Genomic DNA, 244,856 nt, shown 5'->3' with positions numbered 1-244,856 from the left:
TACAACTTCCTCACAAGGGGAAGAGAAGGGGCAGGCACTGATCTCTTTTCTCTGGTGACCAGTGACTAAGGGAATGGCCTGAAGTTGTGTCAGGGGAGATTCAGGGTAGATATTAGAAAAAGGTTTTTCACCTAGAGGGTGGCTGGGCACTGGCACAGGCTCCCCAGGGCAGTGGTCACAGCACCAATCCTGATAGATTTCAAGAAGCGTTGGGATTATATTCTCAGCCCTGTGCAGGGCTAAAGATTGGACATGATGATCCTTATGGGTCCCTTCCAAGTCAGCATATTTAGCGATTCTGAGATTCTGTGGAATGGAATGATTTCCAAAACCTTTCTAAATGTGTATGTCTTTATGCCATGCCTGTGTCAATGTGTGTTGACACCCCTGTAAGAGTTGTCTCTCTGGGACTCAACATTTTACAGGATTAGAAATGATGCAGAAGAGAGACTTGTGCCTGTCTCACCTTGCATTTCATTTGAAGAGCAATATGAACATGAAGGCATAAACTTTTATTTGGTTTAGAGGAAAGGAAGGTGAAGTAAGCCATCCCACTTAAATTTCTATTTATCAAGCCTCCTATTCCTTAAGTTCTTGCTGGAAGGAATTATGGATCAGACTCCAAATAAAGCACATGAATTATCTGTATAAATAGGAATTAGAGAGATGCCTCAGTAGCCATCATTCACAGATCTTGCAAAATGGTATAACTCTTTCATAAGCTCAGAATCAGAAGCATTGTAACTTTTACATCATCTGGGAAAGTTTTGTAATAGACAGATCTGTATGAAATGATTCCATTTAATCTGAACCAAACTCCACTGGTAGGCTGGCAGTCCTGTAGTAGATTTCTCCAGGAGTTTGTGCAGACTCTGACATTTTGAATTTTTTTTCTTCACCAAGGTCACATGAAGGTAGACAGGAGATAACACCTATAAACTCCCATCATGGGAAGGGAAATTATAGTGAAACTTTCCCTGTTATATGAAACTAGCAGTGAAGGAGTATAACTGTACAGACATCTGTGAAACCTCCCTGAAAAATAAAGACTTTAATCTATAACTAGCAACTTGCTTTTCTGTGAGACCACAGTACATGTCACAGTCAGAGCTGGAAGTGGCACATACAGGTTTCATGGCTTATCTCCATAGTTTAAGGGGCTATTGAAAATACTTAACAGCCTACAGTACACTTTAATATATTACAGAAAGCTGAGCAGAGGTGGAGAATAAAATATAATTGTTAACATTTTAGGCACATATTTGTATATGTGGAAGAGTGTCTACACACTTTGATTATTAAAAGAAAATTCAGTGACTATCAAATATAAAAGCACCTATCATCATGAAATCTAAGGCTAGATATTGAAAGGAAACCACAACAGAGGTCAGGAGTGAGTGCCTGAATCCTAAACAGATAAGTAATTGATAGCTACAAAAAATGATTTAAATAACCCTAGGATAGCTCATTTACTTGTCTTTGTGTAATTAGAAGATATCCATTTCAATCTCTGAAATACTGGCTACTCTTATAGCCAATTTCTGCATCAGTCCTTCTTCAAAATGTGGACAATGCCTACTATTATGTGGTGATGACACAAAGCACACAGGAGGATGAAGGTGCACTTTTTATTTGTGCAATTGCCAAGAAAAGCCAATGGCAGTGAAGCAGCATAAATTAAAGCTATGAAAAACCAGGAGTGGCAAACAGAACTACGACTGCAAGTGAATTCATCTATTAATAACTAAAAATTGATTGGAGATGTAGATTCCTCAGGGAGGTTGCTGTGGTTAAAATAAAAGAAATCACTTCATGCCTAGATGTGATTAAAGTTCAGTTTGACAGTGACTGAAGACTGTCATGTCATTAGTCCTTTATAATTCTAACCACATGCTGCCTCTCCTAGCTTCATCAAAAAAATCCCAAATGGGATAAGTATTGACTACCTCCTTCCTTCAATCACAGGTGCTACAAAGAATTCAGTCTCAAAGTAGCATCCACATTGCATTTTCATTGAGCTGCTGGAGCTGGAAACTGAAAGGCATTAATAGGAGAAGCCACTAGTGTGGCATCCACTAGAGTGCTTCAGGAAATTCTAGAGGGTCCTCTAGAGATTTGTAGGATTTATCTAGAAGATTTTATGGCAACATTATACCCCTTTAATACATGGCACTGTTGTCAGAAGCTTCATCCAGCAAGTGCTGGGCTGAGCTTCATTAACGCTGGAGACCTGATTTTGGCTGGGGTTATGTGACTGCACTGCCCCTCATTAGGGCATGAGTATCAGGGTGAGACATAGTGGCCCTGGAGGGGTGCTGGGCCAGCACCTGGCACCATGGGGAGCTCAAGCTGACAAGGCATGACTGTAGGCCAGAGTGTGGATCACCTTGGCACATCATAACTCCTCATGGCTGTCATTAGGAGAGAGAAAGGGAACTGGGGGAACATGCTCCTCAGAAATAATGGAGGAGCCAAATGCACCCTCACTGCTGGACTTCTTTTGCATTTCATCTCAATGAGACAGAATTCAAGTGAGCATTCACCCCTGAATGCTCCCAAAATCCTTTCCATAGATCTCCCATTTCCCTCCAGAGTTAGTCCCACCACACTGTGTCCATATGACATAAAAACCTACCTTGCTTGTGGAGTGTTTTAAGATACCCAAAAGGCTTTTTCTCTGCATAAATGCCTGACATTTGGGTTAAAAATAATGAGGATTACTAATTTTATTCTTAAAGCACTCCCCCTGCTGATGGACTCTGTACTATATATTTAAGTATAGGATAAAACAGAGGAAAACATAAGAATAGTCACTGAACAAACCAGGATAACCTGTGAGAAGGACAAAATAAGACAATGAAAAGGGACTGAATCCCAAGAAAAAAGAGCAAAAACTCTGGTAGGAAGACATGAATGCAGAATCACAGAATACGCCGAGTTGGAAGGGACCCTCAAATATCATCAAGTCCAGCTCCTGGCCCTGAACAGCACAGTGTGCCTGAGAGTACTGTTATACTAAGAATTTCCCCAAGAGATAAGAGAACTTACATTTCTCAGTTAGGAGAAAAAGAGACCTTTGAATTCAGTGCAGAGTAACTTCTGCAGCTTAGGACCACTGCAGCATGCTGCAGGATACTGGAGAGTGGCATTCCCTGAGGTGGCAGTGCTTAGTAGAGGTTGCTGTGTGCAAAGGGCTTGGTGCGTGCTGGGGCACTTTAACAGGTACGAGCCTCAGGGAGGATGCCTTTAATGCTGTCAGGGCTTGGACTGTTCCCAGCTCCTAAAAGCCCTTCCCTGCTTACTCAAATCTTCGTAGGTAGGCCATGTAAAACTATCCTGTAATACACTAATGGCCAGAAATGGAGGCCTGAGCAAGCACATATGTCAACAGCTCTGAAACGCAGAGCAAGGAGTGGAGAGCATGGGAGAGATGCTCACGATAAATGACAATCACGATAAATGTTTGTGGCTTTTCTTTCACACTTGGAAGTGTAACAAACACCAGGCTAAGCATTCACAGATAGGAATTTGGGCAACCTTTATTTAATGTTAAACTCTATGTGTAATACCATTGTGTGGCTTTATTACTGCAATCTGTTCCTACCTTTCCCTTTCCTTGCCCCCACTCCCTCCAGCTCCCAGCACAGTAAGACACCAAAACCATGGATGACCTGTTTCTACTGAAAACCTTCTCTCACATCTTTAGAAACAATCGTGCACTTTTAAAGGGTTGTAAAAATAGTTCTCATAGTATCACTGAAAAATCTATCCAGTTTTATTTTCATAGGAACTATTTTTCACAATACCCAACAGTCCTTCCTCTTGGTAGCCTTTCTAAAAGATGGAAAAGTGTCACAATGGTAAGTCATCATTTAAAAAAAAAAAAAGAATCAGAGAGCTTTTCCATGGCATTACCCAGATAATCCAATCCACATGTAGCTCTGCACATGAGCAAGTGACCCCATGGACTGGAGAAGGTCTACACACATGTGTAAATCAAGGCAGAATAGTTCTGTTTGCAAGATCTGAGTTCTGCTTCAATTCTGAAGCAGAGTAAGATTCACATGGTTGTGATTCACATTGAATTTGAGCCTCAAATTTGAACATGCCAGCTTGTCATCAAGCTAGCTGCCTTTATTTTATTTCTGGCTTTTCCTTTGTCAGTGGAAGTTTCTTATATTTCAGACATATATATATATATATATATATATATTGCAAGGCAGTTCAGGCTGCTGAGCCAGGATCTTTCATCAAGGAAAGAAAAGTGTATTGCTTGATTCTTTGAGAAAGAAGAAAACTTTCTTGCTTTTTGGAATACATCCAGACTGTCTGTGACACCTTTAAATACCATAGAAGTACTGTAATTTGTCATAAATTAAACTATTAATGGGCTTTAAAATACACATAGTCTGATTAGCTTGTGACCAAGTATAGCAGTCAATAGCAGTCAATAACATATCCTTATACAATTCTATGTCTCTAGTGGTGTTCCTGAATCTAGTGTCTCTAGATTCTGTTCCTGAATCTTCTGTGTTTTAACAAAATAATGGATTCACTGTTTTGCAATATAATTCTAATTTTTATTGCAATATCCCTCCTAATTTTGTCCTCAGAACTTCTGGAAGCTGTGGTTTGATGCTTTTTCAGCTTTTTCTTTTGTTCCTCAGATCTTCAGAGGCAACAACCCTACCAACACCAAAAAAAAAAATTCCCAATCCCATATTTTGACTGTCATTAAGATATTAAACACTCAATTAATATTTTCTCATAAGGAAGCCAAAAGAGTTCAGGTATTTCCATAGTGATGGGTGAGCAAAAAGAAAGATAGTTACCCTTTCCAGCTCTGCATCACTTCTACAATTTATGGGCCAAATGCTGTGGCAGAGCTTACCATTTCAGGCACTGTTCAACACTGTCCCGACCATGTGGCTTGAGCATAAGAGTAGGATCACATCTGGACAATCATATTAGAAGCTGAGAAACTCACTGCCATCTGATGTCTGTGAAGACATGACCAGTAAAGGAAGTTGTGTTTCTGCTTCTCTTCTCTATGACAGCCCTGTGAAACTAAGTTTCAATTAAAGGATGTGAACATAATGTGTGGCCTTGCTATATTCCCAAGTTCTTTGCTAGGAGAGCCTGCTCAGTTTCCTGCAGGTGGGCTTCCCTCCCCCAGACCCATATTCAACATGTAAGATTAACCCTGGGGACAACTTTGTTGAATAGAAGTCACATTTTAGGATTCAAACACACATTTTTCTTTTTACAATCACTTAAAACTAGAGTGAGGAAAACTGAAAATTTCATTGCAAAGTTGCAAACTACTTTTCAGCAGAACTGCTTCTATTAAATTTGTACATTTCTCACAATTACAGTGGAAATAAAGAAAAGACCATGACCATTATGCTTTATTTTATTTTACTTGAAATTTCATGAACAGTTTTCATTATCACTGGTACAAAGTTGTGCTGGTTTAAAAGAAAACTGGCGGGAGAAATGAACACAATTCAAGAGAGGTTACAAGTCAGAGTTACAATTTACTAAAAAATATTACAATTAATGCAATGATAAAGAGAAAAACTGGTTTTAACCCACAAAAACAGATGTATAACCCTGCACCCAGGGACAAGAACAGAACTGTGTTTGTCAACTCCTGTGCTGAGCCCCATGTGGCCACACTGGGTGCAGAGTAAAAGGAAAGAAAACTTGTTGGTCCAGATGATGGTCACCATTCTGTTGAAGTAATGATCGCAGTCTTGTCAAGAGTGGCAGTCCCAGTTCTGGTCCTCCTCTAGATCTGACAAGTGATTCCAGAAGTCCCCAAACCCTAAGATTATATATGCTCAGGTTCAGGTGGGAATTTGCCCAGAGTGCGGAGTTTCACAACAAGAGATGCAGGAATTGTTGAAGAAAAGAGAACCGCTCACCAAGCACACCTTGCACTGCCATCCTGTCACACAAGAAAAATAGCCTTTCGTCTTGCTTGCAGCAATCTCCAACAGAAACTCCGTGACATCCAGAACAAGTGGTGGATCAATCTAGCTGTAAAAACTCAATTATGCACAGATACAGGGGATCACAAAGGATTCTATGAGGCCCTGAAAACAGCATACAGGCCTACATACCAAAGCCCTCTACTCAGTGCAGATGGTCAAATGCTTCTAACAGATAAAACCTCCATTCTGAATAGATGGTCTGAACACTTTCAGACTCTTTTCAGTACCAACCATGTAGTCCAAGACTCAGCAATTCAGTCCATCACACAACAACTGGAGAAGTATGAATTGGATATTGCCCCCACTTTAGGAGAAACCCTCAAGGCCATATAGCAGGTGAAAATTAGCAAAGCAGCTGGGGTTGATGGAATTCCACCTGAAGTCTGGAAACATGGGGGCCTTGCACTCCATGCTAAATTTCACGAGTTTGTGGAGTGCTGTTGGGAACTAGGCGAACTACCATCAGATCTTCGTGATGCAGTCATCATCACCTTGTATAAGAAGAAAGGTACTAAATCAGACTGTTCAAATTACCGTGGTATTACTCTGCTCTCCATTGCTGGCAAAATCCTGGCAAGAATACTCTTGAACAGACTAATACCCTCTATAGCAGAAGGAAATCTACCTGAAAGCCAATGTGGTTTCAGAGCCAACAGGAGTACCACAGACATGGTATTTGTTCTCAAACAACTGCAAGAGAAGTGTAGGGAGCAGAACAAAGGTCTCTATGTAGCCTTTGTCGACCTCACCAAGGCTTTCGATACTGTGAGCAGAAAAGGTCTGTGGCAGATTTTGGAACGTTTAGGTTGTCCCCCCAGGTTCCTTAAAATGATCATCTCACTCCATGAGGATCAGCATGGACAAGTCAGATATGGCAATGCACTTTCTGAGCCCTTTCTAATAACTAATGGTGTGAAACAAGGCTGCATTCTTGCACCAACCCTTTTCACAGTCTTTTTCCGCATGATGCTCCAAAGGGCCACGGCAGACCTCGATGATCAGGATGGTATCTACATTCTGATAGAATGTACTGATTCCGTACTGATGGAAGCCTATTCAACCTAAGGTGACTGAAGGCCCACACCAAGACCTTAAACCATCTTGTCCGGGCGCTGCTTTACGCTGATGATGCCGCCCTTGTTGCCCACACAGAAGTAGCTCTGCAGCATTTAACATCCTGCTTTGTAGACACTGCTGAGCTCTTTGGGCTGGAAGTCAGCTTAAAGAAGACACAAGTTCTCTATCAACCGGCACCTCAGGAAGACTTCCAACATCCCCATATCACCATTGGCCAATCAGAGCTTAAATCAGTTTAATTACCTAGGTAGCCTCATCTCCTCAGATGGTAAGATTGACGGGGAGATAGATAACAGGTTAGCAAAGTCATATAGTGCCTTCAAAAAGCTTCATAAAAGAGTTTGCGAAATAAACACTTGAAGAAAAGCACAAAGATCAGTGTTTACAGAGTCATAGTGCTGTCTACTCTCTTATACAGATCTGAATCATGGGTCATTTACCGCCACCACCTGCATCTCCTAGAATGCTTCCATCAATGCTGTCTCCGTACAATCCTAAGCATTCACTGGTCAGATTACGTGACCAATACATCTGTTCTAGAACAAGCAGCAGTCACAAGTATTGAGGCCATGTAACTGAGAACACAGCTGTGCTGGGCAGGACACTTCTCAAGGATGAAGGACCACCGCCTCCCTAAGATCTTGCTTCATGGTGAACTTGCCACTGGTTGCCGCAAAGAGAGGAGCCCCGAAGAAAAGATACAAGGACTCCCTGAAACAACATCTCAGCCTTGGACATATTGATCATCATAACTGGTCTACTCTGGCCTCAAATCAGGAGGTCTGGAGACACACTCTCTATAATGCTGCTGATGCTTTTGAGAAAGCTCGCAGGATCACCCTTGAGGAGAAAAGACAACTCAGAAAGAATCATGCCTTGCAGAATATACCACCTAAGGAGTCTTTCTGTTGTGCCTTTTGCAACTGGACATGTCTATCTCGTATTGGCCTTTTTAGCCACCAGCATGCTTGTAACAAATGTGGGTAGAGCCCTTCCCAAATCTTCATATGAGAAGCCTAGCCATGATGATGATGATGGCCCATCAGCAGAGATGACCCCTCAGGCTGGGTATGAAGGTGCTAATGCCTCGTCGGAGGGGTTATCACAGATGAGTCACTGGTGTGAAGACAAAGAAACATTTCTCGAAGAGTTCTTTAACACTCAGCTTGTAGCCCGAGGTGTCAGGTGTGCCCTGGGCAGCTGCTGCAAATGATCCATTATTAACAGTCCATTAGAAGTGACGCAGAGGATGTAGAATACATAGTTTTGGTTATACCCACTGTGCTGGTTTAAAAGTTAACCAGCAAGGGAAAATGAACTCAATTCAAAAGAGAGATTTATAAGTCAGAATAACAATTTATTAAAATAATGCGATAAGTACAATTATACAGACAGACAATTGGTTTTAACCCACAAAACCCAAATGTATAACCCAGCACCCTGGGGTATGAACAAAAGTGGTGTACCTTGGCCCACCCCCGAGTCCAAAGCAAAAGGGAGAGGGGATAAACCTGCTGGTGGGAGAGCTGCTGCAGTCTGGTCAGAAGTGGTGATTGCAGTCCAGTTGAGGGTGGTGGTTTCAGTCTGGTTGAAGGCGGTGGTCTGCAGTCTAGTTGAAGGCAGTGGTCTGCAGTCTTCCTCTGGATCCCACGAGAGGTGGCAAGGTTCTGAAACTCCCAGTTATATACTCTCCAGTTCAGGCGGGAGTGCTTAGTCCCTCCCTCAGAGTAGGGAATTCCATAAAAGGGCATGATAATGCTCAGTCCCTCCCTCAGAGAGGGGAATTCCATAAAAGGGCATCAGAGCGGGGAATTCCATAAAAGGGTATGAGGACAGGAACATCCCCCCACCTCGCAGGCCTCCACTGACAACAGTTTCTGGGGAAATGGCATGGAAGGCTATAGAATACACAGTTTTGGGCTGCACCCATCCAGTGATGAATTGGTCCCAGCCGTTCTAACCAGGACACCCACATAGTGACAAACTGGTCCCAGCCCCTGTACCTAGAACAATAGATAATTAAGATCTTCTTCAGGATACACTAGTGTATTGTTGACCACGGAAAAACCAAATAGTCAAGAACAGAATCTGATCTCTGCGTTTCCTAGTCAACAAAAATAATGCAGTAGGTACACATTAAAAAATAGCACTTTTCTAATTTAATAACATCTATGTGAAATGTCATATGTGGTCAGCATACTCTGAACTATAAAATATTTTGTAATGTTAAGAGGATAGAACTCTACACGGTATTTCATGTAGCATTTTATAGCATACCAATATATCTTTTAATACATACGCAAGAGAATCAAAGAGATCTCTTGATTTCATACTAAGTGATGTTTTCATTAGATACTTTTATAATGTGATGGCGATATTAGAATTTATCTCACTATAGTATAGTCCACTGTCTGGCTAGGTGATGGTTTGAAAACCTGGGATTACTTCCAAAGAGCATAAGCAGAAGAGAGTTGTTACAATTGAAAACAATTTTGCTAAATAAAAAAGAATGTTTCTATAAATATATATGAACTGTAGACTTCCATAATTTATTTGTTTGCAGATTATCTCTGCTTGTGTGTACTGATACTGTAGAATACTGCACAAAATTAGCCTTTTCATATGACTGTATTGAAATCAACACAATGGGATAATAGTGAGGAGTTTTCAGCAAATTATATCAGTTTAAATTTAATAAAAATAGCAATAGGAAAAATCAAACCCCTAATTAGATAATCCAAACTGCCTCGCGCTTTTTTTCTTCCCCTCCCCTCCTCTGCCTTGTGCTTTTTTAATTCCCCTCCCCTCCTCTTCCATCCCCTCCCCTCACTTCCCTTCCTCTTTTTTTTCCTGAGACTTTATGGTAAATGCCTCACCAGCTCTCAAGCCCTAGAAAGCATGACTTTTGGTCTGCCTCATGACACACAGTTCTGTGTAGAGGATGATGTTGAACTTAAACAATACTTGAGCCCTATGCAGACAGAAGCTCTGTCAGTTATGGCTGAGTGATTTGACTATGTCCAGTTCAAGAACAATAATGTAAACAAGAGCAGGATTTGAACAGAGGAACAGTCAGCAAAATCACAAGCATTTCACAACTTCTAACCACAGCCACCAGAGAGAATACAAACAGCAAGTTTGTATTCCTTGGTTTGCTTCATGTTTTGCCTTGGGAGCTTCACCAGACACCAGACTTTGATTTTGCCCAACCAGGAGTAGGTACACATTCAGTTTTTTAAGTATATACTTAGGATATTTTTGGATATCACTTCCATATCAAGTCATAACAACACAGATCTTTCTCTGGTACGAAATGCTTGTTTCAGTGAAAAAACGCTAAGTAACACTGGTGATTTTCAAGTCAGATTTAGGACCTCTGCTACAGGTTAAACAGCTTTCGCATTTATTGGTACTCCAAATCAACAGACAAAGTACTCATTTTCACATCTGTTTTAACCACTAAACCAATTGTTTTGTCTTTTGTTTGCTTGCAAACTAAGGCTCAATATGCAGTTATAAGGCTCTATGCTGGAACTGCATCAGAATGATGAGAGTTAAAAGCATATGTGATGGTAAACCAAGGAAAGGTTTACAGAGATGAAAAAATGGGACACCATTTCAGTCAAAATTGTGCTTCAGGAAGAAGAAATCTATGATATACAGCCTGGCATATGGACCTAAATTATTGTTATTCTGTTACAAGGTTCACAGTTTTGGCATCTCTGCCTTTCATTGTTCCTTATGAGTTTATAATGCCTAGCTTACAGTTGTTGCTGATAGGCTCTGGAAGCCCTTCACTATAAGGAGGCTGTTCATCATTGTATCTCTAGGCAGCCTGGGGTCTCTTAACTTCAGTGCATAGAGCTGCCCTTTGAGCAAAACAGAGCAAGTGCTGCTACCTATTTAACTGTTACCTAAATGAAACTCATATATTACAGTCTTAGAGTAAAAATAAAACAGAACAACACAGTTTTAATTGCCACTTCTACAATAAAATTGTGGCTTATTTATAAGTTGGGATTTTATTACCTTCTGCAATTTATACCCACTTTATCTGGAAGTTCATGGTGGACAACAAAGGACTGTTCACAATTTTTTTGGTCATTTTTCCATGAAAACATAACTGCATCTTAAAATATGGTAAAGTAATTTATAAGTGGAATGAAAAAAGCTTACATGGAAGATTACATAAAATACATCTGTCTTTTCAAACCATTGAGATATATAAACAACTCGTTCAAAACTGAAAAACCCAAAGAAAAGGACATAAGACCTTTTAATGAGAAGAAGTTTTGAACAGATATTTTTCAGCTTTTCAAAAAGGTAGGGTATTACTTCATTCATAGAAAGATGATCTCAAATGAATAGGGAAAACACCAAAAACTTCAGTGAGCACTGTCCCTAAAAGGGCTTTTGCTAAATCTTACCAAAAAAAAAAAAGTTACAAGAGGAGATGTCATTTTAAATAGCATCCGGGCTGTTTTTCTCCATTGCAAAGAATTTTCTTTTACGTCAAATGAAATTTTAAGATCACCTATGAATTTGCAACTGAATCCTTTACTGCCAAATCTGATTCCAATTCCTAAAAACTCTGTTTCTGTAATATGGTCAGCAAGGCAGTAACTTCTAAAAGGTAGCCAGACATATTGGCAAAAAATATATGTGGTTAATCAACTAAAACTATGTAGCAGTTTGGGAACAATCAATCATCTTCCAGAACCTCTAAGGCATGCAGTTGCTGTGAGGATATCCAAGAGTAATGCTAATAATAATGACTAATGTACACAGATGTTTTTGAGATGGTCTTGTCTTTATTTTTTATTTTCACAATGCTTCTACAGAAGTGTAGGTTATACCGTTAGACTAAAATAAACTCTCCACAAATAAATTCCAGATAATAATACAAATATAGAGGGACAGTAGGTGTCACTTTGCACCAAGGTAAAATAAGCACTATCAGAATGAGGTTTGTGTTCAACCAGTGGTGTTTTCTCAATCTGTGCTCATCCATATAAGGACCTGGAGACTTAAAGAGGGACTTAGGCAACAATGTAGAGAACTGCATGCAACACTGATTCTGAAAACTCCTCTTGAGTTATTCCTTGAGGCATCACAGCTGGTAACTTGAAAGGTGACTAAGCAACTTGAACACATTTCTTCTGTCTATATGCAGAAAACGTCTCATTCTTAACAAACAAAGCTGAGCTGTTCACTTCCACCTTCCTGCCTGGCACCTAGGAACTCTCTGCTAAATTCCTTGAGGGGTTCATTAAAATACATTGCATAAAGTCACCCCTAAAACACCCCAGTAAGAAATGGTAACCCATAAAACATAGTAGCACTTTCTGAAGTTCTTTAGAATAGCTGGAGGAGGACTCCAATCACTCTCATGTTCCCTTTATATCATAATACTGTGATCTGAGTTCTGACTAAAGAAATGTGTGACCAAGGTTCAGTTCCCGGTTATATCTCATAGGATTTTAACCCCTGTTTCCCACTTCCTGACTCTTTATACATCAGGTTGCTGGCTTCCATTCTGAGAGAGGTTTGTGTATGTATATTACATTAAACTCCTCCTAGGTAAGTTAGCAGATTGAGGAGAGGAACCAAGAGAAACGCAACAGCAGCATCCATGTGGGGACAGTATCTAATTCACCCTGTGTTCTACTGAAAATTATGGAATTGCCTTTAATCCCCTTAAAAGCATTTTCAGAAATCTGTGATCAAAGCAGACATAATAGCCCTGTCATATGAAATGAAAGCCCATGTTTTTGTACTTAAACTACTGTAATCCTCTTTAAGTCATCTGAGAACAAAAAAGTTCTACAGTTTTGCTTTCACTGATGAAACCACATGCTTTTCAACTCTAGAATCCTAATTTTGATGGGGGCTACTTGTTCCATTGGCAACAAGCGCTGCAGAGAAGGTCTTCTCTTGAACTGGCATCATCTAGCTGTTTGGTGTTTTTTATTGGGATAAGTGGGTACTGGATTGTGCCCTGCAGGTAGATAAACTGAAAATGAGCGAAGTATTTTTGTAAAAATATCTGTAAAGAATTTCTGCCAAATAAATAGCTTTAATTTAGTCCATAAATGTGACAAGTTGCATCATTGTTAATATGACGATTTTTTAAATCAGTCTAGGGTTTTACCAAGGCCATTATGATCATTTAGATCAATGTGGAAGGTTGGGTTAGACTTCACCTTAGTATTTTGGAAATACAACTTACAGAGGATAGAACCCAATTTTCTTTTTCATGTATTTTCTTTTGCCATAGCTCCATTTGTTTCTGAGGTCACCGTTACAAATTTTAAATATTTTCAGGTCATTTTTTATTTCCTTGATAAACTTGAATAAAGCAAATCCAATTAGTCTGTCCTATGAGGAAGTTAGCATTTTCTACAACCAACTACACTCCTATTTACTTGAAGAGCAATTCTTGTTTTCAGGTATGTAAAAGCATTTTATAACTTTGAATATTTTTTCTTTTCTATTAAAGGTTAATAGCAATTCTCCTGCATACAGAACATTCATGAACCCAAATCATTAACAGAATCTGTGTCTAGACTAAATACTACATTTTAAAGAAAAATATTTCAAAAACCAGCTACTCCTTAATTTACATACCCAGGCTTAAATTTTAGGAGTTTGTTTCCACTGCAGTAGATGATGATGTCATTAACACCTAAATCAGGACAGAAAAATGCCTGGTTTTAGGTGTCAGTGACATTGTAACTAATTCAGGGAGCACATTGCACCCAGAACTACCAGGCCTGGCAAGAAAACCAACTGATGTCAAAACACTTGTGTAAAAGGTACTCATCTCTAGGACAAAAACTACCAAAGATCTCACAGTAGAGATCTTAAAAAATAAGTCAGAAAAAAAGGAAAAGAAGATTTTGCTGTTCACACAGAATAGAGATGAAAATATGTGTAAAATGTATGTTTGGGCATTTTGAAGTGGTTTGCTTCTAACAATAGAACTGCACACTCATCACTGGTCATGGGATAAATGTGGTTTGGGGGATCTGTGTTATGCCAAGACTCAAAGCATTTAATATGAGCTTTGTTTTGGAGCAATGGCAACAGCAAAAGGGAGCTGATATGCAGACGGTGGTGACTCCAGGCTTCTGAAAGTTACATGATCACCTAGGATCTGATGCTTCCAAAAGTCCCACATGACATGAAAATATCTGATCCACTAACCAGCTGCGAGACTTTCCCAGATTCTCATCAGCAGATGTACCTTCACAAGCTCTGGTAGAGCCCAGAGGACAGTAAACTCCCTTCCTGCACATGTCTTTTGGAACTCTCACTGGGCTGTGCTTCATGTCTTTGCATACCGACTGACTGGTTTATGTCCGTTACTGGCTTTGTACTGCACCTCCTGGGAGAAAAAAAATCAAGGGCTGCTGGTGCATGCAATAGTTAGCTTAGTGTGCCAAGAAGCAAACTAGCAATGACATAAAGAAAAGACACTGGTTTGGGGTTTTTTACCATTTTTCCATTAATGTATTAGTGCTTAATTAGTACTTAAAGAGGGCCTGTAAGAAAGAAGGGATAGACTATTTAGTCTTTCCTCAGAGGACAGGGGGATCTCAGGGGAGTCGGACTAGATGACCTTTAAAGGTCCCTTTCAACCCAAATTCTTCTATGATTCTATTACTCTATGAATCGATCATCAGCTCTCATCTTTTTTATGATATTGTTATTTAAGATGCTTCCTGATTTGGAATTCAAATTACTCATGTCTCTGTTTGGTAACGCCCTGTATGGGCATTTACTATGCATGGTTCTTGCAAGATCATGGCAAGATCCTATTTTCCAGTTGGGTTGTAGCATAATAGATAAAAAATGAGTATAGTGGGCAATTATTTTCCAAGTGCAAAGTACATTTTACACAGACTTAAAAATCTATCCATGAATTATTATATATATTCTCCATTTTGTGTGCCCATGCATACATTCACACACTTGGAGAGTTTTATGTTATGTACATATTTTTCCCTGTTCAGTTTTAATCTGTCAGGTCCCAATTCCTATTTGTAATAGGAATGTTCTACGCAGACACACAGCCCTCAAGAGGGTTTGACATCTCTTAATCCAGCCATATCTTTTTCTCTTTAAGACTCCCTGCCTCTCAGCCAGTTGCCTTCCAACACTGCAAAATATGATCACTGCTACAAAGGCTAGAATAGACTAAGGAGAAGAAATTTAGGGTCATCTGCAAAAATGAAATTAGGAGATCCAAGAGCCCTTGAGTGGCTCTACTACCGTCCTGTGTTACTCCTTGAATATAAGGAAAGGAGCCAGTGTCATCTTGTTTTTTGTGAGACTCATACTTTGCTTTACACGAAATTCAAATGAAAACAGTAGGATTGACAAGACCAGCAAAAGCAGGTCATCAGCACAGTCTGAACTTGCCTTATTCAGGCAAGTAGACACCATGATGTTAATGGATATTAAAAGAACATATTTTACGTATACGAAGTATTTGCAGGATTGGGTCTCCCAATGTAGATTCAAGAGCTTCACAACAAGTAAATAGTGAGAAGAGACAGGAAAGGAGAGGTAAAGTTCTGATGAAGCATGAGTGGAAAAAGAGTGGCAATAACATCAATTTTTGAAGTACCAGTTATATTCATGATATAAGCTCTCATGCATCTGTCATTTCATTTAATGGCAGAAGGTGGGGGCAGTCCCTCCATGTCCAGTCCTCTAGTCTGCATATTTCTGTAACTGTTAAAATCACTTCTGCAATTTCTTTTAAACAGGGATTACCAAACTGGCAACAAACTATAAAAGTAAATGCATTTACAATATGCCCTCTAGATAGCTTTACTGTCACGGAAATAGTTTTGCTGTGACCGTGGTCCGTAGGAGCATAAGGTTGGTGAAATTACATGCTTTGAAAAGATAAAATCCATCAGGTTTTAGCCAAACATTTTACTTGTAACTTACAACCATCTCACCCGTGAATTGTGTTTATTGAGTTTCTTTCGTGACCACAGGATCTGCAATTTGTAAATGCTGCAGGTGTGAGGGCATTGTGTGGCACTTTTAGGTTAGTGAAAGAAGATTGTTATTTATGGGTGAAATATTCCATTTATTCAGTGGAAGAGGAGTAATGTGTGTGGGGGTGGAGAGCACAAAGCTGATGATAGACATAAATAGAAACAGACTTCTATGGAGCACCTCAGCCATTCCATTGTATTGCTGCCTCAAGCATTTAAATCTCTCCACAATGGCCAAGCGCTGGGATTTCTTCTCTAATGACACAGGCTTGCTGTATCTCCTGCCACTAAACTAGTTTTAAAAGTTTGCCTAATCTTACTTAATTTTTAGGGAGTAACAGTGATGGTGCCAGACCATGCTAATCCAGTGGTTTCTTTTAGTTAGAGACCAAGTTCCTGTTGATGTAGATCAGCCCCTGTATTACTCAGCCTTTTGCTGTTTTTATGCAACGCTTTACTCCGATCATCATAGATGTCTATCCCAGAAACAAATGTCCCTAAAAAATGTGACAGTGGGATTTCTTGAAGTTAAAGGCAGGGCTTAAACTATTTAGTAACTTCATTTTTTTTAGGAGTTTGAACAATCACTGTACATTATTGTTCCTGGAGAATATTACATCTTGTCTTCATTCTTTGGACTGCTTTCCAATAGCTATCCCCATTTTAGTTTTCAAGGACTGACAAGGAGCAATTTGAACACAATGTTATTTTAATGCAACGAACAGATGAAAGGATTTTGTGATAGTTTAAGATTTTCTTTAAAGGATACACTTAGTTAATGACTTTCACTTTGAAGAAAGTTGGATAAACAGTTGAATATAAGACTGCATTAGTGTGACTATAACATATTATAGCTAAACCCATCATGATCAGATAGTACAGAAGTTAAGGTAACTATCTGACAGAACCTATGATTTCATCCTGTGTTCTTCTAGCAACACCTGCAACATCATGCTTCATTCTTGTTCCATTCATTACAGATGCACTGGTTTCCTTGCATTTCTGTATCTTCTGTAGAATTGATTATGATTAGACTATCAATAGTTCTTATTCACATAGGAATACATCCCCAGAAAATTGTTTTACAAGTGACTGAGAGTAGACTTTGTAAATCCATTATTATCTTGGAGTTACATACTTGGAGGTTGGTGCAGGACTTTTGGTACACAAGTGTGTTGTTCCTCTTTCAATGAGATACTGACAGTGTCTGATGTATCACTACTAAACTGTTAAGACAGAATATATGAATGTTTACTGAATTTTTTGTCAGGTCAGCAATGTAAAAATACATTACATGTAGATATATTACATGTAGCAAAAGACATAGACTCAGTACTGTCAAGAACACTGAAAAGTGATTTTTAAAAACTAAACTTAATCTCTCACATTTCTATTTTCTTTTCTAATTTGGCTATAGGCACTTGGGAGTCTGAATTTTTGAGCTCCAAGTGTGCTGCAATTTAAATCAACTATGGGGGGAGAAGCATGTACACATGGGCTGTAATACTGGCTAACATACTGGAGTATTGACAAACCTCGCTCCACAGGAAACAAAACCCAGCAAAATAAACAAAAAAACCCACAAAAAACCAGGCAGCAAGCATATCAAAGTAGATCTAGACAAACATCTAACATGATTTAAGTTCTAAGACAATTTTTCCTTTAAAGAGGAGTTCAGAAAAGTTTGGGTTAACACTGAAAGTGCTTCAAACTGAACAACACAGGATATTCCCTTACTTATATCTCTTCTACATTACTAGCAGCTGCTGAGTAAACAGTGATATTTCTCATTAAGAACATTTAATGGAGAATGTTCTATCCCTGTGAAGCTAGGAGAAACTTAAGCAACATCTGAATTCACCTAGCACTCAAACTAAAGGAGGGCTTATATTGGCCGGGGCACCACCATATTTTCTGCTAGATCATGAAATCTTTACAATTGTCAGAGCCTCAACACCTCATTCACAAGACCTGGACATGATTAAGTACCGACTCAGGAAGACCAATACCTCCCCCTCCAGTTATCAGCACGCACCCCCACACCACACACACCCCCGCACACACCCCCGCAGCATTTGCAAGACCCTTAGCATTGGTGGGAGCAAATACTGATCAGCTTGCAAGATTCCAGCAAATCACCCACAAGAGGGGTAAAGTTGGAAGCTAATAGTTATAACAACAGGAACAGCAATGGCATATTCATCTGTTTTTTAGCAAAGGCGTTATTTTAGTATTTAAACATATTACAGAACAGTGCAAACCTGAATCAAAAGACAAGTGGAAGAGAATTTTGAACCTGCATTTCTTTCAGACACATTACTTCAGGCATTTGAAGAAAGTGTTGAACAGCTTCCCCACCCACTTTCTCAAAGTGGAGGAGAAATTGCTCTCAAATGTTGGTTATAAACTTGTAATCTGAACTCCAGCCACTCGGCAGGGCTGCAGAAGAATTTATGATGTGCTAAATATTTCCTTTGTTCTTCCCAGTGGTAGCCTGCTGTAGCAATTAGAAAGCAACTGACTGCACATGTAAACTGTGGCTGTTTTCTGAAGAATTGTTGATAATTGTTAAAACCCTTGCTAAGCAGGACTTGTTCTGTTAATACCGCAAAAATTTTATTTTTAAATGTGTCTATATTAATTGCCTATATGTTTTTTTCTTATCTTCTAATCTTAGTCATGTCCTCTAGGTACCTTACTACTGGGATAGAAAGCAGACACAACTGCCAACCATTGCTGTAACTTAGCCATTACTAACTGGCCTTCTGAATCCCTCTGTCTTTATTGGGCAGCTATGTAGCTTCCATAGGAACAATGTGTTCATGTAAATGATCCAAACCACTACAACAACATTTGTTTCCATTTCTGCATAAATATAATACAAAATAAAATGCAATGTCAGTCCAATTATTCTTGATTCCACCAAAGAAAGCAGTGTCCTAAGTCATTCTGCCACACGCTGAAAACATAAGTTATCAAACCCCATGGTGGCGAATTTGATGTAAGCTTGCTATGAAGGAAATTGCAAAGAAACGTGCCTTGGAAAGACTGCAGGTTTTGCAAATGGGAAAGATGGCTTTGGGATATGTCCCCCCACCAACATCCATTGCCTTAGCCACAGCTACAGAGAAGGCAACATGAAGGGCAAAGTAGACAAATTGGTACAGCTGCCATATGCAGGAGGGCAGGCCACGCTGAAGGTGGAGCCCGCTAGCAAGATGAGGTGTCAATAAACAAATGCTCTAAGCAGTAAGACTGCTACTCTTATGGGAATGAAAGTTCACAGTGAAGAATATGTTAGTTATGCTGAGAGCAGCTTTAGCAAGCCTTTTGTGGTCCGTCACCTCCTGCCCAGGGCTCAGTATGCAGGTGCTGGCCAGAAGCCAAGGGCAACCCCACAACCTTGCTGCCTGTGCTGCCTCTGCAAAAAGATGGAGAGCAGTGAGGAAGCCAGAGGGAAAACTTCTTCTGCGTGCCAGCAGCAGGATCTATGGGATTTGGCCTTGGAATTCCTGTGGAGTCTTAACCAATACATCAAAAGTCAGCTCCTTGGCATTTGTGTGCTATTGCTTAGCTCCCTGGCTTTCCTAATCCTTGGGATAGTGTATGATATTTTCCCTCTGAAGTCTGAAGGAAACACAGTTCCCTAGTCAAAAGCAGCCAACATACGTTGAAAAGACAGCAAAGTACTACCTCTGGCAGGTGATCTTCAAGGTAAACCACTGGACATACAAGTTTTGATTAGAGCACACTCTCCTCTGTGATGGCCTTCACGCTATTGCACCACCTGGCAATGTCTGGAATTAAGTTATATATTGTCTATATATATATATATATTGTATATACAATGAGAAGTCAAGTGAGTTGTATGGTTCAAGATTTTGGTAATAAGAAACAGAGATTCCTGTTTTGGGCTTGCTGGGTCAGACTCAGGCTGGACTGGTGTTAAGTGTGGAAATCATTGCCATCTAGTTCCTTCTCATATGTGTGAAATGAACTTTGTTTGGGCACCCTTCCTTTGAAGGCCCTGCAGACCAATCAATGAGGAGGGTAGACTGAATAGTCTCTTTCTTCCCAAGATTTGAGCCTTACCAGGCAGATTGGAGATACTCTACAGCTAGTGCTTTAACACTTTCCTAAGGCTTTGATGAGACATGTTTTCCAGAGCAGACCCAAACAGGGCAGAAGTCAGTGGAATGAATCCCAACTTGTGCTACTGCCTCCTATACTAGTATATTTTAAATGTAAGCATAAATGAAGAGACTCTTCAGACAGATATTTGCATTCACAGCTATATCCATCTGCCACAAGAACAAGTCATATTTTTACTCTATGCTATTGCATTGGCTCCATCATTTCAAACCCAGCCCTACCATCCATCCTTTCATTCAAGACAGCCTGTTTCTTCAACTGGACAGCTTTTCATCACTGTTATGGACTTGCATTTCTTTGGATATTTAGGGCAAATTAATAACCTCTGAGACGAAATCATCATCCATGCCTGTGTGAGTACTGAATATTTTTGTGGTTAGTCCCTCACAGGACTAAATGATTCATCATCCTGAGACTCCAGTCTCACAAAATGCCACAAAACACAACCCATCCCTAGCTGTCATGTTACATGGAGAATCCTGATGATCCCATCTTTTTGCAGTTTTAGTAGTGAAATGAACAGGAACTCACTGTTTCTCTCCTTTTGTGTAATCAGTCAAATACTGGTATACGTGTCCTGGATTGCTTTTAATATTCAGTTTTCTCTAATACATAGAAAGAAAGATACACCAAGAAACACGATAGGAAGAAATAGGAACAAGGAACAAAATTCAATAGGAGTTGCAGAAAAACATAGCACTTAGCAGTTATGCACACAAAGATTGTGATCAACACAGGGATCCAATGGGATCTATTTGATATTCTCAGTGTTCATTTATTACTTGTTTCTTGGAGATGTACGCTTCTGTCTCAGCTCTATATTGCAGCAGCACTGACATCACATGCATTCCCTCACTCTTTCTCTTTCCTGCTTTGACCTACTGAGAGGAACACATTTCTACAGGCTCTGCCAGCGTAAGAGGATATCACTTGTCTTCCGGACTCTAACTTTCCATCAAACTGCAGTTGTAAATCCAAACACTAAATTGATTCATTTTCAGCACTATGTGTTAAGGCAGAACACACAGGGCCAAAATACTATTAACTCATTAGATACCACAGCAATAGTCCTTGCTGCAAAGAGCTTCTAATCCAAATAGATAAGACAGACCAAAGATCTAAGGGAAAACAGAGGCAAAGTCAACAAAGATAACTCATCTAAATTCTAGAAAGAGCTCAGATTAACATAATAACCTTTGAGGACACATCACCAAAAATCTAAATAAGATCCTACATCTGGGCTTTTCTTTAGCAGGACTGCAGATGTTTTCAAGGCACTGCGAATAAAAGAAAATAAGAAAATAAAATCACTATATTTCATGTTATATATTTCCTCTTATAAATGGACTAGCAATGTCATAGCATTTATATAAGCGCTCTTACCCAAGGATTTTAAACAACTACCATTTAGTGCAACCTCCTCATTCTCCAATGCTATGGATAAATACTGATTTCAATTTACATACTGAAGCCCAGAAAGTCAAGAGACTGGCTTAGCATTCTTCTAGCCAATGCAAGCTGAGGCAAGACTTCAGGAGCAAAGATGTGCAGTTTTGACTATTCACTTGGTGACATTTATTTTGCCTTCTACTGACCTATTTTGCAGTTAGTCAGTGTTGGGATCATCACGGTCAAGACTTAAAGCATGTTGTTTTAGGCTAAAGGAATAGGAAAAGTGGATGGAGACAGAGGAATAGGTAATTGTGTTCCACATGAAAGAGATCTGTGAAGAGATAGCAGAGTCAGTGCAGGTTAATATGACAGCAGTGATTTAACAGTTTGTGCGATGAAATTAGTTGAATTAGTTTGATGAATCAGTAGAATCAGTTGGTTGAAGCATGGTGCTGAAAACACCAAGTTGACAGGTTTGATCCCTGTGTGGGCTAATCGCTTTAAGGTTTGAACTTGATGATCCTTGTGGGTCCCTTCCAACTCAGAATATTCTGTGATTCTGTGAAAGAAAAAGCCTCCCCTGTAGCACTTTGAGGTAGCTCTGACCAAACACAGCCATATCGTTTATTTTTACCTTGCTGATTGCTGCATTTAGAACATTAGCAAGAAACACTACAACAATGAAATTAAAGTTATCAAAGTGCTGTTAAATTTCATCCACTCATACATCAGCTAGAGTCACAGTAACTTGTGCCATCAGCCTCTGATTATTTTTATACTTTGTTTGACAGACACTTCTGGAAATGTCTTCTTGTTTTACGTCGTCAGCAGAGCTCCCAGGCTAAGTTCCTTACGTATCTCTCAATGTTGCTAAGCTGATTGGCATTTACTTGTACCCCCTCACTGTAAGAATCATGGGGTCTGACTTGGCAAGAATCACCTCCTTTTTTTCTTTTTTTTTTGTTTTTGAACAGAACAGCTGCCCTCCAAACCTAAGCCCATCTGGTCTTATTTGAAAAATAAAGGGGCAAAAATTAAAATCAGTTCTCACTAATTAGTGGAAAGTTGTATGTAAACAATTGAAAGGTCTTTTCATACTTATGCCCTGACATTTCCACAAAAAGCTTAATTGCTTGCATGGGCCTAAAGGGTTATGTTCTTTTTTTAAGTTGCATATGTTCTCTGCCAAATACTAGCTTGGACATGCTGTGAGTGATTTTTGGATCACCAGCAGCTCCTGCTATTTTAGTCTCTGTCACAGCTTAAAGTTGTAATTAATTTTGAGGATCCTGACAATCATAATTATGATCGTCCTGGTTTCTGATAAGGTTCATTTTGTTGTGGTATTTTTGAGGAAAATCTTGGGGTTTAGTGTTACAAAAAAAATGCCATGCTAAAGACTATCATACTGCAATAAATTTTCAGTTTAAACACTTGCCACAGAGTTGTGGAGGAAACATGCTTACTGCACCATGAAACTTGTAAAGTTTTCATAAATGTTCTCATCATGAAAACAAGATTCTTTGAAGCTCTATTCATAACACCAGGTAAAGGAAAAGCCAATAAAAAGCAACCTGTAATTGTAGTATAATATTTTGGATGCTCAAGATGCATATAAGAGACAATTACAGTTTCTTTTATGCTGTCCTCTTTATCCAAGTGGAACCATCTAGGTTTATATAAAAAGTAAATACTAAATGGAGCAGACTCTGTAGTTGACAACTTTCTCTGTCCCAGTCAGGTCAGATTTAGTTGCACTTTGCTGTTCTGGGGTTTCTATCACTCTTTTCTCATCACATTCTTCCATTTCTCTCTAGTTTTGATCAGGAAATCAAGTTTCAGACCAGAGAGATACCCAAAATATTTTACTGAACTAGTGTGTTCCAGTGGAAAGTTTCCATTTCCTTGAAATTTTGAAAATTTCTCATTTTTTCCCTGAAACTTAAAAACCATTGTGTTCTTTTATTGCAGGTGAAAATGCATGATGATTGCAACTTGCAGCGTGGCTTACCTTCCAACTTCACATCACCAGTAATTTGTAATAGGAATAATGGCAGGAGTACTTTTCCTTTCAAATTTTTAAAGACATTGAACTAAAAATTCACTGGAGTTGGGTAGCGAAAGAAGTATAGAGTGAAAAGAAAATGTTTGCTGGGCTTTGGATTCACTTCTGATAGCTCTGGGAAATAATAATGTCCCTCATGGTCCTTGTTTCATGGTCCTTGAAGACAGAAAAAGCTTACTGCATTTGCCTCACCCCCCAAACTAAGCACATGCGTCATGCTGTAGTCACTGTTTTCTGAGATTTATCCTCCCTCTTTAGCAGCTCCCATTAATAGCAGAAGTAATTACACGGTTACAGAAGGGAGGATGTCCCTTCTGAAAAAATACTGTTATGTGTTATTTGAAATACAACACTCAAGGCCAGCTTGTACCTTACAGGTTTTGGCTGATTTAGGGTACTGCAGAGCCTCAATAAGTAAGGAAGGAGCTCAAGGAGTTTCCTAGGGTATGTATTCCTATCCAAAGATGACACCCAGCTAAGGAAGTAAAGACACACAGTTCTGTGCAATCCCCCGCCCTGGGAATCACACTGCCTGTGTAAGCAGACTGCTTGGCTGGCCCAGCGTCCAGGAAAGGGAGAAAAGCAATGCCTACCTTCTTGTCTGATCCAGGGGCATTCCTTCCATCACTGGGATCAAGAGAAAGCCTTTTCTATGCTTCCCCAGCAGAACAATAGCAATTTTACCTGCATTCACAGCATCCTTTTCCTTGAGAAAGAGTTATCTCCTAAGGATTAACCCTTAGGAGATAAAGTATAGGTCTCAATTCCTATTTGTAACATATTCAGACAGTTCTTCCAGGGATCCTGAGACCTAAGATCATGCACATTTGTGAGGATTTTTTTATATATATAATGTGAGTTTCCAGCTCCTCTTTCTTCATCAAGAAGATTCTATTGGTGTAAACTAGGTAGGTACTAATTGCTGGGGGAAAAAAACCTCAAAAACAAAGGGACAATGAAAAGATCTCATTTCTTGTTGGGGTTTCTAAAGGAACTTTGTGATTTTGTTTGTTTGAATTCAGGTTTTTCAATTCCTAGAACTAGTAATCCTCATTAAATATTTACTAAATCAGAATTAACACATTCAAAACTCTCCACATTTTTTTTTTGAATGGGTAGGGAAGCTTGGAACTTACTGTCTTTATTCAGCAAAAAACTCAGATCTAAATGTGTCCAGCTTTCAGATTTAAGCATGAGTATGAGAAAATCACAGGTGGTGTCACAGATCTACTGCAGAGCTATAACCACATCCATGAAGTACCTGTCTCCTACAGAGATTCTTAACCTCCTTCTCAGTGTTTGCCTAATCCTATTTAAATGTTTTATTTTAAAATTCCTAAATAGCTAAAAATCTGCTGTTGTATATGCCTAGAAACCTTTTTTTACAGGACTAAGCAATTTAGTAATTTTCTCATTCTTGAAGATAAGAGGGATTTGCAAATTAGTCGTGGCCTCACTGAGTTCTCAAATGAGATTTGCTCTGGCAGTCAGTTTTTTAATACCTTTGAATATTCAAGCCCAGTAAAACTATGGTCACCAAAGAGGTTAGTAATGGTTGCAACATTGATGCAACTTTGTTTCTACACTTTATCTGGCTATTTCAGATGACAAGGCTACTGTCTGTCCCGGAGTATGAATTCTCTCCTATTAAAACAACTCTGGTCTTTCAAATGAAGCCATCACTAGTTGAAAGACTGGAATCCAGAACTTCCTTCTCTACCTCTGGTGGCCTGGCAACATGCCTGATTTTACACAAACTTACATTTCTCTAGGCCAGTAAATTAAAATATCTATTTTTTTCTCTCCCAGTATAGCCTCCAGACTGGCTGTTGTAACATTTTCCTGAGGATATAAAGGAAGATACTGAACCCAGAGTAGGGAGTGCTCAAGCCACTGGATGACCAATGACAAAGAAGGAATGAGAAGCATGATAATCGTTAGCTCTAAGCCTGTACTTAATGAAATGCCTCTTTAGATATTCCACTTTATTTCACCTATAATTTTTACACTGTGTAGTTAGTTAAGGAGCAAGATAGTGAAGTTTCACAAAGATACTTCTGCGTCAAGTTCTACGTACTGGTCCTTTTCTCCTCTATGTCCCCACAGCTGCCCAGGTCCACACAGTGTAAATGTATCAGTGACTCTCACTTCAGCCTGTTGTATTTTGATTTCAGTCTCAAACTATTGCACTTCAGAAAGTCTATACACATTCTTAAATATCTGAAAGCTTCTAGTGTACTAAATATCACACATTGTCATCCTCCTTGCATATGTGTTTTGTGAAGTCCGCAGATTCTGCTGCATGCAGCCTCTGAACATGACTGTGCAAAGCCTTTGGGGACACCTCACCAGTAACACCAATAGAGGTAAAAAAAGAAACTCCTACAAAAGCACAGCTCTGAGGGCAAACATCTTGCTTCTTGGCTCTTTCAAGTATATCGACAGATCAGGGGATTCCTGAGACATAAGGAGTATCACCAGCTCCTGTCATGAAGTCTTCAGGAAGGATGACACAATTAATCCTTGGCTATCAAAAAAAGAACAAAGGTACCTCTTTCAGATACATCCCTCTGGGAGGGTGGATTGCCAATTCTGATGCCCTGCAGTAAGGCATCTGTGCTCTAGAAAGTACTGACACCTAAGATCAACCATGATCCCTGCTCAGTGTGCTGCCTGCTGTAAATCCCTCCAGGCACTGAGGTAGGCAGGCACTGCCATGGAAAGTATTACAAGGCCAAAGTTTCTTTTTAGGCTTTGGCCCTAGGATTGAGATTAGGCAGAGCACTGCCCCGTGTTGTCAAGGAGCCCTTTGCAGGCTTAGCCATCAGAGTACAATTTCCCTCCAGATGTAAACATACAACAGGCGACTTAGAAGGTAACAGCTTAATTGTCCTTTAGCTAGTAACTCTCTGTCCTGATCATTAAAACATTTTATATACTGCACAGAGTATGTACATTGTAGTAGCAATTATAAAGAAATAGATAAAATAAAATGGACCGATAAACTTGATTGTTTGTTTTCCCTTAGTTTTCTTTCCAGGCCTGCTGTAATTGTTTGCAATAACAGAAAGAGTAGCAATAAAGCTGGTTAACAGGGTTGCTGTTAAGGCATGGAGTGGATTCTATTCAAAGCTCACTATTGAGTTCCCATGTGTCCTGAGACAAGGCTCCCTGTGCTTCTGCTCCCCTTTTGTAAAGGGAAAAGAACACTCCATTTTCTACCTACTTTAGGCATGCCTTGCCCTCTGAGATGTATTGTGTTAGGGATTAATCTTCAGACCTGCCATGAAAATCTTCTTTAGAACATTATCTGATTGTTGCAAGTTCTGTTTAGGCTCAGAACTTCACTCAGTAAGTCAGAAACCCCCACCAGTACTCCACTGTGGTTGCATCGCATGCCCAAAACCCACGTGGTGCAAATCCAGGTGTAGAGCCTTCCCTCCTCTACAGAAAGATTCTGCTAGGTATATCCTATACCCAGCAATTGGTTACCATTTAAATCTAAATTATCCTCAGGCTTCTTGGAAAGCTGTGGAGAAACACTAGCTGAATAATTAACATAAAAAGTACTAAAAAGGGTTCCCTATTTATTTTACTTAAATAAATACAATAAGACTAAGTGGTGCTTCCAATAAAACAAAACAAAACAAAACCAAATCCCTCAATAGTATTAAAATTTTTGTTCTCACAGGAACCTAACCAATCACTAAGGCATTGTATTATTATTATTATTATTATTATTATTATTATTATTATTATTGCCATCCATATTATCACAAATATGTAAGATTCATAGACTTCAAAAGGAAAAATTATGGTAGATGACCCAAAAGACAATTCCACATAGCTGTAATTCATAAGCAAAATAATGCTTTTGACTATAGCATCAAAACTTGCTTAGAAAGATATAAGGAATTGGTACAGGTTTTATTTCCTGTGGGAATTTTTCTAGTGACAAACATCCCTTACATCTAAAAATATGTGGGTTTAAACTTGAATGCCTTTAAATTTTACACATTTGTTGTTCCTAATTCTTTTTCCCACTAGATGCAGTAGGTATGCAGTATTTCTTTTTACTCCCTGTAAAAGTGTCCCAGCACTGAACATCAACAGTAGGAAGCACATCATGAGCGGTCTCCACAAATGCTAAAATACAATTGGGTTTTCTGCTGTGTACTTGGAAAGAGATTTGTTTCCAACTAGTTCAGACTGTGCCAAAGTTCAAGGCTATTGCAGAAAATGCCTTGCATAAAGTTAAGGACAACAAAATAGTTCTAAGATTTGAAAAGAAATCAATGAGGAGCATCAAGGAGCCACAACTGAATTTAGGAATAAGAAAAAGTAAATATTAAAAAAGTATTACAAAAGAGCCCGTGAAATCATTATTTAGCTTCATTCTCCATTTATTACTGAAGAAATAAATGGTGTTGCCCTTACTAATTAAAATTGGTCGAGTATCCTTGAATATTTGCAAAGAGAATTAGAAACTTATTCCTAACATCAAGCTGACACCAGAAGGCATCTAGTTTGTTCTGTGAAGAGGGATCAATTACATGTTTATTTATAGCCTGTGAACTGAGATTACAAAATGTAGGCCCATAACTCGAATGGGCTTCCAACACTTGCTGTTGGAGTATTGCGCAACCATTTCACAAGGGTGGTTGTGCATGTGGTTGCACTGCTTTTCAGGGTAAGAATGCAACTGTTCTTCTGTGGTTGCCTCAAACAGCAAAAATGTTGAAGCAAGCCTGGCATAATGGAGCACTTCAACTTCTCTCATCCTCTGAGAGCTAAAGTTGAAGGTCTAACTTAGCAGCTATTTTATTTTATAAACATGATATTTATATTCAAATAGCTTTTTAAACTGACTGTTTTTCTTTCATCTCCCTTAGTTTCCTACCAATATGGATTTTTCTTTTGTTGGACTGTATAACAGCTTCTACCTTCTGAACCCCCTGTATATCATGTAATCACAGAGCAACATGGTAGAATCCCTCCAGCTTCAAGACCCATGTTTCTGGCACTTCCGCATGATTTGCTTCCTATCTGCACTTGGAAAATAGGGTCACGGAGAAAGTTAAAGGTTGTGTCATAGTAGAGACACACTGCGTAGATGAGACCCTGTGCTTAAAGAGGTCTTGATAAGGGTAAATTCCAAAACAGCACCATGGGCCCTCCGTTTCATTTAACGTAACAAGGAGTACCTGAAGAAACCACAAGTGAAGTTTATTTTTCATGTCACCTGATGCTACCTTACTTCTGCCTAAGCTTTTATCATCTCTGGGATCTTGGGACCAGAATCAGGGCTCAAACAAGTAGCATTAAACAGTGACCTTACTAAAGCTGCTGTTTTCCAGAAATGAAAAGTTTGAGGTGTCACTATGTGTTTATAGGAACACTGTTTTACTGAGCCATGATTTATCTAATTGAATGAGGAACTAAATGAACTACTCATTTTGCATTCCTCACATCAGCAAAGCCACATATTGAAAATTATCAAAATCACAGAATCATAGAATCATCGAGGTTGGAAGAGACCTTTAAGATCATCAGGTTCAAACATTCAACCCAACACTACCACTGTAACCCCTAAACTACTAAACCATATCACCCAGCACCAGAGCAGATGCCTCTTAAATACCTCCAGGGATGGTGACTCCACCACCTCCCTGGGCAACCCATTTCAGTGCCTGACCACCCAAACAGTGAAAAATTTTTTTCTAATATCTAATCTGAATCTCTGAATCTCAGCTTCAGGCCATTTCCTCTTGTCCTCTCACTGCAGACATAGTAGAAGACATTGGATTAGATGACTTTATGGAGTCTCTTCTATTATATTTTTTAAGTTTCTTTTATATTAAAATTGGGTAGTTTAATTCTTATTACAACATTTGATTTCTCAAACCTGAAATTTCTGTTCTGTAGAGGAAAATTTTATTTGAAAGGGTTTTTTTATTGGGACAATTTATGAAATTTTAGCTCCATATTGAATTAATAAAGCATGAAATGAAATTTTGTTTCTTATTTGAATCCAGTGCTTTTTTATATTTTCTTTTACAAGTATATAGAAAATATATATAATAATAATCTGAGTGCCTATAAAAACATAATATTATCTTCTGATACCCATAAATGCTATCAATAATGCAGAAAATTCAGCCTGAAGGTTATATCAAATTCAAGCAAGAAAGGTGAATGCAGCCTACTGCTTGCTCAAATCTCATTTTGAAATTAAAGTTTGAGATACTGCATTTTAGAGCAATCTATTTTTAAAATAGTTTAGAAAGGATTCAAATTAATAATTTATCTTCATGTTGATATCTTTTTAATCTTAGATATAATAATTAATCCCATTCTATTTCTTTTAAATGTCAAATTGTATTAAGCAACACAGATTGTATGCATCATGGACAAAATATCAAGAAAGAGATGATTGTACCTCACGTATTTTACACCTGGGGGCTGACTGTGGGATATTTAGTGCTCCCAGGTATAACCCCCTATCTAAGATAGTTGATATCTAAGATAGGTTGATATCTAAGATAGGTTGCCATAGAATCATAGAATCATTAAGGTTGGAAAAGACTTCTGAGATCTCCTAGACCAACCACTAACTCAGCACTGCCAAGCCTACTACTAAACCATGTCCTTAAGTACTACATTTTAAATACTTCCAGAGAGGGAGACTCAACCACTTCCCTGGGCAGCCTGATCCAATGCTTGACAAACCTTTTGGCAAAGAAATTTTTCCTAATAACCAACCTAAACCTCTCCTAACACAACTTGAGGATATTTCTTCTCCTTTCGCTTGTTACTTGGGAGAAGAGATTTTGACTGTACAAGGAATTATGTACCCAGCTGGAGATCTGTAGCTACATCCCACAAAGCAGGGGTAGAGTCCAGTCCTAAGCATTCTTCAGCCACTGCCTAGCACTACTCAGCATGGGTTTGACCCATGGTAACTCATGTTTGGATTGTGTCAGGGCATGTTTGAGGAGAGATGGGCATGTCTGGTGAGAAAATCACGTTATCCCTAGGACAGCTGCTTTCCCAGCAGCTTCATGAAAACCTGTATTTTCAAAACCATTCAGTCATACTGAAAGTTCAGCAGATGAAGATTAACCTGGGAAAGGAACATCGGAGGGATTTTACTCTTCTACTCCTGTTAGCATCAGCTGCCTCTGCTTTGTGATGCATGTACTGTAATATGCCTGTACAGCCCTCTAGTCAGACTGGACCACTGGAGCTGCTGTTCATTACTTTCCTAAATATTTCTACTCCTATAAAAGTTGAAGAAGTTTCCTGACAAGCTCTGGTTTTGGTAGTTGCAAAAAGTATTCAGAACTGATTACAGTACTTAATTTTTAAAGACAGAGGGAAAGAAAGAGCACATAGATATTTCTTCTTAAATAAGAACTGGGCAGAATGTGTGATGGGTTCCAGCCAGGTCCTTAATAAAACGGATGATGTCTATATTCCCCAGAGGGCTCATGATGCCACTTTGGAGTTTGCACTCAGCAAGAAGCAGCTCATATTGCATACCGCATGACACTGGAATAAAACTAACAAACATCAGGAACTCCTCAAGGGCTGCAAATTTGGCAGTGCTATCTGAATTGGCCCATCACAGTGTTCATGAATGTCGGGAGCATACTTAGGCCCAAGTTTCAAGGAGATAGCAGAACCCTAGTTTTTGATTCAAGGCACCTCACTGTTTAAAAGAACATGGCAATTGAAATAATACAGGTTGCCTGTGAAGCTCGAGGTGCACCAGCTAAAGTATAGGGAGCTGAAACTTGTACAATGTCTATCTGGTTTAAATAAGACCATTAACATTCCTCACTAGCATTCATATACATGCATTCATATTAAAAATCTAATAAAAATATTCAAACCACATCTGGGAACTAGTGTTCTAGGTCGGCACACTTATTGTAAATTTTCACAGCTAAGCCACTGACTTCTCCATAGGAGTTCCTAATGGAAATGTTGATAGGCCATTAGCTAAGTACAGTGGTGAAAATAGCACTAACCATGAGTCATTTTAACAAATAATAAAACACTAGTAAATAGATGAGGCTTTAAGCCTATTCATTAGACTCACTTTCTGATGACTTAAAACAGACTGCTTATTTCTTGTCCATAAATGCCCTCAGGCAGTAGAAATATGTCATGGATATGCCTGGTGTGACAAAGTTTGTTTAGTTCTAGAAAACAGTAGTCAGAAAAACGCAAGAAACCACATATGGTGGCATAGCGCCCTTAAGTCTGTAGAATTGGAGGGAAATTTTCTGGTTAAAAATTCCAATATGTTATAATAATGTCTGTTATCTGACTAAAAATTAGATATCTGTGGGACCAGTTTAGAACAATGAGACTGCTAAGAATATCATTACTAAAAAAGTGAAACCATTGCCTGACATGGTCTCCGGCTGGAGGGTTGTGTGGTGGGAAAATATTTTAACAGGGTTTCCTATTTGTGTGATTGTTTTCGAGATGTAACATGGTATTGAAATACAGTAGAATGTTCATCACGTGAGTCTGTCTAATAGCTGGTAGGTACTTCATGGTTATTTTGTTTTTAAAACCCCATCTTTCTGATTTTTGCTCTCTAATGCAATTAATAAATTTACAGGCTAGTACAATTCATGCTTATTTGATGCACTTACACTAGAGTAGCAAATGTTACAGCACTAGATAGGCAGATCTGTGGAAGAAAGAGGAAGCCATCAGAGCTTATGATATATGCTGAGACAGCAGCCTGCATGGTATAGCTCATGGGATCCAAAGCTAAGCCTACTCCCTGCCAACAGTTCTCTGCTAAAGCATCTTAACCTACAAACCCTGATAATTTGCAACTTCTCACACAGGAAAGTATTTGCAGTACTGCTCTGAAAGCAGATAAAATATAGGTAAAATCTAAAAAAAGTAGGAGGTGAAAAGAAGTTAACTGGCACATTTTTATTAGTTCCATTCTTCTGTCACTTGCCTACTGGTCATAGTATATAAACTTGTAGCAAACATATTACATTAATAGGTTTATTTATATAGCAGTGTGTTTAAGCCTAATTTTATAGAGAGAGTAGATTTTTATATATATAGTGGATTTCTGTGCAACATAACAAATATATGCTATGATTTAGTAGTTTTGGTGTTCATGAATGTTAAGATATTTGCATGTTACAATACTTTATGGTTAAAGCTTTTTATACCCTTGTATTTTTTTCAGTCCTGCGTTAAATACTTTTTCCTTGAATGTGAATGGCAAAACTCACAATTGTCTCAGTGGAGATCTTAGGTTAAGCTGTTACACACTTTTACCATCTGTCCTTACAAAACTAGTAGTTTTTGTGGGCTATCTTAAGTACTCTTCTATGTCAGGCAAAGTGGAGGTTCTTTTTGTTAAGGTGATCCTTCTCAAAGACGAGATCACCTTTGAGACAACAAAACTGAGCTGTTTCACCCTCTCATCTGCGTGTTGTGTTTGTAAGTGGTCTGCCTCCACTCCTCCTGCCATGGAAGCGTACTTAAGATAGCTCACAGTAATGATGGACTTTGAGTTGTCTCTTACTCTTTAGATTACAAACACATCACTCAGAAAAGAGGATGAAACTCCTTAGTTCAGCGTTATGCAAAAAACACAGGTACAGCAATTCTGTGCTTCTTTGGAGAGCACAAAATTTATGCTAAGATCTGTGTGAGTGTAACCTCTTTGTGTCCTACAGAAACAAACCTAGACCACAGAAATGATACATGCAGGTGTTTTGCTACAGTTCTATCTTCAGTTGCACTCATCTTTGATTTCACTATTCATGTAATTTATGGAGGGATCTGCAATTATCTATCTTAACTAAAATACATATTGAATTTGCACTGTACATATGCTGATGCATCAATAGCACGGTACTTTCACAAGTGTAAATTATAGTATCTTGGCCTAGCTAGCATATAGATAATTTAGTTTTGTCTACTCTAAGTTGATGCTAAGTGAAATTCTGATCCAGCAGAAGTCAGTGGGATTTTTGCCTGTGATTTTTATGTGGCCCAGGACTTCCTATCCTGTGTTTCTGGTAGGGTTTTAATTTCTTTTTTCAGAGCTGCTATGTTACGCTAATTCCTTTTCTGAGACAATTGCTGGTAAGTGGTTCTTGCTTTGACTGTTTAATTTCTAAGTATTATGGATCATATGCAGTGGGGGAAAAAAATCAATATTTAAAGTATTACTTTCTTCCATAAACTCAGGCTTCGCCAGCACTAGGAGAATTTTAAAAATAAGTGTTCTCTGAAATGTATCTAAGATTCCCTTCGGTGCTAGGACATCCTATTCTGCTTCCACAAGCACATACAAATGAAATTGCTAAACATCATCTCTAGCACTTGTCTTCACGGTTTCAATGGTTTCTTCTAATGTGGAATCTATCTTCCTTCACAACTCAGAGCAATTTCAGACTTGCTTATTAGAGAGAAGAGCAGTACCTCCGTGGTGAACCTCTTCAATATTAATGATATGCCTTTGAAGTCTGTTTTCACAGTTCCATCATGGCACAAAGCTTCCCTTAATATAAATGTTGTCCTATGGTATTACATACTCCAAGAAGAAAAGTATTTAGGAATAAAGTGGAGATTTAAAAGAAATTCTCTCCTGTGCCTGATTCTGCTTTGCTTCTATAAGAGAGTCTAAGGAAATCCACTGAAATCTAGGAGACTGTTCACAGGAAAAGAGCTAATGTAGCTAAAGCTATAGAACTATCTGGCCTGAGTTTTGGTAGAAGATCAGGGCTGCCTTACTGATCAGCATTTGCTCATTTTCCAAATGTATAGTCCTCTATCACTTCGTAGGTCCTGAGTACCCTCTTCTCCAAACAGCTGGCAAAAGATGACTGGCCATCTCGGTATGGTTATCAGGGCAGTAGCTATGTACCTCACTCCAGAAAACCTATCAGACCTTTTCAGACTTCCTGATTTTGCTGAACCTTTTACTAGAAACACTCCTCCTGAATCTTGGGGCCTGGTGATGGTGGTTGCTGGGGACAGAAAGTGTTTCAGGTTCTAGCGCAAGGATCTCTGTGATATGAGATGAAAAGTGCTCTAATTTAAGGGCAACTGAACACTCTTGAGGGTACTGCTTATGCAACATTTTTACCAAATTACTTAATAGGTGAAGACAGTTATATAAGAAAAGTTCTTAGAACAGTCATACTTTTAATCCAGTGCATTTTTTTGTTGATACTCATAATGAAGCTAATAAAAGGACCACTCTCTTCTATGTTGTAGAAGTGATTGAGAAACAGCTTAATATCAAAGCACTTCAAGAGCCATAGCATAAGGTATACTGTGCATTCAAGTACTACTATAAAGAACCTGCCTTCTCTTTTTTTTGTCTTTATCAAGCAAAAGTTTTGTCTTTAGTTTCATAGAATCACAGAATGGCTTGAGTTGGAAAGGACCTTCAAGACTGTCTAGTTCCAACCCCCACCCCCATGGATAGGGATGATTTGTCCATACTGAAGCTGTGTTAGCTGTCTCAGATCACCTCCTTTGTCCTGCATGTGCCTTGGATGTTTAATCTGTTTTTCTGAGAAATAGTGGCAAAACATGAAGTTAACAGTGAATTTATAAACATAAAAACAATATCAGAGGCTGGTAAACAGAAGACTTTGGCTAGTGTATGCTCTGTAGGCTTTCACAGTTCTTTGTGGACTTCAAACTTGTACATATTTACAGATCTTTACAATATTGACAGTGAGCAAGTAGCGCTTTTGAGTTCTCAGTTGTTTAAAGTTGGTGTACACTTTTTACATATAAGCGAAATGTGGAAAAACAGGGTTCATTAATATTTAAACAATTCATGGTGAGTTTACTCTTTCTATTTTTTTAAATCTCTGACTTTAAATTAAAGGAAAAAAAAAAACAAAGTTAAACACAAGAATTTATAAAATCTTTTCCAGTTAGACTGTTCAGTGCATAGATGGAAATTAAACAGCTTTTTGTGTTGAAGGGTAAAATAACCAAATATGTTGTGTAAATGGAAAGAGAAAGAAAACAAAAAGCTGCACAGTCCTAGGAGTAAAACAACTTTTCTATATTTTATAAAAACAAAATGAAGACTTTCATGAAGGCTGAAAAACACCCAGGACCTTCAGTGTTCATAAAATTACAAATTATTAATTTACCACAGGAAAAATTAGATTAAACCAACAATTAGAACTGTATGTTTTCAAGAGTTTTTCCACATTAAAAATTATGTGTTGTTGGTTTTAAAAGGATTTTTAATGAGTCTGTTTAAAGCAATTTTAATGGGGACAAATCTCAGCTTCAATAAAAGTATCAGAAGATGTACAAAAATATTAAACATCTTACACCAAATATAGGAACCAAATATAGCCTTTCGCCGTGCAAAGTAGATTTTAAGAACTAGGATAACTGGTTTACAAGGTTAATTTATAATCAGAAACATCCATATCAGAGAAAACAAAATGACATGGTAACAGCAATAATGGGGAGATAGGGACTATGTAACTAAAGACTCTAGATTTTTAGTAGAAGCATCTATTTAGAAAAGCAGGGTGGAAAAGTTATTTTGCTGTCATTCCAGAAGCGTGAGTTTAAATTATGCTGAGGACAATCTTCCAGTTAGCTAAGGAAATTAGGTACCTTGTCAGACTGTCAGGCTGAAGAGCCAGTTCTCACCAGCTCTTTAAGTCTCTTGTGCACTATTGACTATACAGCACCAAGACTGTCTGAGGTCAAGAAGCGTTTGGACAATGCTCTTAGGTACATGGTACGATTCTTGGGGTGTCCTGTGCAGGGCCTGGAGTTGGACTCGATGATCGTGATCAGCCCCTTCCAACTCAGTATATACTATGATTCTATGATTCTATTATGCAAGCTGTCTTGACCATTCGAGCTTCTTGAGGAAATTAGTAGTGCTTTGAAAAACTACAAACAAACCAACCCTAGTCATAAATTAACCCAGGGCAGAATTTTTTTACTTCCATTTTTTGTTCAATCCTCTACCCTCATTCCTCCATCATTTGAGCAGAAATACAAGATGAATGAAGCCAAGTGCCCTAAGTTTTATGTTTCATGAACTTTTATCCAGTTTATCTGCTAGATATGGACAGTTTCTCATTTTATGAGTTGTGCCATTAGTCTTTGCTCTGACTCAAAAAAGGTAAGTAGATCAAAGAAGGTATGTGAGAAGAATAAGGAAAAGGCATTTCACTATTTGTGGTGTTTTCCTTACTTCTATGTTTAGAGAGATAGGTTGCTCCTATGATAGATCTCCCTTTCTGCTGAAAACAGAAAGTATACAGCAGCATGTGGCTCAAGTCATGTAGTGCTGGTTTGTTCATCTATGTAAATTACTACTTTTTTATCCTCGTGATTTTTTAAATTAGTTAATACATATTTACAAGGCTACAGTCACTACTTGTAGCAAAAACATACATGACTCTCTCCATTCACTTTGCTTCCTAACATGATGATAGTTCATTTATTTTGACAGAGCTGCTTTGCTAATATCACAAACAGTCTGTGTTTTTTTCTACATTAAGTGCAGCTTTGTCGAATGTGTTCATGCTAATAGTTATTGGCAACTGTAACAGGAAGGAAGCCTAGAGGTCCATGACATTTCAAGAGGTAATACAAAACAGAAGATAATTCTGCATTTGGGAAGAGGGGAGATACAGTTTATTCTCTGACTCTGAAAATTAGAAAAAAAATAGCCTAATAATTTGAGAATGAAAATTCCTACTTATTATATGTCTCATATTTAGGGTGCAGGACGTACCAGAGGGTTTGACAGGAGGCATGGTTTCTGTTCCATCTACTGGTACTGAGGAATTGTTTCACCCTAGGAAGCATTTTAATTTTTCTACTACGTTTGCTTTCCTGCACCCTTAAATCTGAAGTTCTGCAGGAAGGTTCTTTCATTTTCATTACATGGTCATGTAACACCCAATATAACAGAGCCCCACCCTGGACTGACACATATTTTATTTCCCAAAGCAAGAATAAATCTGGAAGTCTCTATTGTTAGCCCACAGCAGTGTTCATTTCAGTTGTATAAATCTCTGTGGTACATATGAAAGCTTTGATATGGAAGCTAGGCAAAGACAGTAACATATTCAGCATCACTTCAGCTGCCTCTGTAGGATCATCCCATTAACCTTGTGTGGACTTGACTTGCCCATCTTTGATTTTTCTTTCTTTAAAAGCTTTTCCACAGGACTCATGTAATATGTCAAATTGTTCTATTTAATGGGGGCTGTCAGGACTCTTTCCAGAGCTCGTCAGTGCTCCTCTTTAATTAGCCAGAAAGACCACTGTGGAGTGACAGCAATGTACTCTTCCCATAGGGTCCCCAAGCCCAGCTACCACAAGGCATGTGACATGGAACCTGAGGGTAGTCATCAATTTCTGGTTTCCAGAACAACACTGTCAGATGATAACCACCCTAGGGTCATGAGGCCAGTACTACAGCTGATAGAAGGTTTTTTTAAATTAAGACTTCCCATGCCGCAAACTTACCCTCCTCTTTCAGTAATTTTAGTGTAACTATAATAAAAATATAGAGAATGAAACAGTCACTAAACCTGTTGATATCTGAAAGATTTATTTTTTACGTATTTGTGGTTTTCTTCTTCCTCTTCTCTTACATGTGCGTTTTCTCATATACTTAGTATTTACAACTTGCCCAAGCACTAGGGAGAATACTAGCTTAGGATTCCTGTGGAGGTGCAAGAAGTCTTGCTCACAACATTCACCACCTGCCTCTTCTGTTGACAGAGGATTTGTTTACAGCCTTATGATATGTGGTACCTGGGTAACCAAAGCTCTGGATCTCTGCAAACTCAGATTTGAAGTTTCCTGAAAGTAATAATTCATGCTTTATTTCCTTGTTTTCTATAAAATAGTGCTAGAAATATTTATGCATATTACAAGGTGTACACTTTACATCACGGGTGTATAATTGCCAGGGAAATATCAAAAAGCTGTTAAGTACTCTTTTAATAAAACACAACTTCTACATTCTGACAATACTAATGGAATCATTTTACAATGTGAGTGGAAGATGCCAAAACTAAAATGAAAAATCCAGAGAAACACAACAGAAAATGAACTGGCAGTTCCCAAGAGATTAAATTAGGGCATAAAGAATGGTGCCTTAATCTTAAGGAAACTCTGTTAAATGTGAAGTATTACTAAACTATCTATTAATCTTGCTAAAATGACATGAAATTCTAATTTAACTGAAATACACATATAATTTAGAGAATTAAATATAATAAGGATGATAAATCTCTCAAGCATTTGTGTACAAACTAAAAGTGTGATATTTGCATACAAATATGATATATACTGAATCACTTCAAACAGTAAGCAATCACAAGAGGAAAAGGTATGGGCCAATGTCAACACCTTGTTATCTCAGCATTATACATTTCACCAAATTCAGCTGCTACAACAGTGTAATTCCTCCTTCCATGGGCATTTCTTGCAGATAATAATACAGGCTGCAACTACTACAGAACTTCAGTAGAATTCAGACCAAGAACTCTCTCCTACCCAAGATCTCTTTTAACTTTGTTCTTTAGGCCTGTTTCTTCATACTTCCTCCATAGAGAGCTAGCAGGTATGTCAGGGCCGTATTGCTTTATTTTTCCAGATTGTTCCACTTGAGAATAATTGCTGAAACAAACACCTTTTTGTAATAAATACTTTTTTAAAGAAAGTATTAGTTACTTCAGCAGTTCTTCTCACTACTAGAAATCCTGTTTCACATTATAAGTGATTCACAGCAGTACGCACAATACCAAACAGGACAAGTAAGAAGGTTCCTGAACACCTGAGTAATCTTACTACTTCACTTGCCCTCTGTTAATCTTTTCCTCCTGAAAGTCTTTAACCATGACAAAATGGTTTTTAAACTTTCAAATAGGTGAAGGCAAATCTGATACAAGAGCATTCCTGCTTTTCTCCTGGCTCTTGACATCGACGCCATTCCCATTCATCTTCAGAAGTGAAGGTACCAGGAAGGAATGCAGGAAAACCTCTCTGCCACGTCATCTGGAACCTGGCAGAACGAGGAAAGGGCTCCAGCACTGGTTGCCCTCCTCCTTATCAATTCATCAAAGTCAATTAATCTCTGACTTTTCACAAATAACAGCATATTTACACAACTGAAACAGCATCTCCTCTCGCTGCCAACTATGGTAATTCCATGTCTTAACTACTACACTTAGAGCAAAGCCATGATATCATACATCTGAGCATCATAACTGTGGTTTATATTACCCATCAAAATATTTATTTATTAATTCCCATCCCCACATAGGTAATGTTAAACTCCTTCCATTATAGAATGAAATTATTTTAAAAGTTGCTGCCTGTTTTCAAAAACAAAAGGCAAATGGATACCCATTAAAAAAAATATTATTAACAGGATACACGATGAGGAGGACTGCTATAAGGATTTTACTAATTGTTTGCAATGCTTGAGTAAATTGCCTATAAATTATGCAGTCTTCACAACCTCTGAGCAGTAAAACTGTTATTACACTTTGCACACTATGTACCTCTAATACCCAATCTGAAGTTCATTTATCAACAACTACTCTTGTGTAAACAATCCATGGAGAAACCTGACTTGTTTTCACTTGTTATTGATGATCTTTCAAAACTCAGAAATTGCCTCCTCTTCAATTTCCTGCCACTGAATTTTTAGGTAATCACCTCATCAATAGTTCTCAACAAAAATAATTGTTTCCAGAACAAAACTCTCCCAGAATTTAGGCCTTCTAAATTGGTCCCTCTCTGAGCTTCAAAAGTGTGAATAATAAAAATGTGCATTTAAAAAAAAATCTCAGAATGTGTATATATGCTTTTATTAAGTCAGAAGTGGAGAAAAGTTTTGCCAGAACAGGATATGGAGCAGGGAAAATGAAACACAGGCTGTCACCTTTTAGAATATATATATTTTTTTTATTTTTCCATGAAGTTCAATCTTCAGTCTCATTTGCACAGCAGTACAGATTATTCAAATGCTAATAAAGCACTCACATTCACAGCCAGTCCCAAGTGTAGTCAACTAATGCAAAACGGGAGGAGGAAGAGTACTTTGTACACCTTTTGGTGAAGATGAAGTGGTGTGCTATAGGTCAAGCAGTGGAGATTTACATTAGTTGCTTTGTTCTCATCAGCAGTCCACATCTCTTGTGTCCATCTCCTCTACTCTCTTTTTCACTGTAATAGCAAAGATGTTCTGAAACCAGAACCGAAATAGCCACTTGTAGGTCTCAGAACAACTTAGCAGCTTTGGCAAAACCTACGCCATTTGGTTTTAATTGTTTGAAAAAATGCAAAGTATTTGTTACTAGAAAAAGAAGAATATAATGGGAGGAGTGAGGAAGGATGAAGGTTCAAGAAAGCATATTTACCTTGATGAATCTCTGCTTTCTGTTTTAAACTACTCGGGACTGCTTTGGAGACTGTTGTCAAAAGCTTCCTTTTCCTGTCCCAGGACAGCTGTTGCCTAACTGCAAACTAATGGAGAGAAAGATGTGCATGTACCATTGCATCGATACTCAATCACACATAGCAATCTGTTTGACAAGTTCTTCTACCCCAAAAATGAAACTGAGAAGGCACATAATCTCTATTTGTCTGATGTGGGAAAATCGGTTGACTGCTGCTCAGGTAACTCCCACAACTCTTGACATATCAATGTTGTTATGTTAGATGAAACAAGGTTATATGAACTTATTTGGTTTCACACTAGTATATTCTTACCTTGCTTATAATGTGGAGCTGGTGGTTTCAGAAAGTACATCAAACAATCAGTTACTTCTCTGCTGAAAGACTGTTCCGTCATTTATGCAGTCCAGTGTAACTGCAGTACTAATGTCCCCACAAAATCTACAGATATGCAGCAAGACATGTTCCAGTTAATACTAAAATAGAAGTGCTTCTTTCCATTGACTTCAACCAGTGGATGATCACGCCAGAGGAAATTTTTTTAGTAACTTCTTTTGCGTGGTTTACGTGGGACTAGCTGGTGAGATCCCTGGGCCTGGGACCGTGTCTACCTCTGTTTTTAAAAAGTACAGTAAGACCTTCAAGCAGAATGTATAAATTATGAGTAAATTTTAATAAGTAACCAAATGTAAATATAATAACTACATTAATAACTACTAATATATTACATAAAAGACTAGACTCATTGGAAGAATGCAGAAACCATGAACATAAGTGATTCTTTCAGAGTATGTTTATTATTTCACAATCAGAATGGAACAAATTTCTTGCTGGACATCTTAATATTGAAATGCATAAAGAATGATTTAATAAGGAGTGTAACCTCAGGATTAACTAACAGTCATGTACAAAACAGACCTCTACAACTGCTGTTTAAATGTCCTTAAAATAACTGTCCTTAAAATAACCGAATCAGCTTATTTCTAATTGATATCTCTGAGATTCAGGATGAGGTCCTCACAAAAACCAACACCTGAAGAGTCTGGTCAGGAGTACCCCAACACAAGACAACACTGGAACACTTTCTGAAAAGGAAGGATGATTATCCCTAAATACTATGCCTGGTTTTCTGCCTACTACCATTATGACAGTGCAGCAAATAAACTGGCAGCTTATATCTATATATACTTATAGATTATACTGGAGCTATAAAGTACATGTTCAGAAATGTCTAGTCTTTGAACTGAACATTTCAACAGGCAAAAGGAACTTGTACTTTGAAATAAAACAGGTTTTCTGCAAATACTTTTGGCATAATTTTTTTTAATCTCTGCTTTTCGTTTTTTAGTTTTTCTGTTTCCTTCCTCTATTGCACACCACCTGCAAATAAATGAGTGAAATTGCCTGAAATTCATTTAATCTTGTACTACTGGAGAATTGAATTCAATTATGCTTCTGGAAGTAACAGAGTTATTTTTAGCGTAATGGTAATATATGGTAATGGTAATAATTTGTAGTGTCATTTGGCAATGTCATTTTTACTTCTATAAAAGATGTGAAAAAACTTATGGCAAATAATTCTTTACTGACTACATGTTATTATACTATAATGCAATACAGCAACAATATGATGTTACAGTGTAGTAAAAAGTTCTTGGTGTGAATCTGTATTTGAGTTTATTGCATAACAAGCTCAATCCTCCTGACAATGACATTGATGAATGGTTTACTATCGGTTTCAATGGAAACCTCAACATGCTGATAGTTGAATAACAAACACAACTACTCACTAACACAGACCATTTCTGATTAATGACAGTAAATTATGTCTTTGGTTTATGCTACCTATATACGTAACCAAAAACCATTTTCAAAATGCTGGGGTTTATGTCTTACAGGTTTTGAGGATGCTTTAAATAGATCTTTAAAAATAGCATGGTAGCCATATCAGTTATTCCATTGAAGAATGTTGTAAATGGATAAAAATAACCAGAGAAAAGTTTTAAAATATGGTGGAAATTCCTAGAAGTAATCAAAAAGTGAGGAAACTACATCTAACATGAAACTGATTAAAAAGCAAATTCAAAGGAATTACATTACGCAGCAGCACTAATGTTTAATGAAACAGATTAAAATATTCACATTTTTATAAATCATCCATGGATTACTCTTTATTTTATTTATGATTAAATGAAATCTGAAACAAAATTCTACAGCCAGAATAAACATAGATGGGTGTGGGGCACACCCTCAGTTCTCCCCCAGTGCCAGAGGCTCTGGAGGTGAGGTAATGCCAGCCTTGACAGTTCTCTTACCTCCCCAAGAACCTGACCTAATGTTGTCTCTGGAACAGGACTAAGAGTAACTTTCAGGCTACATCTGCACTAGGAAATTATCTGAAGATTGCTCTCTGACCTGAGGCCATCTGTCAGAGCAGTGTTTCTGAAAGGTCAAAATTCTCATTATCATTCTCCAGCATAGGATGAATGCCTGGACTAGTCAAAGCACTAGGAACTCCACCAGGGCATTTTTTATGAGAACATTAACTGATGAGAGCAAAACCACACCAAGAAGTAAGTTAACACATCTGTGTGCTAGATCTGTGTCCCTGATCAGTGCAGACATAGTTTTTGTATCCCACAATGATCAAGGAAAACATAGTTCATTAAACAAAAATGTATGGCCCAATATTTTTTCTGGGTCGGCTCTGTAGATTACTTAAATGAAACCTCATGAAACCTACATGAAACATGACAGAAAGGTACCTTGCAGGATGCAGACTGGGTCTCTCCCAGGAAGGGAGAAAAGATCCTGGTGTAATAGCAGGATACAAATTAAGATTATCAAGCACACCTCATTCCGCCTGCACAGGTAGCTGAAATAATGTAAGTTTTCATTTGCACTTAGCCAGCTTCATTTCAAGCAAGCTTTAGAGTCAAAACCCGTACTAATTTCAGCGGGACTTCCTTCTGTGTATGGTATGCAGAACAGAGCCCTCTCCTGGTAAGCACTGAAGATAATTGAGGACATCCCTGGCACAGTATTTGGCACAGTCTGCAGCACATATCTATGTGATGAAGTATTGAACGTAGGCACTCAAAATAAAATATTAGAAAAGCCCAGCTATTTGGAGCCATGGAACCTTATGATTGAGGTCAGATTTGTTTGGATTAAAAAATATATGGAAATCCAAATAACACTGAAATGATGCCATACTTGAAAACTGAAACCAAAAAATAGGTTATATAACATACTTAAAGGCACAGTTGGCATTTCAAGAGCACAATGACTAGCCAGTTGTAACCTGTTTTTGAACCCACAGCTGAACCCTGCATGTCGAATTACTGAAAAGGGTGTGTCACCTTCTTTTTAAACCTGAAATCTGATAACCAGGTCAAAAGAACCTCCATTCATTCTTTCTTTTCATGACTATAAAGCCATGAAGCACCAATAATAACCTGAAGTATATAGATCAACACACTTTGCCTAATTAACAGGCCTTTGGATTTCATACTTGAATCTGAAAATAAGAAGCCATATTTCAAAGCCCTGCTTTTGTAAAAAAATTGCGACAGGTAAATGGATGTAGCATATGGTAGGCACTTCAATAAATCATAACATGATACATTGCCAAAATAGTGACTGTCTGTCATTAGTTTTTCTCAGAATAACTAAGTATAATCCCTCTGCTTAAACAACAACAAAATCTTGTTGTTACTGAGATACAATGTAAAAGAATATTGCTCTAATTTAAAAATTACTTATAAATATTTCTAAGTCCATATTGTTTTTAGCAACACATGCAAACATGATTCTCTGGAGCCATACTATTTATGGCTGTAATCTCACTAGATTTCCCAAGGTAAGTAGGGTTGGGTCTATAGTATTTGCATGGAAGACCTCCAAGGAAATTCCAAGTTACTGTGTGAACGGGTATTTGTGCAAGGTGACGTTCTTCTGCTGACTCAGTATTGAACCAGCATAAACAATATGATCACAAGTGCTGCCTTTATTTAAGAGGTAAAACCAAGGATACTGAGCATTTATGGACATTAAACACCCTGATAGTTTTTGGTAGTGCAGGAGTGCCTGGCCAAACACCAATCTAGATAATTACATCTTGCCTACTTACATTCCCATGTTGCTTTAAATGGATAAGGTATTATTCTTCTATTCTGGTGTAAAAATGGGCCCTACAGACCTTCCTTGGGCTCTCTTAGGACTATTTCTAGCATGACCTTTTCCATGGTCACACACAGTCAATTTATTTGAAACAGTGTATTGTACTATATTTTGGCCTTCTGAAATCACCTCCACTGAGCTCACTGGAATTTACTTCAGCCCAAAGACATTGATTTAACAAAATCATCATTTAACTCCTACCCGTGAAAGTCACATTTACAATAAATCACTGTGAAAAATTGTTTGGTTAAGAAATCAGTTTCTGTAGGACTCCCCTCAGTCCCTTTTGACTCAGGCCAAACACTCATTACTTTTGGTACGACCCCGCTCACTCTCACCAAAATGAATACCAAAATAGCAAGGTGATCCAACGACATCAAGACCAGGCCCCTTACTGGGAGACTTGTCTTGAGACCATACCATGTAACAACAGTGAAACCCTCTCATCTCTCCTCAATTTGAAGCAAGTTACACTGAGCAAAGACATACGCAATCTTTTCAAGTCAGTTGTACCTTACATTTTAAGAGAGAGTGCAACAGATGTTTAAGAGCTTGCTTTAAAGTGTTATGTCTATTAAAACAACTGATGTTACTAGGGTACTATTCCCCTTAAAGGAATTTGCTTCATTGAAGTGGAAAGAAACCAGACTTCAAAAGACCTTCATTATTACCATGTTTGAATACCTTGGGTTAGACCACTGCGCTGCCATTCACAAAAGTCCTCTAGAAAGGAAGGAGTTCTTAGCATGTTTCCACGCTGAAGGAGCCTGTTAGCAAGATGCATGCTGGCATTAGTCACAACCTAGTCTGTGGCAGGGTTGTCAATTACAATTATTCCCACAAATCTGAGTTTTCTACCCTTCCAGTTACTCTCTGAGCTCTCAGTTTCAAAATTCATTTCGTATTTCTGGCTTGTCCCATGCTATGACAATTTGAAGGTTGGCTTTTGGAGGCTTTTTTAGTTTAAGAGATTTTCTGGTTGTATTTTTGTAGGTCAAAAGTGTTTTCTGAGTCTGTTATCTTTCTGAGTTGTGACTTATCCAAGACAGCAAGTACAAGGTTTTTATAGACTTGTTTTCATGAAGATTTAGTTGTCTTAAGCCTGAAATTATTTAGGAAAGAGATGACCATGTTACTACAATTCATTGAACGCAAATTATGAAATTCAAAGGCAAACAGCTTGAGTAAAGTTATGCTTTAAATAGTATCACCAAATGCAACGTAAGGAAAGAGAAGGCAGGTAGGAAACAATCTTCACAAATCCATACTTCCCCCCCCCCATTTCAGATGACTTGCTGACCTCAAAAGCTTCTGAAATTCAGTACTTCTGAAAACCAAGAGTTTTCTCTCACATCTCTCTCCGGCTATAGGGCCTAACTTTGCCTCCTCTTTTAAATTTTTTACTTACACCCTTTGGAGAGTGAAGTTAACTTGACAAAAAGAGGGTGATGCAGCTGGTTGGACAAGAGCCACTCAATCCACGCAATGAAATAACACTTAGGAGATAAAACAAGGTGAAGGGTAAGAGCATGAAATGTGACTAAGCAATTAGAGGTTTTCTTCCGCTTCCCCACACTAAGTAGCAGAAAGGACCATATGGAGCTGCTGAATTTTCTGCAAAAAAGAGCGTTCAGTTTCAGAGCAGGAAAGGACTTTTCCTCCATCCACACTGGCCAGCTTGAGAACAAGGAGACAAATGCATCCTATAAAAGGGTACACCAACCACTCCTGTTGTGTAGCACTTGATCATTCATACACTCATAGTCCTTCCAAAAAGTCAGGATTGCTTTATAGTACTGGTTTCTTGTAGAAGAAACAAATGGAAAAAGTCAAGTGTAGACTTCACTACCTGTAGTAGAGTGGATTGGCATTTGTCAACCTGTGACCCTTCAGGGCCCTCTCCTTTGCTCCCATCACTATTCACTGAAGATGTCAGGGAGTAGCAAAGGCGAAAGGTCCAGGCCCCGGGCTGCGAAGCCGGGAGGCCAGGAGAGACACTTTGGAGTTGTCTGGTGGCCGGGTAAGCCGGCGGTCCGTGCCCGCCGCGGTGTGCCGGGGCCGGGGGCAGCGGCAGCGCAGGCGTGCTCAGCGGGGCTTAGTAGGGCTGAGCGGGGCGGCGGCGGGTGGGCAACGGGACAGCCGGGCTGCCCTGCTGAGGTAGGGGTCGGAACAGGGCGCAGCCCCGGCGGCAGCTCCCCGCACAAGTGCGAAGCGGCGCGTCCGGGACTGCGCTGGCTCCCGCGGTCCTCGCCCCTTACCTCCGCGCTCCCGGGACGGCCTTTCTGGGCGGGAGAGCGGGAGGGGGTTACCTTTTCTTAGGAAAGTCCCGTCCCTTGCCAGAGAAACTTTCTACGTTTCTGTGCGCGAGAGGCAACTAATTGCGCTCGCTGCAGTGCGAGGAGTGTTTGGATTCTCCCGTACCAGCCTCCTCCACCTACCCCCTCCCTCCCCCCCCCAATTTCCCCTCCCGTTTTGCTCCGAGTTGCGCTTTATTTGTGTGTGAAGAAAACGGACGGGGGGGGGAACTTGTAGAGGGGATGTTCTGTTTTTGCCAGAGGAACAGTGCAAAAGGGCAGCCTCGGCTCGGAGAAGGTACGAGAATAAATACATAAGGAGCGGCCCTAAAATAAAGGTAGCGGCATATCCCGGCAGCGAGAAGGTAAGTGTCTCTCTGACTTCGCCGTCCCCGTCTCTCCCTCCCACCTCTTCTGCTCGGAGGTGGAGGAAACCGGTTCCCTGTCGCATGTGCATGTGGCCGTGGAGGCGTCTGTGTGCATGTGCTTGTATTTAGCGTTTATTTAGCATTCTTTTCGTGTTGGTCCGATGACGACAACAACAACAACAACAAAGTTACTGTAAAACAACATGATGGGAAGGAGCAACGGAGAGGTAGAGAGGAGCTTTCGCCCCCGGCCCCAAGCGAGTTTAGTTGCAAAAAAACAGACTGGTCTCCGGTGCGAACGGGGTGACTTTTTCCACGCCCAGCCGGATTTTCTGCCTCTCTCCAGGTGACAATCCCCGCGGTTTTGCCCTCACCTTTCTTCGGCTAGCTGTTACCGGCGCTGCCGGGGTAAGCCCCAAGACAGCCGCAAGCCGTCACGGCTGCCGTCGCATTGTTCCCCGCTTGCGCCTCCCGCCCACCCCCGTAGCGGCGGAAACGGAGGGCCCGGGCTGCGCCCCGCGAGCAGCCGGGGGCTGCTGGCCCGCCTGGGGAAGGCGGGGAGCAGGTCGGTCTGCGAGGGCCGGGGCCGTCGGCGGCTTGACGGGAGGCTAGGAGGAAACAACATTTCTGGCGGCGGGAACCCCGTCCGGCCAGAGCGACATGAAAACACGCAGGGATGGTAGCGAGCCCCTTCCCGAAACCCCCGTTCCTTCTAGCCAGGGTTTGGGCAGCGCGGGGGCGAGACAGCCTGGCCGGGAGCCGCAGGCACAGGCGGCGGCGGCAGAGGAGCCGTCGGTTCTGCCGCCCGCCCTCGGCCCCGCGCTGCCCCAGCTGCCGGCAGCGTTCGGGGGTCGCCGCTGCCCGCCTGCCTCTGGGTGCCGGCGGATGGGGCAAGGCTGCCTCCCGCTGCCTCCTGCTGCCTCCTGGCCGGCAGCCGCTGCGGCGGCTCCGGCAGCCACTTTTCCCAGTGTCCGAGGGGAGCGGGGACAGAGTTGCCCGTTGTTTTTGTTCCTCTCTGTTTCCTTTCCCTGAGGGATATCTCCTGCCCTTCCCCTCCCCCGCCCCGGCTTGTTTTTCTTGTGGTTTTAAAGGACAAAACGGTGGGTTTTCGGGTCGGCCCACCGCGTCCCCGCCTCCGCCGCGGGTCCCCGCTGGAGGACTGGGCCACGGGAAAGCCCCGGCGCGGGGGTCCCGCTGCCCTTCCCACCGGCGATGCGGGGTCTTGTGTTTGGTCAGAAAGCGTTTCCACGTGGGGAAGCCTTGTGTGTTTGCGGGTGTGCGCGCGTACTTGATCCGCGAGGAGGTAACAGGATTCTCCGTGTTCAAACCCAGTGGGCTCATAGCCATTAATTTCCTTCTCCTGCTGTCACTACAGACACTTCCAAAATCAGATACCCGCGGAGAACCGCCAGCTGGGTTTCACACGGCTTCGGCGACTGTTCCCCTCGAGCCGCGGGGGCTCCGCGCCGTTCCCGGGCGCAGGGGTGCCCCGGGGCTGCGCCCGGCACCCACCCGCGGGGTAGCAGCCCCGCGGCGCCTTCCTCCGAGAAGGGAGAGCGGGATTCCACGGCAGCGCTGCTGCCAATCGGTAGTTGGCATCTAAAGTTTCATTTACATTTATGAAACCGCCGCTCGGAGCCAAGCGGGCGCGGTGCTGCCGGCCCGGAACCCGCGGGCAGGGCTTGCAGCCGAGCACACGGAGCACACGGAGGGACACGCTGAAGTCGCGGGTGGCGGTGTGAAATAGCTGGTACTTAGAAAAATCCTGGGAGGCAAGCTGTACGAGACAAGGGAGCGCTTTGGCCGGTTCGAGTTTAAGCGTGAAGTCATGCTAGAACAGTAAGGAAACAGTATTTACGGTTTTCTGGGTTTTGTTTCACATGCGTAGACTAGAAAGTGTATCTATGATAAACTAATCAACAGTTTAGATTTAGAGTGAATTATACAAAGGAGGCATCTCCCCTGTATGGTAAATATATTTTTTGGTCTGACCTCGGAGTTTGTTGTTTGAAGCATGCACTTTCTATTAAAGCTCAAGCTATATCTTTGTTTCATTTCCATAACGCTCAACAGAAAACTTTCGTAAAATTGCTGTGGGTTTGACTTTTCCTCCTTGTATTTCTGAAAATGCTGCTAAATAACAAATGCTTGCATACCTGCAGTATGTATCATACTATGAGTAAAGTGGAAATACAGACTGACATTTCGCTGTCATTCTGTGATTCTTCCTCTATATTTGACATCTAACATTAGCTGGGCTGTGTCTGAAACAGCTCTTCTTGCTTTCTTTTGAAAGTTCTGGTATTTATGTTACCAGATGTTCTTCAATCAAATCTAATAGAAATGAAAGAGGAGTTTGTTGGCTAATCTTTTATGTATCTTTGTTCAGATAATTTGTATGCTGTTATTGTTATGTGTATATGATTATACTGCTAATAAATTTGGTTGACAGTTACTCTTGCTGGATTTGTATTTATTAATGGCTTCACAACACTTTCCAATAGAAATTTATTCTGTATGGGTAATGCCAATGGAATAAATACATTCTAAACAAGCAATGTAATGAGTAGGACGACGGTCGTTTTCCGGTTAATTGCAATTTCCAGTTAAAATATTTCAAACAAGGTAACTAGAAATACAGCTATAGATAGTATCCTGTGGCATATTTTTAGCATCTGATGCAAGCGTTACAGTTTAACACTTTAAACTTTATGCAACTTTTGCCTTCCAGTCCTAGAATTAATGTTAAACACTGGCATTTGGTGTGGGAAAGGTACCAGTCTGTTTCCTTGATGTACTGGTGGCATTGCACGATGTTCTGTGCAATCCTTCAGTTTTAAAATTTAAACTGCTTTTTCCTTTTAAGTACAAAAGTTAATACAGAAAGAAGAAGGAAATTCCTAGAATTTCTGTCAAGTGTTCTAGGACGCAGCTATTATTTTTTTCTGTGTTATCTTTTTCCTTCTTGAAAGTAGGGATTTTATGAACTCAGGGTAAAACAGGTCTCCCTTTTTATAAGGAGAGTTTATTCAGCATACTTCTATATTGCAGCTGCTGATCATATTTCATAGAGCTGTTAAAGCACTTAAAACCTAAAATTAGGTACTGTCTGGTAGTAAATATTTCAAATCACTCCTTGAAGAAATAGAGAAGTGGGCTTAAATAAAAAGAGACGTTTTGAAATATATCATTGAAGAAAGGTAATCTTGCTTTGCTTTTACTCAAAATAATGCATTTCCAATCTAAATTGCTGATTTCAACATAGTGTTCTTTCGTCTATAGTTTTTGTTAATCTCCTGCATTTTTATTGCGATTTTATGTTTGCTTTATTTGATATCATAACCAGGTACTTTGTTCAAGCTATGTTTACGACAGCAACATTTGTATTTACAGGTGTTGAATTAACTTCTAACATGCCTGTTATTTCCAGTGAGTGTTCTAGTGATACTAAGAACTGAAATGTAAGTTCCCTTGCTTCCTGGTGTGCATGTTTCTGGATGGCTTTTAATTGCACTTGTATTTTCCAGATTTAAGATGAGTTAATTTACAGATTAGTATTTTTAATTTGAGGAGTGGGTGTGGGTTTACTGTATGGTAGTTTTCTATTTGTTTTTTAAATGAACATAGGAGTAGGTTTATTTGCTCCCTATCATTCATTTTTGGTACTGTGAGGGTTTGGAGGAGGAATGCAAACACAAGGGCATCAGACTAACAGACATCTGTCAAGTTGATCAAGTATTTTTAAAGCTTTCTGGAAGTTCAGCACTAAACTGAGTCTGGTAGCAGAAACACTCAGATGTCTTTGCTTTTTTTTGTACTTGACAATCTAGTAGTATTTCTGCTGTCTAATGTATCTGCAGTCTTTCTGATATTTTTTGTAAAAAAAAATGGTATTTATGCTATGCAAGTGGAAGAAGAGTTTTGATATTTGATCATTGATCTAAAAGTTTATAAGTAAACTTAATATGTGCGATTTTTCTTTTTTGGATTTAGATATTGCGCAAATGTGTGTTCAACTTAACCTTTTTCTGTCATTGGAAAGCGCTAATTGATCTTGCTGACCCTGACATAATAGTATAGTTTGATATTCGAAACCTTTCAGCTTTAGCATGGCCCTTTAATCACCCCTGAGATTTCAGGGCATGGTTCTACTGAAGGCATAAACTGCTGCTCTTTTAAAAATTAAATAAAAATGGTTATTAAAACTAAATTGTCTTTATGGCCTTTTAAAGACAGTAGATGTTTTACCTATCAAAGCCCTTGAGTTTATAATACACATTAAAAAAATTCGGCTTTACTTGTATGCATTAGGTGACATTTTAGATGTTACTGTATAAACATCAGATTTTTATGAAATATTTTTTTTTTCCAAGTCCACACTTCTGTGTTGCAGTGTTATTAAATCTGTCATTAAATCAGAAGTGGTTAAAGGAACTTGGATGCGCTTTGCAGTGCAAAAGCTCAGATAAGGAGAGTGCTTAAATATCAAGTAAATAATAAAATTTATTTTAAGAGGCAATAAAACTCACATTTTTAGTCCACGTTTTAGTTTGTAATGCTGCTAGAAAGATTGCTTTTGGGATGCCTGTAATACAGTACCTTGGCAAAAACTATGGTAAAGTTTCTTCTTTTTGTCTCTAAACCTGAGAAATGTAACGAATACCTGGCCCCCTTTTTGCTGTAATGTTAAACAGTGAAAATTACTTGGATGATCATATATCCTATATTGAAAGGATTGGCTGGGCTGTCTCAGTCACAGGATTGTATGTAGACTAGTTATCAGACTTTTGAGCAAAATGTCAAATGCAAATAGTTGTCTGAAGAATATTAAAGTTTAAGCATATTAGTTTCAATTTTTTTTAAATTTCTCCATGTCTGAAATTTCTCTACTTCTCCGAGGGAAGATTATAATGACCAGTGATTATCTTCAGAACTGTTGGAGGTCCATACATTAGTGAGACTTATTTGGTCTTAAGTTATTAGGCTTAGATACAAGACACTAAACTTTGAGTTAGACTGCAATTACCATAGATTCGAAAAAGAGGAGTTTGAAGGTTTTCTGTGCCTAAATTCCTTTGGAGATCTGTGTCCTTTTCCTAGAATTAATTAAATAAATAAATACTATTTCAGTGATTTTTCATTGAGCGACTCTCTGTAGAAGTAGTGTAGTGAGTAATGTTGCAGGGCTATGGAAGGCAGTTCAGCTGGATGTAATTTATATGCTGTCTCAGAAGAACTCAGTCTCACTGGGCTGACTGAATACTGTATCTTTACGATTGCCTCATATTGTGGCAGGTCTATACAATTTGACTAATTTGGAGCAGCAAATTGGAAAAAAGACCTCCCAAGACAACCTACAAAACACATAGAGAAGACTGATCTTGTATAGGCGATAACTTTTTAGTTATGTGTTTAAGTTAATATACACTAGATTTTTTGGCAACATTAGTTACTTCTGTGACGTGACCCAGTATAAGCTGACATTCTCGGCAGCGTAAAAAATTACTGCTGCCTTCCTTTTTTTAATTGGGTAGATGCAGCAAGTAACTAGTCTGCTCTTGAAACATATATAATTAAACCACAAAAATCTACATTAAAATACTATGAAGGGTCTGATTTAGACCACAAAAGTAAAAAATAATAGAGAGCTGAGTTTGCAATTTTTCAAATAATTCTCCTCTATGACTGTGTGTATATAACTACTGAAATCAGTGCTGATGCTTGAGGTAATTGGAAACTTAACTTGATGTTTTGTGCCAGATCCTTAGCTGTTGCAAATTGGAGTAGGAATGCTGAAATTACTGGAGTGGTCTCACATTATGCCAGATGAGTATCTAGTCCTCTATTCTTAGTGCAGTCTGATTTTTTTATGGGGAATTGCAATATACATTATATGTATGAGATCACATGCACAGGGAAGTGATCCTGCGATACTTAGGAAAAAAAAACCCAAAGGAGCAATAAATATAAATGTCCAAAATATATATTTATTTTCTTCCATTTTAACATATTTTCATATTCCTGCATTAGAATATTTTTTGTGTAGCATTTTATAAATGACCAGAGAGATACCCTTTACAGTAATTGTATTCCTGAAAATTATGCATTTAGAAATATTGTTAATTGTATTCTTTTAATTCTGTTCAGGCAACTTTGTTGCCCATGGAAGTAAATACTCAAGTTGTGCTTATTCAGAGACATTTGGTGAAGGCCAAGCATATTCAATGAAAGGCATGAAGTCCATTTACCATATTAAATCCCATCTAGATGTTCCTTTTTATTTACTGTAGTATGTTTCCAGAACATCACAGAAAGTGAAGTTCACCTTACTCCCAAGAGAGAGCAGCTAAACCAACCTCTCTGCACACTTCGGTTTAAGCATCCTGACATCATGCTATATGTGAGGTTTTTCTTCCAGCTCTTCTGAGTGTCCCAGCATAGACATGGTTTCACAAAACCAGGCACCCCCCAGGGAGATTATGCACATTTCCTCTGCCAAGTTCTAGCAGTGCAACTCAGACTCAACCTTACATTTCTGTTCTGGTCTTAACACAGAGGACTGGGGAGCTGGGAACCAATAGGGCTGAATAGTATAGAGGTTTTACAAATGCAGTAATTACATTCTGGGAAAGGGTCTTGAAAATAAAACTTCCTGTTACCCCAAGGTAAGATTTGAGACTGTGGTGGGTTTTCCAAATGGAAAGATTAAAGTACTTTTCCACTCAGCCACCTATTTTTATGTTTATTGTAATCTGTCATGGCAGAAGGAACTGGTGTAATGTTCATATTAATTTTATTCAGTTGATTGCCTGTTCAGGGAAGCAATTTTTGTGTTCAAAGCACTGAGTCCTGAGCTCAGTGTGCAGCAGTATGTCTGGGAGTCATCTGCAATAGGAGGTCTTTAAGCTAAAATGGCCAGATGATGTGTTTCCTAGTAATTTCTGGTAGCTAGTTAGCTATGATTCAGCTTGTTTTCCAATTTTCTGTTTAAAGGATAGTCTAATTTCTGCAAGGGCTAGGTAAGTAGTCAAATTTTTGTCATAAAACAAATGAAGTGGAAGGGTTTGTTCCCTGGTAGTTGTGAAACTGTCTAGCTTTTTTAGGTCTTGCTTAGATCTGCAATGAATGAAGTCCAGGATTAGAATAGCAGCTTCAGAGATGCTGTCAAATCAGGACGAAGTCTGCAACAGTTTGATTGTAAGGTTGGTAGAAGGAGGTCCAACATTTTGCTCTGGTTTTACCTCATTTACCAGGAGTATTGGTTCACATAAGCGTCAGTAGTAGTAACCTCATGTGTGACTAACCATATCTCAAGTTCTACTTCCATCTGGTTTGTGTGGTAGAGGACAGAAAAGTGTGAATCTATGGTTTCACATTTAGTTGCAGTGCTTCTAAAGCAGCCCCTTAACCCGCCTCTGCTGGCCACTCATTTAAGTTGGATCCGTTCCTTGCTGTGGTTCACAAACAGCTGTGCTGGCAATGAGGCAAAGGTCGGAATGAGTGGCAGCACCCATGCTGCTGAGCCTGGCAGCGGTGCTGCAGAAATAGCTGCAGAACCACAGTCTCTGTTACCTAATCTGCCACCTCTGTTAACTGAAGTACAGGGTCAAGTCTGCAGGATAGGTGGAATTTTGCAGAACATAAACCTTGTCTACTAAATTGATCCCTTGATCTTCAGTCGAAAGGTTTTATTGATGTTGGGATTTTTAACTAAAATTGAAGTAATTGCAAATAATTTGCAGATATATGTGCAGGTTAAAACAATAGGGAAAGTATTGGAGCCTTTGGAGGGGACAGCTATGATTTTCTCAAAGGAAGGCAGAAGTTCAGACATGATACGAGATGACAGAACTTTTTCAGATCTTTGCACTGCTGTCCAAAAGCTGGGCTTGCAGGGGACAGGCGGAGCGTAACCCCACTAGAGGTAGAATGTCACTGCCAAGGGCTGCAGTGCTCGTGACAGGCTGTATTCTTTTACCACTATTCCTAGGGAAAGAAGTGTAATAATTTCTCAGAAGTGGCCATTACTTAGCTATCACTGTAGACAAGTGCTTAATTTATGGCATCTGTATTTTTTATTAGCCTCTACTGTCACAAAGTATTAATTTACATGCTATCATGTTCCAAATGCCTTTTTTTATGTTGTTCCCATATGACACTGAAATATGCATACTATACTGCATCACGGGTTTATGAACACTGAAGTGTGCCAAACCAGGGATATTATTTTTGATGGGAGTACAAGTTTGATTTCCAAAGATAAGTGTAGTGATGTAATAAAGTTCTGTAAGGATTTTGAGTTGACAGGATTTTTTGATTAATAAACTTGAAGGATACAAAAATCAACTTGGCATAAGTGAAATGGATTAAACAGCAAATTAAAGTATAGGTTTCACAAATACTTTTTAACAAGTCTTTAAAGAGAATGCTATTACAAAGAGTTTTTTTCAGGGGCTAGTCATCAAATCAAAACCTAGTTGTTATTTTACCTGTGACAGAAAGATTAGTAAGTACCACAAGAAGTAATACCCTTGGTTAGAACAATTGCTGACCTAATAAAAGAGATTTTTCTTCTTACAAACTTCCTTGTACTTCTGTTGCTAGACTGTAATGCCTACAATACTGCTACTACAAAGACTGAGGGATTGGTAAATAATGAAGAGAGCAGATTGCTAAGAGTGCTCTGGCTCACTGAACAAACTGAGAGCAAGCAAACAGTATGTGCTTCACTACAAGCCAGCAGTTTATTTAAAAAAACCCAACAACTGGAGGCCATAGCAAATGATCATGATGGTATCGTAGGCAAAAAAGGAGTAGTAATTTAAACTCAGTACTCTGCAGAGTACTTTACCTATGTAGATAGTGTGGGTGCAGCTACTACTGCAAAGCTGTACCATTCCTTAGCTTTAGAAAGGAAGCTTGAAAAATTGGAGAAGTTTGATCACAGCTAGTAAATATGTAAATGGGGGAAGGAAAATATGGTAAAGAATCTGTTGTCAAAGCAATTGTTATAATTAAAATTTGAGAATACCTGTTTTTCACCATTACTTTGTGTGGCACATTTGCTTCTGGCTCATGGTAAAAGAGACTCTCCTGTAGGATGGTGAGCTGTTCAATGGATTTCATGACATTTCCATCACCTGTGGGGACTACTGATGAACCAGGAACCGCAATGAGTGCAGACAGCTCATGTGAGGATCAACAGCATAAACATGTAGACTATACAGCACTTCTGGTATGGGGCTTAGCATTTTCTTTGTGCTGGACAAAGGCGATACATAGAAAATTTTCTACTTTTCATTCATTGTGTTCTGATGGTTTCAGTTTAACTTGATGGCTGTGGTGTAGCATTGTTAGGCTTGATGAGTAATAATTGTCATTCTGTTCTGTCAGAAACCACCTGAGCTGCCTGCTGGCACCAGCAGGAGTTCCGTATTCTGGGACGATTTTGCATTAACACTTTTTGTTTTCCATTGTTCATGGAATAAGAAAGGAACGCTGTCTCAAATGCAACATTTAGGTGCTATTGTCAGCTTTAGTTAAGAAAAACATTGCATTTCTTCTACCAAACAATAGCCAAAGTACCCATGTTTCTTTTCGGTGGCTTTACTTTTATATTTCTTTCTGACATTTCAAAATGTTCCATTAAAGAACTGTAAGTGAAACACTTGCAGTAACAGGAATGGCAGCTGCTGGGCAATGACGCTGACAGCTAAAAAGGATGGGCAGACTGCACGCTTCCTCCTTCGTCAGGATGTTTCTAGGAATCCTAGCGAGTATTTGAACTTCTTCAGTAGCTATCACTGCATACTCATACTGTTGAATACACTCTTCAAGCTATGGCATGACTTTTTAAAACAAATAGGATGTATAGATGTCATGCTGTCATGGCTTTCATGATATCATGTGCTTGGATTCTTTGAGTTATTTTTTACAGCCTTGTAAAACTGCTGTTTGCTTTTATGTAGAGGATGTGCTTTTGGGGGAGAGGAAATAATATTTTCAAGTCTGCAGTGTCTCTTTAAATATTCTGGCTGATCAAGTATAGCCTTTCTCTTTCTGTTTTGAATGGCTTCTTTATAAAGGACTGAAATGTTTAATTTGGTTTGTTTACAGCTATTTTCTACAACAAAAGAGAAGGAAATTGTCTCAGAAATTAACCAAAATATGCTTCATAGTAAAAACCCAAATCCTTTCCCCTAAAAAATCTAGTTGTTCAAAGCATTGAAACGACCAGCTAGTAGCATCTTTGCATTACTTGTTTTTTGGTGTTTTTTCCCCCAGGAAGCATCCTTCTTTTTGGTAAGGATTATGTAGGTTTCATGGGTTTGAAAACACTGTGTTTAATTTTTTTGCAAATCAATTTCTCTTTATTTTCAGGGGAACACAGTGGGATTCTAGATTAGACTTGTGTACAAATCCAGGCCAGAAATTGTCTGAGCATTTGTTTTATTTATTTCCATCTGGAATAATCGGTAATTGATTAATCTGGAATGAGAGAAGAGGTCTATGTGCCTTATCTAAGCATGAGTGAAGAGGTCTCTCACAGTTGGGAACCCCCCAAGCATCAGTGGATTTGCAGCTCTCGTTTCAATCTCAACAATTTCATGGTATATTGTGCAACGTTAGGATAAGGGAAATATTGCTGAGTTTATAATTCTGTATTCTGAAATTCTGAAAGTAATCCTTCTTATTTGTTGCACAGGTGTGGGATGCAAGCGGTAGGAAGAATAGGGCAGTCAGTTTTACTCATATTTGGGTACCTGTAGAGTTGGTACCCATTTTCGCAAGAGATGAATGCTGCACCAAGTGTTATTTTACCTAAACTCTATGAGATACAGTGCTTGCAGTTGTTTGCCAGGAAATCTTTCTGTTTTGCTCTTTTCCCACTTGTTTTGTTGTATGATGATAGTAGGGCAGCAGGCAGATCTCTTTTCATTGGCTTTTTCTGTTTACCTGGTTTACGTACCTAACTGTTGCAGGGACCTCATGGTCTGCGTTGCTCTGGTTTTTTGTCTTGATGCCTGCTTTTGACTGGTACCAAATGGTTTTGTGGTAATGTGACCTGTTTCTAAGTTAGAAGTGTCTGATGCAGAGTGGGAATAGCACATTAATTTTTCTTGGATAAAATCTCCACAGATACCACCCAAGCAATGCCATTCTCCAGGAAAATCAGTTCAAGGAAGCAAACTGCACTAAACTGATAATTATACAAACATTCACTGAAGACCATGCAGAATTTGCAAGATTTTGTGTAACAAATGTATAGTGACTTGCATGAAAGCCAATTATTTAATGTAAATTTTGAGGAGTTTTCAGTGCATTATAGTTTGGTGGGACAAATCATGTCCATTTTGATTACTGTATTTAATGTCTGGCATGAATTCACATGCTCAGAAAAGAAAATGGAAATAATAAAATTATGTCCTGGTTATAGATGTGTAATTTTTCAGGGGAGGGAGAAGGTAAAAGGAATCTAGATGAGCCCAAAACTGTATATATGTGATGGGTATTGTCTCTGACTAGGTCATACTGTCAGGATGGATTTGTTTGACTTCTTAACTGTTCATGGTATTTAAAATGTGTTAGTCATTTGCTCTCCCTTCAAGTTAGCTATAAATAATAATGTTTCTTACTGCTTTTCCACGAAAGAATTGTTTTTATTAGTGTTGACACTCCTTTCAAGAAAACATAACGCTTGTATAAGATAAAACACCAAAGCGAACAAAGCTAAAAATTATTTAACATAAATACATATAAATATAAATTAGTTCTAAAATTAGATATATATCAAGCAACTGCTTTTCTGAGATTATGATGAGAGACAAGTTTTCATTTTGCCTTACAACATAAGAAAGTTGACATCTTCTTTTCCTACCAAAGCATGGACAGTGATCTCCAGCTTTTAGAAAGCCCTAAGATTATGATTTTGTTTATTTTTACAGAATCATAGAATTATTGGGATTGGAAGGGGCCTCTGGAGATCCAGTCCAATACCCTGCCAACACAGGGTCACCTAGAGCAGGTTACATAGGAACACATCAGGTGGTTTTGAATGTCTCCAGAGAGGCAGATTCCATGACCTCCCTGGCAGCCTGTTCTGCCAGGCCTGTTCTGCCACCCTCAAGGTAAAGAATTTCTTCCTCATGTGGAGGTGAAACCCCTTGTGTTTTAGTTTGTGGCCATTGCTCCTTGTCCTGTCACTTGTCCTCACCAAAAAGAGTCTGGCAGCGTCCTTCTGACAACTCCCTTTGAGATATTGATATGTTGATGAGGCCCCTTCTCAGTCTTCCCCAGAGTAAACAGTCCTAGCTACCTTAGTCTCTCCTCTTAAGAGAGATGTTCTAGACCCCTAATCACCTTTGTGGCCCTCCTCTGGATCCTCTCCAGTAGTTCCTTGTCTTTCTTGTGCTGAGGAGCCCAGAATGGGACACACTATTCCAGATGGGGTCTCACTAGGGCCAAGTAGAGAGGGAGGATCACCTCCCTTGACCTGCTGGCCACACTCTTCCTCATGCACCCGAGGATACTATTGGCCTTCCTGGCCACAAGGGCATACTGCTGGCTCATGGTCAACTTGTAATCCACCAATACTCCCAGGTCCTCAGCAGAACTGTTCTCTAGTAGATCAGCTGTACTGGTACTTGGGGTTATTGCTCCCCAGGTGCAGGACCCTACACTTGCCTTTATTGAACCTCATTAGGTTTCTCTGCCCAATTTCCCATCCTATCAAGCTCCCACTGAATGGCAGCACAGCCTTCAGGTGTATCAGCCACTCCTTCCAATTTCGTGTCATCAGCAAACTTGATGAGTGTACATTCTACCCCTTTATCCAGGTCATTGACAAACAAGTTGAATAAGACTGGATTCAGTATTGAACCCTGGGGAACACTGCTGACTACAAGCCTCCAACGGGATTCTGCTCTGCTCATCACGACCCTCTGAGCTCTGCCATTCAGCCAGTTCTTGATCCACCTCTTGTCCTTTCATCTGAGTTTACCTATGAAAGTGTTATGGGAGATAGTGTCGAAAGCCTTGCTGAAGTCAGGGTAGATAACAGTAGACAAGATCCACTGCTTTCCCCTCATTGACCCATCCTGCCATGTCATCACAGAAGTCTATCAGATTAGTCAAGCATGATTTCCCCTTGGTGAACCCATGCTGACCACTTCTTGATGACTTCCAGAATGACCTGTTTCAACACCTTTCCAGGGATGGAGGTATGGCTAACTGGCTGGTAGTTTCCAAGGTCTTCCTTCTTGCCCTTTTTTGAAGGTGGGAGTAACACTGGCCTTCCGCCAGTCATCAGGCACCTCTCCCCTTCTCCATGATTTTTCAAAGATGATGGAGAGTGGCAGAGCAACATCATCTACCAGCTCCCTCAGCACCCATGGGTGCATCCTGTCAAGGCCCATAGATTTATGGGTGTTTAGTCTGCCTAGCTGATCTCTAACCCAACCCTCTACTACCAGGGGGAAGCCTTCCTTTCTTCAACCTTTTTCTCTTACCTCAGAGGTCTGGGATTCCTGAGGGCTGACCTCAGCAGCGAAGACTGCAAAGAAGGCATTCAGTAACTCTACCTTCTCTGTGTCTTCCATTACCAGGATACCAATCTGATTTAGCAGCAGCTCCGTATTTTCCCTAATCTTCCTTTTGCTGCTGATATACCTGTAGAAGCCCTTCTTGTAGTCCTTGATGTCCTTTGCCAGACTTAATTCCAAGTGGGTCTTGGCCTTCCTCGTTGCATCTCTTGCTTACTCTGACGATGTTCCTACAGTCCTCCCATGTAGCCTGTCCCTTTTTCCACATCCCTTAAATTCTTCCTTGAGTTTGAGATTTTCTAGGACCTCCCTGCTTATCCATACTGGTTTCCTGCCTCCTTTGCCTCATTTCTTCATCATGGTCTTGAGCTTGGAGAAAGTGGTGCTTATGACCAGCTCTCTTGGTCTGCCTTCTCTTCTAGAACCCTATCCAATGGCATTCCTCTAAGCAGGTCCCTAAAGAGGCCAAAGTTAGTTCTCTGGATGTTTAGGGTTCTAGTCCTGCTTACTGTTTTGCTTCCCCCAGGCAGGATCCTGAATTCCACCATCTCATGGTCGCTACAGCCAAGGCTGCCCCCAACCTTCACATCTTTCCTTGTTGCATCCTCCATCACTTGCATCAAAAAGTTATCTTCAATAATCTGCAGGAACTTCCTGGACTGTGTGTGCCAGGCCATGTTGTCCCTGCAGCAAATACCAGGGTGGTTGAAGTCCCCCAGAAGAACCAGGGCCTATGACTGTGAGAGTATTTTCAGTTGCCCATAGAAAGCCTCATCAACCTCCTCCTCCTGATCAGGTGGCCTATAGTAAACACATATTTTAAAAGTGTTAAATTAGTACATTTTTCTTATCAATTTGCCTGCTAATATTTTTACTTGAGTTTTGAAGAAAGCTACATTATAAAGCACATCAATCTCCTTTCTCATCTGGGGCATGGTTCTTTCTTTTTCAAATGTGATAGTATTAGGGACTGATAAAGTGGTATGTTTTTACTGTCCAAAATACGGTTTTGTACCGTAGATACAGGCTAAGTTGAAATTCTAATAAATCAGCATTTGGTTTCCTTTTCTTTTAATTTAGGTTGTATTTTATTTTTTTTTTCACAAGATGATGTGATATGCATGCAGACAGGTAGAAGGATGTTTTTCTACGTGAGAAATTACTGAATATTAGGCAGTGCCTGTTTTTTACTACACGTACCCTCTCTCCTGTTTCTTCAAAGAAATGAGTTTCCTGTGAAACAGCTAGCACAAAATAATCTAATTTAGTGAGATTGTAGTGTATATGCACTATTATATTGCACTGATTCTAAAGCAATTAATTTTCTCATTACCTGCCTTCTATAACCTTTCACAATGCTTCAAATGCGCTTCACACTACTTGAATGATTTGTAGAAATGGTACAAACCCGGAGAGACTTGCCTGAGGCTATGGGAGTTCAAGCCCTGGAGCCTGTCCTCACTAGTTGGCACCTTACTGCTGCATGTCCTGCATACATTCAGTTGCAGCCATAAGCACCAAGTACTAGTACTATTACAGATTTCTGAAGTAGAGCACTAGAAAACGAGAAATTGCTCTATTTGTGACCACTTCTCACTTAACATTTTGACTCTCAACCTGTGGCTGTGACAGAAGTGAGTTCTTCTTTGTGGCTGAGTGAATTGTTTTAACCACAGGAGCATCCTTTCTTTTTATCCACTAGGCTTCTTGCCAACACGTTTCAAAATGTATAAAACAGTATAGTAAATTTGACTAAGATCCCACAACTTCTGAACCATATTGCCAGAGCATTACATGATATTACCTCAGTAGAACTAGGGAGCATCACATGATATAACCTCAGTAAAAATATGTGTTCTTCAGATAAATCAGAATAAAAGGAACATGACAATGTGCGCAGTGTGCAAAAAATTGTTGTGGTAGAAACTGAGGACCATCCTCCCTCACCTAGAATTTCATTTAAGAAGACTGATTCCTACTGGACAAAGAAAGGACTTTCTTCCCAAGTTTTTGGGTTGAAGTAAAATAGGGAAAACTTTTTGGCTGATGGTCAAACTCCAGATGATGGATTCTTCTTGGAGTTCCATCTCTCCATGTGGCTGGCTGAAGGGCCTGAAGCAGCCTCTGAAATACTCTCGAGAAGCGTCAAGTGCTTTAAAGCTGTTTTTTACGTGTGAGTCCCCAACCTTCACATTCTGTCTTGAGCTTGTGAAAGTTGCAGCAATGGATCACATTAGACATCCCATAGAAAGTGACATTACATCAGTCACTTGTTTGTTTGTTGGAATCCTAATTTTCTGAAGAAATCATTGCAAGGGGAGAGATCAGGTCCTTGCTGTATTACATTTTCAGTAATTTATAAAGCAGAATGCAGCAGATCCTCAAGTAGCTTTTTATTTTCTTTAACTTATGGGTGTATCTCTGAGAGGAAACACATGTTTCTCCTCATGGTCAAGTTCTGGAAGTTGCAGTTTAAATTTGATGAAGTGTTTTATTCCCCCAGATAAAAATAAATAAATAAAAAATTAGATTTAAATGCATTTGTTGTTGAGGAAACACAAGAATCCTCCTAATTAAGACATTTCTTAGAAAGGTAAAGTTTTTATCTGGGAGCATAAAACACTTCATCAGTTTTAAAGCCACATCTGCAAGGACTGTATCAAGAGGAAAAACAGGCATTTTTCTTTATTCTGGCTTGTCTGTGTATTTAAGACTTTTAACAACAATTTTAAAAATATTTAAAGCCAGTTAGAAACACTTGCAATATAATAGGGATAAGAGTGCCCTTCCTCCCTCTGTTTTTAATCTGATTCTCTTGATGGAATAAACTACAAGGTTGAATTGGTAACTGGATTATTGCCTCATAAAACAGCACGAGGTTACTATTATCCTTTAATTTTATATCTTTATTAGGGAGTAATGTTGGTCTTATTTAAATCACTGACTTCTCTAATGGTTTTTCTCCTCTTTTACAAATTTATGAAACTAAACCCTAAAGGATTTGGTCTAAGTGCAGTTGGCATAACTGCCATTATAAAAATCTTTGTGTTAGCAGTTGGTTATAATCAACTGCTTTAACTGGGCTCAAAATGTAGCAGAATTTAGCTGTTGATAGGTAAAATAATGCTGATAAAATATTAATGCTGAGTTTTATTTTAAAAAGCTGAATTTCCAATAAGAGCATTTGAATTTTGATGCAGCATGAAGATGAACAACAGTGCCCTGGAAACCGTATAACTTAGCATGTTCATGCAAAGGATATATTTAACACGTGTGTTTCTGCTAAGATTAAAAAAAGCTTGTCTTTGTCTTGCAATTCAGTAAGGTAACATTGGAAACTGTTGAAGGCTAATCTTTTTTAGAAGGTGACTAATACAAGTGGCATATTTAATGATGCATTCCAGTGAATACATCCACCTGAATTTTGGGACACAACACATACTGTGGGTGAGTCATTGACAGTCCTTAATAGGAAAACTGTTAGATTTGTGTCATCACTATGTATTTAAAATACAAATACACTTTATTTTTTAAGGAAAAATGTGGCATCCATCTGTTGATTTCAGTTTGCTTTGGTTAAGGTCATGATCAATAAGAAAAGAAACACGAATATGTGTCTGTCTGTTATGGTATGGCTCTGTAGTTGAGTTACGGTTGAGTTTTACACAGGAAGTGAGTGATCTGTCACCTTCAGTGGCTGACTGACAGAATTGGAGCATTTACTGTTTGAATGCAAGGCAGGTACTGACTTTTCAGTTAGTATTAGTCAAATAATTTGTTCTGAGTTTTGTATTTTCATTGTTTATTTCTGCAGACAATCTTACCAATGCAATAACATGCACATACTTCAAACTTTTAATTAAATTAGAGCAGATTTTATATTTAAGTTATTGATGCAACATTTTGGTATTGGTTATAAAAATTCAACTCTGTGTTTGGATTTCTTCCTTTTACAGGGACTGCTGCAGGCAATGCCATGTAGAGCTGCTTTCTCTTAAAATACCCATTGTTCTTTGTAGGTTCCTTTCTGAAATTTGTCTACAGTGGGTGTTTTAAAGAAGCCTTTCAATTCTCCTTTTGTCTTAAATAGAACAAAGGCTGAAGAAGCTTTTACAAATACAAGAGTGTGGGCTCCACATTGATCAAAAAACACGGGAAGTGGTTACAGTTTGGGTGAAGGCATCATGGGTGAAGACATTTATGTCTTGCATCCCCCTGAAACTGAGAGGACACTGAAGCCATTTTGAAAAACAGGAATTATTTTCAGTTCTATGATATGGTGAAATACGCGCAACATTATTTGCTTGCAATTGGTCTTTTCCTTATATAACATCATGGCAAAAATTAATGAAATCTGAATGAAAATAATTTAGAAACTTAGACAAGAGGGAAGACAGGAAGGTTTAGTTTGGGGGAAGGAAAAATCCAGGTGAGACTGAAAGGAAAGTAGTTTGGGGCTGCGCATTTGTGTGTGTTCTGGAAAATATCTGATGCAAAAACAATGAATTTTTTGGAGTTATGTTTTGGGGAATAAATGGTGGCATGGCACGTATGTGGCACTTGAGATTAAGAGAGCGGGTATTCACAGGGCAGCGCAGGACTGTGGGTGAGAATATGTAGGTGCTATGGCTTGTTTCATGTATGTTCCATAGCTCTGGTTCCTTTCAAATGTTGTGCCTGTGCCAATAGAGCTGTACGTTGTTTAACCTTGGAAAAATAATGGTTGCATTTATGCAGGGTGGAGGTAGCACAAGGTATAAGTGCTTGCTGGTCAGAATATAACAGAGATCCATAATATGTTTATGTTATTTGGTATACTCCCAGGTAATGGTTTCTTGTGTGCCTTGTTGATAAACAAATCCAGGTAATGTTGATAAGCAAATCCAGGATGTTTGGGTTCCTGAATGTATGTGTTTACATATGGTTATTTATTTTTTCTTTTAAATATAACATTAAGTTTGATTAATAATATGATAATTATTTAATATGTGAAATATCCCTGGCACTTTTTTTTTTCTAAATGATGCAAATTTGCATAACTCCAAAATAGATCTTTTCTGAGAATGGAGATTGTAATATAATTGTATGGCTTTATAGTTAAGGTTAACCTAATGATACATGGGCAGAACTCTTATGATTTTTCTGCTGAAGAGCTCAATATTTGATGAGACTGACTCGCCCTATTAGAGAAGTCATAGACATAGCAGATAATTAGGGTAATTTCTGTTATTTAGCACTTTGTAGGGACCTGCTTGTTATAAACCGCTTTGTGTACTTTATTTAATCCTAAAGGAACCTCAGAGAGGGGACTTCATGCTGATGATTGCATAATGACTTTTTTTTCTGCCAGACACTTAATGACTAAGAGTTTATCATTAAATGTGTTAAGCACTTCTGTTCTGTAACTCTTTTTCTAATATGTTCTCCCAAGGGTTATAATTGATTGTCTACTTAAACAGCTGCCTGTATTCAACATTTTGGTTTGTTGGTTTGTTTTCATAACTATTTTTTGTCTTGCAGAAGTCAAATAAAAGTTCCTGTTTCTGTTTGTGTATTTTAGATAATTCCCAAAATAATACGCAAGGTGTTGAAGCACTTTACATGAAATTAGTCTTCATATAAATCAATGAGAACTTTGCTGAAGATTTTAGTGAAACCACAACTTCAGTTAGGGTGTTAGATTATTGCAGATTTGCCTTAAAAAATTGACATCTTAGTCTAGGGTCCTCATTTCTATCTTCTTTTTAATTTAGACTACTGAGCTGTAAGTTAAAGGGAAGATAATTTCTGCTCGTGGAGGAAAAGAAGCGTGAATAACCTCAATGGAAGACTCTCAGGATCTAAGTGAACAGTCAGTGAGTACAAATGTTGATAAACATGGATGGAGTGGAATGAATTGAACTCTGTACAAGTTGTGTGAAGGTACTTGAGATTTGAAAATGATAGTAAGATCTGGAGAAAGGTTCTGAGCTTTTAGTTTGAAACCTTCTCTTAGTTCATACATTAAATAAGTGGTTTTAATCTTTTTTACCTGTTGAAAGGTTCAAGATCATTGCTATATAGGATTTTGCAGAACTAGAATTGTTGGAGGGATACAGTAAAGGTAAAGGGGGAAAAATAAAATGTTATGAACTTGCACAGTGCTACGCCTTGTTCAAATAATTGCATCAAAATGTATATCCATAGTGATTCGTCAATTTTGCCAAAGCAAGTTACCAAAATCACAAACAAGGTACTTCAGATGGTCAGACTGTGGCAGACGACATATATTAATTGTTTCAGGATTCTCTTGGATTTCAAAGGAATTGCGAGAATTGGCAGTGTATCTCTCTGTTTCATGTCAGAGAGAGATTCCCCTTGTCATTGATGACAGATCTGTGAGAAACGGGGTGGACATTTCTTCTCCTTTTTCCTTTCTCATTTCTCCTTTAAGGATGTGGTCTCCAGACTTCTTACCACCAGACTGCAGTTCTGAGAAGATAGTAGGCTCCAAGCAAATTTAAAGTTATCTGGGCCTGCCATCTGCAGTATTGGCTTTGTTTTTAAAATCTTAATTTCTTAATGTTTTTTACTGGTCACAGTAGGGGCACATTTTGCAAGTACCATGATCCCTATGAATCTCAGCTTGGGCTTAATGTACTAAAGATCAACAAAAGGATTTCATATTTCTATTTCTGACATACTGAAAGAGGTTATCTATGTAATAAACTAGTTTTAATATATATTTTTTATAACAGAGACTTTTATGGGTAACACAAGTTCAAGGAAGTGGGAAAACCTGCATATATTTCTAAAATGTCAGTAATTATCTTTCATAAGGAGTACTTTGCTCCTGACTGGGTAGCTCCTATCTGACACTTTATCTTGGACTAGAGTTTTATTGCTGATTTTAAGTGGTACAGAACTGGAAGGTCGTAACAGTGTCTTAAGTCCCCATGGTGGCACTACTTGGGACAGCTGCACATATTTAAATTGTTTTAGAGCATGTAAAAGCTACATGACTTCATAATTTAAAAAAGTTTTATAAGGGTCATAAAAGATTAGGCAGAAGTTCATGTCTTGCAGTCTGTGAAACAATTGTTCTGTGAAGTATACATGGTGCAGTTATTAATAGGAAGTAGATGAGCCAGTTTAGCTTAGTGCAGAAATGTCTTTTCATAGTAGTTTAAATGTTTTTGCAGCACTGGATGCCTGATAAATGCATATTTTAGTAGCTATTTTACTTTGTCATCATAGGGTAATTTCTGTAGTATTTCTCATAATTACTACGTATCTTCATGCTAATGCATGAAAACAGTCTTGCAGATTAGAAGTTGAGGTGAAATCTGTGCTGTGTTGCATATGGAGGCAGGATCTTCTGGATTTATACTGTGGTTAGTGTCACAGGAAATTGTGATTCAAGACAAGTTTATTCTTCTTACTCTTTGCTAACAGTGGCAGAACTTCAGGGTAATGGATGGGAGAGCCACTTCATCACTCCCTTCACCCAGGTGTATACTGAGACTTGAGATCTCACCAAGATGTTGGGCACTGTCCTGGGAGAAGGAATTGTACTGTGAGGCCCATCTGCCTAGAGCAGGCACTGACCCTTCATTTCCCAACTTCAAAAGCTGTTTTGCTATTATATAATGGTTAAACTCCTCTTGCAGCCAATTTTTAAAAGAGAAAATAGTGTTTCTGGCTTAGTTCCTTAAAAGCCACAGGATGTGTCTGTGGACTAGAGATTCCAGGTAGAAGGGGGCGTTCTCAAGATGAGGCTTTGGTGGTTTAGGCTCTAGGAAGGTATCAGATGTAAATCCTTCAAGTCTTCTACTTGAAGTGTAGCTGTAGTGTTTTGTATTGGTTAATGGTTACTGGGTAGCTCTAGGCAGTTTGTGTTTATCAGGCAGAATTTCTGTTTTTCGACATGTTCAGGGAGGATAAGTACTTCATTCCAGCTTCAATATTCCTCTTAGGGAGCTAAGTGCATAAGATTTAGATAATGAAAATTCATGGAGCATAAGGATGTAGTGTATTAGATTATGCGAATAAGCATGAATGTAAGATCTGTACTCAAACTTGTGCAGGCACCTTGCCTCGAATAGTCTAGTCCTTGGTTACTTGAAAGACTGCCTTTCTCTGCAAGTGGGATAGGTGAGAAGGTGCTTGCTGTTGGATGGTATGTTTGATGGACAGTTGAGGTTTTTTGAATAGAGATATATTTTATTGAATTCATTTTCCTGGGCATTCTGTTAAAGAGTCTTTCATCCTTGGGAAAGGAGGCCAAGCATACTTACTTTGTACAGTGAACAAGGTTAATTTTTAAATTTAATTGCCTTAAAAAAGAGGAACTTATGCTAATTTCTGCAAGTATATCATCCTCCTGCAGCATGATATACTGTATTGCAGCTTTTATTCTGACAGCCTTCTCCATAAATTTGAGACCACTATTATTATTTTAATGCAAGTTTTTGCTGTTTACTCTGTCTTCTCTTCTTTTAAAATGCACTAATAGGAAATGAATTGTTCTATGATTCCTATCCTGAAAGTATATCGCAGCATCCCTGTAGCTATATGAGAAATAAACTCTTACCCTTTTGTCTCAGAGCAATGACTGGATGACCACATGTTGCTTCAGATATCTAAGTGCACCTCTGTTCTGTAAGCCTCTAAAGAATTGTGTTTGACTGAATTGAGCAGCTGCTGTTTTCTGAGATGCCAGCTTGATTACATGTATTATATATACAACTTAATGCATTATGTCATTAATTTATTTTTCCTGTTTTTGTTTCTGATAAATTCCTTGCTTCTGCTACGTTTTAAATTGTTATGCTTCTGGCTGACCAGAAGTCAGTCTACTTGCCTAACTGTACTGTAGAGCCTCTATACCCAGAAAACTGATGTCCTCCCTTTCCTTCACCTTTTCCCATGTGTCAGAGGTGGGGGAATCAAGCCTTAAACTAGCTCGTACAGTGACCAAAAGAGTCAGAATCAGAGTAGAGTTTATTAGACTTTGGTTTTCCTATCTTTACTCACAACTGCATAGGTAAATAGCATTATTTTGAAGATCAGTGGGAAAATAATTCAAGCTACAAGCTGACACAGAGGAGAGCTGGGATCCTTCAGGTGCAGCTGAGATCCAGAAGATCCCTGCAGCTGGCATGGAGTGGTCTGGGGCGTACCATCGTGGTACTGTACTTCTGGGGTGGGTGCGTGTCCTAAAAATCTCACAACTTTCTTTTTCTTTCTAGTTCAGATGCAGAATATACTTGTACAACCATGCATAAGAAGGAAATTTTCTTTTCATTGATAGGAAGGCTCAGTTTTCATTCATAATGAAAAAGAAGAAAAGAGTAAGAGAGGTATTTCACAGACAGAAGAAAATAAACAAATGGTCCTCTTCATATTCTGGTGAGAGAGGCTGCTATTTAGCAAGTAAAAGAATACTTTAAACCACATATATTTGTTTTACATGGGCAGATGTAGTTAGGTAGAAACAAAGTTTTAATAACTGTGTATGCCATAGACTTTATGCACACTACATTAAAAAAAAAGGTAGAAGATATAATAAAATACATCACATTTTATTTTACTATTATTGCTTCCTTCAAAAAAAGCCAATTTTTTTCTAAATGCTAACTAGAAATACTTTTTTATCAAAAGATGCATGTTGAAAGTTTTTCTACTTAGTTTTGAAATGGGAGAGAAGGAAATTTTGCAGATCTTGTATTTATCTAGCAATAGGGAGACAAAAGCTTTTTAAGACTGGCCTTGGAGATGGCTAATAATATGGTAAATGTTTAGCACCTAAATCGTCCTCTGATGTGCCTTGCTGTAGCAAACACATATAGGATTTTGAGAACTACAATTTTACAGTCTTATTTTATTCTCTTCTAGTCATCACTTGCTGTTCAATCTGTATTAGTAGAAGAAAAAGAATTTGGCTGCTAACTTGCTAGTTTAGGATTTCAAAGGGCCTTATTAGAAACTGGTGTAATTTCATCCCCTGGCCCTTTTATATAACAGCATGCATATTTAGATTACTTCATTTTAACCTAGAATTAAACAATAGATTGCAGTGCTGTAGGACAGGACAGTAGCAGATGTGAGGCTAAACCTGAATGAACAGGTTTTCATTTTTGTGACGTTTGGACAATCATCCCCATTGTGCCCTGGGTAAGTTATTTGTTTTTTATCAGATTATGCAGACTGTTATATCTGTTATTTGTATTTATGGCCCACTTGGAGCTGGACAGTCCCTGGCAACCTATTCAGACAGTGTTTGCCTATTTTCGTTTTGTTTTAATGTGTCAGATGTGATCCCTTTGCAGATCAGTTTTCAGCTGTAGCTACTTCTCTGTCACACAAGCACTGTACTTGCAGCATTTAATCTTACCCCCATCTGGGGTGGGCAGCTTGCTTGCACCCCAGGAACTTCAGCTGAAGCTCATTTCAATGAAATGAAAATTAGTTTAAACTTTTTAACTGAGTTTTAAATGTTCTGTTTAATTGTTCTGTATCACAGCATAGCATGTTATGGTTCGTATCTCTGTGATATCAATATCTGTAAGACTTGGAATATTACAGGCAATTAATCCTGTCATATTAGCAATGTTGTTTGAAAGAGATCTCTGGAAGTTAACTAGCGTAGCTTCTGAAGTACTGGCAGTATGCACAAATATTTTACTCATAAAAGCAAAGAACCGTATCAGTAATATCAGTAAGTGAAAAAAATTACGGGTTTAATAAGAAAAAAAAAGTTTCCTTAATAAATGATTACTTGTTTTTAATTGGAATCAGTCATTGAAGAAAAATTCCATAACTTGAAGTCAGCTGTAATAGAAAGTAGTAGAAAACCAGCATGTCTTTTCAAAGGTGTATTTCAGAGCATTTTTGAGAGTTGCGTAGGTATTTTATTACCTCCTTTTTATAGACACAGTAACTGGCACAGAGAGATAGCTTGCCATAGAGGATCCAAAATTATCAGCCATTTTGAATTACAGTAGATCAAGAATAAAGTGTAATATCATAATTCCTTGTCTCTCATCTAGTAAGAATTTCAGGTAGAAATATCACTGTTGTTCTCTTTCAGCTGCAAGACCTTTATATATGGCATAACAACCTCTGTGAACACATACTATTTTTTTCTAATTACTTTGCCCTCTACTACTTCAGCATTCTGTCATTTCTGTACAATAATCTACCAGTGCTAAATTTGAAGCTGCTTTTTCTGAACTACATTAGTGGTTGTATATATATTTTATTTTTCCAGTTTACCGAATGGGATAGACTAAATGAGACAACACTCAGAAGCAGATAATGCATTTTGACATGCAGAATAAACTGAACATTTGTGTTTTGTATGAATTGCATATCATTGGAGAAATAATTTGGTATTGGTCAAAGATACAATCTCCAGTGTTGGCATATGTGTCATTTTTTCCCTGAATTAATTAAAATTATGATTTGAAAGCACTTTATTTAAAAGCTAAGTAGGCAATCTCCTAAATATACATCCAAGAGAATACAACAGAATGATATCCATGGCTTGTAACGTTGCAAGATGAGATGAAAAGAGGGGTTGGAAAACAAACAGAAATGTTCCTGTCATTGTCACAGTCACGTCTCCTCTGGTTCAGCACTCCACTTGTCTGCTGGAAGATGTTACCAAGTCAGTATCAGAGGTTTAAATGGAAAGGCATTGTATGGGCTGTATTTAATAACAAGGAAAACCAATAAAAGAAAGTGTTCTGCTGTCACGTGCTGTCCTTGGAATGCTGACAAGGACTGACACATAGCTTCTATATAGTTGTTGTGATTGGTATTCCTGGCTCCAGAGAGGTCCCAGACTAGAATTTTAGGGATAAAACTACTTGGAAAATTGCTACTGCTATAAGCTACATGAACTTTCCTCAAGGTAGATATACCATCTTCTGCACAGGGGGCTCTGGGGTTTCTGGAGCACAAAGTTCTTTATTACTAGTGGTGTTTTAGCTCTGATGCTATATGGATGTCAGAGGTGACTTCTATATTGTAACTGATAATAGCACTAGAAAAAATAAGGGAAAAAATTGCAGGTGCAAAAAACTTTTCAAGGCCTGCAACTGGGCCAACTTAGACCTTCTTTGAATTTTCAACAAGCACCTGTTCACTTTAGAAAAGGTTTTTATATATGCATGTATACATAAGACTTGGAACATATGAGTCAGTCTAATAAAAGTATTACCTCTCTCTATAAATGGTACTTCTTTCTGTTAAAACACCAGAGTCTGACAGACACATTCAAGCTCTGCAGATGAATTTTTCTTGTAAGATATGATGCTTGTTCAAGCATTTAAAATGCCAAATTTATAAGTACTGTATTTTTAGTTTATTTCAATATTGTATTTTAACTTAGAATTAGATGAACCTTAGGATTAAAGGGTGGGCTCAGTTCAGCGCAGGCTGTGTCTCACCTAAAAAATCCATTGCGCAGGCTGGAAAGGTAAAAAGACCTTTCCCCAAATCTTCGTTCGCGAAGATGGGCCATTATTATTATTACAACATTTCCAAAGATGTCAATGTCAGTCCTATCTGTGAATGCAAAATGAAAATACAATAGTTTATTTAGGAGAGTGATCATACATCAGTTTAGACTTCTGTTTTTACAGTGTCCAGGTAAAGTTAGCATGTCCAGAAGTAGTTTCCTCTTCAGTAAGAAGGGGTTGGAGTTTTGTAATGCACACAAAATATTGGACAGTATGACAGTCTATTAATTTTCTCTAGCCTTTTCATTTTGTAAGGCTAAAAGCCTAGTGTCTTCATGCTTATTAAATGACTGTGTACATTTTCACATGAAAAGCATGGATTACACTGAACATATATTTGGGTTATACTCACTTGATAATTGTAAAAGGTCCAGATGCACTAATGTGCTGAAGAATGTGTGGGACTTAAGGGATATGATTAAGCCCACTAAAATCAATGGGATTTCTCATGTGCTTTACGTTAGGCATGTGCTTAAATACTTTTCTGGAAAGGACTTGGAAATACAGTACAAAATAAAAGCAATAATTTCAGAAATATTTTATTAGCAAATACTTCTGAATGATTTGCAGCTATGGCTAATATTTATTCAGCATCATATAACAGTCATGGTTTCTTTCTTCTCCTTATAGAACTTTTCTCTGAGCTCTATGTCAGTATCCAAGTGGCTGACTTGCAAGTCAGCTTATATTAAAAAAGAGAAGAATGACAGGCAAAAGTGTTAAATAATTTTTAAATAACAAAATTACACTAGACGAAAAATCTATTTCATATTTTATAAAGTATGTCTTAAACACATTGAGCACATGCAGACCCATAGTCACATCCTTGTCCTCTTACATTCTGTTAAATCTTTAGCAATGTAAAGGAGTAAAAGTTAAAAGCATTGAAATATTATGGCTACAGTGAATGAAAATAGTTCTGCCATAACTTAAGGCAGAATTTGTCCTAGAGGATCCCATTGAAGAAACAATGTGAAACTCATGTTGTTTCTTTCTTTCTTTCTTTATTAATTAATGAAATAATTTGTTTGAAGATTGGTTCATCATCATTAGGCAACCCCTAATGATAGAGGAGAATATTTTCACTGTAACATCCGTTACCTCGTATCAGCACTTGGACTTTAGCAGCAATCAGGCTTTAGTCAGAGGTTCCACCAACCCAAATATGAAGTAGCTTTGCTGCAGCTGAGAGACCTAGAGTTTTGTGTTGGAGTATTACTCTTACAGAGGCAACATCTAGGTGAGAAACTGAGGTTGTTTCAGCCAAGACCGGAGCTGACTGAACAAACCTTTTCTTAAATGTGACAGCACACCTAGTTTATCATATCTTTCCCTTTCTTTTTCTGTATATGTTTACTACAGAGGAATAAAATTTAACTGACCCTGACTTTTTTTTTTTTTTTTTTGTACTGGAAGTAGTGACTAATGGGATTTCTGTCATGAAAAAAATGTCTTTTATAGTGCAGATCTTTAGTTGTTCGTGTTTCTGTGAAACCATATTTGGCTTTAAATTTTTAGTCTTTGCTCCTGGGCCACATGAAATTTTTCTTAATGTGATTCAGTCAAAGTATACCAGAGAAGAAGCAAAGCAAACATCACTTATTTCTGTAATGAAAAAGAATATTTTTCTTATTTCAGTTAGCAACGCTGTTAAAAAATTACACAGGTTTTCAAGTTTCAGTTTGTCACGCAGTCACCTTCCCTGTGGGACTACTAGCAACTTGTAGTGAAATGCATTGGGCTGCCACCTGAGTTTATTTGGGATTTATGTAGTAAACACCCACAGCTTGGGAACCTCATGTTGCTGGACATGGCAGTGTAGATAATAAATTCCTTCTGTTAAAAAGTCAAACTATGGTTGTAGTTCAGAAAACAGCAGTGAGTAATCTATGCTTTAACTGTTTTCCAGGGATTCTTTTTACTGACTCTGAGCAAATAGGATTTGTGCATTTACCAGCCCAGATAGAATTAAGTGTGAGAAAGACCTTATGGTGATCCTCATAGTGGCTCTCGAGCAGTTAGAAAAACCTCTGCTTGGTTTTTTTCCGCCCATTCAAAGATTCTTACTCTGCTGTTAAAAATTCTTCCAGCAGCCTGTACCTTGAGTGCATCATGTTGCTTCCCAGCAGTTCAGGCATTTGCTTGAGTGGAATATAGGCTGTAATTTCCTCTTCTCCTTTTTAGCTTGTTTTCTTTCAGATATGAAATAAACTTGTTAGCATGACAGTTTTTGAAACGGTGAAATTAAAATAATTTTTTAATGAAATCTGTGGAGCATTTCTATCATTTGGCGGGTTTTACCATCAGAGGGAGCAATGTGTTCTGTACTTAACAGACTTAGTTATCTTGGTATCCTCTGTTTAACTTCAACCACTGTTAAATGCACTTCCATAAACAGCCTGGCAGGTATTGGCTTTGAGGGACCCTGATGCATTATGAGCATCCAAGCTTCACTTGCTTACCTGTTGGCTGCCATAGGCAGTTCCAGGATGCTTTTAATCTCACTTATTTCATGAACCGGATTCACTCAGCCTTCACTGCGTTAGACACTGGAGCCTCTGTTCTCAGGGAAGTATGGCACACAGAAAAAGTGAATGCTGTATACAGTCAGTCAGATCCTCTATGCAACTTATGTTCAGGAGCTTAAACTCAACTATGGTTTCTGTTTCTAGTACACACACTGAGCTACCGGTTTTCATCTTCCATTACGTATCTATTATCTGCTTTTCAAGAGATTAGTTACACAGACTAAGCTCAAGTCATTAGCACATTCACATGTTCAGCTTATGCTAAATAATCTTAAGGGCTGTATTTTTGTTTATTTCTTTCTCTATGTACTTTTTCTTCCGTGTAGTTGTAGTGTTTGTTGTAGTGGTGCTTGGGCTTTGATGGGCTACAGACATCCAGACATCCTGCTGTTCATCACAGATTATCCTGTTATCTAACTGCTGGTCTGTAATGTTCTCAAATTCATTGCCCAAATTAAACACCTTTGATAATGAGTTTTCATGGGTTTTTAGCACTTCAGTGTAAAACTAATGATTAACCTGTAGCCTCTGTAATATGGCACCTGCATCTAGAATTTTCAGAAAAATGAAACTTATATTATCCCCTCATCCTGTAGCTTTGAAGGTGCAAGGGCCCTCATATCATCAGTTTTTTATTTCAAATGGAATGCATTTGCATATTTTTTAATAAATGTAGTAAATGAAAATTTAAACCATACTCTTTAGGGCATCACAAGTGAAAATTATAGGCTTTCAAGGAGCTGATACCAAATTGAGTTTCATGCACAACTTGCTTCTAAGTGAAGGAATCCAGAGTTTAATTAATTGAGGAAAAATTTTACATTATTCTTGCAAGATACTAGATTTAGTCTGAAAATAACTTCAAATTGAAATTAGAAGTACAGGAAATAGTCTTTGTAGAACCAAGGGCGGTTAATGTAATACATCATTGGTTGATTGTTCATAAATTCTTCAATTCTTGTTAGTACTAGAGTTCAATAGTACTTAATTTTGACAAAAGCAAACATATGAAGAGTCAACATTGACCTGAACTTTCCAGATTGAAATAATATCTAATTTTAAATTAAACAGGATGGAATTATCTAGCATTTTTGATAACCTTATTCTGAACTATTTACTGAAAGTTTCTCCATTCATGTAATTTAAGCTGTATTTTACAATACACCTATGAAAGCACATGTATTGCAATAATAATGGTACAGTTCAGCTACTTTTCTTATGCTGTTACTTATCTTCTGTTTTGGACATTAACAATGTCAGAGTTCTGTTTGAAAGTCCTAGTGTTGAGCTGTGATAAGTAAGACTGAATAATTGCCTAACAGGATATCCTACCAAATATAATTGGGTTGCAAGAAATGTCTTGTTTGCAGCTGGTAGTCCATAGATCTGCTTTATGTTTTTATCTAAATACCTGTGTGTTGATGAAAGAAGACTTAGAATATTAGCATTTCAAAAATGCTATACCAATGCAGCTGTAGTTCACCAGTTGATGGTTATGTCTATAAAAACTGAATTCATATATAAAGCCTGATTCCAACATAGTTATTTCTGTGCCATGCAGCTGTAAAATTCACCAGTTGTTTAAAGCCTAACAGTAGGGTATCAAGCCGAGCTACTGTCCAAAATGCTTATGTGAACACTTAAAAAAGACAGGAGAAAAAAGAAGTATGTTTGGATTGTGGTGATTGCTACTTTCATCTTTTGTGGTGTATGGGAAATTGTATATTTTGTCAGATAAGGAAATCTTGTTGTGGTCTTCATGCTAAAATATATAATGATAACATCCAGGCTCTAACGGTCAGCAAACTTGTACCACATGTTCCTTAATGGATGAATGAATTTCTCATGTTTATGAAGAGCCTACTGTGCAGGTCAAAAAGACCTCTGTAAAATGCCATGTCTAAATTTAGTTTCATTTGTAACTGATCTTGCAATAATATTCAGTCAGTACTGAAGATATGACCTGATTGTGGATCTGCAAATCATGCTGCAAAATTCAGTAAGATTACCTGTAATAGTAAGGAGCTAACAAATAACTAATTATAATGGGGGCAGCGCTATATTCTTTTCTGTCTGGTTTCACCTAACAGGATGTGCATTGAAGAGGAAGGATGCCAGATGGTTGTAAAAGGGCTGGAGCATGCCTTCTTTAAAATCACCAGTTACAGAAATTCATCTGGCATATGCTAAGAGCAGGAGCTGACCAACTAGCTGTCCTCTGACTTCGAGTAGTCTCAAGGGACATTCTTGAGGCCTTTAGTGAGTCCATGATGCAGTGCCTAACCAGGAACACTGTAGTATTTCAAAACATCTGAAGTTTTCAGCTGAGTGCTTTGCAGTGCTCAGAAATTATACTTACTGCTGTAAATGACCACTGTGAGGATACTTTGACCAAATATATACAGTAATGTAAAAAAGTGAAATGCGGCAATGCTGCCTGCTGGGGGGAATAATACAGACATGGCTCCTTGGTGCTGTTGGTTTTACTAAACCATTGTGTTTACTTTTCATCTTTTATACCTCTGTGTGCTTCTGCTGTAGCAAGACATTGAAGTGCCATGACTGTGTATTACTTGAAAAATGAAATGAATGTCATCTAGGGGGAGGTTCATGGAACATTGGCTGATGTTTAGAGCTAACTTTGTTCCCAGTATTCACTTATCCTTTACTACTGGTTGCTGGGAGAGAGTGGGAGAATTAGTCCCTGCCATTATGCTGTTGCTCAGTAGTGGCTTTTGAGCTTAAAAAAAATTGTGTCCCGGACAATCAGGCTGTTATGAAAGTCTTGAAGCTTATTAGAGGCACAGTCATGTTACATTATGCAGAGAAAATCTCCTGCTGCTTTATTTTAGGTTGGAGGTTTTTTCCTATCTTTTCTTGTAGTTTATAAGACTGTTCTCTCTCAGGGGAGTGTAAATAGTTACCCTTGAAATTTGGATTTGGAAAATGGCCTTTAGCAGATGCCACAGTGCAAAGTAGGCAGCAAAGACTTGTTTGTAAATCTGTGTAAATAAGGGAGTTTTATGATGGTGATGAAGACCTCTGTGGTAATATTGTCTCTATTATGACTACTGCTACAAAGATGAGGCCTTTACATTTGGCTAGATAGAGAGATTATTGTCATGTGAAGACCAAAAATGTTTCTACCATTGTCTTCCACTTCTCGGTCTACAGTAAGCTCTGTCCAGCTCAGGGGAAAAGACTTAGGCTGTCTTCTTATCTATAATTGTTAGTAATGTCACCTGGTAAGTTCACATGTGCGATTTTTCCACTTTTCTAGAAGAAAATGCCTCTATTGAAATTAGAGAAACCCAATGAGTGACTTACCCAAGGCCAAGTTAAGGTATGCTTGTGAGTTTGAGCTCCACTTAGTTTTATTCCCAGGGCTTCCTGTTTGGCATCATACGGTAGATACTGTGAGGTTATAATGCCCTGTAAGTCAGAAAATTAATTATGTCAGATTAAAGGGGGAAATGGAGAGAAGATTCATCTTAGAGATTAGGAGAAACTGTAGCTGCCTTCCAGATGGAAAGAAAACGATGGAATAAATAATTCTTGCATTTCTGCATCAGACAGGATTATTCTGTATTAATAAAAAGTGAATGCTAAAAGTATAGTAATGGTTTTGTACACGTGTAGTATTTGGCATTCTTTTTCAGTGAAAGAATACGTAACTGAGTGGATGTCATGTGGGCTTGTAACCATCCTTCAATTTTTTTGTGCTTTTTGTACTTCTCTTGGTAGCTTGAAAAAAGCCATTAATGCACATTATTTTAATGGTAGAATGTACTAGAACACGAGATTACTGCTGTGTTTTCTCTACTCAGTACCCATACAAGGGGTGTGTAGCAAAGCTGTGCCTTTTCTGTGCAGAGAAATAGAAATCGTCATGGCACAATTAACATTAAAGAGTTCTGTTGTAGTTGATATATTAAGAAAGTGTGGGAAATACTGAGTCTACTCCAGCCAACCATCTTTTCAATCCCCATATACCTTAAGAGAAGGTATGTACATAGAAGAAAAAATTGAATTGCTTTAGTAATGCATTTAGGCTAGTAGGAATGTTGTGTATTTCCTTGTTTTCTTCATTTGGTAAAAGATCACTTTGTTTGAATTGTATTTGAATAAATCTTTTGGGGAGAAGATGAACATTTTCAAAGATCTAACTTATGATGAATAGCAGTGTAAGGTTCATTAGTAGACTCATTGTATGCCTGCATATCCTGGATCCTGTCTCCAGTCAGTACATTTTGAAAAACATCCATCATCTGTTTTACTACCAAGATATTTATAGTATAATTCCTGTAGATCATGACATCCATTTTCTGCCCTCATTATGAACCAAGCCCTTGAATTTTGACAATATTTGAGTATTCTAAAGACTTAAATTTTATTTAAAAGTACAATCCCCTTTTTTTATAACTATGGATAAACAAATAAGTCCTTACATGCTTTGAATATGAGCAAAACAAACAATTATAGTGAGCAGTAAATGTGTATTAAGTAGAAAGCATAACTGTTATTATGTCAGTGGAAGTCTTCTAGTTGTGACAACAGTAGCTGTCATTACAAATATGAGAGACCACGTTATGAACTACGTTACCTAATATGATATTGCACATTTTAAATCATTATACTTTTAGAATTTAAAACTTCCTACTTATTATGCAATGTATATTTAATTTGAAATGATTATGTGGTTTTAGAAAGAAATATTATATACAATTTTCTACCATCAGTTAAAGGCTTCCCTCATTCATAGGGACTGGACTATTCTGAATAGTTGTAGTCATAGTTATTAAAACATTGTTACTGTGTATATTGAATAGCAGACTAAGTGCCTAAGACCAATGTTACTTTTTGGCTTAAGAGTTATTGCTACCCTGGGACTTGAGTAATTTGCAAACTTTCTCTAAAGGAAAGAAATCATAGGTTAAAAGTAGGACCACCACAGTTTTACAGGAGATCTTCCCCTTTCTTGGAGTCATCTGCTCCATTTGCAATTTATATTAACATTGTTTGCTTGTATGCAAGGGAAAAGCTGGTTTGAGGATTAAAATCTCTCCATATCATATGAATAAATACACTTTTCACATTTGCTGTCAGTGTAAATATTTTAATGTATAAAATATAGTGGAAATGGTTGAAGATTTTTTTTATGAATTGTTTTTAACATCTGTCATATCTGCACCAAAAAAGTCACTGTTTAAATACTGAAGTATGTTGATATTTTAAATACTGAATTTTGATTAGCCACTAAATATCATCTAATTCAGGAGAAAATTCTTGGCTCCCAAAACCACAGTAAACAATGAACCAAAACACATGGTAACCAAAACAAACCCTAGAGACCCTCCACTGTATTATGCAGTGGAATTAACAGGTATGTGCACTTTGTGTGCCAGTGTTTTGCAGTTCATTCTGGAAATATTTGTCATTTGAGCAAATTCAACCCAAGAATGAGAGAAAATTTGGCAAATTTTTTGAGATTTAATCAAGCATGTTTGAGTTGTAATGGCGTGTGTGCCCAGCACATATCTGTAAATTCTTGCCGTGTCTGTATATTGGCTATGAAGAGAAACTGGTACAAAGAACGAGTTAGAGAGATTCATGAGGAAAAACAAAAATCCGACCCAGACAGTTCTATAAGAGTATTTGTAATTAGTGTGGCTATAGGATGTGATGGGTTTTAAGGACTGCCGAAAGAAACAACCTCTAATAGAGTATTTAGTCTTCATACTCAAAGAATAGGAACTTCTACATCCTTATTTGGCATACGAAAAGCACACAATAAAGAAACACTGCATGATTGCATGTCTTTGTAATTTGATACGTGATCCTTTAGAGATCCTTCAATGATTGTCGCATGATGAAAAGTAAAGCCTTCAGAAACTCTAAGTCAGACCATGGTAGCAACACGTTAATTGGTACACAGAATATGCAGCCCTCTGCTATTTCTGTCCTACTTACTTGCCACGTTACTGTGACTTGAAAAGAACCTTGCTTCCCTCCCTGAAATACAGCTGCAGCCATGTTAGTATGCTCAGGTTATACACACCTTTACATTACATAGGGTTGGGTTGACTGTCAGGATCTCAGTTTATGAAGGCTGCCTATTCCAAAATTGTTCTGTTGGTTTCATTACATGATGTTATATTTTGGTAAGTGTAAATTACAAATAGTATTTCATTACCCTGGCTTTCAGTGTTTAAAGATTAATTTTAAGAAGTATACTTAATAATGCTATAATGGAATTATTCAAATGCCTCTCCATTTTAACAGATTGACTGATAGCAAAATATGTTTGTAATGTGAGAGTTTGTGTAGCTTCTGGTTTGTTAAATGCAAAGTTTAGAGTATCAGTACTTACTAAAGTTTCTGCTGATTTCCAGTGTAATAAAAATTGCCAAGGAATGAAGCTGCAGCTATATATTTCATTTTTCTATATTAAAACTATATTTCTCTTGCATTGAAGGAGATGCCAAATCTAGTCTTTATCTCTTTGATCAAAGCTTTTATGGGTAGCAGTGTATTTTTAAACTTTGTAGCTCTCAGTGTCAAGTTTTGAATGGTTCTGCTACTATATACTTTTATTCAGCTAGGTATTATTTTTTAGTGATATAAAATCAACATGAACTAGGTGAAAAAAAATATCCCTTTTTAGTGAAACAGTTATTTGAAACTAAATAAGGGGTCTGGTATTCCCATACATATGCGTAATTACAGTTCTTAGACTTGGTTTTCCCCAGTGCAGACCGCAGGGTTTTCCTGCTGGCTTATAATCACATGCAGATACAACAGCATATCAAAACTTGGCATTTTTCAGACCTTGCCAATGGCTCTTAATTCATTGTGTGCCCTCAGTCATCTTCCTGCTTTGCCCAAAGCAGCCACTGAGCAACCTTGCTTATTGGTGGCCACCTTCTTTTCCAGCTTTGGATTTTTCAGAAGGCAGCACTGAATGGAAGGGAAAATATAAAAGTTTTGCTCTATAGTGCTGCTAGTGAAAGAGGAATGACCTTCTTGAAGTCATCATTCCTGTTCCTTAATCAACACATTCAAAGTTCTTTCCTTCCTTGCCTCTCTGTTTGTGCTGACTAACTGAGTGTGTATCAGTAGATCCAAACCACTGCAATGAACAGTTCTTTGGCCACCTGCCATTTATCCTCATTATATTAATATGCCTGAAGATGTCCATCTGCTGGAAAATTAAATAACGCAAAAAAAAAGGTGCTCTGCACCTTTTGCAGCACTTTCTGCAGTGGACTAGGTATGTGAGATGCCAAATGGGTCCTGGGATATGGTTATACTCCTTTTGGCCACACTGCGTTTTACAGAGTAGTGTGCTCAGCTGTTCTGTGTTTTAAGCAGTGCGTCATATCTTAAAATATACAAGTACATAAATGAATGCTTATGCTGTGGAGCTAAGTTCTCAGTTACTTTTTACTTATGCATTTTATGTCTGTTATACCCATTTCCTATGGTACCATGGACCTCATTCAGAAAAGCATATAAGCATGTGCTTAATTAAGTGCTTTCCTGAATAGGTATGCTTTTCTGAATAGGAGCCCGTAAGAGTAACTGGCATGTGGGCTGTAATCTCCCATTCGGGACATTCTGGGGGTGGATATTAGAAGACAAACTAGTTTTTTTCTGCTATTCCTGCTTTCTAGAAGTCTCCTACTGCTCTAGATGATTTCAGTTTTTGATAAGGTGCATTTATCTGTGAGCTGAATCATGCTTTATATTTATGGTATTCATCACTCAAATCCCTTTGTTTTGAATAAATACAGGTTGTAATTGATAGAAAGTATGTTTGTATTTCATGTTAGAAAGCTAGATACCATGGCAACTCTAAGAAGAAATTAAAGAAGGCTTTCTTCTTAATCTGGAAATCAGTTTTGTATCCTTTGGTTTTGATATTTAGTAGAGTTTAGTTTTTATTTTTACAACAAAATTAATTTACTTATTTCAAAGATCATGTGATCAACTGCCCAAAGTGTGTTCTTTGGCACAGATCCTGATTCCTGTACACTTTTGGAAGTGTTACAGCTGCGATAAATTTGATTTCACCCTTGATAATTTCTATAATGTGTAGTAATAATGTATTGCTGATTTACTGTTGTTGCCTTTCTACTAAGGAAAAAAAAAGGCCACAAATCACAAAATCAAAAATGTTATTATGTTTACCGTACCTAAGTAGTTGTATATATATATAAAATTCAAATATGTTTCAAGATGTGTTGGGTGTCTAGTCTTGGAAGGTTATTCAAATAACATAAACTCTGCAGTTTGCATGTAACTTGTCACTTCTGAAAATTCTGGTAGGTTCCATTGTTTCCTTTGAGGTCTCTGTTGAATATTTAATAGAAAAAATGCACAATAATGAAGAAGATTTGTCTCTGTATTCATGAAACACAAAATATTCTTTATACTTGGCAATGTAATAAAATATTATAAAGTACATATATCAAAAAGGATCTTTAGATGGATGGAAAAAAAGTTGGCTTTTATTTTGGTAAGTAATTGAACTTTTTTTTTTCTTTTTGGTAAAACTGTTCTGTGGTCTTGGTGCGGTTACGCTCATTTCATAGTTTTTCTTCCAAACTGTCTTTCTGTTGCATAGTTAATAGCCTGTTGCATTGCTTGGACAGACACTGTCTTAATATTGTAGGCTTATTTATTCCTCTTTCTGGAATAATGCTTAATACTTTATAAACTTCGCTAAAGTGATTCTCTTAGGAGTGAAACTTAGCCTGGGAGCAGAGGGGAGGCCTACAAAAAGGCAAATGACCTAACCATCCCTCCACCCCAGACCTCTGTGTTCTCTATGATAACGTGGGACTTTCTCTCTGAAGGCTGTTAGTATGTGCTGATTGAAAATTACCATCTCTGTGTTTAGTTTCATTAAAGAAAATTTTTGGCAGATACAGTGGATTATGTGCTTCCCCTAGTTAGCAGTTGTTAATGTATGGGTTTGGACACTGTTTTCCAGCCCTGTGGAAAATAGGTTGTTCAAAGGGTTGCCACAGTTGCTGGTCCCCCCGCCATGCCCATGTACCACCCCTGTGTGGTCATTGACCCTTTCTTTGTGTATATAAATCTGTCCCCCTGCTAGAGACCACTGTTTGCAGCTCATGTACCTGGTAGTAAAGAAGGGGCTTTGGATTCCTCCCTTTTCATAATATTGCTACATACCACCTCTTTTACAGCTTTTCAGGAGGAGGTATCTGTAGAGAAGATACAGTTTCCTTATACAACTTTTAGGGCATGTGATGTCACTGGAGCACCAGCATCAGTTTTGTAACCTACATCTTGAGGTGCAAGAAATACTGAATATGAAGATCCTGAGACATTACGAATTAATATAACCAGCAAAAATAACTATTTCCTCTCAGGAAGAAATTTATTACAAGATGACACCTCTGCTGCTTCTATTTCACCCGGTTTCTATTTCCCTCTTCTCTGAGTAGAAAAATAAGGCAAAAGGCATAAAACAAAACTTTCAAGTGCATCTTTCCTCAGCTGCCCAATCCACCCTGCAGATTTTGCAAAACCAGAACTTTCCTTTACTTCATTGCTGCAAAAGAAGGTCCTTCTTTTCCTTGTTCAGAGCACATTTTAAATAATTTAATAAGCACAAGTGATTAAGGCATTAAGAATTAAAGTAGCTTTAGAATGAGACTGTGGTAATGGAGAAACATTGCCTAAGTTCCCAGCTGAGCAAGAAAAAGGAAAAAGCCTTTCCTACTAACATAACTCCTGTAAAACTGACAAGCGATTGATGGAAAGAACCTGACTCAAACCCACATTTTTAGGAAAAATAATTCTCAAAGAATAGTAGAGCTTCTTGAATTCAATTTTCATTCTTACTCCTCTGTAAATTTGTCCTTAGAAATCAGCACATATTTTTGGCAGCATATGTTTTACTAAAAAATTCTAAAATAAAAGTATTCATAGTTATTTTTTAAGATTTTGGGTTATCAGTGTCACCCTGTCATACTTTCACTTTGTTAAAAATAAGTATTTGGAACCTTCATAGAACATTGCTAAATAAGTAATAGGAGGACTGTTGATGAAAATGCTGGTTTCATTATTCAATAGATACAAGAAAAGATTATTTTGAAGGGAAAATATTTACATAAAAATGTAAATGTATTATTGTTTCACTTTGTATCCAGTGGATGCACAGCTGTGTTCTGTCTGCAAATTTAAATGTCAAATAAATATCTGGTAATTTCTTGGCCTGCTGATGAAGAGGTAATTTGAACAATTCTATGAGGATATAATTTGTGCTAAGGTAATTTGACTTATTTGCTGAATTGATAAACTTAGGGAAAGTAGTTCAAAGATAAATTGATAAGAAGATGATCTATTTTTAGTGGTGGTCCCGTAACTACATATAGTATAAAATAAAATTAGTCCCAGGGAGACCATCAAAAGCAATTACAGTCGATGTCCTTAGGAGATGGAAAGCTCAAATAAACTTTTCTTTTTCAAACAGAGCTTTGAGAGACTGATCAGAATTACAGAAACAGAGGCATTCCCTTCCTTTTCCAGTCTTTCTATTCTTCTCTTCCATCTCCATCCTTTCTAGTTCGTGACTCTGGCAGTATATTGGTGGAAAACAGTTATATATCTCATTTCTGTAAGAGCATTGTTTCATGTCTCTGGTGAGCATTGCTCTCTTGCCTCAAAGGTCTAGTGGGAGGTGTCCCTATCTGTGGCAGGGGGGTTGGAACTAGATGATCTTTAAGGTCCCTTCCAACCCAAACCATTCTGTGATTCTATCATTCCAAAGGGGATAAGGGCAGGGAATGCATAAGAAAGGAAATTTTTTCTAGTAAAGCAATCTGAACTACTTCAAGTAAAGCAACCTGCAGCATCAGCTACTGTTGTCCTCTCTTGATTGGTCCAAGAAACAACTCAGGTGTGTTGTCAAAGATGTGGCATCTCTCTTCCTTTGGACTTTTCTATTATTAATGTAAAATGGTTTCTGTAGAATAGACAGCATAATCAAGAGTGAATGAGGTATGTAAGGGATAAAGCAAATTCAGCCCTTCTCTACCTTAGTTTGCTGACCAGAGTATAATTTCTGATACACTATTATACCAATGATGTCCGTCCATTTGGATCTATAATAATAGACTAAATTAGTTTTTGCTGTTCTCTTAAACCACCAGTACAGAGTTTTAGAGATGGTACGTAAAACCCACCATTGATATATGCAGGCTCAAATAAATAGTATTGCATTTTTCTCTAACTTTACAGCAGTTGAGTTGGTGTGTAAGTATATTGTCTTTAAAACCCCATGATAATGCCTCAAAATGTCTTCTTAGTTTAGTGTAAGATGACCACTGTTTTTCTTCAAGAAAATAGGATGACCAGCACTGAGCATGCAATTATACATCACATTTTAATTTCTTTTTCCTACTATGCCAGAGGAAAGCCAGAGGGTGTGTAGTCTGGTGAGTACAAAAGAATTTTGCTAAAGGCTTCTTCAAGAAAGAGAAGAAAGAATATAATTTCATCTGCTCACTAGTACATGATTTTAAAAGCACAATAAGACACAGAAAATCACTAAGCTGTGTGTTACCTTTATTTTTAACTGCTCTGTAATAGATGTTTTGTCTGGATTTGCTGTCAATCCAGAATGTCAGTTTTGTTTTGCCTTTTTTTTTTTCTCCTTTGTAATTACATTTTTTCAGAAAAGTGACCTCTTGAAAGAACTGGGCATGCCTGCACCTTGCAGGGGTACAAAGTAGGAGTACACGGTGGTGTCTGTGGTAGTTAAAATATTGAAATGAGAAGAACAATTAAGTGGGATTTTTCTTCCCTTCTCATTTTTCAGAGGAATAGGGAGGAATTTCAGAAAGTAAGGACATATCAGACCTTTTACCTTTTTTTTTTTTTTACGGGTAGTGTTTTCAGAGGAGATAATCTATTTTTGGTAAAGAGATACATATTATATGGTTCAAAAGGTGATGGTGATAATAATTTTTGATGATGACCTATTAAATGACTTAATATAAGTGAAACCAATACTTCACAGCTCTGAGAAAAGAAGATGCTACAGTATGCAGTGGAATCATGGGACTGACGAAAATAAACAGCAACTTTCTGTCTTTCAGATTTCAGGTAGTTTGTTTCAGTAGTTTCTTGCTGAGACCCTAGTCATACGGTGTTGAAGGACTGATGTATTAGTTTTGCAAATCGTAAGAGAGGGTTAGAACAGATTTATAGAACAAAGGTGTTTGTTTCTGTAGTCTTTGAACAAAAATTTTGTATGAGTGCTTTAAAAATTCACTGGGAAATGCACTGTTTCCAGGAGTAAGTCCCAGCTGACTGGAAGCTGGCAAATGTTGTCCCAGTTTTCAAGATGGGCAAGAGCCATGATCCAGGTAACTACTGGCCTGTTACTCTCACTTCAGTACCTTGTAAAATCATGGAGAAGATTATTCTAGGAGTTACTGAAAAACAGCGAAAAGATAATGCAGTCACTGGTCACAGCCAGTACAGGTTCATGAGGGGAAAGTCCTGCCTGACAAATATAATCTCCTTTTACAGCAGTTGATCAGGGGAAGCTAGTGGATTTCAGTAAATCATTCGATACTGTCTCTCACAGGATCCTTCGGGGCAAAATGTCTAGCACGTAGCTGGATAAACACATCATGTGGTGGGTGAGCAATTCGCTCATGGGTCAAGCACAGAGGGTATTAGTGGATGGGATAACATCAAACTGGCAACCTTTCACTAGTGGGCTTCCACAGGGCTCCATCTTAGGCCCAGTGCTCTTTGACATCTTCATAAATTACTTGGATGCAGGGCTTGAAGGTATACCAAGTAAGTTTGCTGATGATGCTAAATTGGGAGGAGCTGTTGACTCACTCGAAGGCAGGGAGACCCTGCAGAGAGACCTCGACAAATTAGAGAAGTGGGCAGTTCACCCATATGAAGGTCAACAAGGGGAAGTGCTGGATTCTGCACCTGGGATGGGGCAACCCTGGATGTTCATACAGACTGGGGAATGAGATGCTGGACAGCAGTGCTGTGGAAAGGGACCTGGGGGTCCTGGTTGATGACAAGTGGAATATGAGTCATCAGTACCCTGAAAGCCAGGAGGGCCAACTATATACTGGGGAGCCTCAGGCAAAGCATCACCAGCTGGTCGAGGGAGGGGATTGTCCCGCTCTGCTCTGCACTGGTGTGGCCTCACCTTGAATATTGTGTGCAGTTTTTGGTCACCGCAGTATATGAAAGATATTCAGCTCTTAGAGAGTGTCCAAAGGAGGACAATAAAGATGGTGAAGGGCCTTGAGGGGAAGCCATATGAGGAGTGACTGAGGTCACTTGGTTTGTTTAGACCAGAGAACAGGAGTCAGGAGGCATTTCATTGCAGTCTACAACTTCCTCAAAGGGGAAAGCAGAGGGGCAGGCACTGATCTCTTCTCACTGGTGACCAATGACAGGACCCAAGGGAATGGCATGAAGTTGTGTCAGGAAAGGTTTAGGTTGGATATTAGGTGAAGGTTCTTCACCCAGAGTGTGGTTGAGCACTCAAACAGGCTCCCCAGGGAAGTGGTCACAGCACCAAGCCTGACAGAGTTCACGAAGTGCTTGGACACATGGTGTGATTCTTGGGGATGGTCCTGTGCAGGGCCAGGAGCTGGACTCAATCCTTTTGTGTCTTTTCCAGCTCAGGCTATTCTGTGATTCCATGACTTCAGGGGGTATATGGAGTTAAGACCGTTGTGGGATATGTGTGTATGTGTGGTCACCTGTGAGGTTTTTTTAATTCCTCTGGGACATGAGAACTGAGCACCCTTTATGTTAAATTTCTTGCTGCGTACCAGTCAGACTGTGAGTGAGTGCTATCTTGCTTGTTACTAAAAAGGAACAGGAGCAGTGATGTTCTGTCCATGGAGTGCTTTGCTAACAGCAGTCCTGTGGCAGAGTTCTGATGGTTTGAACGGGTCAGGGACACATAAGGGAGGTGCAGCTTCAACATTCAAAGTATTCTGGGTGGTTTTATATCAGTACCAAAGTGTTTCCATCCTGAAGGATAACTTGCATCTTTATTTGGAGCACTCTGGTGTGAACAGAATACTGCTTGAAGTGGTAACTTTGACTATGCCTTCTCTGTACCTTATTCTCTGTGTCTGATGCATTCAAAGATCATTTGGTGATCATGAACTTCAGCATATGTGGTGGTGCTTTTCATACACTAAGCTGTGTTTTGGTAAAGTAATAATATGTAGCAGATCAAGACCAGGCTGCTGGTCATGCCTTAGGTAAATGTAGCTGCCTAAAAGTAGCACCATTGGCCCACAAATGCACATATTGGAGTGGTGCACTCTAGTAATTCAGCTTTATACTTTTTCATTTTTCCTCACACTAAGTCTTTTAAAAAGTTCTGTGAGGTTTTGTGAAATGTAAACTGTCACTGCAAGATGTAGGACACTGGGGAAATATTAAAGGAAATGCCTTTCCACTCTTTTGAACCTTCTTGTCACAGCATTTTATGTCACTACTTGGCATCCCTTCTGCTCTTTGTTTTGTTTGCTCTATGGCTTATGAAACACCCTCTTTAGCTAATTTTTTCTGGCTTGTTCTGATAGTGCTGATTCACTAGCAGCTGCTATTCCACTGGATTTTTTTCTTTTAGTTAATTATCAAGAGAAAATCTGCATAGCACTGTAAAAAGGGTAGTGGGAAATATGGTACAGCCAGATTCATCTTCTCCTGCTACCAGCGACAATTCTTGTTTCCATTCATCTGTCTGCTTTGGTTCTTTTAAGTCTGAGTTTGGAAATTCTAAGTAATTTTCTGTAAAATTATCTACAATAATATATTTTTGCAGCTCTCTCAGCTGCTTTGTGCTACAATGAAGAAGTTGCTTACAATACTGATATGTAGGACCCTCACAAATACTGAGGTTAGCGTTCTTTTTAACAAACTTGAACTGACCTTCTTATCCTTCCTCATGCCATACAGAGACAGACAATACCTTTGTTTAAACTTGGAAGTGCCTGTCTCACGTTATCTGAAATATATTTCAGGTTGTGTGTCTTGCTTATGAAAAATGCTATAAATCTGTTAAATAATGCAGCTTTTCATATTAGGGCTAAAACCTTGTAAATCTGTGTCATCAGCAACATCTTTTAAAAGATGGCACAAATGGTGACATCTGGGAGCCAATTCATCATTTAATTAAATTATCCTGTAATGAAATCTGCCTCGATGAGATTAATTTTAATTATTAATCAGGAGCTGACATGGGCACAAGGCACCATAAATAATAAATGGAAGCTGTGTCTGCTCTGTTTCTAAGAAAGGACCTACTTTGGAAGAGCGGTGCATTTCATGAAGCTGTCTTGTGGGTTTTTTGAGCTCTCTTGATGTTTATTTTGTTGAGTTTGATTTCTGTTTCAAATTTTAAGGCATAATACCAGTCCTGTTTCGGTTGAGTAACTGTTCTTTTGATATTTCATTAGATTCAATCCTTATATAACCAGTCACCTTCATTATTCCAGGAATAAATTTGTGTTTCTGTAGTTAATTATCCTAAGTATATTTTAGAGGTAAGTAGTGTAGGTATAGTTTATTGAGGCTGTGCCCAAAATGTGTGAGGCTTTGGGCTAGTCTATGCTATCACACCTGTGTTTATATGCTTTACATGTGCTCACACTGGTGCAGCTTTTCCCACCTTGTGCTGTAATGTCAGTTTTCTTGTGGATTACATTGATGTTTGTATTATGAATGCTGTTTATAAGGACTTTTGTTGCTTGGCCTTAACAAAACTTTATCAGGGAAGCATGGGTGGCATAGGAGAAATTATCTCTATGGGTACCAACCACAAATGCTCCATGAGTCTTACAAGAGGAGCGAACCTTTTTGCCTTTACCTCCATTAACAAGCAGAACACCACTGTGCTCTCACTTGCCAAATGCAAACTGGGTCCACAAGTCCAGAACTGATTGTTTGCTGCTCACAGAGTGTTTTTTTCTTTGGCCTCCTGGGCCAGGCATGTTACCTTCCATCTGCTGTATTTGTTTTGAAGGAACTGCCATTTGTTTTAGTTCCCGCATTCCGTGAATATTTGGTTTCCTTTGTTTCTTGTTGAAAAATCATTTTGCTTCAGAAAAGAACCAAAAGGCTAAAGTTAGTAAAAGAGCTGTTGATGCTGAGGAATGTCAGTAACAGCCTGCCTCATAGAGGAGTTCCTGAATGCAATTCTTGTAGGCTACCATTAGCCTGATAGCGCAGCCCACATTTGGGTCTCATTGCATGACAGAATGAGCAAATATGTGACCAGACTCCTCTTTCTTGGCTGAGGGAACTAGCATATTCTTCAGTGGAATACAGCAGTTGTCCACAAAGAATTTCACAGCTTTATCTGCACTGGTTACTGGAGAAGGTAGGGAATTCTAGTGCCACCTTGATGTAACCTTTCCTTCCTGCAAAACTGCACAGTTACATGATAACTATGTGACTTTTTAAAAAGGACAAAGGGATTTGTGATCAAGTTCTATATGCATCTAGGTATGTGATAAGAAGTGGTTTTGTTTCTTCATCCCTCCCAAACACACATAAACATACCATTACAGAAGTTGGACCTTATGATGACCTCATATCACTTGCATCAAGCAGTGGTAAGAGCAGAAATACCTAGAAATTGTAGACTGAAATGACGTCCTCTCATTTTAGAACAGTTGAAAATTATTAGTAATGAAAATTGTTTGCATTCCAGAGACTTTCTTGTCTGTGTTCCATAGTATTTTCAAGTGCCATGGATTTTGGAAAGCAGAGTTTTCACTCTTCTGTCAACTTTCCATAGATTCTTAGGGGAAATGGTTGTTTGCATAATACAGTGATATCTGGAATACTTGTTCTGTATAGTCTATGCTATATGATAGAAGCAATTAAAAGTTTTATACAGGATAATTATATATGCTTTAAATAAGTACAGTATGCACTAAGACTCAGTAAAATTTTGTAAGTTGTGAATTAAAAAAAGAAACATATCTCAGGCTAAAGAAGTTCTTTGTCTCATTTAAAAGTAAATCCTAAAAATTCTGAGGAAAAATCATCAAAACTTAAAGCATGCCAAACTCTTGATGCATTTCTTTTATTTATTTTTTTTTACTAGAAGCAGAAGATTGAAATTTATTGTATTAAAATCTTACAAATTTCTTAGTGCATGTGACATATAGTATATGCTTTGATATACATAATTCAAAATGAACTTTTCATATAATAAGAATCTTAGCTCTGCTTGCCACCTCCTCCCGCTCCCCCAGTTTCTTTTATGCAGTGGTTTGGAAGGGAGGGGTTTCATGCCTCACTGTTGTTTTAGAGTTCTCTAAAGAGAAGGAGGTCTGGCTGATCAGTTCTTCACGCAATTTCAAAAGGCATACCAAAGTGTTCTGCATGGAACAGCTTTCTGAGGACATTTGTCAGGCTTGGGAGGAGAGGGTAGGTTCTCACATGGATAAAGGTTTAATGTGAAGATTAGGAAATGAGTGAAATGATTAAAAGACACTGAATGACATAATGGAAAAAATTACTCTTTTTTTTAATGTCATTTTAAATAGTTAACATTTGAAGATGAGAGTGTTGGAGAATATTCTGGGCACACACCCTTATGTGATTTCCTTGTTCTTACACATTTTCAGCATCTGTTGAAGGTGGGATGTTGGGCTCAATGCTTTTTTTTTTTTTTTGATACCTTGAACAGCTCTACTTATCATAGAATCAACTGGGTTGGAAAAGACCTCCGAGATCATCAAGACCAAATCTTGATCCAGCACTGCCGTGGTTACTAGACCACGGCACTAAGTGCTGCATCCAGTCTCATCTTAAAAACCTCCAGGGATGGAGAATCCACCATTGCCCTGGGCAGCCCATTCCAATGTCTGATTACTCTCTCTTAAAAAATTTTTTCCTAGAATCCAACCTAAACCTCCCCTGGCAGAGCTTAAGATCTTGCTCTCTTGTCCTACTGCTGGTTGCCTGGGAGAAGAGACCAACCCCCACCTGGCTACAACATCCTTTCAGGTAGTTGTAGGGAGTGATGAGGTCTCCCCTGAGCCTCCTCTCCTCCAGGCTAAACAACCCCAGCTCCCTCAGCCTCTCCTCATAGGACTTGTACTTGAGTCCCTTCACCAGCCTTATTGCTCTTCTCTGGACCTGCTCCAGCACCTCAATATCCTTCCTGAACTGAGGGACCCAGAACTGGACACAGTACTCCAGGTGTGGCCTCACCAGCGCTGAGTACAGGGGAAAAAATCACTTCCCTGGACCTGCTGGCCACACTGTTCCTGATCCAGGCCAGGATGCCATTGGCTTTCTTGGCCACCTGGGCACACTGCTGGCTCATGTTCAGCTTCCTTTCGATCCAAACTCCCAGGTCCCTTTCTGCCTGACTGCTCTCCAGCCACTTGTCCCCAGCCTGTAGCGCTGCATGGGGTTCTGTGGCCAAAGTGCAGGACCTGGCACTTGGCCTTGTTGAACCTCATCCTGTTGGAATCAGACCATCTCTCCAGCTTGTCCAGGTCCCTCTGACCCATGTTTTTAAGCAGAGAGTTGTTGACTGCAGAAAAATTTATGTTAACTTGGATCATGTCTGAGAAGCTCATGGAACACAGTGCAATAATAGTATGATCTCCCAAGCTGACTACAGGGAGATCACACGTTCTAGGAATGCAGTGTGACCCATGCTGCTAGCACAGTGTGTATTCATTTGGGATCTGCATGTGCCTCCAAACAGACTGCCTTATGCCTCATTAGAGGGGCACATTTCACTTGTTTTTGAGCCACTGAGCTCAGTGCTGTAACCTCTCCAGTAGTGGCCAGTTGGCCCTTGTGTCACTGTGTCCTGTTAAAATGCAGGATGTACCACTGTGTGTTAGCAGCCAGGTTTATTATTCTGCGTGTGGTGGATTCCTACATGCATCTCTGCATTGCAGTCAAACTGTAAGTTGGCTTTGTTCTCCAGAAGCTGATCCAAAGCTCACTGATGCTTAGAGGAGTCTTCCAAGTAACTGCTGTAGGGTTTGGAACAAGTTGAGTATTATAATACAGGCTGGGAACATTCAAAGAAGAGTCACAATTTCACACACGCACACACATGCACACACACAAACTTAGGTTTGTTCAAAGGATTTATTATCCAGAGGCTATGGAGACTATTTGTTCAACGGCTGCATATAAAAATAATAGTATTCAGTCAGAAAATAGAAAACTCACTTCTGGAATGGTGGCTTGGCAGATGTCTGGTTTTGAGGATGGGTGGGCACCCACACCCCGTGTGTATGTGTTTGCAAAGTTGTCTGTTGATCCAATTCATTTATAGTATTCAGGGAGAATTACTGCAAGATTTAAGTGATTTATTTTGAATGTTGTAGTTTTCTATCCAACTTCTCCCAGATGCATTCAACAGATGACAGATTTGAGGGTAATACTGGCTAGTCTTTATATATTTAACACTCCATCCCATTCTTTCTTTAAGCACATACTGAGATCTGCACAAATGTTTAATATCATTGTTAAGTTGCAAAATTAAACCTTGGCCAGTGGGACACTACTTGGAAGAGTGCAGCCCTATAGAACATTCTGGTGTTCTTCTTGGGTAGGACAGGCATAATGCTGTGCAGTCCCCTAATTGCTTTGGCTCAAAGTCAAAACAATTCCTGTGCCATTAACTTAGTCCTCCCTTAACTACTGAGATGTGTCTGCTCCCCACAGTTGTATGTGGACGTAAACTCTCTGCATTTGGACTTGCCCCTGTATACCTTTTTTTCCATGTTCTGAAGTCCCAGTTGGCTCCTACCGAATCTAAAATATGCCATTTGAAACCACGTTTTCATTAGGCTTATCACCCTTGCATACTGATCTGCTTTTGATCTCACTGGGTCTGTGTCTGTTCCATAATTGGTGTGTCCACATTTCCTAATGTATAAATGGATAAGGAGATTTTAGGTGAGATATCTAACTTGCCAAGAAATTGGAATTTGTAAGTTCAGCCAATCTAGATTTCCACCCAGTTGCTGCTGTATACATGTGAATGTAAATTGGTTTCAGTCACTTTAATTTACATACCAAAGAGCCACAAGAAGGTGTAAGTTACTATAGGAATGGATAACTAACTTATTAATGTGTGCTTCTTTTAGCTGCATTACCTACTTATCCTTTCTCCTGACCATTCACTGTATCAGCAACACCTTTTAAGCTCAAACATATTTAATAACCTGAATTCAGAAATAATGCACATAAAGATGTAATGTACAATTTTTTAATTAGTATGGATATAAAGTTGCCTATTTTATGATTCTAAATTCACTCATTTCAGTCTTAAGACCTATTCTGCTATCCCAAAAGTCAAGACTGAAAATGAAGCTAACAAGAAGGAACATGCTCTAGACTCTTCAGAGCATTCAGGATCTGATCTATGACATCCATGGTAGATCTGCTCTTGACTTCAGTGGTGAAAGATCAGACCTTAAAAATTTTAGTCTTCCATAGAATTAATTCAAGTCATTCTGTTTCCCAGGGTTGCCTGGTTTCAGTCAAGATGTTTTAAACAACAATTCTAATTGTGGGTTGAACCACCCATCAGAAGAAAAAGAAGTCTTTATCTTGCTTTTTATGAATATTTTAAAATTGGGTTTTATTTAGAAATCTTCTCTTTGACAATATATTCATAAAATGTGTACCCGTCTTGCATGACAGCTGAAAAAGAAGTAATTTTGTGGTCTTACTCGACCTCTGAATCTCAGTTTAAATATTATTAAAAATAAGGATACCACATTTGTTACTTTGTAGAAATTTAAATTTAAACTAATTATTTGGGTCAGCCTGCAGTTTGGATGCAAATCAATGCAGAAAACCAACATTTAATTTCCTTTATTAAAATAAGTCAGACTTAAATAGTTTGAATACATAACAAAAATGTTTTCTTGCAAGTCTAAAGGATTTATTATACAAGAGAATTATTAATCACAGATACTAACCAATCATCATTTTGGGAGAGATTTTTAAAGCTCTCTGCATACATAAAGGTGTTGAATGGTGTACAGGAGGATTTTCACATATTACAAATGCTGACCTCTGAAAAAATGAGTTTGGATTGACGATTAGTTTTCTTCCTGCTTAGACACCTTTGAAGTTCTCTGTACCAGAAACCTTAAAAAATTAGTTTAACTAATAGCTTCTATTTTTTTGTTTGTTATATGGATTGGAAAAGGAAAAATTTCCTGCCTTTGCGTATCTCAATTGAATTCCTTTTCATGAGAGGTAGAAAAACTTGATTTCCCTTGCTTTCCCTTCAGTTTTCTTAAACTGAAATTGAAAGTGTCTAGGAAAACTCTTTTCTTTGCAGGTGAACAGAAAATATTTTCTGAAAACATATAATTACCAAAGTTTTATCCAGTATATGTTGTAAAACGATTACCTATTGTGTATAGTTAATTTTGTAGTTTACTTTTTAGTCTTGAGGTATACAGAAAAGTTTTTTTTTGTGTCCGAGATAAAAATGGAAGTTGTTGTTTATAGATTTAATAATGTCTCAATAACACTATTGTTTAAAAAAATGCTATTCACTCAATAATTTTAGAAAGTTTTGGTGTTGGTATAGAATCATATAATCACAAATATAATTTAAAATTCTTAAAATCAAGTACAAAATATTTAAATGGTAGAAAATACATGTCCTTGTCCTTTGCAAGACAAACTTGTAGGAAGATTGCCATATTCACCACACTTTTGGATAGTTTGCATGAGTGATACTGGGGCCTCCTTTCCTCCTCAGCAGAAGTTTCAGTCTTACCCTGGTAGACTTTCAGGCCATCTTAAAGTTGGAGGGGCACGTGAATCAGCTCATGAATCAGTTCTTCATAACCTGGTAACTTTCAAACCTTGTACAATTTAAACATCAAGACAAAATCCGAAAGATGCTTCTTTGTAAACTCTTGCATTTCATAATATACCAGCCCCCCCTGGCAGCAAGATTGGAACTAGTGTTTGAGGTCACTTCCAACCCAAGCCATTCTATGATTCTTTGATGATGATCATCCTGATTTATGCTCAAGGTTAGTGAATTTTAATTGTATTTCATCAAAATATGCAATATTTGGGTTTTTTAAGTCAGTGCTGATTTTTTCATGTACATTAAATTAGTTTTATGTCCTCTTGTTTAGCCAAGAAGTGACTATGAACACTCTGTTTTAGTGACTGAAATTTCAAAAGCAGTGTGATTTAGTGCCCAAAATTCCCAGATAAATTTTGAAAATCTTGCAGACTGTAATCTTTTTGTAGTGTCAATTTTCTGCCTTTTTACTGTTAGCACAGTTCCTGTTTATATTCCTTCTCATTTTTATTCCCTTTGAATTGATTTAGCCATCAGAATTTGCTCTCCAACCCTCAGAAAATGTCTTCTGTTTAACTTAAATTTACTGAAGAACTCCTCAGCTGATTTACTGAACTCTGAAATCTAAGAATCTGTGTAATATTTTATCAGAAAAAATAGAGATGTAATGAAAAACTCAATTTTCCATCTTCAACTTTTAAGGACCCCTGTTTTCCTCTTTATCTGGTTTGAGGAGGTTCATGTGATAAAGATTCAGAGAAAGCAAGACATAAGAGTCTGTTTCATGCAGTAGGAAGCTGTATGAGCTTTTCACGTAGTGTCAAATGGAAGCATTAGTTAATGTTTTCCAAATGCTCAAGGTTAATTTTTCATTCACGCATGTTCTTTGAAACAGTCCTTCAGCTCTTTTTTCCAATTCCCTACATTTCATTGAGATGGTAGCTTTTCCAAGCTACTTGCCCCCCGAATTCCTCTTCGAGCTGCTGCTTAGTTTATTCTTAAACTTGGTGCGCCTCCAGGTCCTATTTGTGTTCCTTTCTCCACAACCAGCCCTGAGACAGTGTCCCTCTGAGCTTGCAACACTGACCTAGTAATCTGTGGTTGTCACTCCCTTTTTGTCTATATGGTAAATCTTATTATAGAAACTAGAAGTTTAAATTTTGTTTAACTAAAAACTAAAGTATCAGCCTCAAGGTTCCCAGTGTTGAGTTTCTTTTTCAGTAAGGGAGAGTTTTTGGTAGCACTAACTGTTTACCTGTTTAAATCTGATGAAAGGAGAGTTCATACAATTGCTTCAGGCATTTAACTTTACGTAGATATTTAGAGAATAAAAATTCAGGTTCATCCAACCCAGTTGTAACTCCTCATTGAGGAACCCAAGTTAGAAGTCAGCTGAGGAGGAGATGTGGCTTCTGCAGTAGTACAGTGGGTTTTGTTTTTCAGAGTGTCATGTTGACAGAGTCTCACGATTGGACTGAGAAGTGTGCTATCCAGTAAAAAGTAGTGGAGTAGAGTTGTATTGTAGTTCCCTAAAATGTGAGTAGACCCCTCTGCCCTGCCACCCTGTGTCCCTGCTACTACTTACATAAATAGGAGTGTTGGTACTCCAGATAACAGCATAAGTGACCTCACACAAAATTTAAAGAAACATTACCCAGTGGTGAGTTTTGAGTCTCTCGCAGTCTTTCTGTGCTGCCATAAGAAAGCACAGAGGAACAGAGGGAGGGAGAGAAATCCAAGCCTTGTGTTCAATTCTGTTTGCTCAACATGCTATGGATTTGGAAGACTTACAGAATTCAGATATGGGAAATGGAGATTAATAAACATATTCAAACCCCCAAACCTCCTTTATGAACTGCAACAGATATAGTTGACAGATGAGTGCAGTAATGTGTATGCAATAGTGACTACAGTAGAGACTGTAAGTCAAGTGATGCAATACAGGGAGTATTAAAAGTATTATATGTAACAACACATAATATAGATTTGGAATTCATTGCCCCTAGAGAACATGGATGGCTGTATGACTGAAATAATTTAATGAAAAAAAGACCATCCACAAATATTAAGTAGTTTTGTTTTGGTCAGACAGAAATACTTGTATTTCACAACAACAAACCCATGTAGTATAGAGGTAAGTTTGAACTCCCTGTCCTGACAGATTGTTCCATAACTTCACCAGACAGTGAATTGACTCTTGCGTCTACTTTAAAATCATCAGTAACGTCCACTTTCATAACTATATCACTGTATAACCCGAAGATCTAATCTGGTAATCTAATTTGTAATAGAGACTGAAGGCAGAGATATCATGGTTGATATCTTTTAAACTGAGCTCTCAGCCAGCTCTGGAGTGCAGCACTCACTGGGGGAAAAAAAAATCTACTCCCTTTCGATTGCCAGTGATTGCTGCTCCCCTCTCACACAGGCACTGTTCAGAAGGACTTCACTTGTGAATTGTCTTTTTTCTACCCTACCCTTCTGTGCAGGCAGTCCAAGCATTTACTTAATTTTTTTAAATGCACTTTTTTCTTTTTTTTTTTGCACCATTTTCTTGTAGTAAAATAGTTCTTGTTTTATTTTAGCTACATATTTTAGTTGCCAACTTGCATATTTCCTCTCTCTGCTGTGCACCTGAAGTTATTTAAAAGATTCCTTGGTGTTTTCTAATATTCCCATGAACTCTTGCTAAAACCGAAGATATTTATAGCAGATGAATTTTGAATTGATATATATGTGCTTGAATTGTTTCAAATATCTGAAGCAATATTTTCATGCACTATACTATATAATTGTTTTTAGTAATATTTCAAGGTGTTTGTACATCTTTAGAAATATGTGTGAGCAGTAAGTCTCATTTCTAATTGCAAATATTACACTGCGATATCTTTTTGTGTTGAAAACAATTAAGTATTACAAATCTGGAAAGGAAAATAGACTTGAAATCCCTGGTAGAAACTCAACACTTTTTCAATTCAGATTCCATTCTTGTGGTGATTTACACATATGCCTAGCTGCACACTGTGAATTAAACACTTATTAAAGCCAGTGAGACAATTCACGTATTAAGAAATAAGCACATGCATATGCTTTTTCATAGGTTATGCTGAATAGTTGTATTGGTATGGAAAACAACATTTTGAAAGAAATATGTTGCTTAAATGTGTATCTCCAGAACACTTTCTTGTATCCTAGAAATTATTAAATTACAATTATGTCTGTCTAAGAGAGAAGAAAAAGGTTTATCTATACTCCTTTTTTAGGCCCAATGACCAGAATTACCACATTACTTTCAAAAGTGAGAAAAAACACTTCAACATAATACAAGGAAATACCATTAATGGTTTTTTCTGTATTCCATTTGAGTTTGGTGCTTGGTTCCCAGTTTGGACCAAAATTTTGTTTACCTGCAAAAGTTACCAAGTTTTATTTTTTATTTTGTGTGTATTTCAGTTCACTTCTTTCTCACAGGAAAAAAACATTGAAGTCTCTACATTTTAGCCTCTACATTTTATCCTGTAGTCTTGAAAAGGTATTATTTTATTATTAGGAATGATGAAAAGTCCAGTTGGAGAAGCAGAATGCAATGTACCCTATCCAGGCCTCAATGGAAATTTTTAGAGGTATATTTTAGGAAAATACAAATTTAAAGGTATACAAGAAAAAACCCTCACTGTAGGATTTTAATTTTTAAGCACTGTATGTCTCATGACAGTGACAGAAACCTGATTTTATTAAAGCTTCTGAATCACGTTACAAAATACCATGATTTATGATACTTTATTCTTCATTTATATATGCAGATCTAAATAGTAGGTAAAAGCAACTTATGTGCATTTCTGTACTTGTGTCCAGAAATACAGATGGCCATGTAAAACAAGTAATTCTTCCAAATGCTTGTGCTGATGCTGAAAAATCGGTTATGATGATGGAGGATTTTTGCTCTCCAGCACTAGTCACTTGTAAGATGATCCACCTTTGAAGTTGCAGTAAAAAGTCTGAAACACTATATTTGTGAGTAGGATGGTGTTGAAATCTGCATCCTGATTCAGATTTTGTTCTCACAACAGTGCAACCCCATTGACTGTAGTGGAATTGCAAGTGTGATGAGAAGAAAACTGAATGCAGTGAAGTAAAACTTTATACATAGAAAATTAATTTTTTATACAGGGAAAATGAATTCTTTATGCATAGAAATACTAGGTAAAGAAACACAGCAAGAGTCAAATTTTGTTACTTTATCATGGATAGCTTTAGATGGATACTGTAATAATGGAGGATGTTTTTATAAATGAACATTAATATCACTGTATTTCCAATTGTAAATCTTCATGTTTAAAAAAAATACTGAAGCAGTGTAGAATTCTTAGGTGTTTTACAATTTTAAAAAGCTTGTAGAGTTTAGTAAATGATCAGTTTAATACAATGATATTTTTGCAAAACTATCTGTGGAAGCCAAAAACCACATTCTGCTCTTGATTATTGGGGTACATTTCCCCCCCAAAATGATGACTGCCTCTAAAGAACAGAATATGCCCCGCTGTTTTTCTGTGTTCCTTAGGAATAAAAAATTAACTTAGCCTTCAATATGCAATAGCTTAAAGCAATGAGTGAATTTAATAAAATTGCAAAGAGGGAGGATTGTATTTTAGTTAAGCAGTAACCTGTCACTGGAGGAAAAAGGCATAAAAGCCTATAGTTTAGCACAGTGTAAAAAGGAGTAAGCTGCTGAAAGCTTGGATAGTTTGGGGATATAGAGATGTCACTTCCTCCCTTCGCTAGGCTGTGAAATTCTTTGTAATTCCCATTGGTAAAGCCAACACAAACAAAGGGAAAAATGGAAACTGCCATGCAAGCCCTGCTTTGCTGAGTAGAAGAACATATACATTCAAGGGAACAAATTTGTCAGCACCATGTTTGATACAAACTTTTTGGAAGCATTATAGGAAAAGCATAGAGATCTTGCCCAAATGAAGAAAGCATATATAACATTTATTAATTAATTATGGTAAAAGATTGTTAGAATTATGTTTTTAAAGAATGATTTTAGTATCAGATGTCTGCCTACAAAATGTGGAATACTAACTTGTCTAACAGTTACAATGTCATGTGTAACCTGGGAGAAAGATGGCTGTGTGTAGATACCAGAGGATTTTTATTAACTAGCTGTTAGTCTCTTTAGATGGAAAGATGGAGATATCAATAGTTAGTATGGCTAAGCAGGACTTTCAGAGGATGGATTCTTTATTAAAACATTAGTGGGATAGTGCATAAAACAATTATTTTTATTATTTCTGATATATCTTTTGTTTAGAATGTTAAAGGACATTGGTAGGACAGTGTTTCATAATTGCCTGAGAATAATTGCTTCCAATAAAGGCCAAGTTAACTGACAAATAAGCTAGATATCTCCTCGGAAAGTCCATAAGTAGAGATGGAGAAACCCAAGAATTTTCACCAGGTAACTCACATTTCTGGTAATTATTACTTAAGTCTCCCTTTCAGGGTTTTTATACAGCGAAAACCATTTCTTTATACAAAGTGGCTGGCTTCCCTAAATTTATAAAAGATAAGCTTCATTCACTCACAACCAGAGCTTTTCTTTAGCTGTGTTTAAGGCAGTTATTGTACTGGCAATTTTTAATTTTTTCAAAAAATTTTTTTTTACATTTCTTATTTTTACCAGTTTATTTTTAATGTATGCATAAATGTTATCATGTTACATTGAAAGTTTATATTTTTTTAAAAAGGACAGTGGAATGTTTCTTATATACTTCCACATCAAGGGAAGTGTCCTCAGTAAAAAATGCTGACTTTATTAATCCTTTAAACTGAAGAAGGCCTAAAAGAGTTTATTTGCTAGGAAAGAGTCATATAGAGGTGATCTTTTTCAGAGTAAGTCAGCCATTCCTTAATTCCCATGTCTCCCAAGTCAGAACCTAAACACCGTGTTTTCTGTCATGCAAAAAGCACTTCCCCTACCACACTAGATTTTGCTCCAGGCACAAATAAGCAGTGCGAGTCCTAGCACTGTGCCCAGAAAGGTCAGGATCTATTGCTGCTGCTCCTGCTTTTGCCTGGCCCGGCACAAAAGTACCGCCTTGAAGTGGTTTGCATACCACAGCATAGGAATCCCTGCTTTGGTTGTCTCCAACCTGATATTGCTCCAGCTTTCTGTTGTGAAGGTCCATGGCAATTATGGAGGTGCCAATAAGCTTTCAAAATAAACAGTAAGTTAAAGCAAGGATACATCCCTTGTTTTATATGAAAAATCTATCCTACCATTTCTCAAACCATCATTTCTGAGTAAGTACACAGTAGTAGTCACATGTGTAGGGGAAGGAGGGGGCAAGAGGGAGGAAGCTGGTCCTGTAGCAAAGGCAGAACAAAAGCTGAAAGAAGTGCTCAGTACAAGCAGTAAAGAGCATTGTACATCGAGAGATTTAAATGCATTGTGTTTTCTTCAGTCAAACTGGATGTTTTCCAGAATAGGAGGCTTGACTAAGAGCAGTCAGATACGCAGTCTTACTGAGTGTCTTTGAACACATAATGGTTAAAATGACTGAAAATGTGGTCTGGTGATAATAAGTCAAGTCCAAATGCATTGATCTCTTCTTTCTCTTGCAGCTTTCAAGTCCACTTCAAAAATTTAAACTCCTTCCAAACTTTCGCATAACTCCTCTCTCCTGTCCCCTGGGAAAATGTTTACGCAGATGCTGAGGTCCATCAGTTCTGGTCACTTTTCAAACATCACCTCCTAAGGGCACAGAAACAGGCAATTCCCAGGTGTCAGAAGTCAAGCAGGCAAGGTAAAAGGCCCCTTTTCTTGGAAATGAAGCAAAAAGGGAAAGGTATGCCCAGTGGAAGCAAGGTCAGGTGACATGGGAAGAATTCAGAGATTCTGCTCGATGCTGTAGGGAGAAAATTCATGTGACCAAAGCTCAAATGGAGTTGAGGCTGGCCAGAAATGTGGGGAACAATAAAAAGAGTTTTTCAAATACATGAATGGCAATAGGCAGTATAGAAATATCATTAGCCCATTACAGGATGGTCACCTCACAAACAGGGACAGAGACAAGACAGGGCTGTTTAAAGCTTTCTTTACCTCTGTCTTCATCATGGATGATGAACCAAGGAGGGCTCAGTGCCTTGAGCTGGAGGACCATGGCTGTGAGAATTATCAACTCCAAGTCAACTCTGAAATTGTGCAGGATCTGCTGCTCCAGCTGGATCCCTACATATCTATGGGGCCTGATGGGATTCATCCCAGAATCCTCAAAGAGCTACTGATGTCATCGCAAAACCTCTCTTGATTTTCAGGCCATCTTGGGAATCCGAAGATGTCCCAGCTGACTGGAAGCTGGCAAACATTGTCCTGATTTTCAAGAAGGACGAGAAGGAGGATCCCTGAAACTACAGACCTGTCAGTCTCACTTAAGTGCCTGGTAAAGTTAGGGGAAGATTACTCTGGGAAGTATTCAAAAACACTTGAAAGACAAGGCAGTCACTGGTCATAGCCAACACGGCGTCATGAGAGGAAAGTCCAGCTTATCAAACCTGCTTTCCTTCTATGACAGTGTAAACCACCTAGTTTATCAAGGGAAACCAGCTGTTGTCATGGTTTCAGATTTCAGTAAAGCTTTCAATACCGTCTCTCACAGGATCCTACTGGACAGAATGTCCAGCACACAACTGGATAAACACATCATGTGGTGGGTGAGCAGTTGGCTCACAGGTCAAGCACAGAGGGTAATAGTGAATGGGGTGACATCAGGCTGGTCACCTATCACTAGTGGAGTTCCACAGGGCTCCATCTTAGGTCCAGTGCTCTTCGACATCTTCATAAATGACTTGGATGCAGGACTGGAGGGGGTACTAAGCAAGTTTGCAGATGACACAAAACTGGGAGGAGCTGTTGACTCCCTCAAAGGCGGGGAGACTCTGCAGAGAGACCTCGACAAATTAGAGAACTGGGCAATCACCAACCATATAAAGGTCAGCAAGGGAAAGTGTCAGATTCTGTACCTGGGATGGGGCAACCCTGGATGTACGTACAGACTGGGGAATGAGATGCTGGACAGCAGTGCCATGGAAAGGGACCTGGGGGTCCTGGTTGATGACAAGTGGAATATGAGTCATCAGTGCCCTGAAAGCCAGGAGGGCCAACTATATACTGGGGAGCCTCAGGCAAAGCATCACCAGCTGGTCGAGGGAGGGGATTGTCCCGCTCTGCTCTGCACTGGTGTGGCCTCTTCTTGAATATTGTGTGCAGTTTTTGGTCACCGCAGTATATGAAAGATATTCAGCTCTTAGAGAGTGTCCAAAGGAGGACAATAAAGATGGTGAAGGGCCTTGAGAGGAAACTGTATGAGGAGTGGCTGAGGTCACTTGGTCTGTTCAGCCTGGAGAAGCAGAGACTGAAGTGAGACCTCATTGCAGTCTACAACTTCCTCAAAAGGGGAAAAGGAGAGGCAGCCACTGATCTCTTCTCTGTGGTGACCAGCGATAGACCTGAGGGAACGGTCTGAAATTGTGTCAGGGGAGGTTTAGGTTGGATATTAGGTGAAGGTTCTTCACCCAGAGTGTGGTTGAGCACTCAAACAGGCTCCCCAGGGAAGTGGTCACAACACCAAGCCTGGCAGAATTCAAGAAGTGCTTGGACAATACTCGCAGGCACATGGTGTGACTCTTGCGGATGGTCCTGTGCAGGGCTAAGAGTTGGACTTGATGATCCTTGTGGGTCTCTTGGAACTCAGCATGGTCTGTGATTCCGTGAAATAAGCTTTTTATTTGGTCATAACATAAACTTGGAAGATTATGCTTAAGTTGACTCTAGAGGCGTAAGTAAAACTAGTTTTTAAGTTTTCAGTGTTGAGATCATATTTGTGCCCAGCACTGTTTACTGAACACATTGCTCATCTTGGCTTGAGTCCTAGAAAATATGGTAATAAAAACACATAGCAGGGGCTTGAATGAATATTCTTATAAGTTATTTTTTTTACCTTAAATGCCTTTGAAAGATAAGGTGTCATATGTCAACTTCCCTGTAGAAGAAATTATATGAAGACTCTTTTCACAAAGTTTAGACCTTGAACTTCACATGTAATGAAAAGTTTAGGATTTTATGTATTTGTTTGTTTTAAATCAGAATTAATATTAGAAACAATTGAAATGGAAGGTGTAAATGAGATGTAAATAAGTACTTTTTAGAAAAAAATTAGATTCATAGATCTGTTTTTTCATCTGTTTTTAGCCTTCTTTTGAGATTTAAACAGCTTTTAGCTTTTGATAGCAGTTTCAAGTGTCAAGAAAGTGCATGTCCTGAAATCCATCTAGCATCTACTGTTTTGTTGTTGTTCTCTGTATCCAAGAAGACACTGTCTGCAAGGCTGAGGGGAACAAGGAGAGGGAAGGTGGTGGGGACTGTGATGAAACTGCAGACTTTCCTCCAAAAAAGCTTCAAGCTGGTGAGTGCCCAGGCAGAACATAACACAGCGTTAGTAGTGTCTGGAGAGTCTAATAAATACAGCATCATATATTGGTGGAAGTATTAGAATAGTAATGATTTTATTTGTTGATCCCTTGATTTTGCAGACAAACCTTGGAGCAGGCATGAAGTGAAATTCAAATGATAGTTTATTTTTCCATAAAGTCTAATGAATTGCCACAGATACAGCTCAGAGAAGACAAACAAAACAAAAATTACAAGTCAACAAAGCAATCCAGGAGGAGGTTGTAAATTTAAATTTAATTTAAATTTCTTGAAAAAGCACAGTAGTTTGGATCTGGGAATTTCTTATTTAGCTTTGAACTAAAAATACAAACTAACAAGAAAAGGTAAAAGCAGCTGAGTTAGCTTTCTGAAAAAGCTGGGTGTGTTTCAGGCACCATTATACCATTATCTGTTCTATGGATAAAGTTTGCCACCCCCAGGCCTCCTGTGATTCACTAGAGCTAGTCAGCCAGCTAGGGAAATGTGGAGAGACCCCGAAGGGGAGAGAGTTAGGGGCTGGTGCAGTCCTCTTGATCAAAGCACCTTCAAACCCTCTTTGAGTGCAAGATCGGAATCCACTAAAATATTTATTTGTCATTGAATTTGATCTTCAGTTATGAAACTGTTGACCAACCCAAAATCTCGCAGGTAGCCCCTACTCAAAAAATGTCTCTACATACATTCTTCTTTTTCAGTCATTTTTATCTTTTGATTGCTTGAAAAATATACTAACTTAAAATATGGAGCGGTTTTGGTGGTTCTCAAAACATATAAGACAAGATTACACATCTGTGTAACTCGCAGTGTTGCTCTGTGTGTTTTTCCCTGTAATGTACCTTAAGTAGTAGTTCACATCATATGATGAAATCTGAAGGAACAGCAAAAAATCAACTCACTACTTGGCAGTGTCAGTTTGTGAGATTGCTTAAAATGTAAAGGCTTGCTGGTAAGCTTTTCTTTTTGGTTTCGTATTCCTTGTATTGCAGGCAAACGGTGAACAACAGCATATAATACAAAATGTAGAACAGGAATATATGAAGTAATTTTCACTATTGTGGCCCTAAACCAAGAACTTTTAGTTGCAGAACTAACTGAAAAATTCAAAAGACTTTGCATTTCTTGTTTTCATATTTTCTCAAATGAATACAATTTTTATTTGCTAATGTCAGCTGTTTTCCTTTCTTTCATGTTTATGTCCTTAGAATGGTGGTGTAAATAAAGGACATGTGTCCATAAAAAACATCTCCCCCTTAGTAACCTCAGTTTGCAGACAGAGCAGTTCATCCACCACAGGGATGTTGGGACAGTGGTTTCCCTGTCAGTCAGTCTGAGAAAAGAATGTGTGTTATAGATGTAATAATTTTCTCTGGTCATCTCTTGACACTGCTGGTGTGTGCACTGAACTATGGCATAGAAATTTTTTATTGCCAGTGTGGGATAAACACCTGTACTTGGCATCCAGGCATCCACACCTGAGAAACAGTAAAATTGTCTTGTTTTACTGGGAAAAAGAGGAAGGCTTATAGTTGTTTCTTTGGTCCTGGCATTCTTGGGAGCAGAGATGTGTTAGTCTGTGGCGGAAGACGTGAGTAAAGAGAAGCAGTGGCAGGGGGTGACAGACAATCCTCTCTGGTTTGAAGCTGCTGAGTGAAGACCTCCTGCGTAATGAGGTGTGCAAAGGGAGTGGTGGTGTGCTTCTTAACTGCTGATGGAGTCCAAGCCCAGACTGGTTTTCCTCTGCCCAATGCCTGGTAGAAGAAGAGACAAATTTAGTTCCTTGTCTGCTACTGTGAGTGCTCTGCAGTTCATTGAGTAGTGACTAAGGATTGGAGCTTTGGAGCCTCCTGTCCATGTATGTCCCGTTGCCTTCAGTCTTCCTTTGGCAGCATTTTCTGCAATAGCTTTTTCCTTTGTTTCCCTTCTTTTGGTGGTGAAAAAAATAACTGCTTAGATTAGCAATCTTGCATTAGCAACCTTCCACATCTGATGTATTAGTTGTTTCAGCAGTTAATAGTGGGGTTATGCCCAATGCTAATGTCAAAAACATCTGAAAGCTGATTATGCTCTCCCTGGCACTTTATATATGCTCCAGTGGGTTTTCATTGTTGAAGAGGTGGGCCTTTATTATGCCACATAATGCAGTAAAATGAGGATTGCTTCGATTTCAGTGCATGAGATAATAGCAGCTGACAGGCACCTGTTTAAGGAAGTACATTGTATTTCTAAGCACAAGTATTTTATAAAAATTGAGATTTCACATGAAAAAGCTTTTGTATTTAAACTTCATAAGTAGGTTTAGGTAAAAGAAAAGGCATCAGGGAATCTGGATGGATGTATTTATTAGTGACCCTCACAGTCCCTTCTATAATAAAGCATGGAACCTGTCAAATGATGGCACAAATATCCTAATCTGAACTGACATGACTTTCTAGCTCAGTTCATCAATCATGTTTTATTAGCTTTAACAGAGCCAAGCTGCTATCTGTCATTTCGATGCTGTAGTGGTGACAAAAAATGGTGCCGAAAATGTGCTACAGGTGTAACTTTCACTCAAAGAGCATTTCTGAGCAGCAGTCAGGCTTGTGTTTGCATGGGGAGAGAGTGCCATCTTCAGTTTCACATCTCCACGTTAAAAAAAGGCTGAACTTCCTAGTGCTGCCTGATGGCTAAGAAATGAGAAAAAAGTACTGGTAGAAATTTGGAAATTGTTCTCAATTCTTATTTTTATAAGACTTTGGACTTCTGAAGAATAATAGTAAACATTATTTGCTTGTCCTTGTTTTAAGATACAGTTAATTTAGATCAGTCTGTTGTGATAAGCAATTTCCAGGGGCTTTGTCCTTTTGGTTTGCAATGCTGTATGAAGAAAATAACAATTGCCAGTCGGATCACAAACCTCTTGTAACCAGTAGCACGTTGTATGCCTAAAAAATGAGAGCTAGGAAACTATATGCTTTTCCGTATTGTTTTGTAAGAACCATAAATTCCATGTATTCTTTCAGCCCAGAATTGACTTGATGTTTGCATTGGGGTCCTGGCAGTTGACCCTTGTTTTTTTTGGCTCTGTATCATTTTACAGCAGAGCTCAAGGACACTCCTCCTTTCTTGTTTCCAGTATGTTAACATATTCAAGTAAATATTATCTGGCATAGGCACATGCATTATCCTTTTGGGGAGTGTTCGTAAAAGTTTTAGATCCAGATCAAACAATGACATCCATCTTCCTTCCTCTTGAATTTCTTTTCTTCATAAGATAAATGTTGCTGCAAAATTCTTTGATCTTTAAAAAGACTTTTTTTTGCTAATATTCACAGGCAAGGTAAGCGCTTATAAATATCTGAATTCCTTGCAGAATATATGCCCAGGTATAACTTTTCTGTATATTTTAACACTTAATAGGGTTTTGCACAATAAGGAGCAGATGTGTCATAGTGACAGCAGGCGAGCAGGGACCAGGAAGGTGGTTTCATTAAAAGAGCCTTGGGATAAATGCAGCACATTAGATACCCACTGAAAGACAGGAGCTGTTGATGGGGTGACCTCTGAATGCAAGTCATCTTACTATAAACAGGAGGGTGTGGAAAGCCATTGGACAGAGCCAAGCTTGTTTACTATCCAGATCTCCTCCTAGTTAACTTAAGTAACCAGACTGTGCTAGGCTCGGCATGACAGCTCAAGGAAGAACAAAGTGTCTTCAGTATTCCTGAGTTTAAAAAATCCTAGCTGATTGATGCAAAAGTTTTTCGGTCTGCCTGCACACCTTAGCTGCTCTACAGTGGAAGTTAATTAGTGCAAAACGTAACAGATATTCTCTTTTGTTTTTTGGGGGGTTTTTTGTTTGTTTTGTTTTTTTTCCCCTGGAAACTGACTTTGCATATCTGGGGAGTTGGTTTCTGTTCTTCAGAGACAACTGAGGTAAGATTATGATGGATTTTAATCTGTGATATTGATGCAAATGTTGTTTAATGATAAAATGGGACATATAAATGGGTATTAGTTCCCATTCAGATTCTATTGTGAAAAGGAAATCTGATTTTCTTTTCTGTAGTAGCAGTTTCAAACTTGTTTTTGGAACAAGTTATTTGTTCATGGTGGCTCTAGAGTAGCTTAGGTAGGTCACAGGACTGGATCCATCAGGTTCTTTCCAGGGGATCTTTTGCTTACCACAGGAGGTTACTTGTTAAGTGCTGTAAGAAATATAACATGTTATTCTGTAATGTGCTGCAAATGCCACACTTTGTCAAATCTGTGAGCAGTTCCCTGGTGTGTTATTCAATAACATTTTTGTAAGAGACGCTTAAAGGCCAGCATGCTGAGACAGGTGTCTAGACATGAATTCAAATTATTAGCCCTTAACTACAAAAACTGTGGATACAATAATATAAATTTAATTTACTAATACTTCATTCAAGTCCATTTAGTTCATTTCTAAGTTGGACAGACATTCATTTGGAACAAATAATGCTGAAGTGTAATTATGCTAAAGCATCAGTCCTACCTCCTCAAAGTTCTGTCTAACTCTGTAATGTTATCTGTCACTTAGCACTGTGAGTTTGTATTGGAGTCTTACTTCATTGTTAATTTGTTTCAGACTTTTTAATGCATTTTGCAATTGCACAGACTAAATTCTGATTAAAACTTTCTGCAGGGAACCTGTGTGCATGTGCTGCTGTTGTACTCAGATGCTCTTCTCTGCCTTGGGGTCCACGCAGCCGCAAGCCCAGCAAGTGCTGCTGCCGTGCTTCATGCAGAGGCCACGGTGGGAGCTGGCATAAGGATAACTGCTTCTTAAATGTCTGTTTCATTCAGGGAAACTCGGTAGGGCTCTGGGAGTGCTGTTTTGTTATCCTAGTGCAGCAAGCAGAGTCCCAGGGAAGAAAGAGCAACGCAATTTGGTCCAACTGTAAACAGGCATTTACAGCTATAGGGAAGTGTAATAGGTAGGGAACCTGTTTGGAAGGAAGGTATGATAAATTATTACAGCCAGTATATTCTTCAATTTTGTGCCTGTGATCTGGTAAGCAGCAAGCAGCAGGATCCAGTTACATGTTTCTTTTCTTGGTCTGTTCACTGTTTTCTGAAATACATTTCAGCTAAACAGCTTTTGACTGTCTCAGTACCTTTTGTGCCATTATAATTTCTTCTAAAGTAAATCAAATGTAGTTTTGAAAAGGCTGTGTAAAGCAAGTAATATTTTAATTTCCTGAATTAAAATATAGTTCTTGCCAAAGCATTTATCCAAGATAATTTGAGATTTTTAAAAGTACTTAGTATACCTTGTAAACAGTACAGCAAATCAAATTGCAGCAACCGTGTGTGAATGTGGATAGTATCAAGCAAAAGAACATGAATTTGGGTTTGGAAAATATCTGTATTTTTGTGTGAGAATGCATACATCTATATGCATGGCAGAGTGTGCATACAGGGAAGCTAATTCATCTGTTACAGAAATTAGAAGTCAAAGTTATTTTCTAAACTTCAACAGAATGTGGTTTGAGAAAATGTCTGAATAGACTGTTTAAATAGAGGAAGCCCATGAAAAACCTCAATGCATACTGTCTCATTCACGTTTACCTGTCGTTCGTATCTTTTGTTTTCTCTTGTTTTCTTTGCAGAGAGCTATACATAAATTTTATTGAATTTACATTTACTTTGGGACAGTATAGGAAATAAGTAGCACTTTATTCAGTTTTAAACTTTGAATTGGAAAATTTATTTAATAAATGTTATTTACAAGGGATTAAAAAAATTAACATGATATTTCAGTATTTTTAAATAAAAGAGATGGCTGTATTAAATTTATGGAAAAAAGGCGTGTGAACAGGTTTTAGAATTTAATGCTCTAGATAGTATGTTACTTAGCTCCTTTTTATATTTTATTAAATATTTTCAGTTACATTGCAGGAAAAAAAGAAACAATATACATTTTGGTAATACTTTATCAGGAAAGCTAATATCGATATGGTTTATTTTTCTATGCAGTATTCAGTCATTGCCCTGAATTAATACATTCTTAAACAGTATTCAGTTATAAATAAATATCTGAAGAAAATGTGAATTTTTTTTTAAAGCTGATTTTAAGATGAATCCCATTTTAGCCCTGAAGGAATGCACTTAAAAATACTTAAAGACCTTGGATTGATTTTAAAAGCATTATTTTGTTGTTTGTATTACATTGAATAGAAGGTGGTAGGCAGTATCCCAGGATAGTATTATTTTACCTGGAGCTAATTGAAGATTTGCTTCCTAAATACTGAAGCAAAGTTTTCTGCTTGTTGTCATGTTAAATCGGTAGTTGTTAATTTCAGGAACATTTAAAAGTAATTAATTGAGTTTTGTAATCATGTAAGTGTGGCTGCTCATCCAGTATAACTGATAAAACCTTGGAAATCTGAAGTGATTTCACATAAACAGAGATTCTGTATGTATTATATATATTTATTTGCACACAGGCATAAAAAGGTGCTTTTGTGTGTTTGCATAAATTTTTGGACAGTTCTTTTTATCAAGGATTTTCTTATGGATAAAATGAATTATCTCATGATGAGATTTTTGCTGTACTTAAAGTATTTGCACTCCTATTCCAGGTGAGCTCTGCATTCAGTTAGAGCCACAGCTAAGAACCAAATGTACATGTTGCTCTAAACATTCAAAATGTTAGCTGTACTGAAGCACAGTTTAACTTGATTGATACTTGGATTTTAAAGCAAATAAGGACTAATTTTTGCCTGTGGCAAAATATCTTTGAAGTTTCATGCCTGTGCTGAGGCTGGATCAGCAAAGAGATAGGACTGGGGCTGGGACTGTGACCCCGTTGGGCTTGTCAGGTTGTGATAAATGGGGGAATCTTTCTTAACATTCCAGGATCAAGTTGGGGAGACAGGAGAGAAGGGAGGAGGGTCAAAAGATGCAGGAGACTTAGCATGTTAAACCGAAAACAAAGGGCACTTGCTTGTTTGTCTGAAGTAGAGGCAAATGTGGGAACTCTTGTGGGAGAAATTACTGCAAATGCATTGCAAGATACTTTATTGTTATCCCTGACCATTGACTTTGGTAGATGAAATTCATTCTACACTATGAAGTTGTCTCTTTTTACTTCAGTTTTGAATGCTTTCAGAGTTTAGGGAGTCTTGGTTGTTATATTTTCCTGAATTAAAGAGGTTTTTTATTTAATGCTTGAGATCGTTATATAAAACCATCCAAAATAAATCGGAAGAACTTCTTATTCTAAGCAATTGCCTGCTGGCTAAAGAATTTACTGTAGGACAGCAAATATAAACAAAATGGTATGAATTTGGAAAAAAAATAACCAACCAGTTAATTAATTGCTCCTGGAAAGCTATTTCAACTATTTTGTTTCTAAAACATCTTTAAAATTAAAGAATACTGTAAAATATTTTTTAAATTATGTGATTTAATATAACAATATTAATAATAAAAAATAAAAATCTGTTTGGATATACTAAAGATCAGTAGTGGGATAAACCAGTCAAATCTTCAAACCTGAAAAAAGAGACCAAATTGACTTATATGTGAGATGAAATATGATCTATTAAGTGGTTCTTTCTTGTGGCATGAAAAATATATTATTAGCTGATGGTTTGAGATTTATTTACATATTTTATACTGTAAATATAACTATTCTGACTAGTGTTAGGAACTATAGCATAAAGCAAGTGAAAAAACCAAAAATAATATTCTTTCTAATTGTGAAACTATTGTTACTAGTATACAAGCAAATGTATGTTTTATCCCTGTGAATAGATAAAATTAATAATTTATCTTTTTATGATTAATTTCTCTGAATCAAATTTTAACTGTGTGATATTAATAGGAATTTTAATGAATGTTGTTTTGTAAATGTTCATTATTATTAGAATAATTAAATTTAAATCATATGTATGAAAAGTACTCTCACTATATAGGATTATGCTTCTGTGATGCTTACTAGCCTATGGTAACTGTTGTGTATATTATGTGCATTATATTTTCCTATGTATTTATTAGAAAGTATTTTATCTGTGGTTTACCTTTGCTAAATTATTTTTTTTTTCTTCTACCCTTAAAAAAAAGACTCACTTCTTAACAGCATTTTCTTCCCTTTGGTTGGCATGTTTCAAAGGCACTGAAAATTAACCAGGAACAAATTAAATTTGGTCCCATGATGATACGAGTGCATGTGAATAGGTCTTTAGTTTATATCCACTCTTTGTGAGATTTTATACTGCAACATTGCATCCTTTTATCTTTCCTCTAACAAATTATTTTTTTCACCAGTTGGACAACATCTGGGCCACAAAAACCCAATTATTTTGTTTTGACCAGAAAGTAGTTTAAGCTACAAATAATTTCTTGCATCCTTCCTCTGATAGAAGTAGTTTGCCAAAGTTCTTGGTTATCTGATGTAGTTTATTAATGTTACAACAGCTGCTAGAAATTGTTGCTGCAATGCTAAACAAATCAGCTTAAGTAATGAGAAAAGACAGAAATGTATGAAACTAAGAAAAAGCACAGTTGTTCACTTTAAATGTCCAGGAGATTTACTTGTTAGTTTTCTAAGCAGAATGTGATGTAAATTTATTATCTTTGTCTTTCACTTCTTTCCCCAGTTTTGAGCACACTTTTGTTAATAATTTGTAACACAGTCATTTGTATACACTTTAGGTAGGTGGGTTTAATTGGAATAGCCTCAGTGCATTGTGCAAAAAAATACTAGTGTTATACAGTTAGCTGATGCCTTCAGCTTGGGATATTTTCAGACCAAATTATTTGTTCGTATTCAGGTTCTTAGATATTATCTGTTGAAAAGTCAGATATTTATGGCTGAATATCTTTGATCTACTACCAGAAGAAAAACTACCACAGAATAGCAGAACAGGGTTTTTATTTTGGGGGGGTTTGTTTTGGTTTTGTTTTGTTTGGTTTTTTTTTAGTTTTATTTTATTTTAGTAGTGTTTTAACATAATTCCCATCTTTCACAATGCCTACAGGACTCTGCCAGCTGTTAATAGGTAGGCAGGTGCTGAGCTAAAATCTTGTTCATATTACATGCTCATATTACCGTGTTCATCCTCCTTTCAACCTGTCTTATTGCTCTGTCCACCTGTTGCTTCTTGGCATTAATTGAGCGTCCTGTCCTACAAAGGCATCAAATGCTTACTTTCATTATTCTGAATTGTTTCATCAACAATAATGGGCCGAACCACCGTCATCCTTTAGACCTAAGCTTAAATCTTTGTAGGTTTGTCCCAAGCTTGACAACTCTTCCCCTCAGGGTTGTTTTTTTTTTGCTGAAGCACTGAATACAGCATCACCTCAGCTGTAGCTATTACCCTTGCTGCTATTGAAGCAAGGTGAAGGCATCAGTGGAAGCTCACGCAAACGTAGGTGGAGCTGGATCATACTCTGCAGTCATTGCAGTTAGTCACCAAGAGCCCGTTTGCATTCCCATGTCTCTGTACACGTACTCAGAGGTACGCCTGCCTTTCAGAGTTGTGAAGGAGCACAGTGAATAACTAGTATTGTTTCTGACAAAAATAATCAACATTTAGAGCAGTAATTTTCCTTTTTTCTTCTGTCAGACATGCTGGAGTTTAATTGGAGCTGAAGAAACCAACAGTCTGGAGTGATTCTTGCCTGTCGCTACAGTCAAGCCTCCCCTTTTCCCTGAGCTTAATCACAGCAAAACTGCTCAGTGATCAGTTGCAAGATCATTTAATTGAATTTGATATTTTAGACTGTATACAGGTCAGGATGTGGAACTGAATTGCATTAATAAAGAAGTCAGATGTTCTTATTTATCTGTGAATAATGGTCAGTTACATTTTCTCATCTTTTTGATACTCTCTGTCACAACACTGTCCATTGAATACAGTTGTCTCTCCTGAGAGATAAAGAAGGATCTAAAAGACACAGAAGTGACTTTTAGTCACAAGAGTCCTTCTTAATAGCTACACACTAAAAAGTGTACTGAAAAGCTGCAGTACACCACTAGTTTTTCTCCTTTTCTGAAGGACATGTACAACATTACCTCTCATTCTGTATAGCATATATGTGATGGACTGGTCACACAGCACGGATTATGCTGGCAGACACTGCAGATAATACACTGGTCTCCTACCATTACATCTGGCTCATACAGCCATAGCTACATAAGCTTGAGTAAGACTAACAATGAAGAAAAGTTGGACAAAAAGTATCTGAGCAAAATTTGCACTAGTGAACAGGTGGCTAAACTTGGAAGAGCTTGTGCTTACGGTTTTGTCTTGACTAATTCAAACCTCAACCTAGGAGTTTTTTTGGCTTGCCAGTATACCAAGTTGTCATGTAGCTGAATCCATATACAATGCTTTCAGTGTCCCAAAAATATTCCATCCCATTCTATCAGACCGTGATCTGAGTCAGGTATTCATTCATTCATTCTTAAATGGGTTGTACTTTGATGAAGACTTCAGTGCTTGAAAACTAATTAGTACAAAAGTCACATCAAGTCAGGGTATTGTAAATACATTAGATCTGTTTTTCCTTTCCTGAGCTTTTTGAATATCATTCAAACCGACAATCCTTGTCTTTTAAGTCCCTTTAGCTCTGGGATGAAGAATGCAGCTGATGACTGTGCTTCTCTGAGACAGAGAAGATAGTGAAACTGGTGGAGTTTTAGACATTTCGTACTTAAAACTGACCCAGCATCGGTGGGTGAGTTCTCAGTGAAGCTAAGAAACAGGATATTGTTGAGCAAGAGTAAGGCACATTTCTGGGGAATGATCTCTTTTAACATGAGGACATAGCAATATTTATATTAAAAATATGGAAGACAAACAGAAGACTACAGGGAGAGTAAAAGAACTTCTATACTAAATCAGAATATTTTACATATACGTATTTCATCATCTGTGGTGAGGATGGGTATTTGACAGATGTGTGATCATGTTGGTTACTGCAGTTAGGCATCAATATGCTCCTAGGTAGAAACCAGGATAGTGAAGAACAGAAAAGAAGAGATGATGGACAAGGCCATTTGTTTAAATTTCATCTAAGTGAGGGATGGAAAAGCTGTGACAAGTGTTCTTTGATCTCAAGGGGAAAAACAGATTATTTTCTGATGAGGCAAACTCTCAGGAAAGAAGTTGGCTTTTGTTCCTGGAGAGGTCAGTGTGTAAGCTCTTGGGTTAGCTAAGGGAAAGCTGGATTCCAATGAGACACCAGAACAATGAAGTGCCTTGAGGCAGAGATACTTGATTTGTGGTGGAGTAGTCAGCATTAGCAGTAGAAATACACTGCACTGTTCCTCATACAAGATGGTTTCCACATGAAAAGAAAACAGCATGTTTTATTATGCTTTATGGCACAGTACTATATGCCTTTAACAAAATAGCCTGAAGTATTTGCATGATGTATTTGCAACATGGCCAAGTAACCACAGCCATAGGAACATTAACTTTTGAACTTCCTGACTTTCATTGCTTTAAATCTCAGCTTCAAAGTTTACTCTTTTTTCTTTGCATTTGTTGGCCCTGGTTGGTTTTGAAAAGCAGGAGGAAAGAAAATAAATTCAGGTTTTCTGAGGAGGCACTGAATTTTATGCATATAACAGAGATGATTCGCTAGTCCTTTGAATATTAAATGATAACTCCAAAGCAGTTTTGATATGCCTAGTTTGCTTATGATATTTCTGTGGAGCTGAGTAATCAGAAGATTAAATCTAGAAAGCATTGCGCAGCATGGCTCTTTTCCTGCATTTCAGTATGTTTTTCTCCTGAAAAGAGATCAGTGGCATCTGGGAATACTGAGATTTAAAAAGCAAACACTTTAAACTAACAAAAATGGTGTGATTGCAACAAAAATGGAGGAGGTCATGGGAACATAACTGAAAACAGTAAGCATTTTAAAGAACAGTATCTTCTAGCTGATTTCCACTTTGGAGATACCAGGAGGGCATGGAGGGTATAGTTGCAGATTCAGCTGCACTGAGACATTGCCTTGAAAGGGCAAAAAAAGGCCAAAGGCTTGTCTTTAGATTAGTGTAGAGGTTTTTTTTGAGAGAGAGGAAGGGAGAGAGGGATAGGAAATTAATGTGACAGAAAAAAAAAGGAGAATAAGAGATAACCAGTGTTAGTGCTTCAGTAGTTTTCTCTGAATCTGAACTGGATGACAAATGAGCTCCAGGCTTCTGGAGCTTCCAAACCTTGTAACTGCTGAATGGAGAGCTAATGCCTTCCTCCCCTCCCCTCCCCTCCCCTCCCCTGCCCTGCCCTGCCCTCCCTCCCCTCCCACTCCTCCCCTCCCCTCCCTTCCCTTTCCTTCCCCTCCCCTGCCCTCCCTCCTTCTTTTCTTCAGAGGGAGCCAGGCTGATGGCCCATTCTCCTAGCTGAGCAGGGAAAAAGTGTTCTGTGAACTCTGAGCTATTAGGTGATCCAGACTGAAACAAAAATGTCATTGTGGTGTGGCATTTGCCCTGACTGACCCACCAGTTAAGGGAAGGCATATTTCCTTCTTTCATAGTACACAAACAAAAAGAAAAAAAGAATGCCAGTTTTTCCCACAGTGCATGCATAAATGCTTTTCAAAATGTAGAAGTTAGTACTTTACAGGTTCCAATTGCTTAAATTATGACTTGACCGTTACACCCTCTGATGTTTTTAGTGCATTTGTGCCAAAGGCAATTTAAAATGTGTTTTTAAAATGTTTGCAGGTATAAAAGAGTTTAAAGAAGCTTAGAACTCTGAACTGTGTGAACCCATTAGTCATGTTGCAAAAACAAACACGTAGGAAACCCTTCCACTAGCAAGAAATTACCAAGAAAGGAATGTTTAGTCCCCAAAGATAGCATATGAATGAGAAAATTGAGGAGTTAAAGTTGTCTCAGATTTTATGAATTCATGTCATAAATGTACCTTAATGATGCCTTCGTTCTCTAAAACATCTCAATAGAAGCATAGTTTTATATTGGATAAAGCTTTCTGATTTATGTTGCACAAAGGCTTGTGTCAGTGATAAGACTGTGCAGTGTGCCCAAAAATCATTATAGGCCCACTGAAAGTCTGAAAAAGGCACTTACCTGGATTGATTAAATTCCAATTAACTTTAATGTGTATGCACTGTGCACACCAGCAAGTGGTCATCATTCCAGCCTGGTGAAATAAGATCTAAGGGAAACGCAGCACCCCTTTGAAGTTTCTTGGTCTGTCTGTTGGCTGGTTTCTGGTTCATCCACACTATTCTCGGCAGCAGTTTATACAGAAAATCCAAAACGTTCTGAGTGTGATGAAGAGTGTTACCTCAAAAAGTGGAAGCATTTAACAGATTAGTATATGCTTTGTAAATCATAGCTCCATCTTAAAATTATTAGAGTCAGTGACTGGTTAAAAGGAACTGAGGCTTTAAAGCATGACACTTTCACGGGAGCCATCTCTCTCCATTGTTATAATCAGTGTTTGTGACAAAAAGGATTTAATAGAAGATGTCATGAGACATGCAGGCCCTCACTCTGTGTCCCTCACTCTTTGGCAGCACTATTCCATTTTCTCAGTGCTTCCCCACTGCCTGCCCTCTTTAGCGTAAGAGGAGAGTGGAAACCATTAGTCATAATTAATCTTGGCATAATTCTAGGTCAGGTGAAATAAGACTGTATCTTTCACTTAGATATAAAGGAAGCCTGGAGTCACAAGCCTAGACCAATTTCGATGCCTGAACTGTAGGTATTTAATACTAGATGTATCCCTTCTGGATTTTTCATTGCAAGTTTAGATGTACACCACATAGTGTTGCAGACCAGAGTTATTATTGTATTAGTCTGGGAAGAGGTAGGGCAGATGGGGGTAGCAATGATACCTTTTGTGAGAAATATCTCTAATTAAAATTTCAGAGACGGCCAAATAAAGTGAAACAAAGAACTTCATTAACAGTGTGCTGAGTGCACCGGACTCGTGACCAGGTCTGAGCACACTCTGAATGGGAGGGACGAGCCTTTTTAAGACCTTTGATTTACATAACCACTCCCTCGCTCCTCCCATGCCAAGCTTCGCTCTTTTCTTCCTTAAAAGGTAATATATAGTCTTCTTGCAGTCCATGGGTTGTTTTAACCAACCTATCAAGTTGTTTCCCTGTCCCCGGCCACATGGTCCCCTGGCAGTGAGCCCAGACTGGTCTTACTGCCTTACATACTTTCGGGCCCGCCTTCACACCTTAACTGTAAGTAACAGTGAGTAACTGTAAGCAACCCCGTAAGCAGAAGAGTGAGCAGCCCACCAGTCCTTGGCCACAAAATGGCTCCCCAACTCCCCAAATAAAATGACCTCCAGGTATCTCGGCACGAGGCAACCATGGAAACCCCTGCTTGTAATAAAACCATCTTATTCATTTCCTACACCTTTCATCATGAACAAATCTGTCTTTGGAAAGGTTTGCATGAAAAATAGAAAGAAGTGATAGTGGAACATCAGTGACTTCCCCTGTTCCCATCCCTTGCTCTCACCCTTGCACTGTACTACACGTTGTAAGCCCCCTCACAGTATCTACGGTGTTCTTATTCCTCAAGGGCATGGAAACATATCTGATGTCTTTTTTTAGGTCTCCTCTACTGTGCTACATAAAATGCAAAGATCAGCATCATCAGTCTGTTTCTATACTCAAAACGTTTAAATAATTTGCCCTTTACTTTCATTGGAAAAAAAAAAATCAGCATATTCAAACCTCAGTCTATTTTGGTTAGAGTTGTCAATTTTAGTTGATGGCATAACTAACTCTTCATTACTAAGAAAATGGAAAAGACCATTGAATAGCTAAGCCTAGTTTAGATGATGAGCAGAAAAGTTGTTTTCACTGAGGACTAGCTCATACAGACTTTAATTTAAAAAAAACAAAACCAAAACCACCCTCCCAAGAAAAACCACAAAAAAACCCCAAACAACCTTTTAATAGTAAATTTTAAATTAAGTTAATTGATGTAGCATGTTTTTCCACTGCAATTAGAACTCTTGTTTTCAGGTGACAAACCTACTTCAGGCTGTGATTCAGTTAAAATGCAGCTATATACAGTCTTTGCACTGTGAAAAATAGGTGGCAAAAAAATCAATTTTCTATTGTTTCAAGTTCTTTCAACAGTAACATCAATGTTTGTGTTTTTAATTAAGTCAGAAACCTACTTAAAATTTAATGGTGAGTATATAGTATTACATTTTCGTAGCCATTCTGATTTCATTCCATATTACATTTTAATACAAACTTTATATTATATAAATTTATTATTATCACAAGGTTTAAGTAAGTGTAATCCTTATGATATCTATGGAAGAGGAGCATAACAGAATTATTGTGAAAATTTCAGTTCAGAATTTGGGATTATTTAGAATTATTTTGAGGTCTTTCTGTAGATCTCTTCAGCATTTGATTTTGCAGAAACTTCACTAAGATTTTGTCTTCACCGGACATACATAGTTGGAGTGTTACTTGAATTTAGCCATCTAAAACCTGCTTCATTCTCAATAATATATGTTGTTTGGTTGTTTGATTTTTTTTTTTTAAATCAGTTTGAAAGCATATTTATTTTCTGGATGACTATACTTTGTTACTAAATTCCAGCACTGTACCTTTAAGCTAGCCCTTGCCCTGTTTTTGTTGGTCAAGCAAATGTCATTATTTGTTTCATGGTAGCCATGATGTCATGATAGCAAAAAAATAATCTTTGTTATGCCAGGCGTTGTATAGACAATAAGGTTTTTGTTGCCAAGATGGTCATAAAACTTCATGTAAACAAAAACATCGAAAAAATGTTTGAGGGGAATGACTTTTCTCTACTATTCATTATCATATCAGTGTCACAAACATCCTGAACCATATTCTTCTCATATATTTCCATTAAATTGTTCCACTGCATGCCCCATCCTGTCCTGGGGACATTCTACGGACATAGTCCCTTCCCTGAATAGCATGTAGAGGTGGGTGAACTTTCAACGGAGTAATTTACTGCAGGGAGTTGTCTAGGCATTAGAAGTACACTTATGCTGCCCACACTCCAGATCAATCACACAGACTGAGCAAGCACATAGATGGGCTTTGAGATGTTGTTGGGTCTGCAAAATGTACTTTTCTTTCTTCATTCTTGTCTCCTTCATGTTAGAGGCTCCATAGCTCTACCACACGTAGCTGCCTGCTCTAGGCCCAAAGCGTTGCAGACTCTACTACTCTACTCAGCACTACTGCACGCCTGCTGATTTGAGGGATGCTTAAGACCATATTTGATGCAGTAGGTGAGGGAGCAAGACTTTTCAGCTGTAAGTGTTAGGAGCGGTTTTTCACCTGTGTGAGAACACGTCATAGAGCAGAACTGTTTCATGGTTTAACATATAGTGTAATGAGGTCCAATAAAATCATGTTAAAAGATGTTAATGTTGCAAAGAAAAACATCAGAAGCAAGGAAATGCCAGAATTAATATGGCGTGGAAATCCAGCTTCTTATGCATTACGGTGTAGATCTTATTACCGACATACTAAGCTTTCCAGAGGATGTCTTCTTTTTGCAGTGAATATGTAGTTAGATTTTTCATGTTCTTCAGTCTCTCTTTGTTAGACATGAAGCATCCAAAGTCCATACTTAATGTCAAATCATTCCTCATGTAAATATTTATCATATGCCTGTATTGAAGTTCTTCTGTGATTAATGAATAAATTCATCTCTTTTTCACAGTGCCCTCATAGTATCAAACGCTTTTAACAGTGTTCATATTTGAAATCTGATGAACCAAGGCGAAGGCAGATATTGTACAAAATGTTGACTATTTTTTCCCTGGTTTGAGTCAAATGAGACCTTCATTTTTCTGGATAAACATAGCATTTATACACCATCTTCTAAGTTCAAAGTATAGTTTCCCAGCTTGGATCGTTAATTAGGTCTTCAGTGCAGCTGAAGTAGAACTAGTCCGTTGCTTTGGGCAGACTGGTCGCTAAAGATTTTTCTAATGATTTTCACAGGTATCTGATGAGTGGTCAGGCTTGTTTTTGTGATGTTAGTCCCAAATCTAGAGGAGAGGAGATCAAACTGTGCAGTGCTGTCTCATCCCAGCCAGCCCCAGTACTCTTCCACTGTCCACACTTCACCCCTACATTTGCCACATTTTTCACCTGCCTTCTTCTCTCCTCTAGTTTTGCCCCTGTGAAGAGCCCGTTCTTCTCTCATCCCCTGATTTCTATTCCTTCTCCCTGTTGTTTCCTCTCTTCCTCCCTGTATTTGAGTCTACAAAGTTTTTCTCTTTCAGGGTATTGCCTGAGTACTTGAACAGTGGGAGATGAAACTGACAGACCAAAGAGATACAGTTTTATCTGATAATGTCAAAGTTCCTGATGGCATGGAGTTCTCCTGGCACTCAGGAGAAGTAATCCTAAGGTTCATGCAGTACCAGCATCTTTGAGATTGGAGAGTATTCAATGCAGATAGGGTCTTCAGAAATTCAGTAGCCAGACTGCAACAGGAGTCCACTAACAGTGTGACAGCAGGGCTTTTAGAATCTTAAAAACTGAAATAAATTCGGGCACCATTTCACAAAAATTATGGTTCCTGGGTATCTGAACACCTTACTCTCTCCCACCCCCTTTCAGTTTTGGGATTTTGCCTCCAACTTTCAGGTGCTAAAGCCATTCAGCAGCATAATGGCATGACATGTTTTCAAAAATATTTGTATGTACGGATTTTTAGCTGAAGCTTTCCAAACATTTTATAGCAGGCAGCCAGATGAGTTCAGTGCAGTTTGACAAAATTCAAACTGAAACTGGTATCTTACTCTTATGAATGATTCTTAACGTGCATATAACTAAAATGGTGAGAAAACCTGTGTAAACAGAGGGGGAGGGGAAAGGAAAACAGAGCAGGAGTAAAGAAAAAGGTTCTTTTTCTCATTTAACACACGAGAAGGTAAATAATAAATGTGGTGTTAGTGAAAGTTAATTATTTTGAAAACAGTCAGCAAGCAGATTAGGAGGTAAAACAGTACAGCTGAATACAAAGGAAACAACATTTAGTTTTTGATCAAAATTTTTCACAATGATTTTCTGTTCACCTTCAAGGGTAGCATAATTTTATGAATAACAAAATGTGTTTTGCTACTTGAGTAACCTTAAAAAGAAATGGTGTGCATTCCATATGACCACTTGAAAGAAAATCACATGCCTGTTCTTCCTTTAAGAAATAACATTTTTATTTATTAAATTTTTTCTCTCAAAGAGGGACCCTAAAGATACACAATGAAGTTTACATTTAGTCTCAGAGGAAAAGACACGTCTATACTCTGTGCTTCTGCTGCACATTTCTTAGATAATAATAATAGATGAACTGCTTCATCTGTGTGTCATGCTGAAAACCTGAAATATTCTTATTTTTTAAAGTATTGTGTTTTCCTTGCAATATTCGTAAATAAAAAATACTGACTTCCTGTCCCACCCAAGTTTGTTGCATCTCACAGGAGGTGAGTCTTTTTGATATAATTGGTTAGTGGCTTTTCTGCTACTCCCTTTGAAGGTATACCAGAATTTATCAGGGCTTTTAGTTTGTTTGGTTTTGGTTGGTTGGTTTTGTTTTGTTTGGGGGGGGTGGTGGTGTTTGGTTTTTTTTTAATGTTTACAACACAGATAAAGCATAATCTTTCAGACATTTCAATTGCTTTGTAATGTTGGTCAAAGCAAAATGCAGTAGTAGAGTGAGCAGGGGGAGGACAACTCATCTGTGAGTACCCAGTTACTGCTTAACTGAGAAAAAGAAGCACCTCACATCCCTGCACAGATAAACCAGGGGTCTTATATCTTGTATGTTAAAAGTGCTCGGATAATGCTAGCGTTTGGTTGAACTATCTTTGGGCTTCTGTGGTAGTTGCCCACCACAGGACATGCTATCATTTTGCAAAGTTAGGGTGGTGGGATGTGCTGGGTGACTGTCAGAGTCTCCAGCAACTGTTTAAGATCAGTGGTTAAACTTTCCTGACCTGGGCAATGAGATCTGTGCCCCAGTGCAAATGTGACAGACAGCGCGTCTGGTGGCAACCACGGATCAGCAAAGAAATTGGAAAAGGAATCTATAAATGCCAGTAAATTTAACAGCAAGGAGATAGCAAAAATATCCTGAAAGTGAGGAGATGTTAAAGGGACATGGAAAAAGGAGCTCTTCTAGGGTTTATACTATATCTCTATGAGGAATATATCTATATTTTAATTAATTTTTATTATGTTATTATATTTTATATTTTATCGTTCTAAATACATTATATTTTCAATTATTTAAAATTATATTTTATATGTGAAATGAAAATATTATTTTTCTCGCCAAATCCTCTGAAGCTCGATTGAGATAAACTGCTTCTGAAAGTACACATTTCCTCTCAAGGAAGGGCTGTTGTAATTTCAGTGTGTTTAAATGGTTTTGAATATATTTTTAACAGTTCACTGTGATGTTGACACTCAGTACAGTAATCTGGATAAATATTTCTCGTTTGTATATAACACACACTGAAGACATTTTTTGTGGTACTTGATCATGTGGTTATATCTGAAGTATTTTATTGTATTTCACATCTTACGTTACTTTAATAATAATGTAGTGAACATAAAACTATAGCAATGATATTTGCACCTGAGTGTTTATGAAGTAGTGTCAGTGAGGTTTGGGTTTGTGTGAGCCTTCACTGTGTCTCATGCTGACCTACTGCACGATCTCATCTCTCTGTAGCACGCTGTAACTAATAAGTCCATGGAGTTGCAGAGTAGAAACAGTAAAGAAACAATCTAAGAGGAGGAAAATTAGAAGGGCTGAAAGGGAGTAACTGGATAGGTTGAAAAAAGTTTGTAGTAAAAATCACGCAAAATGTAATTAGAAGTTCCTTTGTGTTTCCTACTTTTTTAATGTTTTGGATGACACTGTTACAATAATAAACACAGATTTAAGTTGTTATGGGAAATTTTCACTATTGCTACAGAAAACTCATTTTTGTGAATAACCATGTATACGAACTTATTGGTCTTTTTCAGTATCTACAACGCAAATGAATAAGAGAAATGACCACCTGTAGAATAATGCTTGTACTTAGACATCTGTGAGTGATGTTGCATGGCATTCAGTTGAGGTATTTAGGGAAAATATTAAGCATTAGTGTAATCCTTTTTTCTGTTGGAGTTGGTGAGTGTAATTTATCAGTAGCTTCAATAGAAGTGACTCACAGTCACAGGGTTTTTTTCTGTAAAGTAGCAGAAAAGTATGGAAGAGTCTCTTGATTCAAGGCATTCAATTGTCATTGAACATGCTGGTTGTAATGCGAATGGTTTTCGTATTGTGTCAGTCACATAATTTGAGTCCTAGTGACTATGATGCTTCTAGATGACTTTAAAAATGGAGCTTTGAAACCTCCCACACAGCCATGGATTCTGCATTAACAAAATGGTTTTTTCTCTGCTGAAAATACAAGTGCTTTAGATTACCAGAAGGTACAATTAAATTTTGCTGGAAATCATGAAGATCCCAAAGAGATACCTAGTCTGCAAGAATACAATTTTCTATTTTTATTTGACAGCAATGGATTTTATCACCTTTAATTAGCCTACAGCAATGTATTGTAGAGGTCAAATTGGAAGTAGAAATACCTTTTATGTACCTACATCTTGCAAATATGAGTGAAAATGGTGTGAGTGTTCATTGATGCAATAGGAAGATATAGTTAACATACAGTTAGCAGATTCACAAAATGAAAATTACCATATGAATTTATTCATATTTAACTAACAGAGCACTTTGCCCTAGAACCTGGTGTTTATTATTGTGAGCTTTAGCCGGAAACAGAAGCAATATCAATTGGAAAAACATTTCTTGGCCAAGCTGAGAACAGTATGGCTTTCTCGTTTCCAAGTGGGGAACCTGGTTCTTTGGTTTCTTTGGTTTCTTTGTTCCTAGTTAAGACTACTCCCAAGCTATTTTAGCTGAACATTTTACATACTAATGGAGCCTGGGGAAGTGCAGTTGGCAGCTGTTCATGGGATAATAATGAAACACACTGTTTAGTACTGCATACTGCTGCTGTAAAGCGCGGGAAGTATTCTATAGAGATCATGGTGAGCAGAGCAGGATCCGCTTTAAGTACTGTAAGTGTGTGAACTGTGAGCAAGGAAGTTGTGTTTCACTTGAGAGTAACTGGCACTCCTTTGCTTTTGCAGGTAAAGAAACCGTGTACAGAGTCAGATGGTTCAGAGACGCAGAATCCCAGGTACGGTACCGGAGGGCAAATGCCAGCTGACTGCGGCACAGTGGCAGAGCACGAGGCAGAGCTGTGCTGTGGATATGTAGCATCAGAACACCAGAGTCACATTTTGCAAAGAACGAATGGTTGAGTGAGTTTTAATGCTTTTCACTCTGGAGGGGGTTTTTCCCATCAAAGATGCAGCCTAGCATCCAGGTAATTGAGTTTAGATTATGTCGTAACACAGAATTGTGCTCTTCAACTAAAAAAACACAAACTATTAAATAGCGTAGGGAAATCTGTGCAATCAAATCTCAGTTTCTTAATTTATCCCTTTTTGGCATACCTGAGTCTTGAAGTTTATTGAAAATATAGTTTATTTCCAGTGCGGAAAATTAATTCTTTATTTGGGAAAATTCAGCCTTACCAAAACTTCTTTGTTTTCACATCTGAAAAACATGCTGTATTCGTAAGCTGGGAAGAAGCCATACATTTGTTAAAAAGCACAGTCTTTTCAAATACAGTTTTTCCTAATTTCATGTGGAAAAAGGAAATGGATTTAACTGCCATATTTTGCACATGTATGTATGAATATGGATAATTTTGAGCAGGCAAAGTGGTAATTGTTTTAGATATGCTATTAAGCATGCATGTTAATTAGTAAGCTGTTGGGCTACAAAGGATAGTTTTCTCAGTTTTTGGTGGTTTGCACTGCTTTTTGTCTTTGTCTTGTGTCTGTTTAGAAGACCTATTTTAATTTCACAAAAACTCAGCAGCTTTAATTAGGAGGAAACAGCCACAAAATAAACCCCATATTTCACTAACATTGTGATTAAAACTCAGAAAAGTCAAATAATTCAAGGTTTGCCCCTCAAACCCATCCGTAACTATGTCTTAAGTATGCTCCTGTTGCAGCAGGATCCTCTGGGGGTCACCTGCAATATCCAAGGCCATTATAGTATCTGTGACTTGAGCTGTACTGTGCACCATCTGAATTTCTTTGATTAGCTCATATCAGTTGTCTTTTCATTTGGTCTAGTAAGAACTGAATGTATGTAAGGGAATACACAATTCAATGTCCAAATAGGCTTTCAGTGAAGTCAGTATCAGTTTTGCCCTGGACTTCAGTGGAGGTATGGTTTACCCTTCTGTCCTTGTAACTTTCAAAATGAAAAATGAATCTGCTGTGCTACTGCTTTGTATTAAAATTTATTATAAAAAGCCATGCTCTTTCTGAGTATTTTGATGCTGTGGAGAATCCCACCTTAGCATAACATTCATATATGTGCATGGTTTTAAGTGTCGTGCTTGTCCAAATGAGACTGTTATATCCCAAGCTTTTAAGAATTATGAAGTCCATAGTCTGATGTAATTTCATCAGAGTATGATATTGAAACAAACCTGTGGACTGTCATTATCTCTGCACATTATGAGCTGTAATTAAATTCTTCATACTAAGTCTGAGGAATAGGATGCTTTTTTTTCCTCCCAAGTGCACAAGTGAACCCATATTACCAGGCTAAATCTGGTAGTTTCATTTTTTAAGGTGCATTTACAAACAAATGCTTTTCAGGTTTTTGCTCTGCAGCCTCAATTTGAGGATATATCAGATAAAGTTGAAATTATTGTTCCTAGCCTGAGCATGTGCAGTGCTGTGTATACAGCCTGAAGTGGGATTTTTGGTCACAATGTGACTTTGGTCTTGGAGGAGAATCTCTGACAGACCTCGGGCTGGAGCAGCGCTAGAGGGCTCTGTGTGGCACTCACACTTTGGAGCCTGGAGCAAGGTAATTCTTCTCTAAACACGGCATAAGTGAAAACACTGCACATAAAATGAAACATCAGCATAAAAATGAATGCTGGAGACACACAGCCTTACAGAATAGCTCCTGGCTTGGGACCTAAGGCCAATATCATTCATTTATTTAGCTAGCTTTATAGTCTGTTAGTTTTGGATTTGAAACTATTACAATAAATGCAGATGGAAAGTGTTTTTACAGTAGGGAAGTAATTAAATTGGGTGTGGGAACTTTGTCAGGAGAATTCTTCAAGTGACATGTGTGTATCAGCAGATTCTTTGTCTTGCTTGGCCTGGGTTTGTCTTCTAGAAAGAAACATTTAAACTGCAGATGTGACTGGCACATTTTTTCAAGGGATGTATTAACGTATGCAGCATATCAGAAAATGCTTTTCAGAACTAAACAGCTATACATGCAGTGAAAATCAACCTTGCCAGCATTTATTTATAGAACGTGGTTGTTATCTTAACAGACAGGTAAACTGCATAGATGGAAAAGTATCTGTAGTTAAGAATTGAAGTTGTGGATAGGTGAGTTGTGAACAGAAAAGGAAACATGCATGACTCCTTAATATCTCTGACAGGCATTTTGATTCATAAACGACTTTGTCTTATAAATTCTGTGTGAGTTTCTTGGGAGTTATTTTTGCCAAATCCCTATGAAGTGGTTGTGAATACTTCCTTTTATACCTAAATGGTGGTGTTGTACCTTATTGTGGTGGTATTGTGGCTGTATCAGTACTATGGCATTCTTTCTTCATAATTTTGTAGTAGAAATCAAATTCACCCTGTAAGTCTAGTGGCCGTCCAGTCATCCAAAATGCTTACAGCTTTTTGGAGCTGTTGATGTGTGATAAAGAGGCGGTGACTGGTTGGGATTTGCCAACTGTTGTACTACAAGTCTGGACAAGATAGGAGAAGCATGGTTGACAACTCTGGCATGCTGGCCCTGTGTCAAATTCACTAGTGAGGTTAGGAAGAGAAGTTCCTGTGTTCAAGGCCTGTAAATATACATTGCTCTTGATTTTCTTATATGATGGGTAGCTTTAAAATGGTATCATTTCTGAGTATGCTGAACAGCTCCTACATGAAACTTAATGTCATACAAGAATTCCTGAAGTCTAGTGCATTGCTTGAAAGCTAGTTTGTTTGCAGTTATCAACAACCTTCCTTTTTACATAGGTAATCAAAAAAGCCATTTTAACAAGGGAGCATTTTGTTGCCCTAAAACTTGTAAGCTACTCTTACAACATGACACAAGACCTTGCTGTGGAAATGAGTTAAAACGCTGGAATATGTATGATTCTGAAGTGAGTAAAATGATAAATACCAAGTTCCAGATTCCTGCTCACACTCAGCTACTGCATGTTCAATTTGGCCACACATCCTAAAGCAGCATCTTTCTTTGAGACTACAGTCCGCCTGATGAATGCATCTCTGCTACCCCCAAATCCTCCTTCCCCTCCCACCAGGCCTGCCAGAGATTCCACTGTAAGACCTAAGTCACATCAGGAATTGAGATGACAGCAAGTATTGTTCTTTCTGGGATATAAAATGAAACATGGAGGAGAGAAGCAAGATGAGGGAGAGGAAGTCCTTGCAAATGAAAATTTAGCAGGGTTTTCTGCTGCTTCCTCAAAGTCCACTGATTACAGGAAAAAAAAATATGTTTTTTATCCTTTGGAGAGGATGGGAGACTCTGCAGAAGAATGAGGAGATTTTTCTAACAGCTTAGACACAACTCCTTTTTTTTCCTAAGATGGTAAAGGAAAATGGCTGTGTATTTAATGTACTTTCCCTCTTTAAATTATGATTTTTATATTAGATATTTATATGTCTATAGGAGGAAAGGGAAAATTTTAAGATTTTGTCAAGTAGTTTTGTAAGCTTGAGATAAAAGTTAGTTGACAAATTACCTTATAAAACTACATAGTGATGTCAAAAAGACATTACTTGTGTGTTCTCAGAAGTGCAATGTATTTTTGTATTAGTAAGTTAAAACTAAGCACTACAGAGCAAGAATCCCTCCATTCTTGTTGCATAATTTTTACTACAGACCTGGGGATCCAGTATTTCTAGTGATATTCATTCTTACTGACTTATATACTAAAAAAACCCCCAAATTCTAAAAGCAAAAGAAAGGGAAAAGAAGCTACTCTTAAGCAAATACTCCCTTTCATAACAGTATCAGATACTGTAAAAAGAGTTTAAATCAGAGGCATTATAGTTACTGCATTAATACCAGCTAGAGTTTGTTCCTGTGTATTACTGAACTACAAATTCACCAGTTATGATCACTGGTAAATATTGAATCATATGCACAGATCTAGTTGCCAGATAAAGCAGCTATCCAAAAAATCACAGAGGGATTTTTTATGTGTTTAAAAAAGGTCTCCAGTATTTCAATTTAATATGGGTTTCAGTAAGGTTGTTAGCATAGATTGCAACTGTTCATCAGATGCACCCACGCTGTTTAAAAGTGCACCACATAGTAAGATTTAAAAGATATGAATTCCTGTCTCTCTTTCATTTTAAAAGTCTCTCTTCAAACTTCGGAATGAAAAATAGGCTTTCACATTTTCTTGCTGGTCTCATTTTGATACCTACTCATGGTTTTTCATTGATCAGGATACAGAGTGCATGCACATGTCCAGAGACAATTTTTGTCATTAATGCATTCACAAATAAATAGATGGTATTGAATGTCAGTGAGAGCTACCACAGTTTCTACATTATGTTCACTTGACCAAAGTTTGTTTCCTCTGCAATTTGGGCACACTGTTGTGTATACAATGTTCACTATACTCACTGTTTCTGAGCTATGCTAATACTGCATGTGTGCATTACCGAACAGTGTATCCATGACCATCCATATATTTAAAAAAAAATGAAAAGACAAATAACATATGTCTTCTGCATCTTATTTCAGACAACCAGATCATCAAAAGTATTTAATTCTCATCAGTTTGAACTGTGTAAAGTAAAGTGAGATTTCTTTCCCTGACTAATTCCCTCAACAGCACCTTTATAGTGTTATCTCAGAATGATTGTGGTGATGGTGGATTCTTTCAGTCAAGCTTGCCCATATTTGCCAGATCCGACATTGTAACTCCTCAACCCAAATCCAGGCTTTACAGGCAGATGATAGATTCTCTGATGAAACTGTCATGCCTTTCCATGACTGTTTGAACACAGTTGACCCTCTGAATACCAGTTCCTAGTAGAGGGAGACCAGCAATAACTTCCCAATCATTTGCAGTTCAAGAGATGAACAGTATTACTGTTACATGGTGAAGAGGTGCATACAATTGAACTGCTAAGCCGGAGAAGCCAGGAATAGCTATGGAAATTGTCATTACAGTTTCAGCAATTATAATAGAAAAAATAAACAGTTTTGTGTGTGCAGTAAAAATGAGCAAACCAGTCTACCAAGCTTTCATATGTGTTGTTTAAATGCATTATACTCCTTTATTTTCTTCCCATCCATGTCTTAGAAGTTTTTTAGAAGGTAAGGGTTTGTTGTCTGTTGTTGTCTGTTGTAGCTTTTCTTGGATAGAGGGTAATGCTTTTCTGAGTCAGGAGTAGTGTTGTTCCACTGTATCTCATACTGAATAATCTGTAGATCACAGTAGCATGGGTTTCATTTGTGAAAATGAGATATTGAGAAGGTCTCTGATTTAGACTTTGAAGGTGAGATTCATCTCATCCTGAAGTAGCTGTGTAAGGTAGGCACTTCTGAAATGCCATTTATCTGATCTTCTTTCTATTGACAGGAAAACAGCTTACTGTATCCCTCTTCTCTTGAGTAACCGTGTAAACTCCACCTGTTGCACTGCGGATTTATTGTAAGAAGACCAGCTAGATACACAGTATAACCGAAGGCAATAAAAACATTTCTTTTGATTTTACAGATTCAGCTTTTCTGCAAAACTGTTCAGTTCCAGAAGGGAATATATGCAAAAATAGGATTAATCTTTAGCCAGGATAAAACACTTTGTGACTAGCTCCTAGTATTTCTAGGGGCTTGGGGCAAACTATAAGGAGGAACATATACAGCAAAACAAATTTGCTATGAAAAGACAGAATAATTAAAGTTGAAATTGAAAGTTTGCCACATGTGATTTTGGGAACTGGAAATAAAACTAGTCAACAGGAGGGATAGTATACGTCTGTCAGAATATAGAATTCATGTCAGTGAGGCCACTGTAGTTATAAACTTTTCACCTAAGAGAAATGTTTGGCAAGATCAAGCCCATACTTCTCAGTCAAGACAGTGACTGGCAAAAACATATAACAATTTTCCAATTTTAAAATAGTTACATTGTGGAATAAGATTTCTCATAAAGGCCGCATTCTGGGACACACAGGCTTAGCTTGCAGAGAATGTTTTATACAAATCTGTTACTTATTAAAGGTTTGGTGCACTTATTTAGTCTGCATGCCACTTAGGCAGTTGGAATCAATCAAAATAACATGGTTAGGGAGATGACTATGCACAAAAGTATAACTGAATGACATACAGCAACCATGACAATTGCACAACAGTTGCTACAAGAAGTATGTTGCCTTGCTATGTGAATTGTATTTTCAGGCATGTAGTTTTCAGGCAGCACAAATCTTTCCTATTTTTATAGAGTAGTCTGTGTGGTATCTCTTCTGCTTTCTGAACACTGATGTTCTCATTCATTAACTTTACAAATTCAGTCTTCTGATTACCCAAGGCCTATTGAAACTTCTCACTGTCTGCCTGTCGGTTTTTGTTGGCTCTGGATCAGGCCCCCAAAGAGTTCTAAAAATGTATGTGATATATTTGCAGAAATTACAATAATCTGTTTAGAGTGCAAATACATGGTAACTGATGACATCACAGGGAAGTATTTTAATGGTTTATATTAGCAGATCCCTGTGGCTTACAACAATAAAAGTAGTGTATTTTTTATATTTCATGTCTGTTTCAAATTCCTGGGGTTTTTTTGTTAAAATTGGGCATAACATATTTTCTGTTATATTAATAATAATTTTTCCATGTGATCCCAAGCCAGATCATGTCCGTGTTAAGACTTATTAACCTGAGTCCATGGTGGATCACATTTGGAATAAATGAAAGCAACAAAACACAGGAAGTTGTGAACATTTTTTTTTTAAATTTGTATCACCAAGTTGAAAAAAAAAATGGTAGTGAATGTAAGTTGTAGATTTTTCAAGATCAAAATGCCTTGTGATTTTTGAGTCTGCTCAAGAGAACATTTCTGCATTTCTGTATTAATTATTGTATCCATTAAATTTTAATAATTTTCATACTTTCACTAATGTCTTGGATATGGTAAATACTGATTTTGAGTGAAAGAACATAACCTAAGGTTATACCTGTAGATACTTTTGCTTAATCCAGTAGTTTCTTAGAGCCTTATCCTAAAATTTAACTGCATTTTGAGCCATAAAATGACAGTATTGGTTCTTCTTACATGTGCAGCACGTATAATCACAAGGAGAAGAAGCTATTTTTTTTTCTCCCTTGGTCTGTTTTTGCTTTGTCATATCACATTGCAACAGAACACAGGAGAACTAATTCAGACTCCATTCCATCTTCTTTGACCTCTTGGATACTCTAAATGTGTTTTAGCATTGGTGAGCCTGAATAGTAAAAGTATTTTATTCCACCTACTTTGCACTTCAAATCTAGTTGAATAAATTCTTAGAAGAATGCAGACAATGAAAAAAAATGGCCATTTCCCCTATTTTGAGGTTGGTACAGGTTGCTTGTTATATGAATCATCTTTTTCCTCAAATATTTTTAAGTGTCATTTATTGGGTAGACGTTTCAGAACCTTTTCAGACACATTTTAAATACCATCAGTCAGTCTATGTATTCAATAAGCATTTAACTAACACCATGCAGTTAGTACACTGTGCTAGTATTTAGTACACCAGAAATCACTTCTTTGCCATCCTACTAGATCCTGAGCAGTCATTAAAGAAAAAATATGTAGGAAATAAGAATAGAATTGTCAAGATTTGATCCCAGCTGGCAACTAAGCACCATGCAACCTCTCATTCACACACACCCCTCCCACTGCCAGCCTGGTGGAATGGGGAGGAGAAAGTAAAACTTGTAGGTTGAGATAAAACAGTTTAATAATTGAAACAACGTAAAATATAATAAACATAGTAAATAATAATGATAATGCAAAAAACACCCAACAAACAAGTGATGCACAATACAGTTGCTCACCACCTGCTGACTAATGCCAGACCCCATTCCAGAAACCAGATAAACCCCCCTTCCGAGTATAAACTCCAGTTTATATGCTGGGCATGATGTTCAGTGATGCAGAATATCGGTTTGTCCCATTCAGGTCACCTGTCCCAGCTGTGCTCCCTCCCAGCCTTTTTTTTGCATATCTCCTTAGTGGCAGAGCATGAGACACAAAAGAAAAGAAAAAATAAAAGTTCTTAGGATAAACATGACTTAGCAAAAGCCAAAACATCAGTGTGTTATCAACATTCTCAAACTGAATCCAAAACACAGCACTGTACAAGCTACTGGGAAGAAATTAACTCTATCCCAGCCAAAACCAGGACAAGAATGAACAAAAAAAAATCCATATGAAAAGAGACAACTTGCAAATAAGCTAATTGAGACCACATGCAAATAAGCTAAATGCAAGTTTGTTTTCTTTTTTTCTAACATTTGCATCTTCCATACATTACACAAATGCATGTTAAACCAGCTGTAATATTTCAGGCTTGATCTCCCCTATTAATGTTAAGATAGCCTTATCAGAGAGCAGCTCTGTACCTCAGCTCTCTCCACACACAGCTTAGTCTGAGCACCAGAAATCAAAGTTCTCCTCTGGGAACAGAAGTCAGAGGATCCATATGACAAGGAGGGAAAGAGACTCCTCCATAAGCGGCATCTGGCTCTTTGGCAGATTTGTCAAGCACTTCTGCTAATGGGTTCGGATTTGCCCAGGGGTCTTTTATGTGGTTACATTGCAGATGGTCTGTCTGTTCTATCTTCTCCTTTTGAATGCTTTTACTTAAAAAAAAAAAAAAAGGCAAAAAACTTTCGTCTGATCCTCAGAATTTACACACTCCTTGCCAGCTGATAAGGTTCTTGATGGGTCTCATAAGATGCCTGTGCAGGCTCCTTTCTGTTAGTAATCGCAAAGTTCTCCATATATCCAAATGTGTGTCTTGAGTTTTGCTGGCAATTCTGGACTTAGTTCTCCAGTTTTGCTGCCAAGTGATATAATTTACTGTGATCTGAGTCTACATTATTGTCAAATTTCTTTGGGAATTTCTTAATGTCATTTGTAGAGTAGAAGTAACCTTACCTCCCCTTGAAGCATGAAATATACTTGCCTTTCACTCACCGTCCACCTTTGAAAACCTAAGTTCAAATCTGGATTTGGTTAAATGTGAAAATGAGCATGATGGTCTCAATCTAATTCATAGGGGATTTGTGTCTGCCATTTAAGAGAGGCCCAGGACTGAAGCAGCAAGTCTGTGGGAAGGTATGTTTGGCAGAGCTATGGAGAAAGGCATATATAGTGCCCAAATAAATAAAGCAATTCCACAGATCAACTTTTTAACAATTATTTATTGTGTGGTGTGAGGGCAGAGAGGGAGAACATCCTGTTTGGTGAATTCCGTTTAAGTTCTGTTTCAATTTACAACTAAATCTCTGTCACTTTAATTTTTAAGGCTTTTGAGATTTTATTTGTTTTTCAGTGTCAAAGTAATTGGCAGGTGACTAGACATAAGATCATGTTTTATTCCTGTGTTATTTCAGGCTTATGTCTTATTTTCCTTCTAATTATGTAGATTAAATTAAATAGAAAATAAACCCCTGCACTCTCAAAGATGCAGTCCTTTTCATGACTTTCTCAAAATAGTACCAGAGAAACGTATTCATCCCCCTTAGTGTTTCATTATTATACCATGTTTCACAGCAGCAGTATTTTAACATTTGCTGAGACACAAGAATAATTGAATTATAAAAAGCAATCATGTTGTTATTAACATCTTGTATCCTAGTGCCCTGTCTCGCAAACCAGGTTCTTGGGGAACGGCTGGGGAACCTGTGCTAAAAGCAGTGAAGTTACAGACATATCTGCAATATAGATGTGGGTGAACTTAAAAACCAACAGCACTATGGGGCTTGTTTTCCTTTATCCCATTTTTCTCTCAGGACTTAGATGAAAGAGGATATTTAATGATTTTAAAAGACTAGGCAGTATGTCAGAAGTCTTTGTGAGATCAAACCATTTGGTGTAAGCTGGGCTTTTAGCTATAAAGGACGGTAACCACCAGAGAGGCTGGTTCCAGTCCTGCTGTGTGTGTGCCAGGGCAGTGAGGGCTGGAGCTCTAGCTCTGCTGGTACCCCGCTCCGGTGGCTTTGGCCAGCCAGGCGGGTATGCCCTGGCCTGGCAACAGAGTTATCAGCATGCAGGCTGAGCTGGAACTGGAGGTGTTACAGATTTGCAGCTGCTACCTGCCCCTTCTTGTGGCCCAAGGGGGTAATTTGGGGAGGGGGGGAATTGTGCCCCAGAGTTCTTAGCGACAAGTATTTATTAACTCTTAGAAAAATCACCTACTTCACCCCAAATGAAAAAGGTACATAAAAACTGTGTGTATGCTTTAAGTCTCAAATTATAAAATAACTTGGGGAAATCAAACAGCAAAGTGTAATTCAGTCATTTGGTATCAATTGTAAAGGGCAGCCAGCATCAGTACCTTTATCAGAGCATCATTCTCTTTGTTTTGAATGTAATTAGTTTGGAAAAGTTCTTTCAGATGTACAAGCAGTAAGGTCTCCTGGGAAAAATGAAAAATGAAATGCAGCACGTCTAGTGCATCTAGTGTACCTTGCCATCCAGAATGGCTATGCCCAGCTACACCTTATAGGAATGATCAAATGCCGAATCAGTTAAAACATCAAGCAGACAGCAAGTTGCATATATTTGTTTTATGTTCTAAATCAAACTCATTGTTGGGACTGCTATTAGAAGGCAGAAATAATTGCTTTGGACACAAACTGTTTTGGAGCCAAACATAATGCACTCCACATGAGGTAAACTACAGAATATTTGTCTTGGGAGCCAAGGTTCAGATCAGGTTTAACTTATAAAGGGAACTTCACTGTTAAAAGTGAGATACGTTAATGTTTCCCACATTAGGGCTGCTTGCCAGTAACTCTCTATATTTTATATTTACCAAAAAAAAAAAATCCCAGAGAAGATTCAGAATGTTTGCATTAAAATATGAATGGAGCATGAAAACTACAAGTTTTTGGCAACTCCTGTATTCTGCCCAGTCTGTCATCATAACTCATCCTTTCTGGAAGCAGATAAAGTTCTTGAAAGGCCCCTGTACTTGTGGCTGAAGAAATTACATTGAAATGAGCTGTGGTCACTCTAATATAGCACACCTGAAAGAGTGTCTTCTACTGTGGGCATTCCCTGCTGAAGAAGAGCCATGTTTCAATAACTAGTTTGAAATATAACAGATATCTCAATTTAGGGTGAGTCAGATACAATCCATCCCTTTTTTTTTTTTAATGAAAATATGGGTTCACACTTACATCATGCAGTCTAGGCTCCATTGAAGCCAACAGCAAAATTCCCAGCCTTTCATCCCTGATTTCCCAGTTTTAGATTTGCTTAAATATTGTCTGACATGAATACAGTTGACATTATTATATTGAAATTAATAACAGTAGAACTACATCATTTTAATTAGTAATATAAATATAAAAAAAGCAGGTCTGCAGCACTCTAGGGACTTGTATGAGGAATTATATCACTTTCTCTCCAAAAAAGGTAGCTGGAAGATAACATAATTATGAAGTTATCCCTAGAAATTCCTTTTTTGCATGTGTGGGTAGGTACCAAGGATTTGAAAGACCTTCTGTGTTTTGATGCTTCTTTCCATCTCAGTCTGTCATTAATGTGTGGTTTGGAAGAACGCATTTCCTCTCATTGAAGAGCGGAGGTTCTAGAGCATCCCCTAATTATTGTCCATAGGAAGTCAGGGCTTCAGGTACCCTTTGAATACTCCTGTCATTCCACTTAAAATCAGATGTCATGTCTTACTGCATTGTGTTTTCCCTGAGATGTTTTGAAATCCTGTGCAGTAAGCAGTATGCCTTCGAAGGCTATGTCTTACAAAGGACAGATTAGCAACAGGCTAGTAATTGGCGGAGCTGATCATCACCACATTCCTCTGGATGTATAAGAAATAGTCTTTGTTGCTCAAATCAGACTCAAAAACACCAAAGAAAGACTTAGTGAGATTCTTCAGTCACTGGGTTTGTTACGTGTTCTTTATGTCCAATCAGGTCACCTCTCAGAGATGCAGAAGAGACTCTGAAATTCCCAGCAGATTTTTCAGATGTGACTCTGAGCAGTTGTTCTGCAGAAGTTGTGGCGTAGGAGGGAAGGCCACAGGCTTGCTGTTTGAGTTCCAGCCATCTCCACAGAAGTGTTTGTTATTTGTTTATGACACAGCACATCATGTTGTAAGAACCACAGTATTTACAAGTGCCAGTCACATCTGGAAGTGATCAGAAGCTGTTGGGTGAACTACTCTTTGAAAATGTGGCTCTGGGATCCAAAGACTTGCATTTAGATCTTATGTATCTGTAAACTGGTAGTTTGTATTTCATGTAAGTTGGATACTTGACAGCTCCCTGTGGAACTGTGGTGTCATTATCACTTTTGATTTATTTAAATACTCACATAAGGACTTCAAAACCTACTTTAGTCACTTTTTTTTTAAATAGCAGGTGTCTATGTACCTTTATGTGTTTTTTGTTCACACTGGGACTAGGAACTGCATAATGCAGCCCGTGAGCTGTGGGGTCAAGCTTGTGACAGTGTGTGAAATGTGCCTCTACCTGAGCCTGAGCTGTGGCATAGGATCATGGCTACTGTTGGAGTTGTGCCAGGCAGGGGTATGGTGCGTGCCATCTGGCACATGCTCCAGTACAGCCCAGGCTCAGCATGGGCCAGCCTGTACATGGATAAGAGAAATGAGCATCCTACCGTTCTGTCTGCCATTCCTTCAGTCCTTGGTCCTTGTTGCTTATTAGTTTAGATGTTCTGTGTCTGGCCTCTGGAGTGGTTTTCTCCAACCAGCTACCTTTTTACTTGAGAAGACAGGAATTGTCTATTCAGACACCACATTACCTCTTTCCAGATACTTCCTCCAGTGACTGGAGTGTAAACCCTGAGCTAAAATTGTATCACATCAAAACTGTAGCTGTCGCATTTGGATAGCCCAGGAAAGAGATCTCAAAGGCTGGGATCCAGCTGGCCAGAGGATAGTGTTCTGCATGGCTTTGCTTTTTCGTGTGTGCATCAGTTTATTACATCAGAATGTAATAGTTTCCCATATAAAACTATCATTTTCCTTCATCAAATCAAATTAATCTTAAACTTCAGAGTGGAGAGATGAGGTGAAAGGGGAACCATATGGAAAAAAGGGCTTCCTGTTACTTATATTTTCAGTGACAGCCTGCCTATTTCACTACTCTGAATCTGTGTTTTGTAATTGAAAAATCTCCTGAGCACAGGCAGGATGAGCTGGAAGCTTATGCTGAGGTGAATAACTTAGTATGTTCGTCTTCCCCTGAGTTGCCTTGATTCTTATTTATTTATTTTAATCCATGTTGCCTTTGGACAAATCAACTGCATGTCCAACAGGAGAATCCAGAAATGACTCCTAGATATTATTCTGTGTTTTATCAAAAAATTGTGGAAATCCAAATTAATTTTACCTTGTCTTTTAATTGTGTTGAGGAAATGATATTCATTCCCAATAGAAGTCAGAAAGCAGTGAAAAATTAATGTAATGTGGATTTATGGCCAGCTGAACTGTACTAAAATAGACAGTTTTCAGTGGTTTTTCGGAAACCACATTAAGTGACATTATACTGAAATAAAATGTCTCAGTCAATCAGAAACCAGGGAAACCATGCAGTTACTGACTTCTAAGCAAATAATAGTTTTCAGCAATTATACATCATAACAATCCAAGCCATCTAAATTCATGTGTTTAGTCATCACCAGAGCAAACTTAAATGTTTCACCTTTTTTTTCCTCAGGCAGGAAAAGAAAATATCAGGGTTTGTTTTTTTTTTCTGACCAAGGAACCCTTGAATTTGTAAGCAATTATTTTTCACAGTATTTAGTCATGGGGGTCCTCCGACTGGCGGGTGGGAGAGCAGGGCTGTCCCGTATGAAACTTCACATCACAGGTAAGCAGTGCGCCTGGAATTTGTGGTAACACAGTGGGGGAAGGATAAAGTCTGGGTGGATAGCGGGTTCTTTTAGATTGATGGGGGTCCCGGCCAGGCTGGGGCCTTGTAAGGTACCCCAGCCTTGGATAGGTACGGGGCCAGAACGGTTGGTCGGTTTGCTTGTTTGTTTGTCTATTTATTTCTTTATTTTTGGCTCTCCTGCGGCTACTGCCCAGGTTCGGCATGTTCTGGATATATTTGCTTTGCTCTGTTATACCCTGAAAGAGTGGGCAGGACAAAGGGTTGTTACTGGAAATGAAAGACTTGCCCAAATCGTTCTAACAGGAACGTAGCCTATGTACCCCTGTGTGGTTGCGAGCTATGCTGGCGATGGTTCATGCCTTCGGTAGGGTCGCCCATGCCAGACAGGTCAAAACCATAGGACCAGATAAACTACATTCTTGGGCAGGATGAGCTCATTAGCCTTCTGGCAGTCATCCTAGGAGAAGGACAACTCTCATCCCAAACCCGGGCAGGTGGAGCTCGCTTAGCCCTGTAAGGCCATCCATCTAAGAGAAGGTCACTCTAATCAAACCTACGTCCTGAGGACCTCGCTGCCACCGTCCAAGCTTGCTCGGCCCTGGCAGATGAACCTCAGGATTAAAGGGTGGGTTCAGTTCCGCGCATACTGCATCTCACCTAAAAAAATCCATTGCGCAGGCTTGAAGGCTTTACCCACATGCAAAAAGACCTGTAGCGACGGGCGAGGGTCGAAACAGTAGGTTCATCGAAAGATGCACTGGAGCCACAGACTCAACCCTGCATGCAGGCGGTTCAGGATATTGGTCATTTGAGACTGACGGAGATGAGAGTCTCTTGGGGCAGCACCCTGAACGACCAAGCAGCCTTTTCAAGGACAGCACTGCTTGCTCCACTCGGAGAGGGGCCTAGAAAAGGTGGCCTAAACAAAGCTCATCTCCACCTTCACCCGGTTGGTTAACCGCAGACCAACGGGCATCTTCTTCCAATGCGGTTGCACAAAGAGCAAAAGACAAAGGCATGCACCTGCCTCCAAAGGTGTACCTAAATTAACTCTAGCATGCTGGAACATCAGAACCATGCTCGATTCTGCGAATAGCGGACGTCCTGAGCGACGTTCTGCCCTAATTGCCCATGAACTGGCTCGTCTCAACATCGACATTGCTGCTCTCAGTGAAGTTCGCCTTCACGAGGAAGGCAGCCTCAGAGAACATGGTGCCGGTTACAGACTCTTTTGGTCAAGTAAGCCCGGAACCGAAAAACATCTCTCAGGTGTCAGCTTCATGATCAAAAACTCTATTGTCCCTAAACTCGAAAATCTGCCGACAGGTCACTCTGACCGCATTATCTCCCTACGCTTTCCACTAAACAACAAGGAACACGTTGTCATCTTAGTATATATGCCCCAACTCTCCAAGCTGACCCTGCTGAAAAAGATAAATTCTACACTGACCTGCGCTCCCTTACCCAAAAGGTGCCGGCAGATGATAAGATCATTATCCTTGGTGATTTCAACACCAGAGTAGGTAAGAATTTTGAAGCCTGGAAAGGAGTACTAGGCAAACATGGTGTTGGAAACTGCAACGATAATGGTCGACTTCTGCTAGAATTCTGTGCGGAGCAACAGTTTACCATCACTAGTACTATCTTTCAGCAGAAAAATAGTCTGAAGACAACCTGGATGCACCCCAGGTCTAAGCACTGGCACCTCATTGATTATGTCTTGGTGCGACGGAGAGACGTCCGCGATGTCCTCCACACCCGCGTGATGCCCAGCGCAGAATGTCAAACAGACCATCGGCTTGTGCGCTGTAAACTCAACTTTAATCTCAAATTCAAACCCAAAAGGGACAGTATCCCAAGGAGAAGACTCCAAGTTAACGATCTCCAATCAGCCACAGTAAGAGAAAGATTCCAGGCAAACCTTCAAACTAGGCTCGAAAACCACTCCACAGATTCTGCAGTTTCCTCCCCTGAAACAATTTGGCATCATATGAAAAGCTGCATCCTGCAATCCGCTGAAGAATCCTTAGGGTTCTCCCTCAAGAAGAACAAGGACTGGTTTGATGAAAACAATCAAGAAATCCAGGACTTGTTGAGGAAGAAGAGAACTGCCCACCAAGCACACCTTGCGCTGCCATCCTGTCACGCAAGAAAAACGGCCTTTCATCTTGCATGCAGCAAGCTCCAACAGAAACTCCGTGACATCCAGAACAAGTGGTGGACCGATCTAGCTGCAAAAACTCAACTATGTGCAGATACAGGGGATCACAAAGGATTCTATGAGGCCCTGAAAACAGCATACGGGCCTACATACCAAGTCCAAAGTCCATTACTTAGTGCAGATGGTCAAACGCTTCTGACAGATAAAACCTCCATTCTGAATAGATGGTCTGAACACTTTCAGACTCTTTTCAGTATCAACCGTGTAGTCCAAGACTCAGCAATTCAGTCCATCACACAACAACCGGTGAAATTCGAATTGGATACTGCCCCCACTTTAGGAGAAACCCTCAAGGCCATACAGCAGGTGAAAATCGGCAAGGCAGCTGGGGTTGATGGAATTCCACCTGAAGTCTGGAAACATGGGAGCCTTGCACTCCATGCTAAATTTCATGAGCTTGTGGTGCGCTGTTGGGAACTAGGCGAACTACCATCAGATCTTCGTGATGCAGTCATCATCACCTTGTATAAGAAGAAAGGTACTAAATCAGACTGTTCAAATTACCGTGGTATTACTCTGCTCTCCATTGCTGGCAAAATCCTGGCAAGAATACTCTTGAACAGACTAATACCCGCTATAGCAGAAGGAATTCTACCTGAAAGCCAATGTGGCTTCAGAGCCAACAGGAGTACCACAGACATGATATTTGCTCTCAGACAACTGCAAGAGAAGTGTAGGGAACAGAACAGAGGTCTCTATGTAGCCTTTGTCGACCTCACCAAGGCTTTCGATACTGTGAGCAGAAAAGGTCTTTGGCAGATTTTGGAACGTTTAGGTTGTCCCCCCAAGTTCCTTAAAGTGATCATCTCACTTCATGAGGATCAGCACGGCCAAGTCAGATATGGCAACACACTTTCTGAGCCCTTTCTAATAACGAATGGTGTGAAACAAGGCTGCGTTCTCGCTCCTACCCTATTTACAGTCTTTTTCCGCATGATGCTCCAAAGGGCCACGGCAGACCTCGATGATCAGGATGGTATCTACATTCGATATCGTACTGATGGAAGCCTATTCAATCTAAGGCGACTGAAGGCCCACACCAAGACCCTAAGCCATCTTGTCCGGGCGCTGCTTTACGCTGATGATGCCGCCCTTGTTGCCCACACAGAAGCAGCCCTGCAGCGTTTAACATCCTGCTTTGCAGACACTGCTGAGCTCTTTGGGCTGGAAGTCAGCTTAAAGAAGACTGACGTTCTCCATGAACCTGCACCTCAGGAAGTCTCCCATCATCCCCACATCACCATCGGCCAGTCAGAGCTTAAATCAGTCCAGCAGTTTAACTACCTAGGCAGCCTCATCTCCTCGGATGGTAAGATTGACGGGGAGATAGATAACAGGTTAGCGAAGGCATACAGTGCTTTTGGAAAGCTTCATAAAAGAATATGGCGAAATAAACACTTGAAGAAAAGTACCAAGATCAGTGTTTACAGAGCCATAGTGCTGTCTACTCTTTTATATGGCTCCGAATGATGGGTCATCTACCGCCACCACCTGCGTCTCCTAGAACGCTTCCATCAACGCTGCCTCCGCACAATCCTAAACATCCACTGGTCAGATTATGTGACCAATACATCAGTTCTTGAACAGGCAGCAATCACAAGTATTGAGGCCATGTTGCTGAGAACACAGCTGCGTTGGGCAGGGCACGTCTCTAGGATGAAGGACCACCGCCTCCCCAAGATCCTGCTTTACGGTGAACTTGCCACTGGCTGCCGCAAGAGAGGAGCCCCAAAGAAAAGATACAAGGACTCCCTGAAGCAACAACTCAGCCTCGGGCATATTGATCACCATAACTGGTCTACTCTGGCCTCCAATCGGGAGGCCTGGAGACAAACCATTTATAACGCTGCTGATGTTTTTGAGAAAGCACGCAGGATCACCCTTGAGGAGAAAAGACAACGCAGAAAGAATCGAGCCTTGCAGAATATACCACCTAAGGAGTCTTTCTGCTGTGTCTTTTGCAACCGGTCATGCCTTTCTCGTATTGGCCTTTTTAGCCACCAACGCTCTTGCAAGAAACGTGGGTAGAGCCCTTCCTAAATCTTCGTTCGCGAAGCCTAGCCATGATGATTGATTTAGTCATATTTTCTCACTAGACCCACAAAGAACAAATCCATGTATCCCTTTCACTAAAACTATATCTGTTTATTACTCATCATCATGGCTAGGCTTCGCAAATGAAGATTTGGGAAGGGCTCTACCCACGTTTCTTGCAAGCGCGAGCTGTTTATTACTATAGCAGTAGCAATATACTAGATTACTAAAAGCTTTGGCCTTTGGCAGCTGCTCATGCAGTGAGAAAAGAGGGAAGCATAGATTTAATAAAGACAAAAAATATCTGACTCCTAATTGCTAGGAAGCACAGAGAAGCTCAAGGTGGCACAGGGTTATAGCCAGGAGGGTGATAGCCAAAGCCTAACTGGGGAAATAGGAATGGGGGGGTGGGGAAGAAGCTGCAGCGCTGTTAAAAGAAATGTCTTTTTTCTCTGGCTGTGAATGGTGTAAGGAGGCAAAGTACAATGCTGGCCTTTGTCACCAAACCTGCTTACCCACGTTCTCAGCTGAGCTCTCTGCATCAAGTGCATCCGAGGCACTGACACTGTCTGTCTGTCAGACAGCTCCTGTAAAGTAATACTGTCTGCATGAGAGTTTTTTTTCCTGGTATTAGAGCTTGAATAGCCAAGAGAAGGACAATAGGCAGGAAAGCAAAACTGAGATACAATCACAACCAGTGCCACTTTATGCCCCAAAGAATTACCTAAGGAGTCCCATCCTCTACAAGACAAGCAGTTTATTTGAAATCAAAAAAAGCTATTTGTAGGGATAGGTGCAATTGTGCAAGAATTTGTAACAGAAATCTAGAACTTGTTTTGCTTAGGAGAACTGCAAAATGCCTTTTCAAATGAATTAGATGGTTTTTTTCCTTCCTTCTGCGTTTCAGAGAAAGGTGCAGGGAAGAAGCTGTGAGCAAGCTATTTCTCTCTGTGGTATGCAGAGATAACATGTTTGCAGACATGTACAAGACCTCCTTGGGCGGGGGGCGGAGAGTCGAGGTGGGGGAAAGAAAGATGGGACACAAGAAACCTGGAGAAGGCGGGGCATTTCCTTTTGCTCATGAAGGTCCAGTATGTGCTGCATCGTAAAAAAATGGTCCTTGCATCTGAAATAAACCTTTTTTTTTTAATCCTTCCACTGCCTTTGCATTCGTGGGAAGAATACCTGTGTATGTTTACCTTACAGTATTTAAAAAAAAATCAGGCGTGTTTTTTTCCCTGAAATTATTGTTGTTTCGTACTACAGGGACCCTCTCCACACTGCAGTTATTGCATTCTCCGGGTAGAAGTTATTTCCCTGTGAGCTTGAACTCATGCCCTGAGAAGCTGCGTGATGATATTTAAGCTTGTAATGAATAATCCGCAAGGAATCTACTACAGTCCTTACTGTATACTTACAGTTCTGCAAAGCTGAACTTTATGATATTTTTATTTTTTATTACCTATGTGTTATTCCTTAACATGGTAGAAAAACTCTAATGTTTTAATTCTTTGTTTCGCTAAGGTTCCTTCTTTTTGATACCTTCTGTCTGACATTGATTGTAGATTGAAAAAAGTATTTTTTTTAATATCAATGTGGCATTATTTCGCTTCTTTCCATTACTTTTTTAATATGAGTGTTGACACTCTACTTACAAATACATGAGAAATAGAAATTATACAGCCATAATCCCCCTCCTATCCCCAAATAGTTGCAAAAATTTAACACTTGTTTTCTGTATTGTTGAAAAAAAGGTAATAAAATAAAACTCTGAGGAGTATTTGCTGGTTTTATCAATCTAACATGACATTTTTTACTTCTTCTTAGCACTGTATCAGGTTGCTTTCCAAGTTACAAAAGGAGGCCTCAAAGAGAGTGGGAAGGAGGTCTTGCTAGTGTCCAGCAGTATTATTTGTTTTTAACTGTGGCAAGCTCCCAGAATCACATGCTGGAGGGGCATTCTGCAATATTGTGCCTAGTATAGCAAAAGTTCTGCTATTTTGGCCATCTGTTAAGCTTGAGAAGATACACAGGAGGGGTTGATGAGCTGGGGAAAACAAGAGGGGCAGTTGTCTCAACAGAATAAATTTATCTCATTGGTTTTGCTGTTTCTTCCTTACCTTTTATGGTGACAAAAAAATGACAAAGATTGCCATACACAGTGTAAAAGCACTTGGAAAGGAAAACACTATCTATTAACCTGTATTTTGGAGTTGATGAAATAATTAGAAATGTTACTTAATTGAAGAGTGCTCCTAGGCTGTGTGTTGTGTTGCACTATTTGTGGAAATCTTTTGTGGAACAATGTTGGGAAGTTTTTTGTTGTGTATTTATACACTTAGACACATCTGTGTGTATATTTATTAAAATTACTAAAAGTTTGCATGTAGCTGTGTGTTAGTGTACATATATTTGTATGCATGTGTACATTCCCTGGAAACCTGTCCATCATCCAGAATCTCTCTCTCTCTCCACCTTCTCTCTTAACTCCCCACTGTGTTCTTTGAAGAGTGTTAAAGGGTTGGTGAAATTTATTTTTAGTTGCATTACTTACAGTTCCTGTAGGTGCAAGTAAATATGAAAAATATTTCATGTAATTATGAATTTAATGTGTAAAATTTAATTTAAAAAATCCCAAACAACCAAAAACACTAAGGAAAAAACCCTTTATAATTGTGATGTATCTATATTATTGATTGTTTTAAACTTTATTGCAGATTTTATGTAGGTTTTGTTGAACTAATGACTTTTGTGTATGTGCATCCATTTTGATTTTTTTGTCAGCATGAAAGGCTTGTATGAGCTAGTTCAGACTGCATGTGAAAGACAGGCAAGCTCGCTAGTCCTGTTCAGAAAGTGGCTGAAAGACTAGGCTAAAAAAATTTATGTGGGAAATGGAAAAAAATTACTCTGCTTGTCTTCAAAACTGTGTAGTTGGTCTAAGAGCTGAGCTGACAGCAGTAGGAAACAGTTTCAGCTGAGTTTGAACAGCTCTGTTACCCAACCTTCATATTGTGCAAAAAGTTAATTTTAAATAAAGGGAAATTCCCCATTTGTTTAATTTCAGAAGCTCCAAGGTAGCTGTCATCCTAATTGGACAAGGCTCCAGAAAGTGAGAAAGTTTGGGATATGTAAGAACCGGGGTTACGACAGGAGGGATATAAGAAGAGCAGGGGGGGGAACTAACAAAAAAACCCAGAACAAACAAAACCAAAGCAACCAAACAAAAGTAATAATACTAATACTACTAATAAAAAACATGTATTTTTTCCACAATGAAGTTTAGTAAGATTCTTCTAAAGAAAGTTGTGTAGTGAATTTCCTATCAAAGAATTTTAAAAAGAAAAATCCTGCAAAATCATTTTAAAAATTTTTTTCTGATTAATTTCTAAACTAAATGAAATTATTCCAATTTCAATAGCCTTTAACCAGTCCTTCTTTCAATTCTCCTATAATTTGGATTTTGCTGTAAATTCTTCACAGAGAGGCATTACTATTTTTAAAATGTTCTGGTTAGGCTGGGATTTGAAGTTTTCACAATAGAATATTTATTCTTTTGTAAATCTTTGATAAATTATTTCATGCTTTTAGTTTTGTTGGTAAAAAAGGTTGAACTGTAATTAAAGCAGATTATGTAGCAGAAAATTTTCTTTTTATAACATGAGCTCTTTCAAGAAGAAAATTATCTAAATATAATCTACTTGTAGAATTAATAATGGCCCATCTTCGCGAACGAAGATTTGGGGAAAGGTCTTTTTACCTTTCCAGCCTGCGCAATGGATTTTTTAGGTGAGACACAGCCTGCGCTGAACTGAGCCCACCCTTTAATCCTAAGGTTCATCTGCCGGGGCCAAGCAAGCTTGGACAATGGCACTGAGGTCCTCAGGACGTAGGTTTGTTTAGAGTGTCCTTCTCATGGATGGATGGCCGCACAGGGCTAACGACCTCCATCAGGCCAGGACCGGGGAATCGAACCCGTGGTCGCAGCAGTGAAAGTCCTGCACGCTAACCACTAGGCCACCAGGGGTCTCACTTGTAGAATTAGTGAATAATCAATAGAGTTACAAGCTGTGGAAGGACCCAGCTCACAGTCCACATTCATAATAGTTAAATTGGAAATACAAATGGATAACAGAGTTATAACAACACAGATTTTCTGAAAATAGATTTTAACTCTATTGAGGAAAAGCAGTGCACAAATGGATATGTGATTTTAATGAAGGGAAAAAGAAAAAAAGAGGAATTTTAAAACCATAACCGTAGAAGCAAGGCTTGAGCTTTTTACCGTTGAAATAATACAAGTTAAAGCTATACAGAAATACAGAGATGGAGTTGTTAAATGGGGCAATCATATTTAGCCGTACTTAAACCTTCCTCTGCAAGGTTGGGTCAAGTGCTTGGCTGTGCACTTCGGTGGTCTGGGTTGTGGCACAAGTTCTGTTCATCCACCCTTGTAAAAATGGGTCAGAAGAGGGTGGAATTTTTCTTTTTAGATGCTGTTCTTTAATCTGCATCTGAGCATAGGATAACCTTTGAAAAGGTGTAACTTCAAGCCTGGGAACAAAAATTGCTTTAATGGGGAAGGCCCAGGGTTTCCGCACAGCCATATATTTGATACAAACCTGCTTCAATGTGGTAGGGTTGTCCACAGGTTGGAGTTAAAGCCCACTGAGAACTGAGAGACTGTTTTTTGAAATGGGATGTTTTATAGACTTTTCCAGTAAGCCTCTGAAATGATCCACTAAGCATGTGCAAATACCAATTTTCAAAGACTTTAAGCATAGCCAAAGCAGAATAAAAGACAAATTCATCTTGCCAGGTTTTGAGTTTTTGCTCAGGAGCTGGCAATCATGCAAACCTTCTTCAAACAGTCAAGAGATAATTAAAACATCTTCTTACCAAGTAGTCTGTTTCCTTTCAAAATTTATCTTTTTATACAATTTAGCATTTTACATAATTATTCTAAAAAGAAGTCTGAGACAATGCAGGAGGGGGAAAACTAAAGCACAAACAGTTATGTGCCTGGCAGAGAAGCAAAATATGTAAAATAATGTTGTACAGTGTAGTTTTTTAAGCAGCTTTAACAATTGACTTTATTCTGTCTGAATTGAAACACATTGCTTTTACTGAAAAACATTCTTTAATAAATAGCTGCATAAACTTAAAAGTATTAATTGGTCTTTCAGAGATCTCCCTTTTAAACTTTTTTTTTAGTGCATGAAAGCACATACTGAACCTGAACCTGCTTCTGATTAAGTCAGTGAAAGCAGGACTCTGATAAACATTTAGTTTGACAAAATGAATTCAAGATGTTGGAATTATTTCATCCATTTTACTAGGCATTTTTCCTGAATCCTCCATTCACTGAAAGGTAAGATTTTAGTAGGTCTGTTACATCTTCCTGAGAATTTTTTAGGCTAAAGGTAAACTAAATGCATCCAGAAAGGTGAATTGAATGACATGTGTTACACAGAAAGTGATGTGCACTTCAATAAGTAAATCACATAGGGATATATTAAAGTAATCCCTGTACTTGCTCACACAGGATGGAGCACCCAGGATAAGTAGAATATACACATGGTTCTGTGAAACTTTTTATTGCTTTGGATATTCTTTTTATTCTTAATAGACTACCAATAAGTGCAAGATGTGTTTTACTCATACAGAGAAAATGTCTGTGAATGCGCTCCTTTTAAAATAGTTTTAGTTAATTTAACTTGCTACGTCTGTGGGCTGGGATGCCATTTGTTATAGAAAACAAATTAGGGTGATAAGAATACTTTTCTGCACAGAAGGTTTCATACTGGCTTGGAACAAAAACTATTCCTTTTACAAAGTTTGATTGTTTATATTCTTTGCCAAGCAAATGAGAGTCACCGAACTTAGTCTTCTGATTAAGAAAGTGTGATTTGATTAAGAAAACCTGATTCATTTGAGTATAAAAAGTGCTTAAGATGGATGCTTCTTATATACACTAGCTGCATAAACCAGTAATTTTGCTTATCAAATACTGCTGAAGTATTTGCATCTGTGGTGATGATATATGCCTGTCTGAAAAGAAATTATTATAATTTTTTCATGCTGACCAAGAAAAAAAAATCAGATGTGAACTTTCTAAGCTGGAACTGCCCATTAGGTATCTGTGGGCTGATCATACTTCAGCAGGAAATCACGGCATTTAAAACTGCTAAGTGAACACGTGGGGAGCATTACACTGCATATGCAATGAAACATGCATTGTTTATTTCATTTAGCATTCTTCTGCTCCCTTAAATACATACAAGATGGAAACTCACAGAATTTTTTTAACCTTTAGCTGCTATCCTTGTACTGAAACTACTAAACAAAAATTGACAGACATGTAAACAACTTGAGTTCATTTTTTTTCATCTAACACTGATCACATTTCCAGTAGATAATAAATATAATTCACTGCTGACAGATGTGTAGAAATGTGTATACAACTATATGAAGAAATTGGGTTCAATGCAGTTCAAATCTCAGTTTATGCCTTTGCATTTCCTTGAATATGGCTGTAAAATTCTTACCTGCTGATGCATGGCCTCCAACAAGATCAGTTTTTACCCGCTCGTCCAGACTACTGCTGGGAAGGCTATCCTGCCAGTGGCATATCAGTGCATCTCATGGTTGACATAGGCATTTACTTGAGTAAATGAGATTCTTTACTTCATGTGCCTTTGGGTAAGGCCTTTGTTCATTTTCCCAGTTGAGATGTAGTATTTCCTACATTTTCTTGAGCATATTCAGGCTCTGAATCTATATCTTGCAGTCTAATCCACTTGAAATTTTGCAGACTTCCTAGAAATTACTCAGAACAAAACAAGGATCAAATGATCTAATAAGAATATACATATTTGTAAAAGTGAAGAATCTTCCAGATATACATGAAAGTTCTGTTCATTCACTTGTATGGCCTGTACCTATGATTTAGTGTGGATGCAGTGACTGCTGGTGGTTGGAATACAGATAGCAGGAGGCAGAAGTTCCTATTTTGACTTTCTGTAATGACTGACTCTTCACTGAATTTCTCTATTTTCTTCTAAGAAGTACCTATTACCTGAATTTGTCCATTCATCTCTCCATCTGTCCATCCATATATATGCACTACCTCATGCACATCTTTTACAAGCTCTTTGAGCAGTTTCATAAGCCTGTGTCACTTCATAATACCTAAAGGAAAAGAAAAAAATACTGGCATTGTTGCTATTCATATAAAATTATTAGCTACTTTCCTAGGTTTGGTAAAAAGCAAAGAAGATGTCAAAGGAACCTGTATTAATTTATTAATCTGACTGCATTGCAAACTCGCCATATAAAAAAAAGTTATTAAAGAAAAAGCAGATTATAGTAATATTATAGTAATAATAGTCGATAATACTGTCACCTTCTTTTTTAACAGGTCTATGGAAATGCAGGATCTAGCCAGTCCTCATAATCTTGTTGGAAGTAGTGATGCACCAGGTAGTTCCAAACTGGATAAGTCTAGTCTTAGTAACACATCAGTTACAACAAATGGAACAGGAGGTAAGTATAAGACACTGCTGGCACATACAAAGTTTTGGCTAGTTTTTAGTAATATGCATCTTTTAGCATAATTTCAAGAATGACTATATACCCATTTATAAGTACCCAGCAAGAATTATGAAAAAATGGCAGTCATAAAAGTATAAATCTCTAATTCTAACATCACTTCTTCAGTTTGCATCAATTGAAGTAAGAGGCAGAACTGAAGCAAGTTGCAAACGTAAAACAACGAAAGATTTTGAATGGTTGACTTGAACACAGTGTTAAAGGTTTGCTTATACCTGCTGGTAATTTGAAATAAATTACATTTTCTGTGTCATATTTCATTAATGAGTAATAATTTACTCTTACACCCAGAACTACGTAGGTAGTTAGGTTAAATTAAAATCACTGTCAAAAGAAGTACATCAAAATTAGGCTTAGGTAATTTTTTTTCATGATGAATTCCATTTCTTGGGAGGTAATGCAAGTTTGTCATAAAGAGATTGTTACATTTTCCTCAGAAGTAGCTGATTTTTACTGCTGTAGGTGTTACTGTAGGGACAGCACTATCATGCAGCTACAACACAGATGTTCCAATGCTGTCAGATAATCGATAGCTGAATTGGAGCAGTGGGAAGCAGAGTACCACATTCTGAGGTGCAGTCCATGAAAGATACGCCATGGATATGAGCCAAGCTAGAGTTTCAGCCTTCTTTTTAGAGTTTGTACATTGCTGTCTATTTTAACAATTTGCACTAAGAAAACTTTTTTTAAGTTTGTTCTTTCTGACCACAATGTAGAGCATTTTATTCACTTATCCCTATTTTTAAAAAAGTCTGTCAGTGTGAGTAAAGAGTGCATGTGCTTGTGAGGGTAACAGAACTCTGCAAAGAAAGGCTGAACCACATTTTTAAATAGAATCCTTATTCCAGCAAAAGAGAGAAGTGAAAACTTCAAGCATACCATTAAAGAACTCTAATAACTAGATGCCTCTGTATTATACATGCATAAATAAACCAGTTAAAATAATACCCATAAAAACAATACAGTGCAGTTAAAAGACTTAAGGCACTTAATTGCCTTGAGGACTTCTCAGGTACACTGAACAGACATTGGGAGAATGAACTGTTATACCATTCCTGTTCTCAGGAGACAACATGACTGTGTTAAATACTGCAGACTGGTTGCTGAGTTGCAGTACTCCCTCCTCTGCAACAAGTATGAGAGACCCTGGTACAGTGCATGTGTGTGGTGGTGTGTGGTGGTGTGTCTCTGTGACTGCTGTGTGACATCTCTCTTGGTTTGCTCTGTTCTTTTGTTATGCAGTTTGAACATTCTCGTGGGGTTTTCTTCCCAGTCCTTTTTCCCCTACCCCTTCTAAAAGGCTTTTCCCACAGCCAGGAAACTGGTAGGAAGTTACAATAAATAGTTATCTTACAATGCTTTGAAAGTAATTTGATGAGCAAGGAGAACTTAACCCACTTATAATTAGCTTAACTGTCTACATGCTCTGAGAGACTGGGATTGTCTCGTGGTGTTCAACATTGCTGGGAATAGCCAGTAGTCAACATTAGTGGAAGTCAGACCAATGGAATGTTCACAGAATGCCCCTTTACTTTTCTTTTGTTTTTAAGTACAGCATTACATGATTATCTGAGCATTATTGGTTGACATTATTGTTACTATTCTACTACAATTCTAATTATTAATCAAAGCTTATGTCCAGTGTGCTACTACATGTAACTTGCAACTTTACAAACATTTGGCCAAATTTTCCAAGCTGTTGTTGTCATTTACAAGTTTACTGACATGTATTAGTAATTTTCATGAGTTGTAATGATTAATAATAATTCTGTATGTGACACTGTTGCAGTACATACAGGATTAATCATATCTGTAAATGTGAATCACAGCGTTTCTCTACAAGTCATTACAAAGGTGCTTAAGTTGTGCAGTTTTGGTCTAAAGTTAGGAAGATCTCAAAAACTTTCCTTTTAAAAAATCCCTCTGAATTAGCTTGCCTTTTGTAAAACATATCCACAGAAAATTTACCAGACAAAAAATTGACTTGAGTACCAAAGGTCATTTGCACTAGAATAACTCATTCCATGTGAATGTTCCTGCACAATTACAAGAATTTAAGTTTAAGGAAGGACTTAGCTAATAACTTAGTCTGTCACCTCAGTTAACTGTTCAGCATGTTCAGATGAATGTGGAAAGTAATAATTTAAGTACTAATATTTTAATCAGACAAATTGCTATCACAGCTATTGCACTTGCTTGTCCTGCTTCATGCATAGTAGTAGCACCTCTTGCCCCTAAAACTCTGCATTCATTTTCCATTCTTAACATAGAGGGACTCTTTGGGGAAAAAAATGAGGTCATCAGATTAGTAGTCATTTTGGTCTGCTAAGTCCTTTCTTCAAGTAAAGACCATATATTATAGAAGCTGTCGCCTGTTGGGAGCTGTATTCTGAGTTAGTCTTAGAATAATGAAGTTTGGACAAGATTCCTGGAGGTCAGTTGGGCCAAACACTGCTTAGAGCAGGGCCAACTTTGCTGTTAGATCGTGTTGCTCAAGGCAGTGTCTACCTGAATGTTGAGTGTCTCCAAGGAGTAGGTGCCACAGCCTCTCTAGGCACCTGTCCCATGGCTTGATTATGCTCATGGCAAAGAATTTTCCTCTTACATCTAATTGGATTTTTCCCTTAGTACAGCTTGTGTCTGTTTCCACCTGTTGTTTCCCAGGGCACTTTTTGAGATGAGTGTACCTTTGTCATCTTTGAATCTTCCCAATAGCTGCAGGCAGCAATTAGCTCTCACCTCAGCCCCCCTCTTCCTAGGACAGAGAAAAAAGCCCAGCTTCTTTTATCTCCTTGTACATCATATGCCCCTGCACCTGATGATGGTGGTAGCTCTACCCTATTAGCACATCATGGTTTTAGCCCAGCTGGCAACTAAGCCCCACAAAGCCACTTGCTCTATCCCAGCCAAAAACAGGACACATGCAGTCTTCACTGTTAGCAGCACTCAAATGTATTTCCAGTTAGAGATTGCTTTTCATTTTATTTTTACAGTCTCAATATGCAAAAAAAAAACCAAACAAAAAACAAAAACAAACTAAAAGTAAAACTAATCAACACTTTAAAAATAGAATATTAAATGTATAGTCTTTAAAGTATTCATCCAGAATGCTGGTTAAAACTCATAGTGTCTGCATTATGTCTAGGACAGTTACTATAGTAGTATCAGAACCATGCTTTATCTCATGTGGGAAACTGAGGGATGATTCTGTGTTTTTAATTGGTGTCAGCTTTTATTTTGATTTCAGCTTTAAATGTTCCTGTTTTTTTGAACTGATGTTAGAATTATTTTTTTTCTAAGTTAGCTTTGTGCTTTTTTCTTTCTTAGTTTAATGATATACAACATAAAGAAAAATAGATAATAGTCAAAATCTCAGCTACACTGAGGAAACACCTTGACGAATTCCTTACTGTCATAAAATCTGAATGCAACAAAGTAGAACTGTTTAAAATCAAGCGCATATAAAAATACTTCCTACATGTATTTTTCAACAAAACACAGTGCCAATATAATGTTTTTCCTCAAGTTAAGTACAGGAGAGAGTTTCTTTTGTTTTGATTCTTTGCCGCTTGGCAGGGACAGAAAATAGATGGTGCCTCTTGGTGCTGATGGAAGTGCACTGCAGCTGGCATTAACCAGAACTAGATGCAATTCTAAAGTAAACATTTAAATTCATTACTGAAGTTTTTGTTAAATATAACAGTCAAACACATACTGTCTTTCTAGATGCAGTACTCAACATAGGTTTGTAGCTTGATATGGGCAATAGTGCAATACCATCTTGAATAGAAAGAGATAAAGGTACTAAAAAGTACTTTTTTTCATGTAGGTAGGTATCCAAACTTTGCAGAAGTAAGTGGAGGCATCCGTACATAGTAATCAGAAAATAAGTTTAATTACTTTTCATGCTTCAGACAACCATACATGTTCCATATGACTGAGAGGTTCAATGGAGGAAATCATTTTGTGACAAATGACACTTAAGTTTTTTCTTGATCTGATGTAAATAAAATCACATCTTTCTCATATAAATATAGAAATGGGAATGATTGATTACTCTTATGAATGACTTTGTTCATTTTGGGTAATTTTGTCACAGCTTTTTTTTTTTAATGAGAAGATAATAGCTAGCAGAATGAGAAGGAGTGCACAACAGCTTGAAAAACTGTGGCTATAATTCTTCCCTGATGATGCCATATTGAGTTAATATCCTCCTGCTTGCAGGGAGACTATGTGAGTGTGGTAATTTTACTAAAGAGAAACAGTAATGAAAAGAAGTTTACTTTCAAAAGACAAACATTCGAATATTTTTTAAACATACAACTTAAGCAAGAAGATGCTACTTAGTTTGATTGGCACTAGGGCACCGGTAATGCGGCAGGGCACTCTACCTGTCACAGGGACAAATATATCCCAATTCATCTGCTTGATCTAAACAAGTGTAGGTCGACATCAGTAGCATCCCATATGACTTACTGAAGTAAGGTCCATTAAGCAGTGTGACTGGAAATGGGATGTGATTTTGTAGGAGAGGTAACTCATGCGGGGCTCAACACAGCAACTGTATTGGTAGCTGTGCAGTTCCCGATGAACAGCTTGCTGTGCTCACAGACACAAGCGAGAATAGCAGAATGGATCTGGGAGTTCTGGACCTTCTTCCCATGAGAAAACAAAATCCTTTATTTAGCTCATCCACTACCTTTTCCTCTACAGACTGTAAGAGGGATGGTGAACTTGAGGGCAGATCAGGCTGCTCTTGGACTGAATCAACCTCTGGAAGCACCCCTATGTCTCAACTAAACGTGAAGGGAGATTAGCAGGCACCTTTTATATGCCTCAGTTAGGTGACTTGAATCTGAGACATAGTTTTTAAATATATTGCCAGCTCAGAACATGAAATTCTCGCCTTTCCCATACTGCTGCCAGTGAAATCAAACATGGATGCAGTGATGTTGACAGATGAGAGCTTTGGTCAGCTTAGCTGATGGCCCTCAGAGGCATCAGGTAACCAGCTGGCAGAAAACACCTTTCCTTGGCATGTGTTAGACCTGCTGAGGGGGCTCTGCCAGCCCAGCTGTCACAGCAAAGGCTTCTTCACAAATCCCAGGCTGTGTACTCAGAATTTCAATACCTGGCATACACCTGTGGCAGTAGCCTGTGCAGGTCCTCATTGGGACTTCTCTCTGTGCCCCTGGGCACCTACCAGTCCTGTGATATCTGTAAGCATGTTGCTGATGTATATGTGATGCATGTTCATGCCCAACTCTAATTGACCTTCACAAAGAAATTATGATAATATGTTGAGGGTGTCCATATTTGTCAGTCAGGCAGCTATTAAAAGCTGCAGTGTATTCTGTACTGCTGTTTCTTACCACATCAATTAGAAGGGTGGTTCCCAAACTCCATTACAAAAGTCCATGCCAAATGTTCTCTCCAGGTAACATATTAACTATAAAATCTGTATTGCCTCTGTGGTGCTTTCAGTTATAACTTGGATGTTAAGACTGCATGATGATCTGTAAGAAGTAATTTGAGTTTAGAGTGGACCCAAATGTTGGGTAACCTCTGACTTAGAAGCTGACTTGTGGCTGCCTTTTGTGTCCTACTCTAGTTCTTTGGCTTTTTTTTCTTTCAAATTTCTCTCTTCCTTTATGGAAAATTGCTTGCTGGTAACCTAGCTCAAAAAGGCCCCCACAGACTGTAAAAGGGGAGGGGGAAAGGCAACATGCTGGCACTGTGAAAGTAATTTGCTTCTATGTGAGCATGAAACCATATTATAATTGTTTTACTTGTCAGGCAAAACTATTTTTGTTATGTGCTACATCCCTTGACAGCTAATGTTTCCTTCCTCTCTGCTACTCTTAGGGAATTGTTAGAATCAATTAAATGTAGGTTGAAATCTCCCCAGAAGATATTCCAATTGCTAAAACTAATAGCTAGACAAATAGACAGATAAAAAGTTATGTAGATGCATGTCCATTCCAAACAGAGCTAGTGTAGATTGTCTCAATTCGGTGATAGAGCAAAGGCTGAAGCTGTTGCACGCATGCTTGTTCTAGCTGGACTACCATTAGTGCGACTGGCATGAGGACTCCAGTACAAATTTAGAAGTAAAATCTCATGTCTACTTATTCTTCTATGTAGTGTCTCTTCTTGCAGTCAAAACAGAACCCATGAACAACAGTGAAACAACAACAACAACTGGAGATGGATCGCTTGACACTTTTACTGGGTCAGGTAAAGCCATAATAAGATCACGTTTTGTTAGATGCACATTATTGTAGTATTTAATAACATTCACTATTGAATATTTCGCTGCATGGAAGCAATTTTTAAAAAGCTACAATAAAGTAACATTTTAATACCTAATAATAATAAAAATAATAATAACTTTTTCATTCTTATAAGTACAACTCTGCAATTTACATGAGGTGGGATCTTAAAGAAGCTTTTATGATTCCCAAGACGATTGTTGTATGCAAAAATCTTATAGCAATACTGTTATTATAGTACTGTAGAGTTTTTTCTCAGGATTAGTCATGTATGATCTTGGGAGGAAAAATGGATTGTATTTGTAACAGCCATGCTAATTTGTAAAATTTAAAATCTTAAGGGTTATATCTCATTGCTAATTGTTTTACTCCTATAAGCAGTGTGTTAGTTTAAACGCTGACCAGATTACCATAAATTACTTTCTTTCCATTACAGTGAGCTGCTTTCTTTCCATGAAAATAAAGTTTATATTTTACTTTAAATAATCATGTTTCAATTACTTCTTAAAAAAATCAAACAGCATTTTTTAAATATATCCCTATAAATTACTAAAATGTGATGAACTGTGGAAAAGAACAGATAATCTGCCTTCTAATCATTAAGTTGAATCCTGCTAATAATAATATTAACAAGGAGAGGAGGGAGATTAAATTTATATCTGAAAATACCAGTTCAGCAATGCTTGACTGAAATGTCCATGAAACCAGGAATCACCACTCACACTGATGCTACTATTACTTTGGTAGACTTAGGTAGTCAAACCATATATATAATATTTTGGAAATCACAGTGTTTCTGTGTAATTAAATTTATTTTAAAATGAGTGTGTATTTCTGGAATTGTCTTGTAGGCAATACTCCAAAGTTGATTATTCCGAAAAATATTTATAACAAATATAATGCCTGAAGAAAAGGTCATTAGTGAGATTTAAAGCAAGCGTACACTATTTCTGATTAGAAAAAATGAAAACATTGTCTCCATTATAATTATACTGAAAGGAACCATATTAACCACAACCAAGTCTAACAAGTTCCATAAAATGTTAAATAATCTTGGCTAAAATTTAGCTTTTCTTTTTCACTCTGTTGTTACTCAATGCTAGGATTTTATTAGTAATGATTACAGATTGTAAAATGTCCAACCACATATATGATTTTGTCATTGTCAGTGAAATTTTATCAGCTTCTGCCATGTATGTAAGGCAGCTGAGTTGTATTCCATGTGTAAAACATGGCTAAGGCAACATTGGGGTACTAAAAATTGCAGCTTCCAGTTCGGGTTTAGATAGTTAAGTAATAGCCTGATTTTCCCAGGTGCCACTCACCCATCAGCTTCCACTGACTTCAAAGAAGTGCTGAGATCTCTACACTTTGGATGTTTGGAAAGTTGGTGCCTCCAAAAAAAAAAGACAGGAATTTGAGCCTTGCACAGTCCTTTTTTGCCTGTTAGCCACCTGCATACTCAAAAGAAATATGAACCTGATTCTCAATTTAGTCCACAAGCTCAAGCTTTAAATGAGTACAGTCATTCACAGTGGGAAATCGATAGTCTGCCTGTCTGGGTGACGTGCAGTCTTCATCATCAGAGCGAGACGCAGATCTGCCTTGATAATGTACCGAGCCTTTCATGAAGATTGAATACTTTACTTTCACACTTGCCTTTTATTGGTACTTGCAAATTGGACAATTTCATTGACTCTAGGTTTGTGGGAGAAGTGCTAAAGAACAATAAAAACTCAACAAAACCAGTATTCCTCTTGATTTTTTAACCTAACTGGTTATTTGAGAAGTTTAATGGGTTGCCAAAGACAGTAAATACTGACTAGTAGGCAGATGTCATTTCAGATGAGCCAGATGCAACTGAAAAAAAATGCATAACAAAGCCCAACACTGAACAATTTGTTTTTTCCTTATAATCAGGTACATACATGTGTTATTCCCAACTATGACAAAGTGATAATGTTGGTACTTTCCTGCAGCTCTCAGAGGACCTGTGCGCTCATTTTTTGAGGATGCCCAGACACACAGGCCACTGTTATCTACTCTGTCTTGTACAAGCATCGGTCAGAAGCACTCAAGCGTTCTTCGTTGAGTAGGGAAGGATTTAGGTGTATTCTTAAATAATTTATGACATCAGACATGAATGAAAAGAGAATTCCTGGAGCTGAGACTCTGCCATGCAGAAATCCTCTCTTTCAAATACTCTACCCGTTAAAATTGATTTTCATGCTCCAAGGGCAGTCAAAACATGTGACTTGTCCTGGAACTGAGCAGAAGGCTGAACAAGCCCTGTGAGGTGTAAAGTAGTCAGCTCTGTGCCTAATGACCAGCTGTAACACAGAAAGTGTTGGTCAAACAGAGTGTGTGAGGTATAGGGCAGGAGAGACAGATTAGACTCCACAGAAAACTGTGATTCTGTTGATTGAAAAGTCAGAAAGATAAAGTGTGTAGGTCTCTTGAAGTTAGAGTGACAGTTGCCCTAGTGGTCTTGGCCAGGTCATTGGGACTGAGCATGCTCCTGCTCAGGGCTACAGTTCACGTGTTGCAGCTCACAATCAGGGCGGCAGTTCCCCTGTCCTGCAGAGCTGCCCCTGGGAGAATCCATGCTAACCCTCTTAGCATGGGTTAGCCAGGTGAGGAGTCGCACTGTGCATCCCCCTTCCTCCTTCTTTTTCTTCAAAGAAGAACAGTTGGTAATTAATATCAGGTACTCGGTTTGAAGCTTTGTGGTTCTTCAGCAGACTCCCACCGGGGTAGCATTCACAGGATCTGGGGAGGTGCACAGCCTTGAACTGAGATTTTCATACACTGTGAATTTGTTGCAGCTGCTGTACTGTGAGTGCATGCATTCTTGTGTATATATTGCTTACAATAGTGGATTTAATTTAAGAACTGTCATTTTAATGGAGTGGAGAGAAAGATACTTGTTGATCTCATTATCCTTTTTACTTAGGATTTATTACACAAAAAAAAGGATATAGAAAATACTTCCTGAAGGCTATAAAGGTGAAGTTAGGAAATGTCTGTTTAACTGCTGTTTAACCTACATTTGGTTGACTTGTGCATAGAGATTGCGATGTTACTTAAGTGAGGTCCTTTTAACTTAACTTTTTTACATGGAATTTTCCAGATGTGTAATGAAAAAATACAAAACTACAACCTGTGTTAATATACTGATCTCAAGACATGCTATTAAAACAGTTAATGGTCATTTAAATCCCCCACAGCCACCTTGGCCAGTTGATCTGAGAGAGTAACTGGTAAGGGCTGGCTGTCAGCCTTCTTGTCCCCTCTGTGAAACAATGCTGCTGGGGAGTGCAATATGCCCTCAGTGCCGTAGGGGAACTGGAGAGATCAAGGGTCTTATACCTGCCCTGAAGAACATTCCTCTGATAAATTCAAATAGTAAAAGCTTAGGAATATTTGACTTTTTCAGAGAAGAAACAATTTTGGTGGGTTTTTTTTGTTTTAATATAAGTAACACAAAACAGCATTTAGCCCCATTCATTTAAATGGCTATTTACAGTGGCACAGTTACAAAACCCACAGCAACCAGCCTCCACATCTCCTCCATTTCCACCAGTCCTCAGAAGTAGGGTTAGGAGGCAGTCAAAGTTGTTGAAGTTTGATAACCCTTAGAGTTACCAGTTTGATCTATGAGATACAGATGAAGTCCACAGACTCCACTCAGTCATAATGTTCTCTTATGGTAGGCCTTACACCCTGTGTTTCTCAAACACCTTATAGTGTAAAATGTAGTACACAAATTGCTGGGACAAACTACAGAGAAAGAGTGAAAAAAACAGATTTTTAGTCTTGCCTCTTTTTTTCCTTACAACTGGCAGTATCATTAGGAAAATTGGAAAAAAGAAAGAAAAGGAAATTTAAAACCAGACATATTCCAAAAGCATTTTATTTTCTTCTCTGAATTTTTAAAATAAGACATATGCAGAAAGAAAAAAAAAGCAGGCAGAACAGTTTTTTTAAAAAAAAACATTAGGTTTTGATAGCTCAAGTGATCTAAATTAATAGTAATTAATTTCTTTTGTAGTTTACATAGGGTGTGGTGGCATGGTAAATGTGCTTTAACCAAACTGATTATTCAAGTGAACTCTTATACAGCAAATGATCAGACAAAAAGTGGAGCAGTATGGGCAAAAGTGATCCAATAAGCCAATAATGGATCACAAAAGTTCCTTGCCCCAAGAATCACCAAGGTCACTCTATTAGCTATTGCTTGTCTTTAGAAAGGTCACAGAGATACAAAAGGGAAGAGTAATTACTCTTTGAGCCTTAAATAACTAAGAACATCCTTTAGAGTTCTATGGACTGATTATGTTGATAGATACAGCTATAGGTTTGTCTAACTCTGGAAATAGCTGCCTGCACATGTAGCGGATCATTCTGTGAGTTGAGTTTAAATTATGGAAAGGCATTCTCAGAAAAAAAAAAGAATAACCACACAAAATGAAATTTAGCAGATTTCCATCATGGGCAAACCCTCAATATCTTTTCAAACAGCAACTCTTTTGTGAAATCTGATGGCACATGCTTTAAAAGTTATTATCCAGTTCTTCTTCACTTTCAAGCCATACTCAACTGCACATTTTAAAAATAAGTTCATTGTTTTTCTTCTACTGTATTTTGCTTTTAAGTCCTATACATTCTAAATGCATTTAAACTAGCTTTAAAAATATCAAGCTCTGCATATGTTCACAGCAATAGATCTGGAAGACGTTAATTAGGCCTGGATGTAGAAATATATCATGTTTCATAAAATAGTTAGGAACCTAAACCTATTTGTCACTTATATAATTCTGAATGTTCATTTCTACTACCATTACGAATAACTCAGGAAGAGGGTACACTTTGAAGTACAACTATGATTGATTAGACTAAAGAAATTCCAGTGCTTCATTGTATACTACTTTAATCTTTTGAAAAGTGAATGAACAGCAGATGGCCTAATAAAGACACTCTGTATGTTTGCCCAGTATGGATTTGCTCTGAAGGGATTGGTTCGACACTTTAGAGTACATATATTTGGAATACATCTGTCTTAGTCAAGACAGATGGCTAAGGGAAAGAGAAACTTCCAAACACTTGGAATTAATCCAGTGTGAGCATCGCTTCTGAATGAAATTTTAATTGGTTATGACTATTGTTCTGTTAGCTTTCTTGGAAGAATGCAGCTGTGAATCGTATAGACATACACAATTTGGATGGCTACTGAACAGGACTGTTTATCCATACTTCACAATAAAAATATTGGTTTTAGTGAATGTATTCTAATCTGCTTGTTTATAAAGAATGATATTTGCTTTCTTGTGGTCAGCCTAGTGTCTTCCTAAGCTGACTAAAATTAGCAACAACCATATAAAACATGCTTTTCCATCCAGTATTAAAATTGAACTTGTTAATGTGAGCCTTTAAAGGTATGTGTATGTTATCTCAATACCCTATGTTAAATCACAAGATTCTTTTTAACTCTCCCTTTTAATGCAGCTTGCAAATTTGAAGGATCTACAGTGTGTGGATCACAGATGATCTATTAAATATATGCTTCTGTCAGTCAAGCTGAAAAAGCACAACACCCCCATGCTAACTAGAGGGTTCCGCACAGCAATGAATGATTTACATTTTTTTTATTTTTTATTAAGATGTTGCAGTTCAAGGGACATCTGCTTCCTTGAAAAGCTGTGCATTTCAATAAGCTTCTCTGTTAATCTTGCCGCATTGGTGTTCACACCGTTTGGATGTATCGGTCTCATGGTGTTTCTAACTGCTGTACTCTTGTTTTCTGTTTTGCAGTAATAACAAGTAGTGGCTACAGTCCAAGATCAGCGCACCAGTACTCTCCGCAGATATATCCCTCCAAGTTAGTGTCTGCACCTCTTCTAGTCTTTTATAGGGAATTGACCTTGGCTGTAGGCAGTTCTGTGGTTTGTAGCAAACAAGTGTTCATCAGCAGAAGAAACAGAGAAAAAGGAAAATTCTTAAGCCACAGTACTGGCTCCCTCTCCAGCTTTTTTTTCCTCATGTATCTGCAGAGTAAGATCCCGCTCTGTGCAGTATTGCTGCACAAGAAATAGCCTTGAATATCTGCACACAATAGAAGGAAAAAATCAGACTATTATGTTGTTGGACATCAGCATATTAACAGTACTAGCAATATATACAGAAATATTTTGAAGAAGTCAATTTATATATAGAAATCACAATTGCATGCGCAAGTTGCATTCTGGGGCTAGCCCTGTCCCTGACCCTCCCAGGGCCATCATTGCCAAACACTTCCAAACATTCCACCATCATGAACCACCCTTTCCTCATCCCTCTCCAATATCATAACATTTAAAAATCAAATAAATTAAATAAATTGGATTAGCTTTTAATCTCATTATTTTTAAGCCATCAGGTGATAGGAATAGAAAATGTCTTTTTTTCTTTTGTTGTTGTTTTTGTTTGTTTGTTTGTTTTTGTTTTGTTGTTGTTGTTGTTTGTTTTGGGGGGGTTGTTTGTTTTTGTTGAGGAAAACAGGGTTTTGGACAATCACATGAATCCAGGAGTGCAAATATTAGGAAAAAACACAGAAGATGTTCACAGAAGATGAAACTACTGCAGTTGGCAGTCTGTTAGTTTGCTTGTCCTATGATCAGTGCTGTGCACAAGGGTGCTTGATTCCAGTATGCCATCTATTTGTTTCCGTGTCTTTGATACAGGACACAGCTACCTGTGTGACTTTGATACAGAGAAAACATTGACATTGTAGCTGATTAGGCTTTTTCAAGTTTTGTGGGTTTTTTCCCCAAATTTGTATTGGCATGATGGTAGCCAATATTTATTAATACGGAAAGTAGGTGCCTGAACAAAGAGCCCTCGTTCCACTTAAAACAGGTTTTGGCAAACTATATTAGGTATTTTTGGCCATATACGTTACAAGATTTAATAGAATTTTTTAATCTACTGTTACAATTTTTTGGCATATAAATTAATGAGCAATCCCTTTCTGATAGTAAAAGCTGCCAACTGTACTGAAATAATTAGAAAGAAAAAAAAATTAAAAATTAGAATCTGAAATTTAGTCATGGCTTTTAATGGCCAGGTTTCAGTTAGCGTAATTCTACAGAGTGTGTTTATTCAACTCTTGGTCCATAAAGTCTTATTTGACTTACAAAACAATCCAAGAAAAATGTTTCTCTGTATATTTTTGCAACTCTAGAGGGCAAAAATTTTGAACTTGGTTTTATTCAATCTCTCTATAAAACCCTAGTATTCATAAATAAAGACCATTTATGTTTCCATTCTGTTTCCCTAGCCTATATTTTCCAAACGTTTAAAGCCCATCTGGTTACCAAAGTATTGCTGTCAATATTTTTTGTGCCCCTCTTAATGTGTATGATCCATCTCCCATTGAAGCTAGAGGCTAGAGGTCTGTTGAAGCAGAACCTACAAAGATGACATAATGTACTAGCTTCAGCATTCACCTCTGTATTTTCTTTATTCTTCTAGTCCAAATTTCCCTCCACTGGATTAAAAAAGCGTGGGGGCTTTTCTAATTTAAACGTTCTGATCTTGGCTGAAAGGGGTCAAATCCATCTAAAGCTGTGCAGCAGTGTCAGGGCCCACTTCGAAGTGGACACAGTAGCTTAAGAATTAAATTGTAGTGATGGGATGGCACAAAATATTCACTGTGCCTTGGGGAATGTGAGACAGAGTGTTTTTCAGCTTATTTCAGTGGGGGATGGAACAAATCCCAGAAGAGGAGCAGTTGGCAGAATAATGAACTGCCTTTGGACATCTTTAAACCTTTTGCTTTACTTTATTGCTTGAATCAACATACAAAGTATTTGTTGCCACAGTAATGCTATTTTTCCTGATATTTAGGCCCTATCCACACATTCTTTCTACACCAGCAGCTCAAACAATGTCTGCCTATGCCGGACAAACCCAGTATTCAGGAATGCAGCAACCAGCGGTCTATACAGCCTACTCACAGACAGGACAGCCTTACAGCTTACCCACTTACGGTATTTGGCCTCTTATTACTTCACTTTATATAGAACAAAAAAGCATTGCCAACTTGAGTGTTTTTTGCTTTCTGTTTTATTTTTCCCAACTGTAAGAAAATATTTTAAAGAATCAGTTGAAAATTAATTTCTTATACAGATTTGGGTGTAATGTTGCCAGGCATCAAGACAGAAAGTGGGCTCTCGCAGACCCAATCACCACTGCAGAGCGGGTGCCTCAGTTACAGCCCGGGGTTTTCGACCCCACAGCCAGGCCAAACACCCTACTCTTATCAGATGCCAGGTGAGTAGCCAACTCCAAAAAAAATTTAAAGCTAAGTATTTCTTTCCATTACTAATATGCATATGTGTGTTCATTTTGATAAGGTAGTTTGGATCTGGTCATGCAATACAGTCCCTGTTTGCACGTTTTTTTGGGGTTTTTTTGTGGGGTAAAAAATTACATGGCAGGACTGGAAGCATTTGTTATATTTATTAATATAAATAATTTGCCTTATTTCCATGTTTCAGAGTACGACATAATTTGATACTTGGGTTAACAATTTTTTAGAATTTCTCCTTAATTCATATTTATTCTTTCATTTACTATTCATTTAGTTATTTACTTGTTACCCTTTGATCATTGACAACATGTTTTATTTGGATAATTGTACAACGGTTAATCTTTTGAATATTACAAATTACAATATGAATATCTGATTTATGCTGAAAACAAGGACATGTCTCATTACAGATTGATTAAAAACACACCAATCATTAAATAGTCTTTGAAAAGATTTTGTTTTGTGAATGTAACACCAAAATGTTAGAAATTAAGACAAAAGAGAAGAAAGTATTTTAGGAGAGATGAGACACTGCAATAAATTGAAAAATGCTTTCTAGATCAGTGAGGTGGCTTACTGCTAATATCTTCCTTTCATGGTGTGAAGAGAAATGTATGCCTGTATGTGTGGAAGTAGCATTTCATTTCTGTTAAAGTTTCATTACAATATTTTATTATTTTACCAGTAAATAAAAGTTGTTTTTTTCTTCTGATTCTTTTACATATTAACATGGAGTATTCTATGTAGAATTTTATTTTGATTCACAAGCAAATTCTCACAGTTAATTGAATTTTTTAATTTTAGGTTCTAGTTTTACACCGTCGTCCACTATTTACTCAAACAATTCTGTTTCAAATTCCACAAACTTCAGTAGTTCGCAACAGGTATGAATTTTTATTTGCCAATTATGAGAGGACTTATATCACTCCAGTTATTGCATGTTACTTTAACTTTGGTCTGTTATGTTGAATGACATTCACTGTGGTTCAATGCTGTTTTCTGTGGAAAGTGATCAAAATCCCATTGGAAGCCTAGTTACATCTTGTGGCATTTAAATATTTCATCAATCTCACTGTAGTTTTTTAGCAAATATCCTTAAATTAAAAGACATTAAATAGTCTTAAAAAAAGTGCTAACCAAGCCTTCAGAATGCTTGAAAAAGTCATGTGATTGTACATTTAGAAATACTTAATGGAAAGAATCATTCATTACTGTACTTAATTAAGTGCTCTGCTGCATTTGCTGTTTTAGGATTATCCATCATACACAGCTTTTGGCCAAAATCAATATGCACAGTATTACTCAGCATCAACATATGGTGCATATATGACCTCAAACAACACGGCTGATGGCACTTCATCATCATCATCAACCTACCAGTTACAGGACTCTCTCCCTGGCTTGACTAGTCAACCAGGTACAGATCTGCATTCAGGTGAAAACAATTTTTCTGTTTTATTCTCTACTTGTATAGAGACGGAATTTCCACATCCACCTTGCATTGATTGAATGCCTTGTTTGAATACTGACATTTTAAGTCATGCCTTTCAGAAAACTTCACAATGTAAACCTGCCAAAATAAGCTTTTTTACTGTGTAGTTAGGAAACCTGTCATGTTTGCTAGTTAAATGAAGTGTTTGCAGGCTGAGATGGTTGTCACTATTAGTGACAGTGGGACTTTCCTGTTTCCACCTACACATTCTGAAGTATGGCTGCAAAGAATTTAACACAAGATACCATTGTTCATTTAACTATGCCCCAGCCATGCTAGCAAGAGCATGGCTGGGCTTTATTCAAATGTGTACAAGCCATCTATGCTAGTTAATTCACTAATTTAGGTAACAAAGAATAGAGAAATAGGTTAATAACACAAGTCTCTTTAAAAAAAATTGTATTGAACTAGTCTAATTTACAAAAAGAGCATTCTCAGGAGACGTGAGGAGGCTCCCTTTGCCTGCCCAGCCCTGCCCTCTTGTGCACAGCCACCACATCACAGCCAGAGCACAGTAACCTGTTACTTGTATTCCTAGGACACCCCTGGTGGGTAATGACAGTTCATTTTTCCTCAGCACTCAGAGCAATGTCTTCCAGGGCTTCGTCTCTTCACTGGCTTCACTCAGGCAGCATGGGTAGTGTCTCCCTTACCCACAGACTGGGAGCATTTCTAAAAAGACTAACAAACTGACTTTTGGATTAGGCTCTGCATAGGGCAGGAATTTGTGCTTTAGTCACAAAATCAACTAACTGCATAAATTTTTCCAACAACTGCACCATCTTACTGAAAAGTACAGTGGAAGGACTATTATTATAATGAATGTGTACAAAGGAAAGGTAACACTGTGTAGAAAAGTATAAGCAAGGCCTCATACTTAATATAAGCTGCTTAAATTTACTAAAAATGTTGGAACTTTAATTACATGAGTTGAAATTTTTCCTACCCAGATGTTTTCCTCAGGCTGATTTTTAAAGTCCAAGTGTGTGTGCATGTGTGTGTGTTTGGGGTGTGGTGTGGTATCCTATGGATATGGATATGGATATGGATATGGATATGGATATGGTATGCAATAGCTATGGGGAGATACACATTCCCTTGTTTTTTTTATGAAAAGTGTAATACATTATTCGGTAGTCTCAGAATGTAAATTTAGGAAGAAAAAGTTAAGAGGTAATGCAAAATCAAGTGAAATTTCAACAGTTGGAGGATATCTATAACAGATACAAATCATATGTATTTTTAAAAGAGAATGAAGCGTACTTAAAAGTTACATTTTGATAACTGTGCATGTCCTGTGTACTTTTCCTTGTTTCTTTATTATTCCTTCATATTCTCATTTGAGAAAATCAGTTTCCCATATTGTCTCTCCCTTATGTATCTCTGTTTCCTAAAAATGCTGTGTAAATTTATCATCTATTACGAACACCCTTAGTATTGAAGAGAATTGGCAAAAAAAGGAATCTTACAGAATTTGAACAGGTTGAAAAATTACCGAAGGCTTGACGTATGTGAAACATTGAAGATTTTTCTTGATTGTGGATTGTTTAAACATAGGAATTTGCTTTCTTTTTAAGTAGGTTGTTCATCTGAACTTAACAAATCCACCCCCATCTGTTCCTTATTTCTGTTGAGTGTTGCGCTGATCATGCAACCCTCTGCTGAGAGTGAAACGCCCACTTTGTGAATGCATGTCATGCCTATGCACTTCTGTGTCACTGTAAAAATACATTTCCATTGGTGAGGTGCAGTGTCTTGGAGACCATTTCAGATACTGCAGATCTTTAGCACTCACCATGTTCACTTACTGTCTAACAGACCTTAAGTCCTTAAGACTTACTCCAGCTAAAACCTAGGACTAAACACAGCAAGGCACTTCATTCTTCTGCCATCTCTTCTAACTATTAATTCAAATATCTAATCAAAACCTCTAGTACCCTCCAAACATATAGGATTTCTCAGTTTCATAATAAATCCCCATCAGATCAAGAGTTAATAACAGTTACAATTTTACTTATTGACCAAGTAAAGAAAATGAGATGAAAATTGAAATAGACTTCACTCTTTCTGCTATTCATGACAAGCAATAACACATTACAAGCCAGAAAAAAAAAAAACAGGCTTGTAACGTTGAAGCCATCTTCTGTCTGCTGTGTCAGGTAAGAATATGTAGCAAAGTCAATCCATAAGGAAAGTATGAAGGGGCTCAGAAATTCATCCATCCCACATCTGTGTGATGCTCAAGCCTCAAGGATTCTCTTCTGAGTTTGTATTGTGCCTGCCTTATATTAAGATTTTTCAAAATGCACTCATTACCACAGAGCATTTGTGAGAGAAATAGGTATCCCCTAGGGCACTTCATCTCAAATAGTGATAACTCAGATGAACCCTGAGATGAGGTCTCAGGGGATAAGTATATATGAGTACATTTGATGAATACATAAGTACATTTAATCTAGGGCAAATAAAACTCTAGCAGAGGAAATAGACCTGAATAAAAGCTTCATGTTAAGGTGTCTCACTTTCATATGTCCAGGGTTAAGGGAGGTGAATCACTGTAGGATATTAGCTCCTGTTTGGTTACCACGATGCAGCAAAGCTTACTCTCTCTAATTTGGTACCCACAATGAAGTCACACTTTGCAGATTCTCTGGGAGATGGCATTAGGTTTAAATGCACTGCATAAACTCTTTTCTCCTCCTTAAGTGGTAGAACTGTGTTTTAACAAGGAGGAGAGGATGTTCACATCAAACCAGAGATGGGAAACAATATTCTGGATACGAAAGATGACCTCCGTTTGTAGTGGTGGTACTGTAACTCCCTGTCCTCTAACTGGAGTGCTGCAAGGTCTCCACAGAATGAAAGGCTTCGTATTGGATATGAACAAGTGTATGAATGTGTGTAAGAACATCTGTGATAAAGCGGTCATTCCACATTTAACAGTTTCCTCCTGTTCTGTTGGATCCCTGATGCTGTTCATAGCCCAGGAGGTTATGTAGTATATTTATTAGGCATGTGTTGAATCTTGGAAAAGCTAAAAAATTTCAAACATTGTAATAAAAATTTCTTCTAGTATGAGCTGCAGTAGGAACTCTTCACGAGGGTAATGTTTTCAGTACTCTTTGATACTAGAATTTCTCACATTTCTTTATGTTACATGGCTGAACTTTTAATAAGTTTTCGTTTTATCAGTATTGACCTCATTTCTAAAGCAGAGGATAAGAGAACGCAGTTACTCCTTTAGCCTGCTGTTGGTAAAAAGCAATTCAAGCAATTAAGCCTACAGTTGTTTGAAAAAACATGCCCTACTGACTTCTGCAGTTCTAAAATGGATGCATACCTTGCATTCAAGTAAGAGACAGCTGCTCATTCTGATTTAGAGATTAGCATAATGAAATAAAGTTGGCTTTAAATATCTAGATTTTACAAGGAACAATGATTAGTTACAATACTAATTAGTAGATAATTATGCAAACATGTACAGCATTGACCCAAACAGAAGCCTGGGGCAAGTGGTAATGGCTAATGCTAAATGAAAATTAAAGTTATTTACTTTGGTTGTTGGATACTTTCAGAGAAGATTTAGAACACGGCTTCTTTTTTTGTATTTTATTTATAAACACAGTCATTGAGAACAGACGTTTTAATACATTACTGTAGAATGAGTTCTGATTTTTTTGTAGAATGTTGAAATGTTATAAATATGAAAACTCTTTTGGTAAGAATGTAAACATCCATCTTCACTTAATTTTTGCCTTTTCATTTCTGATTTGGTTTGAGATATTTTTTCCACTCTGTCTGAAAAATCTAGGAAACTGTATTTTTGTACAGAACTCTTGCACACTCAGAACTTCTTTTGAAGCCAGTGTAGGTCTTTACTGCACAAGGATCCTGATTAAGAAGCTTCTTTTTGTACATTTTTACATTTACCAAAATATATTTTGCTGTTCTTACGGGGAAAGAAGTAAGATAACGTGATCTTATTGATTGCTTTACTGCCTGCAGTGTCCTTACTGGCATCAACATCATACTAGGAATAGAAATGATTACTCAACAAGAACTCTCTCCCATCATTCTGTAGGAACAAAAGAAACCACAATGAGAACATTTTTCATTAGGTATTGTTATTGCTGCTTAATTTTACTGTCATTTTTTGGAAAATAAGAATTTTAACTGACAGAGAAACTAATATAGAATGCATATAATCCTTATCCAATTCAGGACAGAGCTATCTAAAATGGTATCTGGAATAAATTCTCAAATTGCAATTTTGAAAAATCTCTTCTTAGCTGCTGTCTGAAAGTTTTGCTCTGTTTGTTCTGCACAAGCAGAGAAGCACTTTCTGAGGAAGCGAGAGGGGCAAACCTGATTTCCTCCTATTTCATGGAGGATTCATCACCTTCCACATGCATACAGGGCTGTGGATTCTGGGCCGTGAAAATAAGTCTTTATACTTCATTTAAATCAATCAGTCAAATAAACAAGTGTACCCCAGAGAACTTAGATATGTCGTTCTTCAGGTAAATGTCCTAACCACTGGGCTCAGGAGCTAAGTTTCTTTTTATTCTCCCTTTCCTTGAATCTGGAATACTTTCATCACAATGTCTAGAGCTCTGGAGCTGCCATTCAGGAATGTAACATTATGGGTTTAAATCTTTTTCTTCCAAAAAATACACCAGTATGTTTCCAGTCAAGATGTAAATCTTCCAGTATATTTATTTTTAGTATCTTTTGTATGTGGTTGACTGCAAGGTGTAAACAAATGATGGAAGAGATTAAGAATTCAACTGTTGTGTTACATTATGTGTTACTGTAGACTCAACTGAGACCTTCAGTCTCCTTTTTCTTCTTAGAGCCTGCTAGATCAAAATTGGTTTCTTTTCTTTGTTGTGGAGAAGCAAAGAGGTCAATGACTTAAGGAAGATCACAGAAATATTCAGTTATTCACGTTGGAAGGGACCTCAGTGAGTCTTTTGGTCCTACCTGCTCATGGACGAGCCAGCTGTTGCTCAGGGCTGTGTCCAGTGGAGTTTTGAGTATCTCCAGGGATGGAGAATGCACAGCCTCTCTGGCTGGGAACCCACCCCAGGTCCTGACACTCTCACAGTGAAGGAATTTTTCCTAATATCTAATAGGAATAACCCTTGCTGTGATTTCTGTCTGTGCGTCTTTTCCTTTCCCTGCATACCTCTCTTACTACATGCTCAACCCAATAACTGACTTGGTGGCACTTACCTGGACTAATTCCAGTTTGTCAATATCTTCCTTCTACTTGGGAACCCTAAACTAGGCATTTTTCCAGATATGGTCTAGCAAGTTCAGAAAAGAGCAGAAAAATCACTCTCCTTCATCTGCTGGCCACTCAGTGATGCTCTTTAGTAAAAATGAAAAAAAATTCAGATTTCAGCTCAAAATCAGATGCATTATAGATGATTCTTGGGAAATGCTTTTACCAAGTGTTAATTTATTCTGCTTCCTTTGAGAACGCACGCAGGATCACTCTCGAGGAGAAAAGACAACGCAGAAAGAATCGTGTCTTGCAGAATATACCACCTAAGGAGTCTTTCTGCTGTGCCTTTTGCAATCGGACATGTCTATCTCATATTGGCCTCATTAGCCACCAGCGTGCTTGTAACAAATGTGGATAGAGCCTTTCCCAAATCTTCATTCGCGAAGCCTAGCCATGATGATGATGATGATGATGAATTTATTCTGCAGATGTGCCATCAAGAGCACTTTTAACAAATATTACCAAAGTGGTCCAGAAATGCACAATTACAGGCAGCTCAAGGACTCCCTTGAATCAAACTCTGTAATAGATATCAGATCAAAGCTGTACCCTTTCCTTCTTTAATGGAGAAAATTGAAATCATCAATAGTATAAATGATGAAAGACATTTTTTTGTCATTTAGCACTTGGGAACGTAGCCAAACTACATTTATTGCTACAAGTTTTAAAGGGGCACTGTGTTATGAAAAAAATTATATTTTTCATTTACTGAGCTGTGGCATTCAAATGATTTGTAAAGAGATGTTCTATGCCATCCTTCCTGGAGATATCTTCTTCAGTCAGTCTTACATAGCTACTGGTTTGTGATCACCTCTAAAGCCCTTTGTTACCATAAGAGAGAGAAAGTAGATTAAATGAGTAAGTCAGGGCCTGAGTGTGATTAAGACAAGATGTGCCATACCAGATGAAAGGTCCTTCCAGCACACAATACCTGGAAAAAAAGATGATCAGAACACAGCAGGTACGACTTCATCCTCTTTCAAGTCGAATAACTGGAATATTGCATTTATAAAGCATATAATATATGACTTTCCTCTGCCAATTTTTAGGCAGAGGTAAGGTGGAAAAAAGAGTGAATTCTGCTAGAGAGTAGGTGACATGGGAGGAGGAGATGAAGCAGGAAGCGGCCTGGCTGTTCTGGGGCATGGACGAGTGTCAGAGGGTGTTCTGGTAAAAGTAATGCAGGACTTGGAAATAAGTCTAGCTGAACTTCAAACATGGGAAATGAACTACCTAAGTAAAAGGCACTTCATGTTTTGAGAAGCCATTGGTGTGACTTCTAAAATACATTATCCTTGATTATATTTTGCCTGGGCTTATGCATATTTGTGTATGTGTCTGCAGATGCATATGTGTCATTTTAATCTTATTCTGCTAGGGTTTATAATTTTTCATTGGTAAAGTCAAAAGTGTATGTGGCATCTGCTGATTCCATCTACATAAGACAAGCCACCTTATCACTCATTTTTTACAGCTTTTTTTACATGTATCTTGTCATTGACTTTGCACCAACTTTGAGAAAAGAAAAAAAATAAATTATTTAAAAATCCAGCACTAATTTTTATATGAATGGTTGACTTCACAGGGGAGTTTGACACAGTGCAGAGCCCCTCCACGCCAATTAAAGATCTCGATGAGAGAACATGTAGGAGTTCTGGGTCGAAGTCTAGAGGTAGAGGACGGAAGAATAATCCATCACCCCCTCCGGACAGTGACTTGGAGGTATGCCTGTGGTAATTGATGAATGTTGATGTGGAGATTTCTTCTGTGAAGAGTAAATTCTGAAAACTACATCCGTAGAAATAGCTTAAAGCATTTTAGAAAACATCATGGACTCAGTCTCACTAACTGAATGCAACAGAGATTAGAAGCTGCTTTAACATACATGTACAATGAGACTTTACTGTTCTGCATCACAAAGTTAGGCAGAAAGGTAAATGTGTTTCAGCCTTGTTCTTTTTAGCTCTCAGATTGCATGTCTTGCAGTTCCTCATACAATAGAAGCACAAATCTGTACTCAAAATTGTGACATTTTCTTTTAGTTTTTTGAGTAGGAAATCTCAAATATATCATTCAGCTTAATTGCATGTATTTATGGATGCCATGTAAATATGCAGGATCATCTGGACGTACCCTTTTAAGTACTTAGGCACCAGTTGGTCCTTGTGCTTGTAAGTAATGTCAGCGGATTTCAATGAGGCAGCTTCTATCAGTGAAGTTATGGCTATACTTCAGTACAGTGCAAGATCAGTGTTTAGCAATGAAATATATCTGCCTAATATACAGGAGAATGATTTCAAGCACAGGGGATGTCTTAGCAACAGAGAAATTATAGCCCTTTTACTCCTGTGTTAGCAGTGCACTGCCTTACAGTGACAGGAGGAAGTGAAGTGCCTGTGTGTGTAATACTTCAGCTCTGGCATCAGGGATGTGCTGCCTGCCAGTGCAGTGTGTGCCCCACTGCCACCAGAGCAGCACTGGGAGCCAGCAGCCCTGGCCAGCCCCACTGCTCTGCCTTCACTGACCAGCGCTGGGTACAGAAGAAGACAGAACTGGTGCTGGGACTTGGCTGGCTAAACAGCCCCTCCTGGGGTAGCAGAGTGGGCTCCAGGGCTAGGAACTGAATGTAAATGCCATTGCTTTTGTACAGAAACTTATGTATTTTTTGCTTTTTAAAGGATTTAACTTTTCCAGTGAAGAGACTAACTTCTTACATTTCAGGATTTTTTTGTTTTGTTTTGTTTGTTTTGTTTGTTTGGGGGGGTTGTTTGTATATTTATTTGTTGTTTTTTATTTACCAGTGAAAATGAAAACTAGTGAAATTGAATTAATGAAATGGAGTTAGTATGATCTGTTATATTCTATAATATTATTTAAATTCTGCATTACATGTGGCATACAGCACTTTTACCCAAGATCTAAGTTTAGTTCTACAGTAGAAATAAAGAAGAATCTTGAATCAATAAGACTCGCAGAGAAGTATCTGAAAGTACTGTTTATCCTTAACAATTACGTTTGACCCCACGTCATGTTTCTGAAATCTGTGTTATAGAGCTTTCATGAAAAGCTTTTTCGAGGACAAATAAGAAATGATTGAAGAGACAAAAAGTTACTCTCCTTTTGAGTTTTTACCATGCATGATACACTGCTATTGCTGATTTTCAGAGAAAACCTGCTCTGTTAAATTCTTGATGAAACTTTAGGACTCTGTTGACTTTTAGCCCCCCTGGATTGGATGGAGGTGGAACTTGGATGTTATTTGTTCAATAATATTTTCCCCAATTCTCTTTTCAGCGTGTATTTGTTTGGGATTTGGATGAAACAATCATAGTTTTTCATTCACTGCTTACAGGATCCTATGCACAAAAGTATGGTAAGGTATGTGAGCTATGAATTCTGTGTCAATTCACTTTATCAGAGCTATCTGGCTTGCATATATATATATATTTTTCACCTCCCACATTCATTATGGCTTTATCATAGTTGGAGGGAAAGGGTACAGGAAACCCCATTTTCAGAGGGTTAATGTGAAGAAGTCAAGGACAGAAATGAGACACAGACCCTAAGCACAATATATAAGGGCTGAAGCAGATGCTGCAAATGAGGGAAGAGTTTATAGAGGAACAAGGGTGAGGTTTCTGACATTGGAAGAGACATTGCAGGGAGATAATAGATGAAGTGCACAAATGGAAATAACTGAGAGTATCTGGAAGCGTAGAGGAAGAAATAAGAAACTGGAGTGGTGGATGAATTTATGAATTGATGAATCAGGGTGAGTAAGTAAGAGTCTGATCTATTTCAGTGCCAGCTGCAGGTGTTATTCTTTGACTCCCCACCTTTTCTGTGAAATCTTTGGTTCCCTTGGCTGGCTCTGGGGTGAGTAATGCTGGGGAGTGAAACTGTTTCTTAAGTAGTTTTAAGCATCCTCTCCCCTCCCATGAGTCCAAAAGGAGTTCAAGTCACAGAGCAGTGAGCCTGAGAGTAGGAAGAAGAGTGAGGGAGGCAAAGAGAGGCAGTATCAGCCTGCAAGGGCAGAAGCTCCCTTGCTGAGTCAGCAGCGGGCCCCACTGTACTGGTGAATGGAGCCCAGGGAATGATTGCTCCGGCAAGGGAGAAGGGGCTGGTGCATAGCAACAGGAGCAGATTGGTGGGAGGGGTAGAGCTAAAGGCCTGAATAAAATGAAAAAAAATTAAAACAAATATGTGGAAGGAAGAAAATGGATAGGGGGAATGTTGGTATGTACATACATAGTTTTCTCTGTGTTGTGCCATTCCAGTGAAATGAATGCAAAGGTATTACTTTTTAAGAATATAACCATAGAACATAACATAACCATGTTCATGCTCTATCAGATAAAGGGCTTGTTTAGCATCTTTTCAGCCTCTTTATTCTGGCCAGAATAAGATACTTGAGAAAAACATGTAAGAAATAGTATATTACAGAAATGATTTTCACACCTACCTTTCCAACCAGTGGGTCAGAAATGTCCAAAGCCAAAACATGTGGATTATAACCATGGATGGGCCAGTCTTCTATGTTAGCAGCCTTTTTTGGTTATTAAAAATAAATAGGAAAAATCACAGGCTAAGTGAAAAATCTGAATTTCTGGAATTCTAAGATAAGGATAGTTATTCATGTAGTTTTAAAAAAATCAGCCTTACTTCTTTGCAGCTTCACAGTGCCAAATCTGTGCACATTTCAGTACTCTGTCAAGAAATCCTCTTCTACTGTTTTTCAGACATTGTAACAACAGTGACTTTGTCAGAACCATTTCCAACTAATAGTTTTCAAAACAAGAGACAAACCTAGCTGAACATGAACATTTCTATCACTTTGAGAGTAGCCTATAGTCTGCCATAGAACTTTTTGAATTGCTCCAGTGATGCATTCATTCCTTTCATTCTTTTTTGATTGTGCCCTTAAGATGTTTCCTAAATCAACTTTAATGCAGAGTTTTTGAAATCAGAGTACATTTTGCGGCTCACAAAACATGTATGGATAAGTTTGAAAACTGTCTTGGAAACTGCAACAGAAATGTAATTCCTCTTCATTTCCCACTTGGTTAGGAGTAAGGATATTTGAAAACATCCCAGTACCATTGTTCTTAAGAACATATGTGCTGCTAAAATTGACTCTTCATACAGAGACTTTAGAACAGTAATGGCATATTAACAGCCAGTAGTACTAACAGTAGGTAAAGTCGGCTTCTATACACTAAGAGTATCTCAAGGGTAACTGAGATCAACATCAGTAAACAAATGTCATGGATGACTATGAAGCAAAAGACAGGGAATTCCTAAGTAAAATATTTTTTTCTTTTCTCTTTTCTTTTCTTTTTTGGTACTGATAGGTGGCATCCACACAACAAAGGAAAGGTGTTCATTTCCAGACACTGTAGACTTTTTCTTTCCTGCAGTGACTGCCTTTGCCATATTTACATACAACTTGTTTGGAATGTAATGAACTCAAATATACCAGTGAAACTCAAATATATATATTGTTAACTGCAAGGAGGCTTTAGCTTTTGCATGTAATTGAAGTGCTGCCTAAACTTAAGGTGGGATGTGTCTGAGCCTAATTGCCTAAGAGGTTAGAAATGGGAGAAGAGAAAGATACCATAGATGGACTTGACTCAGTCTCTGATGCATGACATTGTTAACAAACGTAGTCCTTATCTTTTCTGCATATGATTTCCATCTTTATACAAGATCTTAATACAGACTGAAGATTGGATTGTTATGAAAATGGGGTTGCTATGAGAGTAAATAGCGCAGGAACTGTGAGGTTGTCAGCAGAAGCCGTGTGAGCACATAGGTCTTTCAAAAGTCTTGAGAGAGCTTTTTATCTTGGAAAGGTGGTATAAAATCATTACTTAACAATGAAAAAAGAAATAGTGGTGATACTAAATTATTTAATTGGGATGATTTGCTATCTGATTTTAAAAAATAAAGGCATCTAATGTCACACAGATGCTCAGCTGTGCATACCGTGTTCTTCCACATGTATTTTATGAGCCCATTTTGTATAACATAACTGGGTTACTCTTAAAAAAAGAAACCCCACCAAAAAAAACCCTCACAGGAAAAGCCGAATTTTCCCTATCTCCCATATTTAAATTTTCTACATGAGAATAGCGTGTCTTGTTAATGTGAACATTGCTTTAAGGAAAGGCATCTCCTTATACCACTTCTACCAGGTGTGCTCACTTCATATTTGCAAGGAGTGAGTGAGATGAGATGCAAGGAGCGAGTGTAGAGCTAATGTGAATATACAGACAGGCAAGGATATTCACCTACAGTTCTTTCCCATCTGCTCTTTGACATGCAAACTTTCATTCTTTGTTTTCACCAGCTCTTTTCCCAGTTTCTTTTAGTAACCAGGTGAAAAGAAAAATTCAGAAATTAGTCTTTTAACCTCTCTGTTCTGCTTCAATTCAGGCTGCGCAGGTATGCAGTGAGGGGAGGTGCAGTATATTAAGGCCTGGCGAAGGGATCTATGTGTGAGTGCAGAAGCACTTGAGAGCTGCAGTTGTACCTGGAGATAAACACTTTCTCTTTAAAAATAGTTCTACAGTTTAACAAGTGGTTGGAGTAGAAAAGAAAAAGAAAAGGCAAACCAACATTCCCATAGGCAATGGGGGCTTTCATTGGCAGAGAATATTTGGGAAGGCCTGGATCCAGTAGGCAAGTTTCAGATGGTATATTTGTCAAGAGAACAACAAATTTCTGACTTACGTCTGAGGGTTTATGAACTTGAGAATGGACACTCTCCTTGGTATATACTTGTTCAGCACTTTGCATAGTGTGATAGTTATTTGACTTCAGGATTTTCTAGAGCTGTTATAATAACCGTGTTAAAAGCAAAATTAAAATTTGCTCAAAGATTTAAGTTGTTGGATTCAGCTGTAAGCATCTCATTTAAAACACGGGGAAAACTGCTTCTCTGGGCACCAGTAGAGTATAGCTTCAAACCAACTGAACTGGAAGAGACTTGGCCAGAGGTTGGTCAATGTGTCTCTTTTAATTTTAAATATAAAACTTACCCAGAGGATATTCTGTGCCTTGATGTTTTCTACCTGCAAGTATTTCTCTGTGATTTTTGGTGTAGTGGTTATTTTATTGGGCTGGTCAAAGCTAACATAAAAAGGGAATAAAAACTATGCTACAGCTGTGTTAGGTTTCAGGGAAACCCTGCTGCATCCCAGCAGTAAGAGTACCTCTTGCTGTTTAGCTCATTGCTCATCTGCTTTGTTCTTCATAAAACTAGTACGTTTCTATTTTAAATTACTTACTGCAGTAGCATATTGCAAACATTGGCATTGGAGCTGTTATATTGTGGCTTGTGTGGACAATGATGGTTTTTGCAGCTGAACACCAGTTGGCAGATATCTTTTTCTGCAATGCTGAGCTCTTAAGTGAGCATTGGTTGATGTGACAGGACATGTGTTAGGAGATATCATCTCTTTAAAGTTTATGAGCTACATTCTTATTCCCTATGAACAGTGAGTATTCTTTGTTCTATTGCATTCCAGTTATTCTTGCTGGTTGAAGGCTGATTAAGCTGGAGTTTTGTCTACATCCCACCATTTATGCTTCATTCGTTACTCCCAGGTTGACCCATAGGGTAAGGATGCCAAGATAAATGATGTGACTCAAGGTGCAACTAGTTAAAAAAAGAAATTCCTTTGTGAACTTAGAAGGGAGAGAATGTGATTTCCAAGTGCAAAAATCAAAACAAATCCACACTTGATGATCATATTTTGCCATTTTTGATAACATCGCGAATTACAAAAAGCTGTTAGAGAGGCCTTGTATACTTCTCTGAAAGGGCTCAGAAGCTTTTTACTGCTCACTCTCTGCTTGTCCAGTCATTAAACAGAAAAACTTTGTTGCCATTAATACCCATGATGACATTCCCAAATTCATTCATAAATATTCTCTTGTCCACCTGTATTAATAGTGTACCACTCATTGCCTCCAGTTGTCCTCTCCATTCACTCCCTCCTTGTCTGGGACCTCTGAGTTGATTTTCCTACTGCCTTCTAGAGAGCATGGAACAGAAACTCCCTATGGAGTATGAGTTTTCCTTCATCAGCCACCACATATGATTATTAAGAAGAGTTGTATTCTCTTCCTCCGTTACCACCCATATGAATCTCTCCTGGGACAAGTGTCCCCTATGAGAGAGTTAGAGCTGAAATTAAATCTGAGATTACTACATAATATAGGGAAGTGTCCCTAAGCTAAAAATATTGGTATTTAAATAAAGCATTTCCACTTTTCCCAGAGGTCAGTTTTGTTCTGAGTCTGTTCAGGACAGCCACCCATTGAAAACCACTTCCTACAATACTATTCATATATTTTGCTTGTTTTCATGCTTCTTTTAAAGGCTTTATGCATCCAAATTGCTGTCACAAGAAATCTACCTGACAGTAATCTCTTTGTTTTCTGAGGTGTTCTAAGTGTCATTTTGGTGTTTGTATTTTTTTCCAAGAAATGAAATGATTTTGAACATCTTCTGCTGAAAGCTGACTTCCAAGACAGTATTAAATAGATTTCTTCTACTAATGGACACTGAGCTTTTGGGGCTTTATCCCAGTCACTTTCCTCTTGATCAAAACACACATATAAATATTGGTCCTTCCAGGATATTTTTATCTAGTCTCCCAGGAGGCATTCCAGTGGATGGACCAGTCTAGTACAGAAATCCACAGGCAGACAGTCTGGCTCCAGTTTAGTGCCTTCATCTGAACGTAACTAAAGTAATTTGTATTTTGGTATACAGAACTGCTTTAGCTGGTCTTGATTTTTTTGCACACTAATGATATCTGGCTAACATCATGCCTCTGAGGGCCAAAGAGTTGTTCTTTATTCTACAAATTATCTGGGGAAAACTTCCAGATTTGTTTGGGGGTTTTTTTTGAAATCATTGTTTCCTCTTTTGTGTGTGCTTGTGCAGAGTAGCTGAAAATACTATTTTGGGAGAAGTTCGGTCTGCCTCTTATTAAGTTTTCCAATTTGCTGTGCTAAAATCTGTATCAGCTGCAAGTTTCTTGCTTTCTTTTCAACACTCAGTCCTTTATGCCACTTGAATCAGTCTGTAACTTCTGCTTCAAGTTGAAAGACTGTAAAATGATGGTTGTGATGTTCCTCCACATTGTGCAAATAGTATAAAACCACAAGACCCTGACAAATCTTCTTTTTTTTGCCTATTTTATATGTGAAGAAAATAACTTAACATGGCAAGAGCTGGAACATGATGTGTAATTCCTGTTAAACAGTTGCAGTGCAAGTTTTGGTCTATTTATTAAGGGAAGAATTGTTCATGCCTTGAGAATTCAATTCTAGTGACTCTCCTTAGCAGAAGTTGTTATGGGGAGATCCCATATCGATTTTGTGCTAAGCTGAAATGAATTCTCTTTGCTTTATTTTATTTTTCATGTAGTACCTCGCAATATCCTTCTCATACCTTTGTCAAAACAGGAACATAGGAAATATAATATTAATAGTAATAAAGTCAGGCAGAGTTGGTTACAAAACTACTATTAATAAGAAAATCATAAAAGCTTTGTCACATTTAATGTCTTTCAACTATAATAGGCAAGGCAGAAAATTGTCATACATAGGTGGTAGTTTCTATAAAAGCAAATTGCATTATAATGGAATACATTATAGCAAATTTCCACATTCGAGTCTGCTTCTACCCAGAAAGGGGTAAAAACAGGATGAGAATCAAAATTGAGATTCGATCTTTGGACGCACTCCGGTGAGTAACTTACATAAATAATAATGAATTGCCACCTCTTCATAAAGTTATGCACGTGCCTTAGTGTTTGTAGGATTGAGGCAAAGAAGCATATTGCAAATACTCTCTACTGTATTTTATCTAGGAAGAAAAATCTGTAATTAACTGTGCACAGAAAAAGAAAAATGCAAAAGAAAGAACAGAGACACATGTTTATATGTGATGACATTTTGATAAAAACATCATGGCTTGATGAGGAATCTCATGAGTCCAGGGTATTTTGATTATTTGTGTTCTAAGTACCTAACATGAGTTTTACAAATCTGTTAATGTGTGTTCCTTGACCATCCTCTTGGAAACCTGACCCTTTAGCCATGTGACTTTCAAATCCAGTAAATATGACTGCAGAAGACCGAGGGGATGAAGTTCTGTTACTGGGCACTGCATTTGCTTTTTACTTCTGAAAGGTAGTCTAGACCAGTTCAAGGGTCAACATAAAAATATTTCCTTGCACTGAAAGTATTGGATCTAACTTTGATTATTACAATTTCTTGAATACTGTTCTCCCCTTCAGGTATGACTTTTTCATGAGCAAGAGTCAAAATATGTCTGTGTTTCAGATTTTACCATTAGTTATTAAGTGCTTGAGTGCAGAAGCCATCTTTTATTCTGTCAATGTGAAGCCCTGGAGTAGTGGGTGTCTGATCTTGGTTGGGAAGCCTTTGATCCCAATACTAACAAATGATCATCTGAGGTTTTGTGTGATTTTGTTGCTACATGCTAGTAAACTTTTAGACTTTAAATCTCAAGGTACTTAAGAAGGAATTTCTGAAAATTTGATAGTGTCAATCAGATTTTAAATTATGGAATACAGTTGGGGTTTTTTTCATATTTTAACGAGAAGAGGATCACATGTATTTTGAAAGTCCATTGCAGTACATTAAGCATTAAAACCCCACAAGCTTAGGCAGATAATTAAGACAGTAATCAAACTAATTACCAGGTGTTAGCAAAGCACCAGGAACTATTATTCTAAAACAAATGTAAGGTAATGCAAATTTGCTTTACTGTTTCCTAGCAAATGTAGAAAAGTTAAATTAATTACCTTACATTTGCTATACAGTTAATGCTCTCAGTGTTATTGCAGATTGGTAGATTTGTGATATATTGCTGAGATAGAGCAATTTGATAGTGTGAAAGTCAACGTATGAACAAATGGGACATTTTGAATGAATCTCATCCAGGGACAAGAATCCACTATTTCTACAGAAATGAAGGGGTGATCTCTAGCAAACAAACAAACTTACAAACTTACAACATTTCCCGTTCCTGCTGGCCAGCTAAAGAATCATGCCATAAATTGTAGGCACTTTGTTGAATGAATAGCTGCAGTAAAATCATAAAGGAAAGACCAGAAATTCATCAGTGACTGCCTTCATGGAAGACGGGGAAATACAGAGACAGAGAAGGATCAAGTGCAAGGTTTGAAGCTACATACTGGAGTGGAAGAAGGTGTGGGAAAGAAGCAATGTAGACCTAAGCATAGCCAAGGCAGTGATGATTTATCCAAAGTGAAACTGAATTTGGGGAAATGGACATAGGTTCAGACTACCTTTTGTATTTTTATAAAGCAGAGACATTAGAAATGGAAAAGGCCACTTAAGTCACACCTTCCTATCACAGTATTTTTCCTACATACCTCTTTAGTGAAAAGTTCCTTCCCTGTTTCCAGCCTTCTTTATGCTTGTTTATCTGTATGTTTATGGCCACCAGGTTTTTCCCTGTCAGTTCAGCCAGGTTGTAAATTCCTCGACTTCCAAAAAAGCTTGATTTTTTAACATCCACAGCTCCCCAGATTTTCTCGCACAGGTTTAGCAGTCTCTTCTTACAGCATCATATTAAAGTAGCTTAACCCTGAAAGGATTTCAAAGAAATTTCTTACTGTGTTAATTTTTCAAAACACTTTGAATACAGTAATCTTTAAAGTAGTTCTGACATAACTTACAAGTGTGTAAGTAGTTAACCTTGCTTTCTGTTTTTTAAGGATCCACCAATGGCAGTGACGCTTGGACTGAGAATGGAAGAAATGATTTTTAATCTTGCTGACACACATTTATTTTTTAATGATTTAGAGGTAAGAATCAAAGGAATGTAAACACCATTGCTCCTGTTTTGTTAACATGGTGGATTTGCTGTGCATTAGTGTTTATTGTGCATAACATATACTGCCTCTGTAGTCTTTAGGTTTATCCTATTCTAATCAGAGAGAGGCTAGCCAGGTGGCACTGACTTCCTGTGGCACAGAGTCCTTCCATGAAACTCAATGAGAGAGACAATCTGCAAACTACCCATTCCTTTCTATGTCGTGTGGCCATCTTTTCAGTTTCCATGGATGTAGAGCTGTCTGCTGTCATCTCCAGGAGGGGAACATATGTGCCTCACATTCTTCTCTTGAAATTCTTTATATTCACTTTCAGTGGGCGCCATCATCTGATTACAAGAGACTGTTCTTCTCTTGACATACCTGAGTAGCCTTTTAGCCACAGGCCCCCATTTGTTGTTCAAATGGAGAATATTCTTCATTTACCTCAAAGACTGCAGCATCAGAGAGCTGGGACTATAATGTATTCATCAGTGATGTCTTTTCCCAAGGTAACCGCGCAACCACATATGTTGTCACAGTATCCCCAGGGTGTACAGTTTGGCAACTGGTCAGAAAAGACCTCTCCCTAGGGAGTGCCTGCTGTGGACAGATTACCTGTCAGAAGCACATGGATGGACTACTGCAGGGACAGTGGTCTGGGAAGCACGCTCATCAGCTGGGCTTCACAGGTTTTTTATTTCGCTCTGGGAGTCTGGATCTGTTATTGTGGAAAATGGTAGTCTTATAACCATGTGCATCAAGAGAGGGGGTGAAAAACAGTTTTCAAATTAAACTATGGGCTTTTCAGACCTTCTCCTGGTCTAAAACAGTTATTTTCTTTATTCAGAGTGGATCCCAGATTTCCCTCCGTGGACAGATATTTGCCACTAATGGCAGCTGGACGGCTTGGAGGTTTTGTTCAGAATCCCAGAGGAAGGTCTCTGGTGAGAGAATAGAAAAAATAAGGATAAGTGAGATTTTTCCATCCCCTGGGATGTTGATTTTTTTAGTGTGTCTTTTGTTCCTTCAACAGCTTTAGGCAGTAAGAAAAGCAGAAGGTACCAGTGTGTGGTTGGCTTTGCTACCCCTTGCAGACCTCATTTATTCTTAGATCTTTTTAAGTCAAGAAACTAGAATCTACTTCACCCCACACCTGAGCTGCACTTCCTCCTTCCAGCAGCAGAAACCTAAGAAATAAAGTCCTGGACATGCCTTTCCCAGTGTTTTATTGCAGTCCTAGTGAGTCATCACTTGACAATGCAAGTTCATTTGGTGAATGTTCTCCTTCTGGTGCCCTGTACCAGGGAGAGACACCAAATAAATTTTCCAAAGCATTTTTTCAATTTCTCTTTAGCAGACCTTTGCCCCTATGCATTCAGATTTCATGCAGCATGAATGAATATTAAGCAGTTTGGTAGAATATGCCCAGAGTTCTTCAATCTTGTGCTGAGTTTGATTGGAGGAGTTCAGCAAAAATGGAGCTTTGCCCTCCTTCCATCGCTCTTTATTCTTGCTTATGGCAATTGAAGCTTCCTACCTTTCTCTCATTTTTTATTTTCTTTACAAATCACAGGTTCAGCTGTCATAGGCGGATCATCACATTTTGGATAGTCTTCATCAGGAGGTTTTAATATCCTGTCCAAAAACTCATGCACCAGCTCATTCCAGAGCTTGAACAGGATCCAAATAGTTTCCGGTTTTAAATAAATCAAAAAGTACTACTTGAGGATTATCCTGGAGAGTCTCGTAACTCAATCAGTTTGATTTGATTAAAAACAGTTTCTATATGCAATTAATAATCACAGTTGCTATAAGAAATTAAGCATTTTATAACCCGGAATTAATCTTTGTTTCAAAACCAACTCTCTTATAAAATTACCAAATATATCTCTCTTATAAAATTCCAAAGTTCATGTACTGAGATGAGTTGTATGCATACAATCTGGCATGTATGCAGAAGTGAGAAGACTAGCAATTTTCTATCTTCTTAGCAAATAAGAAAATGTGGCAAAGTATGTAGAGGCATCCTTTAATAAACTGATGAATAAATCTGTCTTTTTAAATATGTTTGCAGAGCACATGGCCATTAATGAATATTCTAGTATGTATAATGAATTCTGAGAATTCCCCAATTCTGACTTGGGGTCTCTCTCTCATCTCTCCTCCTCTCTCCATCTGTCTTTATCTTCCTCTCTCCATCCTCACAAGGAGAGCGGAGCTGAGTGCTGAGCTGCTGATCAAGCGTAACCATCAAGACATGAGACCTTCAGTTCTTACTGGAGGAAGTGAGATAGGCTTTTTTTACTAGGCTGATTACCTATCCTTTCGTCATCTCACTTTTTTAATGGTGAACCCTCATGTCCCCTACCTTCTGTCTTGCTTTCATCTTCATCCCACAATAAACCTCGAGGCACTGGACATGACAACTCTAATGTACTACTGAACCTCTATTCCTGTAATATTGACTTCAGTCACAATGTCCTCTACGCTCTCTTTTTCCCTCTGTCTTTCTTGGTTACATACCAGGGTCTAGTAATAATAACCAAGTTATTGAAGTTATCACAAAAATAAAGTTTTCCTTCCTTTATGCAAATCTGTCTCACTACAATGGCTGCTGACGCAGAAATTCTGATCTGCTGAGACATTCCCTGCTGACCCAGTAACCCATGTTCTAATCAGCCAAGCTGCACTTTTATTTCAGGCTAGACTGTTCTCCAGCTATTGCATTCTCAGTGTATAAATTTTAGTTAGCTTGAGAAGTATCGCTTGGGAGGGCAGTTGGTGTTTTGCCATGAAAATAGGAGTCTGGTGCTCTAAAAGGTTCATGTGCCTAAACAACACTTAGAGATGGGACTCAGTTTTATTATTATATCCAACTAAGGAATTCTCTTGTCAACAAGGTAAAGAATAAGATTAAGTTTTTCTCCCTATTTCAGTATTAATTTTAAGACAGCTTTTAGAAATGTTGGTAAGGCATTTTATGCATACAAAACCCCCAAATTTCTATAAATTTCAAGTAGGCACACAGATGTGAGTCTTCCAATTCCGTTATCCCCCTCCACTCTCAGGACAGTGAAGAAAAAAGAGTATTTGTTTCCAACAAACTGAATCATATTTCCATTTTTATGATAATCCTACCATATTTTAAAGGAGATTTTGTCTTTTTTTTTTCTTCATTAGAAACAGAAATGAGAAATAAAAAATAGGATTTAGGTAAGTCTCAGAATCTGGGAGGCAGGTCAAACTAGTTTTAACAGAGGCTGAAGCATATTAATTGAAAGGAGTTTTCTGTGTAGCCTAAGAAAGCATAGTGCTGAATATCCTCTCATTAATAACAGTTTTGTGTTCAGTGTGGTAAGTCAGTGTTCTTACTGGATAATGAAATTACTGTCCATTTCAGGTGGATAATTTTTATGGATGATTTGTTGATTCTATATTCTCAAATTTTCAGGCTCTAAAAACCACTGGAAAGAATTGACTGCACTCAGATATAATTTAAGTTAGTATTGCTTCAAGCAAAAGTTAGATATTTTACTTAGATTCCTTTCCTGTAGTCACAGTAATAGGAAATATATTTTTATGTTTTTTAAGTTTTGACCTTGCACTGACATTGAGCCACTGTGACTTGAGCTTAACCAGTACTGCAGCTGATGTGAAAAGTATTTTACCTTACCATTTACAGTGTCAGAGAGCTTGCTTTCTTTCCTTTCTCCCCGTAACTGTTTGATGCTGTTTAAAAGCAAACTCAGATGTTGTGTTGTGCCACCAGTTTCCTGTTTCTTTTGAGAAAAAGTAGATAACTATCTCAAATCTGCTCAACCCATCTGCTTTTTCTTTTTTTTATGGCAAGTTTTTTTGACACCATATAAGTGAACTTCTAAAAGGTAAACAGTTGAAGTAGTAAGTAAACAAGAAAACAAAGTAAACAAAAGCAAGGAGTTGTGGGCACAGGAGTTATTTGCTGCTCAGCAAATGTATGTTGCCAGTATGCTGAGAGGAGAAGATGAAGGGGGAAAAGGAGTAAATTGGAGAGTGCTGTTGGGATTGGTCTCCTGTATACTTAACAACCTTCTTCAAGGGAAAAGTAATCAGAAAACTGCACGGTACCCTCCTATTCCTGGAGTCAATCACAGAAGCACAATGAACAAACTGTGAGACAACCAAAAAAAAAAAAAAAAGTAAACAGCTGAGCCTTTGCCACCCACTGATATTTAATTTAATAATGAAATTATCAGCAGAACAGTTATCTGAAATTTTCAAGGCTGGAACAACGTAGCTGAAAGGATTGACAAAATCCAAACAGACTTATCTATCAAGGCTTTTGTGTGCCCTCCATTTAATTAGTATACCTTCAAATCCACAGAAATTATTTTTAAACTTTTAAACTTACACTTTCACCAGTTCCAGGGAAACCTGTGAAGGTGATTAGGAAGCTAGATACTGCAAAATAAAGAGCGGGGCTTTTTGTCTTGATTTTTGAGTTCCTGTGCTACACGGAGTGAAGCATAGTTGCATTTTTTTTTCTGGAGTGTAAATAATAAATACGGATAAAGAAATCAATCTTCTATTTCAGCTGCCCCTTCCCCTTTACTTTCTCTTTTCATCTACTATTTACATCCCAAAGCAGCTTCTTTAAAATATTCTACAGCTCAAGATAATCTCCTCAAACTGAACCAAAAAAATTTTATTTCTCAAGTGGGGAGAAGAATGCTTCACTTCTGTTCCTTTAACACATCTCTGTCATACTTGTTTTAATGGATTCAGCCAGATGAGCAGAGTTTGGTAACTCATTTTTTTAGCTTTGACTCAATATTTTAAATTATGATTGCTTGTATGATGAAATGAAATTACGTATTTGAAAATGAAATCATATATATTTATTTTATTAAAAAATTGGTGATTTTTTTTTAGCAACTTACTTCACATGGGTAAAAGTCTGTTAACTTTTCGTTCATTGCAAAGCAGACAAAACAGATGAAATGTTAATTCCCCCAACTCATGCGCTAGGAACTTGTGGCATACACATTTGGAAATAACTCCTCTGCTCAGATTTATCCTTTATCTGTACAACTTAGCACTCTTATGAGACAGAGATTGGAAACTTAGAACTGTGTCTTCTTGCATGTCACAGAGAGCCTGAATTAGGTGCTGCTTGTCAGCAACTTTATTTGACATAGATGACTCAGACAACTCTTTCTTTGAGGCACAGAGCTGTGCATTTTGAAAGCTCAACCTCATTTTGCCTAAGGAGAGTAAATTATTGGAAAGTATTAATTGGGGAGTAATTTTTAAATACATCCTTGAACTTTTCCGTAAAACATCTTAGGACTATGTTAACAATAAATATTTTAAATATTAAAAAATTACATACAGCAAAGTAAAATCTCTGGACACTGAATTTCAGGTGTGTCTTTGGGTTAAGATTTTAGTTCAAACAACTGCTGAAAGCAGTTCATATGATGCGTGATGGCTTGACTTATTTATTTATTGTGCTTCCCCCACATTTTCTTATCTTTCTGCTGTAATCACTGTTCAGATAAGGATATTTGATAGCTGTCCAACTATAAAACCATCTTGGAGGGGAGTTCAGTTTTCTAGTATACCTCAGTTCCCTCATGTTGCTTCCATCCCTTCCAAAACCAGGAAATAATGAAGTTCTTCAGGATTGATGATTATCTGTGATTTCCCAGCAAAAGGCACTTGCATAAATTAATAAAAGAACCTGATACATGTCCAAACTACTTAACATAAGTCATATGCCTGTTGAGGTTCATCATCATTAGCTTTTAGGGAGTGGGAAAATATGATTTAGGTGATTTTTAAGTATTGGTATACTAAGGAGACTATAAATGAGACTTGCAATTGTTGGGGTTTTACAATTAAAATAATCTCAAATTACACCAAAATTGCATATTGCTTTTCTAAAGGCCCGTTTTAACTAGTAATTTACACTATGTAGGAGTTGAAGGTTTTATTATTTTAAAGACAATGATGGTGATAGGAAGCTGTGGGTGTACTCACTCTGCCATCTCCTGGTGCAGTTAGTGCACTGCACCGGTCCTTTCCTCAACATCTGTACTAAGCCTGTGGTGAGCGTAGAATCACAGAATCATTAAGGTTGGAAAAGACTTCTAATATCGTCTAGTCCAACCAGCCCACCGTTAACCTAGCCCACCATGTTCAGCACTAAACCATATCCTCAAATGCCACATCCACATGCCTTTTGAAGACTTCCAGGAATGGTGATTACACTCTTTTATAAGATAACTTATCAATTGAGTTTGTTTGTTTTTTTTCAACAGGAGTGTGATCAAGTTCATATAGATGATGTTTCTTCTGATGATAACGGACAAGACCTAAGGTAAGATACAGCATTTGTTTATTTTTTTTATTTTCAAAGATTAAATAATTTGAGCATTTACAGGAATACATTGTATTTATTTTTACTGTATTTTGGGTGTTTGCAGTACCTACAGTTTTGCAACTGATGGCTTCCATGCAGCTGCAAGTAGTGCAAACCTTTGTCTGCCAACAGGTGTAAGAGGAGGGGTTGACTGGATGAGGAAGCTGGCTTTCCGTTACAGAAGAGTAAAAGAGTTGTATAATACTTACAAGAACAACATAGGAGGTGAGTTTAATTGTCAAAATGAACTTAGAATGCTGATCAGTCTAAACTGCATGGTGATGAACTCCCACCAAGTGAATGTGCCTGGGAAGCCACTGAGGGAATGGAAAGTGATGTGACTGGACCGTGGGCTGTTGAAAGCTACTGACTGGAGCAGCAAAGCCAGAGTTGTGCTGTTGTGCAGGAGAAAGAGTTGGGAAAACCAAGTAGGCTTTCATTTAGTTCCAACAGGGCCCATTTTCCTGCTTTAGACCCAGGTATTCTTACTGTACTGATTGGTTGAACCACTTATTCTATCTCAAATACGCTGCCTCTAGGAAAGATGTTGTACAGTTTCCACAGCACAAATTCGTTGTGGATGGCCATTTCCATCTTACATTTTCATGATCTAGCTGGTAACAACACACAGTCTCCTGAACTCTAGTCTGTTTTCACCAGTGGATTCAAGAAAATTTTAGCACTTGCCCTGCCAATAGCCCCTTTTGTTGACTCTGTAGCTTACACAGTTGTGTTCTCAGTAAGACCAAGTCTCATTTGGGCCAAGAGCTTTCCTGTTACTGTTTTATCTCATGGACTTGCTCATGTCCTCACCAGCAAACGTGTAGGTAATTGAGCAACAGAACCAAAAGAATCTTTTGTGGAGAGTCCTGTGACTTGCAGAGACAGCCAGCCCTCTTCTGAGGAGGTGAATATGTCAACTGACCCACTCAAAAAGAGACTGTGAGAACAGGGAATACTTAGAAGTCTTCAATAATTGCCACAGTCATGTATTTTCACTCTTAGTAGTTCAGAGTTTTTACATGCCACAGGATGAAGCAATAGGACCAAAGGGTGGTAGTAGAGGTCTGACTTTCACTTGCCCTCCCTTGCCCTTTATTGGTGTCATGAATAGTTTTTGTATACTAATAATTCTTGAACCAGTATTAACCAAAAGTTTACTGGGTTTTCTTTTATCTCTTAATGCATCTAAGCTTCTAAAGTTGCTGCTTTTCATAAAACCTTTTACACTGGTAAGACCTCAAGTCCAAGAGCACAGCATAAGGAATTGCACTAAGAGGAACAATCATTGCAAAGGCAGAATGCAGATACGCGATGCATTGTGTTCTCAGAAATCCTACTTCTGAAATATAATTCATCCTTAGTGGGCAAGTTTATTCATTCATCCTCTACTTCTTAGCCTTTTCAATAACCTACTTATCACGTATTTATCTGTTTATTTCAGAATAGTGGCTAGAAGGCAACAGAAGGCTAGACTAATCTATATATTTTTAGGTTGCTTCATTTCAGATTTTTGAAGACAGTCATCACCATTTCTTGGTAACATAGGGTGTTAGAAGAGGGATACTAAAGGGCATGAAGCCTGCTTCTGTGTTCTTCCAGGATGAAATCTAATTTTAAAATATCTTGGTTCCAATGAATTCATGTCTCAACGTTCAATAGGCTGGGTATTTTTAAATATCTTACAATTTATACACAAAAAGAGATTTTGAGCTTTTAAAGACTGAGTTCTGAGAACATAAGATGTGCAGCTGTTCCAGGGCTGTAAATGCTATAGAAGGAGCTATCATTACTAACTACAATAGGACATGAAGAGCAAGCCATTAGCAAACAAATGTATTTTCATATCTGTAACCTGTGGTTCACCTATATACAGAGTCATAAGCAGGGCAGTTTTAAACATATGCAGATACTGCAAAGGCCAGTTTATTCTAAAGTACCTTCTTTTGTGACTGTCTCTGCCTGTGACCCTGATGGCATGGATCTTCTTGTCACTGCCTCTGATAATTTGAGAGTAAGATATATGTGAGGAGTTGGTTTAAAAAATGTGTATTTCTGAAAGGTATACTTTGAAATGCAGTAAAGCAGCCTGAATAGATGAAAAAATCCAACTAATTATTAGTATCTAAAATATTCTCTGACATTGCTTGATGCAGTGAAGTACAAATAAAACCAAAGATGGTTGAAGACAATAGATTTTCTCTTTGATATTTGTTCAAGTTCTAGTGGAATTTAAAATATAAACAATTACCATAAAACCCAATACATTCCAGCTAATACAGAATTTAATTCTATTTTTCTTTCTCTTTTACATAAAAGGACTCCTGGGTCCTGCTAAAAGAGATGCATGGTTGCAATTAAGAGCAGAGATTGAAGCTTTGACAGACTCCTGGTTAACAAATGCACTTAAATCATTATCAATTATCAGCACAAGGTATGTATCTGAGTCTACTGTAAAAAAAGGTTCTAGTTTTAGATATGCAATGGCTATTTTTTGCATTTTAGCTTACAGTAAATAAGTGCCTTTAAAGAACAGAACAGATCTACTATGACTTTGGAATAGGACATGGGAAAAGTGGAAAATGGTTTCATTTTAAGTGATTTCACCATTTACTAAAGATAGTATGAAATGTCTTCTAAAATGTGTGTACATTGAAAGTGTGTTGTAGAATTCTGAGGCAGCATTTAATTTATTACCTTGTGGACAGCATTCTCTGAATTCCACATATCTCTGCTCTGTCCTTCAATGTTTGTGCTTATTCACAGTGCTACCTAAATACTTTATAAATACCAGAACACAAGAACATTTTCCTTCTGTCCTTCCAAGCAAATCAGTATATATTAACATATACCTTAAGTTTTCAGAAGAGCAAAAATCTCTTTTAACTGAATTAAAAGTCTGGGTTCCTAGTAATGAGACATAAAATGTACTGTTCTTTGAAACAATGAAAGTACGAACACTGTTGCTGCTTAATCAGCCATGCAATATGTGTCTTACCAGAAATCCTAAGAAATCCTGGGTTTAAACCATAAAAAAGAAAAACATTAAGTCATCTTGCCTTCTGAACGTGTCTGGGAGAAGACTTTGCATCAAGTGGAAAGACAAACTTGGAAAGACATGAAAATCTTATTTTCAATGTAACAACTTTTGCAATATGTTTATCTTTTAATTGTTATTTATTTAAGTGTCCTAAGCACATCAGGAGAAAAGTAAAAAAATTGTGATTGTATAAGCTGTGTTTAGCTCTGCATTCCTTTCCAAATTGTTAGTCTTCAAAAAGACTTTTGGTAACAAAGGCCAGTTGAGCACGGGTGGATGAGTCTGGAAAACTGTTATCAGTTACTCCTAATTGTTAAATAATAATCTTTTGTCTTGTCTTCAAAGAACTGTACAACTATAAATCTTCAGAAGCTACCCGTGAGTCAGTAAACATTACTTACATTATTGACAGTCAGAAATAGTAGCCTAGGGTCTTGCTTGGAATTTGTGGAAATGCCAGAAGGAAAAATCACAACTATTTGCTCTCAACTCCAACCACACCATGGTCACGTTCATGTTCCAGCCTGTCAGTGCCTAAAGTAGCCTGGCTCTGAGTTTTCTGTTGTATAGCTGCTAGCACAACTTCTCCCTTCAAGTTTCCATCCTTGCCATTTGATGCCAGCTTATTATCATGATTATCCTCCCTCTTAGAAATATTCCTACTCTTGAAACATGACGGAAGTAATGTCATTATGGAGAAATGTGTACTGGCTGTTTATTTCCCTTAAAGAGTAACAAAAAATGTTTTTGTGTTCTTTTAACTCCTTTATATTGCTGATGGCTACTGCCAGTTAATTGCCAGCATGAAAATTGTCCTTTCAAAGCATTAAAATGCCTCTTTTTGGAGGTAGTTGGTAGTCTTAAATGTCTGTGTTTTGGTGGACTCATCTTCAAGGATTTGTTTTCTATAAACCACTGTGGAATACTTCCTACAAAAATCAGACCCTGAATATTTTTTAAAGGATTTTTTCCAAAGTTTTATGTACATTTTTCTGTAAGTGATGGTGCTGAGCGACACTACTGTGTGAGTGAAAGTCAACGTTGAGGAAATCTGGATATGCTCTTCACAGCTAGTTCATTTCATTAACATTTGGATACTGTTTCTAAACTATTTAAACTTAAACTGTTTCTCTCATTTTAGGAGTAATTGTGTAAACGTGTTGGTAACAACGACCCAGCTTATCCCAGCACTTGCAAAAGTTCTACTATACAGTTTAGGAGGAGCTTTTCCTATTGAAAATATTTACAGTGCAACCAAAATAGGTAAGAAAATTATTCTTTCATTCATTCTCACTACTCTGCATTACCAGTATTTTTTTCTGCCAGAAATGGATGGATTCCAAAACACTTCCTTGACACTTAGCAGTTTTAGTTATAAGATTTAGATGTTGCGTATATTCAGATATCTTTATGTCGAAGAATTCCAAAGTTGCCTTATTTTAAATGATGCCTGAAGGAATAAAGATACTGATTAAAAGCCTCAGAAATTCCTCAGTATGGTGGAGAAAACAAAAAATGTGCAGAAACCCATGAAGAAAAGTGTTCTGTGAATTCAAACCTGAGCAGAACTTTTGTTAAAATAACCTCTGCTCTGACATTCAGCTCAATGTAAGTAAGGCCACAGCTCCACAAACTTTTTCCCGAGGCATAATACGTCAGAGATGGTGATGAAAACTATTACTAACAGAAGCTGCATTGGTGGATGCCAAAAGAGCACTTCCCTATTCTACTTATAACTGTGTGCCTTTTGTGTATTATGGTTTGGAAATGTATGGTTTAATTCACTAACCTGTTAATTTTTGCAGAGTTGCTAATTCTTTTACCTTAGTGGCTTTCCTGTAAAAATTAATAAATTTAGCTTTACCTGAAACATCTTAGTGTCAATAAGGGAATTCATTACTTCTTACCTGATTTGGCTCTAAGGCTGGGAACCTTTCAAAAGTAGCAGTAGTAGCAATGTCTTACCACTGCAAAAATCCTTTGTAAGGCTTCACTATAACTCACTTGATAGCCTGAATAAACAGTGCCTTGTTTTTCAGGCAAAGAGAGCTGTTTTGAGCGTATAGTGTCCAGATTTGGCACTAACATAACTTATGTTGTGATTGGAGATGGCCGAGATGAGGAACATGCAGCTAATCAGGTAACTTCACTCTGAACTCTTATCTCATTTATCTTCCAGGAAAAGAAAGTTGCTTTGAACGAATAATGCAAAGGTTTGGCAGAAAAGTAGTATATGTTGTAATTGGGGATGGTGTAGAAGAAGAACAGGCAGCAAAAAAGGTAACCTGTCTTCTGAAATGTTGGTGTGATACACAGCTACTAATGCAAGCCTTTCTGTTTGCATTTCTGTCAGTGTTGCGCAAAATGACAAATAATTTCAGTCCACAGATGCAAGGCAGCAAGAGCATGATGAGATCAAAACTTAGAGTAAATGAACCATTTGGATTCTAGCATTTGCTTCACTTGGCTTTGGAAAGAAATGAAAACCCCACAAAATTATTTTTAAAATAAATGAAGAAATATTGCAGCAAAAATGTACTAGCTTCAAGCAAATCAAAAGATAAGCAGAAGAGATAGAAGGGACTATAACACGATGGTTAGGTGGTGTTTTTCTCTAAATATTGAAATCAGGGATGTTTCACACAGACAATGTGGAAAAACATGTAAAGGACTGTGCAAATTTTTTGCTAACATAGATGAAGATCCATAATTTACTGGAGCAAATGTGATAAACATATAATTTGCTTCAAGAGAGATGTACCTGCTAAAGGAAAAAGAACACAACATAGAGATTGTGTACCAAATCTGTGGTCCTGAAAAAAGAACTCTTTCCTTATAAATATTCAATTTTCTTATGATGGTAATTCAAGTCCAATTTCAGCAGAAAAATTTTCAATGTTCAGAAACAGATAAAATTAGTAATTTGTGCCATACTTTCTAGTATAACCCCTGGAAGTGTGCAGAAACTGTAATTTTTGCCTGACAGTGTCTGTACAGGACAAGTGATGTAAATATCCTTGAGCTAGGAGTAGCAAAATAAAGTACCCTCATAGTGTTGTAGTTGGAATGGAAAGAAAATGAAAATAACCAAAATGCTCATTCCAAATGGTTCCTTAATATAGGTACAGTACTGGTGATGGGTCTTTTATAATTTGTGCTAAACGATGGTGGTTTGGTTGTGTGTTTTCTGGTTTGGCATGCTTATTTTCTTAATGTTGACTATATTGCATGGATAGGTGCAGAATTCAGAGAGAGGGATGAATATGGCACATTACAAATAGATCTGAACTCAACATGAAAGTATGGGGTTTTTTAATATGCTGATGATTGTTGAAGGAGAATAGTGCATATACTTGCACCTCGCAGATGCTGACGCTTTCTCCAACACAAATTATCTTTTCTTAAACCAGAAGTGTGTTATTTTCATATCGAAAGAGATTTCTTTTTCCCCCAGATGGAGAAAAAATGTAATTCAACGCTGTTTCAGTGTTGAGTGAGAAGCCTTTATTAATGGAAGTCTTACAGCTCTTTAAGTGATCATTCAGTATTTTGCAGTCAAATAAGTGGAGCAGAAAGGCATTTCCTATTAATGCCCCTTTGTATGGGTTTGGATGCTAACATTAAGCAAGTAGCTCTTAATAAGTAACAGGCTGTTTCCAAAGAAAGTATTAAGAAAGACTATCTAATTATTTCAACTTCAGTTGAGCTATTAAGCTCAGATCTATTTTGGTCTGATTTTTGTCAGTACTTTAATACCAAAAATCAATCCAGAAACAGTGGTGTAAAAATACGTGGTGGTAATCTAACTAGCCTCGTGTGTCATATACCGCCCTGTATCATGGTGTTCATCTTTCCTGACCTTTTCCCTCCTCTAACAAACACAGCACAACATGCCTTTCTGGAGGATATCCAGTCATTCGGACCTCTTGGCTCTCCATCAAGCACTGGAACTAGAGTATTTGTAACTGTGTTCTAAAGTTGGCGATCCTTTTTTTTATATATATATTTCAAGTACACTGAATTTTTATGTGTGATTCAATGCCTCTGGCTTTACACATATGAATTGTCTTAAGAAGGGAAGAAATATTTGGAATTAAAAATTCCAAATTGAAGAATTCAGATTGCTGAATGAAGTTAAAACTTTAGTGCTACATAAGGAAGCTCTATGGTCTTATATATGCAACGTTTTTAAATGAATTAAAACTGTGGAGGTTGCTGGTACACACCAAGTGAGCCCTGACAGGAGTGAACAAAGGACTCAAACTGGCAAAGCACCAAAATGCGTTTTCCAGCCAACAAGGTGGTGGTGTTCAACAACATTCCTCAAAATGGGATATATTCTCAGCACTGAGGTTTGAACCAGACTTTAGCCTACCTAACCCAGAAAATCTGACTTGGAATGCACTCAGACTGTATAATGACAATCCTGTCTAGACCTGTAATTTGTGTAAATTATTGATGAAAATAATTTACTGTGACTTTGTTAGCAGCTGATTTTGGAAGTGGATGCAATTTTTCTTTCTTTTGGGGGTGCAGGGGAGGGAAAGGGTTATATAATATTGTCTCTTTTATAAGTTTGGCAAACAGAATGTCATAATGATGTGTTGTGCCTTAAAGAGAAGATTGTGTTCGTGTGTTATAATGTAATTTTGGTTAAAAACTCTGTAGATAAACAAAGAAAAACCTTTGTGGCAATTTTTGACATGACCAAATTTGAAATTCAAAGAAATCAAAGAGCAGGGCTGCACCAAAGCATTTAAGTATTTGCTGCAGTAAGAAAAAATAATAAAGGAAAGTTTGTGTTTTTATTTGGATTCTGAATAATTCCACTGATCATTTGAGAAAAGTTAAGAGTACGTTGGGAAGTTAATATTGGGGACCGCTATGTTGAAAGGTTAAAAAAAAGTGTTTAACACCTTCGGCATCATTTCTTGATTCTCCAGCAAGAGAACTAAGAGCCATATTCATTAATTACCAAGTCTGCTGAAAGCCATACAGTGAGTGCATCTGCTGTGTATAAAAGAACAAAGTTCCACCCAGCAGACAAAGTGTTCAGGTGGCATTACTGGAAGGTGAAATGTGGAGTTAAGCCCAGATGGGGAATAAAACACAATTCCATTAGGAATGAAAAATTACTAAAGAAACTCAAGTCAGTCAGATATGCAAACGATGCTCCATTTAGCATATTCAGGATCAACACAAGCTGCTGAAATTACTGGCATAATGACATTGGCCGTTTCAGGAGCATAGTCCACTTTGGTAAATAAAGTAGCATTTTGGTAGTTTTTCGATTGTGTTCCATATTTCCATGTATTTTGTTTGGGGTCAGCATGATTTTCCTCACCCATTTTTGATTGCACAAAATACTACACAGGGACAACCATAAATGTTTTGGAACCAGAAATTTCAATAGTATGTCAGGTATCTGAGGACAGGATAAAGAGATGATTTTTATAAAGAAATATTGAGAAATATATCACCTTAACTTTCATAATTTCTATTAAAAGTTATGGTCCACATAGTGATGATTATCTTGCGAGTTTGAACATGCTGTTTTTCATCTTTGGAAAATGAGCAACATCCATATTGTACACAAGGTCCTTAGTGCTTTATGTGCAGCTTGAGCACTCTGAAACAACAGCAGGTGGTTCATCTCTCATTGCAGAAAATGGAAACTACATTTTTCAATTTTTAACACTACCTGGAGACATCTGAGGTTGTCTGTGCACTGAACGGCATGAAGAGGTGTATGCGAGAGAAGGTGTTAAATGCAAACTCTAGGATGCCTGCACAAGCACAGTAGTTGGCACTGAGGTGAAAATCTTCCCTCGCTGTGCTGTGAAGCCAACATATGTCATAGTTACCAGGTAGTAACTTTGCTGATTTAAACTCTGTTGAGGTTACATGAAAGTTAGTTGGTTGGTGAAAGCCTGGAGTCACTAAAAGTACAAGGCAAAACTCTTCTATAAATTCATAAAAATGGGATTTCTTCTCTATGTTGGAGTTGGATATGCAAGTCACCACACAACAAACTAACAATAATTTGTTATCACTGGGCAATTTAAAGCCATCACATGAGACTTGCCACATACGAAATCACTGTAGACTAGCTATTTGCGTGATAGATTTATGTGTCCAAAAGTAAAAATTATGCATACCTTCTTTATATTTTCAGTACCTGTCTAGTCAGATTTGTCCTGGAAGTACCTTTTTCATAAAAAGCTGTAGTTAACAGCTTTTTGTAGTGTTTCAGGTGGGAAAAGGTGTTTCTACTGGAATAGGAAAAAACTTCAAAGCCTTTCTCAAGTTCCAGCATTGCATAAAAATCTCAATGTAAAAGCATGATAAGCCAAAAAATTGGTATGGTGAACTAGCTTTTTTTTCTTTTTCTTTTTTTTTGACAAGTCACAGTGTTCTTTAAATGCATGAAGCAATATTATTTCTCAAGTTACTTGTTCAATGTTCTTTTCCTAATCAGATGTAAGAACAAAAAGTGGCCCAGCAACAACCATTGGTTCTTACAAAAGGTTTGCAGTGCCTTCATTGGAGTTGTGCTTAGCTTTTTGTGGTGGATGCAGCTCAATTTATATACTGGACTTCTAGAGAGGAGATGGAGGCAAAAGGAGGGAAGTTTTACAGAGCATGACAAAGTTCTGTGTGCTACCATAGCAGAAGTTAATTATAAAAATAAGTAATCCACAAAAATGTGAATCCAAAGACAGTTGAAGGATTTAGCTCGAAAGCCGTCGCAATACAAAATTTCAGAACATGAATACTCTCTTGCTAAGCAAAAATTGCTATATATCTTTAAATAAAAGTGCGTAGAACATTCCTTGTAGGGAGGAATTAGTCTGATATATTTTCCTGCATGAACAATACAGAGGAGAAAATAACCAAGGCAGAGACATCAGGCTGTTCCAGGTGGGCCTAAGAAGATTAAACTGAAAGTTGGTCACTTTGACACTGGGTGCATTTTAATTCAAAAGCATATTAATCAGAAACTACCTTCCCTTCAGCCTCTCCTCAACAACCAAGATTGAGCAAGGGTCATGTTTGCAAGTATTTTTGGCAAATGAAGTATAGAATATAATGCCTTTTGCTGATACTCTAGCATTTCTCAGTACAGAACATGAACGTTCATTAGGCATTTGAGTAGTCAGCTTGCAGAATACAAAAATTGTGTGATTGCAGTCACAAGCTGGTATCTTAAATAGATGTAAAACTGTGCAGTTCAGTAAAAGAGAACAGAAAAAACTAAAAAATAGGCTTATTTTTAGATGCCTGTGGAGATTGTGCACAAAGATCTAGGTGGCAGCTAGCTCCCAGATCTGTTTTCATTAGAATCCAGTGTGAGCAGCAGCGTTTGCATCTAAAGCAGTGTGGAGTGTGTTCCAGTGCAAGCATTGACAAGGGAGATGAGGCCAAATCAAAGCCCTCTATACAAGCACACTTCATCTTGGGTGGATGAGGTCCTGTATTCCATCAGAATTGCCGAGTTTATGGAGAATATAGACTTGACCCATGATAGGGAGACTAGGTTTTAGCTATGAGGTTGTACCCAGATCCAGGGTTTCATTTCAAAAGTCATCTCTGCTTTAAAGGATTGACAGCAGGTATATGCTGTAAATGAATATGGTATTTAGTATCTCTGGAGAGAAGCTGAAGTGACAGAAGCCAAAATCCCAGCAATAGCAGCATTTTGAATATTTGAAGCCAAGGGTCTCTGTCATGTATTAGCAGATTATAGTTTATTAGGGCCTACCTAATTTAAGAAAATGTAAATTAAAATTAAAAGCTTGTAAAATTATGTACATCTTTACTATTTCTCAATAAATACACTCGGAAATGTCTTTTTTTCTGTACTATATGGTGTTGTAAGTTGTTTGGTTATACACAATGTCTGTTGCAAGAACTGACTGTGACCTTGGACTCTTATGTCCATGCTGCCCTTGTGGTTCATGCCTGGAGCAACCCTGAGCCTGTGCATGTGGTCTGGTACAGACTGGCTCACCTGCGGACTGTTTGCAGGGTGCAGCCTTAGGGAGAATCTACCCCTGCTCTGCACTGAGGCTTCCTCACCAAGAACATTAGGTGCCTTGCTTCAGATGCAGCCTGAGTGACAACTAGCACCTTTGTTGCAGTGTCCTTGGGACAAAATGCAGAACAAATGCATATTTGATGGTCTAGACACACAGTGTATGCATATAAATTCCCTTGCCAATTCACTTATTAATGTTATGCTAGTATTCTTATGGACATGGGTTGTTAGGAGACAGACTGGGCTACTGAGGGGCAAGCAGCCTTTCCAGTTGAAGATTGTCCTTGTGAAACTTTGTAAATGTCTTTGGGAGCCGTACTTCATGTATTAGTGAGGTACTGACCTTCGTTTGAAGAAAGCAGTCCCTCCACAGTCTGCTGTGGGAGGACAAAGTGGGATTGCAGGACTGTCAGCACACTTAGACATATTACGATCTTGGAACAACATAACAAGTAGCAGAGCCTTGGTAACCACAGTGCTTCAGCCACAAGAAGCAGCTTGTAATAGTAGATTTTTTTCCCAGGGGTTAGATTAAAACATGTCTGTTAACAAACACGACTGTTCTGTATATCTGCTTTCTCCTCAGTTTTAGGAACAAAAAGGAAGATATATCAAAAATAGGGTGGACAAAATATAAAAAAGCCCTATCTACTGAGCACACAGACCCATCCACTGAGCAAACAGTACCATTTCAGAAGAGTGAGATAAAAGGGAGTCAGAAAATGGTTTTCCTCTGTGTTAAAACTGTGGTGGATTTCAGAACTTTTCCTTTTTCATATGAGGATAAAAATGACATACTGAGGGCATTTATTTAAAAGCTTTGACTGGGTGAAAGCACAGCATTACCTTCATTTTGCATTGCTGAGAAACTCAGTGCTCTAAATGGCCATCAGTGTGTCCTGCACATGATGTTCATAGTGATGAACTAAAGTAAAAATATTACACTGAGGGCATTTATGTGTGGACAAATAACTCTTCCTCATTTGTGTGCAAAAATACTTCTTCCTCATTATCCATTACCAATAAAAAATCGTCAAGGAAAACCAAGCAGAAATTCAAAATGGAGTTGTGTTGTCTCCTCCGTTGTTTGTCAGTTATTATCTCTAAGAGATGCATGTTTAGGGTTGACTTGTTTGATTCATTTTCTTTTTTCCAAACAAACAGTGGATTCAGAACCATTTTGCATATGTTTATAAATTTGGGGGGGATTGTTTCAGTTGCCAAAAGCCCAGGTAGTAGGAGAAATGCTGCAAAAGTCAAAACATCTGAATAGTTTGTTTTTCCATGTTAATTTCTCTACAAATGTCAAGGTTTGATTTTCAAAGAACTCAATATCTGACTTGAAACAACTAATAGAAAAAACTAACAATGATTTTATTTCTTTTTCTGGTTGGAAAATAAAGGGAGAAAGGGAGAAAGCACCAGGAAGCTTCACATATTGATTTTTTAAGTGGACAAGCAAAGGAACTCCTTTGTTGCACAAAGCACCATTTCTCAAATTTTCTGGATAATTTGGGCATCAAACATCCATCTAAAAATGGGTTATTAGAAATTCACATACAAACTTCAATAAACACGAAGCAAGAAAGCCAGGAAACATGAAGGACAGCATTTAAATGAGCTATATTATATGAAGGAGTCAGGCTTGGAATGGAGCTTAAATAGACTTAATTTTTTTGCCTTATTCACAGTGTTAAGGGAGAATGGAGTGCTGCAGAGAGGAAAATGGAAAGTGATTAATATTTCTTCCTTTACTATACAACCTACTGTACCCTACACCAAGAAGCACACACTTTTTCTACATGAAAAAAAACAAAGCAACTGGAGCTATTTGGAAAATACTAGAAATGTGCCAGTGTTGATTCATTGAAACCGAAGTATGTTTTGGGAGTGCACACAACAACGTCAATGAACAGAACATTTCTAGTCCTGTTTAGAGAAAGAGTGAATCAGGGGCCCACCAAGTTAGCCAGAAAAAAAATGAGCCATTGCACGAGTCCGGTGACTACGGCTCTCAGTTGACGTATCAAGCCCCTCTTCTTTGCTTTCAGCCTGTCTGGATTAGGATCTTGGTTTTTAGCTTTCTGATTCTAAAAGGTCCTAGTTTGGTCCAATAATGGAGTGTTTCTGAAATGAGAAAAAAAAAAAAAGAGAGGGAAAGATCAAAGGGAAGAAGAAAGAAGAAGAAGAATCTTCCTTCTTACCCGGCACTAAACCCAGTATGCCCACTGTGAAAGGTTGTGGAAAACGCAGTCTTCCTGGAAATGATTTAGCAAGTGAGAAGCTCTGGTTAGTTGGTCAGTTGGTTGCAGTGGGAGGAGGGACAGACCAGACATGGGAGAAAACCAGCAAACAGATTCCCTGGACTATGTGTGTATCTCCTGTTTTACAGCACAGTCTCATTTGTGGTTTTTTGTGCTCTTAACTCCTACCCTATATAGCTACCCCTTGTCCCACTATCTCTGGTCCATGAGGTTTTGCAGACTGATCTCTTTACGTCCTTGTTTTGTCTCTCGTTTTATGCTGTAGTGGGTTGACCGTGGCCAGATACCAGGTACCCACTAAAGCCCCTCTCTCCCTCTGCAATTGGACAGAGGAGAGAGAAAAACAACAGCTAAGAATTCATGAGTAGAGATAAGAACTGGGAGAGGTCAGTGACTGATTAACTTCACGGGCAAAACAAGACTCAAAGTGGGGATAGTACTTATATTTATTACTAATAGGATAAGAGCCAAAAAGTGAGAAATAAAACAGTCTTAGAAACACCTTCCCCCACCCCTCCTTCCTTCCATGTTCTCCCTCCTCCCCCTCAGTAGTGCAGGGGGATGGGGAATGGGGGTTACAGTCAGTTGTTGTTTCTGCCACTGCTCAGGAAGAGGAGTCCTTCCCCTGCTCCCATGGGGTCCCTCCCCCGGGAGAGAGTCCTTGATGGACCTCTCCAGCATGAGTCCATCCCTCGGGCAGCAGCTCTTCCCAAACTGCTCTCCCGTGGGTCACTCCTCCGTGGGGCACAGTGCTTCATGAATGAGCTGTACCGACATGGGTCCCCCACAGGGGCCACAGGTCCTACCCGGGAAAAACATGCTCCAGCGTGGGCTTCCCTCTCCCCAGGCTGCAGGTCTCCAGCAGGACCTTGCTTCATCTTGGGCCTCCCACGGGGTCACAGCCTCCTTCTTGCATCCACCTGCTCCATGGGCTGCAGGTGGGTCTCTGCACCCCGATGGTCCTCCATTGGCTGCAGGGGGACAGCTGCTTCACCCTGGTCTTCACCACGGGCTGCAGGGGCCACAGCTCCGGCACCTGGAGCACCTCCTCCCCCTCCTGCACTGACCTTGGTGTCTATATTGTTATTCCCACGTTCTCACTCCACTCTTCCCTGGCTGGAATTTCTTCTGCGCAACAGTCTTTTGTTCTTAAATATGTTATCACAGAGGCATTACTGTTACTTCTAATTGGCTCAGCCTCGGCCAGCGGCAGGAAGTCCGTCCTGGAGCCAGCTGGCATTGGCTCCAAGGGACAGGGGAAGCTTCTAGCAGCTTCTAACAGAAGCCACCCCTCTAGCCCCCCTGCTACCAAAACCCAGCCACAGAAACCCAATACATACGCCTTTCTGTTACCTCATTGCAGCTGCAGCCCTTCGCTGTCTCTGGATTTGTGAGCCTCCTGGATAGCAGAGCAAAGTCCTGGCATTTAGCAGTAGGACTTCTTTGCAGGGATTTTTTTTTTGGGGTGGTGTTGGGGTAGCCTTGGCTGGCAGCCAGACTCCTACCCAGCTGCTCTCAATCCTCTCCTCAGTGGGATGGAGGAAAGAGAAAGAACAGCAGTGAGAAAGCTTGTGGGTGGAAATTAAGACAGGTAGATTCCTTACCAATTACTGTCACACAGGAAACAGACTCCACCTGGAGAAAATTAATTTATTGCCAATTAAAATAAATACTTAATCACTGCATTGGGTAGTGGGAAACAAAAAGGCACCCTTCCTCCTCCCATTTCCATGTCCAGCTTCACTCCTCTGCAAGCTCCTCTATGTCTTCCGAGCAGCACAGACAGGATGAGGGAAGATGGTGGCTACAGTCAGTAAGTACTCAGCAGTTCCTCTCTGTATTAGGGAGGTCTAGTGTCATGGGAGGCCTCTGCTTGTATCTCACCAGCCTATCCCATGAGCAGTCTATAATGTCACCTTTATAAGGATGCATCAGCTTCAAATGCTACCTTTCTCACTTGGAAAGCTTTTACTTTGATTTAGTTTTTTGGTACAAGCCATGACTGGAGCATGTGTTACACTTCCGCAGCTCATGCAAACCAGAAACCCTTACATGACATCTGTGCCTCATGATCACTCAAAAGCAAGGAGGGGGAAAAATGGGGGAGAAGCAGAATGGAGCCAAGTGTGGGGGGCTGCTCCACTCAGACAGCATATGCACATTGATTTATGAAATGCAATCCTATTCTCAGTAATCACCACAGACCACTGACATGTGGCAGCTGATGAAGGTAAGATATTTAGCAAAACCCAACTTCTCCTGTTACTCACTGGGAGCAAAAATGAGGAATTTATTGCAAGCTCTGAATAGTCTTGATGAGGAACAGTCATATTCGTCATGGAACTGCCTGGTGGCCAAAAGAGATTCACTACAGCCACCTGACCCCCAGGGCCGGTCGACAGGGGAAAGAGCCAAATCTGCACACGTCCCTTCTCAAGGTGGGCACTTGCCCCCCTCATCTGGCCCCTCACCTTACCTGCCACCATCCCAGTGGGAAGAGGGCAGTGACCTGGGCAGCATCACCTCAGGGTTTAGCCCCAAGGGAGCAAGGGGCTTTACTGATTCTTTCTGAGTTGTCTTTTATACCCTGCTTAAACTAAGTTGGCTTAAACTAAGTTGGTTCTCAGTGGAACAGATATCCTAGGCAGGAGGAATCTATTCACAGAGGAAAAGAAACAGCACTTAATTTGGGCCCTCAAGAAGTGAAGAACTGCTGTGCCAAAGGGTATCCAAGCACTTGCCAGTATTTTAATTTTTTCACCTTACCTAAATGCTTTCCGTGAAGTTTTCTTCTCGAGTTAAACTGCAGTTCCTTAAAAGAAGTTTAGTTATAATTGAAAGGCTGACTCAACCTTCACTCTAATAACCAGGAAAACACAACAGTAAAATGAAACAACAAATCATTCCTCTGACAGTAATGAGGCACTTGCTTAGGCATTTATCTGTCCTTTTACAGGGCAGTAATTTTATGGTCGAAAAGCCTTGGGTTTAAGCTTCAAGTCTGGGAAGAAATTTCTAGTCCTTGGCCAAAATTGCAGATGGTAACATTGCACATAATTAATGCATTCATTTTCATTCTTAAAAACTAGTAAATGCAGCTTGTTTGCATTTCTTCCTGAAAGCTAAATTTATTAGCTACTAAACGTAGAGACTATGCCAACTGTTTCAAGGAGTTTATATCCTGTCTTTCCCCCATTTTCTAATAGTTTTCCACTAATATCACCTGGGTGGCTCTTCCCTTTTTATAAGAAACTTCAAAGTGGGCAACAGCTTTCTGCTGTCCTTTTTGTTCCTTAATATGTTTTCATGATAAAGGTTTCTTTCCTTCACCTCCATCTAAAAAGCAGCAAGGCTGCCACTTGTTCGCTGAAAATGACTTTAAATTCATCAACTCTCCCAGGTCTAATAAAGTGACATGTTTACAATGTTAAAGGAAATCAGGTGTTTAAATAGTAAATGAAAAAAACCATATTTATATAGTGTTATAATAATACCATTTGCCTGGCCTTTCTCAGCCCATTCATCACCCAGAAGTCTCCGCACAAGGTGTTGTGGAGTCTTTGTGCTTCAATGCCATGCAATAATAAGTCCAAATTCACCACAAATCATGTGTTGCAGCAGCCTCCCTCTTTGCTGGTGGCAACTGCTGCAGTGGGCACATGTAGGGAAAGAGTTGTTTCCCAGGTACATGGCAGTGAGGATGGAGCAAAGGAAACACTGGAAAGTGGGTACTGCTACTACAGCTCCTTTCTGCTTTTCATGCTACTTGTCCCACTACAGAAGTGCTGCTGGTCCCTTCCATGCTACTTGTCTCACTGCAAATCGCTGGAAGCAGAAAGCCTGGACTCTTGCTGGGCTCTTGGATGCACACTTCATTTTGAAGGCCAGTCTCCAGTGCTGCCACTGAAACAAGGCCAGTGCACACAGGTCATGTTTTTTCCGGCATTCAGCCATGCCATTCCCAGCTCCATGTGCACTGCTTAGCCATTTTGTTACCTAAGTTCACAGTGCTAAATAGCATTACTCTGCCAAGTGAGAAGTGTCCACACTGCTTGAGATCATTCCTTTTAAAGAACAGAAATCTATCCCATAGCAGGCAACAGATATAGGTGATGGGAACCTCCAGTTCTATGATGGCTTCTTCTTAAGGAGAAAATTTTTAAATCTCGTAATCTAGTTTATAAATTCAGCGGTCAGATGTGCACCTCTCAGAAAAAAAAAAGAAAAAACCAAACCACAGGATTCTCTGATTTCCCTTAAAGGGGATGACAGCAGAGTCCCTTTGGCAAGTAACGCTTGTCAGGTTATGGTTTATATGTGGTTTCCCAAGCCAGCTCCTGCTTCACTACACTTGGGCTGAACACACTGCACTCTGAATGCAGCTCTGCAAGAGAAATACCTTGTTTGCCTCTTATATGTTACTTGTTCTCACTCTTCTAAATACACCATCACCTGTCACCATGTTCATAGAGCTCTGCTCACAGGCCTTAACAGTGTGGGTGAGCTCAGCCTTCTCCTGGCACGTTTACTTACTGCTGGGTCCCAGCATGCTGCTTCTCACAAATCCTGTAGAAAAGAGCAGTCAGAGTAGGCAGGTAGAATCTTTATGTTTGCTATATAACAACCAGAATTTTTACTTTCTTTTCATTTGATTTGTATTAAATTACCTAAAAAGGAAATCTTCAGTTTCTGAGCAAGCTGAAGACCTTCACAGGACTCCCCACGAAGAGATGCAATGCTCTACTACTGAGTAAGTCTAGGGAAGAGCTTTCAGAAAGACAGGCGCAGTTTGCTTTTTCCCTACTGAGTAGAAAAATGCTGTAACTGAGGGATTAAGTGATTTACAATGACACAGCGTGGCAGGATATGAATCACACATCTGAAATTAATCTCAACTCTCTGCCCTTACCTGTTGATAAATCCAGTATCTTTTCTTCTCTGGCCAGGGCCTCATGTGACTTCTTTAATCCTTGTGTTGAACTTTTCCGATCCGCTCCATGTGCAGAGATTGGTGTAGGTCTCTAATGAAAATGTACTGATTTTTAAGAGGAAATAATGCTCCTTCCATATAAGATGAAGATGATACTGAATTTCTATCTAGTAATTCAATCATTTTCATAGTGGTAGGTAGAACATATAATTCTTTAACTGGTAGTCATGTCTTGTCCCCATTCCTGCTGAACCATCATCAGACTCTGCTCTATGGTATTATGCTAGAAAACATCTGGAGAACAATGTGGTTTTTTACTTCCTTCAGCTGGCTGTCTTTGCTGAATTTCAATTGTCCTTGTAACTCCAGTGGTAGTTATGAGATTAAATAATCTGTCTTGTACCTGTAGATCTCAGAGCCAGCAGGTCCTTCATTCAAGTATGCCAAGCTACAGACACTTGGCACTCAAACTGGCTACTGGGGTCAATAAAGGAATCTTGTCTCTGCTGTGAAGTCTCCGCAGTAGTGATCTCTGCAGTGATGCAATAGCAGTGATCTCTATGGTGATACAGTAACACCACAGAACAAAACATTTGGCTTTAGAAAGCAGCCACCAGGCACTGGGACAACAGCTCCTTTTAAACGGTTTTAAGAGGAAGAGGTGTGTAAAGAAGTAGATGACATTCTTTTGGCATATTTCTGAATTAAAAGAGGGCGAACCTCTTTGTCTCTGGTAACCATTGATTTAATATTGAGATGTATTACAAGAAAAATATTGTCATGATAAATCATCATATTATACTCCTTGCCTTGTAATTGGAAGTCTTTTTTGCTATTAAACATTCTTTCTCGACTCTCACAGTAGTAAACTGACAATCAGTCTCCATGATATTTTTTCATCTGGAGAGACTTTCAGAGTTTTTTATCATTGTGGATGTCAGGATAACATAGTGAATAGAAGAAGCCAGAACTCTTGTCACACTTGGGATTTATTAGAACAGTCAGGAACAAAACAAATGTGTTGATATTTGCTTTGTTAAAAACAGCAAACTGAATAACAGCATGCCAACTCTGTAATGTAATCCTGGCTGACATGTTTCTTTCCTGTTTCTCCACCTCTGTGCTTAATCCAGAGTTCCTTGGTGGTTTTCAGTGTGTAGATTACTTCCCAATGTGGAGCTTTGCTCAAGGTCCATCTTATATTTCTTATATTTCTGATGAATGGCTGATCACATACATCCCCTTTCACAGCAGCTTACTACTATGCAACATTAATGCCTGGTTTGGAAAACCCACATGCAGTTGTTTTTGTTTGGCTTCTTCAGTGTAATAAGGCTGACCAAAGAAAAGAAGACTGCCTTATTTTCTACAGGTGTAAGCAGATGCTTGGAGCACTGTCAGGAGTTCCAAACCCGTAGCTGTGGGAATGGCCACTCCACTTCCCTGCTTGCAGTCATTTCTTCAGATAAACCAATCTCCCCTGCAAAAAAACTCTTAGTTCCTGCTCTTAAAAACATAGAAATCATTACATCAATTGTCCATATCATAGTGGATTAGACCAACTGTCCAGGATATCTAGGCTCTCTACTTCGAGTGGACATGGCATGTCAGAGAACGGTAATTGTACTTGGCAATGACAGTGTATTTTTCCTGGCCTCCTCTTCCTATTCCCACCTTTCATGAGGTTAATTATCTTGTATATTCTGTGATGCATAGGTGTGCATTCAGCAACGATGCCTGGGATAGCTGAAACATTTAGATATTTCACTCTTTCTTGCCATTTGCTGATGGAATATCTCTGTTAATACAGAATTTTTACAATTTATTTTGAGACTAATTCCTAACACACTTTCTAGTCTGTTTTGTAACTATTGTGCATTAAAAATTATCCTTCTCCTACTTAATTCTAATCAAGCACTTGCATTATTTCAGGATTATTGTTTTTCTTTTAAAACCAGTGCTAACCACTTCATTTTGTTGATGTGTGTGATAGCTGCTTCCAATCAGAAAAGAACCTTGGATCCAGGGATTTTAACAGATTTTCAGCTGTCTGACGATGGCCCTTAGAGTCTGAGTTTGAGGGATGCCAAGGGATAACATTTTCACTATGTTTGAGCAAGTTCAGTGGTTGAAGGAGTAAAGATCCATCTTGCCTCACAATTAGTCCACCTTTAGGAGTAGTCAGATGTCACCCTAGGATGTGGCAATAATGTTTTGGAGGCAGTTTGAAGAGAAGAGATTATGCTGCATGTTCTCTTTACTGAGAGAGTTACTTGAGAAAACCTCCTGGAATTGCTATCTCTAAAGCTGATGGTCATCCACATGTGTAACATTACTGAGGCATTAACTTCCTCTTCAGTGAAGATTTCTCAGAGTTATGTAAGCAGTTTTGTGATTTGCTTCAGAGATGAGGGGAGACGTGCACTGTAACATTTGGCCTCAGCTGGAAGGTGATGACTTCAGTTATGGTAGACAATCCAAAAAGTACATTTGTTGATACAGTACACCTCTCAGCCAGGCAAATGCTTCCACTGTAAGCCAAACTTATGTCTCAGAGAAATTGTATAATTTATCAGCAAACCAGACCTGTTGCCTACAGAAGAGGGCCTTCGGAGATGACAGGAGTGTGGTCCAAAGAATTTGCAATATAGTGTACAGGGCTTTTCCAGCTCTCAAAGTTAGAAAAGGCAGAGATAAATGGGTAGATTGAGATCTCTGCAACTTTACCACCCTGTGCTTAACAGGGCAACAAGCTGGCCATAGAGACAATCCCAGGAGACATTCCATAAGCTCTCTGGAGCCAGGACCGGATTTTCAAAGAAGCCAAGGGAAAAAAAGCAGTATTTTCACTGAATGGGTTTCCTTTCTACTTAAGTCATAGCATATTGAGAATGGGTAATTCAGCTGTTTGCAAAATGTTCCTGCACTCTCCCTGGCTTAAAAAAAGGAGCCAGCATTCCCATGCTCTTCCTCTCAGAGAAGCTTTGTGGAAAACAAATTGCCCTTAAGCAAGCTGTGGCCCTGTCTTCTTTTATATGCCTGTTTGAACTCACAAATTTTCTCTGTACTGATTCATTCTAGAAGAAGCAAGTGAAATGAAGCTGGTAGGCCAACCTCATAGGTATCTGATACCCTCAAATTCCTTGGACCTAAGCCATTTAAATGGTAAGCTTAGTCATAGCATTATTCACAGTAGCTGATGGTTTCCAAAAGGCTTTGCCAGTGCTATTACATCTTTCAGCACACTTCAGTTCAGTTAATGGAGAGCATCTGTTGGGCTGAGGTAGAAAGCAAGATATATTCAGTTGTTTCCTGAAAAATAGGATACTATGGAATACTTCTCTTCTCTGAAAGTTTCTAGTTATAGTGACTTCTTGAAGTCTTTTTTTGCTACTCAGCATTTTGTTAAAACTGGTGGAAAGAATGGCAAACCAGTGTAGGCTGCAGTGTTGCAAAGGCAATCCTTCCAGGGTTACTTTGAAAAATTCATACCTGTTGCCATATTTTTCCATTTCCCACTTTATTCTGGGAGCTGGCTGAAAATTACTGCTAATATCAGACATCTAAGTCTTCTGAAACCTTGGATAAAACTTGCATTTAAAGGATATGACAAACTATTCAACAACTTGTTGTCTTCAATGGAAGAGATTTATACAAGTTTCAGATTAATATTTTACAGGTCCCTAGATCTTTTGGCCTCACCACTGTGCAACCCCTGACACAAACAGGTTGACACAAATGGCAACAGATTATAGCTTTTCATTCTTAAAGTAGGACTGGTCTTTAATATCATGATGCTCCAGCACAGAGGTTTTTTAAATGTTTCACCATCTCAGACACGAAAAAAACCAGTAGTGAAAGCAGTGACTAATGCACCCCTTCACTCTTCGGGCAGACTAGTAGCCTCAGATAGGCACATTACTGATATTGGTCAGAAAACGCCATTTCTGTTTCAATGTCGAAGTCTCAAAGGTGCCTTGGACTATCTGTGGAAGAGTCCTGAAAAGTTTGGGAACAGAAAGGGAACTGTTAAAAAAGACAAATCCAGAAATTGATGAATCCTGCTTTGGAAACATAATTTCAGGAAGGAAGGAAAGACCTTTGCAGAAACCTTTTGCTGTTGTTGTTGTTGTCGTTGTTATTCTTCAAGAAATTATAAACTAGAGGGTCCCAGGGACCCACTCACCTTCACCCTGTGAGTCCCTCGGACTTGGGGGTGTGCAGGGGAGAAAATGTGACATGAAGCCAGCTAACGAAGGAGAAGAGTTTGGAAAGTGTGGCTCCTCCTTACTGCCAAATTGAACGAGGTGCACGAAGAGCTCTTGTGATGAAACTGGAATGGGGGAAGCACAGAGTGGAGTCAGGACAGGGCTGGCAGCTAATACAGATAAGAGCTTGAGATCCATATAGTCATTTCTGCAAACAGCACTTGCAGTATGAGTTGTTCCTGAACTTCTCTGATGCTTGAAAACGGTTGCCTTCTCCATACACGAGCTGGTGTTGAGACAGAGAATGCCAGCCTCCCTTTCTGCTTCACATTGAATCCCCCAAGAAAAACATGCATTATTTCTCCTGTCACTCAGCCCCTGGTAGCAGAGATGAACTGTTATAGGTGACAGGTGAACAGCAATATGATTGGTCCTGCCAAGAACAGTGAAGCCTATGAATATTTGCAGTATGCTGTTTGCCCACATTTCCCCTTCTTTTTTTTCATATAGGCTGATCCCAAGCAGATATTGCTGCCTTGCACCAGCTTCTCATTTGTCTGTGCTCTGTGCTGCAGCAATTCCTATCTTCCCGTTGAAAGGAATTTCCAAAGCTCTCTGCATTGTGCTGATGATCAGGGACACCAGGGAGACTGCACAGCACAGAGCTCGGGAGGAATAATTTCAGCCCTTTTTATGGCCTGTGTAGGCCATCACCCAGACGGCTGGGAAGTGTAAGTAGCGGGGAACTGAAGGTCCCAGTGCTCCAGTAGGCAGCCCTCGTCCCCATCCCACGGGCAAGGGAAGCAGGGTGGGCAGGCAATCTGAAGGGTGGAGAAGAGGGAGAGATGTTCCATTGCGTGGCAAAGCACAGACGATCACCACGACTCAGCTGATGCCACAGGCTGGTCCCGCTGCTGCTCTCCAGCCTCCAACCATCAAGTTTTTCCTCCAGCGCTAGCCAAGGATGGCTTGTACAAACGCAGGGCTGAAGGTATTTCAGGGGAGAACGAGACAATCGCTCGCTATGGCTGTGGCTTGTGCTGGTCAGCTCTGTGTGCGCTCTGGCTGCTCGTCAGAGGGGAGACACTGCCATCTCCCGACAGCGGACTCCGGCTGGATGGAGCGCTCTGCACCCACCTTTCCTGCGGATTCTGCGGGGAAAGCCCCGGGAAGGAGCAAGGTGACTGGGGGCCCGAGGCTGCTTCGCACTCATGTTTTGGTTTTGGGGGTGATTTGGAGACCCAGCCGCAGGCAGTGGTAGGAGGTCGTGCTCCGGGCTATGAGGCGGTCACAGCTGGTGCAGGAGTGAGCACAATGAGACGGAGGTATACAGGGAGATAAGCCCAAATGCAACAGGAGCTTGGGAGGCATACGGAAGTGACTGAAGCTGAAAACTGAGTTGGCTGTCACAGGCCATACCTGGAACCACCATTAACAGGAAGGTAGACAGGAATCAATAAATTGCCTGTGCCTCTTCCTGCCCACCCCTCTCACCACACTTTCCGGAAGGAGGAATGTATTAGCGTAACTTTACCCTCCAAAATGACACCGATATATGTTGGAAACTCATGCATCTTCACGTTTAACTATTAAAAATACCATTCCCACTGAAGCAAACCAAGCTTGGGAGACAGAGATGGGAAAGCGCGTCAGCTTTCCCTGCGCGTGCAGCCGTTTTGCCTGTTGCTGGTGCAGCACACGGGACCGTCTGTGGGACACCGCTGGAAGTGCAGTTCCGTGCTAAACTTAAGGCCAGTAATTCCCAGCAAAATCACCAGGGGTCCTTCTATTCTTTATCTCCACCTTAGACCAGCTTCTCAGCACAACGGCACTAGCAAACACCTCTCCCCTTCTCCTGTCCCTTCCGATTGCCGACGATAAACCTGAACTGCAAATAAGGTTGTGTTTAGACAGGAAAGTGGTGGGAACATTGTCTGAGTAAAGACAGGAGGATCTGTCCCGGTGGAAAAGCTTTTGAGTGGTTTACAGTATTTGCCTTTAATTGTACACATTCCTTTAACAAATCACATCCACTCATTTATTATCGCGCTAAACAACGCAGTAGGTCTAATACACAGGTGTGTCACTCACACTGCTTCAGGCTAGAGGCATAGGCAATGGAACATAATTTTTCCGGATAGAGTTATGTTAATGCAATGTCAGAGGTGACTGGTTTTGGGAGATGAGAAGGGAATACGTGAGGAAAAATAAACTGAACAAAGTGTTCACCCAAACTCGGAATTACTGACAACAGGTGTTTGATTTCTCCCCTGACAGGTACAAAACAGTGATGATTTTTTTTGTTTTAATAAGAATTATTTTAAAAAATTTAAGTATTTCTCTAACTGCTGATGGGTTGATCTAAGAGGCATGGTAATCAACCGGAACTTTCCCTGGGCTTCAGACCATGTCACATGTGTCAGCTGGATTTATTTTTCATGGGAGTAGTAATGAGGAATAGATTGAGGCTAGAAAACCTAAGGTTCGCTTCTTGTTAAAGCAGGTTATATATGTAAGAGATGTTCACCTCCTGTCAACTACTGTGAGTGCTTTCCATGTTAAATGCAAGGTGTTTGAGGCCCAAAATCCCACAGGAACAGAGGTGCAAGTTTAAGAGAACACAAAAGCTACACGCATTTTGTTCCACTTTTCTGTTGCTTCGTATTTCATCTCATACATGAGCAATGCAGTGTCCAGGATTGATATGGTTTGGGCAAAGACCTGATTGCTAACTCAACCATAGCCACCAGAAAGTTAACCCCTTCCTTCCTGACTTTCCTCTGTACTTCACCAAGAATGGATTGGTCGCTCTTCTTGTAGATTTTTTTCCCCAAAGGGAGAATGGCTGGACAGAATGATATCTTCAGTTCCCGATGTATATCAACATATGACTTTGCTGTTCTCACAGCCTTAACATTTATTTGCTATAACAGGCTCTGGTACCTCAGTCCATGTCTGTCCAGCACTTACATAGATAATGTAGCCTGAAACCTTTAATGGATGCCTAAGATTACACCATGTCAGCACTCACTCCCTGGCTTGTCTGAAAGTTTTTCATCATCTTGGCCAAGAACATCAGGCAACCCCTGTGCAATTTATTGCAGTTTATAGTTTCTCCACATGGACGTCACTTCTAAAATATTCATTAGAAAAGTTAGTCATTTACAATAAATGTTACTTTTTTACAAGAAAGTGCAGCAATTATTTATTAAACATCTGGATTTTTTCAGCACCACTTCATAATGAGGATGAGCCTGAACTGGAACACCTGATCTAAACGCTCTTTTGATTTTTGGAGAATTTCAGATCCAAGTTCTTGAGGGCTGGGATTGTCTTCGAGTCTTCCACAGCTCTGAGCACATTGTTGGCACTTAACAAATAAATAATAATAATCCAAAGCTGGAGCAGAAATTAATGGCTAGATTGTATCTGTACTTCCTAAAAAATGTATACGTCCTCCACGATACGCATGCTATGTCAAATACAATGACTTCTTTCTTTTGTAACCATACATGATTGCAATTAGAAAATATAAAATCCAGCCCACAGCTCATGGGGTTGCTAGGGAAAATGACATACTCCATGTGGTGTGAAGGACAATCCAGAGGTGTGAATCAGAGTGATGAAATGGCTTTTAGGCAAGTGCTGCAGAGCAACAATAACTTGAACTGTGGCAAAGAACCTGCTGCAAAGCCTACCTGGGCAGAGGCGCAGTCTCTGACCAGCAAGCACGCCTGGCTGGGAAGGAGCAAGATGCATGTGATGGCACAAAGGAAACATGAACTAGTGAATGTGTCTCATCGTGGAAACTAAACCAGTTGTCTCATTAATTCCCAAGGTCTCAGAGCGGACAGAGAAGGTGGCTTGCCCAGGCTGGATTTACAGGGATATAGCTTCACTCTCAAGAGAATGAACACTTGGTATAAGTAACAGAATCTTGCAGAGCTTCCCCTTGCAAAGCTATCACCTGCTAAAACCTTCCTACTAACGTCACTGCTGCTTTACATCACCTGGGGTTTAGGCCACTGTTTGGAAGTGTTCTGATTTGTAAACTAAAAAAAGAATGATCGAAAAGCATCTCACACCATCCTCCCTCACGAAAGAGAAGTGCACATATTTAATAGAGACCAGCCCAAATGCAGTAGTACAGTAGCATTTTTTGCAATCTGTATTGCTTTGTCCAAAGGCTATACTACATTTTCCTTAGCATCTGCTTTTGGGTGTTTGGCCTTCTCTGTGCTTCACAGTGGAAATGAAGAAATGGTGAAAACTTCTGGCAGTTTGCAGAGAACAGAAGGAGAGAACATAGATAGAAAATGCTCCAGCAGAGGTGGAGTAATGGCAACTGATATGGAAGGGGAAGTCATAGGAAACAGTGCAATCTAACTTCTTCCAACTGCCTGAGCAATCACAGGGACAATGCCAGATGTAATATAACTTTGGTTAGCATGAGCTGAGATCTGGGATAGCCTCCAAAAATAAGGATGGGGAGAAGAGAAGCAGCAACTTGTTTGTGAACAACAGACTAAACTATTTGATTGCTAAAATATACGCAAAGGAGGTATCCCTTGCTTTTTCCCCATGTGCAAATTGCATCCAATCTGGGAAAAAGACAAAGGAAAAAATAATCCAGTTTGTGGTTGTGCTGAATTAATTTGATAAACACTGAAGGCCATGCTAAATTGGAGGAGAGCTTGGGGAGTGTTATTTTAGTTGTGCAGCAATTGAGTCAAATGTTTTAACAAACTTACTGCTACTCTGTTTGAGAAACTGCATTTTTAAAATGTGAATCAACTGGGACAATTCACAACAAGAGAGCACTTCTGAGAGCCCCTCCATTAAGTGTATGGTACATGGATGGTCAGTTTATTCCATGATTATGCTATGGGAAGGAGAGCTTCAGTTATCTTGGGACTAGCTACCTAAGATACAAGTGACCAAGGACTATGGTAACTGAGCCCAGCCTCTGTGGCCAAGAAAAAGAACAAATAATCCTATTCTGAACTTCCTTCTACTGGTGTCTAATCTAAATCTACCTCAAATCACTTTATACTATATTCAGTCATGTCTGACTGTTGAGTGTACCTTTCCCCCAAGATATTTAGATGATGAAGGAAACTTAGGATTACCATGTAGATCAGATTGCTTTGTCTATCCCATCACTTGCTTGCAGCTATTCCCCAGTCTGCAAGAGCATGGGCAGACTACAGAGTAGGAAATGTAGACAGCAATTTGAATGCTTCTCCAGAAATGTTTTGCAAAAGAGCGCTGCTGTAAGGAAGAATTCTTCTGACTCAGTTTCCATTATTAAGAAATACCTTCAAGGTGGCTTTCCATTTTTAACTTACTTGTTTTGTTGCCATGAGGGTAGGATCCAGCTGTTCAATTTGCTCAGAGTAGCAACTCAATCTGTATGATGTGGTTTGAAGGAAAGGATTCTGGTTTGGCTCCACTAAATTTCAAAGCAACTTGGCAATGATTGTCATTATTGGTCTGTATTAAGATGACAAAATAGCAGGAGAGAGGAAGAATTATTATCCCCATTTTACAGAAAGAAAGGAAGACAAGGGGAACTCAGACCAGTTTCTTACTCCAGGGTCGTGGTCCAGCTCCATTCTTTCTCTGACACAGAAGTCACAGCTCTGAGGAGGGCAGCAGGCATTGCACTAGCATGGGCCTGCCACTCATCACAATTCTCAGCTAAGAAAACAGGGCAGGACTAGATCACTCAGCTTTGCGATCAGAAAAAAAACCTTAAGAGCAGAGTTAATTCTTCAGTGTAACAACAGAGATGGTTTCCATAGCATAATCTCTGCTCCATTAGCAGTTTCAGAACATTGTTGTAGTCATCCTTCCTGCAAATATGATCAAATCTGATCTGTGTTGAGTTCTTGTCACAGAAACACTTTATATTTATCACTTGGCATGTGCCACCCCTGTGCCTTTTTTCCCAGGGACACCACTTCTCTGGAAATATTAATAAATGATTAATTGCATTTGTGTAATCTTATGAAATGTTTTGACTACTAAGGTTGTTCTATAGCAGTTTGTTAAAGGACACATAAAGTATTTAAGTTTACATTTTATAAAAAGATGAGGAATGCTCTGGCTGATAGCTTTCTTTCTATTGAGCATCTGTTTCCTATTTTTTTAACGGTTTACAGCAGTGGTTGGCCAATTCTGTACTAAGAGTTGATCTTAACTGAATCAAAACATTGTAATTTCTTAACAAAGGTTAGAGAGTGTCCTTCTAACATAGCTTCCTATGGCTGCAACCAGCATCAACATCTGGTTTCAAAATATTAAAATGATAAACACTTCCAGATACAATCCATCTGGACTCCCAAAATTCTACATCTGCCTAGTTTTGCTTTCTTTTTAAAAACCAAACACAGAGTAAGTTTGGTTAGTCTGCTACATTACTGAAGAATCCTCCTTCTTCTAAGTGTGGGGCAAAGCCCGTGGTCGAGTTTCGTTGGAAGTGGACATCTGTATCTGACTTACTGTTGTGTCTAACATCGGCTGTGTTGGTAAGCAATAAGCAGAAATTCTTTGTTTGATTAGCATATCATATCTGGGTGAATCAGAAGGAAGACTTCAGTGAAGAAATCAGGGTGAACTGAAGGAGCAGTGAAGTTTTGCAGTGGTGGGTGTGATCAAGCTGTTTGCTTGCTGCCCATCTGCATCGTGTTAGTCCCTTCAAAGACAGCACCAAGCCTGCAAATGCACAAACCATGCACATGGTTTGTGATTCACTACTTCACTTTAGCGTCTCAGGCTTTCTTGAGCAGCATATTCCTTGGCTCCAACACCTTGCAGACAGGTCTGCAGCACTGCAAGGGTCAGAGCAGTGGAAGGGGAACCATCCCTCTCCCTTTTGGCTAGAGATACTTCCTGTGGGATGGCTGCTCTTGCTGTGACTAAACAACACAGGACTACTTCCTCTGGCTTCTCTCCCTTTCCTTTTCATTTTACATGCCAATTCAAGGATCTCTGTTCTCTTGAGTCCCTGGCTGTTTTACCCAGATGGAAATATGATTTGTATTTCATGTGCAGATAACTGTGTGCAGAGTACAAAATGTAATAGATTTTGTTGGCTTTTAATTAATGATTCTACTTAGTGCTCAACATTATGTAATAAAAAAATGGTGAAATTAATAATAACATATGGAAATTAATAGAGGTGTGGGAGATCAGTATTCCAAGTTCAGTCGAAGTCAGAAGTTCATCTTATCATTTTCTCAGTGGTCTACTTTGCAATGAAAGTGTTTTTTCTCTGAGCTTTTAAAAACCTGAACAAGTTCCAGTAAGCTCTGAAGGCAGGACATCTTTTACCCCAGATGGAGTGCTCCAGCTTAAAGCTGAAGAGGTAATCAAGATGGGAATTAACACTTTTTTCACTCTTCCAAGATTTTACTGGCTCTAATGAGAGTATCTTTATGTTAAAAACAAGAACAGACAGCATTTTTCAGACCAGGACAATGTCCAAGGGAAGTCACTGGAAGGATCCCTACTTTGACTCAGTTCGTAGATACCTGGTACCCCACAATCTGTTGTACAATACACCAATCAAAAATAAAATGAGGATCATGGTCATACCCTGAATGGGATGGGTGAAAATGGCAACCACAAAACCCAATATGTTCTTTTCATTAAGGAAAAAATTCCAGTCAGGCCAGCCAGTCTAAATGTTTCGTTACATTGTCATGCTCATTAGTTGCATATATTTCTAAATCCAGTTTGAGGCCAACTTTCCTGATAGACCAGAGACAGCAAACACCATCCTAACACCATACCTAATCTCTCATGACTGATGTGGCTGTTGCTGATGTTTTCTGGAGTGATGATGGTTTGCCAGGTGCTGAGAAATAAAAGCAGAGTCAGACCATATAGTAAGCTGACTAAAAATGAATCTCCAGCTGCACTAATTAGATAGATGGATGGATAGATAGATAGATAGATAGATAGTAGGTAGATAAAGATATATACTATAAACTAGTATATATATATGTGTATATATATATATTTGTACATATATCCACTAATATTATATACATATATAACTAAAAAGATTGGGAATAACATACCCCCATAACCAACTATCAGCAGTTAGTGTCAAACAAGCTTCCCCTCACCTGCAGCAGCCACCAGAAAGCCAGGCAGAGAGGGCAACTCTTTTCTTTCTTGAATGAGGTCTGAGGCAGCTTCGCTTTACACTGTTCACAGCTAGAACTTCTTTCCCTTTCCATCCATATTTTGAAAGAAATTCAAGCATAGTCTACCTTCATTCTGAGAGAAGTAATAGTTTGGCCTTGACAACAATTCTTTTCTTTTCAATTTGATCAGTCAAAATAGAGTTTGTTCATTAGTGAAAGAAATTCTCAGGAAAATATAGGTGTTACCTTGGGGTTCTTAATGACCCTGAGCTGCCAAAGTCACCGAAGACAACCATGGCAGCAGTATCCCTGTGTCATAGTAGAGTTTAATTTGATCATTTGATAACAAAACCATTTGATAACCATACATAATTCATAGCATGGAAAGTAACATCGTCATATGCATCATCTCTTGTTTTCACCTCTACAATGAACATTTTTCAAATGTTAATCTTTGAAGTCTTTTCCTTCTTTCCTCCTCTTTCCTACTTTCATCTCCCCCAACTTCATCTTGCCTTTTCTCAAAAAGAACATTTTCCTCCATTGCAAGCCCAGTAGTTTTACTATAATAAGGGCATGTGGTTAGAGAGAAGTGGTCATGACCTTTTCGTTTCCCATTATCAGTTGAGGAAAAAGAACTCTGAAGATGTCTGAATAAATTTACTTTAAATTGTCTGTAAACAAAATCAGAACCAAATTATGTTCTCTGATTTTTAGAAGGAGGGAGTAGATATTCAGTGTGAACTTAAGCTGTGACTTGCTTCTGAATACCTGCTATCCTGCCTCATTCCAACTGCTTGGAGGTGCACAGGGCTCCACTCTCTGGCTTGTCTGGGCACCCATTTCAATGTAAGGGAAATTTCTATTCTGGAACAAAACTCCTGTGGATATGAGAAGCTAGCTGTTGTAAGACCTGCCATGGAGGGATGCTCATTGTCCCTGAAAGGAAGATACAGGGGCTGAAACTGGAAATGAGGCTGCAAGGTGAGTCAGGGTTCAAGATTCAGAAGAAACCAGAGGTTTAAGCAGTTATTTCACTATTGGTGGGAGGATGAAGAACCTGTCTTCCCAGGTGGAATGCAAAGGTTTCATCCTCTGATTTCTGAGAAATAACACTGTAGTGGTGAAGCAGTTTTTGCCCTTATTTTAAGACAGTAGCCTCACCACAAAGAAAGGATTTAGAGAAAGCATTTGGGGAATCCTGTCTTAAAATATTGGTAAAATTATTAAAAATAAAATAAATAAAAGATTACATTGAATAATGTAGTCTTACCCCTAAAGTCTGCCTCACAGATACCTTTATCTATTTGGCATGATTTCAACCAAACATGATTGACCTGCATTAGAGGCATATGCACTGTGTTGAGATGGAGTACTGACCAGAGCTAGAGACTTACTACCAATTATTTTGCTTTTGTAGAGACTTAGATAAAACCGAATTAATTTGAGATTAAGTTTGGCCAACTTTATGGTCATCTTTTTTTTCTGCTGAATAAATTTACCACCATCCATGTTCACTGAGAAAAGGATGTAAAGGCAATATTAGATGTTTTCTTTGATATCAGAGAATGATCAAGTACACTGCATATTTAATTGTGTTGACCTTGGAAACAAGAGTCTGAGAGTTATTCATTGAATCAAGACTGCAAAACTACAGCATAATTTCTGCAAGAATAAATGTTATTACACAGTTAAATATGCCAAAGCATCTCTATATGAGGCATAAATAATTGCATAATTCAATGTAGCAAACTAGCTAAAAAAAATAAAATACCCTTGGCAAATAATTTAGTTTTCCTAGGCAACTCACAAGAAGGAAAAGAACCAAATCAGACATTTGCCGTTATTTATTCTCTAGCTCTTAAAAGGGTTTTTGCCTTTATGAAACAGAAATAGTTGAGTCAGAATCTGGTTTTGTTTCTGTTGAGACTAATAGCAATAGCATGACTTCCGTAGTAAGGAAGCAAATTCATTTTGCCAGAGAAATGCTGTAAGAGTTTATCCATGCTCTCTGACATGTAGATAACATGAGCATTTAGCTTTCCTATCTGATAACATTGTTTTAGTATGAACTTGTTATTGCTTTGGAAGGTTTCTTGGTCTGACCTCAATATCCCTGAAGAGTGATGGCCTAAAATTACTTCAAATATCGCTTTATGAAAATAAAAGCAAACAAGAAGAAAATGATACTGGCTTCAAATTTATCTGCTCAAGTGTCTGGGTTGCTGCAAATCAATTTAAATTGTGCAGAAGCATATAAAAAATAAATACATTGACTCTTTAGTTGTAATTTTCACAGTCAACCTTCACTCAAACTTTAGCCAACTAAATGCTGGGAGGCAGAATAATATTAATATATAGATGAGCAGGATATATATATATGCAAACCTACCATCCAATTGCTAGAAGGCTTTAGGGATGCTTGTGAGTATGAACAGTTAAACCGATATTAAGAACTAAAGGCCTTAGTTGTTCATTGATGCAATTAATTAAGTTCTTTAGTTCCCATTTAGTAACAGATTTCTGTCCATTCCATTTGCATTACATGTTTCTTCAACTGTGCAAGTTCAGTCTTATAATAAATGATTGTTTTTCCTGCTCTGGGTAAATATGTAACCTCTTAGGGATCATTTACACTTGAAAATTAGCTTGGCACACATGCAGGTGAGAAACTAAACACAGTAATTATTTCTATGTAATTCCACATGTTGATATTGTTATTGAACATTAAAATTGTTCATGGAATTATTCAGGAATGTTGATCCAGAACTTCTGCTTCAGAAAAACTGTTTAGGTGCAGTACCATATTTGGAAAAGTCCTTCTGATCTATATTCAAGTCACATAAATCACAAAATGAGACAAGATAAAATAATTGCTTGGGCTGGCAGAAAATCATTAACAGAGATGCCCAGTGCACAGTTGAGCCTTGATGTTTTAATTTCAAAGGATTTCACTGATTTTTACAGATTTACTTCAGAGAGCATGTACCATTGATGAGATAAGAACTACAACTTCTTGAAAGCAGCTCTGCCCTTGCCCACTTGCATGTTACCTTTCCTTGGGCTAGCTAACAGAGGCAGATGAGGAGGTAAAGTGCTTGTACCTCACACACAGAAATTATGTTGACAACTATATTAAATTAATCAAGGCTACAATTTAATCTCAATTCTAGGGGCAATTACTTAGAGAGGTGGGGAGGGAATCCTCTTGAAACACTCCACTAGTCCCAGTTGCCTGTCATCTCATCCAGAACAGGAAGGCTTCCTATTCCTTCCCCCCAAACTTTGGAGACTGATCTTTTATTAGTACAGGACAGCTGAATTAGATCAGCTCTCTGTGGTGTGAAAAGGTTACTGAGATTTCATGCTGATGAATCTCAATCGTGTGCTTGTGGTCAACCTCTGGACCCGATGAATTAATGATCCCTTCTGGCCTTAACCACTGGGACAATTTTGCCCCTCTCAGAATGCTCCTTAAAGGGATCCTGGAGGATGTTGAGTTGCACAGTGTCTTCTTCAGCTTGTATCTATTCCAAAATGGAAACACTGACATTGGGCCTGTCCTGGTGACTACATTGTCTGCAGACATCTAGTTAACTACCGAGAGGTCCTGCAGAGAACATTTGTGTGTTTGCTCGCCTAAAGACAAAAAACTCTTTGTAAAAATAAAAAATCTGGAAACAAGCTGGCTGGTGAGGTCTTAAAATACTGGCTGCAAATCAAACACAAGAAAGGTATTGGTGAAGGCCGTGTCACTCACAAAGAGGAACACAGTGATATTCAGCTTTGGAACCTTCCTTGGGCTGTGGAAACAAATCAAGCTTCATGTAGTCAAAATATCTTCACAACTAGACAGAGTCCTCCTTTGTTTTTGCTTCTTAAGTGTAAGCATTGATGTAAAAGGACGTTGATAACTAAATGAAGCTGTACTTTTGCTTTTTGTGCAAAAATATTTTTTTTTCCTAAGGCCTATCCCAATCACATCACTCAACAATAGCCCTTAAAAATAGTGTCTCCTCTTAAAAATAAAAAAGGATCTAATAATATTCATATAGTCAATCTTGCCTACGATGCTGCTTACGCCTACAAAGTACAAAGTGATAGACAAAGTGTAAAACTAAGAGTTGTACAGTAAATTGACCTTGACCTCTGAAGGTCAAATTAATCATTAGTTTAACTTCTGTGGAGAAAATGCTCACATGAGCTATAATTTTAATTGCTGAGTGCTTGACTAGGCTGAGACTATGGCTTATCTTTAAATCTCAATGAGGTGACTCCAGGATTATCATGTAGGTAAATATGTGCCCCAAATATCACGTTTACTCTCCATTAAGAAAGAGTTAAACAAAATGTTTCAATGGAAAGTTTAATAACAAAAGATATTTACGATGTTTACTTAAATTTTCTGGACCATTAAGTCCAAATGACATGAATTATTGAATGCTATATCTTGCCAAAAAGATCTTTTTGACCAGTCTAAGTTTTACTACATGCTCAGCTGCCTACATCCCTATCAGAAAAATAAAGTAAAAAAAAATTTTAGAAAGTCTATGGTTAATTCCTAGTTTTCTCAGTGAAATCTGGATTCAGAATAGCCATTCATGCCAGAAAGTACCTTTTGAAGTTTACATTAACATGGATATTTATTTATTTTCCTTCTGTAACAATGACAGTGGTTGAAATAAACTGTTTAATTCTAAATAGAAAACACATCTGCTGTTTCTGCATTGTTTGTGGTTGCTGGAGGGGTGACAATTTAAACCAAGTAGCACACATGACATTTTAAGTGAGATGTTGTATGAGGATTTGCAGCTGCTGCACTTTCTTATTTTCCTCTTGCCTGATGGCACTGCTCCATTGCAGGGCCTGTAAACCTTTCCATCCCCAACATGCTCTCAAAGGCAAAGTTTATACACATGTAGATGCATACATGCATGTGATATTTTAGATATGCTCATTTTCATTTCTTTTGAGCAGAAGAGCATTTTCTACACTGACTGGGATCTCGGAGGCCAGCACATCACTGAGATGATTGGATTAGGCCAGATTTTGCTCATGACTAGGTGATGAACAGGAGTCTCAGAGCTCCAACAGCAACGTGCAGTTAAGTCCTGACCCCCTGCCATTGGACAACACGGCCCACTTGGAGACTCAGCGTGTCTGTAGGACATCTGGGCTCTGATTTTTTTAGTGCTGGAGAACCACAAGGTAGGCCCTGAGCTGGTCCCATTCTCTCTGGCAACATCCCCATTATCTCAAGACTGCTGTACAACATTAAACAAACAGAAAGTGCTGTGGGATTGGACTGAGGAAGGTAGTGAGAGGTTAGAAAGGCTGGCCCTGCTCCAGTCAGGGAAGTTTTAAGAATGGACACAAACACTGCCCCAACTCTCTGCTATCGTCCCATCTTGTCTGCAGAGGCTTTAACGGGAGTGTTATCTATCCTCTACCCGAGGTACATGCTGGCTGAGTAACAGACATAATTTGTACCCAAAAGCTCAGAAGTGTAAGACCCATTTGCAAACAGTGAATTGTACCTCTGAATGACATGCTGCAATGCCAACACTTGAACTAGGGTTAAACTATCTTTTTTTTTTTTTTTTTGCATCCCTATAGTTGTTTAGTCTTAAAGACATAATGCTCCTTTCAGGTTAACAAATTTGACCCTAAAAACATGAAGGGTACATTTCTAAATCCTTTTCATAATCTGGAAACTTTGCTTTTTCACTAGGCTGAGACAGTGAAAGTCCATTTCCTTGACTTCAGTGTTCCTACACTGCTTTAGATTTTATAAACCCCTGGGGTTTGACAGTGCAGCAGTGCAGTCCACTAACCATAAAAATAGTGTGGGCTAGTATTTGATTCCTATATTATGGCTGAAGAAAGCAAAAAGTTCCTGAGTGGTGTGAAAAGCGAGTGCCTGAAGGAGGGCTAGAGACCATGAGCTCGCAGTACACAGACTCCACTGCATTTTTGATGATTTTTTTTCTTTTCAATTCAAAGAAGGGTGTTGGTATTTTATTTTTCCATAGCTCAATAAAAAGGAGGCTTCCTCTTTCCCTTCTTGAAAAAATCCTACCTTGGATCTGAGTGGACAGTTATGATTTGCCATTATGGGATATTGTGTTTATTCCTCTCTGTTTTCTAAGCAAAGAAAGAGCTTCTCTTTGGAGTTTATGAAATGCCTTAAGTAGAGCAAATTATTTCCCTTGGGAGGGACCAGATTACAACAAATGGCAAATATTAAAAAAAAATAAAATTCCCAGGGAGGAGCCTCAGTATCAACCTCCAGGTCATCTTCCCCCACAGCCTTCTTTGCATTGTACAAACTGAACTTTGTCCTGCGCTAGTTACTAATGTGCCCAGTCCAGTCTTCAGAAACAAAGCATAAACATACCCAGCCAAGTGCAGGCTTAATATAAATGTGCTGCCTCTTCCTCTGGTTACAGTTGTGAGAAACTGTTTGTGTTTTAAGAGGGAGGACAAGGAAATCAGTTCCCAGGTTGGGCCTCGCTGTAGCCCCAGGAGCGGAGAGGACAGAGGGCAGCTCCAGCGCAGGAAATCTTCAAGCACTGTTGGAGAGCTGCATGCTGACAGGGATGTGTGGGCCCATGTGCTTTTGCAGGGTCATGGCATGTTTGGGTTTTTTCGTAACACTGGCCCCCACACAGCAGCCATGGAGAGCGAGGCCATGGTTTGTCAGTTCAAGGAATAACTGGACTGCCAAAGAAATCACATAACAGCTATTCAGCAGATGAGCTCAAGTAATGGCACAGCACTTGGGTGGCCATATTTATACTGGGCTAGCCAGGAATGTCAGGATTTCAGCATTCACAAAAAATGCACTTCTGGCACAAACTATCTCTGTCATTTCAGCTCCACTCCTCAGCCTCAAATGATCCATATTGTTAGGAGAGCTTCAGTGTTTGGAGTAGCATGTGTTTCACCTCTCCATAGATTTCGGGAGTAAGGAAATGAGTCCTACTCAGCCGTTCTCTTCGGCAGTTCTGCTTTCCTCTAAGTAAGCAATGGCAAATATGAGATGGGAGAGAGATACATCTGAACTCATGCAATCTGTCATAACACAGCATCTCCCAAGCACAGGCTTTTTATCCTTGGATCTATCCCATCTCTGTCTGCACAGCCATATTTCAAGGATTTGTCATGGGTCACATCTGCCAGCAATCATGTGGAAGAAATATAGAAAAAGAGCAACATGCATTAGCTCCGCTCCTTCCTGGGCTCTTGACAAACAGAAAAAGTCCCACACTGAAGACAACCAGCCTAATCCCCACTCTGAAGAAGCAACTGGGAAGCCACCATGAGCTTAAGTGGACATTATCCTACAGGATCAGAAAACTGTGAACCTCCCTCAGACAAAAAGAGGTGAGGATCTGAGGCATAGCCCCACAGCTCCCCAAAAACATCAGCCCAGCAAGGAGACTTTAAACACTGCAGCGAGCAAGGTCACCACAAAAACTGTTTTGCCGCTCAGAAGCATTGCTAGGAAAAATAGTAGTGGATTTGGAACTCGTTCATTATTCCTGGGCATCTATCAGGCTAGGTGAAGCAGATCTGCACTGTCCTATGTAAATGCTTTGTGCTTCAAAGCCCTGGGCCTCCTTGGCAATGCAAGAGCAGATTGTCTGTACCAGTTCTCCCAGTGACTCCAACAGCTCCCAGCAGTACCAGTTTAATTGCACTTGATCTATACAGCTCATTTACACTTTAGCACAAAGTCTGGTATACTTTGAAAGCCAGTGATTTAATACACATGTGCAATCTACCTTCAGATCCAACATCTACTTGGAGAAGTATGTTCTTTTGTACATGGTTTCTAGGCCAGGAATATAGGAGCCCTGATTATGGTTAAAATGGACAAGTAAAGATACCACTGTAAATTGAAAGAAGGTTGGCATCAGCCTTTCAAAAGTAAAGGTAGATAAGAGTATTCTTTTGGATCTTACAATCTCAGTGACCTGTCAAATTGGACTGTGGTCCCAGGACTGCTTTTTCAGAATTATTCCATTTTTCTGTGCTATAGGAAAAAATAACCAAGGAAGACATACAAGAAAAAAACCCTCAAACTTAACAAAGTGAGACAATGGAGTACGAAAATCAAGCGCTTCCAAGTGAAGATTTATTTAGTCTTTTTAAGCGATGTTCTACTACCCCATAATACCAGATCTATAAGAGAGTACCGATATTCCTTGTGACCATTTAGGAGCATTAACCGCATCTGGAAATATATCTTACTGAAAAGTTTTCCAAAGTATTAGAGGACTTGGTAGAACCTTTTCTTGTCTGAGATCAATGAACCACCGAAACCAGATGGTACTGACACAAGCATCTTTTGAAACATGGAGGCCTGATACACAAATCTCTCTTCAGCCAAGGCAGTTGGCCAAGTATTTAAGATACAGGTTCTACCGAAGTGCTTGGAGCTGAAATGGAAGCAAGACCAGTGAAACATTCAATATCTTTGCAGTAGTCTAGTGTCTCTTTTACAGATCTTCGTCTTTTTTTTGGCTTTATTTGTTTTTTTGATTCCGCAAGTTCAGCACAGAAGAGAGGCTTGCACATTTTCTATTGAACCCTTTTCTCAAAATAAGGTACAGTAGCTTGAAGAAAGCACCAAAGCTTATTGAAAGATTCATACCAAGGCATTATTTTCTTAATAGAAAATGTTCCATATATGCACCGTGAACAGGAAATATTGAACACAAATAACATACAAACAAAAAACCCTCAAAATCTCAGCAATGAGAAACTGATCTCAAGTCTATTCAAGTTAGTGGAAAGTTTGCCAGATGATTCCAGGGAAATCTAAATTTCATCTGGCTCATAAGAACTCAGTCCTGAACTACAGAAGATAATTAACACTCTGGACATGAGGAATGACAAATGAAAATCAGAAATTCATGCACTGTTTCGTGTCATGTTTACAGCTGTTATGCTGGAAAAAGGGCAAGGATAGGAAGGTTGATTGATTCAAGCCAACTATGATCACTAAAAGTCAGTGTTACACTCAGCAGTAACAGTCACGAGTCAGCCACCCAACAGATAACTGACAACACAATTTGTAATTTGTGTTATTTGCCCCTTTGAGATGTCTTCTTCCAGCCACTAACAGCATATATGAAGAACTGGTGGACAGATGATAACAACAGGGACAGAAGCACTTTACACACATCAAGAATTCCTTTAAAAATCAATCCCCAAGAGCATTCATTGTCTGTACACATTACCCATAGGCTCCCATAGCTCCATAGGCTTCTTCACCTGTGCAATTCAAGTTGCTCCAAAAAAAAGCTGCACCACTAGTAATACATGTGGTACATGAAGCTAGAAAATCTTGAAACATTTGAACTGCTGTTAAATCTCTGATAATATTTAGATTAAAACCCCTTTGAGGTAAGGACAATCTCCTGCTGTATTTATGCAGTGCCTAGAGAAACTTGGGAGGGCAATGGAGAAAAGACTGAGGTTATGACAACTTCTCTGGGTCTATTTCAGTGAGAATTTCTGTTTCTATTTCTGCTGTTCCTACTTCTAAAGAGGATGACTCAGACTATGCTGGGAAAAAAAGCCTAGGAGCAAAATTGGTTATTCATGGTCCTTTTCCATATATAGGTTTGATACTAATATGACCCAAGTTTTATAAACTCCTCTGAGTAAAGAAGTAGAAAATAGAGTGGCTGCATGGCACTAGGATTATCCACAGAAGCTGCCTCTGTGTGGTACTTCTCCCTGGGACCTGTAAATTTGGGGCTAAGGCAGAAGTAGCTGTTGCATCTTTGCACTGGATGCACAGTGCTGGTGAGAGCAGAGAAAGCCTTGGACCTTCTTTGTGCTACTGCTCTGGTGTAAGCAGATTTCATGTTGGACTGCAGTTACATCCCAGTAACTTGCTCAGTGTTCAAGAACACTTCATATTTCACACTCGGCCTCCCTAGTTTGGTACTGTGAAAAGTGGATTGCTGCTGCATCTTACAGAGAGTGGAAAGAGTGGGTGTAATCCAACCTTACAAATTCCTCTGTGCCTGCTGCTTGTGTCTCATGAAGACAGCCTTGCTGAAGGGGTGCAGCAGTTATTTGTAGTCCCAGAAAAATGAGAGCTCAGGGCACACTATGAAACAGGCAGGGCTTCTTAGTCCTCAGCGTTTTGGTTTAATACAAAGGGCTCCAAGAATTATTCAAATAAATCTGAATGCTTGCAATCTCTTTTCACCCTAGTACCTCCTCCTTGAGATCGTGTCTTCTGTGCCAGCAGTGTGGAAATACACTTTTTGAAGTCACTTCAGTTGTTCTAGTGATTTCATAATTGTCACAGAAGTGGCAATCGCCTCTCTTATAGCTAATGAAATGTCTGAGTGGTACTATATGATTGCAAGGATTACAACAGAAGTTTGTAAACCGCAGATTTTCTAAAGCCCCTCAGTTTTACCTACACCTCCCTCTATCCATTTCAGATAATAGTGTGTTTTTAGGTTTGTCTGGGTGAGTTACTGAGGTGGGATTCATGGACATTTGCAGCATCATCTGATCCGATTATCCCCAGCCCTGTCTACTTGTCCCCTGTTCTGAGTTTTCACATGGTACACTATACCACAGAGATTGTAGAGCCAGTGAGACTTTAAAGGTATATGCAGTTGCTTGGATATTATTTGTATGGACATGTGTATGCAATTGGTTAGATCCATGATCCCAGATCTAGGCATTGTCATGATGATTAAAGGGGAGGCAAGACTCCCCGTGGTGGAGTTAGCTACCCATCCTTTTTTTTGTTTGATCTGAATCACGTCACGGCAAAATGAAGAAAATTCCTTCTCACCAAGGTATTTTCTCTGGTAACTACAGCAATTTTACTCAACAATATACATTTCCAGTCAATGGAAGACATTTGCTCCTGGATGGATGCAGCTGCCAGAAAAAAACATGAAGCTCCAAGAGAAGGCTTTTAATTGTAACAGAACATGCCCAGGAAATACCAATCAATTCCTATAGTAACTGATCATCTTCACCCTTAAAAACTCTAGCTAACAGCTGTGCACTGTCTCTTCTTCCAGAAATGACTCCAGATCCCTTTTGACCTGGTGTACACTATTCACTTCTAGTGTAGATTTTGGCAGTTTGCTTCATACTTTTAATTATACCCTGTGAGCAATGAAAGTCATCCTGAATAGTTTACAGCCCGTGCCTCATCTGCAAGCTGTAACCTCTTTCTTTGGAATTAGCAACAAGTCACACAAACTTTTATTTGAAACAACCCATTCCTTTTCCGGTGTATACTGTACTGTATTTCCTGAAAATTCCTATCCATTCCAGCTGCAGTAGAATTTCAGTCTCCACTGACTTGAACCCAATGCAGACATCTACTCCACAGATCCTAGATTTTTAAAGCCTGAAGAAGTAATTGCATTGTCTAGCTTAAATTCCTGTAAAATTAAGGCCATAAAATTTTATTTATCTATTTGCAGTGTGAGGCCTAATACATTGCACTAACTAGAATGCATATTCTTCTATTTTCACTAAAAGCTAATATGAAATACAATCATGATTGCATTTCTCAGCTTCCATATTTCTTACACAGGCCTGTAAATGATTCCTCAAGGTATTAGGCATTGAAGAATCAGATCATAATGGTCAAATGGTTGCAGTTTTTCCTGATCAGTTTTCATGTATCCCTATGGGATCACAACGACTCTGTGCAATGCTACAGGCTGGGGACAGAGTGACTGGAAAGCTGCCTGGCAGAAAGGGACCCTGGGGTGCTGGTCAACAGCTGGCTGAACATGAGCCAGCAGTGTGCCCAGGTGGTCAAGAAGGCCAATGGCATCCTGGCCTGTATCAAAAATACTGTGACCAGCAGGACCAGGGCAGGGATCATGTCCCTGTACTCAGCACTGGTGAGGTCACACCTGGAGTCCTGTGTTCAGCTTTGTGCTGGTCACTACAAGAAGGACATTGAGGTGCTGGAACAGGTCCAGTGAAGGGCAACAGAGCTGGTGAAGAGTCTGGAGCACAAGACCTATGAGGAGTGGCTGAGGGAGCTGGGGATGTTTAGCCTGGAGAAAATGGAGGCACCTTATCACTCTCTACAACTACCTGAAAGGAGGTTGTAGTGAGGTGGGGGTCAGTCTCTTCTCCCAAGTAATGAGCCGTAGGACTAGAAAAAATGGCCCAAGTTGCACCAAAGGAGGTTTAGATTGTATATTAGGAAAAATTTCTTTGCTGAAAGAAGTGGGACAGGTTGCCCAGGGAAGTGGTTGAGTTACCAACCGTGGAGGTATTTAAAAGACTCAGAGATGTGGCACTTGGGAACATGGTTTAGTGGAGGACTTGGCAGTGCTGTGTAAATGGTTGGGCTTGATGATCTTAAAGGTCTTTTCCAGCCTAAATGATTCGATGATTCTGTGCTTCCATGACTATATGCATAATTATTTAATTTTCTATTTTCAGGTTTCAGTAGAGTTTTACTGCAGTCTGTATGTACTCTCTGGAATAGAAAATTATATAGATTCAGGACAAAAATTATTATCATACTCTTTATGGAGCTTGGAAGGGATCTTACTAAACCTGATTTTTGATAGAATAAAAAATTATTTCAGATAGAGTTTATTTTTCTGATTCTTTGGTTAAGCAAATTGCTGTTTATTGATGAAAATATTCACCTTCAGATAGCAGAAGGCATACGAAAAGATTCAGTTATTTGGGGGGAAAAATGGTTCCAAAATGGGAAAAAGATATATTACAGTTGCTTTTGAAGAGGAGCTTCATGTCTTTCATCTGAAACCTTGCACTGCAAACAGCATCTGCAAGAGTGGCAGCTTCAGATTCTTGGGCTGACATAAACTTCATGAGAAATTTCAGACTGGCTTTTGAAAAGCTATCTCACTGTGAGATATCTTTTCCTAATAATACGGAGACAGTTTATGTTGAAGACAGAATAGAAATACAAGAATAATCACTCCCTGTCCTGTATTTAGATTACAATCCTCAAGTATCCAGCTTAAGTGACAGAAACGAGTCAGAGGTAAACAGTCAAAAGCAGGTTCTTGTAGAATTTGGTATTTTTACAATATTTGCTACAGAGTTAGAGCATAAAATATTCTTCATCCTCCTCTATCTCCCACTCCTGTGTTATATGTCCTACTTTGCCTAAAAAATGAATGCTTAGATATCTGTTGAATTTTAGTTTGATTTTAAAACTGCTTTCATTTCATATCATTTTCAGTTCTCAAGAAAGTTGTCTCAGCAAGTTGGAACGTTGGAAATTATCTTCAGCACAATTTAATAAGCAGAACCATGACATAAAAATCTGCAAGAGAAGTAAATACACCATTCCAGCTGAAGAACCCAGAGGTCTCATTGGTATGATCAAGTGGGTGAATTGCACAAGCTATTTCTATTTCTGAAGGTTGTGCTTGTCCTAATTTATTTAGGATCTTGGAGTGAGCATGCAGCATTTTGGTATTGATAGAGGCATAACAATCTTTACAACTGCCTATTCAGAGCCGTAGAAATCTGACACAGGAGTGCCTTAGTCATGCAGTATTAGAACATTTTCTTCCCTGGAGGAAGGATCAAACACAACATAATCCATCATAAAGATTCTTTAGGATGACCATTTGTAAACCTGCTATTTTTCTTCTTCCTTTCTAGTATTGATATGAACTAGTCCCCCAAAAATTATTATGTGATTAAAAGAGAAATGTAAAGAATCATAGAATATTAAATGATTGTAGACTGACTCTTGCCCTCTATCCTACTTGTTGTAAGCTCTGTTATGCAATTGAATGTAGTAACATAAATAGGATATAGGCCCTCTTTATCTTTTTGGAAGAAGTTATAGTGTATTCAAAAGATTTTTGGTATGTGTGTTACTTTATCTTCATTATAAAAACAACTTGGATGTGGGCTTTGGGGAAATTTATAGTTTCTGCATGACACAATTAAATTACAAATGTCTCATTAGAGACTGCCAGTGTACCTCAGATAATGACTCTAAAGTATTCATCTCAAAGCTCATTTCCAGGCTGTTTTTCTTTTGAACTCGTTATACTTGAGGATTGTACTAACTTTTATGAATATGTTTTTAAGGGGCACTGTCCTTTGGGGCACTGTCCTTTACGACCCACCATAAATATTGGTATGCTTGGAATAAAAGTTGTTAAGAGTCCAGAGAGTAGAATAAGGAGAGAGGCTGCAAAAGAGAAGCATAAAACCAATTGAATTAGCAAAGCCCAGTTATGAAAACTTTTGTCAAACACATGATCAAGAGAAAGTAGTCTTGAAGACAAAGATACTTTATCCATTGCAAACTGCAATTAAGCCACAATTTCAGATAATGAAACAACTAGAACAAGAGAATATATTTGCTGTGATTCACTTCACAAAGGAAGTTTGGCAGCAGTTATTTCCAATACTAAGCAATTTTTACAATGTAGCCCCCTTGGTGAATGTTTTCTTATATTTTGGCTTTTTGCCTTTGGCATCAATAATATACTTGATTACTGAAAAAGTAAATATTAACGAATTGGAAGTTATCTCTTCTTCCCCAACTGTATAGACTTAGATTACTTGCTGTGTTTTGGGGTTTTTTCTAGCTTTTAGAAAATACCACAAAGCTGTATTATTCCGTCTTTCATATATTCCAGGAAATGGATAAATCAAAACAACGCATCCTTTGTATGAAAGCTCAAGAAAGAATTTTTGGTCCTTTTCACTTAGAACATCCTTTTTACAAAAACTAATGCTTTGTTTGTAAAGAATGAACTGCTGTTTAACATTAAGTAGAAGTTAATTTTGCTTAGATTCAGTTGTCTTTAATGACTGCACTGGGGAGGGAAGACACTGGTCATCCTAAGCTGCTTTGCCTTCATGTATCTATCTGAAAGAAACATGGCATATCATTTGTGTCGAAAAAAAGGAAGCAGTTCTAGGTTTTGTAGAGTGGAAGAGGCTCTTTATTTCCTGATGCCTCTGCTCCATTCCTCCTGATGTCAAAGAATTGAGTCCAGTAGCAGTATATTTCTATTAACTACCAGAAAGAAAACCCAGAAATCAACAAGCATGTAAAAGAGCCTTCACTCTCAGATCTGGATGATACCATGCACACTTGCCACTTTGGAGAAATCAGTTGTAGCACAATCTGTGTCATCAGTCGTTTCTTGAAACAGTGATAAATGAATGTGAGTAATACTACGCATTAGAAAAACCCTGCCAGGCACATACAACTGTTAAGGTTAGGATGTCTTAATTTTGTTTGAAATTTTCCCTGAGTTCATGCACTGTTCAGAATTCATGGGTTTGAAATTTTAGCTAAATTTTCTACTGTTAACTGCAGGTATCAGTTATTTTCTGAAGAAGAATAGTATGAAAGAACAGGCCCTGCTTTTTGCAGTGGCTTATGACCTCTATCTTTTATCCATCATTTTTGTTTCCAGGAGCACACCAGGATACAAATGTTCAACCAGTGTGTCAAGAGAGAACATCAGCATCATTTTAAACCTATACAGAGTGCATAGATATGAGAATAGAAAATCAGAATACAGATATGTCTATGTGGGGAAATGATTCATGAATAGCTAATATATAGCACTCCACTATCCAGTAACTGTTATTTTCTGGTGCACTCAAGCCCACATGGCTGTGGAGAAGAGCTGACACATACAAACATTTAAACCTCAGAAATCAGCAGGCAAACAGAAGGAAATGAAGGTGTTCCAGTCTCATAGATATTTGTGAGCCTGACTCATGAATGCTGGAAGCCAGCAATACTGTACTGCTATCTTTTAACAAAAAGATAGCTTTTCCTCCCCTTCCCTACATTTGGTAATTCCAAGGGAGGCTGCATGTGCTATATCAGATTGTGGCTAGTAGTGACAAGAGTGATATAGCAGCAGGCTTTATTAAGGACGTTAGGAATGTTTAAAAGTGCTAAGTAGGCCAAAAAGGCATTTAAAATATTCCAAAGGCAAGCTAAGAGAAATGGCCTTTTGGACACTTCAGAGCAGATACTCTGGAGAGCTCAGCTCCTTTTTAGGCCCTTAACGGCAAGGCTGGGCTTTCCAGAGTACTAAGCTCCACAGCCTGATCACTGGGATTAGGACCCCTGCCCAGCTAGAAGCAGGACTTTCATTTTACAGCCCTAGATCTTTTTGCAAGTCTAATATAGAAATATCAGGGAAATATTTTCCAATAATTTGTTTTATTAAGCAAAAAATCCAAACCCATAGTATTTCCTGGAAGTTTGGCAGGTCTCACACTATAGTAGATAGCTAATGTCCCTGTAGATCAGGTCTTACACTGTGAAGTAAAACTACATGAGGTGAGAGTTACCTGTAATACCTATGGCAGTCTGATTACCTACCCATGGCAATCTGATTATCCAGAAATTGTATTTAAATATTCAGATATAAGCAACAATCTTTCCTTTACATTTGAGTACAGGAAAGATTTATATAGCTATAAGTGAAACCATTCTTCTGGAATAAATATGATTCTAAAGTTTAGAAATCCTCAGGCTATTCTCTAAACAAAGATGTGGGAAACTATTACTGTTTATATTAAATATTCCCATGTGGATCTTTTGGTCCTTGTGGAATATGAATGACAATCTCTTGTAAAATCCCTACTGGACCTGTCCACACTTTTTATATGAGGCATCCCAGATACAGAAAGGAGTGGAGCATTCATGTTGGGGGACATACCTGTTTCCTTAGGAATTCCTCACCATCTGCTGGCAGACAGGTTTTCTGAGGCTACACAGATATCAGAGCAAAGTCACTAAAGTGATTTTACATGGAGAGGAGATATGCTCTTCCTTATTATCAGCTTGGTGAAACAGGAGAACCACTCCTGATTTAGAGAAGGAACTTGAGACTAAAAGGTTTGTCCTGTGCCACAGAGTGACTCTTCGTTCTCATAAGCCCCATTTTCTACAGTCAGTGCACACACTTACCAGGCTTCACCTTGAACCTTACTATTTTTCTCTGCTGCCTTAATGGAAACCTGACCCAGAAACCACCTTCTTCTTTGAAGACTAAATTAATTCCTGGACTATTTATAACTCTTTCAGCTTGTGACAATATTTTTCATCTGTTTAAACTTCTCCTCTTCCTAGTATTTCTCCCTCTCTTCCTCCTTAGTATATTTGTGGAAAATAATGTTGTCCTCCCTTAGGTTTCATTGCATTGCTGACCAAGCTCTTCTGGTCTCTTCTTCTAGGACAGGATCCCCAGTGGGCCATTTGGTAGAACTGTTCAATGAGCTCTTAATCACTCCATGAGCTCTTCTCTGCTCTTATTCCCTGCAAGTCTGGTCACAGATAGTAAAAAAAAAAAAGATAGGTTCAAAGTACACCAGAGGATCTCCTTACACTACCTTGGAGAAGGCCAGTCCCTACCAGAAACACTTCAACTGGTAAACTGCAAGCTTGCCTTCTCATGGTGAAGAATTCATTACAATTTCCACAGTATTTTTTCATTCTTCTATTACTTCCAGATGATGAGATCTGACTTTATTGTTTATAGCACTTATACAATTAAGTGAGAGGTGAATCAGGGCCAGGTTGTTTGCCAAAAAACAAGTAAAACTGAAACACTTTATGTCAATGTTTATTTTCACACTCCTCTTGAAGAAATATCTAGGTCAGCTACACCAAACTTTGACTTCAGAATGCCTTGTATAAGGCTCATGCTCAAACTATCTTGTTTACACCTTTTTGAATGTTTTCTCCAGACATACATGTAGCACAAAGTATACTTACCAGTGAGAATTAAAACAAAAGTCAAGATTAAAAGTTCTCTGTTATTTTTGTATATAAAGAAATAAAGCAGTACTTATACTGTGCATGCCTGATATTAGCTTTATTTTACATCTACACAAAGAGAAGTTCTTATTTTATAGGAAATGTTGCTTCCTCAAAATCAATGCCAAAATTGCTACTTATTTCAGTGGACTAGGATTCCTTTCACAGAGTCTGATTTACTACTTCACTGCATGACTAGTATTCCAGGGTAGCTTTACTGAAATCACTGGAATTCCCTTGGCCTGAAAGCTGTGAAATCAGAAAAAAATCAGAGTACATAGAATCATAATAATTTTTACTGGAATGAAAGGATTACAATTGAGGCATAACAGTTTTGGTAAGCATCAACTAACTGAGATGTTCTAGACTGGCTCATTAGACAGATGCATACTGCTATAAAAGCCAAAAATAAATACATTTTATGTATTCATACCATTTTATAAAATTGGAATCTTGCATAGACAAAACAGAGAAACTGCAAAGACTTACATCACTGCTAAATGACTTTCTCTTTAAAAAGTGCTCAACGTGTTTTAGACCAAGAGTCAAATTCTGCCCCTTGATATACACATGCAAATTCCATTAAAGTAGCTGGAGCTGCATATTCATACTTGTGGGAATGATTTGGCTCTGTAAAGGCAATTCCGGAAGCATTGACAGCAAGAGCTGCTCAAGAATTTACCAGTGAAAATGCTTTTTTGTTTTATTTTGTTGTCAAAAACTGTTGATTTGTCAAAACTAAACATTTCTGCACGAATATATATATAGCATGTTTGACAATGATCACATTTGAGGTCAAGGAAAAAGAGAAAGCTAATGTCCACAGCACAGCCAACAAGCACCTAAGCCAAACTCAGGGCTAGCATTCATATTTATACTTTCCCAGACATACTCCTTTCTCCTCCAGTCCGTGAGGAATCCCTTGACTGGGATAAATCTTCCTCACTGGAGCTATTTCATACAGCTCTATAAATTCAATATTAATTGGACAAAGAGGCTGCCTAATCATCACTTCCCCATCTCATAGCTTTGTGCTCCTGTCAATAAAAACAGTTACTTGAACTCTTCCTTCCTTCCAGGGAATTGTCCCCTTAACAGACACTTGTTCTTGATTGAGCAAGGCATTGGCATAAATAATACCTGCCACAAATGGAGAAAAGGGAAAACTTTCGACTCATCAGAAATGGTCATGAGATGAGATATTTGTTTTCCTGTGAATTCCACTCACCCCTTTAAAAATACTAGTGAAATAGTACTTGGTTTTGGGTTTGTGTTGAACATGTATATATTTGTCTATATCAATAACTTTTTGTATATTTTCTTCCCATCTCTAGTATTTCAGGAATGTAATTAATACTTCACTAAGCTCTCAGCTTTCAAGGTACTTGGGGATACAAACTAAGTGACAAACATTTTACATGCATACATATAAGACCAACAGCAGGAGAGACACCATGATTCTGCTATGCTGTTTGCCAAAGCAGCTGACACCATAGGTGGGAGGACTAGTTGGGATGAGAGGAATTTAACACTAATAGTGCATTTTATGGATGGCTTATCTGGCTGACCTTTGGAAGGCAGCGTGATAGATTAAAACGCAACT

The 244,856-nt window shown here is 38.5% G+C and overlaps 1 protein-coding gene and 1 long non-coding RNA gene across 4 annotated transcripts; one reads left to right on the top strand and one right to left on the bottom strand.

Moving 5' to 3' along the window:
- Window positions 1-38,537: 38,537 nt before the first annotated feature.
- Window positions 38,538-47,724, bottom strand: LOC113971117. The gene is made up of 5 exons (XR_003535442.1): window positions 47,666-47,724; window positions 41,490-41,615; window positions 41,138-41,243; window positions 40,878-40,962; window positions 38,538-38,567 (listed from the first exon to the last, which is right to left on the bottom strand). It is a non-coding gene; the product is annotated as an uncharacterized LOC113971117 (long non-coding RNA).
- Window positions 47,725-49,694: 1,970 nt separating this feature from the next.
- On the top strand, window positions 49,695-205,709 carry EYA4 (EYA transcriptional coactivator and phosphatase 4). 3 transcript variants are annotated; one of them, XR_003535437.1, is made up of 20 exons: window positions 49,695-49,857; window positions 67,313-67,414; window positions 129,135-129,184; window positions 154,917-155,041; window positions 156,173-156,241; window positions 161,252-161,344; window positions 167,191-167,257; window positions 169,264-169,406; window positions 169,546-169,689; window positions 170,534-170,613; window positions 170,981-171,146; window positions 178,097-178,233; window positions 179,806-179,889; window positions 188,301-188,390; window positions 194,702-194,760; window positions 194,867-195,027; window positions 197,122-197,236; window positions 198,984-199,105; window positions 199,882-200,122; window positions 201,727-201,826. XR_003535437.1 is itself a non-coding variant. In XM_027690695.1 (20 exons), the coding sequence occupies exons 2-20, from the start codon at window positions 67,382-67,384 to the stop codon at window positions 201,805-201,807; spliced, it is 1,920 nt and encodes a 639-aa protein (XP_027546496.1). In that variant the 5' UTR covers window positions 49,695-49,857; window positions 67,313-67,381; the 3' UTR covers window positions 201,808-205,709. The 3 variants fall into 3 exon arrangements, 1 of the variants encoding a protein (XP_027546496.1); XR_003535436.1 differs by having other exon boundaries at window positions 170,981-171,164; XM_027690695.1 differs by having other exon boundaries at window positions 199,882-199,982; window positions 201,727-205,709.
- The last annotated feature ends 39,147 nt before the right edge of the window (window positions 205,710-244,856 follow it).

This window comes from Neopelma chrysocephalum, unplaced genomic scaffold, assembly GCF_003984885.1.
Source record: "Neopelma chrysocephalum unplaced genomic scaffold, ASM398488v2 Primary Assembly neopelma1_23, whole genome shotgun sequence".
NCBI lineage: Eukaryota > Metazoa > Chordata > Aves > Passeriformes > Pipridae > Neopelma > Neopelma chrysocephalum.
This window is presented reverse-complemented; position numbering and strand designations above follow the sequence as displayed.

Excerpts from the sequence above, each read along its gene's own strand:
- EYA4 (XM_027690695.1), top strand. The coding sequence starts at position 67,382 with ATGGAAGACTCTCAGGATCTAAGTGAACAGTCA. Across the intron at positions 188,391-194,701 it reads TATTTTTTAATGATTTAGAG|GAGTGTGATCAAGTTCATAT; the intron begins GTAAGAATCAAA and ends TTTTTTCAACAG. Across the intron at positions 197,237-198,983 it reads TTATCAATTATCAGCACAAG|GAGTAATTGTGTAAACGTGT; the intron begins GTATGTATCTGA and ends CTCTCATTTTAG.